The sequence below is a fragment of the Arabidopsis lyrata genome (genome assembly GCF_000004255.2).
Source record: "Arabidopsis lyrata subsp. lyrata unplaced genomic scaffold ARALYscaffold_5, whole genome shotgun sequence".
NCBI classification, from domain to species: domain Eukaryota; kingdom Viridiplantae; phylum Streptophyta; class Magnoliopsida; order Brassicales; family Brassicaceae; genus Arabidopsis; species Arabidopsis lyrata.
In genome coordinates, this window is record NW_003302551.1 from 12568662 (window position 1) to 12778701 (window position 210040).

Consider the following 210040-nt stretch of genomic DNA (forward strand, 5'->3'; position numbering starts at 1 on the left):
CCTAATGATGTATCATTTTTCAATATTTAAATAATTCATATGATTTTAAAATATGATTCCGTAAAAAATCTTATATATATAAAAAGAGTTTCACTCGCAATCTATTAGGCCACTTAATTGACATCATTTTTTAATTCTATTTTTTTAATCCGTCACTAAAAAAAATGTCAGGGCAGTAGATATAAAATTGAATGAAAAAAAAAGAGTCCAAAGACAAGAATATTGTAAATGTATGATAGTCATGAGAGAAAAAAATTAGTGACATTTGTCCTCTTTCATTTAACTTTGTCTCTTTTAATTTAGTTTTAAGAAGAGATATTTCTCTTATCTTATTAGTACATTTGACATATTTTTAAACTATTTTATTTTTAAACTATTTTACAATGTCTTCTTAATAGTTGAATATTTTTATCCTAATGATGTATCATTTTTCAATATTTAAATAATTCATATGATTTTAAAATATGATTCCGTAAAAAATCTTATATATATAAAAAGAGTTTCACTCGCAATCTATTAGGCCACTTAATTGACATCATTTTTTAATTCTATTTTTTTTAATCCGTCACTAAAAAAATGTTAGGGCAGTAGATATAAAATTGAATGAAAAAAAAAAGTCCAAAGACAAGAATATTGTAAATGTATGATAGTCATGAGAGAAAAAAAATTGGGACTAAACATTATGTAGTTAAATTTCATTATGATCTCAATAATAATTGGGTCATTTTCAAAACGGAAATTTTATGGTCTACTCAATTACTCATGTAACGTTTTTTCATATATATACCCTAATAATATTAATCAACTCTTTCGATATAATAGCAAATATTTATATATTTTCAATCACACATTAACACACAAATTTATGCCACTCTTAAACTGTTGATCTTCTTTGCAAATTCACATAAACTAAATTGTGTTTGAGAAGCTTGAAGCAAAGTATAAGATATAACAAAATTAGTTTAAACTTCAACAAATAAAACACAAATCATGCTTTTAGTTATTGTTATGTTAAGTAAAGGAAGAAAAAGAAAGTGCTGGTGAAGTTGAAGAATAGAGGAAGAAGGAGAAGGTGATGGTGTAGTTGAAGAATAGAGGGAGAAGGAGAAGGTGATGACTGATGATGATCATGATAAAGTTGAAGAATAATACTTTGTTTGTTTATGATCACTAAAAGTTTGCTTTCAAAAGGTATAGTTTATTATAAGAAATAGTACTTATTAGACATCTTGTATAGTTTGTATGGTTTAGTATTTTTAACCAATGACCTCTTATCTTTTATATTTAAAATCAATTTTTTATCCTAATTTTCACACTTCTGTATAAACATTTTTTATTTCTTTCACTCAAATTAACCTTTTAAACTAATATATTCAAACACAACAGATAAATCTAAATAGAAATATATACTTAATTCATAAGAAACAAACGACGTTTTGAGAAGAATTCTCTTTTACCAAAATTGCAACTACTTTAATTTATTTATTTTTAAAATAATTATTCTGTCAGTTCTCCTTTATGATACTTCAAATCTTTAACTTTACTTTGTTTTTTATTTTTTTTTCAATAGGTTGAAAAATAAATTAAGACATAATGATTGTAAATTTTTTTAATTTATTATGGTGGAGAGAGAGAGGAGACTGAGAAGAATAAGCGCAGCCATGATCAAATGAGCTACGTTGCTTACATTCACGTAGTAGTGTGTATATAAATTGATATATATCGTTTACTTTGACTTATTGTGATATTATAAAACGCGTTTATTTGGATAATACATTTATAGTTCTCGATTACGACTATATGGACTATGATTTCTGAATTTAGTTCATGCTACGATTATAAGGTCAAAAACGAAGAAGGTCATTCTAAATCTAAGTATTAATTATTTCTAAAAAAGCTTGAATGGTATACAATTTTTTTGTGTTCCGTTGAATACATATCATTCACAAAAACTTGTGCTAAATTATAAAACGTTAAAAATAAGTAATTTTTGAATTTGTCCCGCATGTTTAAATGTTATAAATAAATTTGAGAAAGTTCATTCATTTACTAAATTTGAGAAAGTGATTTTTGTTGAGACAAAATATTTATTATTATCCGTCATAATAAAATCATTTTCTTGTAGTCGTGCTTAAAATATATATATATGTTCAGTTTAAATTTTTTGTCATCTTATCGATTCTCTTATTTATAATTCAACTATTATTGAGCTATTCAACTGATAATCTAACATATATACCAATCAAACTCTATATTAATTATACTGTTTTCTTCTTCTAATATTGAATAGTTTTGTTATTTATCTGATATATGTTGAAAATGCGATTCCACATACTTTCGTGGCCGACCAGTCCGAATTATATATATTTTTTTTGATAAACCCTATCGGCTGATCCGGTCAGTCCCGGTAGAAATGCACCGAAGTGCTTCAGAGTGGACTTCTTCCCGAAGGGCCACCACACTGTCTGTCCCGAGTTTGGAATGCTTTCCGACTAATGCCAAAGGGTAGCCAGATCGCCTGTTACTGGACTACTAGGTAGACTATTTGGCCCAAGCCTAGACTTCCCACACAAATGTGTTTTTTATTTCCAGCGTGGATCGAACCTGGGTTAGTTCCTTCAAACATTTCCCCAATTCGATCTCAACAACCACTGGACGACAGCTGTGTGGGCAGTCCCAATTATATTTTACAAAATAGAACATATATTTTAGGAAAGGTACAAGTGATTACAAATTATTTGTATGAGATTTTATTAGTTAGGAAGAACAATTCACACTTGAGTTTGTTCCAACTTAGAGCATCTTCGTTGGTGATATATCATGTGAGTTTCTCGACCATATAATATTAATTTTTCTTCAATATTTTATTTAGAGAACCTTATACTACAATGTTACCTCTATTAGTGAAATATTGTATTGAGTATATCATTCACATAAAATTAATATTTTAATAAAAAAATTATATTAAACATATCATTTAATTATATTTTATATTTTGTAAAACAATATGATTAAAATTACACATCATTTTATCAAATAATGACAAAAGATAACACATTATTTATCAAAAAATTAAATTATTCAATTAAAAATAATATTAATATATAGTTTAAACTTTTATATAATAGAGTTTGATATATAGATATTTTTATTTTATGAATTATAGAAAAATAAAAAATAAAAACCTATAAACTATTTAATTGATATTATAAATTATAGAATAATTGATTTTTCAAAGAAATTGTTAAACCATTCTAAGAGTGACATGTGTATGAAAGAGAGAATTTTTCAAATAAAACGTTTTTCAGCTTTTTTAATTAATTTTTTTTTTTTTTTTTTTTTGATTTATTTGTAAGATTGGTATCTCATAGAAACACCACCAATAGAAGTGCAGATCGAGTCTTCACCAAAAAAAAACTTATTTGAATGAGTTTTTTGGGTTGACTCCGCGTTGAATGGACATTTTAGAGTTAACGGCTTTTGTATTGTTATGGCCCATTTATAGAAATTTGAAAGTAAATGCTCACGTTCATATATCCAATATTTTGTTATTTTTGTTTTTATCTTTTTGACATCACGTTCATCCAAATTTCCAATTGATACGTAAAATATATGTCTGTACAATACCAAAGTAGTCACGATTCATGAATATTCAACGTGGTGTGGTTGGGAATTTCATTTGTTCAGCTGACTTGCCCGCAAATCAGCACAGTCCTAATCATAGGTTGAAATTAGTGTAGGGTTCGGAGGTCGACTAAGAATAACAAAGCTTACGGAATATTGCTAGAATTTTTTTTTCTCAAGTTTTCTTCCTTGTTTTATGATTCTATCAATATTTTTTCTTAGAAAGAGTTCACCATTTTTATTATAAATGATTCCATGATAGAACCATTTTTTGGCTTTTCGTATAGATGAATAATCCTTATAATTTCAACCACGAGCTTGTAATAGGGTAGCCGATTGAATAGTTACCCAAACATGATTTTGAGTCATTGGATGTTTAGATGAATGTATACTAACCAAATTGGCTACAATCTATTGAGAGGTATAATAATAAGTAATAACCTTTCTATGTTGAGTTAAAAAGAGAAAACAATCAAAGCTGCCGACACAAAAAAAATATCCAACCTATAAAGAAGTAGAAACCTTTCGTATTTAACTTTCAGGTGAAGAAGACTAAGATAAAACACTTTACATAGACGTGAGCTAACAATTTGGCTATGGGCTTCCACCAATCTTGGTTACTTATTTAATCCAATAAATCATTGCCCAAACTCCACTATTGCATCTATCAAATTTTGCCAGCCACTACAACAATATTAATAATATATATGTGGTTGCGGTGTCTTGTTAGGAAATAATTCTATTTAAGAATAATGTCACAAGGAGCATTAGTGGGAATTATTTCCAAATAAATAAATTATTATAACATGTGTCATGTTCCATATGGTTGTATAAATATAATGGAGTGGTTAAACTTAATGTTGTCATTTTCTTAAAATCTTGCAAACCCAAAAAGATATGCACCCAATACAAAAAGCTTTTAATCTTCAATTTTTTGGGGCACACTTTTGACATATAGTAAACTTAAAGTCTATAGTAAAAGACCAAGATTTAGTAGGACTGAAGAATTAATAGTAATGTTATGTGTGTTACATTACTAAATATATTTTTCCTAAATATAAGGTAAACAAACACTAGAAAAATATAGACAGACAAGTGAACACAACCCAAAGAGGTTTCCATGAAATAATGAATTCAAGTGCCCTCTTCATCGATATTGTCAGAAACTTTAAAATAAATATATCAAAATTCACAAAAAAAATAAATAATAATTTCATCAAACAAAGACTTTGTTGCAAACCACCACCATATGCAGGCACCTGAAAAAAAAAATATAATATATATATATATATATTTTTAAAATAGAAACAAAAATATCTAACATTTTTAAGAAAATATTTGTATTTTACTATTTTCGACGACAAATAAAAAAGAGCTTTTTGCCATTGACATATTAAATGCAACGAATAATTTACGTTTCTAATCATTTTCTGGAAATTCCTTAGCCATTAAAAAAAAAAAAATACAGCCAGAAAATACGATTTTATTCTTTCATCTTTCTTCCTCCTTCTCTATTGAATAGTCCTGAGTTCATTTTTTGCAGAGTTCACAAAGAATCAAAACTCTTGTTCTTCTCTGGAACCTACTCTCTAATACAAGTACAGATTTTGGCATTTTGCTATCTTTTTATACAAAACCCCAAATACTCAAAATCTGAGTTTTTTTCCGTTTCTTGATCTCTATTAATTACCTGAATCAGCCCTTTCATGGGACCGTTACTTCTACTAAATTTCTTGTCTTAAAGGTAAAAACTTTTATTGTTTTCTTGAATCTTGAAAAAGTTTCCATCTTTGCTTGGTTTCAAGTTCATGTAAAAAAAAACCCTAATCTTGAATCTAGCTGATTGATTCTTTTTCCCGATCTGTTTCCATTTCCAGGTTTATTCTCTATTGGGTCAAAATGGGTATTGAAAAGTTTGGAAATTTCATCTTGATTTCGATCTTGATTTGCATCTGCCATGGATTCACACCTCAAGATAATTACTTAATCAACTGTGGATCACCAACCAATGGAACACTAATGGGTCGAATCTTTATGTCTGATAAGCTCTCTTCGAAGTTACTTACTTCTCCCAAAGAGATTCTCGCAAGCGAAAGCGTTAATAACGCTGGCTCAGACATTTACCAAACGGCGAGAGTCTTCACCGAAGTCTCTAGCTACAAATTCTCTATCACTCGTGGTCGTCATTGGGTTCGTCTCTATTTCAATCCTTTTGACTACCAAAACTTCAAAATGGGTTCAGCTAAATTCGCAGTTTCGTCACAAAGTCATGTCCTTTTGAGTGATTTCAATGTTAAGAGTACGAGAGTTGTTAAAGAGTACTCTTTGAATGTGACTACTAATGATTTAGTGCTCACGTTTACTCCCTCGGGTGGTTCGTTTGCGTTTGTGAACGCGATCGAGGTTATATCGATTCCGGATACATTGATCACTGGTAGTCCAAGGTTTATAGGCAACCCTGTGCAGTTTCCGGATATGTCAATGCAGGGTCTTGAAACCATTCATAGAGTGAACATGGGCGGTCCGCTTGTTGCGGCTAACAACGATACTCTTACGAGAACTTGGGTGCCTGATTCGGGGTTTCTGCTTGAGAAGAATTTAGCGAAGACTGTGTCTAAGTTTTCAACTGTTAACTTTGTTCCAGGTTATGCAACAGAGGACTCTGCGCCAAGAACCGTTTATGGTAGTTGTACTGAGATGAATTCCGCGGATAACCCGAATAGCATTTTCAATGTCACGTGGGAGTTCGACGTTGAGCCTGGTTTTCAGTACTATTTCCGCTTCCACTTCTGCGATATTGTTAGCTTGTCTTTAAACCAGCTATATTTCAATCTTTATGTTGACTCGATGGTCGCTGCTACGGATATTGATCTTAGCACTCTTGTGGATAACACTTTGGCTGGTGCATACTCGATGGACTTTGTCACGCAGACTCCAAAGGGTAGTAATAAAATCCGTGTGAGCATTGGTCCGTCGACTGTTCACACCGATTATCCAAACGCGATTGTGAACGGATTGGAGATCATGAAGATGAATAACTCTAAGGGTCAGCTAAGCACCGGGTCATTTGTGCCTGGTAGTAGTTCAAGCAGTAAGCAGAGTAATATCGGGATGATTGTAGGTTCAGCCATTGGTTCGTTGCTCGCGGTAGTCTTCTTGGGAAGTTGCTTTGTGTTGTATAAGAAGCGGAAACGTGGCCAAGATGGTCATTCAAAGACTTGGATGCCGTTTTCAATAAACGGAACTTCAATGGGAAGCAAATACTCCAACGGAACTACGCTTACAAGTATAACTACCAATGCCAATTACCGTATTCCCTTTGCAGCGGTTAAAGACGCTACAAATAACTTTGACGAGAGTCGCAACATCGGGGTGGGCGGTTTTGGTAAAGTCTACAAAGGAGAGCTTAATGACGGTACAAAGGTAGCTGTGAAAAGAGGAAACCCAAAATCTCAGCAAGGGCTTGCGGAATTTAGGACAGAAATCGAGATGTTATCTCAGTTTCGTCACCGGCATTTGGTCTCTCTGATCGGTTACTGTGATGAGAACAATGAGATGATACTGATATACGAGTATATGGAGAATGGAACGGTAAAGAGTCATCTTTACGGCTCAGGTCTTCCTAGCTTGACTTGGAAACAACGGCTTGAGATCTGCATTGGCGCGGCTAGAGGATTGCATTACCTTCACACGGGTGACTCGAAACCGGTTATTCACAGAGACGTGAAATCTGCAAACATATTGCTCGACGAGAACTTCATGGCTAAAGTTGCAGACTTTGGACTGTCCAAGACCGGACCTGAGCTCGATCAAACTCATGTGAGTACTGCTGTCAAAGGAAGTTTTGGATATCTTGACCCCGAGTACTTCAGAAGGCAACAGCTCACAGAGAAATCCGATGTTTACTCCTTTGGGGTTGTTCTTTTTGAGGTTCTCTGTGCTAGACCCGTTATAGACCCGACACTTCCAAGAGAAATGGTGAATCTTGCGGAATGGGCGATGAAATGGCAGAAGAAAGGACAACTAGATCAGATCATCGACCAGTCGCTTTGCGGAAATATCAGACCCGATTCGTTAAGGAAATTTGCGGAAACAGGTGAGAAATGTTTGGCTGATTACGGTGTCGATAGGCCATCTATGGGAGATGTGTTGTGGAATCTTGAATACGCTCTGCAGCTACAAGAAGCAGTCGTTGATGGCGAACCAGAAGATAACAGCACGAATATGATCGGTGAATTACCTCCACAGATCAACAATTTCAGTCAGGGAGACACAAGTGTTAACGTTCCAGGCACAGCGGGGCAGTTCGAAGAATCGAGCATTGATGATCTCTCTGGCGTTTCCATGAGTAAAGTATTCTCACAACTGGTTAAATCTGAGGGAAGATAGTGAGAGATTTGAGCAATGCCAGTGCCTAGAGAAGCCAAAGATCTGATCTTTTGACAGAAACAGAGCAAGCAAAGTATGTAACCAGGAAAAAGCATCAGTTTTTTTTCAGATTGGATCTTTGTCTCTGCTTGATCTGTTTCTACTGCAGATTTTCATCAGTCATGATACGAATACTTTGAAAATTTACCTTATTTTGTTCCTCTCTCCCTTATCCTGAGTTTGTATTTTATTGATGTTCATTTTGAAGTTGTCTGAAATTTGTTTGTTCTTTCTATTATATGGATGTTTAACACTCTTGTTGTTTCAATTGTATTGTAAGTTTAGAAGTTAAAAACATAGTTCTTCATGGTTCTTGTTTCGTTTGAGAAACTGTTTATTTCATCTTAATCTATATTGGGTTTTGTCTTGAAACAGTATTCGTCCGGTTTCATTGGTTCGTTTCTTTCCTTCACCACGACCAATTCTTGAACTTTAAACAATCATCAACAATAAATTTCCAAAATTATTATTCTCATTAGTGATCACTAATCAATATTAGTAACCTTTGTAGTGGACGCACAAGACAAACATTTCCATACGAGTCCCAAAACAAACGCCCTACACGACGATGTTTGGTTCTTCCTCGTAGCTTTCTTGGCCGCCTTCTTTCTCCCACCTCCTCCTCGAAAACAACTCTGTTTGTTTCTCCGATCAGCGGCTTCGCCACTTCCTCTATCATTGTCTTCTTCGTTCTCTTTTGTTGAAAAAGTGTAGCTTCTAAGGTACATTTGCCTACAAGATATGCTGTCAACCACCGTGGTGCGACGCTGGCTACCGTCGTTACTGATTGACCGTACGAACTCCGCCTCCGCCATTGGCCACTTGTAGAGATTGGCGTAAGTCATAACAGGCCGGATGCAAATGGAGTCTATTTTGATGTTTACACAAGCATCTATGCATTTTGAGGCCATGGTCGCTTTTTTTGGAGGGTACTTCTAACCGCTAGTGTGAACTGTTTTCCTTATTTTTGTTGTGATGAATATATATTCATAGAACTCCTTATCCCTTATCAATTATATTACTTTTATTTTGTGATATAAAACACCAAGTCAGAGAAAAAAGTTGAGAAGTTTTCTCAACTTTTTTTGCTATAAAAGTTTTCTCAATAATGTTTCTAAGTTTATCATAAAAAAGAAAATATGATTACTCACAAAGGAGAAGGTCTCCAAAATCGCTATAATATTTCCTCATATCCCTCTTGCATTCTGAAATCTGTTCTCTCTTCCTACTTAAACTATCTCTCCCTCGCTCTCATTTTCTGATTCATTTATGTGGAAAGAAGAATAGTAGAAATTTCAGGTAACATATGCCAAATCTCTTCATCTTTATTAAATCGTTGTGTACCTTATCTCTTGCTCTATAGAGTCAGCTTTTAGAGTCTTTAAGGTGTATATAATTTCAAAGTTACTTATGTGGTGAACCTTATCTCTCACTCTATAAGAGAAAAAAGGAAGTGGTTCACAAGGAAATTTACTAACACATATCTTTTTATGTACTTTGCTATCCATTCTTAACGTCACTAGATCTGTTGATAGTGACTAATTCTAAAATTTCCGAACTGTTCACGAAAGTGTCTTCAACACACTATGATCTCGCATGTGGCATGTTGCTATCTAGCTTATGTCTCCGGGTTTGTAGGGATCTATCCTCAAAGCTTATTGCTTCTCCTATCTATCTTATCTATGTTGCAAGCCTTTGCTCCTTACTCTTATTGTACCCAACCATGAGTTTGGAAGACTTTTGTTGTACCTTTTGTTTCTCTTTTTTGGATTGAAGGAATGAAAACAAGTATGTTAGCACAAAAAAAAAGTTAAAAATAAATAAATAAATACTTGAAATCCAAAGCACATCTATTAGAAAAGATCCATGTGTATACGTCCATAATTATCTAGTTAATATAAAAGATCATTGATATTGAATTTTCAATATGATTAAAAACAAAACTCTTATTATTCTTCTCTTTATTGATAAAATTACTTCACTGTTTAAGATCAAACTTATTAGGGCAAGTACAAGACAAACATTTCCATGTGAATCGGACCACAACTCTCCTAAGTAACGCCCTTTTACTCGGCCTTGTATATTTCTTCGCCGCCTTCTTCCTCCCTGCTCCTCCTCCACTTCCATCACCGTCTCCGTTCTCCTCTTTTTTTGAGAACGTATAGCTCCTAAGGTACATTTGCCTACAAGATAAGCTTTCCACCGCTGTAGTACGACCCTGGCTACCGCCGTGGCTTATAGACCGTACGAACTCTACCTCCGCCATCGGCCACTTGTGAATTTTGGCGTGAGTTCTACCGGGCCGGACGCAAACGGCATCGTTTTTGATGTTTACACAATCACCTATGCATTTGGATGCCATGGCCGAATCTCTCTAATGTTTATGTTTTTTGTGAATGTTGGGTTTTGCTAGATAAAATTAATAAGGTTTAGTGTGAGTAATCATGGAGAGAGATTTGTGGCTATAATATTTCTATCTTTTTGGCAACGATTAGTATTGACTGAAAAAATAAGACTCAATTAATGTGACTACCTTAGTTCTTTCTCCTTAACATATCAATTGTGTATAAATATTTACGTGTGTTCATCAATAGTCAAGGATAATTTTTTTCATAGTCATTAATAATAATCATAATTTATGGTATAGTAAAGGAAAGATTTGACTGACCAAAAAAGAAGGAAAATTTTGACAACAAATTTGACTGTTTCTAACAACAAATATGTCTAGCTAATTTGAAACATTTCGATTAATGTACCTAATCAGATTACTGAACTTGCTCGGTCAACCTAAAGTCCTGCTTACTATATAACCTAATCAGTCGATCCTAAAGATAATAACACATCAACTGATGGTGATAAGAATTAAAACTCATAGACATATTTGGCCAATGTAGAAAATATATTTAAGAAGAGCAAAATGGGCTTCGAACTTGATTTTATGATGGTTTGGTAATTTGGTTAATTAGTTCGTTTGAGGACTAATATCATATAAATTACGTTGTGATTTGATTAGGCCATTGTTTCCGTATTTACAATGGACAAAGATGGGCCCCTAAACGAACCAAGCCATATATCATTCGTGGGCTTGAAATAGGCCCTTTTATAGGAGAAAAAGGTGGGTAATCGATTTTTTTCAAGTCTCTCGTTCTTTTGAAGCTAGAAATCTTTTAATTTTCTTATGGTTATCAAGAAAAAAACAAGCTAGCAAGTAGCATCTGATTAACAGTCATTAAATGCACGAATTTATGGATTAGTCCACATAATCAACAAACCTCATGTCGTTTCTCTCTTAATAAGCAGTTGTTCGCGGCAAACCAGAGTTGATACTTGATACTAAAGATTTTGATCAGTTATTTCGACCAAACCAATTTAACCGATCCGGTTATCATCTCTAACCAACACATTTGGACTTGTGAGATTCACTATTTTGATATTGCGTCGTGTTCAAAGGAAACTAAACAAGCATAGAGAAACTGTTATTACTAAAACCGAATCACAATTAAAGACTACAATGACAAACTTGCAAAACAACATCCTTCATTTTTTTGTTTTTTTCGGAATTAACACCAAATTCTGAAAATTAACATTTCTAAGCAACGTAGAAAAACACAAAAACAACAATCAAAAACCCTAGCCGCCGAATCCATAGAGAGTTCTTCCTTGTCTCTTAAGAGCATAAACAACATCCATAGCAGTCACCGTCTTTCTCCGAGCGTGCTCAGTGTAAGTAACGGCGTCACGGATAACATTCTCCAAAAAGATCTTGAGAACGCCACGTGTCTCCTCGTAGATCAGACCACTGATACGCTTGACTCCACCTCTACGAGCCAATCTCCGAATCGCCGGCTTAGTGATTCCTTGGATGTTATCTCTCAGAACCTTCCTGTGACGTTTGGCTCCTCCTTTGCCCAAACCTTTGCCTCCCTTTCCACGACCTGACATTTTCTCAGGAAACTTTGATTTTTCTCGGGAAAACTTTGGATTTGAAGATTCAACAGTGAGATTGAGATGAATTTGAGAGTTTTGGTAAGAGGAGATGTGATTTTATATACAAGACGGATCCAATTAATTTGAGCCGTCAGATCTCTTATTAGATCTAACGGTTGTAGATATCGATCCGGGTGAACAATGAGATTAAATATTTGCCGTTGATTTATTTTTATCGACGGTTAGTATTCTCGATCCGTGTGATGCCTGCAAGTGAAAATTTATGAATTTTCAATTAAGCGCCACGGATTGAGGAATATAGCGCCAATTAACGCAAATTAAATCATCATATGAACAAATAACATTCCACATGATGTCAAAAAAAAAATAACATTCCACATGTATATTTTTCAAACAAGTAATATTCATATTTACAACTTTCATTACATGGCAAGTGACAAATAAAATAAAAAACTATTTCACAATGGTTATAACATAGAGTTATGCATCGAAAGGTTTGTTTTTTTTTTTTTTTTGGTACAAGAAAAAAGGTTTGGTTTATGTCACATTAGAGAAGAACATGTATATGCTATCTTGCCTTAGGCTTCACGTCGTCGGTATCAAAGGTCACAGTCACACTAAGCTGATCCGAGCTATGACCAGAGTCCATGTTTTGAATCCTACTTGCCCTTGCGTTTTCAGAAGCAAGACACTCTTTAAGATTGATGATTACTTGAGACATGTTTGGTCGTTTGGCCGAAGAAGGATTTGCGCATGACATTGCTACTTCAAGAGTTCTCCAAACAGAGTGAGTGTCATAATTTCCGTGAAGTTTAGGATCCACGATCTGACTAGTGTCTCCTTTATTAATCAAAAATGTCACCCATTCTGCTATGTTAGGCTTTTCACGGGTTTGTTCAATCACTCGTTGGTTTGTGATAATCTCTAGTAACAAGATCCCAAAACTGTAGACATCACTCTTCTCGGACAACTCACTTGTTAAGTAATATCTGTAAAGGCAAGAAAATGGAGTGAATCATATGTAGTTTACAATTCTTGAACCAATTTAAAGAAATAAAAACATATATATATATATATATATATAACATATTAAAACCATGGTGTAAGATGATAGATATACTTACTCGGGATCAAGATATCCTAAAGTACCAGCAACAACTGTTGAAACTCGAGATTGATCGCCTCCAACTTGAAACGATCTAGAGAGTCCGAAATCCGCAATTTTGGCTTTGAACTCTTCATCCAACAATATATTTGTACTTTTGACATCTCTATGCACCATTGCTGGTTTGCATCCAGTATGCAAGTATTCTAATCCTAATGCAGTTTCGATAGCTATTTGCAATCTAGTACCCCAATTTAAAACAGAGCCACCGTGTTTTCCTACATATCAAAAAAAAATTATTATCATCTTAAAGCTATACACTAAGCATTATACGAAATCGTAAATTTTTTACGGACAATCTTGTTAAAACGCTGTTTTAATTCAACCACTTTTAATTAATTATTTTCATTTGGTGATCCATAAAAGATTCCTATGAGTTATATATGTGTTCACCTGATAAATGCTGATGTAAGTCTCCATTAGACATGTATTCATAAATGAGAGCAAAGTGATCTTGTTCATCGCAGTATCCAACAAGGCTTACCAAATTTATGTGGTGAACCCTTAGAAGAAGTTCAACCTGGCGGCAATGTAAAGCAAACACGCACACACAGACATAAAAACATTGGTTTAACATAACATAAAGATAAATTACAGTTTTTTTACTTATCATTATACAGAACAGTTAAAATATTTCTTACCTCTGCCTTAAATTCTTTATAGCCTTGTGCTGATGTTTGGGAAAGTAGTTTAACAGCTACTTGCTCTGAGCCATTTAGATCACCATGATAAACAACGCCAAACCCTCCTTCACCAAGAGGTCTTTGCAAGTTCTTAGTCATTTTCAAAACTTCTGGATAAGTAAACCTTTTCTTTTTCGTCTTGATCCACGGTTCATGCTTATTTCCTGCATGTAAAACAAATGCAACTATAGCTACAATGTAATAATATATGACTGTTTCTTGATTTAGAGAGGTTATTATAAATATTCCATACTTGATGAGATTTTCTTTTTGAATACAAAAAGGAGGATCAACACAACAACGATAGCGGCAATGGAAGTGACTGGTGCAACAATCGTTACTGGAATTTTTTTCTTTTGCTTATCTATGCATGTACCGGAGAGACAAAGCTCTTTGTTTCCAACGACACTACATAGGAGAAGTTTAAAATTCAAAAAATTTATATTAACATTCATATTTCAAGTTGGGAATTGGGATAATGCATGGTGAGTTATAGAATCTTTCTTACTTTAACTTTAGCCCTTCCCTTTCTCTATCGCGAAGAGCTTGAGGTATTGCACCACTAAGTTTGTTCCCGCTCAAGTTTCTGTCGAAGTAGAGGAAAATTCATGTGTACACAAAAATGATTTCATGTGAACGTAGAAAGTAGATAAATTGAGAAAGTTTATTACATGACCAACAATGATTTCATAGAGGCTAGAAACTCGGGCACCGTTCCACTCAAAGTGTTATTTGACAAATCCCTGGGATATGAAAAACAATGAACCATTATTTGCTTGTATCGTGCATATATCAAACTTTATTTTTTAATTAATCACTAACAATCATTACTTACAAACTTTCTAGATGAGTTAGATTCTGAAAGTCATGCACTATAGTCCCACTCAAGCCACTCGAAGATAAATTTCTGGTTATTAGAAACATATTGTAAGTTTAGATTATATAGAAACATATTTTAGTAATTTTAAAAAGTCCGTGTGAGAGAAATAATTGATCTTACAAAGAAATTATCCTTGGTGGTGCAGATATATCTGTGATGTTACAATTCAATCCATCCCACAAGAATTGTTTCGGTACGCATGGATCTCCTTGCCAACTGATTCTACTCAGTCCATAAGTAGTTCTGATGTTCTTCATAGCAACCACTAGAATAAAATTTCATTGATGCGAGAAATATTTAATGAATTAGATTTCATGGATATGTTTTAACATAATCATTTATTTAAAACAAGAAAAAAAATAACTATCTAGTTTTGATACCTTCAATTTCATTTGTCTGAGATTGTAGAAGCTGGAGAACTGAGTAAACTTCAAAAGCATTAAGTAGAGGTGGAAGTGTCGATCTTTGGGTTTTTATCAACTGAATTCGGCAGATACCTCTGTTGCATTGCCTAGGATTTGTTGTAAGCCAAGTCATTATTTCAAGATATTTAGGACTAACTCCAATAGTGTTAATTTTTTCTCCATTCAATACAATGTCGAATTCTCTAGTGTCATTGGCTTTTAGGACTTGGATCTCCGCGAAGTGCATGTACAAGTAGATTTGGTCATCAGGGTTCTCCAAACGCCAAACCATCATCAGGGGTGCATCAAGATTTGTAGGTGTTGCGGCCATCTTAAGAGCAGCTTGGGGTGGATCATAGTGATTTTTATTGGACACATTTGCAGTTGTTGAAATTTGTGTCCATTCTTGTTGAGAATATGGAACCCATGAACGATCATAAACATCTTTTGGGTACCTATCACAACTCACAATCTTTCTCTTAGTATTGGTTGTCAAAAAGTAAAATGAGTAAGACTCTTAACTTCCCAAGCTTCCTTAACATTTAAATGCATCAATCATTTGCATTATTATAATTATTATTTTGATTACTCAGGTGATCTTAAAGACTTAAAAGCAGTGTTCAAGAAAGCGCTAGGCACTAAGCGGGCGGTGACCCGGTGCCTAGCGCCTAGAATACCTAATCGGGGCCTAGGCGGTTTAGACGTTTATAACATAAAACATTATAAATATGATATTATATAAAAAAGTTATATAAAATATCTATATAAAACTAAAAATTATGAAATTATAAACAAAAACTAGATAAAACATTTATTTATATTTATATTATATAATATATGGATATTTATAACTATATATATATATATAAATAAAACTCTAACTGAAATTGAAAAAATACATTAAACAATATCTATGTAATTTTAGGCGGTCAAGGCGGTTATCTAGGCGTCGCATGAGAGCCTAGCGCCTAGTCGGGGCCTAGGCGACCGCCTAGACCGCTTTCTTGAACACTGCTTAAAAGACTATTTAAATGCATGGATTATTTGCATATTAATGATTTAAGATAAAGACTAGTTATGATTTGAAGTTGAATACGTACCGAAGAATAACGGTGGCATTGTTAAGATACATGCGAAAGTAATATTTCAAGGAACCAGATTTAGCGATGTAAGTATCACTCGCCAAAGGTCGTAGTTCCAAAGCTGATATCATTGGGGTAGTTGCCCCTGTCTTAACAATACAAATTTGCAAAGAGTTTGATCTTGGGATGTGAATGATCTCCTTCACTGTACCATCTGGCACTATTTGCAAATCTATTGTTGTCCACTTATTAGGACCGATATGCATATCGAATTCAGGGCTAACATTAAGCCCGTCAAAATTTCCATAGAAAAATGTAGCTCTAATAAGATAGTTCCTCCCTTCTTCCACTCTTAGATCATAGCAGTTTCGTATTCCATCTGGAAAGTATCGTACGGTCGCATACTGTTTTAAATTATCTGATTCAAGATTTTTAGGGATTCTACCGGTCTTTCCACTTTGGATGAAATTCTCGTCTGATGAGAATTGTATTCCGGTTTCCGATTCTGTGTAAGGAGGCTCATTTAGAGGTAAGCCACAATCTAAACTAATAAAACCTGTTATGAAATGAAAACATAAGAATGATGAAAAGAAGTGTTGAGTCATGCATAGGTGTATAGCCGTATAGGGGGAGAGAGTAACGGTAAAATAAAAAAGGTAAAGACTTATATATACCATGGCCGGCTCTATAGAACTAGATGCCGAACGAAATCTATACTATATAAAAGTCGAGACTATAAGCTCTTGAGGCTGTCCACGTGGGATTTTAAACGACCAATCGAGATAAGACACTTCATTAATTAGCATTTTTAGATTTTATTAATTTTCTATATTAAAATTTTTTAAAAAAGGAAAAAAGTAGCATATGAAAATAAGAGAAATATATGGAAATATGGAAAACTTTCTAGATATAATATTTTATATGGAAATATATAAAATAAATTAATTAATCAAAATGTAATTTTTTAAAAAATTTATTACATTTATAAATGAAAATAATGAAAATATGTACAAAATTCTAAATATAAAATTTTAGTTAATCATAATAGTCTTCTTATTAATTTATTTTTAAATTCTACCATTTTCTATATTAATATATTAATAAAAAAGAAAAGAAAACAGTATATAGAAAGATGACAAATGTGAAGTATTGAAAAAATAACATATAGAAATAAGACAAATGTAAAGTATATATACCATCACATTAATTAACATTTCTGAGTTCTAATATTTTCTATACTAATATATTAATGAAAAGGAATAGAAAAACAATATATAGAAAGGTGAGAAATATGAATTTTGAAATAACAACATAAAGAAATTAGACAAATGTAAATTATATCTTTCAATATTATCTTTGGCTATATTTGACCAAAACTCTTTTTTTTTTAAGCAAATGTTGATGCAATATATACTAAATTAAAAGTTCATATAAATTTTTTATTAATATCTTTTAAGAAATGAAAATAAGAAGCTATAACCTTCTAAAGCTGTCCATGTGGAATATTAAACGACAAATTGTGATTAGTCATTTCACTAATTAACATTTTTTCCATCTCATTAATAAACATTTTTAAATTTTAATATTTTCTATATTAAATATTAATAGAAAGGGAAAGACACAAAATTTATGGAAAGAAGAGAAATGTGAATTTTTTAAACAACAATATATAGAATAAATAAGACAAATGTAAATTATAGATTTCAATATTATATTTGGTTATATTTTTTAAAAAATCCTCTTTTTAAAATTTTTTAATACAATATATTCCAAATTAAAAGTTCATATAAAGAAGATTAATATATCTTTCTGGCCATAATATTTTTAAGAAAATAAGTTCATAGAATTATTCTTTCTCTTATAGATGTCGTCGAGTTAAAGAAAAACTTTCTAAAGTTTTCACTGCCTCTTGATTCCGTATAAATACATTGACGAGGGTTTTCGTCAGCTCATATCCAGCTGCTACGTTTTAAAATTGTTTGGGTAGTTGGTGACGATATATCAAAATCACCGGTGAGCTTTCTTAAAAGAAAATTAGTCGGTAGGTTTGTAGAAACGTGTATATGTTATTGTTTCATAATAAGAAGAATCACACAAAACTTTTAAGTAGAAGATGAAAAAAAAAAGATGACCTTTATTTTAATAGAGGAGAGAGATGGTTTGTTCATCCGCTATTTTAATTACATTTCCTAACAAAGATGAAGATCACATTTGTAACACCCCGGTTTCAAGAATATGGTGGTGCATGCTGAGAGGTTTAAGAGAATTGATTTGGCCACCTATTTCACCAAAGTGCACTTATTTTTTTGGTCAACGGTCCTGAGAGAACTCCACAGTTAAGGGTGCTTGAACTGGAGCAATTTCAGGATGGGTGACCTTCCGAGAAGTGATTGTCGGAACTGTGTGAGTGAAGACAAAACACAGGGACAGATCATGTGGCGATTTGTAGGATCAGTAAACAAGTCTTTAAAGCAACCCGGACATAGCGGACCGCCCGCCGGACAGGAGTGGGCCCATGGGCCCGAAAGAAGATGTGGGGCCCACTGGTAGGGACGGTCAGGGCGTTACAAGTGGTATCAGAGCCGAACCCAGGCGAGTGTAGGGTGAAGAAGGCTCACACCATCGGGGGTGACGGTCTTGGTGCGCAACGAGGACATTGCGATCTGTTAGTGGGGTTGAATTTTAACACCCCGGTTTCCGGAATATGGTGGTGCATGCGGAGAGGTTTAAGAGAATTGATTTGGCCACCTATGTCACCAAAGTGCACTTATCTTTTCGGTCAACGGTCCTGAGAGAACTCCACAGTTAAGGGTGCTTGAGCTGGAGCAATTTTAGGATGGGTGACCTTTAGGGAAGTGAATGTCGGAACTGTGTGAGTAAGGGCAAAACATTGGGAAAATCATGTGGTGATTTGTAGGGTCGGTAAACAAGTTTTTAAAGTCTTCCGGACGTAGCGGACTGGCCGTCGGACAGGGGTGTGCCCATGGGCCCGAGAGAGGATGTGGGGCCCACTGGTAGGGACGGTCGGGGCGTTACAACATTTATGAAATCGGATCAAAAGTTGCGACTTTTGATGATTAATGATTGTAATGGTGATGATGACGTTTGTCTCAATTTTTAAGAGCGACTTAGACGTTGTGTTCGTGGGAAGATTGGGAGACTGTGGGAGAAAGAGATTTGGTTGGCGGTGGAATTGGCTGACCTTCTCTTCTTCTTTGATCTTGGCACTTAGATACTTGTATCTCAAGTAAACTATGACAAACCCATGAGCAGCTATACATGTCAATACCTTAAGAATCGTAACTACACATGTTGATGCTTTAAATCTCTTTTATTTAAATTTTCTCTCATACTCATAATTTGATATGGCTATCTCTGCTTTTGTCTCTAATCATAAATCATAACCATGTTTTTATGCTTGAAAGTTAATTTATATACTATGATTTTATTTTTATTTTGACTCTCATCATTGATTGTTACTATCTCATTTTTTTGTGTGTGGCTCACTCTGGCATTACATCCACATCTAATGGATCACTTTGACTTTCCTCCTTCCCAGATGCTATATTCCGTAGAGATCAGCCTTTTTGTTATTTTTATCACGTGAGAGTTTTTATTATTTTGAGGAGAGTAAAGCCGAAAGAGTTCGACTGAGTTTTGTAAAAAGTGATAGCTTTCGAAAAAATATGTGAAGACAAAAATTCATATACATATTGAAAAGAATGTGAGAAAAATATGAGTTGCTTTTTTTTTTCTTTTGTCAAAGGAAATATATGAGTTGTTTAAAAAAAGTATAGATAAGTTTATGAATATACTTTTATAAAGAAACTTATCTTTACAAAAGCTATACTAACTAATGCAGTGAGATAGACAAAAAACAATAGTGAATTTGCGCATACCAAAATGAGAAATTCGTCGAAGTTAATCTCCATACAGCAATTTATTTCATGACATTCAATCAAAATGTCGTATGTGAAAAGACCCGGTCATCCAAAAAAGCTAAAGAAAGAAATTCAACAAAAACATATTCCTTTGATAAATGTTGTAAAATCCTAAAAGTTGTGTTAGAGTTTTTTTTAGTTGTGTATTTAAATTAAACTATACGCTAATTTTAAATTCAAAAATTTAGGCTATTAACAAGAAGTAGAAAAATAAAAACATATATTTCCAAATTTTCAATAAATATTATTAGTAATACAAAATATTACTAAAAACAGACCCGCGCGTAGCGCAGGTTCAGAACCTAGTTTTTCTAAAAAAGTGACTATACATGTAACTAAATTTGATCGGACGAATCAAAAATTATGTTTTTTTCCTTAATTATCTTATAATTACTATTTAGTATTTACTAATAATCATTCTATAGAAACTTATCATTTTGTTTAAATTATGTTTACAAATAAAAAATCTTATTTAATTTAATTTTGTCTTCTAACTTAATACTAATGTTATTTAAGCTAATTAAGACCTTTTTTTTTTTTTGACATCTTTGGATCGACAAAGCCCGATCCATAGCCAATCCCTACTACGCGGGGTAACGCGATTTACTGGAGTCGAACTCCGGTGGGGAAGGCGGAGTCAACTGGACTTAACCACTTGACTAAAGGCACATCCCCAATTAAGACTTCTATAAATACTGGAAAAACAAATTTGATAGAAATCACTTAAGTGATATAAATTATGTTAAAAATATCATATGAATGATAAAAGGAAAAGACGAAGAAATAGTTGAAAAATAAAAGAAGATAATATTTAACACTAATAAACGAGTTCAGAAAATAATTATCATCTAAACTATTGAATAATATGGCATACTAATGGTGACCACCTCTGTTGCCATCTCATTAAATCCAGGCTTGAACATGGTCCCTCTCTTTTGAGGGACGAATATGACAAACATAAAATAAAGTGTCCCACTACATGTGTTGTGTTACTAAAAAAAAAAAATAATGAAGTAGGGAAAACTATGAAGTAGAAAGACATCGACCCTATGCAGTGATGATATATAGTAAGTTAAACATTTTAATAGCCGCCACTACACTACACTTATAATCGGATCACATATGTGGCCTCAAAGCAAAGTGATTATTGTGCCTTATGGCCGGACGGGCATGGGACTTACATACCTTCTTGATTTTGTCCTTCAGCAAAACGAAGGATCGGGAAAACTCCAAACCAAAACAACGACAACAGAAGCCAACAAAGACTCTTCATGATTCCCCCGATCACAAAACACGCGGAAAAAGATCGACACACACTTATGTACTCACGATTCACTTATATACTAAATGTAAGGACACACAAATTAAGCTTCTCCAGTATGGACACCAATTAAACCACGCTAAAGTCAACGATATGAGAAAATGAGTGAATATGGAGTTGATAATTGCTTCAAGAAAACCAAGTGAAAGTGAGCAATGATGTCTTCTAGTGTAAACATCAACGTCACGAGATTAATATATTTTAAAAGTACGCCAAAAGTCTTCATGCCGTACGTGCGTATACGACCAGGTCTTATCACAACCTTGAGTAAAGATTTTGTTTGGTGCAATTAAATGGATTTGCTAATTCTTTATTTTACAAAATGCAAGTTGCTTTATTAGACATTTTCCCATAGAACTTGTCAATCTGCGAAATATTTTGAGGTTTTATATTCACACCACCATGACGCATGAAGAAACTATAAGAGGGAGGGAGTTGACTTTCGAGTGGTCATAGACTTGGATATATACTATTTCGTGTGATTTATATGCAAAGGTGTGCGTCAAATTGTTATCCTATTCGATCAAATAGTCTACACATTGAATTAGAAAAACATTTTTGAATGGGATTCAATTCAAATCCCATAATCATTCTCTTTAGATTCGATCATCCTCCCATGATTTGATTACCCCTTCTAAGCTCTTTGATATGGCGAGAGGAGTATTTATAGAAGCGTTACCTGGCCCAGGTTTATACCATTACATCCGGTCGACTTGTCATAGGACCTAGGTCAATGATTACAAAGTGCTTTTAGCAGTATGGTGAAGTGATCTGACTGTATTGGGGCCTGGGCAATACGTTTGGTCTCTGACTGGACATCACCTTGGTCGAGAGAGCGTGCTCTGCATGTTTATGATGCGGACATCCCTCCGTACAAATGGATTAAATGTTCTGTCTGCTTCTGGTGACTGGGAAGTGGTCTATCTATTGGAAAGTTATGAGAAGTGGCTCTATGACTCGTCTCCCGAAAACAATATTATATGGCCGTATCACCGAAACAGACCGCATATTTGTACTTAATGGAGGCCGAGGATCTTGCCATCTTTCTATAGAAAAATCTCGGCCAAGTTTCTCGATGTGTTGTGGTCACGGTCTCACGGTTGGTAGGCAGAAAATCACTCTCAAAACAATTAATTTCGAATCCAAGTGCAACATCCAAATGCATATGTTAAACCAGTTAAAACGAATATCATCTGGATGTTGAATGCTAACATCCTAATTCATAAACAAAATAACTTCAAACTTGAGCCAAAGTGAAACCGGAGTGGACACCCGCTATACTTATACGTCTGATGCCCTTTAAACAGATTTAAACATCGATCGGAACAATTCAAGTCAACGGAAGGCATATCTCACTTTAAATATTTCGGCACTAGCCATGTTGGTTGGTAAAATCGGCTATCCTTTCCATTGATAGGGTCTTTAAAATTAATTACAAGTTGAACAATTTCTGAAAAATAAACTAACCAATAAACAAAAGTATTTCTCATTAGAAACTTTCCAAGAAACTGACATGTTCTCACGTTAGGACTATTGTCTTGGTACGGCTTTTACTTGAAATGTCTAAAGGAATTGTGTGGCTCCATTGCTTATATAAACTTCATTTATGGTTCAGAACTTGGGACCGTGACCGTGACTTTCTTGATTTTGCTTGGAAAGTAAGAGGATATGGAGAGTCCCCATGCGGTTTTGTTGGTCGTACTTATTGCAACTTTTGCTATTTCTAACCTTGTTCAAGCTGAAGATCAAGAAGGTATATATCCAAATTATTGAGATATGTCTATAGCGTTTCTATAGTTGAAATTACATATATATATATAGTATCTTTTCTTACAACAAGATAAACGAATCTTGAATTTGGGTATTGCGTCTTCTACTCTTCTCCCTAAAGTTGTGAGATTTCAGCCATATTGTAGTAGATTCATGTTTTGGCGTCAAAATTGTGGAATCATATTTTCTAAAAAAATTGTGTAGTTCCGTGTTTTATGCCGTAATTTTGGATTCTCATTTTTCGCTAAAATTACAGAATATTGTTTCTTTTGCAAAAATTGTGAAATTGAGATTTTCCGCAAATGCATTTTTTTTTTTTTGACCTTGAAAAAAAAAGTATGCGTCCTAAGAACAAAAATGTGGTAACGTCACGATGGTTCTATGTATCTAATATTCTATGTACCTCTATTCTCTACTAGCTAACCCATCGTGTAAAATAACATGCTGATTTGATTGAAACGAAATATAGAAAGTGTTTATGAAATAAGAAAATACTAGGGATTGCCACGCACCTTCGACATAAACAATTTTCTGTGAAACTCTTAGGGAACGCGATACATCATGTTTTTTTTTTCTCAAATAATGTATCGGACATAAATGATTAATTTATAATAAAAATTGATGGATAACTTATAATTTTTTTTTTCTCATGAATCGTATACAATTATTATAGAAGTACATTAAAGAAAATAACCTTGTCATTTGTAAGATATTTCATAGGAATACCATTGGAGATAACATTTCAAAGAGTAAATTAATTCATCTCATTAAAGATAAACAAGTTAAATACTAATTTATGTAATTTAATTAAATTATAAAACTGAAAATACATTATTAATTTTTTTTAAAAGAATGACCAATCAAAATGAACATATAAGATTTGATATCTAACTTATCATATTAATTTGTTAATAATCATTATACTTATACTTCACCTCTCATCTTTATATGATTCTATTTTTTTTGAAACAAATACATCGTCATATCATACATATAATAAAAAAGTAGATATTTTTTCCTCATATAATATGATTGGAATTTATAAAAACGAATATAAAGTGTTCTATCTATGAAGGAAAAAAAGTAACAGGTCAAAAATTTAGACTTGAGTAATATATTTCTTTTAAACAAAAATTTCAACTGAGTAACAGTTCAGAATTTGAATATTTATATTCAATTCATACATTTCTTTTTATGAAATGTATAATTTTATATACTACCATAAACTTTTATATATTTTAATTTGGAACATTTTAAAATAGTGTTATTTGATATTCTTAAAGAATATCATCAATACTTAATAGATTAAAAATTTAAAAATTATAAGTACTCTAATTTGATTTTTTTAAACAAATATATTTAAAATATTTATAATAGACGACAGGTTAAATATGATGTATTATATGATAGAATGAGTTATGATCCTTATAACTATTTAAATATTTATATTTAATTTCATACAATTCTTTTTTTTGAAATGCATAATTTTATATACTACAATAAAAAATTTAAATATTTTAGTTTGGAATATTTAAAAATAGTTTAATTTAATACTTTAAAAAATATCATAAATATTTAATAGATCAAAAAGATAAAAATTATAAATACGCTAATTTGATTTTTTAAAACAGATATATTTAAAATATTTATAGCAAGCGACATGTTAAATAAGATATATCTAAATATTTGAAAATTTGATTCTGCAAGTAATTTTGAAAATAACGAGTGATGGATTAATTGTGCACACATTGTTTTCATTCGGATTCTAAAATAAAAATATAGAATCCACGCACGGGTTGAATTTAGTATTATTATATACCAACAATATGTTCATAACATATTCAATTATGTGAATAATTGCTAAACTCCGTAATTACCTCTAACAAATCTCCATTTCGACAACCAAAAAATTAAAATTTGAAAAAGAACTTCCTAAATTAATTCAAAATAATAGCTAACTTCTTTAATTAATTCAAAATAATCAACGTTTTAGGTGCGACTCATTTATGATATTTCGATTTTTTATCTAACTGAATTATATGCAATCTTATTTTGTGGTTGTTGACATATATTAACTCATTGTTCAAATAATATTAATTTTTAAAAATAATATTACTTTCGGTTATCATACTTTAAGAAAAATTATCTATAATTGAATATTATATAAGAAGGAAAATATATTCATTCTAATATTATATATAGGGAATGACAAAAACAATTAATACTTTTTCACTTACTACTATAATATATCAAAACTTTATCTTAAAATATATAATATATAAAATTTTGTACTAAATAAAATTAAACCCGTGATCAACTATCTCTAGAAAGTATTTCGAGCCGTATAGTTTTTTTTTAAATCACTCAGTGACTGATTAATGGACAGCGGATCATTAGTGTATTGGAAATTTCTATATAGTTTTGGATATAACCAAAAACGAGCATCCTTCTAAAGCAATTGGCTGTCAACTTTACTTGTACTTTAAGACAACATCGTTCCACTAACCAACGCTTTATTTTTTTGTTTGTTTAGTAACTATTATTTGATCTCTTGCATATCTTCTTAATAGGGTTCATCAGTTTGGATTGCGGTTTAGCCCCGAATGAAGTGTCACCATATATCGAGCCGTTTACTGGACTACGATTTTCATCAGACTCAAGCTTCATTCAAAGTGGAAAAATTGGTAGAGTTGATAAAAGTTTAGAGGCCACTACTCTAAAGTCATACATGACGCTGAGATACTTTCCAGATGGAAAACGCAATTGTTACAATCTAATTGTGAAGCAAGGGACAACTTATTTGATGAGAGCTACAGCTCTATATGGAAATTATGACGGTCTTAATAATAGTCCTAAATTTGATTTATACATTGGCGCTAACTTATGGACAACACTAGACACAGGAATATCTTTAACTGGTGTGGCTAAGGAGATCATTTACATCACAAGATCAAATTCTTTAGACGTGTGTCTTGTCAAAACAGACACGTCGACGCCATTTTTATCACTCTTGGAACTAAGGCCTCTAGATAATGATACTTACCTCACTAGTTCGGGTTCCTTGAAAAAATTCAGCCGGTACTATCTTAGTAATTCAGAATCTATTATCGCGTAAGTTTGCTTTAAAATGATTTTGAGTTATTTTTGGTCATTTGGTTGTTCCTCGTTAATAAGATCTTTTTTTATGAAGCACAGGTATCCAGACGACGTCAAGGACAGAATATGGGAATCAAGATTTGAGTCAGAATGGAAGCAGATTTCCACCACTCTCAAACCGAACAACTCCATTGGTGGTTATTTTGTGCCGCAGAATGTGCTTATGACCGCAGCAATACCTGCAAATGATAGTGCACCGTTTAGTTTTACCGAGGAGCTCGATTCTCCTACTGACGAAATTTACGTGTACCTCCACTTCTCTGAGGTTCAGTCACTACAAGCCAATGAATCTAGAGAGTTTGACATTTTATGGAGTGGAGAAGTTGTTTACGAAGGTTTTAGCCCTAATTATCTGAATATCACGACAATTAAAACCAATACTCCACTTACTTGCGAAGATGGAAAATGCAACTTAGGGCTGAGAAGAACTAAAAACTCTACGCTCCCACCTTTTCTCAATGCCATCGAGTTTTACACGGTGGTTAAGTTTCCACAGTTGGAAACAAATGGAACTGATGGTACGTTAGTAACCAGTGCAAGGTTCATATATAAATATAGAAAAGTTTTGAAAACATTTCTTATGCTAAATCTAACATATTTCTTGTTGTATTTTATGACAGTTGTTGCTATCAAAGATATCAAAGCCACCTATGAATTGAATAGAAACACATGGCAAGGAGATCCATGCGTCCCGCAAAAGTTTAGATGGGACGGTCTGGATTGTAACAGCTTAGATACATTAACGCTACCAAGAATCACTTCATTGTGAGATATTTAAATAGCACAATTTTTTTTAGCTTTCTTTGATAACAACAATTTTTTTACTTACATCACATTTAATTTTCTGTAAATAGGAACTTGTCTTCAACCGGCTTAAAGGGAAACATTGCAGCTGGAATCCAAAATCTTACCCATCTTGAAAAATTGTAAGTATGATAATAATTACCTCGAAGGTAAAAAAAATTCGTATATGTAAGCGAGTAAGCAACTTTTGGTTCTTACAAACTTCAGGGATTTGTCAAATAACAATTTGACCGGAGGAATTCCTGAATTTCTAGCTAATATGAAGTCTTTAACGTTCATGTAAGTTTCTCATGACATGTTCGGTTATAGCAGTCCTTGGGATCATGCTCACCTTTATATTATTTCTGTGGTTTAACAGAAACTTGAGCAATAACAATCTGAATGGTTCAATCCCACAAGCTCTTCTTAAAAGAGAAAAAGAAGGACTGAAGTTATCGTAAGAAGAAACTGCACCCATGCATTTTGAAATCCTTCACCACATTCAGTCAGAATCCTAAACGATCAGTCCTTTTTTGTAGTGTTGATGAAAAGACTCGGTGTTTTCCTGGTTCATGTGTCACCACCACTAAGAAGAAATTCCCAGTAATGATTGTTGCATTAGTATCTTCGGCGGTGGTGGTCATTGTAGTGGTTCTAGTTCTCATTTTTGTGTTTAAGAAGAAAAAACCATCAAATTTGGAAGGTATTCGCCGAAACTCATACCATGATCAAATAAATATATATGGATATCACTATTGTACTAATTTGTTTTCTCTACAGCTCTACCACCGTCATCAAATACGCCACGTGAAAATGTTACATCTACCAGTATTTCTGATACATCGATTGAGACAAAAAGAAAAAGATTCAGTTACTCAGAGGTTCTGGAAATGACAAAGAACTTGCAAAGACCACTTGGTGAAGGAGGGTTTGGTGTCGTTTATCATGGTGATATAATGGGTTCATCACAACAAGTAGCCGTTAAACTACTTTCCCAATCATCAACACAAGGCTATAAAGAGTTCAAAGCCGAGGTAAACTCTTCGTAAGTTTATATATGTTAAACATAAAAGTTAAACCAATGTGTTTAATGTGATTTTTTCGTTGTTAATTTGGTGTACAGGTCGAACTTCTGTTGAGAGTTCACCACATAAACTTGGTAAGCCTTGTAGGGTATTGCGATGAACGAGATCACTTGGCTCTCATCTATGAATACATGTCCAATAAAGACTTAAAACATCATTTGTCAGGTGAAAGATTGTATAACAATCACATACATATATTCTTGTAACGAAAAATATGATATCTGATTTTACAATCTACTATAGGAAAACACGGTGGCTCTGTTTTGAAGTGGAATACTCGACTACAAATAGCCGTCGATGCCGCACTAGGTTTGAACTATCCCAAAATAATTACATTCATGTGTTTTTACTATCACAAAATATTTTCTGTCGGATCAATGGACAAAAATGATTGAAATATTAAATAGTATACAATGTTCTTAGTATTACTGTTTTTGTTTGTTTTGGTCAATTAATTATTCTTATTATAAGTTAAAGTAAAACTAATGAACGTCTATATGCTCTTATCGTTGAAATAAAGTATTTCCATAATTTAATGAAACTTGCTATAAGGATGAAGGTACAGTATTTAAAATTAAAATATTTGGATATTTTTCGTTTTAAAAGGTTTTCAGATTCTTATTAAGATTTGTTAAAACCACGCAAGAAGTAATAACGAAAGTTTTTTTTTTCTGATATATTTATAGGACTGGAATACTTGCATATTGGATGTCGACCATCGATGGTGCATAGAGATGTCAAAAGTACAAATATATTGTTGGACGAGCAATTTACCGCTAAAATTGCTGATTTCGGGCTGTCAAGATCTTTCCAACTCGGAGATGAATCTCAGGTTTCAACCGTTGTTGCTGGTACTCCTGGATATCTTGATCCCGAGTGAGTATTATTACTCCACCCTAGATTTGATTTCTCTTAGATATAACCACGATATATGGAATGGTCTATAACGAGAATGGACACGAGAGTGTTAAAATTGTGTCCTTACTCTTAGTGGTACAACAAACACATTAATTCTACTCTATATTCTTGCCTCTCCAGATATTACAGAACAGGTCGGTTGGCTGAAATGAGCGATGTCTACAGTTTCGGAATTGTATTATTGGAGATAATCACAAACCAACGTGTGATTGACCCAGCCCGCGAAAAATCTCACATAACAGACTGGACGGCATTTATGCTTAATAGAGGAGATATTACAAGAATCATGGATCCTAACCTTCACGGTGATTATAACTCTCGTTCTGTCTGGAGAGCTCTTGAATTAGCAATGATGTGTGCCAACCCTTCATCAGAAAAACGACCGAACATGTCCCAAGTTGTTATCGAGCTAAAAGAGTGTCTACGTTCTGAAAATAAAACTGAAGGGATGGATTCTCATAGTTCATATGAACAAAGCATGAGTTTTGATACCAAAGCTGTCCCTAGTGCAAGGTAGTATTGGCAAAGAAGTCTTACTCGCGTCGAGTAATTTCTGAGTGTGGTATCCTTCTTTGGTTACACGAGTTCTTTAATTTTGGTTTGAGACAGCTAAACGTACATGAGAGGAAAATTGTAATACTCTTTTAGTCTCGTGTTCTCTCTTGTATTATATTTTGTGGTTTGAAAATGTGCTCAGTAACCTGCTACGTTGGTAGGCTAATTCTTCTTGCGAATGAAAAGCAGAGCCACTTATGAATATGGCCATAGAAGCAATTATTGACATTTGCCACTTGAAATTTGTTCGTTGGTGTGCTTTTGTGCATTATGAACAAGAGTGACCGCACAAGCTGGTAGGATAGGCTCAGAACCTATTAATCAAAGAAAAGATAATAGAGCTTTGTGATCACTCGCCAAAAGGTCGTAGTTCCAAAGAACCAGATTTAGCGATGTAAGTATCACTCGCCAAAGGTCGTAGCTAGTTCCAAAGCTGATATCATTGGTGTAGTTGCCCCTGTCTTAACAAGACAAATTTGCAAAGAGTTTGATCTTGGGATGTGAATGATCTCTTTCCTGTACCATCTGGCACTATTTGCAAATCTATTGTTGTCCACTTATTAGGACCGATATGCATATCGAATTCCAGGGCTAACATTAAGCCCGTCAAAATTTCCATAGAAAAACGCAGCTCTTATAAGATAGTTCCTCCCTTCTTCCACCCTTAGATCATAGCAGTTTCGTATTCCATCTGGAAAGTATCGGAGGGTTGCGTACTGTTTTAAATTATCTGATTCAAGATTTTTCGGAATTCTACCGGTCTTTCCACTTTGGATGAAATTCTCGTCTGATGAGAATTGTATTCCGGTTTCCGATTCTATGTAGGGAGGCCAGAGCCGGCGCAAGATAAACTGGGGCCACAAGCCCAATATAATGTTTGGGCCGAACTATATTGTAAACAAAGGAAAAGAAATTAAAACAGGTAAAATGTGTTACAGTAAAGGTTCGAACTTGAGACCTTAGTAATATTTCCACATCTTTAAACCACTAGACTAAAGAGACTTTTATGTAAATGAGGCCGATTAAGAACTATATATTTTTGGGGCCACAAGCACATGCCTCACCAGCTTGTGTCTAGGGCCGGCTCTGAGGGAGGCTCATTTAGAGGTAAGCCACAATCTAAACTGATAAAACCTGTTATGAAATGAAACATATGAATAATGAAAAGAAGTGTTAGGTCATGCATGGGTGTATAGCCGATAGGGGAAAGAGTAACGGTACAATAAAAAAGGTAAGTAGGCAAACGAAAACAAAAAGAAGAAGAAAAGGTAAAGACTTGCGTCACTTAGCTTAAGACTTAACCATGGCCGGCTCTATAGAAGTAGATGCCTAACGAAAATTTTCTAAAAAGTTATTATGTAACTAAATTTGATCTGGCGACTTAAAAGCTTTCTATAGAAACTTATCATTTTGTTTAAATTAATTATGTTTATAAATAAATAATCTTATTCTAAATCGTCTGACTGCATACTAGCTAGGTTACTTGAGCTAAAAGGAAAAGAAAAAAAAAAGTTGAAAATAATAGAACATAATAATATTTAAACTAATAAACCAGTTCAGAAAATAATGATCATTTAAATTCTTGAATAAAATTTCCCACTATGCTGGTGGTGCTCACCAGTCACCTCTGTTGCTATCTCATAAATCCAAGTTCGAACATAGTCCCTCTCCTTTGAGGGACGTATATATATGCAAATACAAAATAAAATGTCTCACTACATGTTTTAACTACTGAAAAACTAAATAATAACTAACAAAAATAGGGCTTATTAACTATAATGTAGAAAGACATTGACCCTATAGGCTATATATGCAGAGATGTAGTTGGTTAACAATTAATAGGCCTCTACACTACACTTATAATCAGATTATGTGGCCTAAACACTTGTTATTAATAGATGGCCTAAAACCAAGCGTTTATAATGCCTTATGGTCGGACGGGGGCCATGCATGAGACTTGCATACCTTCTTGATTTTGTGCTTCAGCAAGACGAAGTATGAGAAAAACTCCAAACCCAAGCAACGCCACCACAAGCCAACGAAGACTCTTCATGATTCCGATCACAAAGCACGCGGGAAAAGATCAACACACACTTATGTACTCACCTTTCACTTATATACTATATCTAAGGACACACGAATTAAGCTTCTCCAATATGGACACCAATTAAACCAAGCTAAAGTGCAACCATATGAGAAAATGAGTAACAATAGAGTTTATAATTACTTCAAGAAAACCAAGTGAAGGAGTGAGCAATGATGTCTTCTAGTGTAAACATCACCGTCACGAGATTAATATATTTTAAAAGTGTAAATGCAAAAGCCACTAAGTTTTGAATTAGTTCACGATGTAACTCAGGATTTCTCAAAAACTCTTTCGATTAATAGAAAATATGTTTACAAGGTTTCTCCTTTAACACTATTTTCTATTCTCACTAACTCTTGTTCCTTAATCATAGACCGATTAAGAACAATAACTCTCCCTAAAACCCTTAGCTCTCTTTAAGCCTCTAGTTCTCTATTTCTCTCAAACTAAGACTTAACAGCTAGAAATTCTCTCTCGTGATTGTGTTGAGCTTTCTGCAAGCCTTAGCACTCCTATTTATATTAAATAGGTTGAGACCATACAACAGGTCGATTTCCAATTCTAAAACTAATTGGAATGGACAATTTCCTTTTTCTTTATGGAATAGGAAATTGTCCTTTGTCTTCATGTTTTCCTTTCTTCTTGCAAAAGGAAACTCTTCAGTCTTCTAGAATCTTCTCCAAGCTTCTAGTCTTCTCTTCAAACCGCCATAACAAGATTCTGCATATTTCCTTAATCTTGTTCATGTTGATCTGTTCTCTTGAGTTACTTCGTGAGGTATCTTGACTTAGTTCAGGAACTCCTTCAGAATCTGCATCTTCAATCTCCCCCTTTTTAATCTTGTGTCTCTCAAGCACCTGCATTTAAAATCTTCAAACTTTTGTAGCCATTTTTCATCACAGGCAATCACAGAATTTAAACATCCGAAGATCTTAAAAAAGCTTTCAGCAAATTTGTCCAACACAAACGAACTCCCCGGGAATCTGACAAAGTCTGAAAAACAAGCAACAACAAAGTCTGGAGTTCAAACAAAAATATCACTACTCCCCCACAACACAAGAACTCCCCCAGAACCCTAGCCATACTTCTTTTCTCCCCCTGCTTGAGAGCTCAAGGTTAAAAACCAAACTTCCTACAGTCTTTTAGCCAAAGGATGACTGAGAACAAGTTGTTAAATCACTTCATTCATCCTGGAGATAGCCTGAGCTGTGTCTAACAAAGCCACAAACATTCCCTCTCTATCATCCCCATCAGGTTGAGGCAGGCGGATGCTTCCAATGTCCACAACAGCATATCCTTGATATTCTGGATTAAACTGAGAACTAGAAGCCGAGGCAACTTGAGGAGCTGTTCTTGAAGTATTTTGCTGAGTCTCAGCTTTTGCTTTAGCCTCCATCCTCTCCGTGTAAGCAAAACATCCTTCTTGTAGAACTTAGGATTCACAAAATTTTCTCCAGAGTAGATTGGTACTTCCTTCTAACTCATTAGTATTCCATAGATGATTCTGGGAAACACCAAATGTCTTTCATCTTTGTTCTGAACAAGTGACATCACTTGATTGAAGATCATCTTTCCAACATCAAATCTGATTCCATGAAAGATTTTGTAGATGAGCTGAGCTCTCTCAACTGAGACATAATCTGGATTAGAAGAAGGAATCCAATTCTGAGCTGTGATACGAAGAAGTGCTCCAACCCGTGGTGAAAGATTTTTAACAACCAAGGTGTCCCAGCTTGTCTTTTCTTCTTCAGTTAGAATCTCTGCTAGCTTTTCTTTCCCAATAGAATCAGCCTCACTATCAACCTTCAATTCATCATTGTTCAACTCTTTGAATCCAAGAAACTTGTTGATTTTCTGAGAGGAAAACTCATAAACATGTCCCCTGACAAATACACTGACTTTCTCAGAAGTTTCTTCAGACTTCTCAAAAGGGAGATTGGCATAGAACTCAGCAATTACCTCCTTCACATACCTAACTAGATTGGTCACAGTAGATTCCAATTTTGCAGATTTAATCAAAGCTAAATATACCCAGGTATCATCCCTCTCTAAATCAATCAAGCGTTCTTCAACCAAACTTCTATTCTTAAAAAATGCATACCTTTCTTGAGCTTGAGGAGATGAGAATAGCTTAGATCGAAAGCTTTTATTGGATTGACTTTTACCTGAGCCAGAAGCCTTGATAGATTGACTTTTCTTTGAACTTGGTTCAGCCTTCTTCTGTTTCTTCTTTGGAGGAGCTAGACCTAGCTGTTTGAAAACTCTTTTCTTACGAGTTTCCTTCTCCTTCTGATTCTTCTGAAACTGTTCTTCAACCGTCAACTCAGTTGGTTCTATCTCAATATCAGAAGCATGGATTGGTTCATCTCCAACTCTCTCCTCTGTAACTCCAACATTTCTGTCATCTACTGCCTCTTCAATCTGTTCTGCATGTGACCCGATAACAGTCTGTTCAGCTTGTTCTGAGAAAGTTGAATCTTGCTTTTGATTTTGCTCAGATTGATCTCGAATTTCATCATTCTGAGATGAAATTAAACCTGGTTCTTCAATTTGGTTTTCCAAATTCTCAATTCCTTCCGTTGGCCCAGCTTCTGTTGATTCTGCGTTTGTGGGTACCGTTTCTGTTGGCACAACTTCCTTCTCAAGTTTGTCTTCTTCGATTTGTTCAGAAAGAACCTCAGTTTCTCCATCAGACTTCTTTGATTCATCTTCAGGTTTCCGAATTTCCTCTGACTCGCTGCTCTTATGTTCTTCAATAGCCGTTGCAAATGAGTCATCTTCATCTACATAAGGAATAAGAGAAAGAGGCAACGCACTAGATCTCGCTGGCTCTTCAATGGGTTCGTCAATCAGTTGAGGATTTTCTGCACCACCATCAACCCGAGTTTCTCTAGCATGTCTTCTTCCTCCGATTGGTCCTCTTCGTGTAGCCTTCACCATTGTTGCGATTTGAGAGCTTTTCTCCAAAGGATTTCTTGCTTCTTCTTTTCTTAGGGTTTTCGGAAACCTTTCGTTTATCCTTATTGATCTTCTCCCAACGAATATTTTCACCAAGATTTGAGAAGATCTTGTTATGATTGCACATCATTTTTAAAATTTAAAAAATCGATTTTTAAAGATAAACCGGTGTAACCCAATCTTGATGCTTTCCAAGCTCTTAAACAAACCGATCACTTCTGAATTGAACCGTGTTTTCTTAATCAAATCAGCTTTCTTCAATATTTGACTAAGTCAGATCATAGTTCACATACACCAAGTGAATTTCTCAAGGTGACGAACCTGTTGAAGTCCAATGCCTTAGTAAAAATATCTGCGAGCTGAATTTCTGTCCCAACATGATCAATCTTGACCTTCTTTTCTTCGACCAATTCACAAATAAAGTGATGCCTCACATCAATATGTTTAGTTCTTGAATGTTGAACCGGATTTTTGGAAATATCAATAGCACTCTGATTATCACAGTAAACTTGAAGTACTCCAGAGTCTATTCTATAGTCTGATAACATCTGCTTCATCCAAAGTAACTGTGTGCAGCAACTTCCCATGGCAATGTACTCAGATTCTGCGGTAGATATTGACACAGAATTCTGCTTCTTGCTTAGCCAAGCAATCAAATTGTTTCCAAGAAAGAAACATCCTCCACTTGTACTCCTTCTGTCATTCACATTTCCTGCATAATCAGCATCACAGTAACCAACAAGATTTTGATTTGAGTTTCTTGAAAACCAAATACCAAGTTCCACAGTTCCTCTGACATACTTCAGGATTCTCTTCACTGCTTCAAGATGTGATTGTTTAGGCTTTGCTTGATATCTAGCACAAACTCCAACACTTAGGCATAGATCAGGTCTACTTGCAGTTAGATATAAAAGACTTCCAATCATTCCTCTGTAAGTTTTGATGTCTACATCTGTTCCATTCTCATCTCTAGATAATTTCAGTGAGGTACTCATAGGAGTTTTAGCTTCCTTTTTTTTTTTTTTTTTTTGAATGAATGTTAAATTTATTCAACCAAAAAAGTCTTTTGTACAATGAATGCAACCTTAAATCGAATATTGTTTTGAAAGAATTCTAAGTATAAAACTAAGAACACTAGGTCCTAGATTCAAACCATAAGCGGAGTCCATCTTCGAGTTTGCGAGGATCCAAGAGACGGATTGAAGAGATTCTGTTGCGAATTATGCGATCAATAAACTTGATTATTTGGTCTGCAGCACTTGGTGATTCTCCATGTCTACGTTTGTTTCTTTCCAACCAAAGTGTATGAACAGTTGCTTGGAAAAGAATGCGTATAATGAAGCCAAGGGTACCTTTGATCGATGAATCTGATAGGAGAGATATGATCCCGGAGAAACTGTTGGTGAACCTTCTTTGAAGAAGTCGACTTGCCAGCCCCTCCCAGATCCGTGAAGAGAAAGCACATGAAAAGAAAATGTGCTCCTGAGTCTCCATCGGTGCTTGACAAAAAACACATGATGGGTTCACTCCCATATTCCAAGAGACCATACACTCACCAGTGGACAATCTGTTTTTTACCGCAAGCCATGTCAGGAAAGAGTGTTTCGGGATAGAATCCGAGAACCAAACACTCTTAACCCAACTTATTTTTTGACCTGCAGTTCGAATTTGTTGCCATGTTTCTGAGGTGGTAAACCGAGCTTTGAACTTGTTATCTGGCCTCCTCCACAAGGATACGTCCGGTTCAGAACAATGTCCCCTGTTTCGAATTCGTTCAAGTTCCAGCTCTACCCGATTTAGAAAGTCCACACGATGATGCCTTGTTCTGTGATTTTGAAGAGCTGCAGCCACTGTTACTTCCGAGGAGATCCCAAAATCGATGAAACCTCTATCACCAAGAGTATCATGTAACCGACCTAGAGGGCACCAATGATCATACCAAAATGATGTTTGGAGCCCACTTTTTATCTCCATTGAGTGAAACTCCTTCGCCTGCGCTCTGTACTTAAGCAACTTCCTCCACATCCATGAACCCAAGGAAGTGGTGTCTTTGACGGACCAGAAGGAGCTAGACCGAATAAGCTCTCTTTGTATCCAGTTTACCCAAAGTGATTTTGAACCTGAAACGATCCGCCATATGAGCTTAAAACAACTGACCTTATTCATCTCAACAACAGATTTTAGCCCCAAACCACCTTCATCCTTTGGCTTACAAACATCCTTCCACATAACCTTATTTTTCCGAGAGTTAAGAGACGGACCAGACCACAAAAATGCAGCACAAATTTTTTCGAGCTCTTTGACACAAGCAGAAGGCAATCGGAATGCAGCGATCCAGAAGTTTGTTAGACTTGCGATCACTGAGCGTAATAACTGCAATCTCCCCGCAAACGACAAAAATTTATTCTTCCATGAGTTGATACGTGCTCTGATTTTTTCAAGTAACGGAAGACAGTCAGAAAGTGTCATCCTCTTAGTCATCAGAGGCAGTCCCAAGTAGCGAACTGGTAAAGCTCCTGAATCAAAAGGAAAACGAGCTAGTATGTCCTCTCTGTTAGTCCCAGAAATACCGGCCAAAAACAGAGTTGATTTCTCCAGACTTATACTCAAACCTGAGATTTTTTGAAACTCCTTGAACACTGCAAGAATTCCTTCCATGGAAGCTGCTTTTCCATCCGTAAAAACCATTATATCGTCCGCAAAACAAAGATGTGTAAGTTTCATGTTTTTGCAGCGAGGATGAAATCCTAACGTCTTAGCCACCGCAGCTTTGTCAAGTAGAGATGATAAGACATTCATACATATGACAAAGAGATATGGAGAGAGAGAGCAGCCCTGCCTTAACCCTCTTCCGCTATTGAAAAAACCAGCCAACTCACCATTAATTTGAACCGAAAAAGAAGCCGTTGATATACATAGGTGAATCCAATGAATAAATATGTCCGGGAAATCCATCGCAGCAAGCACATTCAACAAGAAAGACCATTGTACTGAATCAAACGCCTTCGAAATGTCTATCTTCATCGCACAACGAGGAGAGACTCCTACCTTATGATAGTCTTTCACCAACTCTGTGGCAAGGAGTAAATTTTCCATCAAGAGTCTATCTTCAATAAACGCAGACTGGTTAGGAGCAATGAAATTGGGGAGGATTGACTTCAACCTATTTGCCAAAATTTTTGAGATGGCCTTATACACCACATTGCAGCATGAAATTGGCCTATAGTCTTTCATCACTCTTGCGTCGATCGTCTTAGGAATAAGTGCTAGGATCGTAGCATTCACTCCTTTAGGTAAGAATCCAAACTTGAAAAAAGATTGAATCGCAATTGTAAAGTCACTGCCAACAATCGTCCAGGCTGCCTTGAAAAACTCCACAGTGTAACCATCAGGTTCCGGTGATTTGTTTGTAGGCATAGAGAATAACACCCTCTTCACTTCATCCTCTGTGACTTCCCCTAGCAACTTCTCTCTCTGTTCAAGAGAGCAACGAAAAGGAAGCAGCTCCCGAAGAGCATCAATCTCCATACCAATAAAATCCGAGGGCATGTGTGTCAATAATTCCGAGAAAAAACGGACACCTTCTGCCTTTATATCCTCCATATGATTTAGACAATTGCCATTTGGATCAGAAATCTCATGAATAGAGTTTTGAGCATTTCTTTCCTCTATAGCATTGTAGAACGTCTTGTTGTTCTTATCCCCTACATTTAGCCAATGCAATTTAGATTTTTGTTTAAGAAAACCCTCCTCTAGACCCGCTAGTTTCTCCCATCTTTCCACAGCAGAGGACTCGGCGGCAACTTCTAACGGTGATGGGTTTGATAGGGTGCTCAACTGCCGCACACGTAGCTCTTCAAAAGCTTCTGCAGTTTTTTGTGAAATGTCTGACAGAGTGTTACGACTTAGATCCCGTAGAATTGGTTTGAGAAACTTTAGTTTCTTTGAGAAGCGAAACAATGCTGAAGTAGAATGAAACAAAGCTTGAGAATCTCTCCAATAATCCTCCACTTGAACAAGAAACTCCGGTTGAGACGCAATTACATTTGAGAACCGGAATGGCCCTTTCGGTTTCTGAATTCCGGAATCCAAGAAAAACTTACCCCGGAGATGGTCCGAACACCCCCCAGCCTCCATTACACAATAAGCATGTGGAAACTCTCTAAGCCATGTATCGTTGTGTAGCACTCTGTCAAGCTTCTTACAAATGATTCCATTCTCTTGTCTATTGGACCAAGTAAAGATAGGACCGTGAGTTCTCATGTTTAAAAAAGAGCAGTACCGTACAACTTCTTGAAAATCCCTCATCCCCGACGAAACCATGGGGTTAATAGCAGAATTTGAATGCTCCTCAATGTCTAACGTCTCATTAAAATCACCCAATACAGACCATGGCTTGCCTCGGATCACTGCAAGGTCGTGTTGCTGTTGAATATCTCTCCATAGCTCCTGTCTCTCCTCTGGTGTATTAAAAGCATATATGAATGAACACCAAAACTCCTCTTCTACTCCGTGCAACTTGATATTGCAAGTAATCATTTGCCCACTTTTAAACACAACTTGCAATTTAGTGTCTTTACACCATGTCACCCATACTCTTCCCAATCTACTGAATTCATAATTGCTCTCAAACCTCCAATCTCCAAACGTTCTCTCCTTCACAACAACAGCTCTGTTTTCTTTAATTTTTGTTTCAAGTAAACATCCAAATTGAAAAGAATTCTTCTGAATCCACTCTCTAACAACACGTTGCTTTTTAGGCTTATTGAGACCTCGAATATTCCAAAAGAAACCTGACATTAATGTTTGGCTTTGGAATTCTTTCTTCTGAGATTGCTTGAGACCGTAGCCCTTGCTTTTTGAGAATTTTCAGATAGAAACTTGTGAGAGTTTTTTGAATCGCGAGGTAGCTGCACCCGCAAACCCGTTGAATCTTGACTTAATGAATTTTTCTGAGTTGTCACTGCAGCCTCCATTTTTTCAACGACCATACTTGCAACTTTTCCTGACTTTTCAGAATTTATTTCTTGAAGAATTTCACCTTCCTCTTGGTTATCCCTCAAGATATCAAACCGGGTAGGAGAAATTATACGAACTTGACCATAAACCAAACTTTTACCCGACGCTTTTGAGCTTTTTCCTCCTGAGTTAGGAACATCTTGCCATTTTCCTTCTTGAATTTGATCGAATTCCTTCAACCCTTGTGAAACAGGGGATCTTGTTTCCACAGCCTCGCCGACCGTTGAGTCCGCAACGTGTTCTTTGTCTCCCTCCACCCGTGTGATCTCTTCTCCACCTGTGTTCTTTGTCTCCCTTGCAGTTTGCTCAACAACAACATTTGAAGTGACTGCTGTTGTAGCATTGACTGCTGTTATAGCATTAACTTCTGTTGTGACTGCTGTTGTAGCATTGACTGTTGTTGTAGCATTGACTGCTACATTCAAAGCGTCCGTTTGCAGCTCCGAACTAGGCACCGGGGATCCAGAAGCTCTAGGGGATCCAACTCGACCAATTTTAGCCATACAACCATCATCTGGGTGACCCCACTTCTTGCAAAACCCACACCTTTGAGGTAGCCAAGGGTATTCATATTCAACGCATATTTCTTCTCCTCTGACTTGGAAATAGTAAATCTTTGGTAGCTCTTTTGACAAGTCAGCTTCAACAAAGATCTTTGCTTCATCAAAACTTGTAACCAGCTCCGTGTCCGGATGCAGCCTCTTCGGTTCACCCACAGGACTTGCAAGAAAACTCAAACCAGGCCACGTAAACATCGAATACGGAACATTTTTTAGCTTCCTTGCATTTATCCATCTGAAACTTCTTCAAAATCTTCTTAGCATAAGTACTCTGAGAGATGTAGATTCCTTCATCTGATTGAACTATCTGCAAACCCAAGAAATACTTCAATTCACCAACCAAGCTCATCTCAAACTCTCTTGTCATGTTCTCTATAAACTGATCCACCAACTTCTGAGAAGTGCTTCCGAAAATAATGTCATCAACATAAATCTGCACCATCATGATCTCTTTGTTTTCTTCAAGAATAAACAAAGTTTTATCAACACTTCCTCTATTGTAACCTTTCTCAAGCAGAAAGTTAGTCAGCCTTTCATACCATGCTCTAGGCGCTTATTTGAGTCCATATAGAGCCTTCTTTAACTTGAAAACATACTTAGGTTTCATCATATCTTTAAATCCTTTAGGTTGCTCAACATACACTTCTTCTTGTAGAATACCATTTAGAAAAGCACTTTTAACATCCATTTGATGAACCGTGAAGTTAAGAATACAAGTCATTCCCAAGAAAAGTCTGATTGATTCAAGTCTTGCTACTGGAGCAAACGTTTCTTCAAAGTCAACACCTTCGATTTGATTATACCCTTGTGCCACCAGTCTTGCTTTATTTCTAACAACTACTCCTTTTTCATCACTCTTGTTTTTAAAAATCCATTTGGTTCCTATAACATTTGTATCCGCAGGTCGTTTAACCAATTCCCAAACTTCATTTCTTTCGAACTGTTCTAGCTCTTCCTGCATAGCAATGATCCAGAAATTATCTTCAAGTGCTTCAACATGATTCTTTGGTTCAACGGATGAAACAAAGCATTGAAACTGCAAAGTTTCCCATTCTGCAAAATTACTTGTCATCTTTTTGAAATCAAGCTTTACACCTCTGGTTTTCCATTGTATCCTGGAGATCTCCAATGATGTCTGATGATGAATGATTTTTGTGTACCTGAATTTTCTGAGCTTCTTTGTGACTTTCCTCTTGTTCTACCGATGAACCATCCAATTCTTCTTTATCCTCTTTATTTGTTATCTCGTCCGGTTCTGTGTCACTTTCTTCAAGTTCTTCACTGAATTTTAACACATAATGATCATCAAATACAACATTAACTGATTCCATAATAGCACACGTTCTTTTGTTGTAGATTCTGAATGCTGTACTAGTCTCTGAGTAACCCAGAAACATGCCTTCATCACTTTTGGAGTCAAACTTTCCAAGGTAGTCTTTGTCGTTCAGTATATAACATCTGCATCCAAACACATGAAAGTAGCTCAGATTAGGAGTCTTTCCTTTCTATAATTCATATGGAGTCTTCATCGAATCTCTTCTCACATAGACCCTATTGATGATGTAGCATGATGCATTTATTGCTTCTGCCCAAAACCTCTGTGGAACCTGATTTCCATGCATCATTGCTCTAGCCATCTCTTGAAGAGTTCTATTCTTCCTTTCTACAACTCCATTTTGTTGAGGTGTTCTTGGAGCTGAAAACTGATGAGCAATTCCATGATTTTCACAATAATCTTTCATGGACTCATTTTGAAATTCTCCACCATGATCACTTCTTATTCTTTTAATACCTCCTCTCTCATTAATAAGCTGAAGAGCCCATATCCTGAAACTATCTGCTGTGTCTGACTTCTCCCGAATGAATCTCACCCATGTATATCTAGAAAAATCGTCCACCAATACAAACACATGCTTCTTCCCAGCTAAGCTTTCAATTTGCATTGGCCCCATTAAATCCATATGTACCAAATCAAGTGCTGACTTAGTCTGAACATCTGGAACTTTCTTGTGCTGTACTTTGACTTGTTTCCCTTGATTACATGGACCACATATCATCTTATCTTCAACTTTAAGCTTAGGAACTCCTCGGATAATTTCTTTGTCAACCAAAGTAGCCAGATTTTTTGTATTCATGTGACCTAGACGTTGATGCCATAGATTAAGGTTGTCTCGTGCAGAGAAACAGTTGGTTGTACGATTTTCCCACATGTAACAATTGTTTCCTGTTCTCTTACCTCCTAGAACAATGTCACCGGCTTCATCAAACGCTTTGCAATCTACTTTAGTGAAAGTAACTTCTAGACCTTCGTCACATAACTGACTCACACTAATAAGATTAGCCTGTAATCCACGAACAAGATAGACATTCATCAGCTGAGGTAGCTCTGCATTACTAGTTTTTCCTTTACCTTGTATGTCTCCATGACCTCCATCACCAAAGGTTACTTTACCTCCTTTGATTTTCTTGACGTCTTGTAAGTAATCTTTTGTGCCTGTCATGTGGCGAGAACACCCACTATCAAAGTACCAAGGACTCTTTTTCTCGCATTCCTCTGTGACTAATACCATGTTGCATCTAAAACCAAGTCCTGCTCTACTTCCTGTATCTCTTTCAGCAGTACTTCTGACTACTGTTGGATATAGATCAATTTTCTTTACCCAGATTTGACGTTTATACCCATTCCATGAAAACTTCCTTTGATACCTGAGTTTTCCCACCTTCTCCCAATACTTGTAACAATGAATCTTTATGTGCCCATTCTTTCCACAGAAATAGCATCTGATGCCTTTGAAAACACTTTTTATTGATTCATCTTGTGTATGATGAGATATTCCTCTAGACACAAACTTGATTTGTCCTGTGCTTGATTCTACACGACCAGTGTACCCTAGTCCTCTGTTTGTTTTTTCTGTCCTTCCATAACTCAGAATCTGATCTAGTTGTTTTGTTCCAGCAAACATGTGAATCTTCCGATGTTGTTGATTAAGTTCTGTTTGTAGTCCTGCAGATATCTTCCTTTCAGCGATCAATTCTTTCTCCAAATTATCAGCTTTAACAGACAAGCTTAGTTTTTCTTTCATCAAACTCAAGCTTTCTTTGCTAATCTTCTTTTCATCTTCTAGTTGATTCTGTAATAGTTCAACAAGTGATTCAAGACGTATCTTTTCTTTCAGCAAGTCTTGATTTTCTGTTCCAAGTTTAATCAAAGTTTCTCTCACCTCTTTGTAACTTTCAACAAAATCCACTTGTTGTTCTTCATCTGATTCAGAGTCAGTTTCTTCTTCACCTTCAACAAACTCAGTGATGCCTATCAATGCTACATAATTTAAGATTTCTTCTTCTTTACTCTCTTCCTCAGATTCTTCTTTAATACCAACCATTGATTTCTCTTTTTGACTACCGATACATTCATCTTGAGCATGTCCCATTCCTTTGCATGTTGTGCATTTAGTTTCTCGTTTCTTGACTGTTGGACATTCACGAATAAAGTGTCCATACCCCTTACATTCATGACATTGCATGTCAGCTTTCTTTGATGGTTTGGTGTCGTCAGAATTCTTTTTGAATGATCCAAACTTCTTCTGTCCTTGTCCTTGTTCTGCCCTTCTTAAAACACGATAAAATCTTCTTACCAACAAGCTCAATGGATCTTCTTCTTCTGATTGAGATTTGTTTTCGCAAGAAGTTAATGCTAGACCTTTAGGTTTCGTAGTTCCTCCTAATTCTAACTCATGTGCTTGAAGCATTCCCACCACTTCTGCAAAACTAAGTGTATCCGTGTTATTTGATACTGTTAAAGCAGTTTTGTATGCCAAAAACTTTGATGGTAGACACCTCAGGAACTTCTTAACCAATTTCTTGTCTTTGTACTTCTTTCCAAGAGTTGATGCTTCTTGAGCTAGTGAGCTTAATTTGGAGCTAAAATCCGAAATTGATTCATTCTCTTCCATCTTCAGATTTTCAAATCTAGAGGCCAGCATATCTTTCCTTGATGTCTGAACTTTAGCTGTTCCTTCATAGTGAATCTGTAAGATGTCCCAATCTTCTTTAGCCGTTTCACAACCCTGAATTAAGTCAAATTGTTTCCTTCCAACACTGCAGTGAATAGCTGTGAGAGCTCTAGCATTAAATTTAGACTTTTTCTTCTCATCTTCAGTCCAGTCTGACTCGGGTTTGGCTGTGAAACTTCCATCTTCATTCTTAATTTGTGGTTCTTCCCATTCTTCCAAGACAGCTTTCCAAGCTAACACATCTATCCCTCTTATCACAGATTTGATTCTTGACTTCCAAAAACCATAGTTACAATCGTCTAGAACAACCTTCACGTTTTTAACCAGTTCTTGATAGCTCTCCATCTTTTCCACAAGATCTCACCTGTATGTAATCTTCACAAGCGACCGCTCTGATACCAATTGTAAATGCAAGAGCCACTAAGTTTTGAATTAGTTCACGATGTAACTCAGGATTTCTCAAAAACTCTTTCGATTAATAGAAAATATGTTTACAAGGTTTCTCCTTTAACACTATTTTCTATTCTCACTAAGTCTTGTTCTTTAATCACAGACCGATTAAGAACAATAACTCTCCCTAAAACCCTTAGCTCTCTTTAAGCCTCTAGTTCTCTATTTCTCTCAAACTAAGATTTAACAGCTAGAAATTCTCTCTCGTGATTGTGTTGAGCTTTCTGCAAGCCTTAGCACTCCTATTTATATTAAATAGGTTGAGACCATACAACAGGTCGATTTCCAATTCTAAAACTAATTGGAATGGACAATTTTCTTTTTCTTTATGGAATAGGAAATTGTCCTTTGTCTTCATGTTTTCCTTTTCTTCTTGCAAAAGGAAACTCTTCAGTCTTCTAGAATCTTCTCCAAGCTTCTAGTCTTCTCTTCAAACCGCCATAACAAGATTCTGCATATTTCCTTAATCTTGTTCATGTTGATTTGTTCTCTTGAGTTACTTCGTGAGGTATCTTGACTTAATTCAGGAACTCCTTCAGAATCTGCATCTTCAAAAAGTACGTGAAAAGTCTTCATGCATGTCGTTCGTGCGCATACGACCAGGTCTTATCAGTACCTTGAGTAGAGATTTTGATTGGCGCAATAAAATTGATTTGTTAATTCTTGATTATTCATAATAAGTCAATTTGCTTAATTAGACTTTTTTCCAAAGAACTTGTCAATCCGTGAAATATTTTGGGTTTTATATTTACCACCATTACGCATAAAGAAACGTTAAGAGGGAGTTGACTTTGGGGTGACATAGACTTGGATATACGATGCTCAAACATGTCAAGATGATGAAATTAAACAAGTAGGGGTGTTCTTGAATCAGTTTAATTAGTTGCGTGGTATTATGATTTTTTTAAAGACGATTAGATTAGACCGAAGAAAACTTCAAACCGATCGAGCCTTATATCGCTGTAAAGTGTAAACTAAACCCAAATAGTCTACACACACCCAAATCCATGGTATAGATTTGATATTAATTTAGTATATTAAAATATATAACTTAAACCAAAGTGAAACGGAAGATAGGTAGTACGAGGAAGCCTGCCAATTTTGGATTCAAACCCATGGTTAAATCAAATGTGACTTTTCCATAGTTTAAATTTTTCAGCCATTTTTCAAATAAATGAAACACTAGTTTAAATCAAATATAATTTAACATTACATTACACACAAAAAAACCCAGTGAAACCAATTTTAATTGGACTTTTTTATTTCAAGCATCTAACGACCACTTAACAAATTTATACAAGATTGAACAATCAAAGTCAACGACCACTTGAAAGCCATCTCTCCCTCTCTCTGCCATTAAACCTATAATTAATTCTCCATTAATGATATTTTCTTTTAATTGATTTAGACAAGTTGAATTTTTTCTGACCAAAAGACACTAGTAACAAATAGCAAAAAATATTTCCTACTACGTATTATACTAATGTGTATAATTCATTTCGTCACTTGCATTTTTTTTTGGTTGGAAACTAAGACATGTATTCACGTTTTCAGAGGATTGACTTGGTACTCGTTAGGGTCTTTTGCTTGAAATGGCCAGAGTAATTTCGTGCCCGGCCTCATCGCTTATAAACTTCACTTATCGTTCAGAACTTGGAGGCTGTGACTTTCTGAAATTTGTTGGGAAATTAAGAGACTATGGATAGTTTCCATGGGATTTTGTTGGTCGCAGTTGTAACTTTTGCTATAATTCACTTTGTTCAAGCTCAGGATGAAGGTATATGTCTCTACATTTTCTTGTTATAATAGGTAGCGTTTTTTTTTCCCTAGAAGATTAAACTTGTCTCTTTTGGCATTCCTATGATCATCTTAATAAGAAAAAATACGGAATTTAACACCGATGGATTTAGCATAATTGAAAACGTTTCTAGGATCATATAGGCTATGGTCGGGTTTTACGCTCTGGAAGTAAATGTATCTTGACCCATGAAAAAGCTCTTTACAAGTTATATAAATAGCACTTAGAAAATACCAAGAACTAGGTGTTGTCCCTCAGGCATAGTATCTTGAAAAATTAGAGAAATTTGATATTGTGGTTTATATACTAGTTGCATAAGTCATTTTGTCGACAATTTTCCAAAACTTGTTTAGATATAGATTTACTATCACATGTTGAAACTTTTGTATCCGTCCTACCTGCATCGTACGTATGCATATACTACATTATATGCATAATAAAAATTGTTGTTCGTGGTATTTGATCAACTATAATAAGTAAATGATTAGGAAATTTTGAGATTGCACGTTATATATCTTTGTGGTATGGTTACAGATATAGTTTTACCACATCTAAAACTATTGTTCAAAACTGGATCACATTAAACTTTGATATATAGCTACCCACTCAGATATTTGTTTTTAGCTTCTTTACTATATCAGGGATTATTGTGTAAAACTGTCCATAGTTCTTTCTTTTGATGAATGTGGTTTTATCTTAAAACAGGGTTTATCAGTTTGGATTGCGGGTTATCTCCGAACGAACCGTCTCCTTATACCGAATCTGCAACTGGATTACAGTACACATCAGATTCAAACTTTATCCAAACTGGAAAAATTGGTAGGATTCAGAGAAATCTTGAAGCAAATTACCTAAAGCCCCAGATGACGGTCAGATACTTTCCAGACGGAATACGCAACTGTTATAATATTACGGTGATGCAAGGAACCAACTATCTAATCAGAGCTAGAGCAATATATGGGAATTATGATAGTCTTAACATTTATCCTAAGTTTGACTTGTACATAGGCCCTAACTTCTGGGCAACAATAGACATTGGAAAATATGTAAACGGTACAAGGGAGGAAATCAATTACATCCCTAAATCAAACATTTTAGATCTATGTCTTGTTAAGACAGACGATACTACACCATTTATATCGACCTTCGAGATAAGACCTCTGCCAAATGATAGTTACATCACCACATCTGGTCCGTTGAAGATGTTTTCGCGGTATTATTTAACGGATTCAGAAGACTATCTAAGGTGAGCTAGTCTTTTTTAGTTAAAAGGATCTAAAACATTTTTACCCATTCATTGTGATATTTGGCTAATAAATTAAAGATTGTGACAATGGATAGGTACCCTGTGGATGTCTATGATAGAATATGGAATTCATACACTGAGACAGACTGGAAGCAGATATCCACTAGTCTTACAGTGAACACTTCCAATAGTTTCCGTCTTCCTCAGGATGCTCTCAAAACCGCTGCAACACCGGTGAATGCGAGTGCACCGTTGATAGATATCGAGTATCCGGATTCCTCTAATGATAAAGTTTACATTTACCTTCACTTTGCTGAGGTTCAAGTCTTAAAGGCCAATGAGACTAGAGAGTTTGAAATTTCTGTGAACGGAGAATCCCTTGACGACTCCTATAGGCCTTTATATCTGCAATCAGAAACGGTACAAACTCCGTCTCCAATTATTTGCGAAGACAAAGAATGCGTCGTTAAGCTGACAAAATCAGGGAAGTCTACACACCCACCTCTGCTTAACGCCGTCGAAGGTTTTGCGGTTGTAGATTTTCTACAATCTGAATCAGATGAAAATGATGGTACGTAAGTAAATGCTATATTGCATGTTTTGTATATTACAATATGGTAATTGTAACATATTATTCAAATTTATGGCAGTGATCGCTATTAAAAACATCAGAGCCGTCTATGGAGTGAATAAAGTGTCATGGCAAGGTGATCCATGTGTTCCTAGGCAGTTTTTGTGGGATGGTCTAAATTGTAGTAGCACGGATAAGTCTACACCATCAAGAATCACTTCATTGTGAGTTTCTAACTAGATTACAATGTACTTTTTCTAACTACTTGTTTTAATTCTGTATCTTGACTTATAAAACAGAAACTTGTCTTCAAGCGGGTTAACGGGAACTATAGACGCTGGAATTCAAAATCTAACACACCTAGAAAAATTGTAAGTATATATGATCATTATTGCTTTGAAGGTGAATCCCTTATTTCAATGAATTTTGATCTCCAAAATATCAAAATTTCAGGGACTTGTCAAATAATAGTTTGACTGGAGCAATCCCCGAATTTCTAGCTAACATGAAATCATTGTTGATCATGTAAGTTTCTTGACACTTTTGGTCGTAGTACTCCAAGTGTTCACTGTCACCAATGTATGAATATTTTTTCTCCTGCACTAGAAATTTGAGCAAGAACAATTTGAATGATTCAATTCCACAAGCTCTTCTCAATAGAGAAAAGGAAGGACTGAAATTAATGTAAGAAAATAAATCCACTACCTACACACATTTCATTTAAGAATCCCTTTCCATGCGCATTCATAATTCTATACAATTGATCATTTTTTTGGCAGTGTTGATGGACATGGGATAAATCAATGTCTGCCTGGTTCATGTGCCCCAAAAAAGAATTTTCCAGTGATGATTGTTGCACTGGTTGCTACAGCGGTGGCGGTAATAATCGTAGTGGTGATGATTCTCGTTTGTGTGTTAAGAAAGAAAAAGACATCAAGTCATGTGGAAGGTACCTCCAAAGACTTATGATCAAATCAAAAAAATATTATATATTATTAATTAAGGTGTCATAGATATCATTCTCTTACTAATTTGTTTTTCTGTATAGCTAATACCCCTTCAGTAATTACGCCGCGGGCGAACTTCACACACACTAGTATGTCAGAGACATCAATCGAGACAAAAGAAAGAAGGTTTAGTCATACAGAGGTTATACAAATGACAAACAAGTTCGAAAGAGCTCTAGGCGAAGGAGGGTTTGGTATCGTTTATCATGGATATATAAACGGTTCACAGCAAGTAGCTGTTAAAGTACTTTCTGAATCATCATCACAAGGCTATAAACACTTCAAAGCAGAGGTATGAAATGCTCTAAATCTTCTGAAAAAATCGCAAAACAAAATATATGACCTATCTTTAGGAACCAATATCTTAATTTTTACATTGTTGGTATGCAGGTTGAACTTCTATTAAGGGTTCACCACATAAATTTGGTAAACCTTGTTGGGTATTGTGATGAACGAGGTCACTTGGCTCTCATCTACGAATACATGTCCAATGGAGACTTAAAAGAACATTTGTCAGGTTAAACAATCTATTGTACATCAACATTTTAATTTCTTAAATTTTAAGAAAAGATTCATGTGATGACTGATTTAGATGACTCAAAATATAGGAAAACGCGGTGGCCCTTTGAATTGGAGTACTCGATTACGAATAGCTGCTGATGCTGCACTAGGTTTGTAAAATCTTTGACCCATCTCAATCACTTGTTTTTATCATCACAAAATATTTCCTATTATATCATTAGCCATGATTCAAATATATATGTATAGATGATCAATATGTAATGAATGTATTTTTCTAATATTTACAGGATTGGAGTACTTACATACTGGGTGCCAACCATCAATGGTGCACAGAGATGTCAAATGTACGAACATATTGTTGGGAGAGCAGTTCTCAGGCAAAATTGCAGATTTTGGTCTTTCAAGATCTTTCCAACTCGGAGATGAATCCCATGTTTCAACCGTTGTTGCGGGTACTCCTGGATATCTTGACCCTGAGTAAGTGTTATTAGTCCAGTCTGGAATCATGAGATTTATCATCACATTCATCTTCATCTGTTAAATTTATACACATGTATATATCTTATTCCATGTTTTTCTTGCCATGCTAGATATTACAGAACAGGTCGGTTGGCGGAAACTAGTGATGTCTATAGTTTTGGGATTGTATTATTGGAGATTATCACAAACCAACGTGTGATTGATCAAACCCGCAAAAAGTCCCACATAACAGAATGGACGGCATTTATGCTTAATAGAGGAGATATTACTAGGATCATGGATCCTAACCTCCACGGTGATTACAACTCTCGTTCTGTTTGGAGAGCTCTTGAATTGGCTATGTTGTGCGCAAACCCTTCTTCAGAAAATAGACCAAGCATGTCCCAAGTTGTTATCGAACTGAAAGAGTGTCTTACTTCTGAAAAATCGATGAAAGGTAAGAATCAAGACACAGACTCTCATAGTTCCTTTGAAATGAGCATGAGCTTTGACGCAAAAGCTGTGCCTAGTGCAAGGTAGTATTTTGCAAAGAAGCCTTGTTTGTTATTGTTTTTTTTTTTGAGAGGAGTGCTTCAATTTGTCAATAAGAAAACGAGAGGACAAATATAGCACTCTTTTGATCTCATGTATCGGAATTTTTTCTCGTTTGAAATTTGCGTATTTACCTTCCACATTTGTAGGCTACATACTTCTTCTTTATAACAAAAAGCAAAGCTTTGGCTACTTAATCAACTGATGTACAATAACTATTTCTAGTATTATGCATAATTTATTTGATTGTGGATAACTATTTTTTTCAGATAAAAACATATTTTTGTTACTTCATAAATCATTGAGTACTTTTAGTAAGAAAATGAAAAAAATTGTTTATTTGTGTCAGATGACTTATGCTAGATACTAATTAACCTTTCTAGGTGCTTCCAACTTAACTTTAACATCAAAAGTGTTATATTCTTGCCAATTTCATTTGAAAATTAAATATTATCATTTTTTACAACATATTTAAATTATAAGTTGCATGCAAAACCAAGAAAATGATGCAATGAAACCAAGAAAATGGTGAAAATCGAAGGGTTAAAACAGGTAAAATACAAACACATCAATAACCACAAGTTGCCTTTTGTTTGTCATCAAGCAAACAATGCAACAAAAAAATTACGAAAAAGGTTTAAAAGAACCGAAATAAACATGCATAGCTTATCATTTCTATTGCACAAAAAAAAAAAAAAAAGCTGGTCGAGATCTGAATAAGGAAAGAACTGATTCTTTAACCCACAACCTAGTCGGATGGGCGCATAACTCGAAAACCATTTTGATTTTTTGACAGAATGATCGGCCTAGTCGGATGGGGCTTCTATTTATGGAAAATTCTGTTTTTAGACAGCATCAAGTTTTTCATTTTCTTCGTTTCATGTGTTCTTCTAATTTGTTGGAGAAGTAAGCTTGTTTATGTTTTAATGCAAGACGACGAGTTTGGCATTGTTCGTCTGCAGTCGTTAAATCAACAACTCAACCAACGACTGCAACTAAATATTGTTCGTTTGACCGTCGTTAAATATAGAGACTAATCGTAGCGATCAACAACCAAAATTTTTAGTTGCTAGATTTTTCTACAACAATCAATTACTAATTTTTCACCATAGAGAGTAAAACTTTGAGCTATCAAGGTTTCGATTGATCAAATATATATATATGTACCATGGTATTAAAAAGCGCACCATGGGAGTAAAACTATGGATTATCAAAAACATTTTCAAAGTTTTAATTCTATCTATACAAAAGACTTTGTTTGAGGAAAAAAGAACACTAACCTAGGTTTCAAGTTTTTCCTTTTCTTCCTTAATTGTGTTCTTCTATTTTGCTGTAAAAGTAAGGTTGTTTATGTTTTAATGCATGTCAACGATTTTAGTCTTGTTCGTTTGGTAGTCGTTGGCGACTACGATCAAATGTTGTTCGTTTGATATTCACTGGTTCCCGACCAATCCCAGCAACCAACAACCAATCCCAGCGACCAACGACTTCAGTCACTAGAATTTTCAACAATCTTCAGTGATCATTCACTAATTTTCATTACACTTGTGGTAGAAAGAAAGTGAAAAGAGTTGTAAAACTTTAAGCTATCAAGTTTTTGATTGATCAAGTTTATATTAAAAAGCCCATTGGGCTAAATTTAGGGCTACAAGCCCAAAAAAAAAAGAAACGAGTCTTTAATACAAAACTGGTTCAGATTTGTCACTCTCTGACGCAAGAACCAATCACCCAGACAACAACAAAACTCAAGAAGAGAAAGAAATCGTATCTGCAGAGAGAGAGAAATGAGGTTGTTCGATCCATGGCCAGTGTTCTTCAAGAGAGAATGGAAACGTTGTTGGCCATTCCTCACTGGATTCGCCGTCACCGGCGTTCTCATCACCAAGTTAACCGCCGGACTCACTGGTAAAGTCGTCGTCGGATCTCACCGATAATAAAAATCAAATTTTCAGCTGTATTTATTGGATTCAGATCTGATTTATATGGTTTTCTTTGTGTATCAATGTCTTAATTTTAATATTGATTGTGAAAAAAACCCTAATTTTTGTGAAATGGTGATTATATATGCAGAGGAAGATGCGAAGAACTCCAAGTTCGTTCAACAACACAGAAGGTAACACCAAAATTGAATGAAAATTTCATGTTTTAATTTGTAATTTCTTGATTTGATCTTAGAGCATTTTAGGATCGATGTAGTCAAATGGCCTTTGAGGTTTCTTGGGATGTTATCAATGGATGATTATTAGTATTAAGGTAGTGAGAAATGTAAGTCTTACCACTAGAAATGTCTGTCTATTTTGTTCATTGGCTAGTATGTGAATCGCTATTTGATTTTCTTTCGTTGTTCTTGTGTGTTTGATTGCTACATTTGGCTTGGTTTGATATTATTGACTATACGTAAACTTGTAGCCAAACTCTAAAGGTTTCAACTTGTTTTGTATTTCAGGTGATGCAAAGTGTAGAAGCTGAGAAGGCATAGTGGATGCTTCAGATTTGAAACATGTTCAATAACAAAGAAGAGCATTCTATATACTCTTTTTCTTTTCTCTGAAACTTAGTAATGCAATGGTTTTGTTCACAGTTTCTTCTTCCCATTTGTTTTGGAAATGGATTTTATCGCCTTTTTTGAATCTTGCGAGCGCACATTCAATAAGGAATTGGTTCCCCAATGAATATTAACATTTTGTTCTAGTAATCCTTTGGTTCCTAATCGCAATTAACTAACCATTATCTTTGGAAATACTAATCTCTTTTTGCTAGAGAGTTTGTCTTTCTTTTTTAGGTAACCTTTAGGTTTTCTTATAGGTTGTGTCCTAATTAGCTGTGGGTTTTTTTTTTTAACTTTGATGATCAGTTACATTGCAATATTGTTTTTTATAACATAGTTTCTTGTCAACCGCTGTGTATCCGTTAATTCATTCTATAAATAACGAACGACAAGATAAGCCAATAGACATGTTTGTTGCGGATTTTGAGCTAATATTGTTTAAGTCTAGAGACGAGTGGCTTCGCCAAAGTTGTTTACATCACCCAGGATATGAAAATATGGATTCATTGAAGCAGAGAAAGTAAACTGTGGAAAGCATGGCAAGGAAGTAATTTTTTCTTTCATTAATATAAAAGCATTCGTTCATAATCTTTATTTTTCTATAGGGACAATATAACTGTGGAAAGTATGAGAAACATATTATATGAAACCAACCAATTGCACCATGGAATTTTGAAAAGTAGAACTGATTTATAGTGCATTCTGCGTTTGCTTTAGATCCATGACGGAGTTTTAGTTCTTGGGGACTCCGAGCCTTAGCCTGAAGTCTTCTTCCATAAGGGGAAGACCTTCACGAAGCTTCACCTTTGGTTCCCATCCCAACACTTCTTTAGCCTTTGTGATGTCCGGCTTCCTCTGTCTTGGATCATCCGGTGTGTTCTCAACCATCTTTATCTCTATGCTCGGGTTAATCAGCTGCAATCAAACCAACATGTCATTAACGGACAACCAAGAATTTTAAAGCACTTACTCATATCAATCGAGAAACCAGACTCTCACCTCCTTCACTGTCTCAGCAAGTTCCACCATGGTAAACTCACCTGAGAAAACAAAGATTCAGACACAAAGCAATAAGTTCAAGAGATTGGTTGGGTTGGGTTTTGTTTTGTGTAGTGGAGGAATGTTACGGGCTTTACCTGGGTTACCGATGTTGATGGGACCAGTGTCATCTCCTTCCATGAGGCGCATAAGTCCATCAACCATGTCAGATACATAACAGAAACTGCGTGTCTGTGTCCCTGGTTTCTGAACAGTCAATGCCTCACCACTACATATTCATGACAAGAACAATAACAAGAGATGAGTAATCAAACAGGTTATAGCTCGGGAAAGGAAAAGAAATTTTGTTTGTTCGATTGAGCAAAGGGGCTCACCGGAGTGCTTGTGCAATGAAGTTGCTTACAACACGGCCATCATCAATGTTCATGCGTGGACCATAAGTGTTGAAGATTCTGGCAATGCGGATTTCTATAAAGAACAAACAAACACAAGTTAAGCAATAAAGGACAATGAGAATATGTTGATGCAAATTACAGGGAGAACTTTGAAGCGTGAGCCTTGGAAAATACAACTGACCAATTCCATGCTGCCTATGGTAGTCAAACATCAAGGTCTCAGCTACACGCTTGCCTTCATCATAACAGCTCCTAACACCTATTTTAATAGCAACCAAGTTATAAGACCGTGAATTGGAACATACATAAGTTGAGAATTAAAAGCTGATAAGTGTTTGAGCCTACCAATTGGGTTGACATTTCCCCAATAGCTCTCAGGCTGGGGATGGATGAGAGGATCTCCATACACTTCCGAGGTTGAGGTAAGCAAAATCCTGTTCGGAATAAGAGTTAGTTAGTCACAAAGGTGATATACTATATAAAGAAGGGATCAATTTGCAAACCTTGCTCCAACACGCTTGGCGAGACCTAGCATGTTCAGTGTGCCAATCACATTTGTCTTGATTGTCTTCACAGGGTTATACTTGTAGAAAATGGGAGAAGCAGGACATGCGAGATGGTAAATCTGATCAACCTCGATCAAAAGTGGCTCCGTGACATCTGTTAAACTCAAAGCCAAATATAAATAAGTAGAGAAAAAAGGCAGGAAAATTCCATTCTCAATAGCAGCAACAAGCCAGATAGTTTCGAGACCATACCGTGACGGATAAGCTCAAATCTCGGATGACCGATCCACTTCTTAAGGTTGTCCTTTGAACCGGTGAAATAGTTATCAGCAACAATCACCTGGGGAAAAATATATAAAACATCAGTAATTGATCCAATGGATAAATTATTATGTAATAGGACTAACTCAGTTGTTTGCAAACCTCATTCTTTTCGTTTTCCATCAACTTATCAACAAGGTGAGAGCCAATGAATCCAGCTCCTCCTGAGATCAAGATCCTCATATTTGACTGCACAAATTAAAAAAAAAAAAAAAGTACTCACTTCAAACATCTTATTAAGACCAAATAACAAATACAAATTCATCGCAAGGGGACATCAAACAACTTTACAATACAAACGCAATCATAGACAACCAGATGCAGAACATAGAACAACAAAGATCTCTCACAATACACAATGTAGCAAACGAATAGACCTACTAGACTGCTAACAAGCCTCTTCAGTTTTCGCACAATATCGCCACAACTCAAGATCTAAGTAGAACGAATATCCAGGATTCAATCTCAATGATCCTTATACATAGAATATGTTTTGATTCTACACAATATCAACAAGATCAAGTAAATGCAGACTTCTCACTACAAAGATCAAATGATCAATTCAAGAAACTAAATAGTATCACACCATTATGATCCAACCTAAAAACAAGGATCACAACACGAGATTCACTCTCCAACCACATAAAGTAGTAACCTACACATGATTTTCTCTGTAACGGCAGATTTCAAATGGACAAAACGAGATTCAACACATGAAATTAATGGGTATCACCAGAATCGAATCAAAATCATAACTTTACCTGACAAAACTTGGAATTACGGAGAGGAGAAGGAGAAGGAGGAGGCTTTGGGCTTGTTTGTTTATCACTTGACGCCATTGATGAGAGATCGATCACAAAAACCCTGAATTGTTGAGAAAAATCGAATCAAACAAACGAGAAAATGAAGATTCCGATTGAAGAAAGAGAAAAGGGTTCGAGAGGAAGAATACGAGATCGATGAGAGAACCCTAAAAACGAAAACTTTGTGATCTGAAGAGAGCGAATAAATAGTCTCTCACAAGTGTCGGAACTTCTTCTTCTTCCTCTGTAAAATTTTGAATATATTATCTGGAAAATTAAGATATTTTTTTTGAGAATTCTTTTTTTAGACTTTTTTTTTTGTTGTTAAATTTGTTTGTGACTTAAAAAACACGAAAAGTGGAAAAACGAAATTAATTTGTGGTGAGCTTACTCGATTACAACGACAACATTTGACCAAATGCATTATCTGATGTGGCAATTTCTAAACTTATCAAGAAACTGTATTTTGCTATTTATTTCCCTTGACCAAAAACAAAAAGGCTATTATTTTACCAAATTTTAACTTTCAATATATTCCATCTGTTTATGAAAATTAATTTGTTAGAATTCACACATACATTTTCCCTTTGATTTGGATGAGAATCCAATTCCATGGTAAATTATCCAAGTAAGTATCGAGTTTTAAGCAGAAGACTAGAAATAATATATCTACAAAACATAAAATATATTTTTGTTATAGTCATTGAACTTGATATTTAAAAAACTGGACCTATCAAAGAAACTAATCGTACCATCTAAATCTTTTTTCTAACAGTTCCAAGCTAAATAATATGCTGATTTGTTTATTCGAATTCGACCATGACACATCAAATAAGATATATATTTTTTTTGGTTAGAACTAATAAGAAGAAACTTGTTCTCTTGTTGACTTCAATTTTGTACATTACGGGTATAATAATCATTTTTATATCATCAACAAATAAAAATAAATATTGGTAATCTTCCACTAGCAGTTCTTAGTTTTACAAAACATTACCAACAATGGCAACACATCTTGTACAGAGGATGATGACAAAATGTCTCAAGATATACTGAACCATAGTTACTTTCTCCCAAACGTAAAATGTACTGAGAACTGCAACCATTAACCCTAAACCAGGACTCAAAACTACGTTGAACCGAGTGATTCTCATTATTCCGACAACGAACACGCTGAATAAGAGACAGGTTTATTCACTAATGACTATGTATATATCAACGCATATCACACATATACTATCACTATGTTTACAGAAGCCAACGCATGTGCCTGAAATTAGTTATGGATGGTTCTTACCTCATGGAAGCTTAAAAGGGTCTGCTCTCAGGATCAGCGAATCCAGCTAGTAGTGCCCCAAAGAGCCATGTCATGAGCAAGAACACTACCGCTGTCCGTAGCACTTGGCTACATATGTTCAGGCTCGGCTCGTCTTCATAGGCTAAATCAGGAGTCTGGACATTGTAACTCCAGTGGCTATCGTCTAGCTTCTCTGTTTCACTCAAGCTTCTTCTCTTGCTTCTTGGGTGTGTTTGTGGTTGTTGTGGATCTTGTTCGCTGAGATTTGAGCATCTTTTGCAGTTGCAGTTGCCGCCAAGGTATGAAGGAAGTGTCTGGAGGTATTCAGAGAGGACTCGATGGAAAGTTTCCCCTTCAATTCTCAGCTTCTTGCGTGTGGTTGGTCTAAGAATCTATGAGAGAAGAACATAAGTTTAGGCAGGGGATATGCAACGATCATAGATCCAATTACAGATCTGAGAACAAAGTCTAAGAAAACCGAAAAAACTGAAGTTAGCTCAGGTAGATTCTTTACTTGGATGAAAGTCTGGGAAATGACTCGAACAACAGGAGGGAGGCGAATGATAAATAGGCAGCCAAGACGGTTAGGGAAGTGATCTTGAAGAATGGATGAACAAGATCTCATCATCTGCATGGGAATCCTCAGAGGAGATAATCCTTCACAATCGACTAAAACAGTAAGTTCTGAATTCTCAGGGGTCAAAAGATGCAAAACGCCGTGCTCTACCTGAGATACTGAAACAATGACAATAATGGAAAATTAAAAGGATACGGTAGCAAAGAAAATACTAGAAAAGTGTAGTAGAGCCACTACGGACGTACTGATTGCCTGAGCGAAACGAGGTCTTTCATGAGATGGCAACTTTAGAAAAGCAAGCCCCAAGCGAACAATGAGGCAAGGTCGTTGGTTCTTGTCATATCCATGCCAAAAGACTAAACTTGACCATGTCTCAAGTTCTTCTTCAGATAGGATTCTGTAAGTCTCCCTCCAATGAATTGTCTTTTTTATTGAAGATAGTAAGGATGTGAAGTCTCCATTTGACACTCTATAGAATCTATGAAGCTCGTCTTCGTTGAGTCTACATTAAAATGAGACTAAACGGTTATGATTGAATGCAGAATTTAATACTGAAACTCAAAAAAAGGATCACTTATTCATATAACACTTAATCTAAAAGTACCTCTCAGGCAAGCTAAGTCTCTGCTTTTCCAGTTCTTCATAGAGTTGCCTAAGCCAGTCTTGTGAAGTTACAGAAAGTGGAGCCTCATCTTCAATTCTGTATTTACAAAAAAAGTCAAGATATGTAGGACTATGGAGCTTAAATAGTTTCAAGGGATAAGCAAAACTTCAATTGCTTCAGATTAAAGTTGTACAGTCTCAGACTATTATAGTACAATATAACAGGTAAGATTTTTACATCGCGTACCTTATATCTGATGGAGACTGTGACGTCTGTGGGTCAGATTGTGATTCTGAAGATGTATGAGAAGTGGTACCACCTGAGGCTTCTTGCTTTAACTCTGACTGGTCTGTGAGAGCCTCAGCTATCGTGAGGACCAATAATGGCCGAGACAGCATCTGCATAACGATCACACACAATAATTGAGACTCGCCGAAGATCAGCATGGGATACATAAACTAAAAAGTAAAAGATCACAGAACTACTAGTGACCAGGATTCCTCAAACTACGGCATGTATCATCAACCGTAGGCCTAAACAGCGACAAACGAAAAAAAAAGGGTATAGTGTCATAACGACACAGTATCAAACCTGCATTGCCTTGATCAACTCCTTGAAAGGAGCCCATCTCTGAATCCACTTAAGAGGAGGATAACAAAGACATTGCAACGCCTGAAGACTATTCCACAAATGAGGACATCTAGCCTTCGAAACCCTTCGAACAACTTCCAAAACAGCGATTTTCAGCAGAAACACAGCTGCATTACGAACGGTTCCACTACCAATTCTACCATTATTCCCCAATGAAACATGCTTATATATTGTCTGCTGAACCGCTCTTGGAATAGCAGCTACTAAGCTTCTCTTAGGTAACAACTCTTTCCCAGAAGAAACAGTTGCCATCACAGAGTTTCTACTTCTACCGGAATTGTCTCCCATTCAAATCAATCCCACAAACTTAAAGAATGAGCAAATACGTAACGGAACGAGATCACACCAATTTCATGTCGAAGCAATATCAATCTGCGAACAACTTTGCGTTAGTAACATTCCGATCAGAATTAATAAACGGAATCAGAGAATTCTATAAAGAAATGAACAAAACGAACCACGAATTAAATCGACGGACAACAGATCGGAATCGTTGAAGTGGTCGGAGAATCAAAATTTCTCGGCGGCGAAAGCGAGATTTCGTCTTCTCTCCGAAGTTCACAAAGCGAAACAGAAAAAGGAAACAAGAACAACACGGAATATGACACGTGTACTCTCCCAACTGTTTTGATATCGATTGATAGGTGAATCAACGGTCCAAGGGCGACAACGTCACGGGCCTTTTAAATACGTAGACCCAAGAAACAAACATCATGCTGTTTTTTTCAATTTGTCTAGAAAACGCGAAAAACTGTACGAAGTTTCTCATGGGAACGTAAGAACGGCGTGGAGTTTTAGCGTACTAAAAAAGGGAAGTAATTACACTGAGAAACAAAGCTTTCACAACAAACCAACACAAAGCTTCTTCAGCAGAAAACGTAAGAATAGTATAAATTTTAATGTCAGTTTTTTTCAAGAACATGATTTTTTTCGACCAAACACTTCATTTCACGTTCAAGAACGCGATTAAAAGATGCAAGACGGGTTTATTACAAGTAGTGTTTGGACAGTTTTTTAAAAGGGATTTTTGTCGATAAGATAAATGAGCTTTTGAACTCCATAGAAGGTGGAGTTGAAGTGTGAAAGTGTTTGTATGATCAAAACATTTCTTGAGACTTTCTCACACAACGGCTCACTTTCTTCTTAAACTCGTCTCTCTTCTCTCTCCATTCTTTCTGCAAGAGGAAAAAAACACGGGAAGGATGGTTAAACGAGCAAGCTCTGGTACATACAAGACTCTTATAAAACTATATGAGAATCCAAAGAGTTAGTATTTTAATCTGTTGATATCATAGCTAATTGATAGAGAACACTCACAGCAGCTTCAACGTTCGCAGGAGATTCATCGTTGGGACCAGAGAGCATCGATATGATACTCAACATGATACTCTCAACCTGTAATCAGCATTGTTATTTCCACTCATCAAATCTAAATGACATATTCTTGGTTTTTTAAAGAGAATGTTGGATCAATATAAAACGTACTGTGTGAACAGGCGTCCAACGCTCGCTTGCAAGCTCATATCCGCTTGGATCATCACCAGGAGGATGTAGAATAGATATACAAACACGACCATCGGGATAAACTGCAGACCATAAGACAAACATTTGCCAAAAACCTTAGCTACTCAAACAAGATCAAGAAGCAAATACTGGCATATAAGATCAATGAGCAAATATCTGAGAGAAAGAACTAACCGTTAGGATGCCAAATATCTGAAGTAAACCGCACCGTAGGTGGGCTATTAGGATAGTTTTGTGGGAATGACATAATGGCATAGAAAAATCCTCCTTCACTGCATTTACAAAGTTCCGTAACTTATGCTTAATCATTTTGTCAAGATACAAATAAAGCAATTTAATTCAATTCAATTCCACAAGAACACTACTCCAATCTAATCCAGCAAAAACAAATTCGCTCCAAAACCGACAAATCGATCCATTCTAAGCTCAAATCCACATGGATCATCAAAATCCAGAACATAGAGTATAACAAAATCTCAATGGAAACTCAAGGAACGTACTAGAGAGTATCAGGAGGTCCAATAATGGTAACGCTCCATTCGAATATATTCTTCTCATCAACTAAACCAGCAGAGAATCCATCTACAGGATGCTTACATAGATCTGAAACCAAACACACACAAAATCAAAATCAAATTCAATAACAGAGAAATTCAACATCAAACACAGATTCGTTGAGATTCTTGTACCTTTAAGCTGTTTCTGAAGAAGAAGACAAGCTTGTGAGTTCATGTTGGATGATGAGAAATCGAGCTAGAGCTTCAAGTGATCTGAGAGAAGAGGAAGAGGAAGAAGATAGAGATGGTGATTGAATTGAGAGATTTATATCGAGAAGGTTCAAAAAAGATGAGAGCTGGGGATTTTTTTTTTTTTTTTTTGGTAAGCATCGATGTTTCATTGTTCATCAAGGGAACACATGGGAATGGAGGGATCTGCTACGGACGTGTCTTGTTTACTTTTACGATTCTATCCAATAGGATTGCGAATTTTTTCAACGTTCAAAGGTAAACGGAAACACAGCTTCACAATCACCAAAGTGGCCGACTAATATAAAAGGGTAAAACACATAATTAACAAAAAGGTTAATTTTGCATTCACACAATATATGGATCGTCTTAGTGAGTGTAGTGTCGGTTTATTGTTCTTTATAAGAATGGAATTTAATTCGACCTCCAAATTTTAATTCGGTTTAGTGTTGGTTTTAGATGGTTTGCTATCGGGTTTAGGTCGTTAACCGATAAAATTACATATAGAGATATATATCCAAAGACCCCAAAATCGATTTTAATAAAATTACAAGAAAAATATATTTTAGTTAGTATCTCTACAATAATTATTTGAGAAGTAGAAACGCACCATATTGAAAGTTAGGGCATTGGAGGCCTGTGGTTAAAAGTTAGAATGATTTGTCCTAAACACCCTTAATGAATTGTTCTTCTCGAAATTTCTCCTTCTTCATAATTAGGGGTATATAAGTCTAATCGTGTGTTGATCTCTATAATAATGTCCTAAACACCCTCAATTCGAAAATCTTTGTTCTTAATTGTTAAGGGTATATAAGTCTAATCGTGTTTTGAGATGATTAGTCTTAATCACCCTTAAATTTTTTTATTTTATAGTGTAATCGTTGGGGATACGGATGTCATAATGTCTCGACTTTAATGATTATGGAATCTTAGCTTAAATTTATTTGTTAATTTTTTAGATAATTCTATATCTTAGTAGTTAAAATTCGTTTTTGTTAGTTTTCTGATTTTGTTTCTAATTAAAAAGTTAAATTGATTTGTTAATATTTTGGATATAATCTATATCTTAGTAGTTAATATTCGTTTTTGTTAGTTTTCTGATTTAGTTTCTAATTAAAAAGTTAAATTTCTTAAGATAATGATTGATGTTTGCCCTAATCTTAAAGCTATATATATTGTTGATCGGCCAGAGAATTAGGTATTATTTTTCTGTGCCCATTAGATAGTTTTCATCGTTATGGTTTTGTTATACAGCTACGATTCTGATGAATCAAATTGTTTGTCATGCAAATATTGTTTTTATTTACCTTTAGAGGTCGTGTGCATATTGTTTGTGTTGTTTGTTTTATTTTTGCATTAGTTCGTTGATTTATTGTTTTGCTGATTTGGTTTTTTGGTGTGTGTTTTAGTTTTGTATAACGTGGGAGGTTCCATCGACAAAGCTCTCCGACGAAGGTGGTGTTGACGAGCAAAGAACGAGGTTTGGAAAGGTACTTCTATAGATTTGGTTTGTATATTTTACATTTATTTACCTATTTAAATTTTTGTGTTTCTTCCTGTTATCTTATATATTTTTATATGCGATTTTATTGCGTTTTATTGTTTAGTATTGATTTTTTAATTAAATTGTCAAATAGTTTTGAATACGTGGACAAGAAGGACGGTCCATGCCTAATTGCCTATAGGCTATAGTAAATGTGTAATATTAATTACGATAATGATATGTTGTTTTTACCTTCAAAGGTACGCCATTGACCTCCATGGCTCCATATCCAAATACGATGGAATAACTCATGAGTCTTGATGAATACTTACTTTCAGATTGCTGAGACTTATGGATCAACGCTATAAAGGTATTGCCCATGATGTTGGCCAGTCAGAGATATTGGGCCGCATTCATGTTGCTCTTATCAAGGTGAACACCGCCAATCTTTTTTCCCCCTCTTTTTTTTTCCTATTTCCTTCTTCTTTGCATAAGAAACTGAAAATCTCGAACCTTGCAGATTGGGAATAACTTTTACCCGTGTTCATTCGTGGTGCTGGACTCACCTAACATGGAATTTCTATTTGGCATGGATATGTTGCGTAAGCATCAGGTACTATCTCTATAATTGACTTTAAATTTATTGCATCTGTTTCAACCAATGCAAAGCCGTTACTATCTTTCTTGCTATGTGTAGTCAGAGCCGGCCACGGCTACAAGCGAGCCAAGCACCAGCTTGCGACCGCCCAAGAGTTTATTAAAAGAAACGGCCGCCATTTGCAACAAATATTCATCAGCTCTACTGGTAAATGTGAGCTATTACAAGAGAAGAGATTTCTGGTTCGATTCCCACTAAGAACGTTTTAAAGTTTTTTCATTTTTTTTTTATAAATTAGTAATTAGTATGTCCAAAAAATTTTTTGGCTTCCGCCACCTATTTTCTAAGGACGGCTCTGTGTGTAGTGCACTATAGATTTGAATGAAAACGTCATGACTGTTGGAGGAGAGGTCCCCGTGCCCTTTTTGCAAGGTCAAATCTCTACTACCATCAATCTTGATAATTATGAGCCCTTTTATATTCGTTGCCTTTGTTTTCAATTAACCTGACAAAAACCGTACTTTCTTCAGAGAAAGACATCCCTTCCCGATTTCTGGATGAAGAACGTGTTCCGAATGATGCATCTAGCTCTGGAGCAACGGTAATAATTTTTGCATACTGTCTTCTTTAGTTTTGATGAACTATATTACAAAATAATTGGTTATGATCAAAAACTTTTAGTCCCATAGGTGGTATTATTAGTAGTCATGATTTAGTTTTTGATCTTTCTGTTATGTAGAAATTTAGTTTACCTTCTTTGTTACCGAGTTATTGGATTATAATGATAAATTTTGCTTTTGCAATTGTCAAAACTCACTGGTGACACTTTCCACGTTATGTACCACGCGGTCTCACCTGATGGACGTGTTACTCTTAAATTTATTCTTATCGCATATCTTTGTAATTATATAGTCTCTTTTTCCTTTATTATTTTCTTGTATTGGCAATTAATTATTTAAATTCGTATCAACACACTTTTTTGTTGTCACTATTGCAGGCGTTAATAACAAAAGCATAAGCAGTAGATGAAACCCAAGATTGGAGTGTCTTCCCTTCCATGAAATCTCAGGTAAAGAACATTAACTTATACTTTTGATTATATGACTGCGTCTGCTATGTGTTATATAATCTTCGTTCACGGTTTACAAATTTGTTGGTAGTTTCATTATTAGTCGACGTCGCATCTTCTGTTTACAAAGAAGAGCCCTCTGACGACGGTGACGTAAAAGTGAGTAGAAAAATCACTAATTTTATGTTATTTTCTTCATTTTCTTCATTTTCTCTTATTTTTGTGGAACCACAACATATATGCTCACTGATACGTATATTTGTTTGAATGGAATTTAACAAGTCCAGGTACTGAATGTGGTGCTGTTAATGCTTCTAATGGCTACATCAGTGCACATGTCTATGGTATACTCAGATTTTTGTTTCTTCTTTTTCGTTGAAAAAGTTATTTGCAGGTGTAAAGGAGGCATTGTTAGAAGACCCCGAGGACGAGAAGAAGACGAGTGGTGAAGCCGAGGCACGACCTGTGAGTTACTCATACTCCTTCTTCCATATCATCTGTGCGCTTGCGAGCATGTATGGTGCAATGCTTCTCTCGGGATGGACTGACTCATCAAAGAATGCGACTCTGATTGATGTGGGATGGACCTCGGTCTAGGTCAAGATATGCACCGGTTGGGTCACGACCGGACTCTACATATGGACACTCATTGCACCGCTCATTTTTCCCGATCACGAGTTCTACTAAATAGAGGGTAACACGTGTATAGTCAGGTCCATATAACTTTTGTGATATATCTTTGTTTTGACGTTTAGTTTCTATATATATATATATATACACGTTGTATCTCTATATAATTATTTTATAAGTATAAACACACCATATTCAAAGTTGGGACAAAAGAGGTCTCTGATTAAAAGTTGAAATGATTTCTCTTAATTATCCTTAATGAATACTCTTTGAATTCTGATTCTATTTTTAAATAGTGTAATCGTTGAGGGTATCATGGTCCAAACCTGTCGTATTTTAGAGAATATGGAATTTTAGCTTTTTAGAATTTTTAAATCTTGAAGATAAATTCCATATAACGAAGTGAATATTCGTAATTAAGATAATACAATAGTTTTTTTTTTTTTTTTATTAGATGTCTACGAGAAGGTAATCTCTAATCTAACTATACTAGATAACAACCCGCACATCGTGCGGGATGAAGTGATTCAAGTAAAATTATTATCCGGGATCCAAGATCCGTTTGTATAAAACGAAATATGTAACAAATTTTTTTTGTTTTATTCAAATTTGGGACTATTTCATATAAGAATATGTTTTACCCGTGAAATATTTGAACCTTGAATAAAGCTTCAACGTGATAAAAAAGTATTGACGAAATGTTACCATTTATGGCAATATGTCTTTCCGTATGTTTTAAAGATTTCGAGATTTTGTAGTATAAAAAGATTTTTTTTTTTTAATAAGTATAAGAAATCCAAAATTTAGTAAAGATGAGATTTGATAGTTTCCAAGCTAAGATTTTGTAGTGTTCCAAATCTAAGATTCTTAGATTATGAATGAATTATTTACGAAATGGTTATAATGTAGCCAGATTTTGGTTTATATACAAATGTGGTTATGATGTTTTTCTTCGAAAAGTTAGAACTCCTCCAAAAAATAGGATTTTAAGTATTCGTAACATATATAGAAAGGAGATTATCTTATTTATTTAAGTAAAAAATTTATGAAAAATGTAAAGATTTTGTAGTTTTGAATTCGAGATTCTTGAACCAAATGTATATATTTTATCATTTAAATATAAACATAAATATAAATAAAAAGATTGTTTATCCATCCGCTAAAGAAAATTTATATAAATGTAAATAAAGAAAAATATAAATATAAAAATATAGTAATATAAGATAAACAAAAAGTGTATGTTTTTAATTATTAATGGGATATATGGATGTATAAGACTAATGGCAAATTCTGTAAATAGTCTAATAAATCTTGGGTAATTATCTAAATAGAAGCCAAATCGTTGTGAGAGCGACACTTCAGCGTGGCAATCTTGTTAATAACACATGATGGTAAGTTTTTTTTTTTTAAAATGTTTCTCTATTAATATATAGGGGATATATTTGTATTTTGTTATGAATTATTTATATGCTTTTCTTTTTTGTTTTTTAGAAACTCTAACATTAATTTGCTTTCTAAAACATATTGAGTCTATTTTTAAGCTCGGGAAAAACAGAGTTCTCTAAAACGAGATCGGTCGAGATTGCATAGGTATGTCTATCGTGATAAAATTGTTAAATAGATACTGGGCTTTTAAGCAATTCTATCACTTTGAATCCTTGTAATCGTGAGAGAAAACTTTAGGGTTTGATTGTTTTAGTTTTGATTAGTGAAGATGCTGCAATCTCCACATATGATTTTTACGTTCAATCATAATTTGGGTGTGTGAAAATTAATACTTGAATCGATGGAGAGAAGATTACAACTGGCGTGGGAGTTAATTTGTGTATTTTATGGTAAAATGTTTACGTCATGGATCAAAAAGTTCAATCCCATCTTTATAGGAGTTAGGCTTTCATCTAACCTCTTTTATATTTGCTAGATTGTTTGTTGTATTATTTTTTAAAATTTCAGATTCAAATATATTTTTTTAATTTCAGTTTTAGGTGACTAAAGGATTGAATATGCTATGAACATGTAATTTTATATTCTTTTGTTAATTTATTGCCATTCACCTATTTTGACTTTAATTTATATATTTTATTATGAGAGATAGGAAAAATAGCTGATCAGTGATTTTTGGTTGTCAGAGGCTTTGATCCGAATAGCGGCGGTGATGAAAATATGAGTGAAGGAGAGAGACGCAAGGGATCGGTGAAGTTGTTGAATACACACAAGGGGTTTGGTTTCATCACACCAGACGACGGTGGTGAGTGGTGACGATCTCTTCGTTCACCAGTCCATTAGATCTGAGAAATTTCGTAGCCTTGCCGTTGATGAATCTGTTGAGTTCAAGGTTGAGGTTGACAACGCCATTCGTGTGAAGGCTGTTGAAGTTTCTGGACCCGAGGGTGCTCCTGTTCAGTGAAATAATGGCGGTTCATCTGGTGGACGTGGTGGTTCTGGCTGTGGAGGTGAGGACGTGGTGGTGGAAATTATTGAGGAGAATATGGTGGTAGAGGAGGTGGTGGTGATGGTACTTGTTTTAGGTGTAGTGAATCAAGTCATATGGCGAGAGATTGTTCTCAAGGTGGTGGAGGATACAGTGGTGGTGGAGGTGGTTGAAGGTACGGTATGTTCTAGCGGTGGAGGTGGTGGTACTTGCTTTAGTGGTTTTATTTGTTTCGTTTAATTTTGTAGCAACCTTATCATTTGTATTAAGGATTTTATAACTAGAAACGTAGGTACATATGACAAATGTGAATGTTTTTATTTATGAATTATAAAACATGTTGTGTTATATGTCATTTAGGTTATATAATATTTAAAACGTTTGTGGATATGTAAGAAGTGAAATTATTGGGGCCGGAGTTATTTGACGAACACATCAATTGGATTTTAAAAATCTTTTCACAATATGTTATGTGTCATTATTTCATCTCATAAGTAAGTGATATTTCATTAAACTTTAATCTATTATATACTTTATGAAATTTTTTGGATTAAATTAATTGGATACGATATCTATGATTCTTACGCAAAAGATCAAAGTTTACAAAAAATCTTTAACAAAATCTCTAACAAATTTGACTTCGATTTTATTTTGCAAGAATATAACGATAAAATTGTACGATTTTTTTTTTTTGGTGAACATAAAATTGTACAAATTTGATAAAGACTTAAAATTTGCAAATAATGATGTGAATATTTCATCTCGAAATTGTTTAACTAAGAAAGTTAATATTCGTAAATTCGTCAAGGTACTAATATTTAAATAATTATATTATGATTATAATTTGTCCACCATATATTTTAAAATTTAAAATATATTTTTGTTCTGAATTAAAATTAAAAAAAATTAAAATCTGTAAGGGTAGTTTTAGAAAAGGATGAAAATCAAAAAAAGACACAAAGTTCTTTTATTCTTAAATATATTGACATGTGATTTTCATCCTACATACTATTTTTAAATTATGTGTTTATTATATACATATAGACACTTCTATGATTAATTAAAGATTTGCTCTCTATAGTAGTATTTAATTAGATATTTTTAAAAATTGTTCATATAACTTTCTCTTTGCTTTTAAATTGTTTTAGTTTAATTAAATTTAGTGATCATGTTGCCAGAACTAAGAGTTGATCCGTATAATTAACACTGCTCATGCCGCATGTATGTAATTTAGATCACTTTTTATCTTTTTTTTGAATTATTTTGGAATATGAGTTCTACATAACGTGTGTTTATTTTGTAAGTTCCTTTTTTTTTCTTATACTGTGGAGTGTGATCAAGCTCTTTTTGGAGAAGTGAATTAGTTCAATATGATTTATGTTTCCTATGATCACGACATTTTTCATCACTCCATCTACAAACGTATAAAAAATCAATTGTAAGTACACGATTAGATTGTTTGTGTGCGTGCTTGATTTAGTGTTTGTAGATATTTGTTTTGTAAGAAATATTTTTTTAGTTAAAATTTAAAACAAGTACTAAACCCAAACTTTATATATATAAGTTTTGATTTGTTAGGATTTTCCGGTTTACTTGAGAGTCATGTTTCTGAACCGGTGTATATCATTTTTGCTCTGTCTTTGTGTTATCATCAACCGGAATCAGCCATGGTGAATTATATAGTGAAGCAATACATTGTTCCAATAGAAGGAGATACGACATTGGTCGCAGTGGAGAGCATGTATGTAATAGGAAAGGTCAAAATGGCATCGAAAACCCTAATTGGAAGAGAAAGAAGAAGATTGTGATGATATGAAATGTTAACAACGTTACTTGAGCACGTAGCTGGAAATGAGGATGAAAAGAACATGTTCTACATTCTTTAGTATCTTGAAATCTTTCTTTTGCAGGTGATAGAGAACACAAAAGTTATGATTGTATCTATAGAGGAATGAGAAGGAACGGATGGAACACTCTTACATACCTGTAAAAGAAAGGAGATAGCATTAAGGGAACCCGAATGTTTGAATATGAATCAGGCACTCAGTTATTGTTGTTGTTACCCTGAGGTCGCTTCACCAATGCTATGGTGATCATGCATTTGTTTCATCTAAACTTTTTTCGTTTAGTTTGTAGTCATGCATGCCTTTATTTATATGTTAACCTCAACTACAAGAGCCGTTAGTGGTTTTACTTGTACAAACAAGGGAGATATCGCAGATGTTGAATACTTACTTCATATTTGAACTTGGCCGAGGATCTTGAGACTAATGAAGATGAAGAAGAAGAATTAAGAATATTATTGGTATACAGAATAGAAAATGAGTGAATATTATTGGTATACAGAATAGAAAATGAGTCAAGATCATTAGTGATTCAAAACTGATCAATTAAATTCTGATATATAATAATTATTTATAATGGTTGGTCCATAATGTATATTTTATTTTAAAATTAATAGTAAAATTATTTGATAACTACAATATAGTTAAGTTACTTTATAAAAAAACCCTTCACTCTACAGAAGTTACATAATTTTATTATTAATTTCTCACTGAATGACAAAATAATTTTATAAAACCTGATCCAACCGGTTGAACTTGATCAACATGATAACAAAACAAGAGGAGCAAAGTTGAAGGTTTTTGGGAGTCTAATGAAAGAGCTCTTGATAAGCGTAGAAATCATTTGTTGAACATAAGTTTGGCTATAACAATGATAACAAAAAACAGGAGCAAAATAACGATTTTTTGTAGCCTAATGAAAGAGTTTTTGATAAATGTAGAAATACTTTGCTGATTGATGAGTTTGGTTATAACCATGATAACAAAAAAAAGGAGCAAAATTGACGGTTTTTTTGCAACGTGGTGAAAGAGTTCTTGATAAACGTAAAAATTATTTGTTCATTGATAAGTTTGTCTATAACCATGATAACAAAACAAGAAAGCCAAAATTGACGGCTTTCTACAGTCTGATGAAAGAGATCTTGATAAACGTAGAAATCATTTGCTGATTGATAAGTTTGGCTATAACAATGATAACGAAAAAAGGAGCAAAATTGACGGTTTTCTGCAGGCTCATGAAAAAGTTCTTGATAAACATAGAAATCATTTGCTAATGATGAATTTGGCTATACCAGGATGGAAAAAGAGAGCAAAATTGATGGTTTTCTATAGTATGATGAAAGAGCTCTTAATAAACGTAGAAATCGTTTGCCGATTGAAGAGTTTTGCTATAACCATTATAACAAAAAAAAGGGGTAAAATTGACGCTTTTCTACAGTTCGATGAAAGAGATCTTGATAAACGTAGAAATCATTTGTTGATAGATGAGTTTGGCTATAACCATGATAACAAAGAAAAATGACCAAAAGTTACGGTTTTCTACATTGTAATAAAAGAGCACCTGATAAACGTAAAAATTATTTGTTCATTAATGAATTTGGCTATAACAATGATTACAAACAAGAGAGATAAAATTGACGGCAATCTGTAGTCTGATTAATGATATATTGATTAACGTAGAAATCATATGCTGATTGATGAGTTTGGCTATAACAATGATAACGAAAAAATGAGCAAAAGTGACAGTTTTATGCAGGCTCATGAAAAAGTTCTTGATAAACGTAGAAATCATTTGTTGATGATTAGTTTGGCTATATCCAAGATAACAAAAAAAAAAGAAAAAAGCAAAATTGACGTCTTTCCGCAGTCTGATGAAAGAGGTCTTTGATTAACATAGAAATCATTTGACTATTGAAGAGTTTAACTATAACCATTCTAACAAAAAAAAGAGCAAAGTTGACGATTTTTGGCAGTCTAATGAAAGTGCTCTCGATAATCGTAAAAATCATTGGTTGATTGAAGAGTTTTGCAATAACCATTATAACGGTAAATGAGCAAAATTGAAGGTTTTCTGCAGCTTAACGAAAGAGCTCTTGATTAACTTAGAAATTTGCTCATTGATGAGTTTGGCTATAGCCATAAAAAAAAAAAAGGAGCAAAATTGACGGTTTTCTACTGTCTAATGTAAGAGGTTTTGGTAAACGTATAAATCATTTGGTGATTGATGAGTTTGGTTATAACAATGATAACAATAAAATAAAGCAAAATAGAAAGTTTTCTGCAGCATGAAGAAAGAGCTATTGATAAATGTAAAAATTATTTGCCGATTGATGAGTTTGACTATAACAATAATAACAAAATAAAAGAACAAAATTGACGGTTTATTTCAGCCTCATGAAGAAATGTTGATAAATGTAGAAATTATTTTCTGATATATGTGTTTGCCTATAATCATTGATTAAAAAGAACATGATGAGAAAAGTTGATGGTTTTCGTCAACTTCATGAAAAAGCTCTTGATAAACGTAGAAATCGTTTGTTGATTGATGAGTTTGGCTATAACAATGATAATCGAAAAACAAGAGAAAAATAACGATTTTCTGCGTCCTCATGAAAGAGCTTTCGATAAATATAGAAATAATTTGCTGATTGATGAGTCTGCCTATAACCATGATAACAAAAAAAAGAGCGAAATAGACGTTTTTTGCTACGTAATGAAAGAGCTCTTGGTAAACGTAAAAATAATTTTTTCATTGATGAGTTTTAACTATAACCACTTTCTGATTTATGATTTTGGCTATAACAATAATAAGAAAAAAAACAAGAGGAGCAAAGTTGATGGTTTTCTGAAGTCTGATGAAAGAGCTCTTGATAAGCAAATAAATCATTTACTGAAGATAACAAAAAACATTTGCTGATTTATTACTTTGGCTATAACAAAGATAACAAAAAACATGAATAAAATAGCGATTTTCTGCAGCCTAATGAAAGAGCTTTTGATAAATGTATAAATAATTTGATGATTGATGAGGTTTTGATAATTATGTTGAATCTGGATCTCAGTATTACCGACGAGATTCTTTGTTGGTAATTACTTTTTATTTTTTTTGTCGTCCACAATCAAAACTCTAAAATTTTCGACAGAACGTTAACTGATTTTGATGTTATAAACCGGGTGTCACGAATCATGAGAACGACGAAGTACCTATCGTCACACGCAAAGAGAATGCCTTGGAGGAATGGTGACATTCGTTGTTTTCTTATTGTCTTGGATTTTTTTTTGTTTTAATGATTATCATCTTTTTTTTTTACCATTTATAACATTATCTTATCTCTCAAAATTGAAGATTTTCTGCAGCCTAATGAAAGAGCTCTTGATTAACATAGAAATTATTTGATGATTGATGAGTTTGGCAATAGCCATGATAACAAAACAAGAAGAGTAAAATTGACAGTTTTCTACTGTCTAATGAAATAGCTCTTAAAAAACGTATAAATCATTTGCTGATTAATGTGTTTGGTTATAACATTGATAAAAAAAATAAGAGAGAGCATAATAGACAGTTTTCTGCAGCCTGATGAAAGAGGTTTTGAGAAACGTAGAAATCATTTGTTAATTGATGAATTTGGTTATAACAATGATAACAATAAAAGAGAGCAAAATCGATAGTTTTCTGCAACCTGATTAAAAGCTATTGATAAATGTATAAATTATTTGCCGATTGATGAGTTTGTCTATAACAATCATAACAAAATAAAATAAACAAGAATGACGGTTTCTTTCAGTCTCATGAAGAAATGTTGATAAACGTAGAAATTATATTTTGATATATGTGTTTGGCTATAATCATGATTAAAAAGAACAAGATGAGGAAAGTTGACGGCTTTCTTCAACTTCATGAAAAATCTCTTGATAAACGTAGAAATCGTTTGTTGATTGATGAGTTTGACTATAACAATGAAAACAAAAAAAACAGCAGAAAAATAACGAATTTCTGCGTCATGATGAAAGAGCTTTCGATAAGTGTAGAAATAATTTGCTAATTGATGAGTTTGACTATAACCATCGTAACAACAAAAAAAGAGAGCGAAATCGATGTTTTTTGCAACGTAATGAAAGAGCTCTTGGTAAACGTAATTATTTGTTTATTGATGAGTTTGGCTATAACCATTAAAAAAAGACAAGAGAGACAAAATTGATGACTTTCTGTAGTCGATGAAAGAGATCTTGATAAACGTAGATATCATTTGTTGATTGATGAGGTTGGCTACAACAATGATAAAAAAAAAATGAGCAAAAGTGACAGTTTTCTGCAGGTTCATGAAAAAACTTTTGATAAATGTATAAATATTTTGCAGATGATGAGTTTGGCTATTACTATGATAACAAAAAAAAAACAATTGACGGTTTTCTGCAGTCTAATGAAAGAGTTCTTGATAAACGTAGAAATCGTTTGCAGATTAAATAGTTTTGCTATAACCATTATAACGGAAAAATGGGCATAACTGATGGTTTCTGCAATCCGATAAAAAAGATCGAAATACACGTAGAAATCATTTGCTGATTAATGAGTTTGGGTATAACCATGATAATAAAAAAAAGGGAGCAGAAAGTGACGGTTTTTTGCAATGTAATGAAAGAGGTCTTGCTAAACGTAAAAATTATTTGCTCATTAATGAGTTTGGCTATAACCATGATTACAAACAAGAGAGATAAAATTGACGGCTTTCTGCAGTCCGATTAATGATATCTTGATTAACGTATAAATCATATGTTGATTGATGAGTTTGGCTATAAAAATAACAACGAAAAAAATGAGCAAAATTGACAGTTTTCTACAGACTCATGAAAAAACTCTTGATAAACGTAGAAATCATTTATTGATGATGAATTTGGATATATCCATGATAACAAAAAAAAAGAAGCAAATTGACGGCTTTCCGCAGTTTGATGAAAGAGATCTTTGATAAACGTAGAAATCATTTGATGATTGCAGAGTTTTGCAATAACCATTATAACGGTAAATGAGCAAACTTGAAAGTTTTCTGCAGTCTAACGAAAGAGCTATTGATTAACTTAGAAATTTGCTGATTGATGGTTTGGCTTTAGCCATAAAAAAAATAGGAGCAAAATTGACGGTTTTGTACTATCTAATGTAAGAGGTTTTGGTAAACGTATAAATTATTTGCTGATTGATGAGTTTGGTTATAACATTGATAACAATGGAAGAGAGCAAAATAGACAGTTTTCTACAGCCTGATGAAAGAGCTATTGATAAATATAGTAATCATTTGCCGATTGATGAGTTTGACTATAACAATGATAACAAAATAAAACAAAATTGACGGTTTCTTTCAGCCTCATGAAGAAATGTTGATAAACTTAGAAATTATTTTCGGATATATGTGTTTGGCTATAATCATGATTAAAAAGAACAAGATGAGCAAAGTTGATGATTTTCGTCAACTTCATGAAAATGCTCTTGATAAACGTAGAAATCGTTTGTTGATTGATGAGTTTGGCTATAACAATGATAATCGAAAAATGGGAGAAATATAACGATTTTATGCATCTTCATGAAAGAGCTTTCGAGAAATGTACAAATAATTTGCTAATTGATGAGTTTGCCTATAACCATGATAAAAAGAAAAGGAGCGAAATAGACGTTTTTTACTACGTAATGAAAGAGCTCTTGGTAAACGTAAAAATAATTTGTTTATTGATGAGTTTTAACTATAACCATAATAAAAAAACAAGAGAGACAAAATTGGCGATTTTCTGTAGTCTGATGAAAGAGATCTTGATAAACGTAAATATCATTTGTTGATTGATGAGTTTGGCTACAAAAATGTAAAGAAAAAATGAGCTAAAGTGAAAGTTATTACCGGTTCATGAAAAAGCTTTTGATAAACGTATAAATCTTTTGCAGATGATGAGTTTGGCTATTACCATGATAACAAGAAAAGAATAAAACTGACTGTTTTCTGCAGTCTAATGAAAAAGTTCTTGATAAACGTAAAAATAATTTGCTGATTGAAAAGTTTTAGCATGATCTTTATAACGAAAAATGAACAAAAGTGAAGATTTTTTGCAGCCTGATGAAAGGGCTCTTGATTCGCAGAGAAATTATTTGATGATTGATGAGTTTGGCAATAGCCATGATAACAAAACAAGAAGAGTAAAATTGACAGTTTTCTACTGTTTAATAAAATAGCTCTTAATAAACGTATAAATCATTTGCTGATTGATAAATTTGCCTATAACATTGATAAAAAAAAAAAAAAAGAGAGCAAAATAGACAGTTTTATTCAACCTGATGAAAGAGGTTTTGAGAAACGTAGAAATTAGTTGTTGATTGATGAATTTGGTTATAACAATGATAACAATAAAAGAGAGCAAAATCGATAGTTTTCTGCAAAAAGGAGAAAAATAACGAATTCCTGCGTCATGATGAAAGAGATTTCGATAAGTGTAGAAATAATTTGCTAATTGATGAGTTTGGCTATAACCATGGTAACAACAAAAAAGAGAGCGAAATTGATATTTTTTGCAACGTAATGAAAGAGCTCTTGGTAAACGTTAAAATTATTTGTTTATTGATGAGTTTGGCTATAACCATTAAAAAAAAACAAGAGAAACAAAATTGACGACTTTCTGTAGTCGATGAAAGACATCTTGATAAACGTAGATATCATTTGTTGATTGATGAGTTTGGCTACAACAATGATAAAGAAAAAATGAGCAAAAGTGACAGTTTTCTGCAGGTTCATGAAAAAGCTTTTGATAAATGTATAAATATTTTGCAGATGATGAGTTTGGCTATTACTATGATAACAAAAAAAAAAAATTGACGGTTTTCTCCAGTCTAATGAAAGAGCTCTTGATAAACGTAGAAATCGTTTGCAGATTAAAGAGTTTTGCTATAACCATTATAACGAAAAAATGGGCATAACTGATGGTTTCTGCAATCCGATGAAAAAGATCGAAATACACGTAGAAATCATTTGCTGATTAATGAGTTTGGGTATAACCATGATAATAAAAAAAAAAAAAGGAGCAAAAGTGACGGTTTTTTTGCAACGTAATGAAAGAGGTCTTGATCAACGTAAAAATTATTTGCTCATTAATGAGTTTGGCTATAACCATGATTACAAACAAGAGAGATAAAATTGACGGCTTTCTGCAGTCCGATTAATGATATCTTGATTAACGTATAAATCATATATTGATTGATGAGTTTGGCTATAAAAATGGCAACGAAAAAAATGAGCAAAATTGACAGTTTTCTACAGACTCATGGAAAAGTTCTTGATAAACGTAGAAATCATTTATTGATGATGAGTTTGGCTATATCCATGATAACAAAAAAAAAAAAAAACGACGGCTTTCCGCAGTTTGAAGAAAGAGATCTTTGATAAACGTAGAAATCATTTGATGATTGAAGAGTTTAACTATAACTATTCTAACAAAAAAAAAGAGCAAAATTGACGATTTTTTGCAGTCTGATGAAAGAGATCTCGATAAACGTAAAAATTATTGGCTGATTGAAGAGTTTTGCAATAACCATTATAACAGTAAATGAGCAAACTTGAAAAATTTATGCAGCCTAACGAAAGAGCTATTGATTAACTTAGAAATTTGCTGATTGATGATTTGGCTTTAGCCATAAAAAAAAAATTGAGCAAAATTGACGGTTTTCTACTGTCTAATGTAAGAGGTTTTGGTAAACGTATAAATTATTTGCTGATTGATGAGTTTGGTTATAACATTGATAACAATAAAAGAGAGCAAAATAGACAGTTTTTCTACAGCCTGATGAAAGAGCTATTGATAAATGTAGTAATCATTTGCCGATTGATGAGTTTGACTATAACAATGATAACAAAATAAAACAAAATTGACGGTTTCTTTCAGCCTCATGAAAAAATGTTGATAAACTTAGAAATTATTTTCTGATATATGTGTTTGACTATAATCATGATTAAAAAGAACAGGATGAGCAAAGTTGACGGTTTTCTTCAACTTCACGAAAAAGCTCTTGATAAATGTAGAAATTGTTTGTTGATTAATGAGTTTGGCTATAAAAATGATAACCAAAAAAACAGGAGAAAAGTAACGATTTACTACGTCTTGATGAAAGAGATTTCAATAAATGTAGAAATAATTTGTTGATTGATGACTTTGGCTATACCCATGATACCAAAAAAAGGGAGCGAAATTGACATTTTTTTGCAACGTAATGAAAGAGCTCTTGGTAAACGTAAAAATGATTTGTTCATTGATGAGTTTGGCTATAACCATAATAAAAATAACAAGAGAGACAAAATCGACGACTTTCTGTAGTCCGATGAAAGAGATCTTGATAAACGTAGATATCAATTGTTGATTGATGGGTTTGAGTTACAACAATGATAAAGAAAAAAATGAGCAAAAGTGACAGTTTTCTACATGTTCATAAAAAGCTTTTGATAAATGTATAAATATTTTGCAGATGATGAGTTTGGCTATTACCATGATAGTAAAAAAAGAATAAAATTGACGGGTTTCTGCAGTCTAATGAAAAAGCTCTTGGTAAATGTAAAAATAATTTGTTGATTAAAAATTTTTAGTATGACTTTTATAACGAAAAATGATCAAAATTGAAGATTTTTTGCAGCTTGATGTTAAAGTTATTAATTCGCAGAGAAATTATTTGCTAATTGATGAGTTTGTGGCAATAGCCATGATAACAAAAAAAAATTGACGGTTTTCTGCTGGCTATAACAATTGTAACAATAAAAAAGAACAAAATATATACTTTTCTATAACCTAATGAAAGAGTTCTTGATAAATGTAGAAATTGTTTGTTGATTTATGTGATTGGCTATAACCATGATAACAAAAAAATGAGCAAAATTTACGGTTTTTTGCAGCCATATGAAAGAATTGTTATTAAACGTAATAATCACTTTCTGATTTATGATTTTGGCTATAATTATAATTAGAAAAAAAAACAAAAAGAGCAAAGTTGATGGTTTTCTGAAGTCTGATGGAAGAGTTCTTGATAAGCGTATAAATCATTTACTAAAGATGAGTTTGGCTATAACAAAGATAACAAAAAACATGAGTAAAATAACGATTTTCTGGAGTCTAATGAAAGAGCTTTTGATAAATATAGAAATCATTTGTTGATTGATGAGTTTTTGATAATTATGTTGAATCCGGATCTCAGTATTACCAATGAGATGTTTTGTTGGTAATTACTTTTTTCTTTTTTTTGTCGTCCACAATCAAAACCCTAAAATTTTTGACGGAACGTTAACTGATTCTGATGTTATAAACCGGGTATCAGGAATCCTGAAAATGACGAAGTACCTATCGTCACATGCAAAGAGAATGCTATAAAATGATGATGTTCGTTGTTTTCTTATTGTCTTGAAATTTTTTTTTTTGTTTTTTTTTTTATGATTAGCATCTTATTTTCTTACCATTTATAATATTCTTTTATCTCTCATGATTTTACCGTTTATACACGATAACTTACACCATTTGTATATATTATTATTATGGTGTTGATAATAGAATGATATATTTTTATCCTTAAATTTCGATAGTATATATTTCAATTTAACTGTTGAGATTTAATTTTTTTTTCTAAACTTAATTTATTAATTTTATGGATAAATTCTTTATCGTTTAATCAATATCTGTTTCGCGTGGCTCGGGTAGAGAGCTCAATATGATTTTGGGTGACGAACATGTTAGTATTTTAATAACTTACCTTCTATACATGTTTTCGATATTAAATTGAATTGATTTTTTCTTTAACATTTCATTTGCAGTTCACCCAAATTCAAGCCGTTGTTCGTGATGAATTAATTGATAATTATTTTTCAAGATCGATAATCGATGAGTGGGTGAGCATTAAAAATTTTGATGTATCACGGGTTAACATCATCTTGAGACCAGTACCGCATAGATTCAAGATTGTGTTTCGTTCGGACACTTTAGTGCAAAGTATTAATATGTGCTCCAGTAGAACCTATTTCAATCTAACTGAGTTTGTGAGTATATTGAGTGGTATTGTTAACCCGAATATTTGCGTTGGTAAGCCTAATTTATGAATTTATTTGTGCTTTTGGAGTTTATTTGCGATTCATGTTCTGACTGTATTATTCATGTGTGTGTTTCATAGATGTTATTGGCAAAATTGTCAACGTGATAGAGTTGGTTTTTGTTCCTTCCGTGGAACATTCTCAAGGAGGATATTTTGAGTTGTACTTTGGTTTACGTGATACTGAGTAAGTCACTATTTTTTTAAAGATTTAAACCAGAATATAAAGTCTTATGACTTCTTCAAATCTTAAAATTAGGTGTATCCATCTAGAGTGTCGTTTGACGGGTGACCTTGCAGTCGAGTTCTATGACTTATGGAAGCGTCGTTCACATAACACAGTGATATGTATTATCAAGTTTGTGAAATTAGAGCTACCACAGGAACATAGGTGGAGATGTACCAACGTTACCGGATGTACAAGGATTATGTTGAATCCGGATCTCAGTATTACCGACGAGATGCTTTGTTGGTAAGTATTTTTGTTTTTTTCCTGTTTACAATCAAAACTTTAAAGTTAGCGACTGAACATTCACTATTTATGGTGTTCCAAATCGGATGTCAGGAATCCTGAAAACGACCAAGTACCTATCATCACACGCAAGGAGAATGCCATGGAGTTATGATGTTCGTTGATTTCTTATTTTCTTGGTGAATGGTTTTAAAAGATGATTTATTATTATTTTCTTAGCATTTATAATATTATTGAATTTTTAAAATTTCATCATTTACTATATTTTATTAAACTAAACCCTAAACAATTTACCATATTTTTCTTACACTAACAAGTAACACCTAAAAGGTAAAATGGAACTTTAATTGCGTCCCTAATAACTTACACCATTTGTATATATTATTATTATGGTGTTGATAATAGAGTGATATTTTTTACCCTTAAGTTTCGTTAGTATATATTTCAGTTTAACTGTTGAAATTTAGTTTCTTTTTTTAAAACTTAATTTATTAATCTTATGGATAAATTCTATATCGTTTAATCAATATTCGTTTTTGTTAATTTTCTGATTTAGTTTTTAATATATATTTTCCATTTTTATGTTCTTTCCAAATAATCGTTAGGTCTACATATATGTATCCCGCATTTATACCTCATTGGAATATTTAGCCGCGTAATCTTTTGTTATGGGTTCTACAATGATACCTTTTACATCTGATTCATGTGATGGTGGTTATTTTCGTATTGCGTCTCTTAACCCTAACATGGGTGAGTGGTCTGTCTCGGTGAAGATTTTGAATTGTTGGTCTGTTTCGCGTGGCACGGGTAGAGAGCTCAATATGATTTTGGGTGACGAGCATGTTAGTTTTTTGATAACTTACCTGCTATACATGTTTTCGATATTAAATTGAATTGGTTTTGACTTTAACGTTTTATTTGCAGTTCACACAAATCCAAGCCGTTGTTCGTGATGAATTAATTGATAATTATCTTTCAAGATTGATAATCGATGAGTGGGTGAGCATTAAAAATTTTGATGTATCACGGGTTAACAGCATATTGAGACCAGTACCGCATAGATTCAAGATTGTGTTTCGTTCGGACACTTTAGTGCAAAGTATTAATATGTGCTCCAGTAGAACCTATTTCAATCTAACTGAGTTTGTGAGTATATTGAGTGGTATTGTTAATCCGAATATTTGCGTTGGTAAGCCTAATTTATAAATTTATTTGTGCTTTTGGAGTTTATTTGCGGTTCATGTTCTGACTGTATTATTCATGTGTGTGTTTCATAGATGTTGTTGGCAAAATTGTCAACGTGAGAGAGTTGGTTTTTGTTCCTTCCGTGGAACATTCTCAAGGAGGATATTTTGAGCTGTACTTTGGTTTACGTGATACTGAGTAAGTTACTATTCTTTTAAAGATTTAAACCAGAATATAATGTCTTATGACTTCTTCAAATCTTAAAATTAGGTGTATCCATCTAGAGTGTCGTTTAACGGGTGACCTTGCAGTCGAGTTCTATGACTTATGGAAGCAACATTCACGTAACACAGTGATATGTATTATCAAGTTTGTGAAATTAGAGCTATCACAGGAACATAGGTGGAGATGTACCAATGTTACCGGAAGTACGAGGATTATGTTGAATCCGGATCTCAGTATTACCGACGAGATGCTTTGTTGGTAAGTATTTTTTTTCCCCGTTTACAATCAGAACTCTAAAGTTGGCGACTGGACATTCACTGTTTATGGTGTTCTTAATCGGATGTCAGGAATCCTGAAAATGACCAAGTACCGATCATCACACGGAAGGAGAATGCCATGGAGTGATGATGTTCGTTGATTTCTTATTTTGTTGGTGAATGATTTTAAAAGATGATTTATTATTATTTTTTAGCATTTATAATATTATTGAATTTTTTAAATTTCATCATTTTCCATAATTTTATCACACTAAATCCTAAACAATTTACCATATTTTTCTTACACTACCAAGTAACACCTAAACAATCCCTTATTTCACATGATTTTACCATTTATACAGCATTCTTCCCGCGCATTTGCGCGGGCAATCACCTAGTTGTTATATATTTTGCAAATATTTAAGTTAGTCGTGTTTTTGCATATATTTAGTTTAAAATATAAGTTTTAATGAATTTTGGTTTATTTAGGCTCACAAAATTTAGAATTCGATTCGGACTTTTCAGAGTAAAATATTTTTTTACCATTTGAAATGCAACACCAACATCTCTTAATGCCCCTTAGAATGCGTAATGTTGTCGAGCAAAGCTGGACCGCTGACTAGTAGACTTTGTAACTCTCATTTCTCTCAATCACCCATTCACCAACAACTTTCTTTGGATTAGCTGCACAAAGAAAGCAATGTAGTTCAACGACAGTAGTTGGGTGATAGAGGGAAAAGGCCACAAAACCTTGAATATTTCACTCAACGAAAACCTAAAGCTTGATATGAGACTAGTAGAGTAGTAAGTAGAACAAGAATTAGTAGTACCAAACATAATGGATTCTCGTATGGGTTTTGAATTTGGCATTTCATCTAATTTTCTATACTTGCTTCAGGGAAGATGAAGAAGACGTATTCCTCTTCTACATCTAACCCTCAAACCCAAGGTTCCCACGCTATTCATAATTCTGAAGATGAAACCGCCATTGCTTTAATTTGCTTGTGATGGTCTGAAGTAGTATAACTCCAAACAGGTACACGTCTTGTTTCTCCCAATCTTCATCACACAAATTAATATAACATAATGATTCAAGAAAATAGGGTAGTGGATTCAAAGACATATGACCTGAAGCAGAGAAGAAACGCCCATCATCCAACTGATCAGTGACATAAACTTAGAAGCATAACAAGCAATCATGGTAAGACAAGATTAAAGAGTAACAAACATGGACAAACGAACAATGGAAGCAAAGGTTACATAATCCATTGACAAAATAGTAAAGTTATTTGATGGAGATTAGACTCTGGAAATAACAAACAGGATATCCATATGATTCAGTGGAGAAAGCAGCATAATATGATTTGGTTTCGGGGTCATGTATCACCAGATTTTGACATAACTCACGAGAATAAAATAGCAGCTTCTTCTTCTTCTTCTTCTTCCCACCCAAAAGTGCTAGTGGCGGGAGTGCGCATATGTGCTTCCCAACCAAAGAAACGGTTACATCTATGGAGTACATTTTCTCCCACGTCTTGTTGTTTGAATGGAAGGACCATATAACTTGATTGGGCCACTTCTGCTGGGATACGCACAAACGGTTGTCGAGGTTGCACATGACGATGTCGAAAGGATTTTCATTCTTGGCAAAGGGAGCTTTAGAGATGACTTGAAACGCTTCAGTGTGAAGATCGAAGGATACAACTTTGGTTTCTTGGCAGTCGGTGAACCAATGAAGAGACCCATCTACATAGACAGGATCGGGGAAATGAACAACCCGATAAGGAGCAGCGGGAGTGACATACCTCCAAGCATTGGTGGTAAAGTCGAAAACTTCGCATGTAGTGGCGTTTTCTAAGCCTATTTCTAGAGAGTTGTATAACCAAACAGGCTTGTAAGTGCCGGTGAATTTGTCTTTACCGAATCCAAGCTTGTATAGTCCGTATCCGAGGAGGTAGAAACTGTCTCGTAAGTCGATAATGAGTTGTTGTAATTCGCAGACAGGAAGAGGCCGATACCATCTAGTGGTGGGATTAACCACGAAACCGGAATGGTGGGGATTGTAGAGACAAACGAGACCGTCACAGCTACTATGGGAAACTAAGTAATCTGTGTTCTCCTTCTCCCAAGGAGTATGGATCTTGACCGGTGACGATGATGAACCCAACACCAATGTTGTTAGAGATTCGATGTCCGGGTTGATAACATCCTCACGACGTAGGGACACCATGAGGACATCTGGATCCCCTAATTGCTGACGCTGCCTCAAGTGTCTTTCTTGGAAGAGTTGGCATTGGATCGTTGAGTTCCATTGCTTCGATACAGCCTTGAATCTCAGCAGAGAATTCGCCGGAAGTCTCTCCAGGATAAGCTCTACGGCATCGTGGGGCAGCGATTCCATCATCCTCAAGCAATGTTTTTTCGACCACATCCTTGTGATTGTTGCAGAGTCGCCATTGAAACAGAGCTCAATTTATACAATTATCCCACAAATGAAAAAAAAAAAAAAAAAAGGCAAAACCCTCTCGAGGAAAAGTAAATCTCAACACTTTCCTCTTCTTTTTTCTTTTTTTTTTGAATCTGAAATTTCAATAATCGGATATAGGAAAAAAGAATCTTCTTCTCTCTCACGACACAGATCTTCACTTCTCCTCTCAGACACCTCTTTGAACTAGAAGCCTATCTCTTCTTCTTTTTGTTTTTTGGACTTTGACTTTTCTTTTGGTACATTAACAAAAATAAACAAAAAAAAAAATCTGATTTTAACCGACGGTTACGATCTTTTTGCCAAAATGAGGTGTTAATTCAAAATTTCGAATCTTAACTGAGAAACCACATTATTATAAAATTATAAATGGGACCTACCACCAGAATAGAAGAATCCATTCTTATAGAAAGAAAACTACGTGGGATCTACCCAACTGAAAAAGCGACTAGATTTGCAATTTTGCATACATGTTTAAAATTACTTTAACTACAATAGGTGTAAATACACATCATTCTATAGGCAAAAAAAATAAAATGCTGGAGAATATTAAAATAGTTAAAAAAAAATGCTAAACATATTTGTAATATTTTCACCTTTTGTCATCTAAATTTCATTTTAAAAAACAATGGACAGGTACATGTGGATATTACCAACATCGGCAAAATCTATGTATATATTTTTAAAATACATTAAAAAAAAAAAAGTATTTACAAGCAAATGTCATTGCTTTATATATTTATGTATTAATCACTTTTAAAATTAAATTTCGAATAACCCATTTAGAAATCATAGCTTCAAAAGATTGTACAAATCGTAGCTCGAATTGGTCTTGGATGACGAAAATGTGAGCAAATATCATAATTTAGCGAAGTTATTTTTATTTTTTTAATCTCTTATCCTTTAATATTTTTTTTATCACTACTATCATTTTTCAAATGTAGCCTAAAACATCATTTTCGTAAACAATATAGTTTAAATGCTTTTAAGAAATCATTTACATCTATATATAATCATAAAATTTTTGACACTACGACTTTTTAAAAACAAAAGTAACAAGATAATTAGTATATGTAAATATGTTCCTTTTTATTTTTATTTTTATTTCTTTTGGAGGAAAAAAGGTTAAATCTTTTCTAGACACATATCAACAATTAATCTAGGCCTGTGCAAATTAACTGAACCGAATGTATCGAACCTAAACCAAACCAAAAATTAAAAATATCCGAATGGATCCTAAATTCTAAAACCGAAAGAACCGGAACCGAGCTATACCGAACCGAAATATTTCAGATAGCTGAAAAATACTCAAAATACAATTATATCCAAAACTATTAGTTATTTATGGAAAGAATAATCAAAAATATCAAAAAATATAAAAATACTAAAAATAACCGAATATCCGAAGCACAATATCCGAATGGATACTAAATTTTAAAACCCAAATTTTACAATTTCCGAATGGATCATAAACTTTAGAACCGAACCGAGTAGAATCGAACCGGAACCGAACGGATACCCGAATGCCCATGACTCATATGATCTATAGATTAATTTGATATGTGTCACGATCATGCGAGTTACTAACTTCATAAACCAATATGTATATAATAAGATGTATATTTTACAATTTACTAATCATTAATCCTATTTGGGGTCCTAAAAAAAAGAGTTTATTATTTAAGGATACGTGTTTAAAAGGGAAAGAAAACTCATATGACCCGACTCAAAGGGGTAAAGTAGAGGTGCGACACCCCGAAACTTTTTTTCTTAAAAAGATTTACATATAAAAAAGCCCAAATATTTTAAAAAATTATTATTAATATGAGAATTCTACTATAAAAGGCTTAATTATTTTTATAAAAAGTATTAAAAGGCCCAAAAAATTTGAAAAATAGACCATTTTTTTATAATAATAATAGGCAAAAAAAAACTTTTGGCCTATCTTTTTAATAATATATTGGGTCGGGACTACATATGACATACATAAATCAAAGATATGACAAAATTTATAAATAAAGAAGCATTTTAGTCCACTTTTACTATAATGTTTCAGTGAGCCGAGTAGTCTCTCATCACAAGTCACAACAAAGACTAGAAGAAAAATGCTTTTAATTATTTTCTGCAAAACTATATTGGTTCGCGTATGCAATATCTTACCGACGATCAAATTGAAACAAAAAGAACTAAATCAATAAATATTTATATGATAAACCATACCAATAGTTTAATTTAGGGGAATATATATATACCTTAAATTCATAAACTTCTATAATGGGACCCTTGTGGCGTTCAACCGGGTAAAACCGTTATAACATCACGGTGGTTCTCTAAAGACTCGTAACACATAGCATTGATATCAATGGCGTTTGGACTGAGAACTGCGTGAAAAAGTTAAATATGTATCAGCTAGACATTCTTTGTGAGTACAAACACAAGATCATAAGTTGGATATATTTGAATAAAGATAAAAAAAAACTTACTTTATTTGTGTGACTGAAACGGGAATACCTTACCAAATAAGGGACACACATTTCCACTTGACTTATGGTTACTCTACGCTCTATAAACTTCTCAAACTCTTCATTATCCTTAAGCAATTTCAGCTTTGGACGATGATTGCACAACGAAATCACAGCCATAAATTCTACACAATGAAGGTGCAGCTTCGATAGATTTGATGAGTGCATTAGTTTTTGAAAGACACTTCCTCTTGATCTTTTTAATCAGTAACTCTATAGTGGGAAGGTTTTCAAAAATTCCTCGTTGCTTCATGACGACAGATAGGCCTCGAGCGAAAGCATGAGCCCAACACTCGTCTGAATTTTTCATATTTCATTAAATACTAGAGATATATGGCATATTTATTTTAAACCGTAGTCAATTAAGTGACGTTATCCGGTTAATCTCTTGTAGTGACTCTTTTACGTAAGCGCAAGGTAATTGGCATGCTCATGTGAAGAAGCTTTACTAATGCTTTGTAGGAAATTTATCGAGCTCAAAACTAATTTCGACAGGAATATTTTGAAACTGAAAGAACTTATGTAACTCTGATCAACCAATTTATCGAACAATGTATCTAATATGCTCAAACTGAATAGTCATACAGAACAATGAAATATTATTCAGAAGCAATACAAAGTGAAATTAAGGAGGAAGGATAATAACAACAGATTAGGAATATGCACGAGAGGGGCAAGTCATATTTAGGAGCATCACTGAAGAATCTAAACGTATGAAAGTCTAAGAAGAGACCTAGAGACGGAAAAAATTAACAAAATGGTTCATGAGCACAGAGAGTAAAGCATTCCATCATAACCAATGCAAAAGGGTCTTCCAACAATTTACTTAACATTTTTGAAGTACAAATTTGCTCCTCTAATCGGGTCGGGTTATTTCTGATTTTGACCCGGAAATCTTCAATCGGATCTTTCCATAAATTATGGCAAAAAAAAAATTTTTTTTGTCGTCTAGATTTATTATTAATTGCAAATTATGAGAACTGTTAAATAGACGATTCTACAACTGACAATTCCTTCCGACCCTTACTAGATTCACGACAGACTACACTTCTTTCTTCGTAATCTTGATGAATACTTTCAATGATCCACGACCTGGCGACACTTCCTTCCTTGCGTAGAATCCTGACGAACGGCTATAATTGTACATCGCTGGAGATCTCTTGCACACTTGCCTCCATTAATCTGCAAATTTGTTAATAAATCGCAATACCTGGGATTCGAACCCCAGACCTCTTGGTGTAGAAGCATTAATCAACCATTGGTCAACCAATGGGCCAAGGGGGCTTCCACATGGCAAAAATTTAAAAACGAAAAATACCTAATAAAATCTAAATTATATATATTTTCTCAACTAATTACTATATATAAACTCTTTATTTATGCTATATTCTTTACCATTTTTATAGATTAGGAAATCAAATATGATAATTTAATGCTAATATAACAAATTTGAGCTAATTTCCTAAGACCTCTCTACCTAATTTAAACATAAATATATGATTCTCATTTTACTTCTATTTAATCTTATATTTATATTATTTTGAATTATTATACAATATCTATAGTTAATAAATTTTAGTTTTTTTTTCTGCATATTTTATGATTCAAATTTTTACAAACGGACATATATTACTCAATCGATGAAGAAAAAAGTATGTGTGTAATCTATATTAATATTTTTGAATAACAAATTGTGCATTTAATCATGTCGTTTTTTTATTCCGACCCGAAATTGAGTCATTCAGATCTTTTTTTAATTTCTACAATTATCTAAAATGGGATAGTATACCACATGTGAAATTTTAATATTAACAAATCAAAATATAATTATTTAATATTCTATGATACAATTATAAATTATTTTTACGGGTTGGTCCAAAAACAAACACTAATTTAAAAATATTTATATTATGGAAACCATTTGAATGCAAACTTTTAAATTGACTCCAATTATATGTCTTTTAAATAAAAGTGTTATTAAAAATAACAAAATGATGTTTAATTTCACAGGACGTGATTATATGGTGTAATGGGTTTAGGTCGATATTAATACTGGACAATATACCACGGGTAAAATCTTAGAATTAACAAATCAAAATACAATTGTAGAATCTTAAACACTAAACAAAACAAATGCAACTTAAATTTTTCATTTTTTAGTTACAACGCATGTGATAATTAAACGCATGAAATAAAATTGTTCCGATCATGATTTAAAATTAAATAACAACATCCATATTCTATATTTTTAATATGATTTTAATACTAAAATAAATTTCCGAAAAAAATAAATTTCATAGTAATAGGAATATATTTGGAAAGATTGCAATCTTTTGATATTTTAGTAAATACAATTTAAACATAACTACAAAATATAGAATGTAATCCTATCAAATAACAAAATTACGGAATGCTGATTTAAAATCTTTTATATATACATTAAATTGAAGAGTAAATTGAGATATTCGAATTTATGAGAGCATATTTCTAAACAGAAACTAAATATTGATGTATTCTTATCTAACCTAAAAAAAATAGCAATGCATATGTAAGTCTAATTTTCCACCCATGGAAGCAATATACAAAGCTAATTTTCGATTGAATATGTAAGTCTCTAAAACTATAGTATTGATGAACTATTATAGGTTTTTTCTTCCATATATCGAACATCAACAAGTTTTCTAATTTGTAATTTTAACAATTTTGCAGAAGCTGAGAAACCAAAATACAAAACTATCTAGAGCACAGGAAAGTGAGGAAACTGCAAAAACCCAAAGAATCAACAAGTGGTAAAGATATAATCATATCTTTCTTTTTTTTTTTTGTCAACCACACATTAATTAATAAATAATTTCTTGATTGGTTGCCCAATTAGGAGGAGTAGAGTTCACAAAAGTAACTTCAGAAAATAAGAGTCTAGAAGAACGGGCTAAGCAGTCCGCTTGAACATTACATAAACGAGAAATAAGAGAAAGCGAGAAGAAAGGGAAAGAGAGACGGAGAAAACCAAACTCGTCTAGAAGATTGGAGAAAGCAGGCCATTCATCCGGTGAGTGTATCATCGAGACTAACTCCGAGCAGTCTGATTCAAACACCTGACAATCGATCCCTCTTGAAAGGATATTCTTCATAGCCCAAATTAAAGCTTCCATCTCCGAGTGAAGAGGGGAGGGACACCTCCGAAGGCACTTTGCACCGAGCAGTATCGTTTGATCATTTCCTTGAAAACACCACCATCCTATACCCATTGTTGGATCTGAATTTTTCCAAGAACCATCAATCCGACATCTTATAGATTGAACCGGTCGTTCCAAAGTTTCCGTAGTAGAACTAGTTTCGATCGGATCCAACTGAGCTTCTTCCCACATTAATTTTTCACTCAAAGCATGATTTAAAATATCTCTGGGTTCAGATTGTAATCCCTTGAAAACCTTTTTATTCCTATCTTTCCAGATGAACCATAAAATCCAAGCATAACAGAAAGTTTTCTCTCCCCCATCTAGATTAGATGGTAACCTCCAATAAAGATAATCTAGATTTGAGAATTCCGAGGTTAGAGGAAAACTACCTATTGCCGTAGGTATATCTGATAATTCCCATATTTTCTGAGAATGAGTGCACTCAAATAAAGCATGATTTATTGTTTCCTCTGCCATCTCACACCTTTTACAGAGAAAGTCACATTGGATCCCTCGATGTGCTAATTTTGAAGTAACTGCTAGAGATCCCGTAGCAATTTGCCATAAGAAATGTTTTAGTTTTGGAGGGGCTTTGACTTTCCAAGCTTGTGCTTGTAAATTCTTATAATTCGGGCCCCATTCGATCGTTTCTGTCATCTCTCTAGCAACCCGATAGCCTGATAGCTATCTTTATGTAAGTCATTTTAAATAATATCTAGCAATCATATCTTTATGTAAGTCATTTTAACTAGTTTTCTCTAATTATGTTAATAAATCAGATTACTTTTTTAAATTCAGGAAAGCATCTCATTGAAATTGTTGACAATTTTGTCTTACAGCTTACCTTAGAGACCGAAGATTTTCAAAACCGGCTCGTGCATTCGATTCAAGATTTTTTATTTGTAGAAGTCATATATTGTAGAGAGTGCAAACGGGTGGACGGTTATTATTGGGATGTAGCTAGGGTTTTTGGAGTTCTTTCCATGTCTAGATAATTTATTGAGCGAATCTCTCTTTGTGATTCGAATTTGTAAAGCTATTTTAATAACATGTCTTGAATTAAATATGTTGATTTTTGTTTTTGTTTATATAGGTCATATTTACTTGAAACCATATGATAGATCCGAAGGTAACAGTGACCGATCGAACCAACGATCTCGAGGTGCTGGTAGAGCGGATGGTGATGATTCCGTTACAGCAACGGCACACAATGCTTGCTCTGATGCTTCATTGCTATTAACAAAGTTGGCTCTAGCAAGACCGAGCTCCGATAACGTGAGCGTTGTGGTACAGTGGTTGACAGGAGGAAGAGGAGGAATATAATAATCAATCATCGTCTTAATAATTAGTGTTTTAATTAGTAGTAGTATTAGAGAAATTGTAATATAGCCTAATTGTAAATTTTAGATCAAGGTACCATTTCACCCCTTTTCAATATTTGGTTTGTATTTTCTTTTTAAAATTTGATCCTAATTAATTTGGATTTGATAACACTTCCTAGGATTCATGTGGTATATTATAAGAGATTGTGTTTGATGAAAAAGATGTGAGATGAAGAAGCTCTATACGCTTTGTCACTTTAGAATAATCAAAATTTTACGCTTTTTTTTTGTTTTTTTTTGTGAATAATGGCTTTTATAACTTTTTGATTATAAATATTTTTAACTTGCTAAATTTTTTTAATGATTATAGATCATGTGATAGAGCGGGTTAGAATTTACATAAATACGATAATATAGTTTTGATATACAAAAATTTAAAAAAGTTGATAATATTGATAATATTTGAATTTTTATACTTATATATAATATATATATATTATATATATATAGAACTATTTTTAAAAAAACTTTCAAATTGACTCAAATTGTATGTTTTTTAAATAAAAGTATTGTGAAAAAAAAATAACAAAATGATGTTTAGTTTCACGGGACGGGATAATAAGGTGAGACGGGTTTGGATCGATATTAATACGGGACGGTATACCACGAGTGAAATTCTAGAATTAACAATCAAAATACAATTATAAAATTTTAAACAATAAACAAAACAAACAATATTAACAAAGCAAATGAAACCTAAAATTTAAATTTTCTTTTTTAAAAATATCGTCCCGCGGTACAATCACTAGTAGGTGTAAATAATTGATGAATAATATATTAAAAATACACATCATTCTATAGGCAAAAGAAATAAAATGCTAGAGAATATTAAAATAGTTAAAAAAAAAAAAATGCTAAACATATTTGTAATTTTTTCATCTTTTGTCATCTACATTCCATTTTTAAACACAATGAACAGGTATAATATCATGATTTCATTATTTATCAGAGCGAAGTTACTTTTATTTCTTATCTCTTATCCTTTAATATTTTTTTTATCACTACTATCATTTTTTCAAATGAAGCCTAAAACATCATTTTCGTAAACAAATAAACAATATAATTTAAATGTTCTTAAGAAATCATACAATTTCAATCATTTACATCTATATATAATCATAAAAAATTTGATACCATGCTAATGCCCAAATGATTGATGGATAAAAATTTAGTTGGAAATTAGGTGGAAATTAAAGTTTGATTCGTCCTCGTATTTATAGTTAAAACTTAAAGATGATAAAAATCAAAAAAAAAAAAAAAAAAAACTTAGGCAAATACTTAGAATTCTGAACTCTAGCCTCATGTCAAAATTTATAGATATACATCTTAAAATTAATTGACAATAAAATATTAAATAAGTATGTAATTCTTTGTTTCTTATACTAGGTGCCATACATATATTTTCTGTGGAACTCTTAAGGAAGAAAGTTTTTCAAACTGTATACTTATGATGAGCCCTTGTACGTGATCAGGAGGGTTTGTAAGTCTATTGCGAGAATAATGGCTTTGGCGCTCGACTTGGATGTGGATTATTTCAATACACCGGAGATGCTGGGAAATCCAATTGCAGATATGGTCTTGTTTCACTATGAAGGTATTTTCTTAATTGCATTAGCTTTGTATGTCAATGTCATACTTATCCTCATTTTTCTTCCTTTTTGTTATATTTTAGGGAAGTCTGATCCCTCGATAGGAATATATGCATGTGGAGCACATTCTGATTTCGGAATGATGTCTCTCTTAGCAACTGATGGTGTAATGGGACTTCAGGTATTGCACAACTTTTACTACTCTCATATAACTTCATATGTGATCAAGTTACTTATAAACTTCTTAATATCTAATTGCAGATTTGCAAGGATAAAGACGTGATGCCTCAAAAGTGGGAATATATTCCATCAATTAAAGGGTATAACAATGAGATATTTGGGGTTTTTGGGTTGTTGATACATGTTGATTCTGAAAATCACACGATGAATTTGTTTAAAGGAGAAAACAAATTCAATTAACTCTCTTGCAAATTCTGATCAAAGACTCAAAAGAAAAAAAGATTTTATTGCTTAGAGACAAAATTAGGATTTTTGCTCAAGAACAATTAGAGTTTTTTTTATAAAGTTGCCGATCCCCTCAACAGAGGACAAACCCTCCTATTTATACAAGTTTTGGGCGGTTTTAGAGATAAGTTAAACTTCTAAATCTTCGGAGCTTGAATCTTTCCTTTTCTTTTATTTTCGTGATTCCCCTTTATCCAAGAGGAAAACTTCTTATGATCATTGATGAAGAAGTCGGTTGCAGGCGATCTCCCGTCTTCGAGTCGAGCTCGCCTGGCGATCTCCCTCTCCAGCCCATCAACAGGCTTGACCAGGATTCTCCGGTTTAACTGAATTCTCATATTAATTCGTAATTCGTCCGGTTTAAGCCGGTATTGTCGGAGGTGCTAATTCCTGCACCAACAATACATTTAATTAAAATGCTACAGTAACTCCCATAACATATTTTTGTTTATTACGTTATAATGTTCTGTTTTGGTAAATTTATATTGTTTGTTTCCGTCTATAGAGCCTATATTGTGAATCTTGGTGATCTGCTGGAGCGTTGGAGTAATGGCTATTTCGAATAAAGTTTTTGTTTGTTTGAGCTTAATTTTCCTAAGGCAATTGTGACACATATGTCGCTTAATACAACATGAAGCATGATTTTCAAGTACAGTTTTTTTTGTAGTAACATCTTTTTCCACATGTTTTTATACCTTACAGGTCTACATTACATCGGGTACTTGGGAATGGGCAAGACCGATATTCTGTAAGTTTCTTACTATATAATAGTGCATGGAAGAATCTTCAGCCACAAGCCAAATCTCATTGATATCCTTTCTCAAAAATCTAGTTTTTATCAACCATGTTCGTAAGCGAATTAGAAAAATTACGTAACACTTCTATTTAATTAAATGTTTTCTTCTCACAGATTCCATTCTTCCTGAAACCGAGTCATGACTGTATAATAGAGTGTCTTCCTAACTGCCAGTCCGAAAACAACCTTCCCAAGTAAGCCTTTAACATCTTTACCTTGTTGCATTAAGACCTTCAACTAATAACATTGCCTTATAGATGTTTATAGTTGTGTTTAATGAATAGATATATATCCAGCGATCAAATGTTCAACGTACATCTCCCCACGTTACAAAGCAGCACATGCACACCTAAAACAGACCTAGGTGAAGTATGGTCCATGTGTACCACGCCCTAAAGTCCCATGTTATGAATGCCTTCGTTTTCCAATTGGTTTGTTGTTAAAATTTCTATTGTATTTGGATTTCTCACCACGATTTATATCTATTTGATGGAGACCTATTCAACTAATAAAGATCACCATTTAAGTGATTACAAAGATGAGTTTGAATTTCTCGAATCGGAATTTGGGTTATTCCAGTTTACAAATCGTCGAAGGCGTTACATCCTTTATCTACGACGGTTATTTGGTATTTTTATATAAAATTAGGGAAAAAATCTGTTTGAGATGTCTTGGAATCGTTATGTGAATTATGTCAAAATTTTATAATCACAAGCAATAATTTGATTTGTTTTTACGTAAGCATAAGCCAAGGACCCTTACATATGTCCTATCAGAAAAGGACTTTCCATATGTCGTGATTACTACTGACATAAAAAAATTGATGGACAAGACAAATTAAGAATGTAGCCAGTAGCCACATATAGAAGCTGTGGCCAAATTCGTTCCAACACCTTGGTCATTGCTATAGTGAAATTGGCTACGCCTTGAGATGCTTTTGGTTCCTCCTAGTGACATAAAGCTATAGAAATGAAAGTCAACCAAATCAATAAGCATTTTGCGAAAAATATTTAAATTATTGTACTTACCAATAAATCTAAAAAGTTAGATGCAAGGCATCAGTCAGAGTGTATTAGAAAAAGACTCGATCGACTCAAGGGGCTAATAGAAAATGACTCAACACTTGTTCACACATAAAGCAATTAAAAACCCATTTAAGATATAGAATCACAGCATATTATAATTGATGATCATTCAATAGGTGTCCTGTAGTTCTTGAATAAAACAAACTTAAATATAATAAAAAGAACAAACTAATAATTTGATATTTTTTCCGGAAGATGTGGTTATTTTGTCGATTATAGACTTTAATAATTTTCCGATCGAAATTTTAAAATGTGGAGCGTACATAATATATGAAATTTATGGCAGTAGAATCTTGGAAAAGGCCATTCTCCTTCTTATCCTGAAAGAGTCAACATAGAAAATTAGAGAGATGGAAAACAAAACTCAAGAGGAAGCTTCGACCATCAATGTTTCATCTCTTACTTGCATAGATCTCGCCAACACCAATCTTCATCAATCAGCTGATGCGCTTAAGCAGGCTTGTCTCTTCTTCTTTATTTTTATCAACATCAATGATTATGGCGTGGCTTTTATTACTTATGTGACTCGTTGTTGGTTATTCTTGTTCTAGGCATGTCTAGATTGTGGATTTTTCTATGTCACAAATCATGGTATTAGTGAGGAGTTAAAGGACGAGGCTTTCGAGCAAAGCAAGAAGTTCTTTGCTCTTCCTTTGGACGAGAAAATGAAAGTCTTGAAAAACGAAAAGCATCAAGGCTATTCACCCGTCCTTAGATAACCAAATCCATGGTTCTTGTGACCAGCTTTCACTTGCTTGATCAAAAATTTGTTGTTAATTGTTCCCAATCTTGTTCTAACCTCTCATGGATTTTAGGGGATTACAAAGAAAGTTTTTTCATTGGAATCGAAGGCTCCAACGATACACCATTCTGTCGCGCTAACATTTGGCCTAACCCTGGTTAGTAAACACTTTTTGTAAATTTAATGATTTTTCTTTGAATAAAATTTGATGTTTCTAGCAGATGTTTTGCCGGGATGGCAGGCGACCATGGAGAAATACCATCAAGAAGCATTGTAAGTCTTTTTTCGTCTTCTCTGGCTGTTTCGTATATATGGGTACTATACTAAACCTATTTACCACAATGAGTATATACGCGTCTCATGTGTGCTTTGCTTACGCAAATATCAAATAACTTTTCAAGCCAGATTAAGTTTGACTCCAACACAGCCATAATAAATTTATGAATATTTTTTAAAAATCAATTGGTAATAAATGGATTAACCGATTTTTATTTTTATTTTTTACTATATAAGGTCTTACATTTTTTTATGTAAAGAGACTCCTAATAGATAAAGTTTTTATAACCGTATACTTATGAGTTATGATGATGAGCCTTTCTGCATTGGCAGGAGGGTTTGTAAGGCTATTGCTAGAGTACTGGCATTGGCGCTCGATGTGGATGGAGATTACTTTGATAAACCAGAAATGCTGGGAAATCCCCTCGCATTTATGCGCTTGCTTCACTATGAAGGTGATGTATTTTCTTTATCACATTAATCTTAATGTCAATGCTATACTCATCCCATTTAATTTTCTTTCTTATGTTACCTCTTAGGGATGTCTGATCCCTCGAAAGGAATATATGGATGCGGGCCACATTCTGATTTCGGAATGATGACTCTCTTAGCAACCGATAGTGTAATGGGGCTCCAGGTATTACACGATTTTCACTATAGTCATATAATTTTAGATGTGACCAGGTTTGGTTATAGAAATTGTCTGATGGCAGATATGCAAGGATAGAGACGTGAAGCCTAGGAAGTGGGAATATATACCATCGATTAAAGGGTATAATGAGATTATTTTGATTGTTGGGTCCATGCTCCATTTTAAACACTTCACTAACTTCCAAATCTACCATATATGTCTTTCACTTGTTGAAGTTTGATAGCTGGAGCTAGTGTGTTCTTGAAACCTTTGATGCGAAAAGTTTTGTACCTACCAACCAAAAAAAAATAATTGGCATAAGTGGATACTAAATAACAATTAACCAAAGAATGCAAAACAATACCTCGAGTCTGTAGACCGGGTAAGACTAATAGTCCGTCCCTCCAATTTAACATCTTTATATTTTTCTAAAGCTGCCATTGCTAATTCATGAGATGAAAAACGAACTACAAAAGACAATTTCTTGTCTTTCTGGACATCCCTTGAAACCACGTCGCACTTGAAATCTTGAAAGAACCCCAAGCTGTTGCAATGCTAATAGTAAAAAAAAAAGGGACCCTTTAAAAAATAAAACCAAAAGAACGATATAGAAAGAGAAAAATCAACTTACACATCTGCATTAGAGGTTGACTTATGCACATCAGAGAGGAAGAGATTACTACTGTCGAAGAATCCTTCAAATTCTTCATCAGAACTTGATGCATACTTGGAATCCCACAAAACAGGAGATGATCCGCTGGGCAATTTTTGTTTCTCTATCCAAGCAATTTCCTACAAGAGAATTTTAAAGAAAATCAATACAGCACTGTTTAAACATAAGCTTAGAAGAGTATATTAAAATACCTCAGATCCCTCCTCTGATTCGATAGCAGAAGCTTTCCTTTTCTTTGGAGCCATGGAGAAGAGAGAAGTGAAGCTGCAAGTTGGAGGCTAGAAATCAAGTCAAACAAAGAAAAGAGACTAACTATAACTATGATGTTAATAGAAAGACGAATAATAAGATAGACTTTCAGCTAATTTGCAGTAGTTGCTACTAGGGTCCATCGTAACCAATGGAAAGGCTAGAAATCAATCCAAACAAAGCACAGAGACTAACTATAATTATGATGTTAATGCAGAACGAAAAATAAGATGCACTTTCAGCAAAATTGCAGTTGCTAACAACAACAGAATAGGAATATGCAAGAGAGTAACTATGATGTTGATACAAAGATGAAAAATAAGATACACTTTCAGATAAATTGCAGTAGTTGCTAATAGGGTAAAGCATTCCAAGGCTCTTCGGAGGCTAGAAATCAATCAAAACAGAGACCCAGAGAGCTAATAAGCTTTGAAACTAAAGCGGTGAGAGTCACTAAATCTGAACCAAACTACTTACCTGATGCGAGTAAGAGGTGTGATAAGCCAAAAGAGGAGACGCACGGCAAGTCCACAATCTACAAAAGAGGAGCATGTGGAACAGAATTAAGGAGCGACCTAGAGACGAATCTACTACAGAATCTAAACAAAATCAACGGAGTTAGTGGAACAGAGATCTAAAAGATCGATCTGAGAGAGCTTACCGAAAGGAACAAGGAGACGCCGACGGAGAGCTAGGGCATCCGCTCGTCTATCTCTTTTTTTTTTTTTTTTTTTGGGTGCAAACTTTTCACTACTGTGCTCTATAAACGCATCTGGTTTGCGTGTGCCGTTTATGCACTATAGCATAGCACACCGTGACGTTTATTTATTATACCATAGCACACCGTGCCGTTTTGATTAGATACTAACAAATAACAATATGAAATTTTTGTATATGACTCTATAAATTTCCAAAATAATTGTAATCAAAATATTATTAAAATACTAATTGAGAAACACTCTTAAATTTACCTGATTTAAATTCGTTTGATTTAACTATTTTAATTCTTTTCAACATATTTATATAAATGAACATGTTTAGATATATATTTATATTTCGAAAAAAAAAACTTACCTAAATGAATTCATTAACATTCTAACTAATCAATTCTTTTTCATACCAAAAAAAAACTAATCAATTTTTTTTTATCATCCATCCAAACAATTTATCCAAACACATAAACTTTCACTAATAGTCATCTTTTATGTTGAAATTCATTTATATTTTGTTATTTTTAATGAATCTATATGTTTATTCTATTAATATTACATTTCCGAATGCATTTACTCTAATTTATTTTTCATATTCTATTGTTACTTTCTCTTGATATACTCTCTTTTTATCACTCTAAGTGATGTTTTTTAAAGAACTTTTTTCTTTTATTTTAGGTAATGTTTCCAATTTTCTTTACAAACCAATTATATTCTAGAGTATGTTTTCTAATTAGTAGAATTCATATTTACCTGATGTTTTCTAATTGTATCAAAAATTACAAATTTACTAAAATACTAACTGAGAAACTCTCTTAAACTTACCTGATTTTAATTCTTTTAACATAATTTCAACATGTTTTTTTTTGAATAAAATGTTAAATTATATTCAAGAAAAAACATATACTTTTTACATCAGCACCCTTTTGATAGTTTGAAAAAGAAATAGCAGAGCATAAAATTGAGAGACAGAGTTTTAGAGAAAACATAGCATTTAAAAATGGCTGAGATTTTTTGTTTTGTTTTCGAACTTCTAAAGCTTGAGAGGCAAACCATGTTTGTAGAGCTTGGTCATAGCGCATGTCGCCTATTGATCAAATAACCGGTAGTTGGTTGCGAACATGCTTATCGATACAACGGATCTCTCAAATGTATTTCAAAAATACTAGTATAGATTGAATATTCGGTAGAAAATATTCTCTTAAATTCGCCCGTTTGGTCCTGTTATATCAATTAAAAGGTCCAGAGACCATTTGTCCGTTTGGTCTTGTTATATCAATTAAAGGTTCCACGTTGGTCTCATCACCATGCCAAAAAAAGCTAAACATCTTGATCGAACTTGACTGAAGAGATAGGGACGAACAAAACCTTTGAAAGTCAAGAGGTCCGAAAACAGTTTTCCTTTAATAACCTGTTTTCTAGCCAAGCAACCCACAACGATCCTTTCGCGGCAAACAAGAGCCATATCAACTAGTTTCAGGCCAAACACTTGGCTGAAACCGCCTGCTGATTTTGGTGAACAAACAAAATGTGCCAGGAAACTTTGGCTCCACGAGCTGAATATTGTGCCCCACCCCACAGGAAGACGTTGCACTTGCACATCCTTTCAAGTGCTTCCAAACACCCCTTTGGGGAGACGAAAAGTTGCTGCGCAGAAGTTAATGATGCTGGAAAGGACAGATTTTATTTATTAAAACCTTGCATTTTTTGCTTCGAACTATTAACTCTAGATAAAAAATTTACTTCTTGCAACATATGCTCATAACGAACTTTATATCTTATCGAAAGAGACATTCGACTTTCATATATATGTAATAAACTAGATTGGATGAGCAGTCATGGTAAATGTGGGTTACTTAATTTATAAGAATTTTTTGGGCTTCTATGTGTTTGAACTATATTTGAGCTAGTAATACTTACTTAAGTCTTTAGCATTTTCGCTATTCTTGAAGACTGAAGTGATCAGTAAGGTATAAAAACTTATTAAATGCAATATTTTACCAAATTCTATAAATCTATCAAAATTTGGAGTGCAAATGAGATTTGGGAGATAAGATTCGTCAGGTTCATATGTGATCGTAAAGATGGCCAACGAACCTGACAACATGACCTGTTTTTGAAAATCAAGTATTTACATTATTGATCCTTTCTCTTTACTTTTCGAATTAAAAAAAAGATTATAAATTTGATATTTTCCAATTGAACATTTAAAACGTGGAGCCAAGCGGCTGTGGTTAATACATATATGGCAGTGGCATCGCTGGCTATAAGATAAGCTAAACAAGGACAAAACTTGTATATTTCCTATCCAAAGAAAGACTAGCGAGTGATAGAGAAATGGAGAATAAAACTGAGGAAGATAAGGTATCAATCATCAAAGTTTCTGCCCTTACTTGCATAGATCTCGACAACTCCAATCTTCATCAATCAGCTGTTTTACTCAAGCAGGTCTATTTCCATTTATTTTTCTTAAAATTGATTATGGTATGAACATTATAACTTCTGCGAAAAACATTATTGGTTCCGTCATTATTTGTTATATTCTTGTTCCAGGCATGTCTCGATAGTGGATTTTTCTATGTCATTAATCATGGTATAAGCGAGGAACTGAAGGACGAGGCTTTTGAACAGAGCAAGAAGTTTTTTGCTCTTCCTTTGGAGGAGAAAATGAAAGTCTTGAGAAATGAAAAGTATCGAGGCTATGCACCATTTCACGATTCTCTCTTAGACCCTAAAAACCAATTCCGAGGTTCGTCTGATCAGCTTTCGCTTGCTTTTGCTAAAAGTATTGTTGTTCATGAATCTCACTCTTATTGTAACGTCATGGGGTTTAGGGGACTACAAAGAGGGTTTTACCATTGGGTTCGAAGGTGGCAAAGATGGTCCCCATGGGGATAAACCATTCCATAGCCCCAACATTTGGCCTAACTCTGGTTAGATTTTGCCGTGTCACTGTTTTTAATTTATGCTTTATTCTTTAATTAAACTCTAATGTTTTTGGTAGACGTTTTGCCCGGATGGCGGGAGACCATGGAGAAATATTATCAAGAAGCATTGTAAGTGTCATCTTTTTCTTAGAAAATGTTTAAATAGGGAAATCATGTGGGAAAATTTGCTAATGCCCAATGATTGATGGATAAAAATTTAGTTGGAAAGTTTGATTTAAACAAAAAATATTCCATTTATAGAATTCCCTAAGCGACTTCAGTTACTTTGGTTTGGTCACGAATACTATTGAGTAAACAATGATATTTCACTATCTTTGCTTAAAGATGATAAAAATCAAAAAAAAAAATTTAGGCAAATATTTAGAATTCTGAACTCTAGCATCATGTCAAAATTTATGGATATGCATCTTAAAATTAATTGACAATAAATAAGTATATAATTCTTTGTTTCTTATACTATACTAGGTGCCATACATATATTTTCCGTGGAACTCTTAAGGAAGAAAGTTTTTCAAACTGTATACTTATGATGAGCCCTTCTACATGATCAGGAGGGTTTGTAAGTCTATTGCGAGAATAATGGCTTTGGCGCTCGACTTGGATGTGGATTATTTCAATACACCGGAGATGCTGGGAAATCCAATTGCAGATATGGTCTTGTTTCACTATGAAGGTATTTTCTTAATTGCATTAGCTTTGTATGTCAATGTCATACTTATCCTCATTTTTCTTCCTTTTTGTTATATTTTAGGGAAGTCTGATCCCTCGAAAGGAATATATGCATGTGGAGCACATTCTGATTTCGGAATGATGTCTCTCTTAGCAACTGATGGTGTAATGGGACTTCAGGTATTGCACAACTTTTACTACTCTCATATAACTTCATATGTGATCAAGTTACTTATAAACTTCTTAATATCTAATTGCAGATTTGCAAGGATAAAGACGTGATGCCTCAAAAGTGGGAATATATTCCATCACTTAAAGGGTATAACAATGAGATGTTTGGGGTTTTTGGGTTGTTGATTCATTTAGGGGGGTGTATTGAATTAAAGATTTGGGTGGATTTGGTGGAATTTAGGAAATTTTGGATTTTGAGAAAGTTATGTGATTTTTTAGGATACTTTTGGTGGAATTGTTAGAATTTTCATTTTAGAAAAGGAAATACTAGTTTGTTATTTGGTGAGATTTAAGAGATAATATTGGATGATTTGGTGAGATTTTTAAAACAAAAATAGGAAAACTGGATTTACAAAAAAAACTTATCTCCAACATTGTCTAGAAAATTTGGGATCTCTTTGCAACGTTGCTTTACAAAAAATAGAAAAATTGGATTCTCTCTGCAACACGTTCCAAAACACGTTCAACGTTGTTTGTGGTAAAAGATAAAGAAATCATGGTGTGTTGTGGTTCTAAAAAAGTTTATGTGTTTGTATTAGGACTTCAAATTAAAAACTTGAAACTGAGAGAGATTTTGTTGGTAATGAATTTGATTTGCCATTGAAATCTTTTGTTTTTTTCTGCAAGTGAAGAACAAAAAAAAGTGACAGATTTGTTTTGACTTTTGACGATGAGAATGAGAAAGTGAAAGGACAACTTCTCTTATGTTTATTTTGTTAAAAGAAGTTTTTTCCAAATAACACCTCTCAAGGTGTGATTTCTTTAATTGAATTTCTCATGTGAAATTGTATCCAAAGTCTCCCAAAATCAATGTTATGGCTTTTTTAAAAAAACAAAGTTGTGTTTTCAATAACAGTTGATTTGATATCAAGTTTAGAAATTATAGTTTGAATAACAAGAGATTGTGAGTGATTTTATTGAAATCTCAATTTCAATAACATTGGATTTGAGAAGAGATTTGAAAATCACAAATTCAATAACAGGTGATTTTAGTAAAAACCCAAAATTTTCTAAAATCCTAGTTCCAATACACCCCCCTTAATTAAAATGCTACAGTAACTCCCATAACATATTTTTGTTTATTACGTTATAATTAATGGTCTGTTTTGGTAAATTTATATTGTTTGTTTCCGTCTATAGAGCCTATATTGTGAATCTTGGTGATCTGCTGGAGCGTTGGAATAATGGCTATTTCAAGTAAAGTTTTTGTTTGTTTGAGCTTAATTTTCCTAAGGCAATTGTGACACATATGTCGCTTAATACAACATGAAGCATGATTTTCAAGTACAGTTTTTTTTGTAGTAACATCTTTTTCCACATGTTTTTATACCTTACAGGTCTACATTACATCGGGTACTTGGGAATGGGCAAGACCGATATTCTGTAAGTTTCTTACTATATAATAGTGCATGGAAGAATCTTCAGCCACAAGCCAAATCTCATTGATATCCTTTCTCAAAAATCTAGTTTTTATCAACCATGTTCGTAAGCGAATTAGAAAAATTACGTAACACTTCTATTTAATTAAATGTTTTCTTCTCACAGATTCCATTCTTCCTGAAACCGAGTCATGACTGTATAATAGAGTGTCTTCCTAACTGCCAGTCCGAAAACAACCTTCCCAAGTAAGCCTTTAACATCTTTACCTTGTTGCATTAAGACCTTCAACTAATAACATTGCCTTATAGATGTTTATAGTTGTGTTTAATGAATAGATATATTATATATATCCAGCGATCAAATGTTCAACGTACATCTCCCCACGTTACAAAGCAGCACATGCACACCTAAAACAGACCTAGGTGAAGTATGGTCCATGTGTACCACGCCCTAAAGTCCCATGTTATGAATGCCTTCGTTTTCCAATTGGTTTGTTGTTAAAATTTCTATTGTATTTGGATTTCTCACCACGATTTATATCTATTTGATGGAGACCTATTCAACTAATAAAGATCACCATTTAAGTGATTACAAAGAAGAGTTTGAATTTCTCTAATCGGAATTTTGGGTTATTCCAGTTTACAAATCGTCGAAGGCGTTACATCCTTTATTCACGACGGTTATTTGGTATTTTTATATAAAATTAGGGAAAAAATCTGTTTGAGATGTCTTGGAATCGTTATGTGAATTATGTCAAAATTTTATAATCACAAGCATAATTTGATTTGTTTTTACGTAAGCATAAGCCAAGGACCGTTACATATGTCCTATCAGAAAAGGACCTTCCATATGTCGTGACTACTACTGACATAAAAAAATTGATGGACAAGACAAATTAAGAGTGTAGACAGTAGCCACATATAGAAGCTGTGGCCAAATTCGTTCCAACACCTTGGTCATTGCTATAGTGAAATTGGCTACGCCTTGAGATGCTTTTGGTTCCTCCTAGTGACATAAAGCTATAGAAATGAAAGTCAACCAAATCAATAAGCATTTTGCGAAAAATATTTAAATTATTGTACTTACCAATAAATCTAAAAAGTTAGATGCAAGGCATCAGTCAGAGTGTATTAGAAAAAGACTCGATCGACTCAAGGGGCTAATAGAAAATGACTCAACACTTGTTCACACATAAAGCAATTAAAAACCCATTTAAGATATAGAATCACAGCATATTATAATTGATGATCATTCAATAGGTGTCCTGTAGTTCTTGAATAAAACAAACTTAAATATAATAAAAAGAACAAACTAATAATTTGATATTTTTTCCGGAAGATGTGGTTATTTTGTCGATTATAGACTTTAATAATTTTCCGATCGAAATTTTAAAATGTGGAGCGTACATAATATATGAAATTTATGGCAGTAGAATCTTGGAAAAGGCCATTCTCCTTCTTATCCTGAAAGAGTCAACATAGAAAATTAGAGAGATGGAAAACAAAACTCAAGAGGAAGCTTCGACCATCAATGTTTCATCTCTTACTTGCATAGATCTCGCCAACACCAATCTTCATCAATCAGCTGATGCGCTTAAGCAGGCTTGTCTCTTCTTCTTTATTTTTATCAACATCAATGATTATGGCGTGGCTTTTATTACTTATGTGACTCGTTGTTGGTTATTCTTGTTCTAGGCATGTCTAGATTGTGGATTTTTCTATGTCACAAATCATGGTATTAGTGAGGAGTTAAAGGACGAGGCTTTCGAGCAAAGCAAGAAGTTCTTTGCTCTTCCTTTGGACGAGAAAATGAAAGTCTTGAAAAACGAAAAGCATCAAGGCTATTCACCCGTCCTTAGTCAAATCTCTGATAACCAAATCCATGGTTCGTGTGACCAGCTTTCACTTGCTTGATCAAAAATTTGTTGTTAATTGTTCCCAATCTTGTTCTAACCTCTCATGGATTCTAGGGGATTACAAAGAAAGTTTTTTCATTGGAATCGAAAGCTCCAACGATACACCATTCTGTCGCGCTAACATTTGGCCTAACCCTGGTTAGTAAACACTTTTTGTAGATTTAATGATTTTTCTTTGACTAAAATTTGATGTTTCTAGCAGATGTTTTGCCGGGATGGCAGGCGACCATGGAGAAATACCATCAAGAAGCATTGTAAGTCTTTTTTCGTCTTCTCTGGCTGTTTCGTATATATGGGTACTATACTAAACCTATTTACCACAATGAGTATATACGCGTCTCATGTGTGCTTTGCTTACGCAAATAACAAATAACTTTTCAGGCCAGATTAAGTTTGACTCCAACACAGCCATAATAAATTTATGAATATTTTTTAAAAATCAATTGGTAATAAATGGATTAACCGATTTTTCTTTTTATTTTTTACTATATAAGGTCTTACATTTTTTTTTATGTAAAGAGACTCCTAATAGATAAAGTTTTTATAACCGTATACTTATGAGTTATGATGATGAGCCTTTCTGCATTGGCAGGAGGGTTTGTAAGGCTATTGCTAGAGTACTGGCATTGGCGCTCGATGTGGATGGAGATTACTTTGATAAACCAGAAATGCTGGGAAATCCCCTCGCATTTATGCGCTTGCTTCACTATGAAGGTGATGTCTTTTTTATCAATGTAATCTTAAACTTAATGTCAGTGTTATTACTCATCACAAGTAATTGTCTTTCTTCTTTTCTGTTACCTTTTAGGGATGTCTGATCCCTCAAAAGGAATATATGGATGCGGCCCACATTCTGATTTCGGAATGATGACTCTCTTAGCAACCGATAGTGTAATGGGGCTCCAGGTATAACACGATTTTCACTATAGTCATGATGTGACCAGGTTTGGTTATAGAAATTGTCTGGTGGCAGATATGCAAGGATAGAGACGTGAAGCCTCGGAAGTGGGAATATATACCATCGATTAAAGGGTATAATGAGATTTTTTTGGGTTAATGGGTGACCCAACTTGGGTCCATGCTCCGTTTTAAACACTACACTAACTCCGTTTTCATCTACAGCGCATATATTGTGAATATTGGTGACTTGCTGGAGCGTTGGAGCAACGGCATTTTTAAGTAAATACTAAATACTTGTTGTTTGAGCTAACTCTCCCTAGTGTCTCATTTAGTCCTCTGCATTGTGATTGATTTTTGCAAGTAAAGTTTTCTTGCTAACATTTATCTCACATGCTTTTTTTTACACATAGATCCGCATTGCATCGGGTACTTGGGAATGGTCAAGACCGATATTCCGTAAGTCCCTTGGCAAAACCCATCCGCATCTATCTTTACAAATTTTTCGACATGATCACTTTTCGGTGCGGTTATTGTGGAAAAGCTTTTAACCATATGTTAAATGTCGTCATTATAATTTATCAACAACAATCTACGGTTTTGTTAAACATGTTTAATTTACACATGAGTTCGACATATATAATCTAACACTGGAAATGTATTTGATGTGTTCTCACCGCAGATTGCATTTTTTCTGCAACCGAGTCACGACTGTATAGTAGAATGTCTTCCTACCTGCCAGTCAGAAAACAACCCTCCCAAGTAAGGCCTTAACTTCTTTACCAAGTTACATTGTAATATGACATGTAACAATGTCTCAACGACGTTAATTAATGATGTGTGTTTAGATATCCAGCTATCAAATGTTCAACGTACCTCACCCAACGTTACCAGGATTCACAAGTGGATTTGAGCATCGACAAAAAACAGACCTAAGTGAAAGTCTTTTTTGGAATTTTTTAGAAAGGTCCAATCCCTTCCCACTATATATGAATGCTTTGGTGTTCTAGTTGGGCTCGTTGTTAAGCGTCTTGTTATGAGGTTGCTCATCAAGCTCTCTATACCTTTTTAATGGGAACCTATTGGATTAATTAGAAGCATCTATTAAATCGACTCGCATTTTTTAGTCACATATCGATGTCAACCAAATCAACCTGCATTTTGAGAAAATTCAATCATTTGGTTGCAATTTCCACATTGACGCCACATATTCTGATTTGCTAAAGCTTTGAGCTTTATAACATCTTCTCTAGGATTTGGACCCAATCTCTTGTAATCGTCGCAAGACAAGTTACTATGCCACGCAACTTTGCAGGCTCACTGCATTCAAAACAGCATCTCATAGTTCCATCTCCGGTTTTCGACATTGAAGCCGAGCACCTTGGATTTGGGCAATAAACTCTGTCGGCCATAGGAACCGATTCCTCTTTGATCCTTCTTTCCCACATCTCTCTTAGTTTAGGCATCAAAAGATTGGCACAGCTTGTAAAAGTTAGCTAAGACCCGCAACGATAATGTGGACATCTTGGTACACTTCCCTCGACTAGCCTCACTTCTATATGTCGTTCCACGCACTCCGTACAGAATTCATGACCGCATAAAGCAATAGTAAACATATGCTCAGCTTCGTCGAAACAGATACGGCAAGTCTTCTTCTGAAGAGGAGGCATATGTATGCTGATTTCAGAAACTATTGTTTCCATTGTAAGCTTATAAGCAAACTTATCCGCCACTTTGCTAAAATCTTAAACCCTAATTAAACAACCCCTTTTTGAATCTATTTGCATAATACAGCTAGTAAAGGAGTTCGACATATATAATATAACACTGGAAATGTATAATGTTAACGCATCTGTTCTTGAAAAATCGGAATCTGCATTATATTCAAGCAATATCTCCTTAATGCTAGTGTTATTAAGAAAGCAAACAGAGAGATCTTGTATTGAAAACAAAAAAGCTCGTGGAAATGATTACAAACATAGTGTTACAATGATACAAGTTGACGTGTATGTATGCATATTTGCTTTTCTCTCCTGTGGACCAGATTGCTCCGTCCACACAAAGATATCACCATAAAGTTAAAAAGTAGATCGGAGAAGGAGGCCATTTTCCTCTTCCCCGTCTACCGTGAAGCCTACCTCGAGGGAGGACCGAGTAGCGAAAAAAAAGAAGTGAGAATAATACACATACGTACATGAAAGAGATGACCAGAGGACCCAAAACAAAGACAATCTTTAAGTATCTGCAGCTTCTGTAGTGGATACTGAATGTGTTGGTTCAGCTTCTTCTTCGGGTTGTGACTGAGCCGTTTCCTCCTGCTGTTCGGCGAGACGGCTGATGCGTTCAAGCAACTGAGCTGCTTTTCGTTTCCCTCTATCCGTCCCATTTCCAGCCAAATCTATCAATGGACCCATAAGGCCGAGTTTCTGCGCTTCGACAAGATGTTGTGGGTCTCCTGAACAGAGGTGGACTAGAACCGCAGCTGCGTTTTCTCTGTTTCTAGGCGAGCCAGTTCTGATAAACTCAACCAGACTTGGGACTGCATCAGAGGATCCTATGATTGCTTTCCCTTCGGGGTGGCTAGAGAGAATCGCCAAAATCGCGAGTGCCTCATCGACCATTCCGCTTCCGGGCTCTGTCAAGAGTCTAGTCAACGTGGGAATCACTCCTGCACGTATGGCTTTTCCTTTGTTTCCTTGGTATATACAGAGGTTAAAGAGTGCAGTAGCAGCATCTTTCTTGCCTCTTTGTGTACCTTCATTAAGTAATACAACGAGCGGCGGAATTGCTCCCAAGGCACCGATAGTCACTTTGTTTTCATCAATCACTGATAGACTGAACAGTGTGGCCGCCGCATTCTCTCTGGCCTCCATGCTTCCTTTCTTGAGCACTTGAACTATACCAGGAATAGCTCCAGCTGAAACAATGGCTCCTTTGTTGTTCTCACATATGGAGAGGTTTAGAAGAGCTGTTACTGAATGTTCTTGGATACGAGAATCAGGAGTTGAGAGAAGGCCTACGAGAAGAGGTATGGCTCCAGCTTCAGCTATAGCCACGCGGTTGTCTGCATTTCGTTTTGCAAGAAGGCGGATTTCCCCAGCTGCAGATCGTTGGTCCTCGGGGTTTCCGTAGGCGAGTCTCCACATAAGATCTTCAATCTTGTTTGCTTCTGCTGGAGACGAGAAGGACGATACTTTTCTGGGTCTTAAACTGCTTGGAGGCTTTGGAGGCTCAATATCGTTGGCCTCGCACCACTGAGCTATGAGACTACGGAGAACATAGTTTGGTGTGAGGGTTGTGCTTGTTAGCGCCTGCTGTGTTTTTGGACATGTTGAGTGTCCACCTTCTATCCACTTCTCAATGCAGGTGCGTTCGTAGGTCTATACATAGAGGAGAGCATGCTTCTATAATTAAATCTTAAGATCGCAGAAATAAATTTGACGAAGCTGAGGTTGAAGCGAACTTTACCTGCCCTGATGAAACAATAACTGGATCTCTCATCATTTCCAGCGATATCGGACAGCGGAAATCATCAGGAATTACGGGTATCTTCTGACTCGCTGCCGTAGAAGTTTGTCCATTGCTTCTCGAGTTAACCCCTACTTTCTGCTCCTCACCGTTGTCATCCTCCGTCTGCACAAAATCCTTAATCATCTTCAGTACCATTGCCATCTCCTCAATGTTTTCACCAGCATCTCCACCGCTTGAAGCAACCATTTCATGCAGAGCCACTGATTCTTGAGCTAGGTCAGGAATCTCCATCAACTGTAACTTCTTCGCAACCCGCTCCAGGGCAGGCTGACAAGCATCTACATCACTACTTTTGTTGCACAGCGACTGAAGATCTTCATATAGTTCATCGTCTGAGACATCTACTCTTCCTTTAGCCCGCCGAAACTGGCTGAGAACCAGCTCAACCTGCAACAACAAAACGCTACGAATTATGCATATATCCGAATTTTTTTAACCCCCTGACCCATATCCTTTGCTCATTACAATTGGGTTCAATACACATCCAAACAGGTCGTAAGATTTCCATATCTTAATGATTTGAAAGATGTAGTCATTTATCTTAGACAAGCGAGACATATCTTGAATCTTGAACCAACTTCAGTGTCTCAACTAATGTTATGTCCCATGTGAATAAACTGGACTCATGATCAACTAATATTCAAGTTCTACGTCAATTAAGAACTACAAATCGTCTTTACTAATCCGCACTAGCCTCCCCCGCCTCGGGTTCAAGAATTTACCTGTTCTCTAACTTCATCCGATATATCGAGATCCTCATACGGAATCTGGCTCAAAGATTGTTCTAACTTAACAGACACCTCCATCAATTTACTTGTCACTTGTTCCCTCTCCATCACCTACACAAACAGAACAAGAACATCACTCATGTCAATCTTCTGTATCAGAGCACAAACTCTCAACAACTACCAATAGATCAATCAAATCACATCAACCACTACCAAAAACTCCAAATCTAACATCTAATCAAAATTCAAGAAGCATTGATATCACTCAAAACACTACCATAGCCAAACAAAGCACGTGGCTCTCTCATTCAATGAAACCACCAATTCGTCAAACTTTCCATTAATCAACAAAAATTCTCAGTGACCACACAGATCTAATCAAGATACCAATAAATCGAAAGAGAAACGCACCAGATAAATCTTGCTCCCTTCGCTACAAAATTTGAGATAATCCTTCGCTGAACACATAGCTTCCTTCAAATTCACCAAAGTACTCAACGTATCTTCGCTGATCGGTTCGTTACTCTCTTTAATTTCCTCAAACATAGGAACAAGCAGCTTCAATCTCCTCGCTAGATTATAACAAAGCTTCTTCACCGTAATACGATAATCAGAAATCGTCGCAATCTCGTTAACTACATCGATTAAGCTCTGTGCAGCAGAAGCTTTCTCTTCCTCCATTGATTGATTCTTCTCTGTCTTTTCAAAATCACGATTTACGGATCCGAAGAAGATGGATATACTTCCCGATTGAGACTTCCAGTGGCGAGATTGAGCTTAAAGGAAGAAGAGAACCATTTGCAGAAAGTGCGAAAGAGAGAGATTTCTGAGAAAGAGGAGAGAAGAAGAAGAAGACGAGGACTTTTCCAAAACGGCGTTGTTTTAGCTGACGGCTTTAGCTTATTTGCAAGTTGTACGATTCTCTCTCGGCTTCTCTAAACCGGACTGTGATTGTTTCAGACCGGGACCGGTTAACATTATTTGGGTGTCATAGAAGAATAAAGTTGTTGATGAATTTATACTTTTGGATTTAGCGATAATTTAAAATTTTAAAAACTGATACCTCTCTCTAATCATATGCAAGAAAATGTTTAAAAAACTAGCATTAGTTCAAACTGGACAGCGAATTTATCCCAATATAGTTATTTCTTTTGATCTAATCCTTTTCCTTTTAAACTTTTTTTACTTGTTTCTACTCTACATGTTTCTTGAATTAGGTAAGGTATTAAGCTTTTTAGATAAATGTTTATTCATTTAGATATCTATATACCTCGAAAAGGGAATAATACTATTGTTAGATAAGTGCAGCGATCACATGACAACATGGATAAATATTTGCTTTGATTGGATGCTAAAAGTTAAGGGAAATACACATAAAAGTCAAAATTCAATCTCATAATCAACTTCTCTGTCTCCAAAGTTCCTAACCCCTATACCAAAAAGTCAATTAGTTTTCTTGATTGAGATTGATTCACCATATATTCAATCGATTAAAAATGAATTCCCTTGAAAATAACCGCTAAAAGCACAGAAGCATTGGGGTGTAACGACTTGCTCCTAAAATTAAAAAAAAAATATGGTTTTAATTGGTAACTCGGTACTATTGTGGTAGGAAGTGGTAATCAATTATAAAAAAAATTTAAAAAAATTAGTTTCTCGGATATGTATTTTGTACCACTATATCTTACCACTTTTAATTATTTATATAATGTTTACTTTTCACATGTACCACTAAAAACTAATATCATTTTGTATTACCAATAGGCAGAGCTGGCCATGGCACAGGTCCATGAAGCATTTGCTTGTAGCTTCTAATAATATATAAAATTTTCGGCCTCTATTTTCCAAAATGTTCCTTTACTGTAGTGGTCCTGGTCTTCCTTCTTAGGTGACAAACCCTAGTTCGAATCTTGATTATAGCTTTTATTTTTATTTTTGGTTTTTTTGTTAAATATATTTTAATTTTAGTAAATCTATATATATAATGAGAGAGTTTTCTCTCCATTTAGAGTGTCCACATAGGCGACATATCAGCGTACACGTCATCATACATTTTTAATAGGTATAAAATGTTACCAAAAAGATTTGAACCCCTTACCCAATACATTTAATAGGTTCATTTCAAACCAAATTGCCATTTAAATCGTTTTGATTGATATCAAAATTTAAATTATATATATGACTTTATAAAACTCCCACTCAATTTATTTATTAAACGAAGAAACATTTAAAAAAATTTCACATACTTTTATATTATCATCTTTTAATAAAAGAAAATATTTTTTCATAAACAATAACATTGTTTAATATAAATAAAAAGTAATATAATATAACACACAAAAATATGTGAATAGAAGTTAATATACAAATAGATAATTCAAAAATAGAAGTTAATGAATTAATAAAACACAGCACAAAAATATATAAGATAACAATATGAATAAAAATTAGAAGCATATAGATAATTTTCAAATACATATAATTTATATATGAGAAGTAGAAAACAAAAAAATATGTTATCACGCTAGAAAGACATTAACCTTTTCAAGAGTTATAAAATATTTAGATTAAAAAAGTTTATATGATAGTAAACTATAGAATTTAGATTACACGAAATAAGAATATCTATTTTTCAAGAAAAAAGTATGTATCCAAAATCAAGATAAAATATATATAAAATTGTATAATATATTTAAGGAAAGAATTGTGATTTAAAAGTACAATTAGATACAAGATTTCTTTAAACAATAACGTTAGAGTGCAATGTTTCATGGAAAATGCAATGTATGAGAATAGGAAGAATCCAAATATAAAATTTAATATGTAGGAAAAAGAACATTTTATAATAGACAAGAAAAAATAAAATATAAAAATGAAATAGATAAAGAGAATATAATTTTAATATAAGTTTATAATGAATCAAAAATTTAATCAATTATTTTAACGAAAAGAACGTGAAAAGAGATAAAATGTCGCGAGGTGGACGACTGCATATTAGAATATGACGAATAAAATGACAGCGAAATAATTTCAAGAGAAATTGACTAAATTCAAAAAGATGTATGAACATGACATGGTCGAGATTGTATTATATTTCTCTGAATTTTTTCAACTAATTTTTTACCACGTGTTACCTAAAAATTTGTTGGTTTTTTTCAAGAGAAACATTATTCTCAATAAAATCTATGTTATATATCATTCATAATTAAATAGGTTTATGTCATTATAGATTTATCTTTTAAAATTCAATATATATATTTATATTCACGTCTTATATTGTTAATAGTTTATAAGTAAAATCCCGCGCATTGCGCGGGGTCACAAATCTAGTATACAAAAGTACAATCCATTCTTTTTTATTTGCTTGTGACCTCCGAAACCTTAGAGCCGGTTCTGCCAATGGGATCTTATATTATAACTTTCATAGAAAGTTTGAAGGTTTCTAGTGAATATGCAAATGGTGGGTGTTTGTCATTCAAATAATGAGACTAAATAAAGAGAACAAGATGGTTAGAAGTGAGAAAACATAAGAAGAAAAGTTTATTGGCCGTAATGAGAAGGTTTAATTGAGAAAAGAGTGGAAAGAGACAATCAAAAGTAGATTTTTGTGGTTTAGGATCCACTTATTTAAAAATAAAATGGAATTTGTATATCAGATTTGAATATTGAGATATGGTTTAGAAAAAGAAAAAACAAATGCTTCCCATTTGGTTTACTTAATTATCAAAAAAAAAAAAAAAAAAGTCTCATGTCAAATAATTAAATCTCATGCACATGCTTAATTATTTTACTTCCCCATATCCCCATCATCATTATCACATTTGTCAATTACTGCTATCATCATTACACTCATTCTTCCCAAAACTTTTTCAGCAATTTCCCATACCTCACCCACTAAGATCTTTTATTCTCTTTTTTTTTTTTTAATTATAGTTTGGTTAGCACTCTTTTAGAAGAGCACTGAAATTTCAGAAGAAATACTCCCTCAGTTTCCTTTTATAGGATGTTTCAGAGAACCTAGAGAGTATTAAATTACTAGAAAGAGATTTAATTGAAAATAAATAATATATCATTCAGGTTTATAATCTTGTTTGTTTCATTGTATGTCTAAAATTTAATAAAATCTAAAGAAAATGGAATTTAGTAATTGTTTTGATATACTTGTAAATTACAAAACAAACTAAGAGGTATGGTATTCCTTGCATCACAAAATTCAAAGCGATGGCCTGTTAACTTTTTTTCCAAGGCCCAAATGGGCTCATCATCACTCATGCTTGTTCGGTGACCCGATTCTTCCGGTAAAAACAGAGCCTGAAACCGTACTTTCAGGTCAGGCTGGTGTTCTCTTAATTCTCCAACCCCAAAATAGATAGACACGTGTCGGTAGAGGCTGAGATATTGGTCTCAAGGAAGAAAACTAACGGCTCAGATCCGTGTATGAACCATATTAAGGGCCAAAGTTGCTTCTGTTTTCCAGAAATTTTTGAAAACCAATTTCAGGCCGAGGTGTTTCAGACTCGTGAAGCCTCTTTTCTCTTCTTCTTCTTCTCCTACGTAAATTCATCAGGTAGATAATATTTTCTTTGTTTATTTGTTGTCAAAACTTTGATTATCTTGAAGAAGTCAAAACCAAAATAAAATGTAACGCTAATGTGTTAGATTTTGGTATACGTAACGAATTAGATTTAATGGTTACATATTAATGTTTTAGATTTAGTTATGATATTTGGCATTAACCATTAGTGTTTTTATCTGATTCCTTTGAATTTGGACGCATAATTGCTCTGTTTCTTCTGTTGATGTAATCAGCTAGAGATTGAAAAATGGCGGACGGTGAAGATATTCAGCCGCTCGTATGCGATAACGGTACTGGAATGGTCAAGGTAATTAAAAAGCTTCTCTAGATGATTTACATTAACAAGATTTGTGAATGTTATTATGTGCCATAAGTTGAGTAATTCAACTATCTTTGTGTAGGCCGGTTTTGCAGGTGATGATGCTCCAAGAGCTGTATTCCCAAGTATCGTTGGGCGTCCGCGTCACACGGGAGTAATGGTTGGAATGGGACAAAAGGATGCATATGTTGGAGACGAAGCACAGTCGAAACGTGGTATCTTGACTCTCAAGTATCCAATTGAACATGGTATTGTTAACAATTGGGATGATATGGAGAAGATTTGGCATCACACTTTCTACAACGAGCTGCGTGTTGCCCCGGAAGAACATCCGGTTCTGCTAACCGAAGCGCCGCTCAATCCAAAGGCTAACCGTGAGAAGATGACACAGATCATGTTTGAAACATTTAACACTCCTGCTATGTATGTTGCCATTCAAGCTGTTCTCTCCCTCTATGCCAGTGGCCGTACTACTGGTCAGTACATTACTACACTCATTTTTACCGTTTGGGTTTAAATAAAATTCGGTTTGGTTCGATTCGATTTTGCTCTCATTATTGTTATTTTGTTGGTTAGGTATTGTTTTGGACTCTGGAGATGGTGTGAGCCACACGGTACCAATCTACGAGGGTTATGCACTTCCACACGCAATCCTGCGTCTTGATCTTGCGGGTCGTGATCTAACCGACCACCTGATGAAAATCCTGACAGAGCGTGGTTACTCTTTCACCACAACTGCTGAGCGTGAAATTGTTAGAGACATGAAGGAGAAGCTCTCTTACATTGCCTTGGACTACGAGCAAGAGCTTGAGACTTCCAAAACAAGCTCATCTGTCGAGAAGAGCTTCGAGCTGCCAGACGGTCAAGTGATAACCATCGGGGCAGAGCGTTTCCGGTGCCCTGAAGTCCTGTTCCAACCATCGATGATCGGAATGGAAAATCCGGGAATCCATGAAACTACTTACAATTCAATCATGAAATGTGATGTGGATATCAGGAAGGATCTTTATGGAAACATTGTGCTTAGTGGTGGAACCACAATGTTCGGCGGGATTGGTGACAGGATGAGTAAAGAGATCACCGCGTTGGCTCCAAGCAGTATGAAGATCAAAGTGGTGGCTCCACCGGAAAGGAAGTACAGTGTTTGGATTGGTGGCTCTATCTTGGCCTCCCTCAGTACTTTCCAGCAGGTAAATTACATACTATACTTATACAAATCTTATATTATATAGTCAATGAGTGTTTTGATGTATAACTCGTTACAAAAATGTGTTTCAAATTTGTAGATGTGGATTGCGAAAGCCGAGTATGATGAATCTGGACCGTCGATCGTCCACAGGAAGTGCTTCTAATCAAATATCACCAAGTAAAACAAGTGCGGTAAAAATTTTGAGATCAGTTTTTCACCCTGAAGCCAGTTGCTATAAGTACTTACAACTTCTATAGTTGTGTTATTTTATCCTTCTCCCTCATTGTTCATTTTAATCTCTCTTTTGCAACAAAACAAGTTAAAAAAAAACACAGATCAGTCATTAACAGAATGTTATTATTATATTATATGTATACATATTGGTGTACACGCATTATCTTCTTCTGAGTTTCCTCTTTGTCTCTGCTTATTTTTTTCAAGCTTTGACCTCGATTTCATTTAACTCTTTTATCGTATAAAAGATATGATTCTATTCATCAATATACAGTATTTATTTTGTTGACTCTATTCAGCACATGCTTCTGTTTTATCTTGTTAGTATATGTAGCCAAAGACAAACAAAAGATGCTACAAATTGTTTTCTCTGATGCAGAAATTCAATCTTAAAATTGTTTTTTATCAATTGCACAAAACAACATGTACGTAGTTTGTAAATTTTCTATACAATTTAATGATCTCTACTACTAGTTCATGAAGTTCTTTTCTCGTCTTGTGACGACCTGCGTCTACGTGGCTGTGACTCTCTTTGCAGCAGTAAATGTTAACAAGTGGTGTGTAAATTGGTACTGATTTAAAAGCTTTAAAAAATCTACACACTCTGTGAAATTAGGTAGCAGATTTTATATGATAAGACATCTAGGATAAAATGACTATCCAAAGACATATAAATCCTAAGGCCTTGTTCACATGTTTCCCAGTTTCTTGTAGCTCATAACCGCTAGTAATCGGTTTGGAATAATAAGCTTTGTTTCTACTCTCTTGGAAAGTAGTTTCAGCTGTATCAAATTGGGCATGGCCTCTTCTTCTATCTGCAACACATCTAAACATCCCATGAACAAGTGAAGCTATGTGATAAATTGTGATAAACTATGTGATAAATTGTTACAAATTGTGTGTTCCAAATTTGCAGATGTGAATTGCGAAAGCCAAGTATGACGGATATGGATCTTCCACAGGGAGTACTACTGATCAAAATACCAAGTAAAACAAGTGCAGTAACAACTTTGATATCATTGTTTTCATTCTTTAGCCAATTGCAATAGTTACTTAAATCTTCTCTATGTGTGTTCTTTTATTCTTCCTTCATTGTTCATTTTAATCTCTATTTTGCAACAAAGCAAGTTGAAAACAGATTAGTCATTAACAGAAGTGTTATTATTATATATATGTATACATATTCGTATACACACATTATCTTCTTCTTGAGTTTTTTCTCTTTTACAGACCGCGATTTCATTTTAAAAATTTCAGACTGTATTCTCATCAAGCAATGAGACTACTGTATGCTTACTCTCGCCATCCGTAAATGGATGGTTCTCGTCTTCTCCGGCTAGTTCTTGACCCTCCTTTTTAAGAGAACCCAAAAGTGGGTTTACCTCTGTGTTCTCATCATCTTCAGGATCCATATTTTCTTTCATACTCGTCCTAGATTCCTCACTCGGGTCAGTTACCAGTGGCTGAGGAAAGTTGTCGGCGTCATTAGGGGAAACCATAGTGTTCTCTTGGTCATCCTCATTGTGCTTCTTGGTAAAGTTGGAATTGCATTTCCTATAGACTGTAGACTCTTGTACGACTTCATCCTCTGACAAAGAATGAGATGAAGACTTGTGGTTAAAGCTACCAAAACCTTGAATCCCTCGAGACAGCTCACGAGCTCGCTTCCTCTCTTCCTTAAGCAATTCCCCTTTCTCAAGTAGCTTCAAAACCTTCTCTGCTTTCTTTCTAACAGCTAATCCCCAATTAAACCTACCAACAAACAAAACTTATAGTCTAAGAACATTGAAACTCTGTTCATACCAAACATGATCCGCCTTAAAACGCTAAAACCATTACCCTTTCTCGTCGATCTGTTGGAAAGTCTGCATTTGGAAGATAACATCTCTATCGCCTTGAAACTCATCGGAAACACTCTCTGGTCCATGAGTGAGCAAATGTTCAATAACTATGAGTGAGTTATAAGCCATCCGCCAGTTTCTCTTATCAAACCTTGCCAATCTTATTTACACCAAACAACAATAACAACAAATGCTCCATATCTCAGTAACAGAATACATAGCATGCCTTGTTTAAGTAAAATGTATCGATTAATCACAAGTTATGTAACCTTTTGTGCAAGACTTCGACAATGGCCAAGTAATCTTCAAACTCGAAAGCAGCCTTTGAAATGGATCCTAAGGTTTGTGTATTTGGTCCACATGACTCCCCATCCGTAGCTTCCTCAGTCATTCTTCAAACAAATATACCAAATTATTCAAATCATATTTACATATACATAAATTTATAATTTGTTTGCATAACAATAAAAGAAGAAGAAAAAAACTAACAGTTGAAGAGGAGTAACATCGGTGAGAGCTAAACGCGCCGTTTTAAGCTTCTCTTTGAAGAAAAAAGAAGCTTGTTTCTTCAACTCAAGGAACGATGGTGTTCCCATGGCGATGCTGCTTCTGTTTTTGCTCATCATTGACATCTTTCTTCAAAGTATTCTCAAGAACCATATGAGAGAAAGATGAGAGATGTTTTGAATCTATTTTTTAGTGTTGGGTTAGTTCAAAAACAGATGAATTCTAGATTGGTCATTGAATATAGGGACAAAAAAAACTTTAATATAATCAAGAAAAGTCCAAATCTGTGATCCCAAAAAGGTCCACGAGTTTGAAAATTTGAATGATCGTTGTTTACATTGGAAAAGTCAAGCACTATAGTACCACCAATTACCATAAATTCTACATCAATTTCCCTAACCGATCTGACAATTGAATCATTATATAATTTCATAAGAAGACATAAAAGTTCCAAAATTTAATATCTTGAAAACGAATAATTCTTGTATTTTGACTACTTTCGATAGAGAAATTCGTTTCAAGATCAACAATCTACAAAGAAAAAGGATTAATCAAAAATACGGTTTAGTAATTAATACGGTAATAGTGTGTGAGTGACCACAGGGGATTAATGACTCTCTTCTCTTTCACCGAGTCAGTGTAAAGTGAAGTGAATAAGGTAGAGTTAGATCTGGCCGTACACATCCACACGCGCGCTGATGAAACTGAGATTTGAAGATCCGACGGCTCTGGACAACCCGAAAATCTAGCGAGAAATTGACCTGAGCGATAGCAGATCTGGACCGTCGGTGACAACTTGGTGGGACCTACAATTGCACTGTCACGCACTCACTGTATATTATTCCGCTGAGCTAATTCACTCATTTAGATTCCATTCTTATTACAAAAACTTTTAGAAAAAAAATCACAACTTCTAAAAATCTATTTGTATTTAAACTAGAGACTCGTATTACTCATTTCAAAAGAGAAAATGAAGGATTTTATAGACATGGGATTTACCCAAAATCGCCCAACCAATTCAAATTTACATGGGAAAGTGAATTTGTTTTTACCTCGACTGGAATAAAAATAACATTATGACGTAAAATAAATATAAACCCTTGTGGAAAAAATCCAGTAAAAATAAATAAAGCCCTAATCGAAGGCAAAACATTATGTGATAAAAAAGAAAAAAAATCATACCAAAACATAACAAAATGCTATACACCAACACCACAAGGCCAAGAAACCAAGTGTTGTTTTAACCGCGCCGGAAGAAACTATCTCACGCGGAGGCGATACTAATCTCGACGGCTGTTCATCAGAACTCTCCGGCGACAAAGATATCTCATGTGGAGGAGCTGTTGCAACGGGTTGACCCGACTTTGGAAACAGTTCTTTAGGCAAAAGAACTTTGGATACTCCGAAAACAGAAACCGGGTTTTGATCAAAAGCCGTTTGAGTCACAACAGCTAAAACCACACCCGAATTGATCGTTACGATTGACCCGTTAACCCGGGAGATGTTGAGAGTGTAAGAACCGGCTCCCATTTCTTCAGTGGCTAATGTCGGTTGAACCGGGTTGGTTATTGATTCTAGCGAACCGAGTGTGTAGTATGAATGTAGCACATGGAATTTCAACACGAAGGCTTTTTGCGCCGCCGGTAAAGACTGGAGGTTGACATTGGACGGGAGATCGGAGAAGGCGGAGTCGGTGGGGACGAAGACGGTGATTCCGGCGCCACGTTCGTCGTTTTCGAATTCTGTTATGACTCCGGAGGCGACGAGGAGAGAGAGAGCGACGTTGAAGTTGTGGCCGTTGATTAGAATCTGAGTGAGGTTGATTCCCGCCGGAGGAGGGGAGAGAGATGTTGATGTCGGCGGTGGAGTGAGAGTCTCCGAGGCAGTGATATCGATTCCGGTGGGGACGATGAGGGAGTCGACGGTGAGGACGGTTATGTTGGGAGGTTTGGTCTCGAGAAGCTTTAACACAGTGACGTTTTTGGTGGCTGGAGATCCGATCGTGACGGATCCTGAAGCTGGGTCACGGGTGACGTTAACGGATCCAGATCCAAAGAATGTACGACCGGAAGCTTCGTAGAGAGTAGTAACTGCGGAGCCTGACGGTGGGAGACGTCGGAGATCGGAATCTGAGAGGAACTGGAGAAGGACATGGAAGCGGAGGAGATCTGCGAGGGCGGAAGGAGGTAGGCGGCGCGTGAGGTCCAAGGTGGCGGAGGAGAATTGAGAATTGGGAACGGCGAGGAGGGTTAATGAGTTTCTACCGGAAAGCTCAGCGGCGATGCCGGAGGAGACGAGGAGGTTGGAGAAAGATGAGAGGTTAGGGAATGAGGAGAGGACGGCGGTGACGTTGATGGCGGCGGCGGTGGAGGATAAGAGGACAAGTAAATAAGGTAATGCGAGAAGGGTAAAATGGGAAATTGAAATTACGTTCGCCATTATTTTTGAGTTAGGTCATGAGATTGGTAAAGAGAAGAAACACAGAGGAAGGAAGTGAGTGGATAGAGAGAAGGGAGTGGTGTGTGAGTGAAGTTTGGTGGACGAAATTAAAATTGGAGACATCTTTGGGAATTGTATGACCCGCGGTGGTTTGGAGTTTGAAGTACACGCGCAGGACAAAACAGATGTCATTGTGTCAGAAAGAGAGATGCTTTTGTGGACACTTCTAGTCTTGTAGTGATTAGATTTTGGTGAGAAGATTATTTGATTGAAATTAAATAATTTATATTTGAGTGGTGCCCACGAGGGGTATAGTTTTTAATAATAATGTCATTAAAGTTTTTTCGTTTGCATGTGAGTTTTATAGCTGTAGTCTGTTAATTTTGATCTCCAATACGATATTTTTGGATTAGAGAAGAATAGAATTAGAATTGCGGGTTTTTCTTAAAGAAAATAAGGTTAGTGGAGTATCTGATTTAGTAGGATTCAAGTAGTTTATGGTTTTTACACTGCTGAATATTAGTTTGTATAGTTAAACGAATTGTTTGAACTTTGTGGTCGATAAATTATATTTTGTGTCATCCAACGATGATCAAATGCTTTCTAAACAAAACAAAACAAAAAGAATTGTGATCGTTTTGATTGTTTGATAGCTTTAATTCATTGATGATGAAATAGTGTCCCTTACATCACATTTGGAAACAAATTCAAAGACATAAAGCCATGCGATAAATTATAGTTTGGGTGGATCTGTCAATCAAATGTCATTTATCAAAATTATGATTGGTAATTCAAAAGATTTATTAAAAGGACTTCCTAATCGTTAGATATCAAATTTATGTGATGCTTAACCAAAACAAAAATCCAAATTAAATTTATTGTTTTATAGTCAAATTTGCGCATATGATTTTGCGGCATACAAAACCGGATTATTTAGAAAGTTATTTTCTAATTACCAATCTGAAGAAGACAAACCGGTTTGGTATGCTGCAAAATCATATGCACAAATTTGAAACCGGTCAATTCCATGCTAAATTCATCATTAAACCGGTCAAGATAAATATTTCGGATTATCGCTTCCGGATTAAAAAAAAAAATAACAAAATGTAATTTGTAGTAATATGTTGTTCTTCTTCAACTAAGCTAAGCGGCTCTTTAATCTACATTTTCTACGATTTTTTTTAAAAATTGTGTGTTTTTTAATTTTTAGGATAGATATTTTGACAAAGCTAACTAGTAAAACATTAGGCCTCATAAACATCTAAGTAATAAAGCCCATGAGGCCCAGTAAAGAAGATCGCTAGGGTTTAAGTCTTAAGACGCAGAACATGGAGGCGATGAAGAATTGAATCTGTAGTCGAAGAAAGAAAATAAGAGTTGCGAAAAAATGGACGCGAGCATGATGGCTGGACTTGATGGTCTTCCTGAAGAAGACAAAGCCACAATGGCCTCCATGATCGATCAGCTTCAGCTACGCGACAGGTTCGTGACTTAGATCGGTTCCTCTGTTTTTTTATCTAGGATTGTCTCAAAAAATTTGACGTTTAGCTCCTTGAAGATTTGGGGAAATTATCATGTATTGAAATCTATTTTAAGGAAAAGTCTCACTCTTTATTAGATTTGCTCAGGAATTCTGAATCAAGGTTAGTGTATACGAGGTTCGAAAGATCTTTGGATCGTTAATTTATCGTTCGTGGGTTCTTATGGTTCATTGATAAAAACTTTGAATTAGAGTTAGTGAAATTATCTATTTTGGTGTTTGGATTTCATAGAATCAAGAGTCTCAAACTTTTTCTTTAAGTTTTAATTGTGTTGTCTTACATTGAAGATAAGAGTATATTGGTTAGTTTTTTTCTTTCTTCAAAAGTTGTTGTGTGTTTAGGCCTTAACTTTTGCTACTTTGTGGGGGTTTTTTTTCAGCTTGAAGATGTACAATTCATTGGTGGAGAGGTGTTTTGTGGACTGTGTTGATAGCTTCACACGCAAATCTCTGCAGAAACAAGAGGAGACTTGTGTTATGCGGTGTGCTGAGAAGTTCCTTAAGCACACGATGCGTGTTGGTATGCGGTTTGCCGAGCTCAATCAGAACGCACCAACCCAAGACTGATAGTCTGCTTTTTCTGTTTGGTTTTGGTATGGTTTATGAGTCCGAAACCAGAATAAACTGGTTGTTAGTTGTTCAGGTTACTCTGATACTGTTTTTTAGAACATCAACTCTTGTATTGTGAAATTATTTTGACTAAATCCAGTTCTGATATTGATTTGTATTTCAATGGAGTCTACAAAAAAATCATACCATATCGATATTACATTGAGCAATTCCAAATTGTCGATGTATCCATTTGGTTTTTTATACATAGGAGAATACTGTGTAATATTGCTAAACATTTTGATACTTGATTACAAAAATTGAGCTCTAATGTCTAATCTAAGCGTACCTTATTTGTTTTAATGATACCCGAAAACCCGGTTTGGAATCAATGGAGTGCCCTTACCGGAATTCACATGCTTTATAAGGTTCACGTAGTTTACGCCGACGTGATATGGGGCAGAGAAGGGAAGGAAGAGATGTAGATGAACAACTTGAGTTCTCATCATGATCGTGTATGAGTTTATTAAAGTTACAACTTCTACAGTTCTACGTTTGGCAAAACTTACTATGAGTTATTATTGGGAGCAGATCATTGTCGGTTTGATTGTGGAACATGACTACTTGATTCATCTATACGTGAGCGAGTGGCTGATTTTAGTGAATTTTTGTTAATTGAATTAGTGATAATAAATCGACTAAATCTGATAATTGAAACCATAATAGGTATAGAAAAAGCCACCTTTTTAATATAAAAAATTAAAGCTATATAAGCTTAAGCTATGGAAGTTTATTAAACCCTGTAAATGATTGAAAATTAAGAATTCAAGTTTTTGGAGGTCTTGTATACTTTTGCTGAAGTTTATTATATAACAATGGTCGTGCCTTAGTAATAGGATTTGAAACAATGGCCTACGGCCTTTCTTCTTTCATAATCATTTTAAGTGTCAATTCAAAATATTATTGTAACTTATACTTATGTATGGAAACGAGATTTTCTATATACAATTAAGTAAAATTCAATTTTATCAAAATAAATTAAAATTTTTATAAATTAATAGAATCAGACCGTAAAATTCTATTAATTTATAGAGATAATAATTTATCGTTAAATGAATAATTATTAAATTATGTACATTTCTTCTAGCTAATTTTGTAATTCTTAAAAAATGTCAATCTGAAAAGACACTTTAAAAAAAAAAAAAAGAAATCAATATTCTACATATATATATATTATATATATATTGATAAGTTTATACAATTATTAATTTATGATATTGATGAGAACATATAGTTACATTGGATTTTCAAACAAATTATTATTTTATTATTTTTATCGAATTATGTTAAATATTACACTGGTCCGACTCGAGACCGGAAAAATTTATGAATTTATCGAGTATTAATTTGTAAAGATTTTTTGTACAAACTATTCACAACTTAAAATTCAATTTACAAATATGCTCACTTCTTTTATTCACATAATCTATTTGGATGTTGTATAATTTGTTAAATCATCTTCACAATCACCGTAAATCTATTATCTTAGATTTAACTTTAGTAAAATATGCATAAAGACAATAACATATTTTAAGTTAATTTTTAATATTTAAATTTGTCATATTGTATTGTAGATTTCTTTTTTGCGAAAAAAATAAAAAAATTAGGAATCCAATCTATGTTGTAATTAGGACATAACCAATATATACACACAATCACTAATCTCTCTTCATAATTTAAAATCACTAAACAAACAAAAAAACGTTTATCTCTCTGCTCAGCAGAATCCTTAATTCTTGAGAACCATAAAGACGTAGATGGAATATTGCGAAGAAGACGAAGAAATTCACTTTGATCCAACGAACCAAGAAGTCATCAACGATTATCTTAAACGGAAGCTAAGAGGTGAAGACTGCGGAGACTTCATAGTGATGAAGGATGTTTATGCCATGGAGTCATGGTTGCTACTTCTTTTTTCAAGAAAGACGAGTGGTATTACTTTTCGACAAGAACTCAGACCTCCGAGACGAAGATTGATGGTGGTAAGTACTCGAAGCGGAAGATCACCGGAGACAACACCGATGGCATCGACCGCGAAAATTATAGGGTGAATGGGAAAAAAATATCATCGATGAATACACTTGGGCTATCATTGGGATCAAGAAAAACCTAACATATAAAAGCGAAAATAAGAGGTTGAAAAAAAAAAGCGAAGATAAGAGGAAAATGTGATTTTTTTTTTTTTTTTTGAATAGTTCACGAGCAACACATTCTACTATGAGAACATAAATATACAAATTACAAACAAATTAACCTTTTCTATATAATCTCTTCATTTTCAATTTAGATTATTAAACATTTCTTTAACAAGCAGAGCTAGCTTCTTACCAGCTTGCTTAATTTATTGTTCGTTAATCTTTCTTCGTAAACTTCACTTTCGTGCATCTCATTCTCATACCTAAATAATACATTACATATATAGTGCTAAATTGCATAAACCAATAAAACAATAATTCAAATACAAATTGAACAGTAATTTGTACCTCGGTGGCATATGTATCATTATCAAATGAGACAACTCTCCACAAGCTTGAGAGCTTCTTCTTTGTGCCGCTAACACAGCATTCTCATAAATTTGTGCAGCTCCTGTTACCAAAAATACCATTTCATCGTTTTATACATAGGAGAATACTGTATAAGTATTGTTAAACATCTCGAAATTGATTAAAAAAAATAAAGCCCTAATCTAAGCATACCTTATTTGTTTTCATGATACCGACATCATAAACCTGGGTGAAGTCTGGTTTAAACAAACCGAAGTTTTGCTCAGAAACCGAAGATTTGAGATTTTCGTTGAAGAGAGAAAAAATGTAAGTCTCGAAAACCCGGTTTGGCATCAGTGGAGTGCCCTTACCAGAATTCACATGCTTTATAAGATTCCCATTGTAAGCTGCCGCATAATCTAAACCGACGCCAGTCTGGTTCGGTTCACCAGCCGAGGGCCAACCGGTCTCAGCCACGACGATGTCCACGTCACCGTAACCGATTCGTTTCATTGCGGAGTATACCGCATCAAGCTGAGCGTCAAACATGTTGGTGTAGTTCATCTTCGTAACCGGGTCAACGAAAACGTAGTCGTTGGAGTTAAAGAGTGCGTAGTTTAGTGTTTCGGGTCCGGAACCGAAATATGGGTACGGGTTAACCATGAAAGGAGACTTAGTGCGGTTGTGGAAGTCAAGGATTGGAGTGAAGATGGCTTTGTCGTAGCCATTACGGAACTTTCCGGAGCTAGGAGGCTCCGAAGAGCCCGAGAGGATACCTAGCGAGTGAGGCGTCGAGACTAAGATACCAGTGACGTTAGCAAGGTGTAATGCTAACGTAAGCGATTCCATGGCGGGAAGAAGATGAGTGATGAGTGTTTTGTCGGATGTGGCGATGACTTCGTTTCCGACAGCAATGTAACTGATTGAGGTTGTTGGGAGGAAAGGGAGGAGGTGGTTGGAGAGCCATGAACGTGCGTTGGGAAGCTTGGAGAGGGAAAGGATGTCGGAGTTTGGGATTGTGACGGTGAGAGAGATTTCAGTGCTGCCGGAAAATGCGGCGAGGATGTCGGGGTTTGTGTCGAAGATTTTGACGTGGTTGATGTTTGTTTTTGTTTTGATGAAGTTGACGACTTGGTGAGGCGGTGGGAGGTTGTTGGCCACCGTGCCGTAGTTTACACCGACGTGATATGCGGCGGAGAAGGGAAGGGTGAGAGTGAGTATTAGGAAGAAAAGTTGAGGAACAACATCAGATCCCAACATGATCGTGAATGAGTTTATTAAAACTTCCTCGTAATTTAGAAAAACTTACTAGGAGTTATTTTTGGGAGTAGATCATGTTCGGTTTGATTGTGGAGCACATTACGTGAGCGTTAACTGATAATTTTTTTTAATTAATTAAATTAATGATCATAAATTAGTTACATTCGATAATTGAAACCATAATAGGGATAGAAAAGCTATTAAATGAAGCTATATAAGCTTAGGCTATGGAAGTCCTAGGTGATTAACAAAAGTGACATGTCGGACTGACGAATTAGTTCTGTAATATCTTACTAACTAGATAAGTACCCGTGCTATACAACACGGGATTTTAATTATTTTATGAATTAAATTGTTCATTTTATTTGAATTATGTAAGAAATAATATAGTGTAATAGTATAATATAAAATAGAATATATCATATTATTTTATATTTATTACTATTTGGATATTATGTTGTGTATTATTTATTTAACGATAATTGTATATTTTGTTTGTAGAAGTAAATAATACTATGTAATTAATTTCAGATTTATTTTCTTTATCATATTTGGTTAATTTTATTATAGGAATTATAGTATTTAACACGTGTTTTGGCGGGAAAAATTGTGGTACACCGCGGGGCAAAATTGTATTTTATGTATTTTAGAATTTAACACGCGGGGGTGAAATCTCTATATATACATTTTTGAACTACATTTATGAAATAAATCCTACAGTTAAGAAGTATCTACAAAGAATGCCATTAGCTTTAATTCTAAAAATTTGAAAAATTTAATAAAAGATACTAACACAACTATTTAGATCCTAAATTATCTCTTAAAATTTATCTTTCCATACCTATATTCATTCATTTGCTAATTGCTATTTAAAAATTATAATTAATGCTAACGTTGATAAAAAAAAAGAGAAGCTAATCATATAGGATTCCAAAAACTGTAACTAAAATCAATATTGTTTTAAGGAATGAGGATCTACTAAATCATATTTTACTATTTTCTACTAAATCATAAAGGGAGACTCACAAAAATGCCCATTTTTCAATACCCCTTTTCAAAAATGCCCCATTTGGCTGTCCATTTTTTAAAATACCTATTTTATGTACAAAATGACTAAATTACCCTTCTTTTAATAAAAGATATAACAAATATATAAGAAAATATAACAAAATTAGGTCCACAAAATACAAAATATTTTTTGGCGGGAAAAATGATCCCGCAATTTTATAATTTTATTGAATCTTAATTTGGTTGAAAACATGACTTGGTAATAAATAAGGAGAGAATATAGTATTTTAGAATTTAATATATTTAGCTACATTAGATTTGTATTTTTTTTTATGATCCCGCACAATTTATTTGGTTTAAGTAGGTATTGATAATTATAGAATAAAAAAAAAATTGTTGTATTGGGTCTAAGTTTTTTAGTGGGCTATATTTGGGTTTGTTTGGCCTAGTTTCATGGTTTGAAAAAAAAAGTATATTTTATGCTACAGCACATGTAAATTTTTTTGTATGTAATAAAATTGTATACTATGTTTCATGGAAACGGAAACACGAAAACGAAACGTTTCAGAAACGGGAAACGGGTTTTTTCTAAAATTAAAGAATGGAAACGTTTTCGAAACGTATATACACATATATATATATATAACACCAAATATAAATGAAAATATGTTTTAAACAACACAAATCCAAAACATAAATTATTTAATAAATTCCAAAAAATTAAGATTAAAAGGCTCAAGTTCAAATATTTAGACAAACATTTTCATTAGTTAATCAAAGATTATATAAAACTATCTCCAAATCTTGTTCGTCGAAAAAAAGATCTTAAAACTCGAGTCTCCCATAATTATTTATATGTATTATAAATCTTAATATTTCCATGCTATTTATTTATTAAGTTTCCAAAGTAAAAAAAAAAAATTTGTCATGTTTCCAAGACAGAAACGTGAGTTTCCATCGTGTTTCCAAACGTGACGTTTCTTGGAGTTTCCGAAAGTTTCTGTTTCCAAAATTTTATTTTTATATATGCTAATGTTAGCTTTTACAGTTTTTAATTTAGAATTAAAATTATATGATTTAAATTTTTGGTGTTTTTTTACTTCACCAAAAATAAATCAAAAGTTAAGACTTACGCTGTCAATGAGTTCTTCAATATTACTTGATCCATGAATCATAGATGTATCTTTGTTTCCTCGTGTTTATAGTGATCTGTTGACTTGTAAAAGAAAACAACTTTATAAATTTAGGTGTTGTTTATAATGTATTAGAGAAACGATAATACTCATATATATATATGAGCATGAAATTAGCATAACTTTCCATCTTAATCTTCAATTCCCAGTAGGTGACATAATCATGTTTCATAGTCAATCTTATATATCTGCTTATTCAAGTAAAAAAATAGATATTAGTAACGTTTTTATGTAAATAAAAAATATTTGTAACGTTTTTATGTAAATAAAAAATATTTGAAACAAACATACCTTTTAAATTGTTTCACCTTAAATTTTTTTTTTGTTCCAGATTCTCAATACACAGGCTGATTGAATCAGACTCTTTAGATGAGGCTCTTTAGATGAATATCTGAAACAAACCATGAAGTCAAGACATATGAAAATAAACAAAATAAAAGGTATTATAATTCAGCTAAATAAATAAATTAGAGAAATCGACTTGTCAATAGAAGCAATATTTATACAAAAATAAAAAATGTACAAACGTTTTAAGTATCTAGAAAAAATCTCTCTTCATTAAAATGTGTATTTAGATGTAGAAATTGTTTTCATAATAGTTATGGTTCCTACAATTATGAAGAAAGAATTGGTAAATAAACAATAATCTACCATTTCGAATTAAGGCTTTTTTATCTCGTCAAGCTTTTTCATGTGCTTTTACATCGGGTTGAAGATCAGATCTTTGCATCTGAAAAATGAAATATTTAATTAAGAGGATTAGAACAATACTATTACGTATGTGTATACAATACGTCACACATAGACCATATTGCATTTGTTGCACTGTAAAAGAAACGCACTGAATCATTCACAATTACGTTTCATAGATTTTTAGTCTCATAAAAAATACATACTTTTGGTTTTACCTTTAAACGGATCATAAAACAGTTTTCAATCGTTCCCCAAACAGCTTCCCATGTTCCTCTGTGTTATATATCAGCCCTTGCGTCTTCATGAACCACCACAATCTCCCTCTTAGATGTTTTACGCTTCACATCGATGCCATAAGTGTAGATACGTGGAGTTTTTATCTGCAGTGACAAAAGAAAAAAATAATATTATTAACTTTATTTTGGCACACAAAATCTTAAATCAAACCGAGTTAGTTTGAAATACCTAAATACCTTTATTTATAGACAGAAAGCTTGTACATAATTTATGTTTAGCCGACTAATCTAAATATATTTAACTACAAAGATCTTAACAAAATTTATGATTAAAAGCTATCCTTATATATAACTAAATTTATGATTGAAAAAGAAAAATATTTGATTCCCATAATATACGGAATTATAAGTTTGAAGATTCATTACGATTTGAATTTTTAAAAATCAAAATTATGTTCAAAAATAAATTTTTGTTTCCTTAACTACAAAATATTTACGTGGTTAACAATTTTTGAAAGATTTTAGATTTTATAGTTAATAATAACTATATTTTAGGAAAATTCGAATATTTTGTTCACTTTTTTATTGGTGTTTGTTGTAGTTGCTTAATACAGGAGATTTGAATTTGCGTTTTGAATATATTCGAATAAATATACAATTGTTATGGCAAGTACTAAGATTTTGGATGCTATATATATTTCTGATTTAGTAAATTAAAAATATCATTTCTATTTGTATTTATCTTTGCCAATCTGCGAAGTACACGTAGACAAATTTTTTTGAGACAATCCTGATTCAGAGATTTTGGAAATATCTATTAATATATTATCAAATTTAATTAGTTTACATATATACAATTTCGCTTTTTTCTTCCATATACACTAATCATAATTAATTAGTATAGTTTAGTTAAGAAAATATTTTAAAATCTAAACTAAATTTCGTTGTATGATTACAAATTATTTGTACCTAAACAAAATTCATGTTTGTTATATTTTTGATTGGCCTCCTATATATTAGATAATCTTTTAATATCTTTAAACCCGTATGACCCATTGACCCATTTTTTAATGAATTAGTTAATATTAGTGACATGAAATTAAAATGATTATGATTAAAAATTTCTAATGGCATATATTGTAATTTCTTATAAAATCAACGTTACAATTTATAGGATGTACATGATATATCATTTTCAATTTTCAATAACATTTTCAATTTTCAATAACATTTTCGCTAACATTTTCGAATAATGGATTAGTATATAACATTTTCAATAATACTTTGGAAATATATGATTACTATAATTCAAAATAACATTTTCTTTATAAATTCGAATTATATAAAAAAAATCAATGATATATCATTTTCAATAACATTTTCGAATAATGGATTAGTATATAACATTTTGAATAATATTTTCGAATAATTTACTGATAACTTAGAACGTTAATATATGATTACTATAATTCAAAATAACATTTTTTATAAATTCGAATTATATAATTTTTTTTTATAAATTCGAATTATATATAAACAAAATCTCTTTAATATCTTTAAACCTATTTAACCCGTTGACCCGTTAATATATATTAGTGACATGGAATAAAATAATTATTATTAGAATTCTCTAATGGCATATATTGTAATTTTTTACAAAATCAACGTTATGATCCTTAGGATGTACTTCCCAAATATTAGTATAGGATGAAATTGTAAGAGATTTGTAACGTAAAGTTTATGACACTTAAATGAATGATATGTGGCTATAAAATGCATATGACATCATCTAAATGATATTAAGAAGTTATAATATTTCTTATCTTGTAGTCTAAGAAAATTTCTATATATTTGTTCAAGCAAAGCTTTCAGTTTTTTTCTTCTGTTTTAAGAAAAAAACACATTTAGTTTTGATTTATGGTTTGAGTAGGTTTTAGTAAAAAGGATAATTAAAAAAAAATAAAATATAAATAATCTAATATCTATGCAATTTATATCAGTTACACAAATTTCAATTTTGATTGTGGTTACAATGTTTTCTGTCCACTCTAATTCACAACAAGAAGATAAATAAACCTTAAAACTGGAGTGGACACATATTAAATGGGCCCAAAAACCTAAAAACAAGATAAACTGCAACGTGGCTAATTAAGCCATTCCTCGAGCTCAAACTTTAGAAACAGAAACAAAACACGACAGTTTCAACGCTGCGTTTAATTAGGTAATAGTTACAACTTGTGCAACCCTCAATTGTACTTTTGTCTTTTTTTTAAGAAACTCTGTTTCAGTCAAAAAGAAAGGAATCTTGAAATCTCAATCTTTAAAGCATTCCTTTCTCTCGAGACCTCCACACCGTTAGATCACGCCACGTCCCAGACCATCTGAATTGGGTTGGTTCCGGAAATGTCGAACGGCACAGATCAGGCTCAACCACCGCCGGAAAACACGGCTACTCCGGTGGATTTGAAGTCACGGAAGCGTGCGACGCCTGGGGATGATAATTGGCTTCCTCCTGATTGGAGAACCGAAGTTAGGGTTCGAACCTCTGGCACTAAAGCTGGTACTGTTGATAAGGTGATAATTCAGCTCTGCAATGCCCTTCTCTTTCAATTCTTTAGCTCTGTGCTCATGAGGTTGGCTAAAGAATCGTCCGTACAAAGATTTCATGAAATTGGGTCTTGAAGTTAGATTATTATGATCTTATTGGGTTTTTTATATGGAGACTATTACTAGTCTTAAGTGAAACTTTGCTGTATAGAGAATATAAAGTTACAGAGATTTAGTGGTTTCTTTTCTAAAATGTATGCTTGTTGGATGAAGATTGCTCTGTTTGAAGGATATTGAAGGTGTGTGAATATGATAATGCAGTGTTTGATGTCTTGTTTTGTAATGTAGTTCTACTACGAACCGATTACGGGTCGTAAGTTCCGGTCCAAGAACGAGGTTTTGTACTACTTGGAACACGGGGCGCCTAAAAAGGCCGTCAAGAAAGCGGAAAACGGAGACTCGCTTTCCGAAGTGAGTCAGCTTTATTAGTAGACATCATCTTAAGGTTTAAACTCGTGTTTTCGACTTCTTGACCTGAACTTGTTGTCTTTGCACATTTTTGTAGCATTCTGAAGGTCGTGGAAGCATTAGGCGGCAGACCAAATCCAACAAAAAAGCTAATGAGCCACCGCCAAAGCCGCTGAACTTTGATTTTCTGAATGTGCCGGAGAAGGTTACTTGGACTGGTATAAACGGTTCAGAAGAAGCTTGGTTGCCTTTCATTGGGGACTACAAGATTCAAGAATCCGTCAGCCAAGATTGGGGCAGAGCATTCACTCTAGTCACCACCCAAAACGCCGGAACAACGATGTTTTAAAAGATTGCTGCAGCAACTCACATCAAAATGTAATAACACAAGCCGCTAGATAATCATATCTACTTAGTATTTACTGATCTTTGGTTGGAATGCAGGTTAATTTAGTTGTGATAGTTTAGTAACACTTCAATTTGAGTTGTAATCTACATTTTAAACGTTTTCTTAGGTAATTTGAAGGCAATGTATGTCAATATTATTGCCTTTGAGAAACTCCGTTAGTAACAAAGTTATGAAATCTAAAGTTCGATGCGTGGAGTAGCACCAGGCTTGGTACTTCTCTTCTAAGTTCTCTCTGCTTTAAAATGTGGATTGGAGGAGGATCAGTTATGCATAGGCTCTATCTACTTAATCTGCTTCTGCCTTTGGCGTAAATGAATGTAAGAAAACATAAGAGTGACATAAATCAATATCATTTGAAGTAATCTATAAAATAAAAGAGTGAAAATGGAAGTAAGAGCGTCTGTAGTCCAACGGTTAGGATAATTGCCTTCCAAGCAATAGACCCGGGTTCGACTCCCGGCAGACGCATATTATTTTTTCCCTTACACGCCCAAAATCATTTTTTTCCCCCTCACGTGCCTAAATCATTAAAAGTAAAAAACCATTGAAACAGAACATATCATAAGGACATAAATAAAACACAAATACTACAGTTATTTTTTTTTGGTTGAACAGAAAAAATAGCAAAGCAACCCCCCTAATTTAATGTAAAATCGTTTAATTAGTGAAGATGTATAAAAATATATGATTGAAATTTAAGGAAAATATCAATGGATATGCTTAGAGGATTGAAAAATTAGGTGAGTAAATAAGATACTATTTCTACAGTAATAAAACTAAAGAGATTACTTTACTATCCTTCTTTCTCTTTTTGTTTTTAATTTTTTAATTTCTCACATTTATCTCTCTTTTCTCTTCACTGCACATTTCCGGCGAAATTGTTCCGGCCAAAAATTCATCCCAGTGAACTTGAAATAACAAAATCTAAATGGAGTGGGTTTTTAGTTCCGTGACGGGTAAAGCCAAGGTGGACATCAGTTTTGGATTCCGGGCGGAGTCTATGGTTCAATTTTTGGTTCAATGGTGGTGTCATTCAAGTAACAAAAGCAAGATATCATGTGGATTTGGACGTTCATGAACCCGTCGAGCTGTCAGTGGTCGTTAATGGAAAAATTTGATGATTAAACTTTTTTTTGGCAAAGTTAGAAGAGGAGATTAGGAAATATGGTGAAGGGTGTCTTGGACTTCGTCCCAGAGAGATAACGTACCCGTTAACCCATAAAACTTTGTTTAGACCGTAAACAATTTGGTTAATCTATTAAACGATCTTTTAGTAATCATTTATTAAGTTTGTATCTTTATGTTTTTTCTTGTTTAGTAATGTATTAACATGGTACAAAAAATATGTAATTCACACAAAACTTTATCTTTTTATTAAATTTTGTATCTTGTTAATATTTTATATAACACGTTTATAATTTTTGTATTGTGTTAAATGTTAAATTTTCGACATACAATTTACTTTACCATGTTAAATAAATAAATCAGTAACTAAACTAATACATAATCATTTGTTAGGTATCTTGTCGGCATTCTAATTTATCAATATATAATACTATTTATTGTATTAACAGATTAATAATAATATTATTTGATGTATTTAATATCTTAACACGTTACAAGTATGTGTAGTGCGTTATCATTATTGTTATCGTTATCATTCTATGTAATTTGTTTATAATATTTTTATCATGTAATTAATTAAGCTTTTTTAAAATATATATTAATTCATAATTCTAAATTAATATTTTATATTAATTTTGTATGATATGGTAACTCGTTTAACACGATAACTATGAATGTAACACATATTATATAAAACTTATCATGATAATATATCATTTAACATGTAAATAAAATAATTGTTCACATAGATGAGCAGTGTCGTTATGTGGTTGATAAATATTATCCGGTGATGAACAGTATCATCGACGCCGGAATGAACAGTGTCGTAGATATATTGAAGTAGGAAAATAAATTTTTTAATCAATGGTATTTTCGTTATTAATCATAAATAGAAGGAGAAAGTTGGTTTATTTTTTCTTTCTCTGTCGTCTAGATTTATTATTAATTACAAATTATGAGAACTGTTACATAGACGATTCTACAACTGACAATTCCTTCCGACCCTTACTAGATCCACGACAACTACACTTCTTTCTTCATGATCTTGATGAATACCTTCAATGATCCACGACCTGGCGACACTTCCTTCTCTGCGTAGAATCCTGGCGAACGGCTATAATTGTACATCGCTGGAGATCTCCTGCACACTTGCCTCCATTAATCTGCAAATTTGTTAATAAATCACAATATCTGAGATTCGAACCCTAGACCTCTTGGTGTAAAAGCATTAATCAACCCTTAGTCAACAAATAGGCCAAAGAGGCTTCCACTTTTTTCTTTCTCTTTCATAATTACTTAATTATAATATTATCATGCATAGATACTTAATTTTTGGAACGTATGGGTATATCAATTAATAGCCTTTTTTAATTGTATATATATCCATTTGTTAAATTGCTTTCATATGCCGCTATAGACTTTTTTTTAGATCTATGATCAAGATTTTTTTTTTTTTTGTTAAATAATTAAGAACATTTTTGTCACTATAATTCTTTCCTGTCTTATGTGGATAAAAAGGGTCCTTATTGCACTTTTCAGTTAATTGATTGTTTTCTATCACAAAATGAGAGACTAAGCAAAAATTCCCCATCTCAAAATTCGTAAAATTGTGACGGCATGGAAGATGAATGAATAATTACCAAAAATAACATCTCTGTCCAAATAACGGGTTTCAAAAGAAAACGTAACAGCGAGTGTTGCGTTTAGGCATAAGAAAGCTCGTGTTGACGATAAACCCACTGATAAAAAACGGATAGGCCCTTATTATTTGACTGAAATCTCAAAGAAAAGTAATTTAACGACTTTAAATTTAGAAAAGTTCATTGACTATATATTTGATGTCCCTTAAAAAAGATAAAAAACATAACGAAAGTTAAATGTTTCCGGCAATGTTAGATGTTAATCGGACCATATCACATATAATATAAGAAAGCGAACTTGATTAGTTCTCTTTACTGAGCTTAATTTTTACAAGTAGTTTGTGACAAGCTATCAAATTTTACCATCGTACTCTAAATCCTAAAAACACATAAAATATACTTTTTCTTATTACGTAACGTATATACTATTCTATGCATGAAATTGCGCATATGTTTGGTTGAATTTATATTAGAATATTCCTTTTTCTTTTTCCAACAAATTTAATATTGAACGGTGGTGTTTGTATGATATAAATTCAAAACCACCCACCTTTTATCCTTTCGAACTTTTTCGAGATAGGATAAGATGACATAATTATTTTATTTGTAATTTAGGAAAAGGGGTAGGCCTTCTTTTTTTCTTTTTCAAATTAATGATTGTGGGACTAAATAAAATAATTTGTGTAATATTTTGAACTTGTACGTAAATGTTGACTTTTTGATTTTTTTTTTCTCAAGCTTTTGTTAAATTAAAATTTGTTCCCTTCTCAGATTTATTAAAATGGAGAGTGAAACGTTCGAGAAATCGACGTGTGAAATTATGAGAGTGTGTATATGAATAGACAAATTTGAGCAAACCAATTGCTCTAGCTCCTGAAACTGAGAGAAAGGAAACTTTTGAAGTTGCTAAAGTTTTAGTCCGTGTTGACCTCACGAAAGATCTTCCTTCGAAGGTTATCTCAGGTTTTTCTGATGGCCGAGAAGTAGAGATTGCTGTTACTTACCCTTGGCTTCCGCCAAGATGCTCAGAGTGTAAAGCTTTCGGTCATGACTACTCTCGCTGCCCCTCCAGGCCATTTGTCGTTTCTTCTCTCAAGCGTAGAAGCAATAGGTCCCGCAGCCGCCAAAGAATCAGAAATCGATCGAGGCAGGGCAGGTCCCCCTCTCATCAAGTGTGGCAAGTTAAGGGAGGACCAGAAATGGGACAAAGCTATGATTCTTCGGTGCCCAAGGTTGTCAATGAGGTCGCTGTCAATGAGGTCGCTGTCAATGAGGTCGCTGTCAATGAGGTCGCTGTCGAGACTCATTCTGTTGCTGAGGATGAAACTCGTTCTGCTAACCAAATTTTGGAGTGGTTGGCTGTAGGGAAATATGGCCAAGCCACAAGTGATGCAGTTGTCTTCACTACTCAAGTTGAGAAACCTACCTCTCAAGGAGTCACTTCCCAGGCTGTTGGGAAGCAGATTGCCGATGAACAAGAAACTCCTTTCATCCTGGTTTCCCGCAGGAGGAGTGGCCGCAAGGTCACACTGTCACATTAGCCAACATTCAATATGTTTTTTGTGTGGAATATTAGAGGTCTGAACAGTTCAAGACGTCAGAATCTTACAAGAGAATGAATTTCACTCCATAAGCCACTTTTTGGTGCGTTTCTTGAAACGCATATTCAGTCTGTAAATGCGGATAGAATTTCTAGGGCAGTTCCAGTTGGTTGGAATTCTTTTGGTAATTTTGATCACCACTCCACTGCCAGGATTGTGGTTTGTTGGGACCCTTCTGTCTCATTGATTGTGTATCAAGCTTCTGCCCAGCTGGTCACATGCGATATTTTTGTTCCATCTCTTAGCGTCAATCTCACCGTCTCTTTTGCTTATGGCCAGAATCTGCCTTTGGAGCGTGTTCCTTTGTGGGAGGAAATGGCTAGTCTTAATGCCAACACTCCTGTAAATCGTTTTCCTTGGGCTGTGGTGTGCGACTTCTCATCACTCTGAATATCTCACCCATGATGTGGATTCTGTTGGTATGGATGATTTTAACTTGGCCCTGCAGGACTCTGAGCTTTTTGAGGCTCAAGCTAAGGGACTGCCTTACACTTGGTGGAATAATCAGGAGGATAGTCCAGCTTCTAAGAAAATTGATCATGCTCTTATCAACCACGCTTGGGCTACTGCCTTCTCGGAGTCTTTTGCGGATTTTATGGAGCCTATTCAATCCGATCATGCTGCTTGTTTTTTTCCATGTCCCTTCTATGCGAAGCTCTGTGCGCAAGCCCTTCAAGTTCTTCCAGCATGTTGCAGATCATCCAGACTTTCATGGTTCTGTCTCTCATGCTTGGACTCCTCTCTCCATTCAAGGTACTTGTCAGTTCAAGTTGGTCAAATCTCTCAGAAAGCTCAAGTTATTGCTTAGAAAGTTGAATAAGAGGCACTACAGCGGTATTAGTGAAAGGGTTAAGGCCCAAGCAGCCAAGATTGCCAATATTCAAAGGTTGCTTCTTACTAATCCTGATGCTCAGGCTGCTAGAGAAGAGCACCAAGAGCGTGCTATATGGCAGACTCTCATCTCCGCTGAAAAAAAGTTCTTTCGTCAGAAATCTCGGGTTATCTGGCTGCATTTGGGAGATAGAAACACAACCTTTTTCCACAAATCTGTTATTGGTCGGGCTGCTAGAAATCATATTCATTTTCTCAGTGATCATAATGACAGGAGGATTGCTGATATTACTGAGATCAAATCTTTTGATGCCTCCTATTTTGAAGGAATCTTAGGCTGCACTGACTTGCCTCTTTCTCCGGTCTTTGTCAATTTCCTTCGAGATTTGCTGCCTTTCAGATGTAGTGAAATTCAAGCTCACGATCTGCAAAAACTAGTCTCTCATGAAGAAATTCTTGCAGTGGTTTTTGCAATGCCATTAAATAAGAGTCCAGGGCCTGATGGCTTCTCCGTGGAAATTTTTCGTGCCTCTTGGGATATTGTTGGTAGAGATGTGATGGATGTTGTCCAAGAGTTCTTTAGAAATGGTCGCCTTCTTAAAGATCTCAATTGTACTATTATTGCATTGATCCCAAAGGTTCCTCAGGCTTGTCATTTGAGTGATTTTCGTCCTATCAGCTGCTGCAACCTGATTTATAAAATCATTTCTAAAATCATTGCTAATAGAATGAAGCCTCTACTTCAGACATGCATCAGCTCAAATCAGGCGGCTTTCCTTAAAGGTAGAAGCTTGGGAGAAAATGTCTTGCTTGCTTCTGAACTGATTAAAGACTATCAAAAGTCAAGTTGCCCCAAAAGTTGTATGATTAAAGTCGATATCAGGAAAGCTTTCGACACTGTTTGCTGGGATTTCATCTTTAAAATTCTTGAAGCTCAGAATTTCCCGCCTCTCTTTTGTGCCTGGGTCAAGGAATGCATCTCCTCACCGCGTTTCTCTATTTCCATCAATGGTGAGCTGGCTGGTTTCTTCCCAGGTAAGAAGGGTATCAGTCAAGGTGACCCAATCTCTCTTTACCTCTTTATTTTGGTAATGGAAGTCCTCTCTAAGCTCCTTGACAACGCTGCTTCCAATGGTCACTTTCGGCTGCACCCGCTATGCTCTTCTCCGAGGGTTACTCATCTTCTGTTTGCTGATGATCTTTTGGTTTTCAATGATGGTGCTAGACATTCTTTATCTGGTATTGCGGCGGTCATGCATCAGTTTAAGAATCTCAGTGGACTTGATATGAATCCAGCGAAGTTAGAAATCTTCTTTGGAGGCTACAATGATACCGAAGTCGGTGTACTAAGTGCTCTTTCTGGTATAAATGTTGGATCCTTCCCTACCAGGTATCTTGGGCTGCCTCTCAACCCTAAGAGAATATCCTTTGCCACGCTTCAGCCATTCTTGAAAAAAATAACCTCAAAGCTTCATTCTTGGACTTCACGGTTTTTATCTTTTGCGGGCAAGATCAGACTCATCTCATTGGTCATCTATGGTATGGTGAACTTCTGGAGTTCTGTATTCAATCTCCCTAAAAAGTTTTATGAAAAAGTGGATTCTCTTTGTGCTTCTTTTCTTTGGAAAAACAAAGTTGGCTCAGCTGTGGGTGCTAGAGTTGCTTGGAAAGATGTGTGCAGGCCTAAAGAGGAAGGTGGCTTGGGTATCAGGAGACTAGAAGACTTCCAGGTTGTCTTCCAGCTTAAGTTAATCTGGATTTTATTTGCAGGCGCCGGTTCCTTGTGGGTTGCTTGGTTGAATGGGAATGTATTTCACAGGAAGAGTTTCTGGGTTTTGGAAGACTCTCAGAGGCTGTCACGTACTGTCAAAAGCATGCTGAAGTTAAAGCCTCTGTTAAAGGATTTTCTACAATGCGAGATTGGTAATGGGAAGTCTGTTTCCTTTTGGTTTGTTAATTGGTGTGGTCTTGGGCCGCTGATTGATCTCCTGGGAGCTTCTGGTCCAAGGCAACTGCGGGTTCATAAGGATGCTCTTGTGTCTCATGCTACGCTGGACGGTGATTGGAGGATGCCTGCTGCACGTTCTGATGCTCAACAATTATTCATGGCTAAACTTTCTTCCATCTCTCCTCCAAATGACCTCAAAGGCGATGACTTATTTCTTTGGAAACGGTTGTCAGGTACCTTTGCTAAGTTTTTCTCTTCCAAGGAAACTTGGCAGCAAATTCGCCACCACTCCCCTCTTGTGTCATGGCATAAGGCCGTGTGGTTTAAGGAAGCGGTTCCCAGGTATTCCTTTATTGCTTGGTTAGCTTTTCAAGGAAGGCTACCTACTAGAGACAGACTCAGAAGCTGGGGTCTTGATGTTCCTGCTTCTTGTGTGCTCTGTTCTAATGGGATTGAAACTCATCAGCATCTCTTCTTTGATTGTCCCTACTCGGCTACTATCTGGGAAGCTTTCGCATCCAAATTTTGGCCTTCTCCTCCTTCTGGTCTTCTTCCTATTTCTGTTTGGATATTGCAGGCAAGGTCTCCTCCAAGGGCAGCCTCTTCTCAATCTGTTACAATCGTCAAGTTGATTTTTCAAGCTGCTTGCTACCTCATTTGGCGGGAGCGGAATGCAAGAATCTTCACCAACGACACCACCACGTCTTCTGCTCTGCAAGCTTCTCTTGACCGGAATTTGCGGGATTGCCTCCTCTCTCTTCATGGCTCTCCCTCAAGCTCTTCGTCTCTTCTTGCTTTTTTTTTTGCTGTATTCTTTTTCCTTTCTAGCTTCTTTTAATCAGTTGTTTTAGTTTGTATAGCAAAAAACAGAAAACTAGTATAAAATTTAATCTTTTACCAAAAAAAAAAAAAAAATTTGAGCAATATTTAGAGCTGACAAAACAAATTCAAAGCATTAATTAGTTCGTGAGTGACAACATCTTATTGTGCACACAAACTGATTTAGTTCTTGAAGACAAACTTGATATTTGCTAATGCTAGTGACAACATATTTGCCCTATTTTTATTGGATATGTAGTTGACGATATGGATCCCACATACTCAATTAGATCGAGAACGAATCTATATGTTTTAGTTTTCTTGCCACATTTACTATGTAAAACTATTCATACAGTATTATTTATAAATTTAAATTACATACATTTTCAATATAAGATTTTATAAATAGTTTTTTGTTTCAAAATAAATTATGTTTAAAATTTTTGCACACAAATTAAAAAAATACTTAATTTTATTATTATTTCAAAACTAAATATTTCTAAATAAAAATATAATTTATTATCTGTCAAAACACGAATCATCTAACAATAAAACAATTTACAAAATATCAACCATCAAAATTAATAAAAAAACTAATTAATTTTTCATTAATAGTTAAGAATATTAACTAATATAAAACAAAACAGTTTCTCTTAACAAAAATATGTTTCTTTTAAAACTTTGGAATTCATATACCATGTTAAGTTTTATTTAATATCATTTAATAATATGAATCGACTACCTCATAATTATACAATATAGCAAACTAGGGACCATCTTATCTTTTACGTGATTCCTAAAACATAAATATTTGTGGGAATTTGTTTATTTTCTTCCCATAAAAATAAATCTCAAAAAATAAAATACAAAGGAAAAACATAAAAGCACAAACGAATATTCCAAATAAAAACTAAAAAAGAATACTTATAAAACCAAAAATACATTTTTCCCCCGAAATGAATTTTTCCATTTTTTTTGTTGTTAATATTATTACCAGTGGACAAGACGTAATTTACTCAAAAGGCTACGGACCAAAACCATGTGATGACTACGTCAAAACCACGTGTCAAGATCTAAAGACTTAACGAGTTACGAGTGTGTCATGGGCCATCGACCATAGGAAAAGAACCGAGTCTTTAGGTGAATGTTTTTACTTGCTATAACCGGTAACAACGGGACTGGTAATACCGGTTGCTCCGGTAGTTTGAGTTATATGGCTATGGGGGTTTAAGCAAGAAAGACGTGGTTGTTCTTATAAGGGTTTTTGTTATTTTAATTTGGTAATCGAAAAACAGATTTGATAAAAAGAAATCCTTTGTGGTGAGAGAGAAAAATTATATAGGTAGCGTTTGATACAAGTAAAAAAAATAAATTGAATCACTTTCTTGGGTTAAAAACATGGGTTAGAGGAAAGATTTTAGGTTGAGTGTGTAAAGAAATCTTGATTCCTTCGTCTCCGATCTCTCATTTTCTGGAGAATTTGTTAATATTTTCATTTTTATTTTATTGTCTTGGAACTGAAGATTCATCGAAAGGTGAGAAAGATTTAAACTTTTTTTTTTTTGATGGTTTTTGTGTTCTTGATTTTGTCGAAAGATTTTGTGTTTGATTGATCATCGAGAAACTTAAAAATTCGATTTTTATGTGAATTTTGGTTTAAGAATTTTCAAATTTAAGTTCTTTTTGGTTTGGATCTTAAAAGGGTTTGGATCTTAAAAATGTTTTTGTTATCTTTTTGAACTTATCATCATCTTTGATTGATGAAATTTGTCGTTTTGTTATATGATCAGAATTCTCTCATTCATCGATCTGTGAACTCCGATCTGAGAATTTGAAGTGTCTCTCTTTTTGTGTTAAGTTGATCTGTTTATCTCAAAGATCGAATCTTTTTTATAGTTGAATTACGTTTTGTGTTCTTGAATTCGGATCTTGTGTTTATTAGGGTTTTAGGATGGTTTATCAGATTCCCAGATCTTACCGATCTGTGAATTTATATTCCCAATTGAGTCTTATGGTTCTTGTTTCTTATATATACAGACCGTGAGTTTCATTCATTGCTTCTCGCGTGTGGTAATCACATCATTGTGTTATGCATTCAAGTAATGGTGTCGCATAAAGTCTTAAAATTTGGAGATGATGGTTACAAATTGCCTGCTCAAGCTCGAGCTCCGAGATCAGTCCGGGTAAATGGCCCTTTACTTATTATCCGTTTAGCTGTTACATGGATGATCCGTTTATATGATGATCACTTGCATTTTTGTTCACATTTTGCTAGAAGAAGCGCATTTACGAAAAGAAGATACCAGGAGATGATAAGATGTGCGCGATTGACTTATTGGCCACCGTAGCTGGAAGTTTGCTACTCGAGGGCGAAAGTTCGGTAAATGCGGGTGGAGATAAGTGTGTAGTAGTTGTACAAAATACTGTAAAGAAGGAATTCCCGGCTGAAGACAACCCCGTAAAGGCGTTACCTTATTCGGAAGATAATCCATATCAGCGATCCCCGAGGCTATTTGACAATGGCCAGTGTGGATTTAGCTCTGTGATAACAAATCCTAATCACTTGTTGGTAGGTGACAAAGTAGAAAAGGAGGTGCAGGGTTTTAGTAGCTTGGGTGGTAGTGATTCTTGTGAAGTCAGAAACTTTAGTAAGAATCTTAATCCGGGTGTGAATGGTGATGTAAAGCCTGATATTGTAGCTAGTATAGGTAGTAACAGTAGTACCGAGGTGGGAGCATGTGGGAACGGTAGTCCCAATGGTTCTCGGGATGATGTAAATTTATTTAGTAGAAATGATGATGATGAAAACTTCTCTGGGTACATTCGCCCTCGTATGAATAGGCCTGTGCCTCGAATTGGAGACAGAAGAATCAGGAAGATATTGGCATCTAGACATTGGAAAGGAGGTTCGAAGATTGCCTAGCTAGTGTTTTTGTTTAGTTTTTTGCTGTCTTAGTTATTGTGATTTGATGTTTGGTATTTGCAGATGCAAAGCCATGGTATTGCTCAAAGAGGAGTTATTACTTGCACCATCATCAGAGGAGTTATCCCATCAAGAAAAGGAAATACTTTGACAGTATTTCCGATTCGAACTCTGATGATTACCGTTTGCAAGGAAAAACACATAAAGGTTAAACATTGTCATCTTCTCATTCTCTTGTTAGGATGTTGTAAGTCTTTGCTGTTGTAACACAGTTTTACAAATTCATCCGCAGGAAGCAGAACAATATCTTCCATGAAAAGTCGAAATGCTTCCTTTGTGTCAAGGGACCATCATGGTAATGAATGGAGTCTCAATCTGAATCCTTTGTTTGCTATTGTTTCGTTGAAAAAGTTTATAATGTAGAGATGTTTTTCTTTTGTTTGTCTTTAGTGAGGCTGCGGATCAAGTCTTTCAGGGTGCCTGAGCTTTTTATAGAGATTCCAGAAACTGCTACTGTTGGCTCCTTGAAGGTGCAATAACAAAACCTAGTTGTGCTGAAAATCCTGATCAAGAATAACTTATATTTGTATTTTTGTAATGTCGGGATTGTCAGCGGATGGTGATGGAAGCAGTGACTACCATACTGGGTGATGGACTCCGAGTCGGGCTGATGGTTCAAGGAAAGAAAGTCCGAGATGATAGCAAAACTCTTCTTCAGACTGGGATTTCTGAGGAGAACAACCACTTGGATTCTCTGGGTTTCTGCCTTGAGCCTGGCTTAGAAACTACCCCTCAACCGCTGTCATCCAGGTTCACTCTTCTCTTCACTCTCAGAGATGCCACATCGATAAAAAATCAATCTTTTGCGGCTTAAGGGCCTCGTTTTCTCTCTGCCAGTTATCTGTCAGAGCATGCATGTGAGGACTTGACGTTATGCCGCGACAATGCCTTGGATTCTAGTCATCAGCCAGCAGCACCATCCCCAGCTGACTCATTTGGAAAACTAGGCACAACGGATCATTCTAGAGCTTTGATTCCTGTTGTGTCAGCAGCAATGTTGGCTCCTCGGCCTCCTAACCGTAAGTTTAAAAGGACTGAGCAGCAGCTAGCTGCACAGCGCAGAATTCGTCGACCTTTCTCAGTTACTGAAGTAGAAGCACTGGTCCAAGCCGTTGAGCATCTCGGAACCGGAAGGTACAAAACAAAGAAATAGCACTTCCTCCTCTTCATGTTGCTGACAAAATGTGTTGTATATATGTTTGTAAACCGCAGGTGGAGAGACGTTAAGGTTCGTGCTTTTGAGGACGCAGACCACCGTACCTATGTTGATCTCAAGGTTAGTTTTATAACTAACTGTTAACCATAATTTATACAATTTGGAATATCACTATCATTGTTGTTGGTATTGACTCTGTGCCTTTGTAGGATAAGTGGAAGACGCTAGTCCACACGGCAAGGATATCGCCACAGCAGCGGAGAGGAGAGCCCGTGCCACAGGAACTTCTGGACCGTGTTCTGAAGGCACACGCTTACTGGTCACAACACCTAATGCATCAACTGCAGACTGAGCCACCATCTTCTCAGGTAGAGGCTCTAATCTGAACAGGTTCTTCTTGTTCTAAAGAACCTTTGTGTATTATTATGATAATCCATATTGTAAGATTCTGACATAGTTGAAGATCTGGTCTCAGTTCTTCTTGTTTTTTTTCCTTCTATCTTTCAAGTGTAAAGTTTTATAATTGGAATAAGGTTGTGTTTTTTTTTTCTAACAATGTAAAGGATTTCTTGTAAATCTTTGATTACATTTTTATTCTCTCTATATGATTGATGATGACTCGACCAATCCTGATGAAATCAAGATTCTTTATTTTTATGATAGCAATCAAAATAATATAAAAAAACTAGGTCTGTGCCAGTGTTTCTTATTTATTTTGTAAATTTGGTTTTAAAGAATTTTTTTATATTTTGTAAAAACTCTTTTTCGGATGTATTTTTTTTTTTTTTTTTTTTTTTTCAAGTCGTCATTTTTTTCAGTTTATCTTCTATCCTCAAAAAATGCAAAATCAATTATATCAAAAAAATACTATGTAATTAGTAAGGAATAGTTATAAAAAAAAATTGGTAGGGAGTATTAGGAATGTGGCCTAACTTAACCCAAAAGCTAGCTCAAGAGTTAAGGGTCGCCACATCTTTTATATACTACTCAAAGATCTTAATCCCAAGCAATGTGGGACTTTCTAATAGGCCTCTTCGAGATGTGGGTGGGAAACGGTTCAACGGGAAACAGCCCAAGCCCAACATCTCGGAAATACAACAAGACATGCCACTTATATGGGCCACATAGGTGGGAAACCATTTGTGTGGGAATTTGCTTGTTGGGCCAACCATGGGCTCTGATACCATATTAGGAATGTGGCCTAACTTAACCCAAAAGCTAGCTCAAGAGTTAAGGGTTGCCACATCCTTTATATACTACCCAAAGATCTTAATCCCAAGCAATGTGGGACTTTCTAATAGGGAGAATGGGGAGCACTTAACACAAAGCTCAAACTTACTTTGTAGGATATATATCCAGTTTTAGAGAAGAAATTGCATTTGTATCATATTTTAATACGAATAATAAGCAAAGTTAAGACAGAACGAATTGTCATAAAACTAGGTTGAAGATTTTCTACACTAAAAAGAAAGAACAAAACCAAATATTTAGCTTTTAATCTGAGTTACGACTAATCTCTCACCAATATAGTACAATAAATTGTCTTTCTACATTACAATTCAATGATCCAGTTTCAACCAAGTAAACTATATTCGAATATGTATATATACATGCATATATATTTATGAACCACAAGAAACATGGTAAGAATTTGATATATTTACTTTAAATTAGGTTCATATAACCAGAAAGCAATTGTCACATTATAAAGATTATTTCTTTGTCAACAAATTCTTGAGATTATTGAGTTATTGTTTTTTGTAAAAGATATCTTGAATTTACAAACATCAAAATTGTAAAACATAAATTCTGATGTTATTTTCAAATTTAAAACATTATCTGAATGTCATTCTTCTATTTGCTAGAGTTTGCATCGCTTTGATTTCTTCATTTACTTATATTGACAAATTTCAAAATTATTCTTTCAATTCAAAACCAATTTCCTATGACTGTAAAAGAAAATAAATGGTCGAAGAACATTTAGAAGTTTGTGTTTCACGTGAATGGAATGGTGCAACATTGAGTACTCTCGATTTCTTCTTTAAAATGTTAGAAATATTGATGTGCTTCTTTAGTACCAAGATATGCAAACTATGTCTTTTTCTTTTGATTGAACCACTAGTACAAATCTAAATTCGTCGCTTCTTCTCGAGTGGGTAGATGTCGATAATATAAACAAATATCTTCCACTCTTAAAATCCTAAAGACCATCGATAGTTTTTGAAACATACAAAAATATTCTAAATACATTCGACGAATTTTGGATTTTTTTTTGCTTTCTTAATTTTAATTACCAGGGTCATCATTGTGAATGACAACGAGAACATGGACAATGTGAGTGTGTTGCCAAAAATGCAATCATATTGTGCAAAAGCATGATCAAGGTAAATTGCTTTAATTCAATCTCTCTCTTATGTTTTTCTTTTTGATATATTCATCTATTCATTTATGTTTTTGTTTTTTTGACACTTCTATTGAAACATGCTGTGATTGTTGTGGTATACGATTTTCCGGAGCATTCTGATATCTACATGCGCTGGGCAGATAAGGCAAATCGAGGTTTTGCAATTTCTTTTACAAAACCGTCCTCGACTTGCCTCGCATAAAAGGCACCGAAGTGTCGTTTATTAGTTTCAAAGGCATGGATTTCTGAGACTCTGAAACATATCTTACTCTTTCTGTATTGGTATAAAAACATAAGTGTTACTGAAAAAATCAATGTTCTTCTACCACTGCCTCAACTTGTCAAAACGTGTTACACCCGTGTTTTTTTCCTATTTTGCCAAAACGAAAAGACAAAAAATAGTGGACATAAGTCATGTGAATCACATGAATCACATGAATGTCAGCAAAGAATTATTTTGAAAGGATTACCTCGTACAGGTCAGTGAGCTTCGCGTAGAAATAAGTGTTAAAGAAAAGATGATCAACAGATTTTTTCAGATTCGATGAAAACGAATGAAGCTGCAAAAACCTAGACAAGGAAGACATAGACTAATATCAAATACAAAAGCTTTCACCATATAGAGAGAAAATCTCAAAATCACTTTTAAAATCACTTGATGTAGAAACTGATAGCCGGCGATGTTAGATGTTGTTCAGATCAAGAGATAGAATATCTTTAAAACGAACAAGAACAGAATCTGGGTCATTCTTTGATGGGTATGATATATGTAAGCTGCATGTTTTCATCATACTAGATACTCTACACAGCCATAATTGAAGTAATGAGCTTTAAAAAAAAAGCGCTCAAATTTACCTTTCAGTCTCTCCAACCACATTGCTTTTAGACTTCCATTGTTAAATTTTCAGACTTTATTGTAGTTGTTTTCTAGACCCCTGTTATTACCTCTCGTTTCTAGACCTTCCATTATTCTGTCTCGTTCCATTATTCTGTCTCGTTCCATTACTCTGCCCACTTAAAAAGAACTCTAATATCTGCGAAGTTTTGCTTTGTCCACTTGACGCAACAAAAAGTATATGAATGATTTTAACGTTTTTATAGAAATGTTTACGTATTCATCTTCTTCATTTCAATTTTGAAAGGTCATTTATTTGAAAATTTACACAATATTTTGGATTTTTTTTTGTTGAAGTGTTAAAATTTTGGAAACTTACACAAGTTTATACTAATATTTTGGAAACAAATATTTCGACATTTAATTTACGTGTGGATGATTTTGTGCAGACACAAAAATGAGGTAATTATTTTAGCGAATAGACAATTGATTTTTTTTGGAGAAAAAACAAATAAAGTTAGAAAATAAATTATTGTTTTCAATCATTTTACGGATAAAAGAAATTCTGATATAAGAATCGATGATTCAAATAGGATAAATATATATATATATATATATATATATATATATATATATATATATTCATGTTCGTAATACATATAGATTTCAGATTTTGGATAATAATATAGTAAATATATTGTAGTTTTTACTTGATAATCATTTCATCCGCAAATAATGCAGGTAAACTATGTAATAATATTTTTAAAAAGGAAATGAATTGTTTACAACTTTACATCATCTTTGTTAGGGCATACACAACGGCGAGCACTTTGACCGAGTGTATGTATTAAAAAACTCAAAACAAATACAAAAAGTGAAAAAAAGTTGAAACTCGAGTGTAGCAGTACACCCGGGTATGAAGCATTAGAAAAAAAAGGAAAAAAAAATCCTGTCTCTACCTCTCTCTTCTTATCTCTCTCTCTAACTTTTGCATTATCTTTACCTTTTCTTTAATTACATACACCCGCTGGTCGAGTGCTGGCAATGTGTATGGTCTTAGTGTTCTCATAAATCAAATATTTGACCAGACAAGTGACCAAAAGGAGGACAACAACAAGAAAACAAATAGCTTTTTAGTCATTTGGACCCACGACAGTAGATAAAGTCTTGGACATATTATTACTAACCTTTTGTGGCGGCTTAGTGTTTATCTCTAACCCCACACATTCTCTGCTTCCTCGAAACTTCATTTTTCTTCTTTGCCAAGACAAAGATTAAATAAAACAAAACAACAATATCCTTATATATCAACAACATCTCTCAACTTGTGTTCACATGAAACTTCTCACTACTTATTTCTCTCATTTCCTCTGTTCGTTGACTTACTAAAGTACTCTGTTTCAATCTTCATTCTAGTGAGATTCTGTTTCATGGATGCTATTTTGCCAGTACCTGTTGATGGGTTCAGATTCGACAACGGTTCTGGATCTTGTTGCAAACCAAGAAACAATCTTGAATCTGGAACTACCAATCGTTTCACTTGTTTCAACGAATCTGAATCTCAGAGCAACCCTTCTCCGACCGAGTCTAAGGTATGTTCAGATTACCTCCCTGTCTTTAAGTACATCAATGACATGTTGATGGAAGAAGATCTTGAAGGACAGTCTTGTATGTTGGAAGACAGTTTGGCTTTACAAGCCGCTGAGAGATCTTTCTACGAAGTACTTCAAGATCAAACTCCTCCACCGTCTGATCAGATCTCCGGCGATTTAGAGGATGGTTCTCTTGGAAACTTCAGTTCTATAACGAGTTTGCATCAACCTGAAGTTTCAGAGGAGTCAACCAGAAGGTATCGACACAGGGATGATGATGAAGATGATGATCTTGAGGGTGGAAGGAAATCGAAGCTTCCTGCAATATCTACGGTGGATGAGTTAGCAGAAAAGTTTGAGGAAGTGTTGTTGGTATGTCAAAAGAATGATCAGGGAGAAGCAACAGAGAAGAAAACAAGACAAGCAAAGGGTTCATCGAATCGATCCAAGCAGCAAAAGTCAGATCAGCCAGTGGATATGAGGAACCTTTTGATGCAATGCGCGCAAGCTGTGGCGAGCTTTGACCAGAGAAGAGCTTCTGAGAAACTCAAGGAGATAAGAGAACACTCTTCTAGCCACGGCGATGCAACTCAAAGACTTGGTTATCACTTCGCTGAGGCGCTTGAAGCGCGTATTACTGGAACCATGACTACACCAATATCTGCTACTTCTAGCAGAACATCAATGGTGGACATTTTGAAGGCGTACAAGGGGTTTGTTCAGGCTTGTCCCACCTTAATAATGTGTTATTTCACTGCAAACAGAACAATTGTTGAGCTTGCTTCCAAAGCAACAACTCTTCACATCATTGATTTTGGGATCCTCTATGGATTTCAGTGGCCTTGTCTGATACAAGCTCTTTCAAAACGTGACACCGGACCACCACTACTCCGTGTGACTGGTATCGAGCTGCCTCAGTCAGGCTTCCGCCCATCAGAGCGGGTAGAAGAGACCGGGCGAAGACTGAAGAGATTCTGTGACAAGTTCAAAGTCCCGTTTGAGTACAGTTTCATAGCCAAAAACTGGGAGAACATAACTCTTGATGATCTGGTGATCAATAGTGGAGAGACAACAGTTGTCAATTGCATCCTCCGGCTACAATATACGCCTGATGAAACCGTGTCCCTCAACTCACCAAGAGACACGGCTCTGAAACTATTCAGAGATATCAATCCTGACCTCTTTGTGTTTGCAGAGATCAACGGGACGTACAATTCGCCCTTCTTCCTAACAAGGTTCAGAGAAGCTCTGTTCCATTGCTCGTCACTCTTTGACATGTATGAGACCACATTATCAGAAGACGACAATTGCAGGACCCTGGTGGAGAGGGAGCTAATCATAAGAGATGCAATGAGTGTGATAGCCTGTGAAGGGTCTGAGCGGTTTGCAAGGCCCGAGACGTACAAGCAATGGCAGGTTAGGATTTTAAGAGCCGGGTTTAGACCAGCGAAACTAAATAAACAAATCGTAAAGGACGGGAAAGAAATAGTGAAACAACGTTACCACAAAGATTTCGTGATCGACAACGATAACAACTGGATGTTTCAGGGCTGGAAAGGAAGAGTTCTCTATGCTGTTTCCTGCTGGAAACCTGCTAAGAAGCAATAAACAAATCTGTCGTCATTTGCATAACTTTGTTAGCTTTCCATTTCTTTGTTTTTTTTTTTTTGTTTCAAAGTGTTGTAAAATCTGTTTGCTCTCATATATATGGAATGAGTCTCTCTTCTTTCTTGCAAGTGCATTTGGTAACCAAGAATCCAAAACTTTGCTATAATATAACAAACCAGTAGCAAACCAGCGTAAATGATAGTAAAGACATTGTAAGCAGATAATCTACAAGCACCTACGAACACATGTGCCCTAACCATAAACAGAGCTCACAGTCAGCTAATTTGGGTTTGAGGTTTTGACGGCATCAAAACGTTCCAGTCCACCTTCTTGCTCTTTTGGATTCTCCACTAAGCTCGTCTTTCGGACACTTTGATTCATCGAGACATAATGCCTTTTGACTGATTACAACATAAAGAGACATAAATCAGAAATGATAACTTACTCTTTAGAAGATAGGATAAAACTTAAGCCTCGTTACTCAGTACCCGACGACAACAAGTACCCTTGGGCATGAATTTGCCTGATAACAAAACGAATATGAAACGAGAAGGCAACATACCTAAAAGACATTCTTTACCGCTACAACTTGAGGTGAAACCATCTGTTCTTCGACCGTTTTAATGCCTCTTCGTTCAATTTCTACCACAAGACCAGTTCTACTTCCGAATGTTGAAACTATATAAAAACACGAATTACAAACATCTCATGTTTCACAAACATAAACACACTCACCTCAATAGAAGGATTAAAAGACTGAAATGACATACGTCCAACCAATGCTCCTGGCTGAGGATCCCAATCAGTAACGATACAACGATCACAAACATCGAATAACTAACCCTATATATCGACAAATAACGACATTTCGGTTATAGGATTTTGTTCTCTCATCCATAAACTAAGGCAAACCAAATAAAGCAATTTTGAAAGATTCCAATTTTAGAATCCAATCAAATTATGTTAGAGCTTAATACCTTAAGGTTTCTGAGAGTTCCACTAATTTCTCTCTTCGACACAGGCCCGGCCCACCACCAATTTTCAAGAAACAAATGTATTGGGCCTCCAGAATTTTTAAAATTTTTAGTATCAAAATTAGGCGGGTTAGCTGATTTTATAGCCATAAACTAGTTGCATTCTCAGCTTTTCTCCCCAACCTTTTTGCCCCTGAAAATTCTATCATAAACTTAGATAATTCTCACAATTGCAACATGTACTTTCGGATTCACTTTTTTTTAATGCAACATGTACTTTCGGATTCACTTTCGTTAAATTCACTTTTTTTAATGTACCGTACATCTTTCTTACTATATGATGCAAGTTTATGTAATAATTTGTTTTGCACAAAAAAATGTTGTCTTTGGTGGTTACAAGCCGGTTGTTAAATATATATCACCATCAAAATTTACAAGAGAGTTATCGGGTTAGATTCAGTTTCCTTCATTTTATTCCTCTTGCTTCGGAAAACGGCTGCTTTCGAATGGAACATCACAAAAATGCATGGCAACTACATGTTTCAGCCTCACATTTTTATTCTCTATTTAGTTGAAGAATGTTAAGATATCAAGAGATCTTCAAGAACATTGGAAAATAAAAGTTGTGCAAAGTAGTGCATTCTCTCAATTTTCGCCTTCTTGGGGTTTCTCACCATTCAACAATTGGTCAAGCATATATATATATATTTGACTAAATAAATATTGTAATATTTTTCGTGAAACTAAAATTTCTTATAGTTAAATGGACAGTGATATGAATGTGAGTAGTGAGAACTGAGAAGTCTTCATTGGCCATGCCTTGTAAGAACTCACATGCTCACATGTGAATGTGAAATTGGTCCAAAATGTTTTTTCTTTTTCTTTTTTCTTAAAACATTAAATGTTTTTTTGGTATTTGTCTTCGATCCAACTAAAATACTGTTAGATGACCATTGACCACATTGTTCATATGGATCCTTCGTATTTCCTTTCCCCTGTTTAGCATGTTCCGTTTCCATCTTGTCCTTGGAAAATCTTAAAGGAGAAGGAAAAAACATGAGTGATGTGTCAAAAAGAGTAATCTCAATGTAAACAGAAATGATTGTATTTAATATCTTCAAATAACAATAGACAAAAGTTTTAGATGCTATTAATAATATCAATTTAATGTCTATGTGTGGTTCAAATATTCAAACAAGAACCATCTATATTTTTTATGTACATGATCCGAAATAACACTAATTAAGGTGGATAAACATTTTCAACATAAATCAAAAGATATGTATATATAAAAAAAATAACGAGTGGTAAAAATATTACTTATATCGTTGTATTAAACTTTTCAAATTTTTATTTTATTTTTTAACTATTTTTTACATACAACATAAAACATCTCATAGTACACGTATCCTCTGCTTATCCTTATCGTTTGATATTGGAAGAACCAGAGATCGACCGAGATCGACGAAGTTTATCTTAATTTAGAAAATTAGGTTCAGTCTTTCTCTATATATATATCGATGTATCTTGGAACATTAATCTTATGAGAGCCAATTATAATTCTTCCTAAACACTTTTGTGTTCTTTACTCTCATCAATTTATTATGGTATCAGAGCCAGGTTCTTATTCCTATGGGTTAAGGTTTTGTTTGCTTCCGCTACTACAAAAAAAAAAAAAAAAAAGAAGAAAGAGACGTGATCCTTTATTCTTGGTAGATTTTCATGTGTTTATCCCGGTCATTGATTGGCCACGTTGATATTCTAGCAAAGTTGCTAGTTTCTTGAAGAACAAACCACTTGATCATGAACATGAATCTAGTGGTTTCGTTCAGTTTCGGTAACAATGATGTTTTTCTCGCCCTCGCGAGTTTGATATCCCTTTTGATTAAACTTCTCGCCCTCGTGAGTTGTTTCTTTTAGTCTCGCCATCGCGAGCTACATCCGAACCTCGCAATCACGCGAGCTACATCTGAACCTCGCAATCGCGGGTGTTATTTTATATTACTTGAACCCTACGATCGGGTATAAACTTTGATGACCTAACGGCTGGGTATTGTAGCCGCTTTGAACCCTACGATCGGGTATAAACGTCGATGATGACCCGACGGCCGGGTATAAAGCCGCTATTATGAATAATTGTCCAATCTCACACGTGTGACCACGTATGAGTTTGCCGGGGGGTATTGGAAGAACCAGAGATCGACCGAGATCGACAAAGTTTATCTTAATTTAGAAAATTAGGTTCAGTCTTTCTCTATATATATATCGATGTATCTTGGAACATTAATCTTATAAGAGCCAATTATAATTCTTCCTAAACACTTTTGTGTTCTTTACTCTCATCAATTTATCATTTGATGCGTTATTAAGCTGGTTTTTTTTTTTTGTTTTTTTTTTTGTTTGGGTTTAGTTGTAACCAACAAAACTGTTTTTTGGTAATGGTTTTTATATCAATAAAATTCTGATGGCAAAAAAAAACAAAGGTCTCAATTAGCAAACTTTCAAATATATATTCTAACATGTGTTATTAAAATGTTATGTTTTCGAGTCAAAAGTAAGATACATAAGGATATTAGTTGTAGGAGAGCAAAAACTAACTAGTAAGTAGTAACCAATAAGAGAATTTTAGGTTTACTACATTGATCAATTTATTTTTAGTTTTAGAGGGATTGCAAAGTTGCCAAAGTTAATCGAATCTTCACATACATCATGTTACATTCATCACTAACCGACAGATTGCTAGAAAATATTTAAGACTCGCATGGACAGACACAGACAGTGAAATAACATTTATAGATTCGGTCAAAGTTATACGCTCGTTGACTGCCAATAGTTTTATAGTTCTAATTTCCTTTTGTTGGTGGAATCTTCTTAACAAAAATTATACGTAGATTAATCCCAATGATACTATCATCTATGCAAATATAAAACTACTTTCTAGATCTAGCCAATCCAGAAGATATCATAATATAATGTTACTACACACCCAATTATAAGTTCACTAGTTCTCAATAGATTTATGTCAGCATATATGCCAAAAATGATAATTGTAAAATGTGAATGCATTATGCATATACATCAAAGTTCAAACTATATATATGACGCAAAATAATTATTTAGTAATTTAACCATACGAAATATACAAAAGAGAGATCCAAGTTAGTTTCTAAATAATATGCTAGTGAATATAGTTCATTCACCTCAATCAACCACATTTAAACATGGACATTCCTTAGATTCGATTCCCATGCAACCACATTTATGCAGCATCCATGCAAAGGATCTAGTCATGGTCATGTAGACCCTATTATATACATACATATATGATATACAATAGACACTTAAACCCATTTTTGATATAAACTATCTCTCTCTCTCCACGCACAATATACATATATATAGACACATTTGGATCAATAGAAGGAAGCACATTGTTGATTCATGGATGTTGAAAAGCTATGGAATCATACAAAGAAAGATGCCATCTTTCAAACTACTCATTTCTCTTCTTCTTCTAAACCCTTTTTCACAAGAAGCTTCTCCACAAAAACTTCATCTTCTCCTTCATCCAAATCCCATTTCACTAGAAGCTTCTCAACAAAACCTTCGTCGTCTTCTTGTTCTTCCGAACCCATTTTCAGACGGAGTTTCTCCTCAAAGCCTAAAGCTTCGAAGTCTTTGATTTTGTCTAGAAGCTGTTCCACGAAATCTTCAGCTGATTTCTCCTCCAAGTCTTCTCTCTCTAGAAGCTTGTCTCAGAAAGGAGCTTCGGTGACTGGAAAATGCTTCAAAGTCGCCAAGGAGCAGAAGTCCCGCTTCTACATAATCAAACGCTGCGTTTTGATGCTCGTTTGCTGGCACAAACATTCTTGAGATTCATTGCATTGGATCCAAATATAGAAGAGAATCTTTGTGGAAGCAAAAACAGTTATTAAATTTATAACTAATGAAAAGGGTATTCCATTGCATTTGGTTCTGTTCTTTCGTTAATCCTTTGTTTCTTTTTCTCTATCAATGTCCATATTTTGTATAGACAGCCACGTAAGTACGTACGTAATTTTTACCAAAAAAAAAAAAAAAAAAAAGTGCGTACGTAACTCAGTATTTAGTAAAAACATCTAATCTACCTACAATTTTTGTTTCGCACCTGGTTATTACTCATATGCGCTTTCTTGTTATCAAAGCTTGATGTCAACTGAATAAAAAAAAAGAATATAGTTTGTTTTTTCAGATCTTTTTTTTTTTTTTTTTTTTTTTGGTTAGTTCAATATCGTACTTGCAACCAATATTTGAAATAGGTAGTTTAATGGTTCTATATGTTCTTATATATTGTAAACTCGTTTTGAAATGAATGTTCTAAGCTTGCCGTAAAATTAAAATATGTAGTTGTTTTATAATTAGATAGAGATTGTAACCCATCTGCACGATCATCGACTCTCCTTAATTCCTTTGTTGGCCGGTGCTGCTTCTTTAATAATGTGCAACTTCATAAAGCTCCGAATTTGGGATAAAGTGTACAACGTTTTGTGTAGAACTAGAGAAGGATTTGGAGGAAAACTCTTTATTATGTGTTGTTGATGTCAATAGAATTGATACAAAACCAGGAGTTGTCTCCTAGTGGTAAAGGGCCTCCAGTTGGGGGTACCGCCACTTGGGTTCGATTCCTGGCCACTGCGGGATTCACATGACGGCTGCAGGTTTTCAGGACTACGTCAGTTCCGCTTGGACACGACGCTAGTCGGACCATTTCGGTGGGACCGGACACCTGGGTTATAAAAAAAAAAAGAATTGATATAACATATATAGAGATCAACTTATGTTTAGCTTAATTAGAATAGGAAATAGATAAACATGAATAAGTAATTATTCTAAATCTCTTAATTCTTATCACAATAGGATATCTAGAATATTCTTCGACTTCGGTTTAACGGGCTTCACTTCATAAGCGAACTTTGACGGTCCATATTAGTTGGTCCGCAAAATACACATCTTGCTCTCCGAGATATCTCCAATATTTTGCAAGTTAATTGCAATGCTCTCATTTTATCTACTTGTATTATGCATGAGTCACATATAAAACGTTTAGGTTCGCGTATTCAACATTCATAGAACACATTAAGAATGTGCCTCGGATGGTTTCGGAAATGATGGTTTTTACATCGTTTCAAAGTGTGTGATGCGTATCATCACTTTCCGATCATTCGAAATACAAAACCAAAAACATAATAAAGATAAAATAACTATTATAACCATCATTCAACTTTTATTCTACACCAACTGTCTTTACATTACCGGCATTTACATTGCTTCTTCTTTAGAACTACTAAACCAGACTTGTTCTGTATTTTTACATGTTTCATAGTGAAATAAATGTTTTAATTTTGTTTAAACTGTTGGACCGCATGTAGCTAAGTTACTTTGGCTAATGGAGGAAAAAACACGTTACTCAAAAAGTAAATACGATAAGTGGTCCGGCCATTTCTAGCTCCTCCATTACTCCATTTCAAGCATCTAGTCTCTTTGGTTAGACATTTACAATGACAGTTAGAAAATATCTGACACAAACTTTGGTGACTTTTATTAGTTCCGTCCAATAATTTATCGACTTTTTGGGACCACCCACCCATAGAGTAGAGGAGAACCTTGGCTTTCACCATTAAGAAACATTGTATTTGTCATAAAAGAAATAAAGATATTAAGACCGTGTCTATAAAGTCTATCCATTCGATTATTTTGTCAAATTATATTTAAGAATAATTCATATCATCAGCTGATGATGTAAGTAGTGACGAATGCAAGACTAATGCCAACTATATATCCATTCAACTATTAAACAAACAATTTCAGGGTTTATGTTGACACGGGAACTCGATTTCCTTGTCCTAATTTTTTAAAAAAAATTCTGAAGAAATCTACGTATCCACGTAACTCAATTTAGATTTCCTGATATTCCATGGAAATGACGAAATGATATTTGTAAAGTGATCTCATGATCAATCACAAAGATCATCACCTGATTTGATCAAAAATGAATACACACCCAAAATGAATTTGGTAAACTTTGAAAGGATGATCGATTTCACAACCTCTCTCTCTTCATTTATTCGTGCCTTCAAGGTTCAAATGGTTGCTACGGCCGTTTGCGGATTAGACCGCTAGTAGTGCAGATCGAAAAATATAAAAAAATCCACCACATACCAACTACGGACCGTTTTTACATAAAAATAAAACTTGGTATACGTGACAATTTGTTGTCCGCCCCAAAAATAAAGTGTTTTAGTCCGCTTCACCCGCACCATCCATTCAAAACCTCATTTCTCACAATCCCAAGAACACAAATAAACACATCCTTTCACTTTCTCAAAATCCAATAAAAATGTTTTAAGAATAATGTATTTGACATTTGGTTTCCAATAAATTTGATGTAACAAAGAGGTTCCAAATAGTTTCATCTGAATAAATATATACACATTGTTGAATCAACAAACAAAAAAATCTCAAACCTTTTTATCACCTAACCTGATTCTCCAGTTTCCATCAGAAAAATCTTCTGATCAACGAAGTCGATCGATTCATAACTCTAGCTTCACCATCACTATCCAAATCAATAAGATTCGAATTCGAATTCGAAGAGCCACGATTTGGTCTCACTCTTCTCATAAACGAAACCATTCCACGAACAGCTCTTCTCAATCTACCTCCATTACCAGAACGACCACCATTCCTACTCATCTCCGGTGTCTCATGAGCTCTAACCCAAGAAATCCTTCTCGGTCCTTCATTACTACCAAGTCCACCACCATCCATCTCCGTCAAAACCACCGGTAAAATCCTCTCTCCTTCTCTCACCCCCGCGTTAAACCTCCCAACAGCGAAACCACCACCAGGTAATCTCCAAATCGTCATCCCAACGGCATGTTCTTCTTCATTACTCCTTTGAATTGGATCTGAAGGTAATTCAAATCTACACACAGGACACGAATTCCGAATCGAAAGCCATGGAACAATACAATCGCCGTGAAATATATGTTTACACGGCATCTCACGACCTTCGATTCCGGCTTCGAAAACTTCCGTACACACGGCGCAATTAGCTTCTGCTTTCATGTGACAATCTGAGATCTCGATTCTAGCTAAAGATTCAATCGCTGATTTCGACGCCGGTGGATTACCAGATCTACCGATTCCGTTACCTGACGCTTCGATCTGACTCAATTGTTCAAGTAAACGTTCAAATCCAGATCCCATTAAGATCTCAGATACAGAATCAGGAAGAGGTCTTAGACCAGAACCAGATCCATCATCGTAATAAAACTCATAAGCTCGTCGTTCTCTAGTAGCTCCGTCTCCTTCTTCGTTCTCAACTCTATCTCCTCCTCCTCCTCCTCCTCCGTGCAAGACGATTACCGGATTAAACGATGTACGACGACCGGATCTACGCCGTCTAATTACAGATCTATGAATATCTTCAACCGATCTAACTTCCGGAGCCGTAACCGGAATCGCTGCGGCGGGAGAATTAGAAGAATCTTCAATCTCTTCGATGAAGCCTCCGTCGCAATAAGGACATAAGACTCCAGCGTTTGCGTCATGATCATCCCAAACGCTGATGAATCGTGTACAACTGTAACACCAATACGACGTCGCCGGAGTCGTTGTTGTTGTGGTGGTTGATTCTGTCGTCGGAGTTATAGTCGCCGATCTAGAATTTGGCATCATCTTTTGAAAGAACTTGTGTTGCTGGTGAAAGGATCTGAAGTTTAATGAGAGAAGGAAGATGAAGAAAAAAGTTTTGTTTATATAACGTGGTTTTGTAGGTGAGTGTTAACGGTGTTAGATTAAACGGTGGGAACACGTGACAGTGTTTTGAATGGGGAGATGATGACGGAGTTATTAACGGTGGAGTATTTTGGAGTGAAGAGCGTCATTGACGTGTGCGAGATATTTGACCGAAATGTGAAAACTGTCACCCTTCGAAGAAGTTTCGGAAGAGGCAGCGTGGGACCTACCTTGGTTTCTTTCTTGGTAAGTTACTAAACGTCGTCGTTTTATGGGTAAGTATGTTTCATTTGGAGTATAAAATAATTTTGTTTCTTTGTAAAGATATTTGTTTTAGAAGGTAAAAGATCCATTTGACCCTAAAAATGAAAAGAAAAAGAAGGTAAAAGATCTGTTTGTCTTTTGATGTGGAATATATAAATATGAGTCTTTGAATTTTGGAAATGATGTAAATGTGTTCATGTATATATCTTGATTATCAACATTCATATGTTGACATTTTTTGAGTTTATAAAATATTATAAATTTAGGGACTAAATGCTTGTTGGTTAACTTTTTCTTTGTCAACTAATTACTTCTTGTTGGTTAACCAAAACATGACTTAATGAGTTATATATATATGGAGTCAAATATTGGTTGGAATAAGGTAGATTCGTCTAGATGATAAAAAAAAAAAAAGGTAGATTCGTCTCTTATGCTCATCGTTTGGACACAAAAGAAAGGCGTACTGGTTTGGGTTTCTTTTTGAGATTGTTCATTTTGGGCTTTTTGCTCTGAGACAGTTTGGACTTTGAAATGGCTTTGAAGGAACAAACAATATTTTTACTTCTGATATTTTCGTAACAGATTTAAGCCTTCCTTCAATGGATAGAGCCAGTATAATTTTTCTACATCAAAGCATCGTAGCTGATTGTGTGATTTCAGCAAAATTTATATGAGAATTTGCAGTGATGAGGAGTGGGACAATTATACAGATTTTTTAGCTACTAGCACGCTTAAAATGTTCACGAATAAACCTCTCAGCGTGAGACGGATACTTATCTCGGACATAAGCTCGAAGACATTTCTGGTAGGAGAAATCTATCCATCCACCATCCGTTCTCACAACAAAGAGGCACCTTGAGTGCCTGAATTGAGGATGCCGATCAACCTGTCATTAACAAGTAGCCACACATAAGCATTCCAAGCAACAACAAAAAAAAGTAAATCAAAAAAGTTATGGATATAACCATTTATTTCAATCACATTTTGAGATACAACATGTCAGTAACTCATCTATCTATCATGGTTGTTCGAGAATATGTACAATACCTCCAGATAATTTCTTTATGAGTAGAGCTTAAAGTTGAATCTACGTACCATTATAAAATCAAGACCGCAACCAATTTTATCTTTTGAGTAGGGGTGATAAGCAAGAAGCTTTTCCATGACAATTTTCTCATCCTCAAATTCTAAGCGTTCTCCATCCAAATACCTGCTTATCAAGAAGAAAAACAGTTCATTCTGACTGCAAAAATATCTACACAAAACGCAACTATGCACTGAATCTAGTTTCAAAAACCAATAGTCCACTACAAAATAGTTCCACTTTGGCCATTGTTCCAGAGTAGACTGAAGATACAAGAGCATTTATCACTATAGGGTGAACAATTATTCTGCATTGACCACAATAATCAGATCAAACTTCAAGCATCCATTCCTATAGAAATTTGGCCTCTCCACAATACAGATTGGTTGGAACCATTGTAGATTAGACCAATTGTCACATCAACGGCCAAATGGTGTCTCTATGTTGTTTGATTTAGGTAAAACAACAAGCTACTGGAAGAAGCTATGAGCCTATAACTTCAATACTAAACCAAACGTAGTACAGCTATTGTAGAGCATGAAGGATTCATTCCAAGTACTTCAAGAACAATCAGGGATCAACCACAAACCAAAATTTCATTTGGAATTGTAATTCGAAACATTGACACTACTTTTTCCAGATTCACTGCTATCAAATTGTGCAGCTATTCAACAAAACAGACCTTGAAGCTCATTTTCTGTAGAAAAGAAGAAATTACCTATCAGAATGAAGAATTTCTTTAGCGAGAAGAGCAATAGGTTCAATATCACGAAGAATCTCAGCCTCTAGATTCTTCCACTTCCGATAATCAGGATCTTCAAAACGCCAGCTATTATCAACAGCAGGCGACGTCGTGTTCATCCCCGCGCCGGATCCCTCCGCCGTAGAATCATTCTCGTAAAACTGTGGTTTATCAGCAAGAGAACACCACAAACGCCGACGGTGACTGAGAATTCCACCAGCTACGATACCAACTTGATGACGATGGTTGAGAAAACCGTTGCGGAGGAGCGGAAGAGTTCTGAGAAGAAGTAGCGAGGTCATCGACCACAATCAAGGAGCAATATAGCGAACAATAACGAGAAATGCAACGAGTAAAACCCTAATCTGTACAAGTCACTCGAAGAAGATGAGTTTGGGAAAATCGCAGAGAATCAGAAATTTGGGAAGAAGATAACGTTTCGTCAGATTACGAAGTTGGAGAATCGAACCCGAGACGTTAAAGAAGCCAACAGAGTAACTAAACCACCTGACTAAAAGACTTTCTTAGCTTTTCCACAATAATTTATTTTCATTTTTGTAAAAATTCGTGAACTTAGTTGCCACTTCTGTGCCGTTAGATTGATCTTTAGATGCTTCTATAAATATCTAAAACAACAATCCAACGGTTGAAAGAACACATTGCGTGTCAGTACTGTACATACTCATCACCGAATCTTTATCCTCTTTTCACTCTCCAGCTGGCCGAACCCACCGGTTTTGCCCACTTTCTCTGTAGACCCACAAACGCAACTTGCTAAGTCGGTGATAAAATTACTGAAATACCCTCAAAAATAGCTGACTTGGCCCTTTTCAATCCACGTGGCTCATCTTACGTGCCTAGATTGGTAATTTCGTTACTATTGTTACAAAATGTTACTGATGACGTGTTGTAATAAGATTGGTTGAGTTAACATATGTCAAGATATTTTGAAGATCTAAAATATCTAGCTAACTCGTCCACGTTGGAATTAAAATATTGCGCTTTTCTATTACTATCTTTTTGCTTTTCTCTTTTTCCGATAAAACAACTGATAATCTTCTCTTTTTTCGAAATTGTTTCACTTCTGAAAAAAAAAAAAAAAAAATTGTTGCTCATCATCGTCACCAAACCAAACTTCTCTCTTTCTCCGATCTCCGATTTGAAATTTTTATTGATTTTGAGCTTCAAAGACTTCAATCTCTAACTGAATTTCGAGAAATTAGAGAGTTTAAAATGGGAGAGGAAGTACAAATGAGCGATTACGATGTTTCCGGCGACGGAGATAGGGTTTCTGAATGGGAGATGGGACTACCTAGCGACGAAGATCTAGCATCGCTTTCTTACTCTCTGATTCCACCGAACTTGGCGATGGCGTTTAGTATCACACCGGAGCGAAGCCGTACGATTCAGGATGTGAATCGTGCATCGGAGACGACGTTCTCGTCGCTGCGTGGCGGATCTTCCGGTCAAAATACCTCATCGTCGAATAATAACAGCAACGCGGTGGAGGAGGAAGATAGAGTCGGATCGAGTAGTCCTGGATCGGATTCGAAGAAGCAGAAGATATCAGACGGCGGTGGTGGTGGCGATGGCGGTGTGGATCCAGATGCGGCGGCGGAGGAAGGAGATTCAGGAACTGAAGATCTATCTGGGAAGACACTAAAACGACCGCGTTTAGTGTGGACACCACAGCTACACAAGAGATTCGTTGACGTTGTTGCTCACTTAGGAATCAAAAACGCTGTTCCAAAGACGATTATGCAGCTGATGAACGTTGAAGGACTAACTCGAGAGAACGTTGCCTCTCATCTCCAGAAATATAGGCTTTACCTCAAAAGAATGCAGGGGTTGACGAACGAAGGTCCCTCTGCTTCGGATAAGCTCTTCTCTTCAACACCTGTGCCTCCACAGAGCTTCCAAGACATCGGTGGCGGTGGCGGTAGCAGCGGTAATGTTGGAGTGCCGATTCAAGGACCGTATGGAGCGCAGCCGATGATGCAGATGCCAGTTTATGCACATCATATGGGTATGCAAGGATATCATCATCAAAATCATAAACATGATCCTTATCATCAGAATCATCATCATCATCATTATGGAGCTGGTGGAAGTGGTGGGTTTGAGGCAAATCCATATATGATGCAGCAGAATAAGTTTGGATCCATGGCGTCTTATCCTTCTGTTGGTGGTGGTAGCGCGAATGAGAATTGAAATGAATCGAAGGAAGTCTATAGATGGATTCAATGTTGGAAGAGATAGGTGAGCTTGTTTTTGCTCGTGGAACTGATGATTATTGTCAAAGTTTCTGTCTTTTTAAGTACAGTTATAATTCTTACACGATTTGATCGAAATTTCATCAAGTGTTGCTGTCTTTTACTATATATGGTATACGATAATAAAGTCTTAAGGCGTTTAATCACTTGTTTGGTGATATTGACAGAGTTAATATAATCAAGTAAGTTGAATTTGATTGTGAGATTCTTGTGCTATGTTGAACTGTTCTTGAGATGTATCAAAATTGCTCTCATGTAATTCAGATCATGTTCGATTTTATATGCTGTTTTAAAGATTTTTTACTTGAGAACTGTGTGTTTAGGTAACTAACACTGAATGTTTGTAACTGAGTAGTGCTCTAAATTCAAGAGAGGATATGTGTCAGGTGGCTTGATATTGTTTTGTGCGCTTAAAAAGCCATATATAGTGCTGCACAAGTGTACTCTTTTAGTTTTCTTATAGAAAGATAGTCACCAAAGTGATAGTTTCATTTTATGTTATTTGGTTTTGGATTTCCTCAGTGGGAAAGCCTTATGATGCTTTTCGATTTAAGCAAGATATTACCCATGCAAGCTTTTAGGTAGAATGAGCATTTCTCTACTTTTAATTGCGAAATAGTTAAGTATATCCATCACAGAATCATTTTCTCTCGTATATTTTTCGTCTTTCTCAGTTAAATTCCATGTCTTCAGGTAGGTAGAGTTATACCTTTCGAAATTATCTGCGTCGTTACTGTCTTGATCATATTTGATTGTTGTTACAGGTTCTTGGCTTCTACTTTTCTACGTCGTCACATCTTCGAAATTTTCATCTGTGTAGGAGAGATCATACAAACATATCATGTCCAAGCTAGATCAAGAGAAGACCTCTGACAAATTTCATATACTCATTTTCTATCTTGTAAGAGATAAGTAAGTCCCTTTGCTTTATTTGTCTGTAGACTTCTTAGAGTGATAATCAAAAGAGTGAATTGTTTATTTCTGTGAGAGATGGAGTCAGACACAATCTTTACTTTTATTTACTTTTAAAATTTACAAACCAATCCAATGTTTCAAAAGAGGCCATTTTAATACAAATCAAGTGATCCTCATATGACGACCTTTTTCTTATTTAAAGTGATACTAATAACCTTACGATTGATTGGAGAGCCATAAACCAATGAACTTCCAACAATAGGAAGAAAGTGATATTCTAACAAAAACAAAAGTCTTTCTAATGTTTCTTGCTGACATTCATCTCCAGTATAAGATTATAATTTTATAATTCTCATTAATATATGATTGTTTCTCTGCACATCATACATTCAGTGACACAACCTTATCTTCAGAGCACTTTTGTGTCCCCTTTGATTATTTTCTTAAATAGTAGCAAGATTCAGTGACACAACCTTATCTTCAGAGCACTTTCCATCACCTCATTAATTTCTGTTAAAGCATAGCTTCCCAAGCTTATGTATATCACTGAGTTTACCTTTTGTTTGTTCAACCATTCCATACAACTTTTGTTCTCTTCAAGCAGACTTGTAGAAGCCGAGGCCACCATGTGAAGAGGGCCTATAGGATACACTGGAATTTCTAACTGTTTTTGCAGAAATGACAGAGATGCACTCTCTAGACAGCTCGCAGTGTTGATTATCACAGATGAAGCTGTCCGTTTGTCAACTGTATTCCTATACAGCTCCATTGTGCTTTCTAATGATTCAAATTGTAAAACCGGAAAGTCTTTGTATCTCAGGGGAGGAAACTCTGTAAGTAGCTAGTCCTGTTGTCCTTTGGGTTCTGCGAAAAGGTCAAAACCCGTAGTGTTACAACATTATAGACACTAGGGGAATCCCGAAACAGAGAATCTTAAGAAAACCTTTCGAGGGAGCTATGCCGTTGTTTCCATAGACGTTGTTGAATACAGAGCGACAAACAAAAGCCGTGGCACTTGTTGTGCTGAAAATGACATTTGGAAGCTTAAACTCTTTGGCTGCAGCTTCAGCAAAGTACAAGAACTCGTCGTAGATGACACATGAGATCTCATTACTTTGTTGCAGCAGCAACTGACCCAAGCAGTCCTTGAAGCTCACCTGGCACTCTATGTTGAGCTTAAGCAGAAATTTTAGTGCCCCGAGATCCTCAAAAGCAGACTCCGGTAAGCTTTCCGGAATAGTGGCAAACTGAAAATCAGTGAAGTCATCGGAAGGGCTAAAGTAATTGAACTTGGTCTGAAAAACTGTGATTGAGAAACCCCTTCGAATGAAGGGTTTTCGCAAGTTGCATCATTGGAGATATATGTCCTTGAGCTGAAACTGAAACCAACACGACCCTTTTTCTCGCCTGCTTTTCCTCCATTTCCAAAACCTGCAAGAACAATTAAGTAGTAATCCTCTCAGTTCCGGGATTATAGGTTACTCTGGTCCTCAGCTCCTTTGAATGTCTATGTGATTTATTCAAAGAAGTATCTTTCCTTTATAAAAAATCAGATTCTCATCACTTGTGGACACTAATTCATCCGTATTATGTTTTGTTGCCTCTCTTGCCCACATGTAAATTCACATGTGGTCGATGGTGTATGCTAGTAGTTACATCTCTTTATCTTGTTAGAGAGAGTAGTTATCAAAGAAAACGAAAGATGTTTATTTGGCTTTATTTCATAAAATGTCCCAAACAGAAAAATTGTCTTTTTCATGATGCAACAATTCTATATTGAGCATACTGCCAATAGAGATGCTCGAGTTTGATTTGTATTGCTTTTGTAAATTTGCAACCATTCAATTATCTCTAATAATACATGAAGTTCAAAATCTTTACTTTGTCTTCAAGTACTTGACAAGCTCATTCAATGCGTCGTATGAGGCGCCTCCATTTTTGACAGAGGCTTTGAGCTTCTCTTTTAGAACAAGGGCTCTCTCCCGCATCCCCGCACCTTCGTCATCCACGATCAACCTCTTCACAGCTTTCTCAACTTCTCCTCTATCCACTTTACCTTCCACCTGAAACCCTATTCTCCAAACTCTTTCAATATACATTGCGTTCAACTTTTGCTCCCCATGAAAAGGCCTGCAAATCATTGGCACTCCTTCTCCAATGCTCTCGAGTGTTGAGTTCCATCCACAGTGGCTCCAGAAGCCTCCCACTGCAGGATGTCCTAGTACTTCTATCTGCGGTGCCCGTTTCACAATGTATCCTCTTTCAGAGACCATCTTATTGAATTCATCTGGCAATGAATCTATACCGTTAATGCCAAGGATGGAACCCGCTCGGATAACCCATAAAAACGGTTGGTTGCTATTACACAACCCCCAAGCCATCTCCAACACTTCCTTGGTTTCCATTTGACCAAGTGTTCCTACGCTTATATATATGACTGACCTCGGTTTCTGCTTGTTCAGCCATTCAATGCAGCTCCTGTCCTCTTCAAGTAAACTAGAAGGTGGTGAAGCTGTCATGTGAAGAGGGCCTAATGGAGACACTGGAATTCTGACTTCTTGTTGCAGCCATGACAAAGACGAGCTCTCTAGACAGCTCACCGTGTTGATGATAACACCAGAAGCTGTTCTTTTGTTGCCTACTTCTCTACAGAGCTCAAAAACTCGATCTAGTGGCCCCATTTCTGAAATAGGTAGGTCTTTGTATCGTAATGGATACAAATTTTCCACCACTTTGTCTTGCATTTCAGGATCTGCAAAGTAAGCAAGAAAAAAAAAAAAAGCAAGGTTAAGTGAAAGGAGTGGTTTCAATTTTCAAGATTGGTTATTAAACTTGTTTTGGGTACCTTCCATGTCAACCAAGAACTTTTCTGCATTGAGTTTGCCTACAACGTAACGAGAAACTTGATTTGTAGCACTTGTACTGTTGAAGATAACACTGGGAAGTTTGAACTCTTTAGCTGCAGCACCACAGAAGTACATGAACTCGTCGTAGATGATACATGCTATATCATTGCCTTGTTGCTGCAACAACTGACTTATACAGTCCTTGAAGCTTGCCTCACTGGTTTTGTTGAGCTTTATCATAAACTCGATTCCTCCGAGTCTCTCGAATTCAGACTCTGGTAAGCTTTCTTTTATGGTGACAAACTGAAAACCAGGGAAGTGTTGAGAAGAAGAGCTTACTTGATTGAAGTGTCCCTCAACAACTGTAATTGAGAAGCCCTCCGAGTAAAGGGCTTTCCCAAGTTGCATCATTGGAGTAACATGACCTTGTGCTGGAACTGGAACTAACACTATCCTTCTCTTGGCTTCCATTTTCTCTATTGCTTAATCTCTTTCTCTTTCTCTACTTTCATCTCTCAATGCGGAACATCTCTAAATAGCTGATCCAAATTATTATAAAATTCCTATTTGCATTGGCAACTACTTTGTGTTTATTTAGTATAAGCAAGAAAGTGACATTTTGTGTGGTTTTAGCCAGCTAGAGAGTATAGAAAGTTCTGTTCTGAGATTATACTTGTCTACAAATATAATATAATTTCCTCAAAAGTGGTTCTTCAATCTTATTATTGCATGAAAGTCCAAAGAGTTGTTGATAAATTTCCTTCAAAAGCTGCAACACGTATGATTCTCCAATCTTGGTGCGATTATTGCATCAAAGAGTTGGTATACCTTTAAGTTGTATATTTTTGTGTACAATTTATAATTTGCTTATTTCCACTTGCTAATTATGAGACATTTGGTAGAAGGAAGAAATTGACAATTAACTCGAATAAAAATCAAAGAAAAACGTGTTTCTTTGTTTGTTTTTTATTGGCTCACATAAGAGTTGGTTTGGGTAGGTTTTGTTTTGAGATTTAGATAATAAAGTAATTAAAATGTGAAGAGGCGTTTACTAGTAGTCTACAAATACAAAAGATTCCTCAAAAGTGGCTACATACATTAATATTTTGTACTATCAAAAGGTTAGTTCATGTGCAAAATGCTAGTGTGGTTTTTGGAATTCATATCACCTCATTAATTTCTGTTAAAGCTATAAAGCTTCCCAAGCTTATGTATATCACTGACTTTTTCATTTGTTTGTTCAACCATTCAATACAGCTCTTGTTCTCTTCAAGCAGACTTGTAGAAGCCGAGGAACACAGTTTTTGTGTTCCTCTGAATCACAGTGTATCCATTACACATGAATGATACTCATTTTTCTTTTGTTTTCTTTAAAGGCAATGACCTTCCATCGTGTTGGAACTTTATAATCAAAAGAGATCATTAGAGTTGGAGAAACTGCGTAGAGAGAATGATACTTGTATTGAATTTGAAATGCTTTTTATTTACATAACAAACCATCTATAAAAAGAACAAACCATCTTGTATTGAATTTGAAATGCTTTGTAAATTTTGCAAGAAGATCTATAAAAATCAAGGTTTGCTCGATCTATTACTTATGTATATTTAAATAAAGTTTGAAAACCAATACTTCAAATAAAAGAAACCAGCCCATTAACTATCAACCACCACGTAGCTCTGTCCACCGAACCTGCAACTCTTCAAAATTGGATCCTTTCCGTGACTTAAGCGAAGAAATACGCTCCTTTATAGCTTTGTCAATTGTCTTAAGCATAGTGGTTGACGAGTTGGAACATTGATTGTGGATCCGACCATTCCGCTCTCGCCAAAGCAAATAGACGGATGCTTGGAAGGCAAGTCGGGCCAGTGTCTTGTCATGCAGCTTGAGCTGGGTAGAACGAAGGGAGAGGAGGGTTTGAGACCAGTCAGGAGTGAGCTTGTGACGCAGTAGGGGCGAAGTCAATTCGAACCAGATGGTGAAAGTGTAAGGGCAGGCAAAGAAGAGGTGGTCCCTTGATTCAGTCGGTTCTCCACAGAATACGCAAGGTTGTGTCACTCCCCAAGCCCGCATACGCAGACGTAATGAAGATCATTAGCTTTATTACGTCTTTAGCAAAATTTAGCATCCTATTTTCACTCAGACTCTCTTTTAAACCAAGGGTGTATCTTCATTATCCATGATTATTGATTAGTATAAGATGATTGCTGAACAGCTCCGATTACTCCCCGCCTAATCTCTTTGTGTTATTCAATTCCAACATAAGAATCAATTACTTATTATGTTATTGACTTATGACTTTTTACACTTTTCTTTACAAAATAGAGAGATTGTTTGAGAAACTTTACAAGATTATGAAATACTAATCAACAAGATTATAGAAAACTCTCAAAAACTCTCAAAAACTCTCCAACAATAGTTTAGAATCTTTCATTTGTTTACTTTCTATGATTTTACTAAAGTCATCAAAATTCCATGTAAATTAAGAACCAACTAGGGTAGTTACCCGCGCCTTACGCGGCCAAGCTTAGTTGATAAAAAGAATTAAGTTATGAAAACAAAGTTAACGGGTTTTAAAATACCATAGAATTTTTACAATTAGGGAAGATGTTTGCAAAGTTTAAATTCAATTGTAACAACAAATATGTAATGTAATATGTATATGGAAACAATGTCAAGTATATGACAATAAAAATACTATAATTTTAAGATGGCTATTTCTCGTATTTTGTAAAACAATTAAGATATTGTTATAGCATGTTCGTAATTCGGAAGCACAGAGATATCTATTTGCAAACTTACATATAAAATCATTCCAAGTCTTAGTAATATATTGCAACACATAAGAAAACATATCAAACTTAGAGTTTTCATATTATTGGATAAAGAAAGCAATATAAAAGACTAACACATAACAATATTCCAAATAGATTTATTTAGTAGTTCCTCACACATCATATGGCAAGATCATTTAGTTCTCATCGACAACTTCCCCAAATTCATCTGGATGAATGGTAGACGTGAATTCATATCTATGTTAAAAACAAACAAAAAGGTTAGCTAGAATAATGAAACTTTGTAAGCACTTATTTTTTAGAAAATAGTACGTAAATGAAGTTTACATAAAGCGATTCTTATCAATTTCGGAGAAGTCACGATTAATAAACTCATTTGAATACCCATCTCCGGACATTAGACATTGTTTCCCTAATCATATATGTGAAAATCTCATAAGTCACAATAGTTACAAATAAAAACGATTCTCCAATGTAAAACTTATACATGTATATTTTTATCACTTTCGATTTCATTACTCTCCAGAATCGGAGTACACAAAAGATCGGATCCAATCCATAGTTCCACTAATACCCAAGATCATAGACATTATTTCTCAACATACCTACAAATTGATGACAATCTTTTCTTATAGCATAACATGTTATCTTCACGCCAGTGGAAAAAAATATATCATAATGAATTAGAAATTTTAAACGACCTAATAATAATGATCGACATTACTATGGTTATATAAATTAAACTAAACATATCAAATTAATTTATTTTTACTTGCGGTCTCGTAGTTGAAAATCAAGAATCTCACGCTCATTAGGATACTCATAATCATCGCCCACATAAGAAATTTCATTATTTAACGAATTTAAAAATAAGTCTATCGATTTATATATAAAATATACATATATACATACCATGACAAATTTCCTTGGCTATCAAGCCATTGTTGATGTTTGCAAATAAAGCAAAGTTGAAGATATTTGCATGCGATCTTGGACTAACATGGTCCGTAATTGTTTCTTGGAAACATTTGATTTTTTAAGATGACCCGAGTTCCTTATCTTCTTCGGAGGATCAATGAGTTGGAAGTTTGTCATGAGGTACCATTCTCCCTCCATGAGGTATCTCTTGAAATATTTTTTGTATTGGATCGGAGGAATAATAGCATCAATCCGGGTTCCCTTGAAAAACAAATAGAAGTTCATGTTAGCTCAAGAAGACTTTAGTTATGTAAAAAACTAAAGACCAACATAAATAAACAAAATTACCATCTCATCTATGAGTATCATATCTATACACTTACCTAAAAAAATTTGTTTGTTTTAAAAACTCTGAAATTTAAAACTACGTACACTATTGATTCCAAAAAATAATAGTATAAGGATGCTTCAGAGTTCTTTTGTCCTCATTCACACTTTTCAACCGAAAGTGATGAATAGCTATCTAGTTACTATTTTTTTTATTATGAGATGAGTTCAGATTTGATTTTAGTTTCTATACTATGATCCTATATATCAGAACATAGAAATAAAATATAAAAATTTAACTAATCAAATCATTTTTAAGCAATCTCAAATAAGTCTATAAAAAACATGTGTACCTGCTGATCAGCCAAACACTACACGAATAGATCGATGACCTCTTTCAGACCATTCCCGCTATTTGTTTAACACCTTCATTTCGTTAGACCAACCAAATTTAATAGGTCTTAAATTGTCGACGTCATCATCTATAGCTTCCCGTTTCGTGAGAAAAAAGAACGAAGAGTTTTGATTTTTTTGTTGATAAATCGAAGGATCTAACCAAAAGTCACTTTCTTAATTATAAAACGCATAATAAATGAAAAAAACTTTTTAACTTTACGATTTAAATTTTCGAATGTTATCCACTTGTTTTAACTTTTCCTAGGCATGGCCTTGACTATCAAAACGAAATCTTACAAAGCCACTATCAAGATATATATGAATCTAGACCATGCAAAAAAAGACAAAGAAAAGATGTCTAGGCTATCATCAATCATCATAATGGAGGTGATCGTTTTGTCCAATACAAACACGACCTCGAGCCATTAGCAAACCAATTTTGGTTTTACTGAACATGTTATCAACAATTAAAATTTTAAACTTGTGTATCTAGGTCACAAAACGATTAAAGATATGCATGTGATTTATATAGAGATTTCATAATATAAAAAGTGAAATATCGTGCCCCACTTGGGTTTAGTTAGGTTTTGAACCAATATTTGTTTATACTTATGTGAACATGATTAGCTTGAGTATTTGGTGTTCACATAAATGAAGAGTCATTAATTTATATAGAATAATTATTAAAATGCGAATTTATATAATTACTAAAATACGAAGTTATATGGATATATAAGTATATAAATTTATATTACTAAATTTTTGTTCGTGAGATGATAATTTAAAAAATTATACGAAATTAATACCAATAAAATCTGCTCCAACCAATAATCATTAGCAAAATAAAAAGAAAAAACAAAGAAACGTAGATGCAAAAGTAAATAATGAAAACACCAAAACAAATAATAAAAAAAAAACGAACAAACATACTAAATCCTGATAACACTATATCCTAATTTCTACCAAATAAACTTAAACTAATATGTAACTCCGTCTAAATGTTTAAAACTGTACTCTAACCCTAAAATAGAGAATGAATTTAACTCTCTTTTGTGATCAACTGTTTTTTTTTTTTTTCATTTTTTTTTTGTGAAATGGTTCGTAGATGATTCAGTTTTATTTTTATATTTAAAAATATGTTGAACGTAAGAGAACTACTTACTAAAATAAAAGTTTTAAAATTATAAATTCTGCATGTCGGCTCATAATCCTCTGGGATGTTACAGACGACAACAAACTTAAGTAACTCACAAAACCCTTTTTTCTCGAATATACGTTTTTAACCCATCGAATAACCAAGAAAATATGAATGCAAAGTTTGCAGTCCTTAAAATTTATCCTTAAATGACTCTATCAACTTTGTTTTTTTTTTTTTTTTTTTGCTAAAAACTCTATCAACTTTATTTCTAGCTTTGACTTTGTTATAAGAACGTTTGTAGTTTTAAGAGCTAGATTCTTAGGTTTTTCATTTTTGGAATTGATTTTTTCCAAAATAACAACACTACCAATAGGCTTTTCTCCGAATCTTATCCATGAATGCTCTAAATAATTGCAATGATTTTAATGTAAAATTAGTAAAGCATTGCTATTGAACGGATTGGTTCCTGACAAATTAAACAGTAGAAACACTCTTATACACAACAACATGAGAGGTGGTCTACCAACGGAGAGACGACAACCCGTCATGAAAATGGTGGACCAAACAGTGCAGGTCACTTTAGGGAAAGGTGATGCATCTTTTAGAGAGACACCGACGGTAATTATGAGGATAAGTCCAACATGTCCAACATGTCCAACAACGCTCTTTGCGTAACCTCCTCCGAATAGAAGAGCACACACCTGACACATAAAAGAAAGCCCTGAGTTTAAAAAAAAAAAAAAACACTTTACATTTCAAAAGTAATTTAGTGACTTAAGTCTACACTGAAGTCTGCCATAAATCTATCAATGATGATTCTATCAATGATAATTGATATAAGACTATTCAAAAAAAGATGAAACACAAAAGATCTAAGAGGTAAAATTTTGAATATAACAAATTTGGTGATGGTACAGGAATTAGAAGGGAATGTTGTAATGAGTGGCAAAGTTCTTGTTAATGGCAAGAAGAAAAGACTTAACTTTGGTGCTGCCGTAAGCAAATCTATCTTTCAAACATTAGTTTTACCTTTTTACATAATCAAACTATTATCCATTAATGTCATAAACCCTAAATAATAACTCCTTTAATTTTTTTTTTTTGAAAACTGTTGAGAAACTCTCATGCTTAAGTGACGTAAGAAGATGTGTTGCTAGGAACTTTAACAGTGAGAGAATCCATATCTTACTCAGCTCATCTTAGGCTCTCTTCAAAGCTTACCAGAGAAGAGATCAGTGACATTGCGGAAGCTACAATCACTGACATGGGTCTTGAAGAATGTTCAGACAGGACCATTGGAAACTGGCATTTGCGTGGAATAAGCGGAGGAGAGAAGAAACGGCTCAGTATTGCCCTCGAGGTCTTAACCAAACCAAGTCTCCTCTTTCTTCGTGGTTCAGATTCTTAGAAACATAGCAAGCAGTGGCAAAACTGTGATTTCTTTAATCCATCAGCCGAGTGGTGAGGTTTTCGCCCTCTTTGAAGACCTGCTACTTCTGCCTGGAGGAGAAACCGTTTACTTTGGCCAAGCAGAATCTTCAACAATGGTAATAAGAGAGAAAATAATTTTAGTATATAACTATCATGCTCATTAGTGTTGTTGCTGCTTCGACATTGCAGTTCTTCGGTGAAGGGGGTTTTCCTTGTCCTAGCAGAGGGAATTCGTCCGACCACTTCCTTCGATGTGTCAATTCCGATTTCGATAATGTCTTAGCGGCTTTGGTTGAATCTCGGAGAATCCAATTTTGTTTTCTTCTGCCTTTTTTTCTTTTTCCATGAGCTTACAATACACTCAAGCTCCGGAACTCGATCGTTGCCTCTGCAGGATTCTTCTTTCTCTCTTCACCAACTACATGAAACTTCAAACACATTAGATCCTCTAGATGATATACCAACAGCAGAAATTAGAACAACTCTTGTCAGAAAATTCAAGTGTTCAGTATATGCAGCAGCTTCAAGAGCAAAAAGTCAAGAAATAACATTGATAGTAAGTTATGCTTAAAACTACATTGTATCACATACTGAGGCTCATAAGCAAGTTTATAAACCTCATACAGTAGGAGGGGCTTGTCACAGAAAGGAAAATGGGAAGCCGAACTAATTGGTGGAAACAACTCAGAATACTTACTCAGCGATCTTTAATCAACATGAGTAGAGACTTGGGGTACTACTGAATGCGGATTGCAGTCTAGATAGTATTATCCATTTGAGTCGAGTCAATCTTCTTCAACGTCGGGGGAAACCACACAAATGTTATGAATACTGCAGCTTGTGGCGGATTTATAGCAGGCTGTATGCATTCATGTCAGTATGAAAATAACATTATGGCAGAACATACCAAATTTAGTTGATCGGATACCTTGAGAAGATAAATCATCTTAAGCCATAAAAGAGATAAGACGCCAACATGATGAGATTGTTGCGATGAACAAAAGGTATATAAAGACTAAGGAGACTACCTTCTCATTATCGATCTCTCTTTTCCCTCACAACCTCTACAGAAATATAAGATACGAAATCTTTGCCATTATAAATCAATCGTAAAACCTGCAAAATCACCCCAAAAAAAACTTTAGCAACAGATATGGAATCAAACATGATTAAATAAGCGTAACACAAGATTTTCTTTTGTTCTCTGATCTGCATGCTCAAGCTACTCTTTAGCCCTTTAGGTTTGGAAATAAACGTTAATACGTCATAAAAAAAAAGAGAGAAGTAATTTACGTGTTAAATTAAAAAGATTAGAAGTCAAAGAGAGAGCTTGTGTTATGTCAAACAAAAATATTAACACGTTCGCCATGACTGTTGATGCACGAATCACACAAGTACGAAATAGGGTTTCTCTAGGGAAGTAAAAAGAATCTCCCAAAACAATTCGAGCCGAAGCACGAATGGCGTTAGACGAACCGAGGTCGATGACTTCGGATTAAGGATTTCAGGTCGTCGATGAGGTCGAACTGTAGGTCGTTTTCCGAGCTGAATGAAGCTTGAGGTCGTTTTTCTTTTCTAGACTGAGATCGGTCTTCGTGTCCTAGCCGAGCTCTTCGTGTCCTAGCCGAGCTCTTCGTGTCTTTGCCGTGTCAGCGTGATTTTCGATGGATGTGACAGGACTAGTCGTCCTTCTTTTATAACCCTGCGGAGTAGGGCGTACCCTGACAGCTTTTACCGGTTTTACCCTTGGGTCCGGTGACGTGGCAGGCCTGTAAGGCGGCGAGGTCGTCTGGGCTTTAACTGTCTTTTGGGCTTTTAAGGCCTGCTTCGTTGATGGGCTTCCTTTGGATTGGGCCTTATATTTCTAAAGCCCAATCTCTCCCTCAACAGTTGCCCCCCAATCATGATTCATCGTTTGCTGCGAGGATCATGATTGTTTTTCCCTTCCCAAGACACGCAAGAGATCGCCTTTCTTCGCGTCGTTCCGGATCAACGAGTTTCGGCGACGCGCGCGCGTGGGAGAGACGCGAGAATCGATTCGTCTGACGTTGTTCCCGGTGTTTGGAGACCGAAGCGTCCCTTCGCGTGTGAAGCTGTCTTAGCTCGTAATTATTGCTCAATTTTGTAGATATAATGATTACTTATCACCTTTCGCTTCTATAAATACCCCCTCTTCTCTCGTCCGTTTCTCATTCTTCTTCCTCCGCTAAAGGTATAACTTTCTCCTCTCTATTTCGTTTTCTCTCGCTTTATCTCGTTTTTTGTTTTATCGCGATGTCTTCCGACGCTAGTTCTCGCGGTTCCATCTCCGACCACTTCCGTTCTCGCACCTCGTCTGATTCTTCGGGTCGTATATCATCCGTTGATCGATTCCGGGCCAATTCTTTTGACGACGACCTAGAGTCCCACTCGTCCCCTCATCGACAGAACTCGTCGAGGTCGTCTGACGCCGGTTCCTCGATTCTCGCGGCCGAACTGCAACGTCGCGACTCGCCCTCTCAACGGGATCTTGTCGGGGCTACCTCGATCGTTCCATTCGTTCCTAGTCTCCGAGATGAGGATATTGGTGACGTCAAGTTTGACGATCTGGAGGCTGAGCCTGAGCTCGTTGAGATGCCTTTCGGGGTTCCCGGACCGTCTCCCTATCACGTTGACTTCCTGGGGCCGACCCGGACGTCATTTGAGACCCTCGCATATACCCTCCATTATTGTGACGCTCCGTCCTCGATTGAAACTCGCATTCCGGCCTTATCCGAGCAACCTTGGTCCGCTCCGGCCGGCTTCCTCTGTGTTTATGAGAGTTTCTTTACGGAGTGCGATCTTACTTTTCCGATTCCGGGCTTCCTGCTTGAATATGTAGCGAGGCGGGAGATGGCTCTTTCTCAGCTTTCTGTTGCTGCCATCCGGAATGCGGTAGGCCTGGTTCGGTTGGCGAGTAGGTGCGGCGTGGTTGTCCGTTCTTCTCACTACGAGGAGGTGACTAAGATTAAGAGCCTCAGCAAGAAAAAGCCGGGCTTATACTACGTTCAGTCATCCACGACTCCTAAGCTTGTCGACGAGGCCAAGAGCAAAACTAGTGACTGGTCGGCGGGATACTTCTTTGTTAGGATTTCGGCAGAATCTGTTGAGGACGTTAGAATTCCGATCTATACAGGGTGGAAAATTTCACCCGGTAGCTTGAGCTCGTCTTCCGCCCTCACACTTCTTCTTTGGTTGTTTTCGATTTTCTTATATCTTTTTTTTTTATGCAGCTCGTTTCCCGACGATATTTGATCCATTTCCCGAGCAGCTCAAGAAGGACCTCGAAAAGATTCGCGCCGAGGGTACGTATATCTGGCCGTCTACTAACAAAGTTGCTCGCCGCCCCTCTCGGAATCCTTCACGCGGTCGCCGAGGTTCTTCTCGTCGTGGGCCAATTCGTCAAAGTTCCAAAGTTTCCGCTCCATCGAAACCAGGTATCGCATATATCGTTCGCATCTGCGGGTTTTCGTTCCCTTGGCTCATATACATATTTTTTTGATTTTAGGTCGTAAAGCAATGGGTAAGTTCGACCTGAGTGTGGTTCCGGATTACGCCAGTCGTTACAAGGAGAAGAGGCCGGCCACGGAGACTCCTGTGGCGAAGCCAACTCGCTCAGAGGAGCGACAAATGAGGGAGGCCCTGAAGAAGAGTCTCTTAGATCAGGGAGGGCGTCACGCCTTCCAGGCCGGGAGTTCTCGACCGTTGAGCCCTAACTCCGAGAGGGTAAAAAAGAACGAGGTGCTCGCAGCCCGTTTAACTCAGCAGGCTGGTGAGGGTGACCGAGCTGTAATCCTTCCCCCAAGTGACGATCTCCGGGCCGTAGGAGCCCGAAGTGGCTCAGTCGAGCCTCTGAATAGGAAGAGGCCGGCTGATACGGGAGCTCGTCCGATTGCCCAGAAGAGGCCTCGGGTCGCCGACCACCGGTGGTCGTACCGCTATGTCGATAGGGATGTTCCCTTCACATCTAATGCGGATGCCTGTGCTGCTCTATTCCGCGAGATGGGTCATGGCCCCGGCTCGTTCCCTCTAATTGAGGATCTTCGGGAGCGGGATGCGTATACCGAGGCGGCCAGGAAATCATGCGAGGTTATTACTATATATATGTGTATATATATTTTTGTTACCCTTCCTCGGTCGATTGTTTATATATATTTTTATCAGGCGACTTTCGCGATGAACCGCATGGTTCATCTCTACGAGCGCCGAGTTCGTCGGCTTTCGACCGAGAACCCGAATTCGAGTGATTATCAGGCTGCCATTGCTGCGGAGAAGGAGCGGGTAGAGCAAGTCTCGCGAGAGTTGGGTGCTGTTAAGGACGAGGCGGTGAAGCTTAGGGAGAAGGTCAACCTTCTCGATCATCACCGGAATGGGCTGATTGCGGAGAGGAACCGTTTGAGCGCCGAAGTGGAGGCAGAGAAGGCTCGGTATGACGAGCTCGCTGTGATCCTCCGCTCCGAAAAGGCTAGACTGCGAGAACGTCGTGCTGAGTACGGCGAGTACTGTAGGGGTAAAGCTCTTGCGAAGATGGCCCGGCTGTTTCAGGCTCGTCTCACCCGTCTACAGGCTCATGTTGAGGATACCCGTGCCGCGCAGCCCACTCTTCTGCTTTACAACCAGGCGGTCGGGAACCTTGGTTTTCTGAAGGCCTTAGTGGAAGACGGCGAGGTCGTCATTAAGTCGGAGGAAACGCTTTCCAGGGTTGAGGCCGACGTGGCGCAGTACAGAGCTGATCTTGCGGCCTTCGACGTGACCGAACTTCAGGATGGCGATTTTGACGCCTATACCCTCTTTGCGGATCGGAACGAGGTTACTGAGAACCTTCAGTATGCCGCTTCGGCTGCCAGTGGTAGGGACTTCGTCGGAGGTGACGAGGTCGAAGAAGATGCCGTTGATCAGGACACTCAGCAGGAGGTCGCAGTTGAAGCTCGCGAGACCGGGGCCGAACTTCAGGATGGGGGTGGTTTTGGGACCGAGGCTATAGGCGCTGAGCAGACTGGCGACGGCCAGGAGGTTCCACGGGTGGCTACTCCGCTAGCTCAGGTTGTCCAAGACGGGGAGGACATTGATATCGAAGGCTGACCGCGAGGTCATTTTTAAAGTTGTCGTTTTGCCGCTTTTGACGGCTTTTTCTTATCTAGTCGCCGCTTTGTCGGCTTTTGAACTCGTGCCGTTAACTCGGTTTTTAGCTTTATTTCTGCTGGGTCGGTTTGTTTGAACATGATTGCCGCTAGGTCGGCTTATTTTATGTGGTTTTCGCCATTTATTTCTTCTTTTCCTTCTTTTATTTTAGCCTGTTCTTCAGGGTCGGCTCCTGTGTAGGACGGGACGCGGCCGGTTTCTGTGTAAACCTGGTCGTGATCGGCTTGGTGCGAGTTCACCAAGCTGATGCGAGGCCTAGGTTACTTTGGTTGTTGGTAGGCTTGACCGGTTGGGAATTTGTGAGTCCGTCCTCGGCTTATACGTTTATTCTGCCGGTATGATGCAAGTGCTGGACTTGGCTTGTGCGAAATTTTACCTATTTCGGCTTTTCCGAGTTTGCTCGGAGTGTTCGAGGCGGGCTCGAGACATCGTGAGGTGCGACGCGCGGTGATCGGCTTACCCTGTATTGGCCTGACAACTTTTTGGGAGTGCGGGTTCATCCCCGGCTTATGCTACCCAATTTATCGAGGCTTTGCGAGTACGGAGCTCGGCTTTCAGACCCTTAAGTGTAGGTTTTTTCCAAGACTTTTTTTACTTGTTTTGGCAGACTTAAGTAAGGGTGTGCGTTCTCGTTCGAACGTGTTCGATCGAATTGCCTGGCCAGGGTATCGATGTATAGTTCGGTTCGGTTATATTTCAAAATTAGATGGAAATACAAAATTTTATTAATATCATAGCTGCGCCCTACAAGCAGGGCTGCCTACGTACCCCCTGATCGGAGGGATCAAGCCGTTCGTAGTTCACATTACATAGAGAGGCATCGGTAAGGCCGAGCTACCTTTTTTTTTTTTTTTTTTTTTTTTTTTTTTTTTTTTTTTATATATAAAGAGTGCGAGGTCGTCAGTAGTAGTATCGCTTGAGGTGCATGGAGTTCCAAGCTCGTGGGACTTCAGTGCCGCTCATGGTGAGGAGTTCGTAGTCGCCGGGGCGAACTATTTTTGAGACTTGGTACGGCCCCTCCCAGTTCGCTCCTAGTTTGCCGGCGTTGAGTTCAGCTGTATTTTCGAAGACCTTCCTGAGTACAAGGTCGCCGACGTCGAAGTGGCGGTTGTGTACTTTCTTGTTGTAGTATCGGGCGGCAGCAAGCTGGTAGTTCTGAATTCGGCATAGTGCGGTGTTGCGCATTTCCTCAAGTTCGTCGAGTCTGTCAAGCATCATCTGGTCGTTGAGGTCGGGACGGACTGCCATCATAGAACGTCGAAGACTTGAGTATCCGACCTCGGCTGGGGCCATTGCTTCCATGCCGTAGGCTAGCGCGAATGGTGTTTGCGTGGTGGCACTGCGGGGCGTAGTTCGGTACGCCCAAAGTACTCCGTCTAGCTCGTCTGCCCAAGCTTCCTTTTTGTCGTCGAGGCGTTTTTTGAGGTTGGCAAGAATAGTTTTGTTGGTCGCTTCGGCTTGCCCGTTGCCTTGCGGGTATCTCGGTGTGGACTTGTTTAGACGAATTTTCCAGTTCGCACAGAAATTCTCAAATGTCAGCGAGATAAATTGCGAGCCATTATCGGTGATGATTTCGTATGGAAGGCCGTGTCGGCATATTATATATTTCCAAACGAAGTTCTGGACATCCTTGGCTCGTATTGCCGCGTACGATTCGGCTTCCACCCATTTAGTAAAGTAATCCGTCATGACTAGGATGAACCGTTTTTGCCTGGAGGCTGGTAGCGGGCCGACGATGTCCATAGCCCACCTCATGAATGGATATGGTGCCGCACCGACCTTGAGTAGCTCGGTTGGTCGATGAATCGAGGGCGCGTGTCTCTGACATTGGTCGCACTTAGCCGCGAAGTCCTTACAGTCCGATATCATAGTCGGCCAATAGAAACCTTGCTTTTTGATTTGTAATGCGAGAGCTCGTCCGCCGGAATGGTTGCCGCCGGCCCCCATGTGTGTTTCCTTCATTATTTCTGTGATATCCTCGCCGTGTAGGCAGTTCAGCCATGCTCCGGTTGCGCTGAGCTTTAGGAGGCGATTTTCCAAGGTCGTGTATTTTGCGGCTTTGATGCGTAATCGACGTGCTGCCCATTTATCCGTTGGGACCGTTCCATCGGTGAGGAAATCGCGTATTTCGTCCCGCCAGTCTGTTGAGTCGGCTGCGTCCGGATCGTGATTGGTTCCGACGAAGTTGACAGTATCGATTGCTTCGATGCTTGGTTGATCTACGCTTTCCACCGGGATAATACGTCGAAGGTCGGGGTCCGACGTAGATGCTAATGCGGCGAGAGCGTCAGCCGGCGCGTTATCTCCTCGCGGGATTTTGGTTAGTTCGAAATGTGTAAACTGTGAGGATAATTTCTTGACGACCTTGAGGTATGCCTCCATAGTGTCGTTTTTGGCTTCGTATTCGCCGCTAAATTGATTTGCGACGAGCTGTGAGTCCACGTATGCTTGGACTCGTTTGATCTTCATTCCTAGAGCGAGACGTAGACCGGCATGTCGTCTATGTAAACTTCGATGGTTCGTCCGAGATGATCAGCGAACATCTTATTTACCAAACGTTGGTACGTCGCACCGGCGTTTTTGAGGCCGAATGGCATCACCTTGTAGCAATAGGTTCCTCGGTCTGTGATGAACGAGGTCTTTTCCCTATCATCTCTGTGCATGAGGATTTGATTGTATCCCGAGAATGCGTCCATGAAGGACAGAAGTTCGTTCCCGGCGGTCGCTTCGACTATCCTGTCGATGTGGGGGAGCGGGTAGCTGTCTTTTGGGCACGCCTTATTGAGGTCGGTGAAGTCTACGCAAACACGCCATTTGCCGTTCTTCTTCTTCACAACGACCGGGTTCGCTAGCCATTCCGGATATTTTACCTCGGTTATCGAGCCGGCCTTCAAGAGCTTGTCGACTTCGTCATTTACGGCCTTGGCTCGCTCCGTTCCCAATTTTCGCCTTTTCTGCTTTACCGGTTTATAGGTTGAGTCGACGTTAAGCTCGTGCGTAACGATCATAGGGTCGATGCCTATCATGTCGTCTATGCTCCAGGCGAACGTTTTAGAATTCTTTTTTAGGAACGCGATGAGTGGTTCTTTAACCGATGGTGCTATCTCGGCCCCGATTGCGACGCATCTTGTCTTATCCGTCTCGTCAATATTCACTTGTTCTGTTCTGCTCAGTTGAGGCTCTTCGAGGGACCTTTTCAGGGTCGGGACGGTCGACGACGCTGGCGTCGTTAATTGCTATAACTTCTTAGTGACATGGTTCTTGTGTTCGATGAGAAAACATGTTCTTGCGATTTGTTGATTTCCTCTCAAGGTGAATACTCCGTTATGCGTTGGGAACTTGATGCACTGGTGGTATGTGGATGGGATCGCCTGCATTTGATGCATCCAGGGCGTCCCCAAAATAACGTTGTAAACTGCGGGCTTGTCAACTACGACGAACTTGACCCACGAGATCGTTCCTCCGACGAATATGGGCAACTTGATTGTTCCGATTGTCATTACGAAGTCGCTATCGAATCCGGCCAACGGGCGTGATACGGGTTTTATTAGCCGATCGCTGACATTCATTATAGCCAAAACGTCCTTGAAGATGAGGTCGACTGAGCTTCCAGTATCGATGAGCACCCTAGTTACTCGGCTATCGCCGATAATGAGTTCGACGACGAGAGGATCGTTATGCGGTGTATCGACGCCTTCCAGGTCGGATTGGGTAAATGATATGGGTTCGTCGATGGGCGTAATTGGTGGCGCGCTCGTAGACGGCCATACTTCCTTCATTTCAGCTTTTTTGCGATGTTGTTTAATTGATCGAACCGAATCGTTGCAGTTTTGCAGTCCGCCCATTATCATTCGGACCTGTCTGACGACCACTGGAGCTTCGGCTGGTGCCTTTCCATTCCGAGGTCTTTTGGCGGAATCATTCGCATCTTCAACTTCCTCGGCTTTCGCATGGTCTTGTGGGTATTGACGAGCCGTGCTTTCGTTACGCTTTTGATTTCTACCTCCTTGGGCGCGGTCGCACTCGATCGCAATGCTTCTGCTCTTGTATCTTGCCATCAGCAAGCTTTGTAGATACCGGCAGTCTTCAGTGGCGTGCGCTCTACTCTTATGGTATTCACAGAATATTGACGTCGATGCCGGGGAATCGGTGTCCCTTACGTACTTGTTCCACGGCCTTGGTGATGGTGTCTCGCTGTTAACGACGAAGGTTGTAGGTCGTCGTGTCTGGCCGATGTTACCTTTGGAATGTTGCTTTGGCTCGGCGTTGTTTGCTGTGTTAGGTATGGCCGAAGCGGTCTCCTTGGTTACAGGTGTTTTGGGCGGATTATGCTTTTTGGCTAGAACGAGCCGCTCTTCTTCAAGTTCGATATACCGCGAGGCTCTATAAAGCGCGTCCTCAAGAGTATTCGGAGCATGAAGAGTGATATCGTCTCTGTACTTTGAATCGTACCAGACGGCGTTGCGCAGGGCTACTATCGCGGCTTCGTCAGGGATGGTGATTTTGGTTACTACCACCTTGAAGCGGTCGATAAACGATCGGAGTGACTCCTTGGGGCCTTGCGATAGGGACCATAGGTCGGCGTTGGACGTCTGGTTCTCGATGAGAGGTGAGTAGTGCTTTAGGAAAGACGACGACAATTGGTTGAAGCTGCTGATTGTGTTTGGCTTTAGGCGGGAGAACCAGTTGAGAGCCGGGCCCGTGAGATGTTCGATGAAGATCTGGCACCGCCCTGCTTCGAAGTTTTCTGGAGTCAGCTCGGCGCGGTTAATCGCGACGCTGAAAGGTTGCAGGAATTCCTTAGGGTCGCCTTTTCCGTTGTACCTTTCTAATTTGATTTTCTTGGAGCCGCAGACGGAAATGCTTGTGATTCTTCGGGTGAAAGCGGTTTGCTGAGTTTCCTCGAGCACACGGTCGAGTTCTGGAGCCGAGCTAGTGGCACGGTGAATTTTCGAACTCATTTCCAGAACAGCGCGTCTTAGTTCGGCGATCTCCGTATCTCGCGGATTGGTGCTGCCCATGGTTTGGACGGGCTGAGCTGCCTGGGGACGTCCGGGGAGTTCTGGAGTGTAGACTGCGTTTGCACTTCGACTCGTTTGCAGACGGTTGATCTCGTCCATAGAGAACGCTTGAGCCGCGGCCAGAGATGCGAACCGAGCATCTGTTCGTGCGTCCTGTCGACCTAGATGGTCGAGGATGTTCTGGAGCAGTCGGTTTGGCTCGGCGGGAGTTGTTGCCGCAGCGTGCCGTTCTGCACGGTTTTCTTCGAGGTTCGTTGGACGTCGTCTGCTGGGAGAGGTCGGTTCGCCTTCCTCCTGGTGTGCCGGGGGCGTTTCGTTCCTTGCTGCTTCCGCTGGCCCCTCGGGCGTCTGAGGTAGCGATGCGGGAATAGCTACCGAGGTATGGGTGGCCTTCCCTATCGGAAGTACTCCTAACGGGATCGGCGTCACCGTCTCTCCTCCCGTGGAGGATGCGTTGTCGTCTCGGACGCCCATGCTGGTTCCCTGGTTTCCATCGGTTGCCATCGTGTTGTCGCGGGCTCGTTTTGTTGACTGGAGAAATCTCTGAGCTATCCCCCTACCTGGCGCGCCAACTGTTGACGCACGAATCACACAAGTACGAAATAGGGTTTCTCTAGGGAAGTAAAAAGAATCTCCCAAAACAATTCGAGCCGAAGCACGAATGGCGTTAGACGAACCGAGGTCGATGACTTCGGATTAAGGATTTCAGGTCGTCGATGAGGTCGAACTGTAGGTCGTTTTCCGAGCTGAATGAAGCTTGAGGTCGTTTTTCTTTTCTAGACTGAGATCGGTCTTCGTGTCCTAGCCGAGTTCTTCGTGTCCTAGCCGAGCTCTTCGTGTCCTAGCCGAGCTCTTCGTGTCCTAGCCGAGCTCTTCGTGTCTTTGCCGTGTCAGCGTGATTTTCGATGGATGTGACAGGACTAGTCGTCCTTCTTTTATAACCCTGCGGAGTAGGGCGTACCCTGACAGCTTTTACCGGTTTTACCCTTGGGTCCGGTGACGTGGCAGGCCTGTAAGGCGGCGAGGTCGTCTGGGCTTTAACTGTCTTTTGGGCTTTTAAGGCCTGCTTCGTTGATGGGCTTCCTTTGGATTGGGCCTTATATTTCTAAAGCCCAATCTCTCCCTCAACAATGACTACCCCATTATTATTGCCACCAGGTTAATCACACCTTCGACGACGGTGGTAGTGATTTTTCTTTTCTCGTTCTCCACGCTTCCGCTACTTCAAGATGGAATTCGATTAAAGAGATGTCAACAATTACAAAACCGACTTCCTTGGTTTATAAGGCTTTAGCGTTGTCTTGACGTTTAATTAAGACTTTAGCGTTTAACCATGATTTATGCACAAACAAAGTAATCAAAAGCAAAATCATAACAAATATACCCATCACGACGCTGATCATACCATCACTTTATAACCATAATCACATCTGAATTAAGAAAAAAAAAATTATGTGGTAAGGAGAAGAAACATTACATGCGGTGGCAAAGGTGGTTGCGGCCATGGATTTGACCGAGAGAAGAGATATGAAGATGTAACGATAAGAAGCTTAATATCTAGCGGCTCACATATTTATAAAAAGCAATTTAGGGTTTCATGAAAGATATCCTATATTTATAGGGTTTTGTAACATAGGATTTTAGGATTTTACATATTTGGTGTAATTTATACCGGGCCAATTTGTCATTCTCCGAAAATAAGCCCACTAAACATATTCGGATATCTTAACCTTTTTTAAATATTTGGTTCAATTTTTTAAATATAAAAACGGAAAAAACATCTATAATAATTAAATTAGGCAATTTCATTAAGGGCAAAAACGACTGCCCATATTCTGAGAGCGAACGTGAGCACTTTCGACTTCTCCTTTATTATATAAGATAACACCCCCTTATTTATTTGTCTACATCAACTTAACAAATATCTTTTCTGAAATCTCATCATTATTATTGATAATTTTGTTAATCTTACAAACTAGACTAAAAATTTCATCACTGAATTTATAAAATTGTTGCTTGGGTTCTTTATTCTCTCTTAGGGTTTAGTTTTTTCTAATTAAAAATAATTAAAATCTTGTTAGGATATAAATACAAAAAAAGAAACAACCATTGTTGAAAAAAAAAAAGAGAAAAAGCGAGATAAATTTTTTGTTTGAATTGAAACCTAAGTGAATTGGGTAGAGTCGTTTTGACCCATTTAAGAGATTTGTGAGAAATAATTTTTTTTATTTGACTTATAATTTTGTACTATTCTATTTTGTGAAATTTACTTAGATACAAACGAATCCACGTCATCCAATCTCTTTAATTTCTCAGACTTCTTCACGTGCCTCATATCTACATTCTAATGAGTGAGAAGGAGTTTCTAGTCTTTTCAATACCCACATGTGCTACTCATTATATTATCCCTTGTTTGAAAAATTGCTAGCTAGTCGGGCGCTCGGTATGGGCCTAGCGATTAATCGGAAAATCGGATTAAAATCGGGGATTAGTTTTAGGGTTATTTTAATATTTTTAAAACATATTAATCCAATATTGTTTTCAAAATTGCAGTAAACACATAAAACTTTATTTTTGAGACAAATTTTTATGATTTTTATTGCAAATTTATGATTTTTATTAAAATTTGAATATAAGTTATTGTAAAACATCACAAACTCCCATTTTAAATGAATGAATAACAAAAATAAAAAAAAAATTATACTTGCAATCTAAAAATAATCGGGATATGTAAGATTAGGCGGAGAGTAATTGGATTAGGCGGAAAGTAATCGGATTAGGCGGAGAGTAATCGGATAACTGATTTCTTTAGGGATTAGTCTTTAATCGAGACGGATAGAGTGGACCTAGCGATTAAGCGGAGATTAATCGGCTTAGGCGGAAATTTTTAGAACATGTATATTATCTCCTTTATAGTGCTATATATTTAATAACTTTCTTCAAAATAGTTACTTTTGCAATTCACCCTTTCTTTTGTTCTTTTTTTGTTTTTTTTTTTTTTGTTTTTTTTTTTGTCTCACGTAGGAATTGGTGGTTTTGAGCATCTTTGGGTAGGTTTTGTCTTGAGATTTTAACAAAGTTGTCAAGAGGTTTCACTTTGTACTCTCCAAATATAATAAAATTTTCTTAAAAGAATGGTTCTCCGATCTTGGTTGCAATATTCTTAAAAAACTTGGTTCTCCGATCTTTGGAGAGCAATAACCTTATCAACTTTATTTCAACGGAAGGAAGAACTTAACATTCCAAAAATAAAAATAAAACATTTTATTTGGTCAATTGACTTTCTTAAAGCTTGGACCTCTTTCCTCTGTTTCCAATAACTTTGAAAAATATGCAACATCAAGCTTGATTTATACTAATCAAAGCTCTCTTATAATACATGAAGTTCAACTTCTTCACTCTATTTTCAACTGCTTGACAAGCTCATCTAATGCATTGTATGAGGAGCCTCCACTTCTTACAGAGGCTTTGAGCTTCTCTTTTAGAACAAGGGCTCTCTCCCTCATTCCTGCACCTTCATCATCCACGATCAACCTCTTCACAGCTCTCTCGACCTCTCCTCTTTCCACTTCACCTTCGAGCAGAATCCCTACACTCCAAACAGTTTCTATAAACTTTGCGTTTAACTTCTGCTCACCGTCAAAAGGCCTGCAAATCATTGGAACTCCTTCCACAATACTCTCCAGTGTTGAGTTCCATCCACAATGGCTCCAGAAGCCTCCCACTGCAGGATGTCCAAGTACTTCTATCTGCGGTGCCTGCTTCACAATGTATCCTCTTTCTAAGGCCATCTTACCGACTTCTTCTGGCAATGACTCTATCCCATTGAAGCCATGGATGGAACCCGACCGGATGACCCATAAAAAAGGTTGGTTGCTATTACACAACCCCCAAGCCATCTCCAACACTTCCTTGGCTTCCATTAGATGTATGGTTCCCACGCTTACGTATATGACTGACCTCGGTTTCTGATTGTTCAGCCATTCAATGCAGCTCATGTCCTCTTCCACTAAACTAGATCCTGGTGCTGAAGCTGTAATGTGAAGAGGGCCTAATGAGTACACTCGAATTCCGAGTTCTTGTTGCAACCATGACAGAGACAAGCTCTCTAGACATCTGGTCGTGTTAAGGATGAGAGCTGAAGCTGTTCTTTTGTTAACTACTTCCCGACGGAACTCCAGAACTGGTTCTAATGGCCCAAAATCTGAAGGCAGGAGATCTTTGTATCTTAATGGATGCAAATTATCCACCACCTTGTCTCGTAGTTCAGGATCTGCAAAGTAAAAAAAAAAGCATCTTAAGTGAAATTCATTGGTTTCAAGAATTGTTATTAAGCTAGTTTTGGGCACCTTCCATGTCGACCAAGAACTTCTCGGCATTGAGTTTGCTATAAACACAGCGTGAAACATGATTTGTAGCACTTTGAGTGCACAAGATGACATTGGGAAGCTTTAATTCCGTAGCTGCAGCTCCACAGAAGTACATGAACTCGTCGTAGATGATACATGCTATATCATTGCCTTGTTGCCGCAACAGCTGCCTAATACAGTCCTTGAAGCTTGCCTCACTTGTTTTGTTAATCTTCAGCACAAAATGGAATGCCCCGAGTCTCTCGAGTTCGGACTCTGGTAAGCTTTCTGGTATGGTAACAAATTGAAAACCAGGGAAGTGTTGAGAAGGAGAGCTTACTCGATTGAACTGTCCCTCAACAACAGTAATTGAGAGGCCCTTCAAGTAAAGAGCTTTCCCAAGTTGCATCATTGGAGTTATATGACCTTGTAATGGAACCGGAACTAACACTATCCTTCTCTTCGCTTCCATTTTCTTCATTGCTTAAGCTCTATCTCTCATCTCTCTATTTGGAACATCTTCTAAATAACTGATCTCAAAATTATTATTAAAATACAATTTGCATTGAAAACTGTCCACAATCTTCCAAATAAGTCTACACGTTAATGTGACATTTAGTGAAAGGAAGAAAGCGACATTAACTCCAAGAAAAGCATGTTTGGTCGGTTTGTTTTGTCTCACATAAGAGTTGGTGGTATTAGCCAGCTAGAGTATAGGTTCTGTTTTGAGATTATACTTGTGGTCTCCAAATATAAAACACTTTCTTCAAAAGTGGTTCTCCAATCTTGGTGCTATTATTGCATCAAAGTCCAAAGAGTTGTTATACAATAAAATAGATTTTTCCTTCAAAATAGCAATATGTATCATGTATGGTTCTCCTTGGAGATTCTAGCCGATCAGAGATCTATGGTCGAGTCGGAGTCAGAGTCTTCCAGGCGTTGGGGAGGTGATGTGGTCGACGGTGGCCGAGATGAGGTTGTCCTCAAGCCGGAGATCGAGTGAGCCCCCTCAAGTCTGGTCCAGTCCGTCGATGGAGCGAGGCATCAAGGCACCTGCGGCGAGATTGTTCCGGCAATGCACCGTAAAGGTGAGGTCGTACTAATCCGGGATCCACTGAGTTATCTTTAATCGATTAGTATCCTGCTATTGACTGGTTAGTTCGGAGAATGCTCGAGTCATGCCGGTTTTGCCTCGTATCTTTAGTCGGTTCATTCGGATTTAGTGTCCGCTTTTGGTTTAAGACCGGAACAACAAAAGCCGGAGATCCCAAGTTTTCTGATGATGCACCTTTGGGTGTGGACGCTATCGGGACACGGTCTACACGCTAATCATAAGAGTCTCATAGCTTGGAATCGATTTGTAATTCAGCTTAAGATTTGGTTTCCTCTGAGTTAGTAGTTGTTTTCGTGTCATAGTGGTTAATTTAGGTGGTCTAAGAGATGTTTTCATTCCGAATAGCGGGGTGTTTTCATCTTGCAGTGGTTGTAACAATGCAATGACTCGCGTCGGGTAGCGTTGGATCCTTCTAAGTGTTCCAGGGTGGTACTAGACAGTGTCATTGCATTTGGGTCAAACAAGTTGAGGTTGAATGAATTGTAATCCTTAAGTTGGTTAATGATAAGTTGATGTTGAGCCAAAAAAAAAAAAAAGTGATTTTGTTTTTTTCTTTCTAGATATCTTCCATGGCTATACTATGATGGAAATGGTACGAACCGGAAGACACGCACGCGCTGGTTAATCTAAACCGGAAATCTGAGGAGCGGTTCTAGAAAAACCGAGACATTCGGTTCAAGAAATCTCCTCGTCTTCCTCCAAAACAAAAATGTCAAAATCTCTCCTTTGATCGGTTTCACACTAACCAGACCCACCTGCGACAATTATCCGGTGGTTTTGGACTGTCGTAGCAAGATCGAGAGTCGGAGAGATTCTCCCGTCAACGACTCCGGCAGAAGTAAAAGAGGTAACTTTATAGTTTTTGATGAGCTAATTATGAATTTTCTTGGAATTGGAACTTCGTGATCATACATATATAACATGTAAATTCATGGATTAGTGCTTATGTTATATGTTTCTGTATGTAAAAGCCCAAAGGCTCTGTCTTTAACTAAGTGACATTGCATATTCAATTTGAGTTCCATGGTCGCAGGAACTGTGTTGTCGTCTATCATTGTACTTAGATTTGATGTTTTCATATAATGTAATAATGTGAAGATGATGATATTTTGATCTTGTAGTGAATAAGTATCTGAAGAAGATGGAAAGACTATATTTGAGATATGGATCAACAAATTTACCTCTTAGAGATGCTGTCTTCTTCTTCTCACTGGTAAGCACCTCTAGCTCCTCTGCAATTTCCAGTTGTTTACTTTTGTTCACAACAATGATCTTTTAACTCCACAATTCAGGAAAAAATACCGCTAAGTACAGAGATTTTTCGGGAGGAGATTCCTCACATAGAAGTTCTGGCAAGTGGTGATTCAAGGAAGATGTTGGGTTTGGCAACATATTGCGAAGCTTATTATAGAAGTGAGTTGATCCATTTCTTTTTTCTTTTGGTCTTTTGTGTTTATATATCTTGATAGTTTCTAGAGTTATACAAGAGGTTATTGTCATTTTTCTGGTAATGAGATTTATAGTGATTCTATTCGTCGATGTTAGCTAAAACTAGAGTGATTTTGAACCTCAAGAGAAATGAAGTGGGTTTATTCATTCATTCCTCCTTCAAGACTTTTCAGTCAGTCATTATCCAAATACATTTTTGCATCACTTAGATTTTTTAGGATGTGATACTTGGAATAGTTGAAAGAGGAATCTTGAAGTTTTGGTGTTTTAGTATAGACAAAAGTCTTCAGAGAGTCCTCATAAAGTGTACAAACTTCTCTAGCGAGTTGTGTGAAGAACCTCCACTTATAACAGAGGCTCTAAGTTGCTCTTTCAAACTGATAGCTCTCTTCCTCATCTCCTCTCCTTCTTCCTCCACCATTAACCTCTTCACAGCTCTCTCGACCGCTCCTCTGTCTAGATCACCCTCCACTTGAATCCCTATTTTCCAAACACACTCCAAGTACCTCGCATTCACCTTTTGATCACTGGAAAACGGCTTGCAAATCATTGGAACTCCTTCCCCGATGCTCTCTAGTGTCGAGTTCCATCCACAATGGCTCCAAAACCCTCCTACTGCAGGGTGAGAAAGTACTTCCTTCTGTGGAGCCCATTTCACAATGTAACCTCGACCCGAAATTATCTTACTAAACTCCTTAGGCAAGTACTCTATCCATGTAGAACCACGTACTGACCCTGGCCGAATCACCCACAAGAACTGTTGGTTGCTACTATCCAATCCTGAAGCAGTTTCCATCACCTCATTAATTTCCATCAAAGCTAAGCTTCCCAAGCTTACAAATATCACAGAATTTTTCTTTTGTTTGTTCAACCATTCGATACAGCTCTTGTTCTCTTCAAGCAGACTTGTAGGAGTCGAGGCCACCAGGTGAACAGGGCCTATAGGATACATTGGAATTTTTAGCTGTTGTTGCAGGCGAGACAGAGATGAGCTCTCTAGACAGCTCGCAGTGTTGATTATTACAGAGGAAGCTGTCCGTGTGTCAACTGTATTCCTATACAGTTCCATTATACTCTCTAATGATGCCCAATGTGAAACCGGAAAGTCTTTGCATCTCAGGGGATGAAACTCTGGCACTAGCTCGTTTTGTTGTCCTTTGGGTTCTACGAAAAGGTCAAGAACCATGCTGTTACAGATTATAGACACTAGCAAAAATGGGGACGGAGAATTCAAGAGTACCTTTCAAGGGAGCCAGGACATTGTTTGCATAGAGTTTGTCGAATACAGAGCGGCAAACAAAAGCCGTTGCACTTGTGGTGCTGAAAATAACGTTTGGAAGCTTAAACTCTTTCGCTGCAGCTTCAGCAAAGTACACGAACTCATCGTAGACGACACATGCGATCTCATTACCTTGTTGCAGAAACAGCTGACCCAAACAGTCTTTAAAGCTCACCTGACACTCTTTGTTGAGCTTATGCAGAAACTCTATTGGCCCGAGATTCTTAAAATCAGACTCCGGTAAGCTTTCCGGAATGGTGACAAACTGAAAATCAGTGAAGTCATCTGAAGGGCTAAAGTGATTAAACTTGGTCTGAGCAATTGTGATTGAGAAACCCTTCAAGTAAAGGGTTTTTGCAAGTTGCATCATTGGAGATATATGTCCTTGAGCTGGAACTGGAACTAACAATACCCTTCTCCTCGCCAGCTTTTCCTCCATTTCGAAAACCTAGAAGAACAACTAAAACAAAACTGCTCTGCCCCGTGTTTCGCGAGTTTGGTCTTCCTATTTCTTTTCTTTGCGGTGACCAATCTATGAGATCTCTTAAAATGAGTATCTTTCAGATATAATATATCAGATTCTCAGACTTGTGGACATTGTTTCATCTGTATTTCCTTCTTCTTGGCTCTCTTTACATTGTTATATCTCTCTATCTTGGTAACGAAAAAAAGGCAAAGATGGTTTTGTCTTCTTGGTTCTCTTGCCGACTTTGGCTTCATACGAAAAGATGGCCCAGACAAAAAAAATGGCTTTTTCTGCTACATCAATTCTATCTTGAGCAAACTGCCAAAAGTGATAAACGTATTTGATTTTAATTTCTTTTTATTTTTCATTAAACAAAACACATGTACTTTGTAAATATTGCAAGATTAAGCATGTTCCATACAATACAATGATCTCTAATAATACATGAAGTTCAACTTTTTCACTCTGTCTTTAAGTGCTTGACAAGCTCATCTAATGCGTTATATGAGGAGCCTCCACCCCTTACAGAGGCTTTGAGCTTCTCTCTCAAACCGAGGGCTCTCTCCCTCATGCATGCTCCTTCTTCATCGACAATCAACCTCTTCACTGCTCTCTCGACCGTTCCCCTTTCCACTTCACCTTGAAGTAGAATCCCTATTTTCCAAACACTTTTTATATACTGTACATTGCGTTTAACTTCTGCTCACCAATAAAAGGCCTGCAAATCATTGGAACTACTTCCACAATGCTCTCAAGTGTTGAGTTCCATCCGCAGTGGCTCCAACGGGTGTAACAACTAAAAGTGGATGGTCGTGACTCCCGTGAGATATGTTTCGGGTAAAATTTTGCACTGAAGCAGATTTGAGTTCCATGGTTGGAGGAACTGTTAGTTCAGATTCTTTACTTTGGTTTTTTTTTCAGTCTCAGAAAACCAGATTGAGTCATCTAAGAGTCCATATTCTCAGACCAAGTTCTAAAAATCCCTCATTGTGACAGATCTGATTCATGCTCAAACGTTGTGGTGTACGTTAAAATGTGTATATCTGTGTTATTATTGTTCTCTGTTCTATGCTGTCCACTTTTGGGACTTCGGTTGTGGTCAGTATGATCTTTTTTATACATAGCACACTTTATAATCCTGCTGGTGAATTTGTGAAAGGTCTTCAAATAGCAATTAGCATATGCAGTTTATGAATCTATCATCTTTATACTCATATAATCCTTTGCTTGTTCAGGTCATGCTGTGGTCAAGTGCGAGATATTTTACATTTCTGTTTATTTATCCTTTTGTTAAATCTGCTTCTCGGTGTTGCAGATATCTTCAACAACTGGGAAGCTTGTGCCTCTACACAAGGAAGGCAAAGAGTCTTTGGGAGTAATTTGTGGTAAGCCCCAAAATTCCTTCTTTCTAATTTTTTTCCTTGGCATGATGACCTCCAAAGGGTCAAATAAATTACAAATTCCAACGTTGTAAATTTTACAAGATCAAGCTTGATCTAGAAAATTCAAAGCTCTTCTTATAATACATAAAGTTCAGCTTCTTCACTCTCTTTTCAAGTAGTTGACAATCTCTTCTAATGCGTTGTATGAGGAGCCTCCACTTCTTACAGCGGCTTTGAGATTCTCTTTTAAAAAAAGGGCTCTCTCCCTCATTTTGGCACCATCTTCTTCAACAATCAATCTCTTCACAGCTCTCTCGACCCCTCCTCTTTCTACCTCACTTTGCACCTGAAACCCTATTCTCCAAATACTCTCTAAAGACAGTACGTTTAACTTTTGCTCCCCGTCGAAAGGCCTGCAGATCATTGGAACTCCTTCCACAATGCTTTCGAGTGTTGAGTTCCATCCACAGTGGCTCCAGAAGCCTCCCACTGCGAGATGTCCAAGTACTCTATCTGTGGTGCCCATTTCACTATGTATCCTCTTTCTGAGACCATCTTACTGACTTCCTCTGGCAGTGACTCTATCCATTCGGAGCCTGCGATAGAGCCAGGCCGAATGACCCATAAGAAAGGCTGGTTGCTATTAGACAATCCCCAAGCCATCTCCAACACTTCTTTGGTTTCCATTTGAACTATGCTCCCCAAACTTATGTATATGACTGACCTCGGTTTTTGCTTGTTCAGCCATTCAATACAGCTCCTGTCCTCTTCCAATAAACCAGAAGCTGCTGAAACTGTAATGTGAAGAGGGCCTAATGCGTATACCGGAATTCCGAGTTCATGTTGCAGCCGTGTCAGAGGTGAGCTCTCTAGACATTTCACCGTGTTGATGATAACAGCGGAAGCTGTTCTTTTGTTGACTATTTCCCTACAGAGCTCAAATAATCGATCTAGTGGCCCAACTCCTGAAGTTGGTAGGTCTTTGTATCTTAATGGATGCAAATTTTCCACCAGCTTTTCTTGCACTTCCGGATCTGAAAAGCCAAAAAAATGACGTATTAATGAAACGATTGGTTTCAAGATGGGTTATTAAGTTGGTTTTAGGCACCTTCCATGTCGACCAAGAACTTCTCGGCACTGAGTTTGCTTAAAACGCAACGGGAAACTTGATTGATAGCACTTGAAGTGCTGAAGATGAAACTGGGAATCTTGAACTCCTTAGCTGCAGCACCAGAGAAGTACATGAATTCGTCGTAGATGATACAAGCAATATCATTTCCTTGTTGCAGCAACAACTGAGCTATACAGTCCTTGAAACTTGCCTCACTGGTTTTGTTGAGCTCTATCAAAAACTCGATCGGTCCGAGTCTCTCAAGTACAGACTCTGGTAAGCTCTTTGGTATGGTAACAAATTCAAAACCAGGAAAGTTTTGAGAAGAAGAGCTTACTTTGTTGAATTGTCCCTCAACAACTGTAATTGAGAAGCCCTTCAAGTTCAGGGCTTTGCCAAGCTGCATCATTGGAGTAACATGGCCTTGTGCTGGAACTGGAACCAACACTATCCTTCTCTTCGCTTCCATTTTCTCAATTGCTTAAGCTCTATTTCTCTCTTGACCCTCGTGTTCGTTGTCTGACAACTACTCTTTCTTAATGCCGTAATAAACTTTCAATAATGTGTCATTTACTAGTTGGAAGAAAGTGACAATTATTACAAGAAAAGCGTGTCTCTGTTTTGGCTCATATAAGAGTTGGTGGTTTTAGTCACGTTGGGTAGGTTTTGTCTTGTTGAGGCTTTACTTGTAGTCTTCGAAATATAATAAAATTTCCTCAAAAGTTTTGGAAACTTTGTAGATTATTCATTTTGCTTGAAAAACATTTTCAGGATGCCTAAATTCACATAAAACTCTCTTATAATTGATACAATAATAATTAATATTCCAAAGAAAGTAAACATTTTTTGCTGTCCACATAGAGTTCCCTTATTATCAAAGTTCTTTTATAATATATGAAGCTCAGCATCTTCACTCAGTATTCAAGAACTTGACAAGCTCACCCAATGCGTTGTATGAGGAGCCTCCACTTCTTACAGAGGCTTTGAGCTTCTCTTTTAGATCAAGAGCCCTCTCCCTCATTCCTGCACCTTCTTCATCCATGATCAACCTCTTCACAGCTCTCTCTACACCGCCTCTTTCCACTTCACCTTGAAGCAGAATCCCTATTCTCCAAACACTTTCTATATACATTGCATTTAACTTCTGTTCGCCTTGTAAAGGCCTACAAATCATTGGGACTCCTTCCGCAATACTCTCAAGTGTTGAGTTCCATCCACAGTGGCTCCAGAAGCCTCCCACTGCAGGATGTCCTAGTACTTCTATTTGAGGTGCCCATTTCACAATGTACCCTCTTTCTGTGATCATCTTACTGATTTCCTCTGGCAATGACTCGATCCACTCGGAGCCAGCGACAGAGCCAGGTCGGATGACCCATAAGAAAGGTTGGTTGCTATTACACAACCCCCAAGCCATCTCTAACATCTCCATGGTTTCCATGTGCGCTTTGCTTCCCAAGCATATGTATATCACTGACCTTGGTTTCTGCTTGTTCAGCCATTCAACACAGCTCTTGTCCTCTTGCAGTAAAGTCGGTCCAGGCGATGAAGCTGTAATGTGAAGAGGGCCTAACGCGTACACTAGAATTCCAAGTTCTTGTTGCAGCCATGACAGAGATAAGCTCTCTAGACAGCTCGCAGTATTGATGATAATAGCGGAAGCTGTTCTTTTGTTAACTACTTCCCTACACATCTCCAAAAGTGGTCCTAATGGTCCAAATCCTGAAGTTGGTAAGTCTTTGTATCTTAAAGGATGCAAACCTTCCAATACCTTGTCTTGCATTTCAGGATCTGCAAGGTAAGAAATAAAAATCTGTCATGAGTGATCGATCGAAATGAGTCACCAAGCTCTTTTGGGAACCGAACCTTTCATGTCGATCAAGAACTTCTCGGCATTGAGTTTACTTAAAACACAGTAGCAAACTTGAATTGTAGCACTGCTAGTACTGAATATGACACTAGGAAGCTTAAACTCTTTAGCTGCAGCTTGACAAAAGTACATAAGCTTGTCATAGATGATACATGCTATATCATTGCCTTGTTGCATCAATAACTGACTTATACACTCCTTGAAGCTTGCCTCGCTTGTTTTGTTAAGCTTCATCAGATACTCAGCTGGTCCTAGTTTCTTAGATTTAGACTGAGGTAAGCTCTCTGGTATGGTGACAAAGTCAAAACCAGGAAAAAGTTGCGATGAGAAGCTTATTTGCGTCAACTGTCTCTGAGCTACAGTAATTGAGAAGCCTTGTAACTGAAGGGCTTTTCCAAGCTGCATCATTTGAGTAACGTGACCTTGTGCAGCAACTGGAACTAACACAATCCTTCGCTTCTCTGCCCTTTTCTCCATTTCCTGACTTTTGTTTTTCTACTCTATTGTCGCTCATATGCAATAAGTGATCCAAATAATTACTAAAATCCCACAATCTTCCAAAAGGAGACCATTTTATTTTTCAAGTGTTCACTTTTTAAAGCAATAATAACCTTACACGCAAATGACCATTCAACAAGTCAACTACTTAGCTGTGAAGATAAAGGTTGACACATCACTTACATGGCAAAGAAGATCTTGACACATGCTACCTCAATAACTCTCAAAACATTAAGTATTTCATGTTTGTATGAGAATTAGGTGTTCTTCATTTCATTTATTTAACCAAAAACTTTTGTTTTTGGGTGTTGGAGAGTCACAAATAAGAGATGAGTTTTCCACTAACTTTATCCAGGCAAATGACCTTCCATCGTGTTGGAATTATTAGCTTGATCTATAAAAACCAAAGTTGGTCTATATATTACTTTTATGTTTTATATGTGACATGAAGTTCATTAGCTTTATTCTGCCTTTATGAATTGCTGCGAAGTTTAGTATCCTATTTTCTATCTCTCGTGTTCCTCGTGTGATACTAGTGTTTCTAAATGCATCTGAAAATTAAAATGGCAAATTCGGATTTAGAAGACCTTGCTAAATAAGAAAGAACAACACGATGTAACGGAATTCGAATAATCAAAGCTCTCTTATAATATCTCTACCCTGTCTTCAAGTACTTGGCAAGCTCATCCAATGCGTTGTACGAGGAGCCTCCACTTCTCACAGAGGCTTTGAGCTTCTCTTTTAAACCAAAGGCTCTCTCCCTCATGCATGCGCCTTCTTCATCCACAATCAACCTCTTCACAGCTCTCTCGACCGCTCCTCTTTCCACTTCCCCTTCAAGCTGAATCCCTATTTTCCAAACACTTTCTATATACATTGCATTTAACTTTTGTTCGCCTTGAAAAGGCCTGCAAATCATTGGAACTCCTTCCGCAATACTCTCGAGTGTTGAGTTCCATCCACAGTGGCTCCAAAACCCTCCCACAGCAGGATGTGCAAGTACTTCTATCTGCGGTGCCCATTTCACAATGTATCCTCTTTCGGATACCATCTTACTGATTTCATCTGGCAATGACTCTATCCCGTCCGAGCCAAGGATAGAACCTGCTCGGATGACCCATAAAAAAGGTTGGTTGCTATTCGACAATCCCCAAGCCATCTCTAACATCTCCATGGTTTCCATTTGAGAAAGGCTTCCCAAGCCTATATATATGACTGACCTTGGTTTCTGCTTGTTCAGCCATTCAACGCAGCTCCTGTCCTCTTCGAGTAAACTAGGACCAGGGAATGAAGCTGTTATGTGAAGAGGGCCTAATGGATACACTGGAATTCCGAGTTCTTGTTGCATCCATGAAAGAGTCAAGCTCTCTAGACAACTTGCAGTATTGATGATAATAGCGGAAGCTGTTCTTTTGTTAACTACTTCCCTACACATCTCCAAAAGTGGCTCTAATGGCCCAAATCCTGAAGTTGGTAAGTCTTTATATCTTAAAGGATGCAAACCTTCCAACACCTCGTCTTGCATTTCAGGATCTACAAAATAAGAAAACATATATAAGTGAACTGACCGATTGCGAAAATGGTCATCAAGCTATTTTGTGTACCTTCCATGTCGATCAAGAACTTCTCGGCATTGAGTTTACTTAAAACACAACAGCAAACTTGATTGGTAGCACTGCAAGAGCTAAAGATGATACTGGGAATATTGAACTCCTTAGCTGCAGCTTCACAGAAGTACATAAGCTTGTCGTAGATGATACAAGCTATATCACTGCCTTGTTGCAGCAATAACTTACTTATACACTCCTTGAAGCTTGCCTCGCTTGTTTTGTTGAGCTTCTTCATAAATTCTATTGCTCCTAGTGTTTTAGATTCAGACTGAGGTAAGCTTTCTGGTAAGGTGACAAAGTGAAAACCAGGAAAATGTTGCGATGAAGAGCTTATTTGCTTCAAATGTCCCTGAGCAACTGTAATTGAGAAGCCCTTTGACTGAAGAGCTTTCCCAAGTTGCATCATTGGAGTTACATGACCTTGTGCAGCAACTGGAACTAACACTATCCTTCTCTTCTCTGCACTTTTCTCCATTTCCTGAGCACTTTCTCTCCCCTTTTTTGCTCTTATCTTGCCTCTCAATGCAATAAGGGATCCAAATAATTATTAAAATCCCACCACTTGTGTTGGAAAAATTCCACAATCTTCCAAAGGAGATAATTTTATATAGGCAAGTGTTCATTTGTCAAACGAATAATAACCTTACATTGTGTTGAATAAACACACGGCAATGACCATTCAACAGAATCTTCCAAAAGAGACCGTGTTATACAAGTCTTGGCACATCACTTACTTGGCAAAGAAGATTTTGACACATGCTACATCAATAACTCGCAAACCATTAAGTATTTTATGTTTAAGTGTACCTCGATTTATTTCTTTAACCAAAAACGTTATTTTTTGGGTGTTGGAGAGAGTCACAAATAAAACAGCGTAAAGGGATGAATACTTGGTATTGTTTTGGTATAGAGACAATAATATTTTTCTGTGTAGAAGAGATGAGTTTTCCACTAATTTTATTCGTTAAATTAACAAGTGCTTTGTAATTTGTATTTTGCTTCTTCTTTTTTTTTTTTTTAAGGGCAAAGACCTTCCATCGTGTTAGAACTTATAATCAAAAGAGATCATTCTATTTTGAGAGAAACTTCGTAAAGAGGAGAGGATTCTTGTATTGAATTCGAAATGCTTTTATTTGCAAAACAAACCATCAACTTTTGTAAAATTTGCAAGAACAAGTTTGATCTATAATCAAAGCTTGCTCCATATATTACTAATGTTTATATGTTAGTATGTTACATGAAGATGATTAGCTTTATGCTGTCTTTAGCAAAGTTTAGCATCCTGTTTTAACTCTTTTAAACCAAGGGGTCTATCACTCATACATGCATCTTCATCATCCATAATTATTGATTAGTATAAGATGATTGCTGAATAGCTCTAAATTATTATTAAAAATCTGTTGACTAACAAAGAGAAAAATTATTGTTATAAAATCCCATTTGTATTGAGTATTGACAGAGAATATTACATTAATTCCAAGAAAAGCGTGTTTCTTATGTTTTTGTCTCATATAGGAGTTGGTGGTTTTGAGCCCAACATTGGGTTGGTTTTGTCTTGAGATCTAGATAATAACAAAAAAATTAAGAGGTTTTACTTGTAGTCTCCAAATATAATAAAATTTTCTCAAAAGTGGATTAATGCATGGTTCTCCGATCTTGGTTGCAATTATTCATCAACGGTTTTTTGGTTTACCATTTTATTTATTCCTCATTTCTTATGAACATTTTTCAACGGAATGAAGAAATTAACATTTAAAAAGAGTAAACAAGTTTTTTGGTCAATATAGAGTTTTTGTGAGGAACTATACATAATCGGGCATGTCAATTACGAATTCAAACATCGAAATTCCTTGACTTATGTTGGGTCGACCCGGTTCGGGCTGGATCGGGTCGGTCTGCTTTTTGCTACATTACTCATCTTCATAACTTCCTAACCGTAACTCCAAATCCACTTTCGTTTTGACCCAAATTCCTTATTTTGATGCTCTTCAAACTAGTTCAGGTGGTTTCTCAAATGGTTGAGCTTTTTTTGGCACTTCTTATGAATCTTCTAGCTAATCTTCAAAATCCAATCGATTCAACCGAAATCTTTTGTGATCCGAAGCTTCCTTTTGTCTCTTTAGCTCCATTTGCCATTTTTGTACCTAAATTAGCACCATATGCAATGCAAAAGCAATTCTGTGACTCTAAATGCATAATTATCCAAAACTACATGATAAATGCATACTTACACGTGATAATAGTGAATTAAGACCCAAAAACTAGTAGAAAAAGAAAAGGCTTAAGAACACCAAAATATCATATCACTATACATAATTGGGCATGTCAAATACGAATTACATCGAAAAACCTTGAGTTTACAAAAGCTTGGATCTTTCCTCTGTTTCCAAAATATTAATTGCACCAAAAAAGAAAAGTCATCTACTTAAAAAAAAATTTGCAACGTCAAGCTTGATCTATATCAAAGTTCTATTTAATACATGATGAAATGTAGCATCTTCACTTTGATTTCAAGTGCTTGACAAGCTCATCTAATGCATTGTATGAGAAGCCTCCACTTCTTACAAAGGCTTTGAGATTCTCTCTCATACCAAGGGGCTCTCTCCCTTATGCATGTGCTTTCTTCATCCACAGTCTTTTAATTTTGCAACATCAAGTTTGATCAATAATAATCTATGTTTATTAACATGTGCTTTACATTACATAACCTGCTTGACGGAGAAATATATCTCCTTGTGATCCATTCCTCAATGTTAGTGGTATTATATTCAGATCATTGTTGAAGCTGTAATATGGTGTTGACATGGAGTTTATTTAAATATCTTCAAGAAATGGGAAGCTTGTGCCTCTAGACAAGTAGGTCAAAGAGAATCAAACAAAGTATCAATTATTATTTGTTAAATATTAGTGATACCTTTACTGTTTTGTAAGACTTATTAACTCCCAATTATTCCTCAAAAGTGTCTACATGCATCATGCATGGTTCTCCTTCGCCAGGTAGACAATCAAAGAAGATTTCAAGAAGATATCAATTATTATTTGTTAAATATTAAGTGATATCATGAAGATTTTTTTATTTTTTATTTTAATCATGAAGATTTCCATGTTAGTATATTCGTATTTGACCTGTTCTTGATTTTATGCAATTAAGTATTCCTCATATCTTTTTTTTTTAAGTAATACTATCCACCTAATGAACTGTAAACAGAAGAAAGAAATAAAATTCCAACAAAAGTAAACCACAAACATTGAGGCATGGATCACAAAGAGAGATATATCTCCGTCAATTAGGTTATGTAACGTAAAGCACAATTTACATTTTCAAAGTAAACAAACAAATTCAACAAAAATACACCAGAGGTAAGCCTTGAAATACTATGTTTTTCGTAGTTTAAAAGATAATCGAAAATATACTAACATGGAAATTTCCTTTGTTCCCAATAACTTTTTATTTGCACAATAAAAGGTCATATCTCTACCTTTAAAATTTTGCAACATCAAGTTCGATCCTGCATACTTTAGTTGTTGACTAACATGTGCTTTACGGCTTCGAATATTTGTATTTGACATTTTACATCATTCCTTTTGTTGAAGCTGTATTATGGTATTGACATGGAATATCTTTAAATATCTTCAAGAAATTGGAAGCTTGTGCCTCTAGACAAGTAAGGTCAAAGAGTCATTTGGTGGAACTAGCGGAAAGCCTCAAGCCCTCTGTTTCCAAACTTATATTCATTATTGTTCATGAAAGTTAGATATATGTTTGTAACAGGACTTCCTTCGCTAGGAGAATGAATATTTTACACAAAATTGCCAAAAGATATGATCATTCTATTTTGAGAGAACAACGTAAAGGGATACTTGAATTTCATCTGAATTGTTATTTATTTGGATGATAAGCCATATTAAATTTTGCAAGATCAAGCATAATTTAAAAAAAAAAAAAAAGATCAAGCTTAATCTTGTGTTACATGATGTTCAGGTTTACTCTGGCTTTAGTAATTGCTACCTGAAGTTTTAGCATCTTTTCCTTCGGTCTCCAAGTAGTTGACGAGCTCATTCAATGCATTGTATGAGGAGCCTCCACTTCTTACAGAGTAATTGAACTTCTCTTTTAGAACAAGGGCTCTCTCCCTCATGCTTGCACCTTCCTCATCCATGATCAACCTTTTCACAGCTCTCTCGACACCTCCTCTTTCCACTTCACCTTGAAGCAGAATCCCTATTCTCCAAACACTTTCTATATACAATGCGTTTAACTTCTGCTCACCGTTAAAAGGCCTACAGATCATTGGAACTCCTTCTGCAATACTCTCCAGTGTTGAATTCCATCCACAGTGGCTCCAGAAACCTCCCACTGCAGGATGCGCATTTTGCGGTGCCCATTTCACAATGAATCCTTTTTCTGAGACCATTTTACTGACTTCCTCTGGCAATGGCTTGGAACCAGGTCGGATGACCCATAGGAAAGGTTGGTTGCTATCACACAATCCATTAGCCATTTCCAAAACTTCTTTGGTTTCTATGTCAAATATACTTCCCATGCTTATGTATATGACTGACCTTGGTTTCTGCTTGTTCAGCCATTCAATGCAGCTCCTGTCTTCTTCCAGTAAACTAGACGTTTCTTTAGCAGTAATATGAAGAGGACCCAATGGATACACTGGAATTCCAAATTCTTGTTGCAGCAATGTCAGAGACGAGCTCTCTAAACAGCTCACCGTGTTGATGATAGCACCACAAGCTGATCTTTTGGTGATTATTTCCCTACAGAGCACCAAAAATCTCTCTAGTGGCTCAAATCCTCCAATTGGTAGGTCTTTGAAACTTACTGGATGCAAGTTTTCCACTACCTTGTTTTGCAAGTCAGGATCTGCAAAGTCAATAAACAATTCTGTTTGAGCAAAAGGACTTGATGCAAAATGGGTAAGAAGTTACTTTTGGGTACCTTCCATGTCGATCAAGAACTTCTCGGCATTAAGTTTACTCAAAACATAGTTGCAAACTTTATGTGTAGCACTTGTAGTGCAGAAGATGATACTTGGAATCTTGAACTCATTAGCTGCAGCTCCACAGAAGTACATAAGATCGTCGTAGATGATACATGCAATATCATTACCTTGTTGTATCAGCATCTGACTTACACAGTCCTTGAAGTTTGCCTCACTGGTTTTGTTTAGCTTTATCAGAAACTCGACTGGTCCGATTGCCTCGACTTCAGCCACTGGTAAGATTTCTGGTATGGTGATAAATTGAAATCCAGGGAAGTGTTTCGAAGAGCTTACTCGATTGAACTCTCCTAAAAAAACTGTTATTGAGAAGCCTTTCGAGTTAAGGGCTTGACCAAGTTGCATCATTGGAGTGATATGCCCTTGTAATGGAAGTGGAACCAACACTATTCTTTTCTTCTCTGCTCTTTTCTCCATAGCTCCTCACTCTCTCTCACTCCTTCTGTATCTCAGGAAAGACTATATAAGTGAAAGTGATCAATTTAAAGAAGACCGTGGTGATAAAGGTTGACACGTAGCTTATTTGGTCAAGAAGATCTTGCCACATGCAACATAAATAACTCTCGATCAAATCATGTTGCATGGTTGCAGGCTGTGAAGATAAGATTAGAATACCATTTAAGTATTTTTTTTTTTTGCTGGTGTATATGATTTTATTATTTCTGGTTGGTATATACAACTAAAGTATTTTTTTTTTTGTTGTATTCTTTAACATATAACCTTCCTTTGTGTAACACGCTAAGGAATTTTTATCAGAAGAATGAAAGTGACATTCCAACAAAAGCCTTTGTCTCTTTTATTTTTATTTTTTATTTTTATTTTTTTTAGTTAGCTAGTTAGTATATTATTTATGGACGTCTAAATGTTCCACGACATATCACTCATTTACGCAGCTCATTACAATTATTTTGATCCACAATCATTTTAGGTAAACGAGTGAAACATCGTGTGTTCGAGATTCTAATTTTGCAAAAAATTTAAACTTAATTTCCAACAAATTTTAAGTCATGTCATCAAACATATGTCAGCCGATTTAGCAACCATAACGGTTGACTAACACTCGTTAATTACGATTCCGAATTAAGATCTAAATGTAAAGTTTGGGTATGAAATTCAATTTTTTTGAGGTTTGGGTTGGAATTAACCCTATATATTTGTCCAGATTGTAAGGGTATGTAAATATTCTTTTCCCTCTTGATGTATATCTCAACGACATACTGTATGCAATAAATGCCCCGCACAAGGCAACAAACAAACTTAATACTATAAAGTTGCGGTTACATAATGTACATCGAACCCAAAGTTAATCGCTTTCGCGATATGGAAACAAATTTTTTGCTAGTGTTACGTTACAAATAGTTGATCCTAAATGATATTACTTTTACCAATCTATATAAAACGTTATTTGCAAAAAAAAAAAAAAAAAAAAAAACGGGTTAGACCGATTAGTCAATGAACAGCCTAAGAAAATTAATTTCAAGGTTTCCTCAATTTGGAGAAAATTATTCTTTGCATCTTCACATCCTCAATGCAGACAAACACAAAATTGGTCATGTGCTTTCTTCTTTCGGACATAACTCAAAGTGGAAGTTTTTGGCTTTGTTGATAGTCTAAACTAGAAAAATAACATGTTTGTGTTTGATATCAGTAAGGGCTCGTTTAGCTCTCATTTTTAGTAGTTTGTCGTGTCGTAGTTCATCTTTTACGTATTTTTTGTCGTGTTTTGAGTCTTGTACAGGTTCTAGGTGCTTATGCGAGATTTGGATGGATTCGACTTTTTCAGGCTTATTCGGGTCGAGATTGCACGTGAGGAGAAGCAACAACTAGAAGATCGATCAATCCATGGAGTGGATGGATCTCGACGTCATGCACCATTTTCCCTGACGATTTTGATCGATAGATCCGAACTATTAGATCGATCAGTCCAACTCTAGACGTCAAAGTGTGAACATGCGGGGACTGTGGGATCGATCTATCCAAAGCGTGGATCGATCGACCCCAAATCTACACGTCAACAATCAAGTTCCCATACACAAGGTAAACGATCGGTCCGATTTACGCCGAAATTTAGTTTTCTTTAACTGGTTTTATTTCTTATTTTCTATAATTAGGTATAAAAACCTTATAGATATAATTTTTCTTGGATGTTTTTTTTCTACAAGTTTTTGAGAGTTCTTCGGTAAGTCACTTTGGAGATTAGAGATTCATCCCTTTTAACAAATTGGAGAAAATTTCTAAATTCTTTTTCTTATCTATTTAATTGAATTATGTTTTCCCTTATAGTTCTCTGTGTTGTTTCTTATGCCATGAGTGAGTAGTCACCTAGTTGGTTTTTAGGATTTCATAAAAGGGGTTGATAGATTTGTGAATTGAATGTTTAGTTATGGGTAATCTGTTTGTTTTCTTCATCTAAAATGCGTTTAATGC

At 35.7% G+C, this 210040-nt stretch overlaps 40 protein-coding genes, 3 long non-coding RNA genes, 1 other non-coding gene and 4 pseudogenes across 67 annotated transcripts; 21 read left to right on the forward strand and 27 right to left on the reverse strand.

Moving 5' to 3' along the window:
• Positions 1 to 5002: 5002 nt before the first annotated feature.
• LOC9313547 (receptor-like protein kinase HERK 1) lies at positions 5003 to 8382 on the forward strand. Its single transcript, XM_002875731.2, has 2 exons — positions 5003 to 5368; positions 5502 to 8382. Exon 2 carries the CDS (start codon positions 5524 to 5526, stop codon positions 8011 to 8013), a length of 2490 nt encoding a protein of 829 aa, XP_002875777.1. The 5' UTR covers positions 5003 to 5368; positions 5502 to 5523; the 3' UTR covers positions 8014 to 8382.
• LOC9311846 lies at positions 8289 to 9844 on the reverse strand. Its single transcript, XM_021024512.1, has one exon. The coding sequence runs from the start codon at positions 8961 to 8963 to the stop codon at positions 8538 to 8540; it is 426 nt and encodes a 141-aa protein (XP_020880171.1). The 5' UTR covers positions 8964 to 9844; the 3' UTR covers positions 8289 to 8537.
• Positions 9845 to 9997: 153 nt separating this feature from the next.
• LOC9313548 lies at positions 9998 to 10792 on the reverse strand. Its single transcript, XM_002877434.2, has one exon. The coding sequence runs from the start codon at positions 10412 to 10414 to the stop codon at positions 10031 to 10033; it is 384 nt and encodes a 127-aa protein (XP_002877480.2). The 5' UTR covers positions 10415 to 10792; the 3' UTR covers positions 9998 to 10030.
• Positions 10793 to 11502: 710 nt separating this feature from the next.
• Positions 11503 to 12079, reverse strand: LOC9313549 (histone H4). Its single transcript, XM_021024513.1, has one exon. It carries the CDS (start codon positions 11992 to 11994, stop codon positions 11683 to 11685), a length of 312 nt encoding a protein of 103 aa, XP_020880172.1. The 5' UTR covers positions 11995 to 12079; the 3' UTR covers positions 11503 to 11682.
• Positions 12080 to 12397: 318 nt separating this feature from the next.
• On the reverse strand, positions 12398 to 21578 carry LOC9313550 (probable LRR receptor-like serine/threonine-protein kinase MEE39). 2 transcript variants are annotated; one of them, XM_002877436.2, is made up of 12 exons: positions 21341 to 21578; positions 16233 to 16770; positions 15109 to 15587; positions 14849 to 14993; positions 14684 to 14755; positions 14520 to 14591; positions 14357 to 14434; positions 14102 to 14256; positions 13807 to 14012; positions 13559 to 13685; positions 13125 to 13383; positions 12398 to 12989 (listed from the first exon to the last, which is right to left on the reverse strand). In XM_002877436.2, exons 1-12 carry the CDS (start codon positions 21426 to 21428, stop codon positions 12569 to 12571), a joined length of 2640 nt encoding a protein of 879 aa, XP_002877482.1. In that variant the 5' UTR covers positions 21429 to 21578; the 3' UTR covers positions 12398 to 12568. The 2 variants fall into 2 exon arrangements, with proteins under 2 accessions (XP_002877482.1, XP_020882515.1); XM_021026856.1 differs by lacking the exon at positions 16233 to 16770 and having other exon boundaries at positions 21341 to 21424.
• Positions 21579 to 22999: 1421 nt separating this feature from the next.
• Positions 23000 to 29962, forward strand: LOC9313551 (putative receptor-like protein kinase At3g46340). Its single transcript, XM_002875732.2, has 13 exons — positions 23000 to 23229; positions 25817 to 26357; positions 26442 to 26920; positions 27023 to 27167; positions 27257 to 27328; positions 27414 to 27485; positions 27565 to 27642; positions 27725 to 27888; positions 27966 to 28219; positions 28309 to 28435; positions 28514 to 28579; positions 28957 to 29146; positions 29309 to 29962. Exons 1-13 carry the CDS (start codon positions 23145 to 23147, stop codon positions 29703 to 29705), a joined length of 2670 nt encoding a protein of 889 aa, XP_002875778.1. The 5' UTR covers positions 23000 to 23144; the 3' UTR covers positions 29706 to 29962.
• A 16430-nt stretch (positions 29963 to 46392) lies between these two features.
• LOC9311847 (putative receptor-like protein kinase At3g46340) lies at positions 46393 to 50991 on the forward strand. The gene is made up of 13 exons (XM_002875733.2): positions 46393 to 46606; positions 47333 to 47873; positions 47969 to 48444; positions 48524 to 48668; positions 48744 to 48815; positions 48898 to 48969; positions 49051 to 49128; positions 49224 to 49393; positions 49493 to 49743; positions 49842 to 49968; positions 50060 to 50122; positions 50261 to 50450; positions 50564 to 50991. Exons 1-13 carry the CDS (start codon positions 46528 to 46530, stop codon positions 50970 to 50972), a joined length of 2673 nt encoding a protein of 890 aa, XP_002875779.1. The 5' UTR covers positions 46393 to 46527; the 3' UTR covers positions 50973 to 50991.
• A 1646-nt stretch (positions 50992 to 52637) lies between these two features.
• LOC9311848 lies at positions 52638 to 53101 on the forward strand. The gene is made up of 2 exons (XM_021024264.1): positions 52638 to 52889; positions 53055 to 53101. The coding sequence occupies exons 1-2, from the start codon at positions 52769 to 52771 to the stop codon at positions 53099 to 53101; spliced, it is 168 nt and encodes a 55-aa protein (XP_020879923.1). The 5' UTR covers positions 52638 to 52768.
• A 975-nt stretch (positions 53102 to 54076) lies between these two features.
• On the reverse strand, positions 54077 to 56800 carry LOC9311849 (UDP-glucuronic acid decarboxylase 5). 3 transcript variants are annotated; one of them, XM_021024262.1, is made up of 11 exons: positions 56706 to 56800; positions 56515 to 56617; positions 55856 to 55942; positions 55685 to 55772; positions 55430 to 55586; positions 55272 to 55360; positions 55108 to 55185; positions 54906 to 54999; positions 54669 to 54799; positions 54532 to 54572; positions 54077 to 54447 (listed from the first exon to the last, which is right to left on the reverse strand). In XM_021024262.1, exons 2-11 carry the CDS (start codon positions 56590 to 56592, stop codon positions 54265 to 54267), a joined length of 1026 nt encoding a protein of 341 aa, XP_020879921.1. In that variant the 5' UTR covers positions 56593 to 56617; positions 56706 to 56800; the 3' UTR covers positions 54077 to 54264. The 3 variants fall into 3 exon arrangements, with proteins under 3 accessions (XP_020879921.1, XP_020879920.1, XP_020879922.1); XM_021024261.1 differs by having other exon boundaries at positions 56515 to 56783; XM_021024263.1 differs by lacking the exons at positions 56515 to 56617; positions 56706 to 56800 and adding an exon at positions 56235 to 56318 and having other exon boundaries at positions 54150 to 54447.
• LOC9313552 (sec14 cytosolic factor) lies at positions 56543 to 60296 on the reverse strand. Of its 4 annotated transcripts, none has more exons than XM_021024260.1 (8): positions 60144 to 60296; positions 59626 to 60057; positions 59281 to 59432; positions 59035 to 59130; positions 58676 to 58932; positions 58368 to 58588; positions 57854 to 58245; positions 56543 to 56617 (listed from the first exon to the last, which is right to left on the reverse strand). In XM_021024260.1, exons 2-7 carry the CDS (start codon positions 59971 to 59973, stop codon positions 57865 to 57867), a joined length of 1455 nt encoding a protein of 484 aa, XP_020879919.1. In that variant the 5' UTR covers positions 59974 to 60057; positions 60144 to 60296; the 3' UTR covers positions 56543 to 56617; positions 57854 to 57864. The 4 variants fall into 4 exon arrangements, with proteins under 4 accessions (XP_020879919.1, XP_020879917.1, XP_020879918.1 ...); XM_021024258.1 differs by having other exon boundaries at positions 56613 to 56800; XM_021024259.1 differs by lacking the exon at positions 56543 to 56617 and having other exon boundaries at positions 57466 to 58245; positions 60147 to 60295.
• A 254-nt stretch (positions 60297 to 60550) lies between these two features.
• Positions 60551 to 62096, reverse strand: LOC9313553 (ubiquitin-conjugating enzyme E2 13). Its single transcript, XM_002877439.2, has 6 exons — positions 61899 to 62096; positions 61710 to 61812; positions 61384 to 61481; positions 61171 to 61271; positions 61003 to 61080; positions 60551 to 60860 (listed from the first exon to the last, which is right to left on the reverse strand). The coding sequence occupies exons 1-6, from the start codon at positions 61939 to 61941 to the stop codon at positions 60783 to 60785; spliced, it is 501 nt and encodes a 166-aa protein (XP_002877485.1). The 5' UTR covers positions 61942 to 62096; the 3' UTR covers positions 60551 to 60782.
• Positions 62097 to 63781: 1685 nt separating this feature from the next.
• On the forward strand, positions 63782 to 64306 carry LOC9313554 (DNA damage-inducible protein 1). Its single transcript, XM_021024244.1, has 3 exons — positions 63782 to 63870; positions 63959 to 64051; positions 64136 to 64306. Exons 1-3 carry the CDS (start codon positions 63790 to 63792, stop codon positions 64292 to 64294), a joined length of 333 nt encoding a protein of 110 aa, XP_020879903.1. The 5' UTR covers positions 63782 to 63789; the 3' UTR covers positions 64295 to 64306.
• Positions 64307 to 65038: 732 nt separating this feature from the next.
• On the forward strand, positions 65039 to 65854 carry LOC110228732. Its single transcript, XR_002332236.1, has 3 exons — positions 65039 to 65105; positions 65197 to 65264; positions 65490 to 65854. It is a non-coding gene; the product is annotated as an uncharacterized LOC110228732 (long non-coding RNA).
• A 2044-nt stretch (positions 65855 to 67898) lies between these two features.
• On the forward strand, positions 67899 to 68339 carry LOC110228526 (annotated as a pseudogene).
• Positions 68340 to 83393: 15054 nt separating this feature from the next.
• On the reverse strand, positions 83394 to 84933 carry LOC9311852 (annotated as a pseudogene).
• An 8323-nt stretch (positions 84934 to 93256) lies between these two features.
• LOC9313556 (1-aminocyclopropane-1-carboxylate oxidase) lies at positions 93257 to 95029 on the forward strand. The gene is made up of 6 exons (XM_021025802.1): positions 93257 to 93404; positions 93483 to 93580; positions 93661 to 93719; positions 94567 to 94612; positions 94775 to 94854; positions 94928 to 95029. Exons 1-6 carry the CDS (start codon positions 93311 to 93313, stop codon positions 94935 to 94937), a joined length of 387 nt encoding a protein of 128 aa, XP_020881461.1. The 5' UTR covers positions 93257 to 93310; the 3' UTR covers positions 94938 to 95029.
• Positions 95030 to 96008: 979 nt separating this feature from the next.
• LOC9311855 (2-oxoglutarate-Fe(II) type oxidoreductase) lies at positions 96009 to 108177 on the forward strand. 4 transcript variants are annotated; one of them, XM_021026977.1, is made up of 12 exons: positions 96009 to 96203; positions 96297 to 96460; positions 106113 to 106138; positions 106224 to 106307; positions 106369 to 106423; positions 106762 to 106883; positions 106978 to 107075; positions 107143 to 107201; positions 107292 to 107348; positions 107480 to 107525; positions 107749 to 107828; positions 107915 to 108177. In XM_021026977.1, the coding sequence occupies exons 1-12, from the start codon at positions 96096 to 96098 to the stop codon at positions 108000 to 108002; spliced, it is 987 nt and encodes a 328-aa protein (XP_020882636.1). In that variant the 5' UTR covers positions 96009 to 96095; the 3' UTR covers positions 108003 to 108177. The 4 variants fall into 4 exon arrangements, with proteins under 4 accessions (XP_020882636.1, XP_020882635.1, XP_020882634.1 ...); XM_021026976.1 differs by having other exon boundaries at positions 96297 to 96441; positions 106094 to 106138; XM_021026975.1 differs by lacking the exons at positions 96009 to 96203; positions 96297 to 96460 and adding an exon at positions 105725 to 105855 and having other exon boundaries at positions 105949 to 106138.
• On the reverse strand, positions 97556 to 99101 carry LOC9311854. Of its 2 annotated transcripts, none has more exons than XM_002877442.2 (6): positions 98978 to 99101; positions 98794 to 98851; positions 98259 to 98331; positions 98026 to 98186; positions 97759 to 97938; positions 97556 to 97685 (listed from the first exon to the last, which is right to left on the reverse strand). In XM_002877442.2, the coding sequence occupies exons 3-6, from the start codon at positions 98310 to 98312 to the stop codon at positions 97589 to 97591; spliced, it is 492 nt and encodes a 163-aa protein (XP_002877488.2). In that variant the 5' UTR covers positions 98313 to 98331; positions 98794 to 98851; positions 98978 to 99101; the 3' UTR covers positions 97556 to 97588. The 2 variants fall into 2 exon arrangements, with proteins under 2 accessions (XP_002877488.2, XP_020882638.1); XM_021026979.1 differs by having other exon boundaries at positions 98259 to 98345; positions 98978 to 99069.
• On the forward strand, positions 101293 to 105768 carry LOC9313557 (2-oxoglutarate-Fe(II) type oxidoreductase). Of its 7 annotated transcripts, none has more exons than XM_021026969.1 (11): positions 101293 to 101474; positions 101580 to 101775; positions 101861 to 101959; positions 102031 to 102082; positions 102526 to 102647; positions 102726 to 102823; positions 102904 to 102962; positions 104015 to 104071; positions 104212 to 104257; positions 104420 to 104499; positions 104590 to 104865. In XM_021026969.1, the coding sequence occupies exons 1-11, from the start codon at positions 101364 to 101366 to the stop codon at positions 104663 to 104665; spliced, it is 996 nt and encodes a 331-aa protein (XP_020882628.1). In that variant the 5' UTR covers positions 101293 to 101363; the 3' UTR covers positions 104666 to 104865. The 7 variants fall into 7 exon arrangements, with proteins under 7 accessions (XP_020882628.1, XP_020882631.1, XP_002875786.1 ...); XM_021026972.1 differs by having other exon boundaries at positions 104573 to 104683; XM_002875740.2 differs by having other exon boundaries at positions 104601 to 104676.
• A 24-nt stretch (positions 108178 to 108201) lies between the features above and the next one.
• Positions 108202 to 108945, reverse strand: LOC9311856 (annotated as a pseudogene).
• Positions 108946 to 108977: 32 nt separating this feature from the next.
• Positions 108978 to 112188, reverse strand: LOC9313558 (U-box domain-containing protein 13). The gene is made up of 4 exons (XM_002877444.2): positions 111737 to 112188; positions 111320 to 111436; positions 110535 to 110984; positions 108978 to 110446 (listed from the first exon to the last, which is right to left on the reverse strand). The coding sequence occupies exons 1-4, from the start codon at positions 112004 to 112006 to the stop codon at positions 109301 to 109303; spliced, it is 1983 nt and encodes a 660-aa protein (XP_002877490.1). The 5' UTR covers positions 112007 to 112188; the 3' UTR covers positions 108978 to 109300.
• A 3567-nt stretch (positions 112189 to 115755) lies between these two features.
• Positions 115756 to 117832, forward strand: LOC9313559 (actin-12). Its single transcript, XM_021026579.1, has 5 exons — positions 115756 to 115892; positions 116135 to 116208; positions 116303 to 116696; positions 116797 to 117410; positions 117507 to 117832. The coding sequence occupies exons 2-5, from the start codon at positions 116149 to 116151 to the stop codon at positions 117570 to 117572; spliced, it is 1134 nt and encodes a 377-aa protein (XP_020882238.1). The 5' UTR covers positions 115756 to 115892; positions 116135 to 116148; the 3' UTR covers positions 117573 to 117832.
• Positions 117833 to 118689: 857 nt separating this feature from the next.
• On the reverse strand, positions 118690 to 120394 carry LOC9311857. The gene is made up of 4 exons (XM_002877445.2): positions 119974 to 120394; positions 119754 to 119876; positions 119483 to 119644; positions 118690 to 119395 (listed from the first exon to the last, which is right to left on the reverse strand). Exons 1-4 carry the CDS (start codon positions 120114 to 120116, stop codon positions 118897 to 118899), a joined length of 927 nt encoding a protein of 308 aa, XP_002877491.1. The 5' UTR covers positions 120117 to 120394; the 3' UTR covers positions 118690 to 118896.
• A 559-nt stretch (positions 120395 to 120953) lies between these two features.
• LOC9313560 (fasciclin-like arabinogalactan protein 4) lies at positions 120954 to 122839 on the reverse strand. Its single transcript, XM_002877446.2, has one exon. It carries the CDS (start codon positions 122428 to 122430, stop codon positions 121168 to 121170), a length of 1263 nt encoding a protein of 420 aa, XP_002877492.1. The 5' UTR covers positions 122431 to 122839; the 3' UTR covers positions 120954 to 121167.
• Positions 122840 to 123742: 903 nt separating this feature from the next.
• On the forward strand, positions 123743 to 124712 carry LOC9313561 (mitochondrial import inner membrane translocase subunit TIM9). Of its 2 annotated transcripts, XM_021026829.1 has the most exons (3): positions 123743 to 123912; positions 124351 to 124563; positions 124598 to 124712. In XM_021026829.1, the coding sequence occupies exons 1-2, from the start codon at positions 123818 to 123820 to the stop codon at positions 124535 to 124537; spliced, it is 282 nt and encodes a 93-aa protein (XP_020882488.1). In that variant the 5' UTR covers positions 123743 to 123817; the 3' UTR covers positions 124538 to 124563; positions 124598 to 124712. The 2 variants fall into 2 exon arrangements, with proteins under 2 accessions (XP_020882488.1, XP_020882487.1); XM_021026828.1 differs by having other exon boundaries at positions 123744 to 123912; positions 124351 to 124703.
• A 1625-nt stretch (positions 124713 to 126337) lies between these two features.
• Positions 126338 to 126808, forward strand: LOC9313562. Its single transcript, XM_002875744.2, is given in 4 exon segments — positions 126338 to 126484; positions 126487 to 126639; positions 126642 to 126714; positions 126775 to 126808. Coding segments are annotated over 4 exon segments (294 nt in total). The 5' UTR covers positions 126338 to 126450.
• Positions 126809 to 127180: 372 nt separating this feature from the next.
• Positions 127181 to 128342, reverse strand: LOC9311859 (glucan endo-1,3-beta-glucosidase). Its single transcript, XM_021026827.1, has one exon. The coding sequence runs from the start codon at positions 128320 to 128322 to the stop codon at positions 127261 to 127263; it is 1062 nt and encodes a 353-aa protein (XP_020882486.1). The 5' UTR covers positions 128323 to 128342; the 3' UTR covers positions 127181 to 127260.
• Positions 128343 to 133692: 5350 nt separating this feature from the next.
• On the forward strand, positions 133693 to 135071 carry LOC9313563 (methyl-CpG-binding domain-containing protein 5). The gene is made up of 3 exons (XM_021026869.1): positions 133693 to 134026; positions 134348 to 134470; positions 134565 to 135071. The coding sequence occupies exons 1-3, from the start codon at positions 133856 to 133858 to the stop codon at positions 134814 to 134816; spliced, it is 546 nt and encodes a 181-aa protein (XP_020882528.1). The 5' UTR covers positions 133693 to 133855; the 3' UTR covers positions 134817 to 135071.
• Positions 135072 to 135272: 201 nt separating this feature from the next.
• TRNAG-UCC lies at positions 135273 to 135344 on the forward strand. Its single transcript has one exon. It is a non-coding gene; the product is annotated as a tRNA-Gly (tRNA).
• Positions 135345 to 144074: 8730 nt separating this feature from the next.
• On the forward strand, positions 144075 to 147606 carry LOC9311861 (telomere repeat-binding protein 2). Of its 2 annotated transcripts, none has more exons than XM_021025408.1 (10): positions 144075 to 144375; positions 144878 to 145023; positions 145116 to 145746; positions 145827 to 145970; positions 146056 to 146118; positions 146214 to 146293; positions 146377 to 146573; positions 146661 to 146957; positions 147036 to 147099; positions 147189 to 147606. In XM_021025408.1, exons 2-10 carry the CDS (start codon positions 144943 to 144945, stop codon positions 147363 to 147365), a joined length of 1734 nt encoding a protein of 577 aa, XP_020881067.1. In that variant the 5' UTR covers positions 144075 to 144375; positions 144878 to 144942; the 3' UTR covers positions 147366 to 147606. The 2 variants fall into 2 exon arrangements, with proteins under 2 accessions (XP_020881067.1, XP_020881068.1); XM_021025409.1 differs by lacking the exon at positions 144075 to 144375 and adding an exon at positions 144575 to 144692.
• Positions 147607 to 151427: 3821 nt separating this feature from the next.
• Positions 151428 to 153546, forward strand: LOC9313564 (scarecrow-like protein 30). 3 transcript variants are annotated; one of them, XM_021025488.1, is made up of 2 exons: positions 151428 to 151810; positions 151899 to 153546. In XM_021025488.1, the coding sequence occupies exon 2, from the start codon at positions 152288 to 152290 to the stop codon at positions 153416 to 153418; it is 1131 nt and encodes a 376-aa protein (XP_020881147.1). In that variant the 5' UTR covers positions 151428 to 151810; positions 151899 to 152287; the 3' UTR covers positions 153419 to 153546. The 3 variants fall into 3 exon arrangements, with proteins under 3 accessions (XP_020881147.1, XP_020881146.1, XP_002875794.1); XM_021025487.1 differs by having other exon boundaries at positions 151494 to 151810; positions 151903 to 153546; XM_002875748.2 differs by having other exon boundaries at positions 151494 to 153546.
• Positions 153547 to 153560: 14 nt separating this feature from the next.
• Positions 153561 to 154413, reverse strand: LOC110228347. Its single transcript, XR_002331860.1, has 3 exons — positions 154189 to 154413; positions 153981 to 154096; positions 153561 to 153819 (listed from the first exon to the last, which is right to left on the reverse strand). It is a non-coding gene; the product is annotated as an uncharacterized LOC110228347 (long non-coding RNA).
• A 3213-nt stretch (positions 154414 to 157626) lies between these two features.
• On the forward strand, positions 157627 to 158407 carry LOC9311863. The gene has a single exon (XM_002875749.2). It carries the CDS (start codon positions 157834 to 157836, stop codon positions 158263 to 158265), a length of 432 nt encoding a protein of 143 aa, XP_002875795.1. The 5' UTR covers positions 157627 to 157833; the 3' UTR covers positions 158266 to 158407.
• Positions 158408 to 160725: 2318 nt separating this feature from the next.
• LOC9311864 (E3 ubiquitin-protein ligase RDUF1) lies at positions 160726 to 162377 on the reverse strand. The gene has a single exon (XM_021024409.1). The coding sequence runs from the start codon at positions 162109 to 162111 to the stop codon at positions 160930 to 160932; it is 1182 nt and encodes a 393-aa protein (XP_020880068.1). The 5' UTR covers positions 162112 to 162377; the 3' UTR covers positions 160726 to 160929.
• A 590-nt stretch (positions 162378 to 162967) lies between these two features.
• On the reverse strand, positions 162968 to 164749 carry LOC9313565 (protein DCL, chloroplastic). The gene is made up of 3 exons (XM_002877451.2): positions 164238 to 164749; positions 163531 to 163645; positions 162968 to 163321 (listed from the first exon to the last, which is right to left on the reverse strand). The coding sequence occupies exons 1-3, from the start codon at positions 164561 to 164563 to the stop codon at positions 163151 to 163153; spliced, it is 612 nt and encodes a 203-aa protein (XP_002877497.1). The 5' UTR covers positions 164564 to 164749; the 3' UTR covers positions 162968 to 163150.
• A 577-nt stretch (positions 164750 to 165326) lies between these two features.
• Positions 165327 to 167577, forward strand: LOC9313566 (transcription factor LUX). The gene is made up of 2 exons (XM_021024410.1): positions 165327 to 166520; positions 167299 to 167577. The coding sequence occupies exon 1, from the start codon at positions 165495 to 165497 to the stop codon at positions 166470 to 166472; it is 978 nt and encodes a 325-aa protein (XP_020880069.1). The 5' UTR covers positions 165327 to 165494; the 3' UTR covers positions 166473 to 166520; positions 167299 to 167577.
• Positions 167578 to 167781: 204 nt separating this feature from the next.
• Positions 167782 to 168965, reverse strand: LOC9311865 (annotated as a pseudogene).
• A 282-nt stretch (positions 168966 to 169247) lies between these two features.
• On the reverse strand, positions 169248 to 170843 carry LOC9313567 (UDP-glycosyltransferase 76E6). The gene is made up of 2 exons (XM_021026263.1): positions 170295 to 170843; positions 169248 to 170201 (listed from the first exon to the last, which is right to left on the reverse strand). Exons 1-2 carry the CDS (start codon positions 170764 to 170766, stop codon positions 169327 to 169329), a joined length of 1347 nt encoding a protein of 448 aa, XP_020881922.1. The 5' UTR covers positions 170767 to 170843; the 3' UTR covers positions 169248 to 169326.
• A 5247-nt stretch (positions 170844 to 176090) lies between these two features.
• LOC110228631 lies at positions 176091 to 179107 on the reverse strand. 4 transcript variants are annotated; one of them, XR_002332107.1, is made up of 3 exons: positions 177996 to 178648; positions 177057 to 177716; positions 176091 to 176568 (listed from the first exon to the last, which is right to left on the reverse strand). It is a non-coding gene; the product is annotated as an uncharacterized LOC110228631 (long non-coding RNA). The 4 variants fall into 4 exon arrangements; XR_002332108.1 differs by lacking the exon at positions 176091 to 176568 and having other exon boundaries at positions 176741 to 177716; positions 177996 to 178157; positions 178227 to 178758; XR_002332109.1 differs by lacking the exon at positions 176091 to 176568 and having other exon boundaries at positions 176741 to 177716; positions 177916 to 179107.
• A 465-nt stretch (positions 179108 to 179572) lies between these two features.
• Positions 179573 to 182398, forward strand: LOC110228527 (meiosis-specific protein ASY2-like). Its single transcript, XM_021026184.1, has 4 exons — positions 179573 to 180470; positions 180550 to 180753; positions 180825 to 181405; positions 181481 to 182398. Exons 1-4 carry the CDS (start codon positions 179573 to 179575, stop codon positions 182396 to 182398), a joined length of 2601 nt encoding a protein of 866 aa, XP_020881843.1.
• Positions 182399 to 190726: 8328 nt separating this feature from the next.
• Positions 190727 to 192526, reverse strand: LOC9311866 (UDP-glycosyltransferase 76E4). The gene is made up of 2 exons (XM_002877455.2): positions 191829 to 192526; positions 190727 to 191752 (listed from the first exon to the last, which is right to left on the reverse strand). Exons 1-2 carry the CDS (start codon positions 192307 to 192309, stop codon positions 190875 to 190877), a joined length of 1359 nt encoding a protein of 452 aa, XP_002877501.1. The 5' UTR covers positions 192310 to 192526; the 3' UTR covers positions 190727 to 190874.
• Positions 192527 to 192676: 150 nt separating this feature from the next.
• On the forward strand, positions 192677 to 193478 carry LOC9313570. Its single transcript, XM_021024555.1, is given in 3 exon segments — positions 192677 to 192839; positions 192842 to 192921; positions 193033 to 193478. Coding segments are annotated over 3 exon segments (333 nt in total). The 5' UTR covers positions 192677 to 192778; the 3' UTR covers positions 193225 to 193478.
• Positions 193479 to 193594: 116 nt separating this feature from the next.
• On the reverse strand, positions 193595 to 194047 carry LOC110228154. Its single transcript, XM_021024554.1, is given in 4 exon segments — positions 193595 to 193643; positions 193645 to 193706; positions 193708 to 193809; positions 193812 to 194047. Coding segments are annotated over 4 exon segments (267 nt in total). The 5' UTR covers positions 193866 to 194047.
• Positions 194048 to 194625: 578 nt separating this feature from the next.
• On the reverse strand, positions 194626 to 196323 carry LOC9311867 (UDP-glycosyltransferase 76E11). The gene is made up of 2 exons (XM_021024552.1): positions 195632 to 196323; positions 194626 to 195555 (listed from the first exon to the last, which is right to left on the reverse strand). The coding sequence occupies exons 1-2, from the start codon at positions 196107 to 196109 to the stop codon at positions 194678 to 194680; spliced, it is 1356 nt and encodes a 451-aa protein (XP_020880211.1). The 5' UTR covers positions 196110 to 196323; the 3' UTR covers positions 194626 to 194677.
• A 1199-nt stretch (positions 196324 to 197522) lies between these two features.
• LOC9313572 (UDP-glycosyltransferase 76E6) lies at positions 197523 to 199330 on the reverse strand. The gene is given in 3 exon segments (XM_021024553.1): positions 197523 to 198025; positions 198028 to 198552; positions 198627 to 199330. Coding segments are annotated over 3 exon segments (1344 nt in total). The 5' UTR covers positions 199099 to 199330; the 3' UTR covers positions 197523 to 197678.
• Positions 199331 to 199422: 92 nt separating this feature from the next.
• LOC9313573 (UDP-glycosyltransferase 76E4) lies at positions 199423 to 201283 on the reverse strand. Its single transcript, XM_021024551.1, has 2 exons — positions 200493 to 201283; positions 199423 to 200417 (listed from the first exon to the last, which is right to left on the reverse strand). Exons 1-2 carry the CDS (start codon positions 200971 to 200973, stop codon positions 199540 to 199542), a joined length of 1359 nt encoding a protein of 452 aa, XP_020880210.1. The 5' UTR covers positions 200974 to 201283; the 3' UTR covers positions 199423 to 199539.
• Positions 201284 to 201540: 257 nt separating this feature from the next.
• Positions 201541 to 203214, reverse strand: LOC9313574 (UDP-glycosyltransferase 76E4). Its single transcript, XM_002877460.2, has 2 exons — positions 202599 to 203214; positions 201541 to 202527 (listed from the first exon to the last, which is right to left on the reverse strand). Exons 1-2 carry the CDS (start codon positions 203077 to 203079, stop codon positions 201650 to 201652), a joined length of 1359 nt encoding a protein of 452 aa, XP_002877506.1. The 5' UTR covers positions 203080 to 203214; the 3' UTR covers positions 201541 to 201649.
• Positions 203215 to 206462: 3248 nt separating this feature from the next.
• Positions 206463 to 208236, reverse strand: LOC9313575 (UDP-glycosyltransferase 76E5). Its single transcript, XM_002877461.2, has 2 exons — positions 207553 to 208236; positions 206463 to 207477 (listed from the first exon to the last, which is right to left on the reverse strand). The coding sequence occupies exons 1-2, from the start codon at positions 208028 to 208030 to the stop codon at positions 206600 to 206602; spliced, it is 1356 nt and encodes a 451-aa protein (XP_002877507.1). The 5' UTR covers positions 208031 to 208236; the 3' UTR covers positions 206463 to 206599.
• Positions 208237 to 210040: the final 1804 nt, after the last annotated feature.

What these genes read in the sequence shown, in the direction of transcription:
- LOC9313547 (XM_002875731.2), top strand. Translation starts at nt 5,524, where the DNA reads ATGGGTATTGAAAAGTTTGGAAATTTCATCTTGATTTCGATCTTGATT.
- LOC9311846 (XM_021024512.1), bottom strand. Translation starts at nt 8,963, where the DNA reads ATGGCCTCAAAATGCATAGATGCTTGTGTAAACATCAAAATAGACTCC.
- LOC9313548 (XM_002877434.2), bottom strand. Translation starts at nt 10,414, where the DNA reads ATGGCATCCAAATGCATAGGTGATTGTGTAAACATCAAAAACGATGCC.
- LOC9313549 (XM_021024513.1), bottom strand. Translation starts at nt 11,994, where the DNA reads ATGTCAGGTCGTGGAAAGGGAGGCAAAGGTTTGGGCAAAGGAGGAGCC.
- LOC9313550 (XM_002877436.2), bottom strand. Translation starts at nt 21,428, where the DNA reads ATGAAGAGTCTTTGTTGGCTTCTGTTGTCGTTGTTTTGGTTTGGAGTT. An exon ending in TGAAGGACAAAATCAAGAAG is followed by an intron (nt 16,771 to 21,340) that starts GTATGTAAGTCC and finishes ATTTCATAACAG; the next exon opens with GTTTTATTAGTTTAGATTGT. An exon ending in CTTACATCAGCATTTATCAG is followed by an intron (nt 13,384 to 13,558) that starts GTGAACACATAT and finishes TTTGATATGTAG; the next exon opens with GAAAACACGGTGGCTCTGTT.
- LOC9313551 (XM_002875732.2), top strand. Translation starts at nt 23,145, where the DNA reads ATGGAGAGTCCCCATGCGGTTTTGTTGGTCGTACTTATTGCAACTTTT. An exon ending in CTACCAAGAATCACTTCATT is followed by an intron (nt 27,168 to 27,256) that starts GTGAGATATTTA and finishes TTCTGTAAATAG; the next exon opens with GAACTTGTCTTCAACCGGCT. An exon ending in ATGAAGTCTTTAACGTTCAT is followed by an intron (nt 27,486 to 27,564) that starts GTAAGTTTCTCA and finishes GTGGTTTAACAG; the next exon opens with AAACTTGAGCAATAACAATC.
- LOC9311847 (XM_002875733.2), top strand. Translation starts at nt 46,528, where the DNA reads ATGGATAGTTTCCATGGGATTTTGTTGGTCGCAGTTGTAACTTTTGCT. An exon ending in GATTCAGAAGACTATCTAAG is followed by an intron (nt 47,874 to 47,968) that starts GTGAGCTAGTCT and finishes GACAATGGATAG; the next exon opens with GTACCCTGTGGATGTCTATG. An exon ending in AGCTGCTGATGCTGCACTAG is followed by an intron (nt 50,123 to 50,260) that starts GTTTGTAAAATC and finishes TAATATTTACAG; the next exon opens with GATTGGAGTACTTACATACT.
- LOC9311848 (XM_021024264.1), top strand. Translation starts at nt 52,769, where the DNA reads ATGAGGTTGTTCGATCCATGGCCAGTGTTCTTCAAGAGAGAATGGAAA. An exon ending in GTTAACCGCCGGACTCACTG is followed by an intron (nt 52,890 to 53,054) that starts GTAAAGTCGTCG and finishes TTATATATGCAG; the next exon opens with AGGAAGATGCGAAGAACTCC.
- LOC9311849 (XM_021024262.1), bottom strand. Translation starts at nt 56,592, where the DNA reads ATGGCGTCAAGTGATAAACAAACAAGCCCAAAGCCTCCTCCTTCTCCT. An exon ending in GGGAAATGTCAACCCAATTG is followed by an intron (nt 55,186 to 55,271) that starts GTAGGCTCAAAC and finishes CTATTAAAATAG; the next exon opens with GTGTTAGGAGCTGTTATGAT. An exon ending in CATCAACATCGGTAACCCAG is followed by an intron (nt 54,573 to 54,668) that starts GTAAAGCCCGTA and finishes TTGTTTTCTCAG; the next exon opens with GTGAGTTTACCATGGTGGAA.
- LOC9313552 (XM_021024260.1), bottom strand. Translation starts at nt 59,973, where the DNA reads ATGGGAGACAATTCCGGTAGAAGTAGAAACTCTGTGATGGCAACTGTT. An exon ending in CAGTCTCCATCAGATATAAG is followed by an intron (nt 59,131 to 59,280) that starts GTACGCGATGTA and finishes TTGTAAATACAG; the next exon opens with AATTGAAGATGAGGCTCCAC. An exon ending in TCGTTTCGCTCAGGCAATCA is followed by an intron (nt 58,589 to 58,675) that starts GTACGTCCGTAG and finishes TCATTGTTTCAG; the next exon opens with TATCTCAGGTAGAGCACGGC.
- LOC9313553 (XM_002877439.2), bottom strand. Translation starts at nt 61,941, where the DNA reads ATGAACTCACAAGCTTGTCTTCTTCTTCAGAAACAGCTTAAAG. An exon ending in TCTTCAGAAACAGCTTAAAG is followed by an intron (nt 61,813 to 61,898) that starts GTACAAGAATCT and finishes GTTTGGTTTCAG; the next exon opens with ATCTATGTAAGCATCCTGTA. An exon ending in GTTGGACGCCTGTTCACACA is followed by an intron (nt 61,081 to 61,170) that starts GTACGTTTTATA and finishes TGCTGATTACAG; the next exon opens with GTTGAGAGTATCATGTTGAG.
- LOC9313554 (XM_021024244.1), top strand. Translation starts at nt 63,790, where the DNA reads ATGGATCAACGCTATAAAGGTATTGCCCATGATGTTGGCCAGTCAGAG. An exon ending in TTCATGTTGCTCTTATCAAG is followed by an intron (nt 63,871 to 63,958) that starts GTGAACACCGCC and finishes CGAACCTTGCAG; the next exon opens with ATTGGGAATAACTTTTACCC. An exon ending in ATATGTTGCGTAAGCATCAG is followed by an intron (nt 64,052 to 64,135) that starts GTACTATCTCTA and finishes TGCTATGTGTAG; the next exon opens with TCAGAGCCGGCCACGGCTAC.
- LOC9313556 (XM_021025802.1), top strand. Translation starts at nt 93,311, where the DNA reads ATGGCTTTGGCGCTCGACTTGGATGTGGATTATTTCAATACACCGGAG. An exon ending in TATATTCCATCAATTAAAGG is followed by an intron (nt 93,720 to 94,566) that starts GTATAACAATGA and finishes TATACCTTACAG; the next exon opens with GTCTACATTACATCGGGTAC. An exon ending in ATGGGCAAGACCGATATTCT is followed by an intron (nt 94,613 to 94,774) that starts GTAAGTTTCTTA and finishes TTCTTCTCACAG; the next exon opens with ATTCCATTCTTCCTGAAACC.
- LOC9311855 (XM_021026977.1), top strand. Translation starts at nt 96,096, where the DNA reads ATGGAAAACAAAACTCAAGAGGAAGCTTCGACCATCAATGTTTCATCT. An exon ending in TATATACCATCGATTAAAGG is followed by an intron (nt 107,202 to 107,291) that starts GTATAATGAGAT and finishes TTTCATCTACAG; the next exon opens with CGCATATATTGTGAATATTG. An exon ending in TCAGAAAACAACCCTCCCAA is followed by an intron (nt 107,829 to 107,914) that starts GTAAGGCCTTAA and finishes ATGTGTGTTTAG; the next exon opens with ATATCCAGCTATCAAATGTT.
- LOC9311854 (XM_002877442.2), bottom strand. Translation starts at nt 98,312, where the DNA reads ATGGCTCCAAAGAAAAGGAAAGCTTCTGCTATCGAATCAGAGGAGGGA. An exon ending in AATCAGAGGAGGGATCTGAG is followed by an intron (nt 98,187 to 98,258) that starts GTATTTTAATAT and finishes ATTCTCTTGTAG; the next exon opens with GAAATTGCTTGGATAGAGAA. An exon ending in ACCCGGTCTACAGACTCGAG is followed by an intron (nt 97,686 to 97,758) that starts GTATTGTTTTGC and finishes TTTGGTTGGTAG; the next exon opens with GTACAAAACTTTTCGCATCA.
- LOC9313557 (XM_021026968.1), top strand. Translation starts at nt 101,364, where the DNA reads ATGGAGAATAAAACTGAGGAAGATAAGGTATCAATCATCAAAGTTTCT. An exon ending in ATGGTGTAATGGGACTTCAG is followed by an intron (nt 102,824 to 102,903) that starts GTATTGCACAAC and finishes ATCTAATTGCAG; the next exon opens with ATTTGCAAGGATAAAGACGT. An exon ending in ATGGGCAAGACCGATATTCT is followed by an intron (nt 104,258 to 104,419) that starts GTAAGTTTCTTA and finishes TTCTTCTCACAG; the next exon opens with ATTCCATTCTTCCTGAAACC.
- LOC9313558 (XM_002877444.2), bottom strand. Translation starts at nt 112,006, where the DNA reads ATGGAGGAAGAGAAAGCTTCTGCTGCACAGAGCTTAATCGATGTAGTT. An exon ending in AAGGGAGCAAGATTTATCTG is followed by an intron (nt 111,437 to 111,736) that starts GTGCGTTTCTCT and finishes CTGTTTGTGTAG; the next exon opens with GTGATGGAGAGGGAACAAGT. An exon ending in TTATTGTTTCATCAGGGCAG is followed by an intron (nt 110,447 to 110,534) that starts GTAAAGTTCGCT and finishes CTCTATGTATAG; the next exon opens with ACCTACGAACGCACCTGCAT.
- LOC9313559 (XM_021026579.1), top strand. Translation starts at nt 116,149, where the DNA reads ATGGCGGACGGTGAAGATATTCAGCCGCTCGTATGCGATAACGGTACT. An exon ending in ACGGTACTGGAATGGTCAAG is followed by an intron (nt 116,209 to 116,302) that starts GTAATTAAAAAG and finishes ATCTTTGTGTAG; the next exon opens with GCCGGTTTTGCAGGTGATGA. An exon ending in CCCTCAGTACTTTCCAGCAG is followed by an intron (nt 117,411 to 117,506) that starts GTAAATTACATA and finishes TCAAATTTGTAG; the next exon opens with ATGTGGATTGCGAAAGCCGA.
- LOC9311857 (XM_002877445.2), bottom strand. Translation starts at nt 120,116, where the DNA reads ATGTCAATGATGAGCAAAAACAGAAGCAGCATCGCCATGGGAACACCA. An exon ending in GTCGAAGTCTTGCACAAAAG is followed by an intron (nt 119,645 to 119,753) that starts GTTACATAACTT and finishes GGTGTAAATAAG; the next exon opens with ATTGGCAAGGTTTGATAAGA. An exon ending in CAACAGATCGACGAGAAAGG is followed by an intron (nt 119,396 to 119,482) that starts GTAATGGTTTTA and finishes GTTTGTTGGTAG; the next exon opens with GTTTAATTGGGGATTAGCTG.
- LOC9313560 (XM_002877446.2), bottom strand. Translation starts at nt 122,430, where the DNA reads ATGGCGAACGTAATTTCAATTTCCCATTTTACCCTTCTCGCATTACCT.
- LOC9313561 (XM_021026829.1), top strand. Translation starts at nt 123,818, where the DNA reads ATGGACGCGAGCATGATGGCTGGACTTGATGGTCTTCCTGAAGAAGAC. An exon ending in CAGCTTCAGCTACGCGACAG is followed by an intron (nt 123,913 to 124,350) that starts GTTCGTGACTTA and finishes GTTTTTTTTCAG; the next exon opens with CTTGAAGATGTACAATTCAT.
- LOC9311859 (XM_021026827.1), bottom strand. Translation starts at nt 128,322, where the DNA reads ATGTTGGGATCTGATGTTGTTCCTCAACTTTTCTTCCTAATACTCACT.
- LOC9313563 (XM_021026869.1), top strand. Translation starts at nt 133,856, where the DNA reads ATGTCGAACGGCACAGATCAGGCTCAACCACCGCCGGAAAACACGGCT. An exon ending in AAGCTGGTACTGTTGATAAG is followed by an intron (nt 134,027 to 134,347) that starts GTGATAATTCAG and finishes TTTGTAATGTAG; the next exon opens with TTCTACTACGAACCGATTAC. An exon ending in ACGGAGACTCGCTTTCCGAA is followed by an intron (nt 134,471 to 134,564) that starts GTGAGTCAGCTT and finishes ACATTTTTGTAG; the next exon opens with CATTCTGAAGGTCGTGGAAG.
- LOC9311861 (XM_021025408.1), top strand. Translation starts at nt 144,943, where the DNA reads ATGGTGTCGCATAAAGTCTTAAAATTTGGAGATGATGGTTACAAATTG. An exon ending in TGTGTCAAGGGACCATCATG is followed by an intron (nt 146,119 to 146,213) that starts GTAATGAATGGA and finishes GTTTGTCTTTAG; the next exon opens with TGAGGCTGCGGATCAAGTCT. An exon ending in GTACCTATGTTGATCTCAAG is followed by an intron (nt 147,100 to 147,188) that starts GTTAGTTTTATA and finishes GTGCCTTTGTAG; the next exon opens with GATAAGTGGAAGACGCTAGT.
- LOC9313564 (XM_002875748.2), top strand. Translation starts at nt 151,649, where the DNA reads ATGGATGCTATTTTGCCAGTACCTGTTGATGGGTTCAGATTCGACAAC.
- LOC9311863 (XM_002875749.2), top strand. Translation starts at nt 157,834, where the DNA reads ATGGATGTTGAAAAGCTATGGAATCATACAAAGAAAGATGCCATCTTT.
- LOC9311864 (XM_021024409.1), bottom strand. Translation starts at nt 162,111, where the DNA reads ATGATGCCAAATTCTAGATCGGCGACTATAACTCCGACGACAGAATCA.
- LOC9313565 (XM_002877451.2), bottom strand. Translation starts at nt 164,563, where the DNA reads ATGACCTCGCTACTTCTTCTCAGAACTCTTCCGCTCCTCCGCAACGGT. An exon ending in GAAATTCTTCATTCTGATAG is followed by an intron (nt 163,646 to 164,237) that starts GTAATTTCTTCT and finishes CTTGATAAGCAG; the next exon opens with GTATTTGGATGGAGAACGCT. An exon ending in GCGGTCTTGATTTTATAATG is followed by an intron (nt 163,322 to 163,530) that starts GTACGTAGATTC and finishes TGTTAATGACAG; the next exon opens with GTTGATCGGCATCCTCAATT.
- LOC9313566 (XM_021024410.1), top strand. Translation starts at nt 165,495, where the DNA reads ATGGGAGAGGAAGTACAAATGAGCGATTACGATGTTTCCGGCGACGGA.
- LOC9313567 (XM_021026263.1), bottom strand. Translation starts at nt 170,766, where the DNA reads ATGGAAGCCAAGAGAAGGATAGTGTTAGTTCCAGTTCCAGCACAAGGT. An exon ending in GTTCTTGGTTGACATGGAAG is followed by an intron (nt 170,202 to 170,294) that starts GTACCCAAAACA and finishes CTTACTTTGCAG; the next exon opens with ATCCTGAAATGCAAGACAAA.
- LOC110228527 (XM_021026184.1), top strand. Translation starts at nt 179,573, where the DNA reads ATGTCTTCCGACGCTAGTTCTCGCGGTTCCATCTCCGACCACTTCCGT. An exon ending in TTCCGCTCCATCGAAACCAG is followed by an intron (nt 180,754 to 180,824) that starts GTATCGCATATA and finishes TTTTGATTTTAG; the next exon opens with GTCGTAAAGCAATGGGTAAG. An exon ending in CGGCCAGGAAATCATGCGAG is followed by an intron (nt 181,406 to 181,480) that starts GTTATTACTATA and finishes TATTTTTATCAG; the next exon opens with GCGACTTTCGCGATGAACCG.
- LOC9311866 (XM_002877455.2), bottom strand. Translation starts at nt 192,309, where the DNA reads ATGAAGAAAATGGAAGCGAAGAGAAGGATAGTGTTAGTTCCGGTTCCA. An exon ending in GTTCTTGGTCGACATGGAAG is followed by an intron (nt 191,753 to 191,828) that starts GTGCCCAAAACT and finishes TTTACTTTGCAG; the next exon opens with ATCCTGAACTACGAGACAAG.
- LOC9311867 (XM_021024552.1), bottom strand. Translation starts at nt 196,109, where the DNA reads ATGGAGGAAAAGCTGGCGAGGAGAAGGGTATTGTTAGTTCCAGTTCCA. An exon ending in TGTCCTGGCTCCCTTGAAAG is followed by an intron (nt 195,556 to 195,631) that starts GTACTCTTGAAT and finishes ACCTTTTCGTAG; the next exon opens with AACCCAAAGGACAACAAAAC.
- LOC9313573 (XM_021024551.1), bottom strand. Translation starts at nt 200,973, where the DNA reads ATGGAGAAAAGGGCAGAGAAGCGAAGGATTGTGTTAGTTCCAGTTGCT. An exon ending in GTTCTTGATCGACATGAAAG is followed by an intron (nt 200,418 to 200,492) that starts GTTCGGTTCCCA and finishes CTTACCTTGCAG; the next exon opens with ATCCTGAAATGCAAGACAAG.
- LOC9313574 (XM_002877460.2), bottom strand. Translation starts at nt 203,079, where the DNA reads ATGGAGAAAAGTGCAGAGAAGAGAAGGATAGTGTTAGTTCCAGTTGCT. An exon ending in GTTCTTGATCGACATGGAAG is followed by an intron (nt 202,528 to 202,598) that starts GTACACAAAATA and finishes CTTATTTTGTAG; the next exon opens with ATCCTGAAATGCAAGACGAG.
- LOC9313575 (XM_002877461.2), bottom strand. Translation starts at nt 208,030, where the DNA reads ATGGAGAAAAGAGCAGAGAAGAAAAGAATAGTGTTGGTTCCACTTCCA. An exon ending in GTTCTTGATCGACATGGAAG is followed by an intron (nt 207,478 to 207,552) that starts GTACCCAAAAGT and finishes TTGACTTTGCAG; the next exon opens with ATCCTGACTTGCAAAACAAG.